The sequence below is a fragment of the Lineus longissimus genome, chromosome 16, assembly GCF_910592395.1.
Source record: "Lineus longissimus chromosome 16, tnLinLong1.2, whole genome shotgun sequence".
Classification (NCBI taxonomy): domain Eukaryota; kingdom Metazoa; phylum Nemertea; class Pilidiophora; order Heteronemertea; family Lineidae; genus Lineus; species Lineus longissimus.
The window spans coordinates 3,486,619-3,714,410 of NC_088323.1; the positions used below are offsets into that span (position 1 = coordinate 3,486,619).

At 40.8% G+C, this 227,792-nt stretch overlaps 6 protein-coding genes across 16 annotated transcripts; 4 read left to right on the plus strand and 2 right to left on the minus strand.

Annotated features, from left to right (window-relative positions):
* The first annotated feature begins 25,424 nt into the window (after nucleotides 1-25,424).
* LOC135500076 (G-protein coupled receptor 54-like) lies at nucleotides 25,425-60,365 on the plus strand. Of its 2 annotated transcripts, none has more exons than XM_064791232.1 (5): nucleotides 25,425-25,661; nucleotides 55,120-56,461; nucleotides 58,450-58,585; nucleotides 59,276-59,514; nucleotides 59,842-60,365. In XM_064791232.1, the coding sequence occupies exons 2-5, from the start codon at nucleotides 56,099-56,101 to the stop codon at nucleotides 60,352-60,354; spliced, it is 1,251 nt and encodes a 416-aa protein (XP_064647302.1). In that variant the 5' UTR covers nucleotides 25,425-25,661; nucleotides 55,120-56,098; the 3' UTR covers nucleotides 60,355-60,365. The 2 variants fall into 2 exon arrangements, with proteins under 2 accessions (XP_064647302.1, XP_064647301.1); XM_064791231.1 differs by lacking the exon at nucleotides 25,425-25,661 and adding an exon at nucleotides 48,214-48,447.
* A 2,116-nt stretch (nucleotides 60,366-62,481) lies between these two features.
* LOC135500077 (probable proline iminopeptidase) lies at nucleotides 62,482-65,262 on the plus strand. The gene is made up of 7 exons (XM_064791233.1): nucleotides 62,482-62,693; nucleotides 62,975-63,098; nucleotides 63,309-63,487; nucleotides 63,718-63,802; nucleotides 63,918-64,105; nucleotides 64,302-64,446; nucleotides 64,798-65,262. Exons 1-7 carry the CDS (start codon nucleotides 62,557-62,559, stop codon nucleotides 64,906-64,908), a joined length of 969 nt encoding a protein of 322 aa, XP_064647303.1. The 5' UTR covers nucleotides 62,482-62,556; the 3' UTR covers nucleotides 64,909-65,262.
* Nucleotides 65,263-65,289: 27 nt separating this feature from the next.
* On the minus strand, nucleotides 65,290-68,706 carry LOC135500075 (cytochrome P450 2U1-like). Of its 2 annotated transcripts, XM_064791229.1 has the most exons (5): nucleotides 68,287-68,700; nucleotides 67,767-67,964; nucleotides 66,958-67,482; nucleotides 66,129-66,572; nucleotides 65,290-65,659 (listed from the first exon to the last, which is right to left on the minus strand). In XM_064791229.1, the coding sequence occupies exons 1-5, from the start codon at nucleotides 68,453-68,455 to the stop codon at nucleotides 65,472-65,474; spliced, it is 1,524 nt and encodes a 507-aa protein (XP_064647299.1). In that variant the 5' UTR covers nucleotides 68,456-68,700; the 3' UTR covers nucleotides 65,290-65,471. The 2 variants fall into 2 exon arrangements, with proteins under 2 accessions (XP_064647299.1, XP_064647300.1); XM_064791230.1 differs by lacking the exon at nucleotides 67,767-67,964 and having other exon boundaries at nucleotides 68,287-68,706.
* A 21,755-nt stretch (nucleotides 68,707-90,461) lies between these two features.
* Nucleotides 90,462-175,397, plus strand: LOC135500074 (corticotropin-releasing factor receptor 2-like). 7 transcript variants are annotated; one of them, XM_064791228.1, is made up of 13 exons: nucleotides 90,462-90,806; nucleotides 99,945-100,125; nucleotides 165,070-165,195; nucleotides 165,422-165,510; nucleotides 167,744-167,841; nucleotides 168,108-168,231; nucleotides 168,641-168,794; nucleotides 169,235-169,298; nucleotides 169,704-169,788; nucleotides 170,315-170,400; nucleotides 171,889-172,024; nucleotides 172,298-172,458; nucleotides 172,901-175,397. In XM_064791228.1, the coding sequence occupies exons 2-13, from the start codon at nucleotides 99,951-99,953 to the stop codon at nucleotides 173,082-173,084; spliced, it is 1,482 nt and encodes a 493-aa protein (XP_064647298.1). In that variant the 5' UTR covers nucleotides 90,462-90,806; nucleotides 99,945-99,950; the 3' UTR covers nucleotides 173,085-175,397. The 7 variants fall into 7 exon arrangements, with proteins under 7 accessions (XP_064647298.1, XP_064647291.1, XP_064647297.1 ...); XM_064791221.1 differs by lacking the exons at nucleotides 90,462-90,806; nucleotides 99,945-100,125 and adding exons at nucleotides 124,972-125,378; nucleotides 135,565-136,453; XM_064791227.1 differs by lacking the exons at nucleotides 90,462-90,806; nucleotides 99,945-100,125 and adding exons at nucleotides 124,972-125,378; nucleotides 135,565-136,453 and having other exon boundaries at nucleotides 170,315-170,394.
* A 1,276-nt stretch (nucleotides 175,398-176,673) lies between these two features.
* LOC135500442 (integrin alpha pat-2-like) lies at nucleotides 176,674-217,609 on the plus strand. Of its 3 annotated transcripts, none has more exons than XM_064791919.1 (26): nucleotides 176,674-177,527; nucleotides 183,987-184,013; nucleotides 185,545-185,666; nucleotides 186,043-186,146; nucleotides 196,047-196,167; nucleotides 198,484-198,566; nucleotides 206,371-206,506; nucleotides 206,858-206,902; nucleotides 207,333-207,483; nucleotides 209,787-209,901; nucleotides 210,213-210,425; nucleotides 210,670-210,806; nucleotides 211,113-211,223; nucleotides 211,479-211,534; nucleotides 211,937-212,085; nucleotides 212,427-212,558; nucleotides 212,816-213,031; nucleotides 213,455-213,541; nucleotides 213,719-213,888; nucleotides 214,401-214,506; nucleotides 214,682-214,846; nucleotides 215,248-215,361; nucleotides 215,766-215,879; nucleotides 216,005-216,106; nucleotides 216,357-216,482; nucleotides 217,066-217,609. In XM_064791919.1, the coding sequence occupies exons 1-26, from the start codon at nucleotides 177,361-177,363 to the stop codon at nucleotides 217,198-217,200; spliced, it is 3,204 nt and encodes a 1,067-aa protein (XP_064647989.1). In that variant the 5' UTR covers nucleotides 176,674-177,360; the 3' UTR covers nucleotides 217,201-217,609. The 3 variants fall into 3 exon arrangements, with proteins under 3 accessions (XP_064647989.1, XP_064647988.1, XP_064647990.1); XM_064791918.1 differs by lacking the exon at nucleotides 186,043-186,146 and adding an exon at nucleotides 188,093-188,196; XM_064791920.1 differs by lacking the exons at nucleotides 186,043-186,146; nucleotides 198,484-198,566 and adding exons at nucleotides 188,093-188,196; nucleotides 202,210-202,271 and having other exon boundaries at nucleotides 176,675-177,527.
* Nucleotides 217,610-218,221: 612 nt separating this feature from the next.
* On the minus strand, nucleotides 218,222-225,936 carry LOC135500672 (uncharacterized). The gene is made up of 2 exons (XM_064792275.1): nucleotides 225,783-225,936; nucleotides 218,222-222,230 (listed from the first exon to the last, which is right to left on the minus strand). Exon 2 carries the CDS (start codon nucleotides 220,968-220,970, stop codon nucleotides 219,264-219,266), a length of 1,707 nt encoding a protein of 568 aa, XP_064648345.1. The 5' UTR covers nucleotides 220,971-222,230; nucleotides 225,783-225,936; the 3' UTR covers nucleotides 218,222-219,263.
* Between the last annotated feature and the right edge of the window lie 1,856 nt (nucleotides 225,937-227,792).

Below are 227,792 nucleotides of genomic sequence, written 5' to 3' on the forward strand. Positions count from 1 at the left end.
TGGTTGGACTATTTTCTCCCCAAGGGTGTTTTTCACCACACATGCTATTTAAAGGGAAAAAATATGCTGTGCAACCTATTATCTAAATATTGAATATTTTTGAGAGAATGGTGAAACATGGGTTTCCATCAGTTACAACATTTTGCTTTGGTTACTGGTATCGAATCCCTCAATAAACACACGTTAACCAGAAATTCCAGAAAATGGTATCTGCGGGAGTTTAGTATTTAATGGTTGAGACGGAAACAGAATACATATCTGCTTCTGCTATAATAACTTTTGGATATAAGTCTGCTACTTGAATGTTACTTACGTATTGGTGTTGAAGTGATAGTAACTGGTGTTGTTGTCGGGCTTGTACTTGAAGGGACACACTGCTTACAACATTCACCAGCCACCTTGATCGGCATGCTGTCCTGTAAGACATGGACATGAAACATTTTGTTAAAGGATGTCTATCTTCAATACGACATATTTCGGGGCTAATGCTATGGAAGATATTTCATGTATCTTCTTCCCCTCAAAAAACTAGTCTGATCACACTCGAACAACTAGTGTTTGAAAATGTACTCACATCCTCACATCTGATGTTGTCCTCACAGAGTTCATTCGTCTTGCACACTATTTCATTGTCCTTGCATATGCATGTCTTGTTGCAGTCACCATCAACAACTTCCCATTTGTCAAAGGGCTGAAAGAAGATAACGATGTTGTTTAACGGTGTCGAGGACGCTATATTATCAAAGACTTCCAATTAGCGGTATTGCAGCAGAAAATGAAATAAGCATGAAATCCAGTTGTTTGCACTTGCGAATGCAATTAGCACATTATTATAGAATCAATGATATCGATCGCTGTACCAACCGGCAACAGCACTACTGAAATTATTTTAGCACCTCATTTACAGTTCACCCTACCTTGAATGTCTTATTAGTGATAGTGTCAAAACACTTGCACAACTCTTTGGATGTACACTTGTCTGCACCCTCGAAGACCATTCCCTCTGGACATTTACAACCTAGAATTCAATTCATAACGCATTTGAAAAAGTGGATATCATGAAAATGTTACAGGAAAAACGTGTAAGAACTCTGACGGATGCCCTAATGCTTTATGGCGATATTTGAGCTCAAAATAGCTATTTTGGATGAAGAGAAATTATCATTAATCACCATGTAATTTCGTTCCATGCAACACACTCATGGTAATGCTACTTTGTGATGGCTTTCCATTACAACGTTGGTCATTTTGCTGAGCAAGGTTTGTTGTTTAACGAATCTGAAAAATATTGTTGCATTTTCACAGCCCTCGAATTGCACTTCGGGGAAGAGGGGGGGGGGGGGGGTAATGAACCTCTTAGTTTTAGGCATGTAACAAACCTACCTGGTTGACATTCATAGGTTGTCTTTTCGGAACACGTCAATGCCATCCTCGAACTGATCTTGTTGTTATGCACAATGTAGTGACACTGGTCGAAACACTGACTCTTACAGTCGGTCGGGATACAACCGTCACAGTCGGTACAAGCTTAAAAATAAGCATAGTTTTTGAAGGCAAATTTTCGCGGTGCGATTAATAATTTTGACGCCAAGGAATGGTAAAACCTTGATGTTGCCTACGAGTTACAACAAAACTGATCTGAAGAAGTATCAAGACATTGATTGAGGAATTATACCAAAAGAATGGTATAAGCAAGTGTGAAAATCCTCTTAATTTTTTTAAACCTTCGAATTTTAACTCAGTCACATCCTCATCGGGGAGAGGAGTACTGGTCATTCGTCACCAGAAGAAGACGGTCCATCAAAGAGTGAGAACGCAGAAGAAGAAGACGATGCTACGACTTGATTGCCTGTGTACGGATGGCATAATGTTAGACTTACATGGCGTTGTGGATGGTGGAGTTGTTGTAGGAGTCGTTGTTGATATTGTTGTGATATTGGTGGTCGTTGTGCTAATGCTGCATTCTGTCATATCTCCGCATTTCAATGTTCCGTCTTCCGTGCACACGCTGTAATAATTTTTCAAGTTGAATTTAAGCTTAACGCCCTTTGAAATGTGGAAACTGTCGCAGTTTGCCTTTTATACTTTTGAATATTCAGGCGCAGAAAGTGCTTATGGTTAGGCCGCATCAATATGCAGCTATATATAATTATGATAGACTGTTATTTGATGATGCAAGTCAACTGGAATCATACGCACAGGAAGTTGGTTTTAAAGTTCATACGAAAGAATACTCACCAAATACGACAATCTTTCACTAATTTGTGACCAACTGGTACGGTGATGTTTGGAGGTATTGTGCAGCCGCATTCTGCCTTCGGGACGCAATCACCTGAGGGCAATGAATATATTCGTTGAATGATATCATGTTAGTAGACCATAATAACGTAAACGTCAATAATAAATCACTGTAGTGAATATACATGTGTGTGCTAAGCAACATTCAGTTATAAAAACTAACTGTTAAGCTGGCTAGTTTGGCTACACTTATCACCGATCATGAGAGTAAGGAAAGGCGTTTTGGGCGTGAATTTCCATTTTGGCCCATCTGTTTTGGCCGGGGCTCTTCTCCTAGGAAGAGGCATTAGCCAGTTTACAGGACTGCATAGTTTTAATTACGTACCTTTGTCGTTCTCGACTGTTCCTGGTGGACAACTGCAGAACTCCTGACACCCTACCGGGCAGTGCTTTTGTATCAGCGGCCCTGAACTAAGGGTGGCACAGGCCGGTTGGCAAGGCGAAGCACACGGCTCGTATCGCCTTGGGTATGTACACACCTCTGAAAAGATATGCGTTAATGTTATATATAGGAAGGAACCTTGAAAACTTAATAAGGAACGGGAATTTGGGCTTCTTTCAATTTTTTTGGATACTTATAGCATCATTTGCAACAATTTCTATACCATTGGCTATTAGGATGGGATATGTTTACAATTTGATAGGTGTTTTGTAACCTTTGCAAATGATTGTAATTGTGAGCCTACTTACTACACTCCTGCTTCCTCCAGTCAATGTGGATGCCCTTTCTGTTACATTCTTCCACGTAGGCAGCGACGTTAGTACAGAAACACTCGCAGTCACCTCCCCTATCACAGCCGCATGAATCAAATAGACAAGACTCGTAGTGTTTTTCCACGGGGACCTGAAAAGTTTTAAAAAGTAAAAGTGGTGTTTGTGGCCTGATATCAAAGATTGAAAGAGGTTGTGATCCGTCTTCTCACTTAAAGCTCTGCTGCAACCTATTTGTAGAAATAGGATTAGCTGTTGAATGAGTGCTATAATTTGAGAATTTCTAGCTGATATTTTTAACCAAGCATTGGTAGGTGGAGAAAAGCATGCTAGACAAAAACGTTTCCCTGGAGCCTGGAGATGACTTGAGGTTGAAAATAGGGACCTATTGACCGCCCAGCGAGACTTCTAGCCACTCACCTAACTCTCACCAAATTGCGGACTTGTGTTCAAACCAAAACCATTTCCTCAGGGCCCGTTAAACATTTAAGAAGTAAGACAGTGCAACTTGTCCTGTTTTTTTTGCATTTTGGAAGAGAAAAAATATCCACTAAGGCTATACATACCGCGCCATGGCATTGTATGAAAGCGGGGTTGACCTTCATAATTGAACAAACATTGTGCGCCCAGGCCTTCCTAGATGGATTGCGGTCACAGGGATGTTTATCGGTTTCGGGCTTAGGTGTCTGACAGCTGTTTTCCGTCTGCCAAGATTTGCCGAACTCGAAGGCAGTTGAGGCGGTAGCCTTGTTTCTTGAGATGAAGTCATCGTTGGACATGTCGTTGTAGTTTCCACAGAGACCACAGACTTTCTTTTTGTACTTGGTGTCCAGCTGGACTGAGACCCTGGTGTTCTTGTCCCAGAAAACGGTTAAGCCTGCAAAGGGAACAAGTGGTAATCTGTTGTTCTAATCCTAATTGGCCCTGTTTAGATCGAACAAGTATACAACAGTGTAGCCACATTTTATTGGATTCATAATGTATATCTCTTCCTGCAGGTGTCAATCGGTACTGCAGCGGAAATAGTAGAATCAGATAGTCCAAAAACGGTTCATCGTTTGGTTTCGATAAGATATAATATTTAGCACTCTTACCCATATCTGTGACAATTGTCATCCAAATAGTCCCGCCATCCATTACCTCATAATGGGGCTTCTCCGTGCTAAGATCCGTGTATTTCACCGATGGTTTCTCTTGGCCTTTCATGAGGGTGAGCGTCAAACTAGCCCCGAGTTGGATTTTGACCAGCTTTGTACAGGCAAGACCGTACTGGCCACATGGGACATTCTGAACAGATACCCTGAATGTTCCCTGCTTTCCACAGCCATCTTCGGCCAGGATGTACTCGCAAGCGCCTTGGAATTCAAAGTATTTGTCATCGAAGGTCTTGTAATGGGGGTCTCCCCAGACGTCACATGTTTCTGGAAAAGCAATGAGTGTTGTGATGCATAGAGATTACGATGCAGATTTGAACATCCCAGCAGAGTTTCGATTGGCATCACATGATGCCTCAAATAATTCCACCATTGATGTTAGTAATGCTGTGCGGATTTTGTTTTATGACAAAATGGCCCGTATCTCTTTTACTCTCGGTTCAGAGTTCAGAGCTAAAATACGTCTTGTTTGTTTGTCCTGCTTATCTTTGCAGAGAATTAAGGATAATCTGACAACAAGAATCTTTGGGATGACATTAAACAAAAGATAACTTTCTAGCCGAATTTCATTGTCTTTTTATCATCTTGTCATGGCCATTCAACCATTTACGACTGAATAGGAGGTTCATCAAAAATGTTTTAACTTACTTTTGCAATCGGTGTCCAAACACTTAGCCTCCCCATTAGTGCACTGGCTGTTGAGGAAAAGAAAACGTTCTTTTTGGTACGTTACAAATAAGAACGTGGGAGATTCTCGTATTTCTGTTATTCTTAAGAAGAAATCTAAATCACTACAAAATACTAACGGAGGAAACGTGCATATGTGTGAGCTGATAAACGACCAAAAAGAAGAAAAGGGGGAGACGTGTAGTTATCCTTCGCAACATGCAACTTACCAAAAGCTGCAGAATTTTCCTTCACGATCTACTGTTTGCCAGACTTCATTTTCAGCCCTGACTTTTCCTTCCTTATAGCACGGGCACTCCTGTTTAATGATGCACACCCCCTTGGCGTTTCTCACACGACCCTCCTGGCAGATGCATCCATCTGTCTTACACTCTGCAGTGCATGGCTTGTCAATGTTGTCGCATCGTCTTTCGCATTCCGCACAGTTGCTCCATACCTCGGTTGCAGAGTTACAAGTGTTTGTCTCTGTAAATAGATTGATGCGATGATAGTTAACGTTCAATGTAATACCACCTGGGTGAGTTTCCGACAAAGCAGACTCATTGAAACACCGGAGACTGTACTGGATTGAGTGGGCTTCTTGGGCAAATTGTCATCGCGCTTGTGTTCAGAAGATTGGCTTTGCTGGACGTTTTTGTTCATCGTATCTAATTGTTTCCATACAGTAGACAGAAGGAGGGCACTTCTTTTTACCAGTGGAACACAAAAACGTTTGGGCACACAGACAGAAACGTTGCAATCAAATACATTACACAAGCGCTTCATTATTGTTAGTCCTGCAAAATCCTAATATGCTGATAAATTGTGTCAAAGAATAATGTATTGCAGAAGAGATAATATGAGAAATGAGACAATAAGATGAATATCAGCAGGTTATGATTTGTCATACTCAGTAATCGTATGCATGCAACTCATTCGGGTGACCAGATATTCTAAAATGATTAGGGACTGTGGTCGGAACGGGAATGTTGGACGTGAAGCTCGAGGTACCTTTCTTATGTTACCGTAAAGCAAAAAGTATAAACTGTATTCAAAGCCTTACCGTCACATTTCTTGTTGGTGCATTCCCATTTGCCGTTCGTACAAGTGCTTCAAAGACAAATGAATTAATAAATAATATAGGGCGTGCTCTAAAGAATGAACATGAAAGAAATACCTTCAGACCCAACATCTGCTTAATTCAGTATCTATAATTCCGTATCTTTGGAGGATGGGATCGGTAGGATTGACTGGTGCAGTGTGTTTTAATATGCGAAAAGTAGCTGGACAGGTGTAAATTGCTCCGAACTTCGCCAGCAACTCTGACTTTTGGAGTAGTTTTGTTGGATGTTTTGCTTGCCAGGCTCTGTGATGGTCGCTGCGTTACGGAGAGGAAGGTCATAGTAACAAGATACCAATTAATGATACCTACCATTTGTTACATTTGTCTGGACGTTCTTCGCCAGCTGTGTACGCACGGCCACGGTATGAGCAGTGGCACTTGTCTTTCGTCACACAGGCACGAAGCTCTTCATCGAAAACTGTACCCTAAAATTCAGAACAATTGCGTATTTGGACTAATCTAAATTTGATCTGAAAAAGCCAATGCTTGTACAATGCAATGTTCAGAACTAGACTAATTGATGCACATGTTTATGTACTTATATCGGGACGTACTGGTAAACATATAATATTTCTACTTCTTGGCTGTGATAATCATCCTTAATTCAATGACTCCTGAATCCCAGGTCTAATGACTGATCCTCACCACACTTGATGTATAGCACTGTAGGATTGTACAAAGTGATGTACGGAAAGAGGTACCGCTCTTAATTGTGGATACCGACTAACTAAGTTGCTGTTTTTTCTTACCTCAATACATTGACACCCTGGAACACATTCCCTCCTACATGGTTTTGGCTGGATACCGAAACATGTGGTGTCGCAATTACTTCCGCATTCTTTCCATACCTTGCCCCTTGGGCATTCTCGTACTTCTGAAATTTCGAAAAGAAGGCTTCATTGTACCTCAGTGTTTAATGACTTTTTTCCAAGAAATGTTCACATGATCCACGAAAGACTTACATCAAATTGCGGGTTTTAAAGAAGATAAATGCATCAAGGATATTGAGCGCTTTGCGTTGAAAGCTGGTTTATGAAGCATATTGCACAAAACTGAGCGTGACATTTCAGGTAAATACGCGGTAAACGAAGCAGTATGCCTGAAACTGGAGGTAGTGTTCTGATTTGCTGACCAATGACTCGGAGGTCTGTATCTGGGCTCATTACTTTGTTAAAATGGCATATGGATTGGTTTCATAAAAATTTATTCCTCAAATCGGATTGTAGCCGTAGGTATTAAAGGGTAGAAACACTTACGACAGAGCTTCTCATGCCATTGCTCCAGAACCTTTCCTCGCAGGGCACACGCACGTGCGTAGGCAGCAAATGCACTACATTCGCAGCTTGTGATGTCCTTATCCTTTTCACCACACATGCACACATCGTGCATACACTGTTTGTGGAAGTCTGCAACTTCAAGGGTGCTTCGACAAGCCGCGAAGTATTCACCTGAAAAGTAACTTTAGGAGTAACTACCACAAGCAAACTAACTAGTGCATGTCTTCTTAGCAAGACACTTAAGAAGACACTTCATCCATCTTCCGCTTTTCCACCAAGACGCATACTTGTTGGTCTTACTGAAAAAGATAGCAAAGGTGAATGCTGGTCCTAAATTGAAGTTTCGAAATACAAAAAGGGATCTAATAGTAGATGCTTTCTTCATAGGGGATCACTGTTGTGGAATCAGGTTTTGTGGAATCGGATCTCTCTGAATACAGTTAAATGGGGGGGGGGGGGGGCAGTCCTAGATTTCAAAATGACCTAGTTTGATTTATCTACGTACTCGTCTTCAGTTCGTTACAGCGCCTGTAGGCGTCCTGTCTGTATCCAACGCCTTTTGTCTCGCAGGCTTCTTCATATGTGGATTCTTTGGCCACGCACTCTCCTCCAAGTTTGTAGGCTTTGACGAAATCCTCCACCACATTCGTAAAGCCACCTCCTGGCAGAGCAAAGTCACTGTTGGTGTTATCATCAAAATCACCACACAGGCCCTTGATCTGGAATACGGATGGCAAATCTATGTACTCAGTACCGAAGCAGGTTTCGAAAACATTGCGAATGACGAAATAAAAGCGTCATTGTACATTTACTTTAACTGCCGACATCGAAGGGCACAGCCATGGCAGATGTGAAACGGGACCACAACGGTTAAGCAAAAGAGCTGGAAGAACCAAAAAAGAGACATCGTACCTTCTTCATGTACTTGGAGTGGACGAGGATTTCAATATTGTGCATGTTGTCCCAGATGACTTCGAGCTCGTTAACCATCTCGAACTTCACCACGTTACTTGACACCTTCCTAACAATGATCTGCTTATTTTCTGACTGGTATGGTAAGACTATTTGTCGTTCATCCTTGAAGACTGACCCAGACGCCTTCATTCTGTTAAGGAAAGAAAACGATTAATTGCAATGTACACAGGTATACGACTCGTATCTCGTTGATGCAGCCGAATTTTCTACATGGAAATAAGACAACAACATCACGACCATGCAACTCTCTGGATGGAGAAAACCATACTGTTGGTCTCGTGGAAAACTCGTAATTCTCATAACAGAATGAATGTAAGCGTTGTCCCTAATTGGAACTCTATGTGGTGCCTTGCTGTACTTACACGTAGTTGACCACTGATGTTGAACTAACCGATGCGGTGATTTTGATCGACCTCATGCAAGTGGCTTGCTGGTTATATTTGCAGAAATTGTTCATAACTTCGATGGCGAAGGGAACTTTGTCTTTGCCGTTGTTCTTTACGGATGAGACCAATTCGTATCTGCAGTGTCCTTCAAAGCTGTACTTCCTGCCATCGAAGGTTGTGTAGTGGGGATCACCAGAGAGGATACATCGGCCGATGCAGTCAGCTCGGCGCTTGCAGTCCCACTTGCCACCGTTACATACGCTATAAAAACAGACAAGTGCTTTAATTCATCAGTAGCTCTTCCTTGATTTGTAATATTGTTCAGCTAAATCTTTATAGTTCCTAGATACGCAATTCACAATGAGTTTATATAATGTCAATTTCCACAGCCGTCCTTCTACCTACGATATCTTCCAAACTATTGTACAAAGTCCAGCAAACGAAATATTTGACGATATCCTGATAGAGCACTGGACTTGGTGGACCAGAGTCATATACATGTAAATATTAAACATTATTAACTATGATTTTAATTATATACACCATGCTAAGAAGAAGTTCTTAATTATGCTTTAGAGAAATACAAATCTCTCTATCAGAACAAATGACCTAATGATTATGACGTTTTGACCGTATAATATATTTCTTGTTGACCCGTTACCTAGTTTACCCCTGAATATGAATACATTATTTTTGATACTCACGCTCATATTGTTTTATTCACATTCAAAACGTGATGGCTTCCTATGACTTACCAATCCTTGCATTGTGTTACGTCGCCAGTGATCAACTTGCCTCCATTCGGGTATTGTATACCTTTGTCGGTGCAGGGGCAGGACTTTGGGTCGATACATGATTTGCCATCCCAGAGTGAACCTTAAAATTGACAAATTTGTTGCAGTGTCACACATCCATAAACTTTAACGACATTCGGTGTCCATTTGTGAAGAAATTATTTCGATCTATTATGGATTGATCCAAGTTACCATAAAACATAACAGAATGAATGTTTAGGAACAATGAATACAAATAAAAAAAACCAAACATTTCAAACACAGCAATACAAACCCAAAACAATAATGAAGTAATCGTACACAAATAGCACCAATTCGACTTCCCAAGTTGTCGATATTAGAACAATTTAAACCACAGTATGAGTTGAGACCTCTGAATTCTATTTAAACCAGCCATACGGGCATGATCTGCTTGGCAGCTATTCTGTTCGTATTGATACTTATCCGTAAAGGCGCAGTACAGTCGACACTTTGTGGAGCTTACCTGATGGGCAGAAACAACCGTCATGAGCAAGGGAACACTCGTCATTCTGGTTATCACACCTGCGATTACAGTCTTTTGCGCACTCCATGAACACCATGCCATTTGGGCATTTCTTCGAATAGGCTGAAAGATGAGCATTGCCATTTAGCTAGATTAGAAACAAAACATGTCAAGGGCAGCGTCGTATAATCTATCGACGAACAAAATAGTTTGGGTTGGTATGATGCCACACATCGGTCCTAAATGTATGCATTATCAAGACTAGAACTTCAGGCCTTTGTTGAGTATCACCCGATATTGTGATACTGATCATCATTCATTCTTTTGCTTATTCAAAATGTCAGTAGTGATGAAAGAGTGCCAACATGTATAGATCAGTGTTGTATAAAGCGTTCTCCTCGCTTATAATTCCGGAAGGTGCGAAGGTAAACCGTTCCTATATATTTGTATCACACTTGCAAGCGGAGTTGCAGACAAGACACTGACCTACCCTTGAAGGCGGGCATGCAAACGATACACCAACGTTAATATTTCAGTGAGGAAGGGGTTTCAAACATCACACCGATTTAGCCTAGCGATTATTGTCGGGATGCAAACGAATTGGCAAAATTGTTTTTTAGGCGCGGTTAAATCCACTTTGATCAACTTAACAAACAACACACCAAGTTGACCTACATTTCTAGGGATGGTTGCTGAGTCTGCAGTTAAGTTGATCTACTTTGTAATTACAAAGTGTGCGCCGTGCAGTAATTGCAGGCTGGTCTTTTTAGAAGACACTCGGGTTGACGTACCTTTGCAGGCTGGGTTGGCGTCCACGTAGTTTATGACATGTCCGGCAGTGCAGCAGGATCCACTCAAGAGTGCCATTGACTCACACTTGATCGGGTTGAGACATTCGGACATGGTCTTTGTCAGAAGACACTTGCACATCTCTTCATTGCACCGCTCGCTAAAGATTTCTACCTTGTCTGCGCAGGGCGTAAATAGCCCGTCCTTGGCCGAAAGGGAACTGCATGCTTCTTTTACAAGTTCGACCTGAGGCTGCAAAAATGGTAAAATAAGGTATAGTGAACCGAACATTTTGGCGAAAAAAAGTCATTATCGCCACTGAGTTACACGGAGAGATTCCGTTTTGTTTGACTACAATATTTATTCATGAAAACTTATCTTAACAAAAATCACGACTAGGAAACTGTGATGAAGATAGTTAAAACTTTAAGTCGTACAACGTGATGGTAGTGTTATCTGTTAGACACAGCTAATGGACTAGTTCCTCAAGTAAACTGACTGCTTGGCCATCAAATCGATCGAAACCGCGTGTACGGTACACCGTGCACCTTTCATTACGATCATTAAAAAGCATACGCTTACCTTATCTGTCTTTTTCGCCTTCAGCTGATCACAATAGGAAGACTGGCGCGTAGGGTTAGCATATCGTGTGTCTGACTTGGTTTTAAGGGAGTTTCCAAAGGTAACAGCGTTGTTATTGGGCACGTCGTTTTCTGGCTTGCCGTCATAATTGCCGCACATTCCTCCAAGTGAGGCGCCCTTCAGGGTTTTGGGGATGAAGATCTTAATAAACTCTGGCGAATAGATATACTTGATGTCTGGAAAAAAAATGTCACTCGTACAGTGTATACTCCACAGAGTGTCGGTCACTTTTATAAAGCGTCACTATGGCCGTGCCCTTGGATTAGTCGAGTCGATCAATGCTCGCGGTCATCAATAAAGTGGTCACTGATAAAATTATACCAATTGAATACCCTGAACGACTGATGCAATTGAATTAATTGATGAATAAATTGCCCCCCCCTGATAGAGCGGTTTGTTGTAAACTCGAAATACCTGCTAGCGTGGTCGATGGAATGCAGAAGTTTTTTTCAGAAGACGCCCAATGCTCCAGCGTGTAATTATTAATTTACGTGTTGCAGAGAGAGTCGTGACTGAAGCCTTAAAATGCTCTGAGGAATCAGACATTTACTCATGCACACTTACCGCCCTTTGTTGAAACCATGTAATTGTCGCCCAATTTTGTAACTGTTGTGCTTCCACCTATTGGCTGTGATGGTACTGTTAATCGCTTGTCGTTAAAGGTTGGTTCGTCAGAGGAAAGAATGATAGTGTTTGTCGGCGACTGGTCAGCGTTCAACCCCTGGAGGATCTGAAAACGAACCCTAACCCGTTATCAAAAGGAAAATGGTCATCGTATTGAAACGTCGCTCAGAGTTTGGTACCTAGTACTAGATGAGTTGATGTAGTTCGCCTCCGCATTCTTAATCTTCATTGTTGCTTGTTGGCGTTCGTCCAGTCGTCTTTTGAGGACAAAGGCACAACCAAAAGGTCGACATAAGATTACTTACCTTCAGAGCTGGGACCGTCTCTCCAGTCCTCGTCTTGTAGCTACAATCGACTTGAATGAAGAGATCGTAGCTTGATCTTTCTTCAAAGAACACGTTGTACGTATTCTTGCCGGGGAAGCTGAACACCTTTCCGTCAAATGTTCTGTATCGCTCACACTTGTCGATATAGCAGGGGACGTGGTTGGGGAACGATTTAGTTATCGCTGTAGAGGTAGGAAAAAGACCTATCAGCTTTGCCTACGCTATACATACTTGGTAGCATTCTCAATTGGGCATGTTGGGCGCAAAGCATTTGGATTTTGGATTCAGTGGGGAAAGGTTATCTCTACTAGCACACAGCACATGGCAGATGCAGAGGTATAAGGTGGTAATTAAGTATATTTGGCGCAAAATAGTTTTATATAAAGTGAATTAGCATTGCTTTCCAGAACGAAGATAACTACCTCAACTATTTTGTGTGAAATTGTATTGATTTTATTCGTTGGTTGATATCAATGAGGGTTGGCAGGTACTCCTCAGAGCATTCTGATATATCGTTACGCAAGTGATCAGACTCAACAGTATGTGCATTGGTACAATAGGTAATGGCATCTGATATCGTGCTAACGCGTCTGCAGGCTGCGTTAGTTCGATGGTGGAAGAGCGACAATGAAATGTACACATCCTAAGATTATCATCTTCAACTTACGCTGTCCTGTAACTTGGCGGACCACCTGACGTCGACCCTTGTGGTCTGGTTCATAATATTTGCTATTGTCCATGGTGTTTTCCGTCCCACCATCGATCTTGCGGAACTCGCACTGTAGACCTGTGTAGCCGAAGAGGCACGCACACTGGTCCTTTTCAAAGCACTCGCCGTGGTTCAGGCAAGGCTTTCGACAGATAGCTAAACGCAAAAAAAGCGTTATAGAGGAGGCACTGGGAAGTAGTGACGGCAGATAATGTAATATACAATGTGTAAAGTATCATAGTGAAATAAACACCTATTTGCTACATTCCCGCAATGTTGCGCCTTATGTGGAATGAGCTAATTATCAATCCAATTAATAGAACGTTCATGCTTTATCTTGGTAAATAGGCTACTAACTCCGAGCTAGGAGCAGCACGAAGATAGTTGTTCATGTTATCTTTTTTGTGGGTGCTTCTGATAGAATGATTGATTAGTTGTTTGAGTGCTTCATTCTCTTATCGATTGATTGGGTGAAATGGACTTACGGATGTGGCATCTCTCCCCCTTGTAACCCTCGTGACAGTGGCATTTTCCGTCCACACCACAACGTTGAACACGATTCTCCACGCAGTTGCAGGCATCTGAATATATCATGAAATTGATCATGATATAAAACAAACTAATTTGTCAAACGTCGGACAAATATTTTGTGAAATATTTTATGAAAGTATCATGCATTGCTATGGATTCGGTCACATCTTACTTCAAAGCAACGGCTGGGTGCTCAGTTACTTTAAAAGACACGATTGATGAGAAAATTGGCCCTCCTTAAAATATTAGAAATGGAGATCATGTGCATTGCTGTCAATAGTTCCTCTTCTATTTAGTTGGTGAAACCCCATGTGTTTTAAAGAGATTAATTTTATTCTTACATTGTCGTTTAATCGTAGCGGCAACCTTTCAGTGACGTGTTTGAAAGGCTCACAGTATACAAATAAATTGATTGACTTCAGCAACCACTGTAAGTGACATTCATAAAGCTTGTAAAACGAAAGAAAATACACGAAAACCTTTTTTAAGAGTAACTAATGGGAGACTTACGCTCATGGCACCTTTCCCCTTTTCTTCCCTTGGGGCAAGTGCACACGCCTGGAGCATCGCATCGTCCAACCCCGCAGTCTTCACAGATTGGGATGTGACAGTTGTGACCCTTCCAGCCCTCTTTGCACTCGCACTGGTCGGGTCCGGAACATTTGCCATTCTTACCGCAGCCTTCGCGGCATATTGCTGGAGTAATGTAGAAAAGATAGAATGAAGGTGCATCAATAGTGCGTCTTGTGGGCTACATGATGAAACTGTATACGTTTCTTACTTTTCAATGTTTTTCAAATTGCTTGATTATCGGTGTGCGATAATTCGCTATTATAAATATAATTTGATAGATAATACCACACTTTGAGCGAAATTAGCGTTAACTGTTTTAATAGTTTCTGTTTAGTAGTAGATGCCGATTCAATGCCGCCAGATTGCACTTGGAAAACGTAAGCGAAAAACAATGATTCCAAATCCAAGCTATCACTTTTATCGTGAAGGAACAAGTTCTCACTAAAAGTTATGTATTCTACTAACGTGTCTGGCAGTCAGTTCCTTCCCATCCGTGATTGCAGAAGCACTCCCCGGGTTCATCCTGACGGCAATGCTGGTTGTGGCTGCACTCACAGCGAGCTGCAAAATAACGTCCGATGATTAAAGACAAATTATGCCCCCTTTTGAATAAGTAAAAATGTTCTTCTACCAAGTCAGTTGATGTGGCTATGAATATGCCTCAAATTGATGCTAAAATCAGTGTTGTATGACCGATTTTACTCATGGTAACATGTAAACAACAACGGCAACAAAACGTTTATGAATTGAGAATATTACATACTTATATCACAGTTCGTGCCTTCCCATCCCTTGCAGCAGACCTTGTGATGCATTGTCTTCTTGGTCAGGCCCTTAACCGTTTTCTTGTATCGTCTATATAAAGAAAAACGGGCTTGAAATTGCGGTTACTTGGGACTATCATCACTTCACTGGGATGGATATGATTAGCCATTCATTTTTTTCTGAGACCATACTTCTACAGGGTGGCCCAGAATTATTTTCCTTTTGACAATAGAATTATATTCTGTATCCATTGTGCGAGGGAAAAATAATTCTGGGCCACCCTGTAGATATTTTTTCCAGTTTATACGTTTTTGATCGCCGTGGTTATTGATTTCGAAATTGATGTACTGCACCCATTTGGTTGACATGTGGGAAATGTGAGACTTGTCCATCTGTTCAACAGTGCAGTGGCAGTCTACAGAAAGTGCGCACGAGAGGCGCTGAATTGGACTGACAGATTTGGTAAACACATTTTCTAATGAACATATGCTTTTGATCGAACTCCTGGAAGGATCATTTTACACCGAATATGATTTGAGGTGAATTGTATTGTTATTGATGGATGACAGGGCGATTTCATGCAGCAAAAATCGATTCGTGTACAACAATAATGTATTGGATACCACAGGCATTGTTTTACAGAATAGAATGGTCATACGTGAGCAGAGCTTCGGTGATCAAGACAGTATAAGTCAAACATGCCAGGAAAATTGATGGGCAAATCACTATCAAGTCTTTTTTTGCCGTTTTTACAGACTACGTCAGTCGTGTCCACGGTAACTTGCGTTTTGGTACTCGCTGATAGAAAACACGTCACTCGGGTCCAGTTTTACCCTGTGGAAAGTTATACCTCACCGAATTTCATGATTTTTTAAATCAGGTTGATACCTACCTTTCGACGGTACAAAGGTTTGGCCCACCGGAGAGGATGGAGTACTGTTTAGGGTCCTCCTCTGCATCTTTGCAAGGGAAGTACTGGATCGTGTCTTTTTCATCAATGTCATGCATGACAGGAACGAGCTCAGCTCTACTCCTGATGCAGAAATGACCGTCCTTTTCTGATTCGCGGTGCAAAGGAGTTAACTTATCCTCACTGAAGCAAAAAAGAAACATGTTTAGCCAGTTATGATTAGAGTCGTATTTTTTGGCCATGAAAAAATAATGCTGCAAAGTCTATCTTTGGGCGATGAATTCTTGTTCCTTAGATTAAGCCTAGGTGAGCCCAATATGACCCCCCATGATGTGATAAAAACAAATCACGTATAACTACTGTGTTGCACGGATAGATTTTGCGTTTGGTTACAAATCTTAGTTAAATACTCAAAGAAATACGCCTTTGATGGGCTGTCATAACCAGGATGCTGGGATGAGATCCCTTCAGATACACGAAGAGCACAAATGATCAAGCCATATCGGACCTATTGCTCGACGCTTACCTTAAGGAATGCCATTTCATGCAATATCCAAACGGTCTTTATCAGTAAAACAATGCCGACTCCTTTGATAGCGAAATTATTTTCTGTTTGCCCGCCGACTGAATTATGTTGCTTTTGTGACAGCATCATTTGACCTTTGGAAAGTGTATGCTGATTCCTGCCTTTTGTCTCAGTTGCAGAGAATTCAAACTGCTTCCTTGTTTACCTTCACGAGTCAGGACTCTTCGCCCAATTTGATGCGGACGACTTAGTCGGCATGTATGTCCCGATAATGATGTAAACAATTCCTATTATAGCCAGTCACGGTGGAAATAGTTTTTACTATCATACGATATAGTGTTCCGACCACGAAATAATTGTTTTAACGCGTCTTATTATATGAGTTATTGCAAGTCATGGGAGTTTCCATAGAACCATACCTAAAGCCATCACCATGCAAAAGGGATGAACGCTTCCCCCATTATAACTGCTACACCGCCAGTGAAGATGATGCAATTCAGGTATAGCAGGTTTACCTAAACTCGGATTGCCTTGCGGCATGAGCGAATGTCACGCCTCGTATCCTTTGCAAATCAGTTTTTTACAGCACAATGGGGACTGCCCTTAAGAACAGAATATCACCCGTACATATTCTGATATACCCGTACAGGCAATTTTAAAAAAGGTCGTAATTGAACTACCACCTCAGAAATTATTATTTGTAGTTTACCTTTCATCGTAGTTTTTCTTTAAGTAGTTATCCGCATATCTACTTTCCTCTTCCTTGCTATCTCGTGATCGGTCTTCTGTTGATGTCTCTTTGGAGATCGCCTGGCTTAACACCAGGGATAATAAGAGAACCCGCAATAGCGGGGGTATACCCATGGTTCTCAAATCTAGGAACCTCGCCCAATGAAAATTTCACTGTGTAGTGACACAACGGTTGAAATATAGAGCGAAAGGCCTCTCCAGTTCTCTTGTCCTATACGGGCGAGGCACTACGGCGCATGGCAGGGTGGGACGTTTTTATACCAAGTGGACTCGGCTATGTTATCCCGTGGTTGGTGTCCGGTGTCACACTGGAACATGTGGTCAAGGAGTGGCTCTTTATGGGAAGAATTTTTCCATTTGAAAGCGTCACTGGTAATTTGATTATTTCAAAGTTTAAATCATACAATGATTATGTAAAAAATTTGAAATATTTCATATCTTTAAATCGCAGTGCAGCTCTTGTTATCAAAAGTATCTTATTCACTGACAGTTAGATGCTTTTTACACAACTGTATCGGAAACTTGTGTGTAAACCTAGCTGTTAATGAATAATATCGAGATCAAATTGAACTATTTGGGATAAACAATACATTAGCCTCGAACTTCATCTTTAATATAGAAGAACATGGCTTTATTCTAGGGCCAGTGTGCATTGAATTGCTAAATATTGCAGGAATATTTACAAAATCCACAAAATTCCCTTTGTGCCCCTCTCATCAGTCAATCGCCATCTGTCGACCAGCGGCGACAAAGAATGTCAGAATCAGCGAAATTCAAACAGCGGCATGTGGTTAGTGGCGCACTCAGTACTGTGTTTTTTTATGGATCAATTACTTCACAGAATCAGAAATTAATAGTCTTGATGTACTCTTCATGGAGTCGGTGATATATCAAATCTGAAGGAAATTGCAATGGATCTGTTGGTTCCCCAAGACTATCGGTGTTACATAAGGTGGGCCTTTTATTTTGTTGGACCTCGATGTAATTTTATACTAGCTCCCCTAAATCTGTTACATCTGACTATTTTAAATCAGTTTGAATCAGAATAGATAAGTTTAGAAAAAAACCATCGGACCTTCATTTTAGTTTAAGACACTATACACTATTTGACCTCTCAACAACTCTTATTAGCAACAACACAAAATTCTTAAATGCTGTGTATCATTTCTTGTACAACAATGTCAAGCGATCACACTGTACTCTCCTGGGAAGCAGTCGCCGCTATATTTATCAAGAATACCTATTTTATCGGAAAATGAAAATGTACTGTACTGGCTCTTGGAGCCTGTTCTAATGAACTAAATAATCTATAATCACTGTTTAAGTTTCAGGACTGCTTTCCTATAAAGCAATTGCTCTATATATACAAAGTTGGCCTATGGGAAACATGAAAATACATTCCACTGGCTCAAAGAGTCTCTTCTAATAAACTGATTATTTCACCACTGTTGCAGTTGCAAGACGTTTTCATTTTGAGCAGATGAATCGAATAATATTTTTCTGGAAACAAAATATTGCTGTAAATCAAAGCCTGACTACACCTCAATGGCCCTTGTGACCACATGGTGAAGATAAATGAATTGATTTGGTATTGGGCTCACATGGGAATTTGATACTGGCCAGTGATTGGACGCTATGAGAACGTGCACAGACAGAGCACGTGAACATAGCAGACGAATTTTGTTACATCATAAGGGAATTACAAACAAATTATAAATCAAAGGCTATTACTGACGGTAGCTGTTTGTGATTCCCTACAGCTTGACTGCGCTTTAATTTCCCAAGCGGGGCATCATGAATATTGACAGTTCTTTACATTTGAGCACCAGGCCGCTGGGCCTTTCAATCGGCAGTCACCTCTCTTAGGGATAAGGTACCTGTCTCGACGTCCCATTATGAAGAGGCCTTCATTCTGAATTTCTCATCATGAAGTTTCCGCAATTTGGTACATGTACCCTATTATAACTTGCATCATACAAGTCTGGTAAGTAAACTTGACACTACATGAGGCGGGGTGAAAATTGATCCGAACGGTTCGAACACTCAAAACCACCCGTCTCTATTTATCGAATCAATTCGGGCATATGTTGGAAAAACCTCACTTCAAAACAAAACTTCAAAGCAGTTGACTCGACTTCAGCATGAAATCAATTAAGTCACATTTGCTTATACCAATCCTGTCAAATATCCAGGGTAAGGTTTAACCGTGTTGCTTGACATTTTTCACTTCGTAACTTGAACAAAAGACAAATAGGCGATGCAGAAGTCCGTGATTTGATGGTACTCGTTCCTAAATAACCGCTTCTACATCCATACGTGGTTTTCGTGGTTTGTGGTGAATTCCTTTTTGCCACGGGCATGAGCGGGCATTACCGAATCAATACCCTGCCAAGACAACCTTGGCCATGAACGGGCCAGGATCCACGACTATGGGCCGAGTGTGTATGTCTGGGGGGGGGGGGGGGGGGGGCAGATACCAGATAATCATACCGCTGAGCTTGAGTGAACCAGTCGGCCTCATCAATAGTGATTTCATCTCATTGATTTATTCAATCAGGACTCTGGTTACCTGTTGTCATACATACTGACAATGATAGATGGATGACGGAAATAAGCCGGAAATTCGTCCGATGAAGTCATCACCAGAAATTGTCATCCTCCCCGTGGAGGCCTCCGGCTTTCTAAAATACACTGCCAACCCGAACTATGCTCCGAAGACAGGGATACATGAAGGCATCACTCGAAAGAGCCACCATCTTGAACATCCATGCACAGTTAAGGCCTACTGCTCCATGAAAGTGCTCCCGAGTGCATGCAGACTCATCTTTCGACCCTTTGGGCAGTGGCAATCTCATTTTTACACACAGTTTAAGATTACTGGCGAAAATGATGAAGCCAATTAAAGGCTGGGGCCTTATGTCTGTGTTGTCCCAACTAGCACAGCCTCGGACAACCACAACGACAAAAGTATAACCTTACATGTAAGTCCAGTGAAATAACGTAGTTAAAATATGAAAAAGTGCATCCGTGTTGCTGATGAAAAGCCTGGCTAAATCAGCAATCCATTTGAATGATGCTAGTAGTTGCACGGGAGAACACAGCGGCATTAAACCAATTGCGCTCATACTAACGACAACAGGCGAGTTCTCTCGGTCCTTGTCCTTGGAGATTTATCATTTAGGGATGAATAATTAATTGATTAAACATTTGCACTTTGCCCTGTTAGCGTTAAAGAGGTATTTATTAATGGTGACTTGTCATGATGGCCATGGCCATGTTGTAATTAATCATCTTATTCTGGACCTTGACCAGAACTTTGCAGTGGCCGCTCGGCTTTCTCATGTACCGGAATCTCCCATAAAAGTGTCAGATACAATTCATGCGTTGTCGTACTGTATAGTTTCGTTCTCACGGAATTTCTATCATACCATATATTAACCTCTACCCGTTAGTCATCTCCTTCATAGTTCTTTTTTACGGGGGGGGGGGGGGTGGTGGTATCGTGGGCTCATCATCACCCTCACAGTCACATCTAACACTCTCGGATCTCCATGTTCTTGAACGAGACCAATAAACATTCTCTGCTTACATCTGTTGCGGTAAGTGAAAAAGTAGGACGGGGCAAAATTGTGAACTCGGGGACATTTTTGTTCTAGTGTGAGGAATTTTCGTATCCACATAGAACTCTATAGCTGACAGTGGTGCTGCGACGGACCTTACCTGATTGAATATGTATTTCCATACATTCTGTTTCGACGAATTTGCTTCATTTTAGGTGGTGCATTGCGCGGGTTATATTTTGAATCAACGATTTATTTTTGTTTTGACAATTCTTTTCCGGTTATCATCAGTTAGCAAGAAAACTGACCTTGACAACTTGTCGTTGATTCGTTGAAGTTACCAGGGCCACGATGACAACAATATCTAAATCAACCTAACCAAGTCTGTTTCCGACCAATTACAGGTAGTCTTACTGATAATATCAATTTGATAGATGTCGCGTTATTTCCAGGATAAGTGAGCAATCCATTCCTATTACTTTGGCATGATATCAGTAGCAAACACTTTATATAAGTCGGGCTGCATTGTTGGAAAATACAAAAAGATCGGTGGCGGAAGACACCGGGGCGAAATTGTCCAATCTGGCGTATGGATTTCCCATCCATCATCCTGCGGGTTGAGGAAATCGCCGACGTGATCTCGGGCCTTGTCACAACCTGATGGCTTTGTTCTCTGGTGAGTTGCATTTGATAGAGGAGAGATAGGACAGATGACTTCCCAGGTTCTGGTGAAAACAACCGCTCCCGACCACAGCATATCGAGACTGGTCTCTTCCACAGTACTGGAAGACGCCTGACATTGAAGTCACAGATGCTACTCATATATGTCGATGCACTTTAGCGTACATTTATACCAATTTCACTTAGCCACGCGAAAATTTGGAGATCGTTTTGCTATTGAAGGAAGTGGGTGCAGATTTTATCGCTTAAGTTCCTGTCGGAAAGTACATGTTCCAGATTTAAATGTCTCGTTTATTCTCCAATGCTCTCATCTTACTACATCTTAACACAGTGACATGTCTTAGCAAGCATCCAATCCATCACTGCCACCAAGCTGTTAAGATATCGTTGGAAATGACATGTGCTGCAGTCACGGCCAATGTCTCCCCCATATCAGATTCCTCGAGTCGGCATTGGCGGATCCCGGCACTTCGATTTTAATCTCCACTTTAGCGACTGGATTCATTCACGAACATGATAAGCGATTCTGATCTAGTTTTGGTATTCTAACACATTGCCATAGGCACGAATACAAGCTTGAAAGAAACACTTTCGGACGGGAAGAAAACTAGTCATCACAGGTTCATCACCGACTAGAATAACACGTTTTGTTGACATTTTTTATTCTGCAACAACGAATACTGATCGCGTGTGTCTCTTGCCCTTTCCTGTTTTTTGAAAACATGTTTTTGTCCCTTTGCTACTAAGAAGCAAAAATCAATTCGAGGACAAGTAGGGAAGATATCTAATTGGTAAAGACAGCGAAGAAAAAAAACTGGAAGAAACAGTGCCTTATGCAATAATCTGGAAATACTCTTTGGCCTAACCGCCCTCGCATGTATCATGTTGATGGACATCCCCATGGCCTTGTTGCAGACGAAGAAATTAACCCGCAGACAAAGAAACCCAATATTTCCCGACATGAGACATTGTACCAGAGGGCACATAGATTCGTAGATGCACAGCCTGATGGGTAGTTACCTGGGAGAAATTGGAGCATTTTTTTACCTTCTTTAAGAAAACACGCACCTGATTGCATCGGTCAATAAAGAAGAAATCTCATTAGCAACCTTGATCCGCGCCGTGATTAGTGTAGAGGAGGTACAACCAATTCTTTTTTTACGAAGCATGGTTGGTCAGATGATGATGCATTGACTAGAAAGCTGACGCCCCAGGCGGACCAGGCACTATTTATCAAGTATACATAGTCCTTTATTTGGATACATCCCGAGACGTAGAGCTATGATATTTGCTTTTATTATACGATCGCATCGTGTAGTCAGTCATTTGGTAAAACCAAGTCAGGTTGCTTTTTGAAGTGGAAAAACATCTCGAGAAAACACAACTTTCCCCGCACACATTTGACCCCCATGTGTTGATACTGATGCAAAATGACCGCATATACGATTTTCAGCAGCTCCGATTAGGGATCCAAGCAATTTATATCACAACCCAAAGCGCCAGATCCATCTACTAAAAATGGGGACATTCACCATTGGGGTGTCATTCTTCACACAAACAGATTATTGAAGTCGAGGTTTGACAGCAAGGGGGTCGTTTAATCGTACAAATTGTAACTTGCCTTATTTCACACGTTTGCTAGTCCGCCATACCACTCCCAGTAGGAGAGATCGTACTGAAAGCCATTGCACAACAGAAATAAAAACATGAACATTGTGAAGTAGCGCTGTCAACTCGAGGTTAAGAAAAATCTCGACATCACGGTGACTTGCTTACTTTTTCTTTCGAGCAGATGGTGCAATGGACAATTTCATATGTTCGGCAGCATTAACAACGTCGGGTCGTTCAACGCAATAGAACTGATTAGTGCTGTGTCATGCCTCGTGTTAGTGTGAACGCTGTGCGTAATATTTCACCAAGCATATGGTACTCTAGAGTAGCTAAAAAGGCCTTTCAAAACATTAACTTGTCACGCCTAACCATCATGCACAGGTCTTGTGTTGGAAGCAAGAAATTGTATGTGGATGGTTGTATGCCAGTGGAGATAGATGCTTACAATATGATATGGTATCATGACGTACTGTTAAAAGCATTAAACAAAGAAACCTCTGTCTTGGAACACTTTTTTTTGATCGTCGGTAAAGTTGGACCTGTTTACAAGAAATGAGGTAGACTCGGTCTTTAAAGCGTATGGGAAAACACGAATCTCGGAAAATCCCGCAATCAGTAGTGTCTTGACTGAGAGACACGTACCAGGAAAGTTAATTAGCTTCTTGCATGTTCCCTGTCAATTCTCTGATGAGGTACTTCAGCTGGAATGGTAAGCTTTGGTTAAGGGATATCAGAAGGGGTTAGGCTCAAGGGCGGCCAACATATAGTAGATTTTGTGTTTGAAAATGCTTTGTATTATCAGTATCACACTTTCGTAAAAGGCAAATGGAATTAATTGGTGTGTTCCGCCTGCATTTGATAGTATTGCAATAGCAATAAGATAAAATATTGCTAATTGAAAAGTTTAGTCTGCTGTCGTCTTGATTTTAGACTACAAATCCCTTCTATGACGGATATATCCCCTTCCACCCATGGTCTGTCTGATTCTATTTCCCTGGGGGGCGGAAGGCAGGGAGTAAATTACCAACGGTATCAGTGAACATACTTCGGCGATTAGATGGGTAAATAAATTTGATTGTCGTGCGTTTACATCCACTCAATTAAAACATATTCCAATAAGCCGATTGTAAACTTAATTTGTGGATTTGTACGTCTGAAGGCAGACAAACAATACTCTCGAATGTCAGAGATCGAAATCGTCAGTAACTTAGTGTACTCAAAGATTGGAGAATGCAGAGAATTAAAAAATGATTAATTTACGCGAGGCTTCAATACCAACCCGAAATCATTCTTATGTTATAGTACCATCAATATCAAGACAGATGATTTGAAGCATTTCTCATTAATGATAATTAATTGTCAATTATTCAATCATTTGGTCAGTGATGTGACGAGTGGTTTCAGAGTCATACACACCGTAATCTTAGTAAATGGACCTGTTGGCTCTGGAGGATCTGAGAATATACCACGATATGTGTCCTTCATGGTAGCGATGATTTGTTCCCCTGCATCAAAACAACCAGATTCAAAGATGTACCTACAATCGTGCTTACAATATTGTTGAAAGTGTCGTTCCCTCGATCGTTGCCATGTCTCACCGTACATAACATATACAGGCATGGTTTCAGTAATCGAAGACAAATACACTTCCCTGTCGCCATTAACCCTTCTCTCCATAAATCTTGTATACACGAACTCTGTTTCGACGACGATAAAAATTGGTTCAGTCCCTGAAGGCTCAATCTATTGATGCGAAGAGTCCATTACGTTTCTTTATGGGTTACTCCTTGATTCTGTGTCATGCACCTTAATCCTACCATCGCAGTAAATCTTAACAAATCTATAATTCTGACTTGGAGAGTTCCGGTGATGGAAAGGCGGAACAGCTATGCTTTATAGTCATCGTCATTGTTATTGTGCTTGGAAACTTCCGATGATCAATATATGACTTCTATTCATAGGGGTTCACCACCACGGCAATCATGGCGCAAGGGCAGGCCATAGTTTGTCATCGAATATGTTATTATTTTTATTCTTGTCTGCAATTAACTCAATACAAGTGGATTTCCTACGGCGCTGGTTTAGATATATATCGATATCTGATAGGGGTCAGTGACTAATGGCTGTTGTTACAGTATTCCTCAAAATCACAGTTTTTTAGCGTCGCACGTCAAGCACAATACGTGAGTTACAATGAAACAGTATGAAAGTTAAAAGTTATTGTTTTGGTTTCTTGTCTGAGTCAGCTGTGGTAAAGGTGTCATCCGACTTCACTTTTTAACCCCACTATCTTGAAACCATTCAGTAGAGCTTAGATGAGCAGTACGTGTGCAGAATTGGATCAACATGCGGAGACACACCTACGTTGTCCCCTCTCACCGGAAACAATCTGGAGGGTTCCGATCAACAGCAAAATAAAGTTATACTGTAAGAGAAACCATCATTGATAATTCTATGAATAGTGATTTGAAATTTGCCGCCTAGAGACGCCGCCAAAGGATGATATCCCTACACCCGCAACATGAGACATTACCATGAGAGTCGAGTTAGCCGCGATGACTGTGGTGGCTTTCAATTTCAGCCGATGGTTATTCCGAAGCCGCTCAAATTTGCCACCTGAGGGGACAAACGAGTGAGACAACAGAAATACACATTGTGTGAGTTTCTTTTGCAATGACTGATTTATTAGTGATTTCCAAGTTTATGACTTGGGGCATATTCAGGAAGTATGTATGGATGTGGTTGGCTGTCTGCGCCTGGTAATGTAATGCTTAAGTCACCGCTGCAGTACCAAAGGTAAGACTTTATGTTTCTCTTGGATATTTAAAGAATTCCTATGATTTTCGTGTCTATTTTAGGATCAACACTGTGGAAGTGTTTCATTGTTTGTCGTTGCCATGCTCAGCAGGAACCGGGATTCAGTTACTCCAGTCTTGATGTACGCTCTTAAAGATAAGGTTTTTGAATTTGAGAAAAAAAGTTAAGCAAATCTTGCCATCGCTACGAAATTATTTGCCTGTTAAGTGGCTCTTATTTTGTTTTCATATCGTCAATAATTGAGGACAATTATTGTCCTCTCAACGTGAATTAGTGGAAAAGAAGTTTTGCCATGTTATTCGATATTTGAATATCTCTTTTGAATCGATTTCTGTCGCTGGGGCTGATAAGATTGAAGAGAATCGCTGATAATTGCAACAGCGCCGATGTGACGTTTCGGCGAGTTTCCGTTTTTTGCGTTTCTGGCGTATCGCTTTTTGTTTCAGAACGCTCTACAACAAAAATAATATTGTTTTCTATCTCATTTCATTGAAACTTTATGACTCTAGCTGTCGATGGAAGCAGAGCGAGATATGTGGGGGGGGGGGGGGGGGCATTCAACAACTTTACATCAGCATTAGCACTGGGGGACCAGGACTTATTTGAAGTTGCTTTTACTGTATGTCCTTGAATATACCACACCTAGTAGAAAAACATATCAAAGGTTCCACTTACAACTATTACCAAGTATAGATGAGATCCATACTTGCTATTACCTACAGTAAGAGAATTGCAATGTGGGTCTAATGTATTAAAAAGCAAATGATGGTGTCGCATCTTATTAGTATGAAAAGAATGGTAAGGCATAAGTAGGCTGACTTCCATGCTACTGGGGGTTTTTTTTCACAATGCCCGCTTTATGTGCAGATACCTCCCGTTGCGTCGATCACTAATCCAACTGCTTGTCAAAGAAATCGCGATTAGATCGAGGAGTGCTGGCATTGGTTCATGGGTTTATTGCCTCTCTATTTAAAGTGAGCGATTTCATCCACTTGTGTCGAATCAAGCTGAAAACAATGTTAACGCCTTGACAATTGATCCATACTGCCAAGAGGATGTTGCTTAAAAGTAATCTATTCGGGGCTAACATTTCGACGAGTCGTTCAATATGTTGTTGCCAATCGTACCGGCTCTGCAGTAGTTCACGGGAGCTGATTGCAATTTCTATCATGCGCTATGAATTTTCTCTATTTTGTCTCAATAATATCTTTCCTATAGTCATCATAGTTATTCAATTCTTGTCCCAATCATTACTTTTCTTCATGAATAAGTTTGTCCAATGAGTACCATTCCTACATCTGATGAAGAATGGGCCATTCTGGCAGCAGGGGAAATGGCAAATGTAACCAACACAAGGTTAACCAGTACCTGTGTTCTTATTTCCATAAGCGAGCTGTTATGAAGAGTAAATCAGTGAAATTATTATAAAGATTGTCAAATAATGACAGGATGGCAAAACTACTACTCTCTTTTAATACTAGTTATACAATGATAGCTGTTTCTGTTCACGTTTATGGCTTGCTTGTTCGCCATGTAGCAAGTGTTTCTTCTTTTGACTTGTCTGAAGAGATCGACTGCCTTAAATAAGCCAACAATGAATACCTTCTCCTACTTGCACCAACTCATTTTAGTAAATGGATTTTAGGTTGAAGATAACATTTCATGCAGCTCGCTTGAGTGGAGTCCAAAATTCTGTTCAATGTATAACCCCGAATGCCGGCTCAAATGATAGCATTTGAGGGATACTCGAAACAATTTCTCAAACGATTTATCAATGTCAGCGACTTCCAGCTTTTATAAGTGCTCCGCGGTTGATTTCTTTAATCCTCTCTTACCCTCTTCACATAATTCTATAATCCACAATTTTTGAAAATTTTGACAGTATTTACTTTCTTGATAATATGGCTAAAGCGTTGGAAAGTATCGATTAATGTGGCTAGGCTGACAACCGGGTACGTATGTTATCTCGGCTGTCATCAACGGCGGTTAGATCGATGTTAGAAAATGTCAATGAATCCCAAATTGACAGGTGAAAAGATTGGGATATTTGATGGTCTGAGCTGTTCCCGATCGATTTTGACCCCGGACAAAATGTAGAGTGCGGTGTATTTCAGTAAAGTTCCTCTGGATTTTTTCATGGCTATCGTGCAATATGTCGCGAAATCGCATATGAGGTTTGCAAATAAAACCTGTCCAACACGACAAAATATTTCCATCTGAGTGGAGGTGAAACTGCTCATGCTAAAAAACACAGGTGAGCGCAATGATGGTCCCAGGTCATTTCATTGAAACCTCCATTTGGTTTGAAAAATCTGATTGTCGGGAATTTAGTTAACAATTATCCTCCACTCAGTTTAATCACCGCAACCGTGAATCTATTTAAAGACTTCTAATTGAATCTAAATTGTTTCCGAGCACTTAAGCGGACCAAACTCAAGAGCAAAATTGTTCGAATAATTGCCTCAATAGCTCTGAGCAGCTTTCGCGATAAAAGCAAAATCCGAGATTCCGCTAGAGAAACTGATTTTGATAAGACGAAGTAGCTTTATAATTCCGTCCATCATCATGATCTGAGAGTGCGCCTTTCGGCTTTTCTCAATTACGAGAGGTCTTTGACATTACGCTTCTTACCGTACATATCAACAACTTCTGCTTGATGAAAACGCTGATAGATTCTCGCACAGCTCTTCGGAATTTCAAGCAGATGGATCTATACCTCTGACCCCATTAAGGAGGAGAGCGGAGGTGCCGCGTCACTTGTCAATGGGCGTTCAATAGGGCGCATTAATTCCCAGTCGAATACGTGATCTTTTCGATTACAACAGCACCAACGAGGATGAGCATATCATGTGTTAGCCCGAGAGTGAAAGAACCACATTTTGTCGCGTAGACCATGCCGACGGTTAAAGTTCGATCTTCCTCAAGGTGCTTCATCATCGCCGGCGATGCACTACTGAGCGCTTACTTAACCTACGAACTTCAACGGGAAAGAATTGTGCCATCGAAGGGATTCGAACCCATGACCTTGTGAAGTATAACGCCACTGCGCTTGACAAGAAGGCTGCCTCAAAAACCAATTGTAATGGGTTACCTATTTTTAATTAGCTGTGATCTTTGAATAATTTCATATTTATAAGAAAGGAAATGAAATCGCCCAAACGTAATAGACGAGATGTGGCATGATTTTGATTACTCGGTCCAACGCGAAGTCCTTCTGCTATCCTCTAATGCGATCCCGACAAAGGAGGTATTACGGCCACCAGATCCGTGTTGTATCGGGTGGAAACTGATTCAGTCCTTTGGGCACCAGGGTCACGTCGCACAGCATTTCATTAGACATATGCACCCGGACAGAACCCTGATATCAATTTGATGAACCATCCGTGACATTGCTGAAAATATGCAATTAGGAATAATGAGCATAGGGAGGGTTTGAACACTTATAGTGTCATCAGGAGGGGCATCTTGGGAACGTTGTTATTGGGTGGCAAAAGTCGTCACGTAGCCCTGTTTGTCCTATCGTGTATACATTATAACAAAGTAGAGTTGACAACGGAACGACTACTAGGATATCAGCTCAACCTTATATACCATAAAAAGCGACCTGTAGTGTAGGAGTCATTGAGGACTTTGATCAGCGCCACGATCGGAAGAAGTTGGAACAAAATTTCTAGCTCCTGTATTCTTGGTTACGCATGGGCATGAATGACTATTAGGAACAGGAAACTTGGGAGGCCTATGATGTCAGAGAGAGTCGACCTCCGTATCACACCAGGGCGTCATCCAACGAGGAATCAAACCCCTTGACATCGGTCGGCAGGAACTGAAGTAAATATCGAACATCAATACGTTTCTTTGCCCTTGCCGGTTAAAGCCTAAGACCACCCTGAAAGATGTTTCGGAGTGGTCGATGTTATCAAAATTCGCCTTGAATTCGATTAACTGCGAGGTAACAGCAAAATAACCTAATGATTTGTCAACGCACATGTCTGACAATGATGATGTCTCCGTTTTTACTCATTGGAACAGCGTCATCAATCTTTCTCCATGAGCCTCGTGCACCTCTCGTACTCGTATGAGATCGATCAAAACATTGATACAATATTGATAGAGGGAAATGTTTTTTGAAATCTAAAATGATCCCTTCAAGATAGCAGGTGCTGTCGTGGAATAAGGAACACATTTTGTCCATTATCTGGATAGATCGCCAACCAGCAAATGATTCTTTTGCAGAAAAGGATACATCTCCATAGGCTAAAGTTAATGGAAGGCCATTTGAAATACAAGCCTCTCCGCCCAGTTCATCTGTTGACATTTGGTCATCCCCGTTAAGGCATGTTGTTTCATTCGCCCGAGGTAAAGTATATCAAGGGTGGGGCTATTGCGAGGCGAAAATAGTGACATGAGAATTGGCGGCAATTAGCCCTAATGAAATGTTCATTGGTATGCCCGAGAGATCATTTGATGGCCCTCTGATAATCGGCCATATTGACATTAGATGTTCATAGCCAATAGTCTGGGTTCCTGGCCTGGTTCCATATCATACCAGGATTTGTACTGGAATAGCTCCTTCAACTCGACATTTACAGTTTCGCGATTATCACCTGGATCTAGAGTTAAAATGCTGGCAGAAACTCTTTCTAAGACCCTTATAACATATCAAGAGCTTCGGTTACACCATGTAAAATGCTGCCGCTTTACTCACGTTATTGCAAAGATTCGGCCAACGAATACAGATGACTCTCCTTTGTAGTTTGAGTAAATGATAACCACCCTTTTCGAGGCTGGCTTGCATTCAAGGTATTCTATATTCCATATTCAATCAAACTCGCAGACTATTATTTTGGTGTAATGCAGTCATTTGGTCCTTCAGAATGTCTGGCCATGCTGGCGAGGTGATAATTTAATTAGACGAAATGTCATATAGCTCAAATAGGGTTGAGTGCAATTTCACTCCTCAAGAGTGGTGTCTCAGGAGGCGGGTTTAACATCACTTCGATCACGAAGTAAAGCTTTTAAAAGATGAGAAATAAGAAATATAAGACGAGAAAGCTAACAAGACTATACAAGAAAGTAAATAGCCATGTCCCTAGGCTGCTTGCAGGGATAGGGTTTCTTAGTGATATGTTGTCTTTTAGAGATCAGTGTACTATTGAGTGTGATCCAGACACTTAACCCTTACGCGTTTGATAGAATGCGTGAAAAACATCGGAAATTTGGTACCCATGCAGCTTCTTCGAAGTAAAAACAGGCCCGTGTAATTAGCACCGACGAAATTTCAAGATAAGATAAGAAGATAAGCTGCTTTTCCTTGTACTTTCATTCTATTAGTCAGGAAGCTGAAGCATTCAAATTTTGGTCCGCCAAACATGTTTGTTAATGCAAAACTGCTACTTAAAAAATAGTCGACAAGAGTACACGCATATGAATCTGAAAATGACAATGGCTGAAAAAACGAGATCCTAAGGAGTCGTTGTTGTTGTGAGGTATTAGCACTGATATGTCATTCGAGTCGCTTCAATAAATGTACGGGACAGCACAACAGAAGAAGAGACCGAATGGATTGTCGAGGAGGGCTGTATAATTTTATTGGCTTGACAGACGCCTGCGAGACTTGTAGAATAATGGACTTGATTGTTGGTTGGCTAAACTGGTAACTGATCGGATTATAGAAAAGTTTTTAATTTTGGTAATACCTTGACAAGTGGCTTCTTGGATTGCATCGACACTTCAGCAATTTCTTGGTGGAAATTTGAGCTCTGTTGCACAATGCAATTTGATGCTTAATACTCGTTTGCCGATGCAAACTCGCTAAGAAGCTAAATTGTAATCTGCATATGATCAAATCAAAGTTGATGAAACATCGAAAAGGACGCTTCTGTTTCATTGGGAGGATGGGTCAAGTCACTGCCTACGGTAACGAATGATAACAAATCTGAATCCAACGCAAATAGAACAAGCTTGTTTACACTGGACGTGACTTAATCAAAATGAACATGAACGTCTTCTGCTTGACTGTTTCTTGTGGCTCTTTGTTGGATTAGATAACGCCTCGCATTGTTAATTTCAACTATTCTAAAGTTCTGCCCATCGGTTTATCCACATAATTTAGATACATGTGAGGCAATTTGTTTCAAAATAAGTTGAAGCCAAGTCGTATTTAAAACTGTTTTTCACTATTTCGAGAGATGGGTTGTTCTCTGTGACTGTGTTGTTCCCTCACTAATGGAGGTCAAATCATGTTATCGACCGTTTTATTTTTCAGTTTTTGCGAATGATAGTTTTCGTAATGAAATATTGTATGAAACATCGAAGTCAAACATGTCAGGTGTCAAATACTCAGTTAACAGACATACCATACAAATGATAGAAATCGCACGGCTGACAATGGCGTTGGATGAATTTAATTTTGGTCAAGCTGTTTGTCAACACGATTTCTGGAAACCGATTGGGATACTTTGACGGGTTTCTCGGTTATCAAACGCAAAGTCATGATAGCTGTTTCTTCACGAGCCTTGACATCTGATATCAATGATAACGCTTATTTATATGTCTGTTCTGTTTGGCGACCTGTTTTCATAAGGAAAGCAATGACCTGTGGTGAAATCTGTCTGGTTTTTTAGGTCTGGCGGCGCCAGATGTGTTATTTTTCTTTTGCTTTCCAGAATAACGCTGGGAAATCGGATGCAAATAAACCATATGGCGCCAAGGGGATTAGTTTGGGGCAAACTTATTTTATATTTTATTTTATTTTTATTTTTACTTCAGAAGTTCTGTATCAATGAAATGGTAGATAATTATGTCCTTATCATTAATTCCTTGTACAAATGTGTATTTTTTAGGCCCATCATACGACTTCATTTTTCATTTTAAGCGGCAGAGGAGTCCCCGAAAATTCACTCTAGTGCTAGCTTTTGTGAACTGCAGTACATTGTCGTCGTCAATTACACAAATTAATACTACAAGTGATTGCACATTTATCCCATTAGGCGTAAAACACTGCAAAGGGCACAAAAAGGTACGGAATACAAAAGTACTTGCTATCACCTTAAGAAAGAGTAAAGTGAAGGGTACTCTATTCTAAGGACTATGACATCGTATTTGCCTGATGTTACTACGAATTATAACTTGAGAGGATTGCAGAACAATCCCATTAGCACTGCAAACGGCAACATAATAAGCCCTTATAAACAACATGATAAGTATATGGATATAGTTGTGTTTCTAAATAACAAGACATGGAGAGGAAGAGAGATCACGAAAACGAGAAGGACTTGACATTTATATGGCTTGGTGTAGCTGGCATGAGGAGAAGTCTTCATTGAATTTATCCGAAAAATTATGAAGACGTGTTCCTATCCTCATCATGCTATAGGCTGATCGTTGGTGGAAATTGTCATAGAAGTGCACCAATTTATTATCTTGAGAGATTTGTTAGTCGCAATTTTGCTAATGGAGCAAATTAGTTGCAAAGATTTAATCAACGGGTCATAATTACACAGGTTTTCAAGAAAAGAGCTATTATGATGTAGCCGTCATCATGGAGTTACTTCATGGTGACCTTGGATTGAATTGCCTAGTATTGATTTTCAGCTCCTCAACGATAATTGATCTTGTCAATCAGTTTCGACATTTCCATCTGCCATGTTAAATCATTCATGGTTGATGTCATATGCAGTTTTATTGTACCCAGGAGTACACCGGTTTTAGAAAGTTCAAACTGTCATGTCCCAGACATGAAGCTATTAACTGATCTGAGCATCATTGCAACGTCACGTTCACCTGTCAATTATAATTTATTTGAAGAAGAAACCTTCCCATAAATCACACCAAACAATACCCTAGCGTGGTTTCAGTATTTCGCTAATGGTGTTTTAACTGCCAAATCCTGTTGCACCAAAATTAAATGTTAAATGTTGAAATTAAGTAGTCATGACGTGTCTTACACTTAACACCTGAGAAGAATACGTTCGTGACATTTTTTGAAGAACTTCGCTTAACATTGATACGTCACCGTCAAAACGCTTTAGGTCTTAATTAATCAAACTCATCTCCCACAAGTGGATGATTATCGTTCAGCAACATCTTTATGCTGAAATTCGTTTATTCTGTTCAATTTGACACATTATGTGGTTTTCAGACAGCATTCGTTTTCACCAGTTCTTCGCTGTAGGCTACATTATTATAAATTTTTGGAAGACCTGAAAGTGACTTAACTTTCTCTTCAAAAACCTATTTTGAGTCAACTGTCACAAATTAGGTAATTACGTTAGGTGTTCACATTTCTGTTTAAAGACAAAATAAATAAAAATGAATATCGGCGAGGGATCCAGATTTCAAACATGGTTGTTTTGGAGTTGTAATATGATTGCTAAAGTTGAAGGTAACACGCTCCGTGAGACCTTTGGTATTTATATTTTTTGTTAACAGCATTTCTCAATGAAGTCCGAAATATAAGCTGAATTACCTTAATTAAGAGTAGATGCTGAATATGCGTCATAATGTTGAAGGAAGACTGTAGTGAGAATCAAGATGGGCCCTATTAAGTCAGTACTATGAACGTCGATGCTATCTCACTTTCCATCGGCACTGTATTCCACGCTCGTACGAGAACTATCTTTATCAAGAATTTAAACCACCAAAACTATATATTAGTCACCTAGTCTGAGACTTCAGGTTTGATCCCCCCCCCTCCAGCTACCGAGCCTAACTCACTGACTATATAGTCCCTTTTGGAATAATCGCACATGTAAGGTAAGGATGTTGAAACACTCCTTCGCAACCTAATCTTAACCTAACCTAGAGACTAGATGAAAACTGGATATGACACATCAACGTATTACGTTTCACTACTGTTTTTTTTCTGCAACAGTTCCGTATCTCAAGATGACTAATGGATCATGGCGTGCAGACTATAATACCCCCAAGGCACTAATATTGCGCTCGAAGAAGTTCTCTGTGCAATGATCGGAGAAATAATGATTCGCGTTAACAAGCCAATGTTTAAAAATCAGCGATAACGTAGGAAGAGTTCAGAACTGTAATCTTGGTTCTTTCAGTCTCAGCTAGACAGCAGTTTTCCGGTGCCATGCTGACCTGATCGTACTACTGTGAGCGTTGGGCATTGTTGCACGTACGTTCAGGCATGTCATGAGCTGACAATGATGAAGTTCATGTTTTATGTCAAGTGTGTCGAATTTCCGTGTTAGGACCAGGGAAGAGGGAGGGACTCATAGCTAATCCTAACACTGTTCGCTGTGTGAAACACATTGATTGATGTGTATGGATGATCCTTTGTACGCGTTGGAAAACTACCTATAATGACTAGTGTCTAGGATCAGTTTGAAGCAAAGGCGTGAAATCTAATAGAGATGCGGGGTCAAGTATTATTGCAATAAGAATGAAACGTAAAGGAGTGCTCCCCTCTAGGTCATGATATTTCTAATGGAAATAAATGAAATGAAATGAAATAGAGAGTCACTATAATGCGTCAATGTGTCACTGACCTACTGTTAATGATTTGCATGTGGGGAGTATGGCATATCCGGTTACAAATTACACACTAACTGTCAAGCGAGACCTAATCTCTCAAAGCGAATTCAGGAAATAAAAAGATCCCCAGCAAATCACGATTGGATTCACTCGCCCTAATAGGAATTATCGAAAGCTGCAGCCATACTAACTCGGGTGTGATCCATCATTTTAAGCTTCGGCATCCCGTGGTTCTTCTGACGACATCCCGTGGAGGTGTGGATGTGAAGTAATTATACGTCAAATTCCTCTCGAGAATTTACCTCGACTTTCTTAGCACTGCTTAGGCGAGCTGGGCAAAGCATGTCGTAATCCGGAGAAGGTTTGCCTCACAGCGCTGGTGTCAAATGCAGCATGTCAATCAATTATTGTCGCTGACATTTTTCTATGGGACTGCTGTCCATACACAGTAGCCTGTTCGTGGACGTCGCTGTTATAATATCGTTGTTGCTATCTATTACGACTGACTTACGTAGTGTGGTAGAAATTCACCAACGATGGAGAACTATCTTGACTCCCTTCACCTTGGCCGGCCGTTCTAGCAGTGTGGGCTATGTAGGTTCATTAAACCAGAGTGTTTCAAATAAAGGGTCCAATCGGCGGCCTCTTGGTAAATAATATGCGCCGTTAAAAAAACTACATCTAGTTTGACTTGGTGATACTGATATTCCTTTTCAAACCCGTATCTTCATGTGGCCCGCCTTGCTCCTACCGAAAATGTCCCCTCGTTGACATCAAAGAAACATATCCTGGTTAGCATGCCAGGCTGCTGACACCTTTTCATGTGAGCATGTTGAGGAAAACCTTTCATGAAAGGCAGTGCATTATCATCTTTTACACGCAAAAACGAAACTGACAAGAAACTGGACCAAGAAGGTAAACAACACTATAGTATCCTTGATCCCACCGGATAGACAACATTTCCGGCGCTACCGTTTCGTTCACTACGGCACGCGTTGCGGATGGATATAATTGGGCCAGTATTGCAATTATCCTCCTCAGGAGGACCCTGGACATCGTAAATAACTTTAATAACGTACTCTCTGCCATAATATTGATAAATTGTTTGCCATTACAACTAAGGTACACGCTAAGATGATTGAAGAATTGACTGAGTTATCAAGTCAGACCTTCGCCAAAATTATAAAGGAGACTGAAAACAGAAGGTATAGGGTTCAATTGGTAGTATGCATTTATGCACAGTTGGGATGCTCGATTCAATTCGATTGATCTTTATACGACGTGGCCAGTTCATGGAAAGATAGTACATGGAAAGGGTTAGGCATTCAAATGACTAGTTTATATGAATTCCCAAGTATACTTCGAATCTGTAAATGACCGGGTATCACGTTATCCTCTAGGCTGTAATCAGAAGATAGTACCAGTCTTGAATCATCGTATCTGGGAACCGGTACAGATGAGAATCACATTTTATTCCGCTCATGAATGCACCCCGATTGAAGTAATCCCAGTGCGTTTATAATACTAATTCTAGTCATATATCATATTCGGTCGCGTCTCCATGCATAAATGCGCACATTGATATCCTGGTCATCTTTTAAGAGCTTGCGAGTGTCCCACATTTTAGGATGTTACTCAAATTTATTGCGAAGCGCTTTTGAATAGCAAGTGTAGAATAGCAACTGCTTTGATTGATCGATTACTCATCAACTTTTTGATTGATCATCAACTTTTCAACCTGCTTATCTCAAACTATGACAGCCGGTATATACAGAAACCAAAACAGTATCACCAACATTCTACCAACTACCATTTGTCCCGTTCTCACGGTAATTGTCCTGGTTGTGTTTGTTTTGGAAAGACCATCAAGGACCGTAACAAGCCACCTAATGGTTCTCAAGTGTCAATCGCTTGCCATTCATTTGACGTGTCAGGAATATAGAGGAAAGTGGCTGAGGACATTGTCTGAGCACATAAAATCAAGTGGATGGCAGGATGATTAGTAAGTAATTCAGCTTGATGCTTTGTCATTAGTGGTTGGTCTTCTGTCTTACGAGTTTCTGTTAAAGGGCAAGGCAAAATGATACTACCAGTTGTTTTAGTGAGAGATAATTATTGTTTGTTCCTGTTTTAAAAGAGACATTGATTGATTAATTAACCAAACATGCCATAAATCTCTGGCCTGAATTTTAGCCAGCCAACACCTGCTAGAAAAAAGACCAACGGTCATTGCACAGCTCCGATAATTGGGTGTGAACCTTGCGAATTAAGCTAAATATTGATACTGCCTAAAGTGCCTGCTGAATTCTGTGAGCTCGCCAACTTGCTGCTCTACAAATGTCCTGTAGTACCACACATCAGACAAATCCTAATCATAATGATCCTTCCCTAGTAATAAGAAAATGTCACACGGGCTTATCACGCTCAATATGAGCAATATCACAGCTCGTCAAATCGCTAGCATTACATATTATATGTTTGATTGATCACTTAACTGTTCTTGCTCTGCCCTGGCCTTTAGCAACTGTTATGCATTTTGATGAAGCTGTCATTATCGTCAACTCAGCAATAACTTAACTAGTCATATCTGAAATATAATGTTGTTACCCAGTTTCGAGAAAAATTCAGTGTTGAAGATCATAAACCTAAAGGCGTTGTAGTTCTTATTCACGATTTTTTGCGTTTTAGATAATGACTGGTTACAGCTGCTTACAACTAAAATGTATATCCAGTTGCAATAAATGACGAATACTTACATGCAAGGTTTGATAATTGCAGATTATAAACGAGTTTTGAATAAGATGCAAAATAATACGATAATAGGGACCGGTGGTATAGATGGTGTCCTCAGTTACCCCGGCGTCGACAATGGTTTGTTAATCGCCATATATCCTGATGCATTGTCATTGGACCGGCCATGGCGACAATGGCATCAGGTGGTCGTGAATACATAACAAGCATAACAATCTCTCAGCAATAACATGCATGTATCGATTTAAATATTGAGGCTGCTGGTCGATTTCAATTATTTCACCAATTGATTGGTGGCCGACCAATCTAGTTACTTTGGAACTATCAATACACAAATGTCCTTTGGCTGAACTTTGGCATATAAGTGAACCTAAGTGGACCATTAATTGGCAGATGATATATCGATTCATGATCATTTGACGACAGCATTCGTATGATCCATGATGTTTTTTTTAAAACACGCCTTTTATAGTGAATCCATCACTTATATTCCCTAGTGACACTTTACACTGCAATGGTACCGGGCACGCTGACGCAATACTCTGCAAGTACCTGAATCAGTCGATGTCGACATGGAGACCTTTTTTTATTCTGAAAAGCTTTGATTTTACACGTACAGTCGCAAAAAAATTATCAACTAGCGGCAATATCTTATATAATTCTCCGAGCAATTAAATGTCTTGGCCAACATCTGAAGTCACTTCCAAAGCTCACATTACAGCTTCGTGATTCCATCAGCTTCGGAGCTAGAGAAACGCGCTTTGTTTCTTAAATGTTGGAGTCTGTCGCCTCTGGCAGAACTGGAAAATCAATTCGGTGGCACAAATAGGGTCATGTGTGGTCGCGTGGTCTCTGGTCTACGGATCCGGTTGCTAAAGGGCTAATTATTTGCCGAGACAGACATGCATGTTGTATGATATTGCTGTGTCACTCACAATTATGGCTCTGTCACAAACAATGTAAGTCTATACACAGTTCTGTCCCTGCGGATGACGGTTTCGTATTGTCTCTTAAAGGTGAATGAACTTGGAAATAATTTATAATTAGCTAATAAACTGCTACATGTAATGAAAGAGAAACCGTAAAATTTAAAGCGAGTTTGAAAGGTGCAGAAAGTTGATTGATCTAGTCATTTGCATTTAAGAAAATATTACTTGGCAAAACCTTTCATTTTTAAGCAGCTATTGTTGTGCCTGATCTGCCTTCGCCAGACAACACTGACTGATGGAAAAGTGTTGACAATGAACCTGTAGCCTTGGTCCTACTGCAAGCGTGGTGACTGGTACTTTCCTGCTATCACCCTGACAATATATGTCATGCTCTATTCCTCTAAGTAACATTACGATTTGTACAAGTAGGCCATTACGTCGTGATTAATGATGGATTGGTCGAAATGGCCTCGATTGGCCCTGTCGTCATCAATTATACACAGATAAAGCAGTGGCGAGAGGTGTTCTGATGGCGATTTGTCTTCGCTGGATGCGTGGGGCAGTAGTTGCCAGAAGTGTTAAATGGGAAAACTATTAGGAGATGCTACCACCAGTCTGCTCTGGGCTCTTGTGGGAGTGTTTGTTAAAATATCTCTACGTGTAATGTAATGTGATATGCAATGTACTTACAACAACCTTCGACTCTGGACTGAAACAAGGCGACGGCTGAGCCATGAGGAATGATTTTCTGTTCATATATTGACAGTTTAAAAAACTCTTCGCGCCACGATACCATTACCAGAAACATTTAGAGATTACCCAATATCTCAGCCGTACAAACATTGACCACTGCCAACATAGTCTCCTTTAATGCATTTCCAAACAAATGAAGCGAAGCAAAAACGTGGATTCATGATTTTTGGCTTTGAAGATGAATGTATTTCTATTATTACGATAATTCATTTTTGTATACATATGACTGGGGTTTGACTGGTCAGAATATTTCTAACACAATATAAAAGCTATGTTCATGTACATGAACTCCGATTCAGTCGAGATACACCATAATTGCTAGATGTACCACAGTTTCCTCTTTTGACTCAATCATTCTTCAAATATATCTGATATCTGGGACATCGTCTTTGTCATGAATGAGCTGTTTAACAGATGACTCGTAGTGTTAAGCTAATTGTAAGGTGTTATGCTGTGGAAAGCCTCGAGGAGAGCTCGTGACGGGAAACAAGAAACGATGTTGTTACGATTTGACAAGACAACGCTGAATTAGGTGACAATGATGATGCTGTCTGTCGACTTTGTCATGCCCCCACGCATTTGCGTTCTAATTTCCTTTCAGGTCTTACCAGTAATTCTCCTGGCGTGAAGTTAGCAGTCACCTGCCGTTAGCAAGGCATACCTTGCTTGGCAAACATACGCATAGCGCATCTCCGTTATCCAAAAAAGGAATCGCGAAGGCTTCCTGAAGGACAAGTCCATCGCATCTCATCCAAATATTGTCAACAGTCATAACCACTACCATGCCCTTGCTCAGCCAGCCTATCACAGGAACCCAAAGAATGCTTGGGACTGACATCTTTATGATTGTAGTCACTTTGACCGCTATAATTAGATTATCTTGGGCCCTGAAGACTAATCTTCAAACGGTTAATTACCATGAAGAACCTTGAGATAACGTATAAGTGAGTAATCTGAGTGACCTGTCTTATATGAGGCTCATACAATGTCCAACATGTCCAATATGGCCGCGGGCAGCATTCTAATGAACATGGTGTCCTTTGTCGCAAACATCAAAAACTTCCGTTGGCACAACAATGGACAGTTAATTCTCCTTGATTTTGTGGAACGAGAGTTATGAATCCACCACCAGGGCCAACATGTCAAGGAATAACTGATTCTGTTAATTTCCGCAATGCAGTTAACAATACTTAGTTCACTTCGTATTGTTATCTGCGTACATCTTGCATGGACGTAAGAATTCAATGCGTACAAATGGACGGCCATGGTTCGCGTGACCAGCTTCTCAGATGCTGTACAGACATTAGCGGTTAGCAAGGCCCCAGGCTGTTCCGTGTTTTCAATGTAAAGATTGGTGCAGGACAACAATCATGATATTGCATTGAGTCAGTTAAGAAATGCTAACAGAGATTAGCCAATTGCCGCTGCGGCTCTTGCTATGATAGAACGTTGACGCACTTCGACATGCGCTTTCTAACTTGTCTAATGGTGTTTGCATTATCACTCACATATATCTCCTCTGGGACACTAGCTACTGGGCAAACACGACCAAACCATTAGGATTGTAGGATGGGATGATGTTGATTAATAAAGACAACGGAAAATAGCGTATGGCCGATGTCACTTAGGTTCATGTCACCGTGAAGAACTTACTTGCAGGAGGTGATTCAAAGGTTGATGTAACGTGATCTGACGTTCCAAAAGTAATGGACATGTATTTCACAATTTCCTCTAGACTCACAAAATATGTGGTCTTTGCAATACGAATTTGCCTTCCTTAGCAAGTAGTACCCCTATGTACAGTTGTGAATTTGTTCGGATGTTGAAGCCTATTAGCATTTGTTATAGATCGTATATTATAATTTACCTCCGATCGTTTATTCCTGAGGGAACTTATGTCCAGTCAGACGCTCGATTTTAGACCTAATAAGAAACAGATAGACAACATGAATAAGAGATCCCTCTTGGCAACCTAATAGTCTCTTCGGTCTGGGCAACGTAATACTTTCTTTCTGAGTAATTGAAAATTTGACTACAGTGAGACATCTCTTCGAATCATCTCACCTGGGCCACTAACGCTGGATAGAGCCATAATAGAATGTGTGGAAGCTTCTTCCCCGGTCGAAGACGGAGTATCAGTCATTCAATGAACTATTTTGCAAATGTTCATAAGATAGAACGCAAAAGAAAAAGTATCGGTGACCACTTATCTGTTAATGTACATGTAATATATTGGATACCATCGGAAACCTTCTGCCCCAATTTCCTTGACGGAAAAATGTAATGTTTTGAAAAGTTCTTTGCTAGAAGGAATGCGGAAGTGCGTCACGTTGGGGATCTATTCTTACGTTATGCATGCAACGTAACTCGTGTACCCGATGTCTACTTCAAAACGCTGTCAAGCATTACTCAACATTATTACTGAGAAAGTCAGGGTAGTTTCTTAAACTATTTCACAAATGAAATCGAACGCAAAGTAACTGGTCAGCTGGCTGGTAAGACTCGATCACTCAATAGGTAAAATGTAACGTTCTTCCGCTTTCCTCCTTGGGATCGGTTCAGTGTATGCTTTATTCATTACTTTATGCCAGCGTGAACATTCATCAGTCACTCAGTAAATTGACAGAGGAAATCTGATGCTCTTTTCGGTAAAGCAGTCATCGAAGGAGAATAGAGTGGCTGTGCATCATTTCCTGCTACATGGCCCGAAGTATCGTAAATACTGTTCATCTCTTCCTTCTATAGAGGTTTATTCCTAAGACAGTATGTTTACCAAAAGTAGACACCATTAAGAACACAGGCAGGCATGGCTTGAACTTTACATAAGAGAATATAATGACCATTTTTCATCAATCGGTCATGCAGATGTTATAGATATTCCGATGCCCACGTACACACTATTTAATAGATGACGAACGGTTCGTTTCTTAGCGACGTGGGTGAAGTAAAGCATGATGTGGTTTGCAAATTGGTAGGTTTCGGGGGACATATACAAATTATATCTATTCAGCGGATTACCTGAAGTGAAACACGTATTCGTGTATTGATGTTATCTTCGTGATCGAAATGTCATCAGCGAACACGAGAAGACAATCGCGCTGATTGCATCCTTTCGTAGCGAAATGTCCGTTAACTGCGACTGGAAGGCATCGCCACGACATTGTGCACTGCAGTACATTACAAACACTGACACTGTAAACAACTTATTGGACAGGTATGGTTAAACCTGACGAGCCGCTTCATCTTTTAACCCAATGGCTGAAAATATAGCACATCTTGTTCGAGCAGGCTGAACGCAGAAGAAAAAGGCGAAGGTTAGAGTAATCACTAACCCTCATCCTCATGTTGGAATCCTTTGAGTGGAGGCATATATATATGCACCTCGATGATGATAGATTACAAATGTTCGGCGAAGATTAGGCAAAAATATGTCTTCCAATCTCCACCTATCATCATCTGTCGCGGTCTTAAAAAGCATGTGAACAGAATTTCGGTGGAATATCTTTTTTTAGGGGAAAAAATAAGATTGAATGAAAGATAGTCAAGACAAAGTTGGAGCCAATTTCGCAGCGATATCTTCGACTCCGAATTGAATGCCAGCATTAATTGGTTGCTTTGATATACCCCGGGTTTTATGACACAAAATGAAAGCATACGAATATCGGCTTAATATTTCAAATGAGGTTAGGTTTATCAGAGCACCTTTCTGCTGAATTTAATTAAAGTAGGATCAGGTACGGTAAATAACTAAATCAACACTCAGTTTAATGCGGTGATGCACCGTAGGCTGATGGAGTACGTGTCTGGAAAAGCAGTGCATACATGCGATAATTCATTTTTAATTGTTGTTGCGTCATGCAATTTTAATAAAATCTTTAAATCATGTTAACATCCGTTTCCTCCCTCGAGCCGGAATTTTAAACATCCTGATCAAAAAGCCGTGTAAGGCCCCACGCCTATTTTTTTATGAGCGAATATGATGGATATGTGAGAATTCTGCTATAGAGAAGTGGAGAGTGTCAATGCACTTATCCTGGAATTCCCGAACACACGCCGTAATATCAATTATAGCCTAATCAAAAGAGCATATGCCAAGTATAATTCGTTATACTTTCTTTTGCCACTTTCCCACACGTGATTTTTAATGGAAATGTAATGTAATGCTACTAACGCCGTGGCTGATAATTGATCAACAACATACACGTTCGTTTTACCAGATTCATCATCCTGATATGAAGTTTGAGTACTAGCTGCCTGGTAGAAACTGTGATAGGCGCAAGGGGACTCTTCAAAAGCCACTTGAACTCAATCAAGTCTTTATCGTGAAACACCTTGAACAGCTGAATTTATCTTAAAAATTATTTTTTTCAAACGGCTTCTTTTTTTTCTAAAATCCCTTGACTGTTAAAATCTGAAAGTCATACCCTGGGTTTGTAGCCAGCTGCGGAGTGCCGGTACATATGCCGCCTATTTTGCCTGAAGGCCTACAAAGACCATTGTGAAAAAACTCCTTTCTACCGGTCTCATCGATGCTGCATGGTAAATATGCTCGAATTTCTTATGCGACAAAAAAACCTCAAACCGGTCACAAAATTATAACAACATAAACCAATGAAAGGAAAACCTATTTCTCGTCCGTCATTCGAGTTCATCCCAAACATTATGGCAGTTCTACTGTTTACCCGAACTTTCCCAGATTCTTTAATCAAACGCCCAGGAAATGACCAGATAAATCCTGGTCTTTACAAATGCCATATGCGTAGTGTCAGGTTTTTCAGAGCTACCGATATAAGGCGCATATTCAACGGTGAGAACAATCTTTAAGAAGCGAATGGTTGTTTTGCCTCTAACAGTTGAAGCTGCACTTGTGATCAATACGATGCCACGTATAGGTTGACAAGCTCCTTGGAGCGTAGAGTCATGACATTGTCCCAAATGATCGAATCTTTCCTTCCCTTCAATCTCGGATTCTGACCGTACTGATTTCCCCCTTGCTATGTCCGTCACTCTCAAGCTTCAGAACCTGACTCAAGCTTCGTATTAGATGTCGTCTCGCTACAAAATCAATTACTGGTGTTGTCTTTCCAATCAATCCCTGATCAACAACAAACTAGAAATGCCTTCCACCTTGTACAAATACCATTCCTTTCTTCTACGCACGGCTGGTGAGTGGCTTTCAGTTTGTGATATCAGCTGACTTTCTGTATTGTTATGATTAGCCACTTCCAGATTTGTCCGTTTGACCGTTGGTTTGACCTTCGGAAAATGCTTCTTCAAACGCTCGATCTTCTCAGATTGAATAGAATGTTCTTTGCGATTATTATTTTGACATTTCATTAATTACCAGTCGATTTAGTAACCAGATTATTTTGGGATTGTTTATCTTTGATGGAGAAGCCACCTAATGACGTCATTAGTAATTATCTGCCAACAGATAATGTGGATCCTGAAATGAATGTCACCGCCTCCACTCAGGTGGATTATTATTGCATCTGCCCAATTCGCACAAAAGGAGCTTCACCTACATGTTTGACAGCTTTTCTATGGATACAAGCAATACTGATTACAAACATGTACCTTCTGGGATCTATTTCGTTATCATACTTAACGCAAGGAACCAGCTTCTCAATTGGATGATAGGCCAAGCATGGTTTCTTGCGTTATCCTAAACAATGAGGTGAAGCATTGAGAAATAGGTACCGACACATCCGACACATTACAACGGAACCATTCACTCGCGGTTGGTGGTCATAGCTAGCGAATGCTTGGTTACCTACCTTAAATAAGGCACCCTGGTCATCCTGCCTGATGTCCTAATTAGTCGAGGGACATGTCTCGACGTGGTTACATGACAAATTGATGTACTTAGTTTCCGTGATAGCGCTGCGTGAATTACTGATTATGTCTTGTCTGTCTTCTTGTAGAATCCTTTAGGGCCTCCATCCTGCCACTTCGCAATTTGAGGGTCGTAATATATTCTGCTGATTTGCATTTTCAGGGCCGGCCAGCCAGTTGTTAAAAGGCCTGCGTTGGCTCAACTAAGCGTTATCTCCTTCAGTAACAGTAGCGTGAGAACTTAACAATTTTAGGCCCTATTCTGCTGGTTCGCAGTTTGGGGGCCACTGTAACTATGTCTTGCTGGAAGCACTTGTTTCAGCTTTTGTCTTGTTTACGGAGCTTTTTTTGTGTCTGTCATTCTGAATGGAGCACGTAACAGCTTGATGATATCATTCTCTTTACAACCTGTTGGTATTCCTATCCAACAGAAAGTAGTTTGTGGATCAATATACTTCCCAAAGCACTTTAATTTGTTGTCTCCAGCGAAAAAAAAAAGTTTTTAGAAAGCTCATTATTTCCCAAGGTAAATCAGGGGGCAGCTTCTCAAAGTTGTGAGCTCTATCTCTAAAAAAATGAGGGAAGTCAACGGCTGACAGTTCACGATCATCCTGACTATCATGATTTTATACTCCATTTAACTCTACATACAGATTGGATGTAATGCGATGTAAAAACCTTGGTGGTCAGTCAATATGGTTTAGATACATACCAACATACGACATGAAGGAGCTGGCTGCGGCTTGGGTCCTTTGAACACCCAAATTGGTCAATTATGATGCCATCAGAGAGATTTCACGGCAAATTACCATTGTTGGTTAGGTAATTGGTCATTGATCTGTTGATTCTGTCTGGCATGCCGTTACTTGAAGGATGTCTAAAAAGGATAGTTTTCTTGGCAGGCTTTCTGATTACGATGGGATAATCCAATGTCGTCTACTCTATTGGAGAGTGGTTTGCCTAATATTGAGTCTCTAATGGAATGTTTCTAATGCTGCATTGGTAAACAAGATTTGGTTGAGTCTACATGTATCAATATCAAGTCGCTTATTTTACATATGTATATCATTACTCCTTGGGCTGGCGATTGTAATTCGGTGACACTTTATTATTGTGACGATTCGTTGTTATAACAATGCTACTACACCAGTCGTACTATTCGTTTCAAAGTATCTAGTGCAACGTATCTATTGACAAGGTTGCTGGTTAAAGGGCTGATGTAGGTTCATAACGAAAACCAGGACGACCATGGGACTAGTCGCGTACCAGGTCAAAGGCGGTGTTTGAAAGTTGACAAATATGTTATCCATAGCACCACTCGTTAAAAAAACTGCTACACGGGAACTCCAGGCACGTATCATTTGCACCGCCAAATCCTGGTATAATGGTCCTATGTGACAGCTTAAGTTGTGACAAACGGTCAATTTCATCTGTTACTGCTCCGTGGTTTTTTCATCTTTTGTTGGCTGCTGGCACTTGATTTGCGTGAATAGTTGTCTGATTTCTCTCGCCGAAGAGGGAAATTACCATATATTTAAGATCAATATCATCACCTGAGAACGTCGACAATAATAGCTGGACACGACAGCTAACCATGATCAGACAGTAAATAATCGCCTTGAATTAGCTTAATAATTTGGCAGCCAAGAAAAGAAATATAGCATACTCGATATTCAGATATCATACAGTGAATCATCATCTTCTATTAGCTTCATCATTCGGCGTCGAACAAAAAACTCGTACTCGATATTCCAGAGAGGAATCCGATGCTCCGATTGGCTGATAAGCCAGTGATTTGGCTGTTAGACTGGTGCCCTGTCGTAGTGGAATGATGTTGATACAAGGATTTTACGTTATTTACCCTCTACCTTGCACCATTTCCAACCATTTGGGGTCGAGATACCAAGGTACCAGTATTTGCCAAACGAAGAACTAGCTGTCGATCATTTTGTTGTCACCGGCAATAATGTAAACAAATTCTCATTTAAAGCAAGAGATGAATTTTCAAATGCAATTGTCTTGGCAAATTTTGAAAAGGACGAAGCCGTCTGCTTTTGTGCCTGAGATCTCTATATGGTCAGGGCGGTTGAACAAAAGAGCAATAGCTGTTTTTTGAGCAGCAAAACATGCCTGTTCTCATATTATTCACTATGGGTGGAAGCAAATACCAAATTTTCTAGACATTCGTATGAACTCAATTGAACTCTTCCGAGATAACATTCTCGGCCCCTTACCCTTCCCGTTAACATGGAGTTTTTAGTTATCACAGACCTGCATCAATATGGCTTGTCACTCGTGGCAAATCAGTGAGCTTTCAGCAAATTCCTGGTAGTCCTTAATCAAATTTCTGGCCGGGAATTGCTGCCCGAGCCGAGTCACCTTGATTGTGTTTAGCTGTCATCCACATAAAGTATTGGGAGGTCTATTCAGATATTCATCGTTGGCAAATGAACCCGGCTTACCAATAAACGAAATTAGCCCGTTTTTGCGTACGCGTATGCCTAATAGTTCACTTTGGGCCTCTAAAGAGCTAAGTCCCTTCAATTCAAGCCTTTTCCTTTAGTGCAAGAGTTGGTAGTGTTTGGCTTCGCTTCTGATCATCCGTATTTGGACTGTGCCTATCCAAAGGGCAAAAGTCGATTGAAAGCATTTGTGGCCGAGATGAATATCGTGTAGAACGTACGGGGATGGTAATCGGATGTTCGGGTCAATCTCCTTCTCCCCGCGTCCAATGTCCCTGCAAGTCGCGGCAATAACACATTGACGACAGTAATCCCGCACTCTCCATCCTTAGAAACAGCCTTAGATACGCCTTGTTACTGGCGTAGAAGTCCGTTGCCGCGGTAGGGTGCAGTCGCGTTTCCAATTCGTTGGCGCAAAGGATTCACTAAACGGCTGCGTGAGCCGTGATTTCATATTTGTTGCAATTATCAAGGCGTTATTGCGAATTACAAAGGTGGATGACAGAAGACTGGGTATATGCGGTATTAGGGCGATAGTGTTTCGTGAGTATAACTTTTATTGCCTTCGTTTATTTTTCACTTCTTAGGGAATCCTGTCTTGAAGAACTTATCATTAAAAAAGTAAAAGCGGGTGAGAATGATTCACGTTCAGACTCAATTGCTGATACAATGGGCGATATGAATAAAGACTAGCAAATGCTTTTACTTCAATTTTGTACAGAAAGGCCAAAGTTGCTATCAACGTGACCTTTTCGCCTTTTGAGCTGAGAAAATTATTATTTGAATTTCCAGTCAGCCTGCCCTGCTTTGTCATATCGCATGTCCCAATAAGCTGTCCAAAATCACGAAATCAAGGAACCATGGACTCAATCGATTTGGAGTGAAATATGTTCTGTTTCTGTGACAAATCCTCGTCTCTTGACACTGCGAAATCGATTTATCTTGTTCTGAAATAGCTCTTCCATCGTCATGTGGTACAGGGAAATGTCGTCCGACAGTCTCTCAAAGCAAGCGTAGAATGTGGAACACGACGTGAGCAGTGGAACAGAGTTATTTTAGATGCGCTACCTCTAGTTTCTTCGATTTATACTGATGTGGATTAGAATAAAAATGGTGTCGATAAAGGGTAATTTTCACTGAATGAGATTTGGTGCTACACAACATATGCATCGTAAAATTCTAAAACATTAAAAGCCTGTTCCCATTTCACAAGCTGGCCAGCGTGACCAAAGCGTGACCAAAGCGTGACCAAAGCGTGACCAAAGCTAACTTTCATCTAAGTCATCAATGTGCTGGATGTATAAAATATTTTAAACCTGGTACAGCTGTCTTGGAAGTATCGGTAACCTCGCGTTAAGAAGCACAGTCTACGCATAGCTAATCGTGCGGGATGAGTTACTACATTGTATATTATATCCCTGATGCTTGTTCCGAACACCAAGCAATCAGAACTTGTTACCTGGCCAAATTTTTTTTTTCAATATATGACACTCAATTGCGCCGCTCAATGAGGTTCGTGATCAGGTTTTTAAGAGAATAGTGTGCTTCTTAAAAGAAAAAGCGTGTGAGTTGCGGTGAATGGGTTTCTGTCGCGTTCTTTGTCAGGTCAAAGGTGTAACAACCAAGAAATGCGTGGTGCTGGTGTCTGGTAACGAGAACTGTCGTTGATTATAGTTGGTTCTACGGAAATGGCTGCTTGCTTCGTTTCGGTCTTTGCTCTGCAACCCACCAAAGCTAAAGACATCGACGGGTGTTTTCATATTTTTAAGCCACCTGCATCTCTACAGTAGTAGCTTCAAATAACAATTGGACCTGTCAATATAACGAATCAAGGCAACTGTAATTAATTTACTCTCAAAGTTAAAGCTGGATTGGGTGTCGCAAATGATGCGCAACCTCTGTATTCATGTTTTAGACAATCATGTAACAGCACGCGATACAGTCAGGTTTGTGAATCTTTGGTGTGTGGCAGATGCTCCAGGGTAGCTACCTGAACCGCTGAAGATGTGATCTCGTGCCGGTTTGATGGACATGTGTGAACACTTGTCTGTGTTTCCAAACATCACGCTACAAGGTGATTTGCGTGTGGTTTGAAGGAAGACACTTGTAAGCAGGTGCGCTGCTTTGTGCAGATAACAGCCCTAATAAATCATTGGATGGGTTATAGTACCTTTTTATTTACAATTGTTAAGGAAGGTTGTCCCAGTCCGATCACCAGAGTGCTCCAAGGCCTCCGAAATCGAGAAACGTCTTTTTCGGAGAAAATATGTGTTACGATGTATCCTTAAAGTTCCGTAAATATAACCGTTGTCGGGAGGCATTTCAAAATGGCCACATGTAACTGGTATATGTTTAAATTCACAATTTGACAATAGTTGTACATTAAAATTGTCTTTGTGACCATGGACTGAACTCTTACAAAGCTGTGCTTTAATTGTTACGCTATTCAAAAAAAGAACACGTTCTTGTTTTTGACTTTGGCTTTAACTGACTTCAACGTTGTGTTAAGGGAAAGCTGAATTCATGGCTCTGCTTACTACAAGGTCTTTGAGAAAATTTCAAAAATCGAACCCAGTCAAAGCCAACTTCGTTAGCATGGACATCACGTCTTTCTACAGTAAAAGAACATCAAGTTAATTAAACCAGTCTGGCTTCAACGAAATATTAGGGATTTCGACAAATTAATGAGCTGCAACCTGATTTTTGCTGCGTAACTGGCGAGGAGATATTATTGTTTCTATTTTCTTTTTATTATCGGATAGCAGTAAGCTGTTTTTCGTTGACGTTATCAGGTGTTTTTTTTTACTCAAAACATCGAAGAGTAGAAAAATATGATACATCCCTATGTTATTCTTAGCATGGAAATATTCAGGTCAAAATTTTAGTGCGGGAATGAATATCTTTTGTGCCATCCTTGAGTTTATAAACTAGGTTGATCGAAGCTGTTCAACGCAAAGGCAAGAAACATGTTTTTATGGCAGTTGTTGGTATTTAGAGCTGATACTGATGGCGCAGTTCACAATCAACATAATCGAAAGCGTACAAATTTTAGGCTGGGGGATGGGTTAATAGGCCAAGATATTACATGAAATCAAAATCGTCGATTCAATGATGCACGAATCGGTGGCCCGTCATTTTGAGAATCAGTGGCTGTACTCTTTTCTTTTGACATCATTTCGGGAAATTCCATGAAAAACCTAGTACACTAGCCTTTTTTCAAATACTGTCTGCTCATTACTTCACCTCATCAACATTTAATTTTTTGCTATAGTTTTAGGGGTAGAGTTGGAGTGCTGGTCAAAAGTGTACGGATTGTACGCTTGTGAAAATGTTGAAAATGCCGGCCGCAAAGACACCTTTAATATTTTTGTCGTGTGACTGAATCTCTGGTTACACAACGATAAGAACCACCACATCACTTTTTTTTCTCATGTAGCGGAGGGAACTATCAAACAATAAGCTCAAAGGTGAACGCACATTTTTAATTTTCATGCGTTATCATTCCCAGATAGCGGTGTGATACTGGGCGGCTTGCAGGAATCACAAAAAACACCTTTTGTTATAATGTTTATTGTGATTAATATCATCAACTTAAAACATTTTAAAAGTGTTAGTTGCGTTAGATTCCAATAATTTCGAAAAATCTGAAAAATATTTGGAACAATTAGCCATTGTTTCATTTCTCATCACCAGAAAAATGTGAAAGTAATAAATCCATTTGCGTTGGCTTTGAACACAGTATCATGATAATGGAATGAAAATCACCACTTTATCAGCGAGAGTAGTGGGAATTGCCAGAACATAATAAACTAATCAATGCGATTGCGAAGCATATTAATAATGCGGAGCAGAATTTCTACGCATATCGTGAAAAATAAATCTACGTTGTGTAAAACAATAAGATGAAGGACTCTGACTACATCGTATTCGTCTCAACTTCTAAAGGGTAGAATCAATGGCGTGTGGAGTTTCCTGCTTGTCTTACCAACGCAATGGCTGCTCTGCTACATGATGTAAGCTTATTATTGAAAAAGAATACGACGGTTATAAGCCGTGCCACGTTTGTCTGAAGGTTCCACCTGATAACGGATGGGGACTTATGGATAGGTCCTCCTAAAACATGGGGGGACAAGATCATTACCGATGTTGATATGTGCCTTGCCAAATAGATACCGTGATGGCTCTGAGACATAAAAATGCATAGCTTCTTCAAAGTAAAAATATTTGTGCGATTAATTTCATATAGTGCCTTACTGCTACCCTTGCCCTCATATAGCGACTATAATGGTGTCACATTGAATTTTAGCCGAATACCAAGTCTATGTCCTCCGACAGTAAAGTAATTGCCAATGACATTAGCGTCACGACGAATATCTCCACTCACCTTGATATTTCATATTACGTGAGAGTTATGACCAGTCAGAGCTGCGGCTTTCAGCTCCTCCCTATCATATTAGTGCCATTTTGGTGACTTCGGTCATGCCCCAAATTATTTTGACGAAAGGTCCGTTATACGTACATATGTTATAGCTGGGCTTTGGTCCAGTTAAACTCTCCTACGTGAAAGTTAAGAAAAATTTTGGAGAAAGAAAGAATTTTGGAGAAATGTCCGATGAGTACCGTATGAGCGAGAATGCGAACATCTCCAGTTACGTTTGTCTACGTGAGATAGGTCGGTGGTTATTTCCTGGGATTAGTTCCTAACAAACACCGATGACGCTCGACCATTATCACATCTTCACGATTATCTATTAATATCGTAGAACTACTTCGGTGAAGCATCTTAGGGGACTTGCAATGGCTTCGTTTGCCGGAAGTGATTTTCGTAAAAAGACGTTTTTTTCTTACTTATAGATCGGAAGGAGGAGAAATTTTGAAGATCGAGGATTCCGGAGTGAATTGTCTTTGAACGTACACAGACGATCACATATAAACATACACAGGGAGTGCTGAAAGTTCATGATATAAAAAAAACTTTGAGATATAAATGTTGCGTTCTGATTACCAAATAATCTGCTAAAAAATGGTTGTTCTTGAAACTAGTGTTTGTGTTATACATTCGATCGAGACAAATGTTCCCATTGGGAGAAAAACATGAATATCACGTACCGCGTCGGTGCGATGTATTTGCGTTGCTTTGTCAGGTTTTTATCGCCAACTGCGTACATACAACGCTCAGGCTCACCTGTTGGTAAGGCTTATCAAAGTTAAATACATGTTTCTCGTCAGCAGCCGCATTTGATATGGCCCAATCTTAACTCCTTAAGTTTCCTTGGCCTTACAATTATCTAGCCAATCAGCATTCCGCAATTGCGCAGAAGACCCGACACACTTGTTCCACCGCAACACGAGCCTGAAAAATGTACGATATTCTACTGGCAGGCTGCCAGCGGCTAGTACACTTAAGAGTTGTGAACAAAACAGGGGCAACAAGTTACAGGTACTGTTGCCGGCATTAGTCATTGCGATTTGTGTCGCTTGAGCAAATACTGTCAGTTGGCACAAAGAAATCGAGTTTTCTGCAGCGGCTGGTGACAAGCAATGTTGGTTTATGAAATTGATGCCAAACGGACTGTCATCAAACACCACAAGGGTGGAGCTCTAATGTAGGCCTGGACTGAGGTGTGTCGCCGAAGTTTTAGGCAAAATGACAGCTTCATCCGCGTGTGGTTTGTTGAGACAGACAATACAGTGTGTGAGGTCTAAATTTTTAGAATTGCCAGAGGGTGCCCTTGTGTGTGGTCCCTTTCATTAATGTTCTAATGGTCTGCTGACGACCACAAACCAGCCGACAGAAATTTTATTTTTGTTATACTGTATTGCTTGGAAATATTGATCAGATTATTGACAAATCAGAACATTCATATTTTGGCACGATCTACATGGGGAATGTCTCGTTGGTATTGGCGCATATCAATATGGGCGCTGTTTAGACGCTTTTACTCAATGAAGGGCCGTCTAAAACCGCAATCAAATAATGGGCTAGATAGGAGTTCTTCAGTGGCTCAATTAATCATATCACCATATCACGCATTACGAAATGAAATCGCCACCATATAATATCGCCACCATATAATAGACGTATGACGTATTTTGATGGTTTTTCAACACTCGGGGGGGGGGGGGCATTTCCGCTATCCTCGGGCCTTATGGTGGTGATGTTACTGGTGTCATTATGGTACTTAGTTTCATCGAACAACACCGTAATTAAAATATATAAACGTTTTCTTTTAATAAATCTTCTCATTTTCTTCTTACAAAATCGGATGCTTTTGCTAATGTGTACCTCCAGGAGTCCCGGAGCTGACCTCCACAAAGCATGTAAAAGACACACCAGAAATTTCGGAAGTGATTTGTCACAACCTGTGACAGTGACTAACATCAGTATACTGATTACGGGCCACAATTCAAGCCAGAATCCTTCTTGGCTGGTGAAAGAGGGGCGAAAGGAAATGAAAGGAGTACCTTTGCAAAAAAGATAAGAATATTTCAACAAAAGATTCCGGTGAATCAATTGAGGCCCACAAAGCGTATATCAATTTGCATCGCCGTGTTCCTTCCGGTGGTTTGTACAGTTGAATAAGTATTGTCGTTATCCTATTATTTGCGTTCTATTGTGCTGCACATATCAGCACAATTTCACAAGATTATTTATGGTAAAATATTACTTTGGGAAAGGATAAGTGCAGGGCATACTGAGCATTCTGAATGGACTACATTCATAGGCAAACAAATATTACAGATTTTAAGATCATTTTTCTCAAAAAACAATCCAACTCATGCCATTCCTCCTACGGAACATTTCCTTTATCGCCTTTTAAAAGCTTTTAACAATGTTTCGCCATTAACAATACTTATTGCTACAATATAACAAACCATTTTTAGTCTAATCAAAAATAATACGGATGCTGAAAGTCTACCGAACGGATTTCCATAATGGATTCGGAGAACAATTTTATCCCATTAAATGATTAGAAAAAGTATTCTTTAGAGATTGGGTGGATTTCAAACTTCGATAACCACATGAAAAATGCTTAACGTCGCTACTTGTCAAGCTATGTCTTTCAACGTTTCTGTAGCTAACGCCACTACGAGTCCTCTAGGATATTACGATGTTCTACTCTGAGACCAACGGGTTTGAATTTGTTGTTGCCACAGATACAGAATTTGATGTAAACATACATTATCCGCTCTGTGCTATTCGTGTACTTACAGGTCATTACTACACGAACTAAATCAGATCTAAAAAAGCACGTCAAGATCAACACCGTAACCATCACGAGCCTGATCCAAGGAAGTAAGCAAAATTACCACCCGAATGATCAAAGACCTTGTCGAGGTGGATCCAATTTTATATTCGTTTGATATTATCCAGTGTTACTCCAAAACTGACAAAATCGAGGGAGTGTTGTCGTCGGAACACTAATCATAGAAATGCCAAGGAGCAGGAGCGCAAAGGGATGTGCACTACTCCCTAATAAATCAAGTCCTTGTGAGATTTTGGCCAAATGTGTTAAAGAAAGTCACTTTCTTTGATTTTGCAAATTATATTTTTTTGTGGTAGATAGGCTACGTCTCTCAAATTCTTGAAGTGTGCTGGCAACCATTAAGGGGGACCCCTTGAAAAATAAGTTGGTTCCTCTCAAGCATAAACGAGGCGGATTACGCTATATCGCCACACAAGGAATATTGACAATATACTTTGATCAGTCAGAATCACGGACCTTTCGTGAGACATTTCTTATAAGGTATCGTTTTATATTCATGGGATTCAGGTTATCACGGCTTTTAGTGTGAGCGTAAGCTAACTCGAGACCGGCAACCATGCTATGAAGTCACTGAAAGCTAGTTTTAACGAAAGAGGCTCGACTGCAGTTCCCAGCTTAACTCTTGAAAACAGTCTTAAGTGCATTCTGGGATTGAACGTCTTCGCTGTGAGTTTCCTACCATAAGCAAGCATTGTCGGAATAAATTAAATTTCTCTGGATTGATACATTGGATAAAGTTGAAATTCCTACGTTTTAAACAGACCGTGTGCTTTTAAATCCTTTCCACTACTGTAGCATTTATGAGGATATAACGTCCAGATATATGAATTTCGATTGGTGGTAATTTCATCTTGAAAAACGTATTCGGGGATTATTTTGAGTGCTGGAATAGTTGCTATTTGTGGACGTCATTGCGTAATGACGTCATGATGACTCAAACAGGGATATTAGCTTACGCCTCCGCATTACCGCCTGGCAACTTGACGTATTACGAAAATTCAACGATTTTACCAACTGAAGCCGACGGCCACATATTCTATTGGGAAACAGTGTTAGTCCCGGTGATATGGGGAATCTTGATTCTGATTGGTGGAATAGGAAACGGACTTGTGATCTACGTCATCGTTTTTCACGGAGAGCGTCGTGTTACACATTGTTACATCGTCAATCTGGCGATAACGGATCTGGCTTTCTTGTTCTTCTGTGTACCATTTACGATGACGTTTTACGCATTGCCGCAATGGATATTTGGAAACATCATGTGCAAGTTCGTCATGTATATCATATACGTAAGTATAAGGTTTTTCATGCCAAGAATTTATGACCTACGTGCATATTTTATATGAGGTATGTTGTCAATTCCGGCCTCTGTTAACCCGATACCATTTTCCACGGCTTTAAAATAAGTTTTAGTAGCGTTCAGTGTTTTTTTATTTGTTTCTTAATTCCAATCCATATACATGTAGTATTCAATTACCATCTATTTCGCTTCATTTAACACTGCATGTAACCTTTGTTAAGGCAGCGAGCAACTTCTGTTTGAAATGAAGAGAAATCGCAATCCTTGTAGAATCTATTGATCATTTTGATTAATGCCTGCGGAAAACCTCCCGAGGAAGTGATGAATTGAAAAAGTGTTTCATCCATAACTTAGAATAATTCTTCACCGATTACGTCCGCAGCGCATGCAATGTAGAGATTTGCGATGTGAATAAATGGTACTTTGGCTGATAGCCGAAATGTAACTTCCTCCGGGAAATTCAGAAATTTATTGAGATAAAAGATGGGCATCATTTTTTACGCTGCCTAGCGGCATTGGCGGTGAAAATTCCTAATTGTATGAATACTTTAGCATAGTGTTATACGTATTCTGTCACTGGTTTCAAATAAACAAATGACAAATTGGAAAACGCACAATCATGCCAATTGAAAAATACTTGAAATGAACAGCTGTGTGAACATGTATGAAATATGGATTGACGTCAGCAGTATAGCAGCTTTCGATTACAATTCGCTATGGATTTCAATATTTTACACTATGCCACATTGTCAAGTCTTCGGTTACTACAAAAAAGGCAGTTTTCGTAATATGTACGAACGAAGAATTATAAAGTACGTGTACGAAGATATATGGTGTCATCAAGTCCTCTGTTAATATGGAGATCGTTGGTTCGAGTCGATTCTGAGAATGGTTACCGCTGTCAGTTCACCTCAGAGTCGATGAGCACGATGTTTCTCGTACATGGTGCACAGGCAAACAAAATACCTCGTCCAAATGACCTTATCATGAGACAAACTATGTTTAAATCCATCGAGAAAGAAATGTTGTGTGCAAAAGCAATTCAGAGCGGCTGTGATGAAACCGGCGCGATGTAACTGTTGATCCCTGGGGCAGATCACGTAGGCACTCGGTCAATGAACGCAAAGCCGCTCACATTTCCTGGCGGTATAATCCCCCATTTAAAACTGTTCCAAAAGGCAAAAGCAAACGCAGAGGAGGAAGATGAAGAAACCAGTTTAGCGCAGCTAATATGACGTACTACCGCAATGGAAGTTTATTTTGGACTAAGTACATGTACAGCCACCCACGATCGACTATATCGAGTGAATGCGACAATCCAGAGGCATTGCTTTTTATCTGGTCGCCATTGTTAGCATCCGGTAATTGATGTAAAAAGCCTGTTTAGTTATTTAATAATCACCCCTTGGCAAATAGGAGTTTTGCGCTTTGATATGGTAGTCAGCAGTTTTCAGAAAGCCATAAGCCTGGTAAAAGTTGAAAGTGCTGGGAATCCCGAAATTATGATAAACGATGGGATATATATCGTCCACTGAACTTGTTCTCCAGAGTGCGGACTCCACATCAGTTCAGCTCCTCTTTATTAGCACTCGACGATACTCCACGCCTTGTGGAGGGAGGGACATAGTCGGTCTTAATGGTTGTGGTGTGCATGGTGGATGAGGTATCGGGTTAACCAAAATTGGAAGTTAGGACACGTCTAAAAAATAGAACAGTATCAAAATATTGGTGCCTGATATTTGTTTTGCGGGGCGTGCCGCAAATGATTCATTTCGTACATGTTATAAAGGTTGCCAAATATTTGTTAGAAGGCAGGTTTTACGGGTTTTCGCGTCAGTGACTTAGGACAGGACGCGATGACACCTCTTACCTTCGTACTTCGTCGTTCGTACGGGTTGCAAAACCTGCCTAGAATGTGTTAACATGGTTAAGCCGAGGAAGCGTTCATTCATTCATCCTTGTCACATTCACTTTCAGGTCACAATGATGGCAACGTGCCTGACCCTCACGGCCATGACCATAGACCGATATTTCGCCATTGTTCACCCGTTAAAGTCCATGAACAAACGGACGCCGAGAGTGGCCATCCTAACTAGTTGTAGCATATGGATAGGTGAGCGTCTATGCTGAGAAATCACAGGGCTCCGATAAAACTACCAACACCATTAATCGGAGTAAATTTTACGCACTATTATCCTACGTTATACGGGTTGTTTTTAATTCTATTGTTGACTCAAGACTGAGAATATCTTTCCATTGCGGGAAAGTATCCTGTCATCGGGGATTAAAATCCAATCAAGAATGTTATCAATTTAGAACACGAGTTTAGATTTTAATTTCCAAACTTGGCCTCAACCTTTCAAACGACAGCGTCCGTTATTTTTCTGTGTCGTCGAGTATTTGTATTGCGAGAAGCTTAACCATAATGCTATTGAATAGAATTTAATTATTATAAGGTCAGTGTCATAAGAACAGTTTGCCCGTTAGATTCAATTAAACGTAGAAATCGAACGTTTGCTGTGGCTCCTCGTTAAACCAGTAGCGGTGTTTCATAGCCCCCGCACATGACTGTTAGAGGTCGCGTCAAGAAACTGGATATCAATATCTCGCAGAGGGGTCGCGCACATGTGACACCGTATCTCCTCTATTGGGAGCAAACCTCGACATTAAACCTCGTCTGCACATCGCGATAATGCAGTAAAAGGAAACAACCACCAGCGATGGAAAGGGCAAGTGGCAATTCTTTTATGGCTTTCCTAAGTGTATCGGACGAATTTAATCTCCTTATTCGTTCTCGTTTCAGTTTCCTTCATCCTCTGTATTCCATTCTTCATTCACAACCGGGTGGTTGAGGCCTACCACAACGGCCCCAGCTACTTTTGTCGAGACATGTGGCCTTCAATGTTTGCTAGTCGACTGCAGCAAGCACTCGTCGTATCTGTGTGTTACGTCATACCGCTCATCATCATTGTCATTTGTTATACATTGATGTTGCGCCATCTTTGGAAGAATGACAGCACTAGACATAGGAATAGATTTGACGTAAGTATGATATGCTGTAATTTGCCACTTTTAGCAGCAATTTTTAACTTCCGGGGTGGCCGTTTGACCAATCAGAAGACGTTTTAATTGCATGTTCAGCGCAGAAAGCAACACGATAGGGAGGCAACGGCTTTTGATTGGATAAGAGAGCGCCATAGTAACACCGTAAGTGATCACCTGTGGAGCAAGATTGTGCATATGCCCCGACTAGTCGGAAAGTGCGCGCGCTACAATCTGGGTTTTCATCTTTAAATCGATGGTATGCAATATAACCTATCCTGAAGTAAAGCCTGGACTTCTGTAACAAGTTCTTTTCTCTCATTTCAGCGCCCCGTTTCCGACCCAGCCCGCGATCTCCAGGACAAGAACCGTCGCAAGGTAGCCAAGATGATCGCAATCGTGGTCATCCTATTTGCCCTCTCGTGGCTTCCAATCCACGTGCTGCTCACCTGGAAGAACTTCGACCCATTTTTCCCACTCAGCAATGAACTGTACAATGTGAAAATTTTCGCTCACACTTTATCATACACGAATTCGTGCGTGAATCCATTCGTCTATAGTTTTATGGGCGATGGGTTCCGCCGTGCATTTCGCCGGTCGTTTCCGAGGTGTCTTAAGACGAATCGCGTCTCTCCCTCTGGTAGCCATGTGCTCTCGCAGGGACCGTTCAACCGAGTTAGTGACCGAAGTCTCGGAAGTGAGAAGTCGGGCACGATTTCCTTCCCAACAAGCGGAAACAGCAGTCTAACTAGCAGTGATGAAAAGTTGCAAGTGGATGATAATTTTAATTATAAGCTGGAGTGGACAGTTGCGAACGTATTTGTTGGGAAACATTTGTAGTCCGATCCAACTAGCGAAAAAAAAATAAAATCCACAATCCACAATATCCACAATATCCACTTCAGCGATGGTATTGAAGACACCTTCCGATTATTCGCTAGTGACGAGCAAGTCTCATTAGTTTCTCCGCAAAATAGTAATTTCCCCTTTCAAGCCTACTTGGGCCATATTTTGCTTAGGTGTCGATCTCCAGGACAAGAACCGTCGCAAGGTAGCCAAGATGATCGCAATCGTGGTCATCCTATTTGCCCTCTCGTGGCTTCCTATCCACGTGCTGCTCACCTGGAAGAACTTCGACCCATTTTTCCCACTCAGCGATGAACTATACAATGTGAACATTTTCGCTCACACTTTATCATACACGAATTCGTGCGTGAATCCATTCGTCTATAGTTTTATGGGCGATGGGTTCCGCCGTGCATTTCGCCGGTCGTTTCCGAGGTGTCTTAAGACGAATCGCGTCTCTCCCTCTGGTTGCCATGTGCTCTCGCAGAGACCGTTCAACCGAGTTAGTGACCGAAGTCTCGGAAGTGAGAAGTCGGGCACGATTTCCTTCCCAACAAGCGGAAACAGCAGTCTAACTAGCAGTGATGAAAAGTTGCAAGTGGATGATTATTTTAATTATAAGCTGGAGTGGACAGTTGCGAACGTATTTGTTGGGAAACATTTGTAGTCCGATCCAACGAGCGAAAAAAAAATAAAATCCACAATCCACAATATCCACAATATCCACTTCAGCGATGGTATTGAAGACACCTTCCGATTATTCGCTAGTGACGGGCAAGTCTCATAAGTTTCTCTGCAAAATAGTAATTTCCCCTTTCAAGCCTACTTGGGCCATATTTTGCTTAGGTGTGCAGTTCGTTGTAGAGATAGGCCTATTCCACTCCGGAAGCAGTCGATCGGCCAATTTTCTCCCCGTAGAAAGACAGTGTTCATGATGACTATAGACTGTCTCGGGATTCCAAGGGATACTTAATATAACTGGCCCGTCAAAGTGGACGGATTCTAAGCACCGTCGGTCGTTCTGCCAAAGAGGCACGAATAAGCACGAGACCGTAATGTAAACATGAAAAGCAATTTAGCCAGAGTGAAAAATAAATTTAGTCCCAGTTTTGATACTACTACCCTATTATATTGTTCATTGATTGTTCAGTGATTTATAGCTAGAGAGACGCAGGTGTTAGCCCATTCCAAGGAAGTTAAATATGGGGACGAAGTATCCAGAGACGAGTTTACCTGAGGGGCCTTCTACTTCCTGAGTGATCATAGAAGAAACATATTTTTGTCTATTGGACAATATGTTCATGTAAAAAGTTAACTACTGCTGTTGTGAATATGTTGTCGAGTGTGGTCAGTTATGTGTGTGTATTGCATTATATCGTCATTTTTAATGTCTGTATCATACGAAATTATTTGAATAAAGTGCGAGTAAATATTATTCACCAATGTGGTTAAGTTCATCGTATATATTGTATGATCCTCAATAGCAGAGTGGTAGCACTGATGGCTACCACGTCATTCGTATGTGGCCCACAGGATCGATCACACGTGAGAATCCGAAGGTTGGGACTTGGAACTATCACTTGCGCAAATGATTTCCAGTCATCAGAGTAACAGTGGAATCATCCTGAAGTTAAACCACTCAATGTGAACTCTCTGCAATATAAATTCATCCCTCCTATGACCACACTTCATTTGATTTCACATTCAATGGTGTTAATCCGTATCTCTCAGATGACCACATTCACTTGATGAGCTCAAATTGAACGTTTTATCCCCAGTATAAACTTAGACCAAACAGAAGCCCAGGGCTGCTTATTCGGAGCTGATTATTAGCCAAGGATGACTCCCGTGATCCCAAATCCTCAGAATAAAGGCCCCCACTCCCCAGGAAAACACCATTTGAGTGTAAGACCCGTTCGTAAAATTACCTACGGCCACCCCACCCGACAAGAAGAAAGCAGAGAGAGAACTCCACAGAACCCCCATCAAACCGAATCGTACATTTTGAAATATGCAAATCTCCCGGGTAAATCGTGCAATTGTCCGTGCGCATCCGTAATTGAACTAATGGTGTCACCTATTATTACTATAACATATGTGACATATGGAAGATGTGACAAATCGCGCTTCCATTACGTTTAGCGGAAGTGAATTATCAACAACTCAATTTTCTAGTCAAAATACTGCATTTGACGCATGCTAAACATGGACAATTTACGCTCACTTTATCCAGAATTGGAGCCGTTTGACTCCGGAATGTTAAAAGTCTCCGACATTCACCAGATTTACTACGAACAGTGCGGAAAGAAGGATGGAAAACCGGCACTTTTTCTGTAAGTAAAATACCGTACAGGGTGTAACACAAATAATGCGCTTGACCAAATTAATGTGTACCAGTTTACAGCACTCATGTCATGTCATGTCATGTCATGTTATGAAAGGCATCATTTTTTCACGCACTGTGTGACATATTTACCTTCAAGATACGATGTATGTAGTAGTAAGTTGGGTTTAGTCTGGTTACTCTTCGTTGACACTAAACTGTCCTTCCTGCAGCCTTCCAATAGCGAAGAACAATAATAACATACTGATTTATTAAATTATTATATTTTAGACATGGCGGTCCTGGTGGTGGCGTTGGTATGAACGACAGACGTCTATTTGATCCTGAGGTCTATAGAGTTGTGCTACTTGATCAGCGGGGGGCAGGCAAGTCAACACCTCCTGCAGAGCTCAAGGTAAAGTTTGAGTAAATCTGACAATTCAAAATCCCCTTGACTGGTGTGTAAGCCTTTGTGATTACTCTTGGTCCACTTGTGAAAGGTTTTTGTCTCTTTAGAATGAAAGCCAATGGTGCAAAATAAAAGACTGACAACAAATTTAGATTCAACTTTTTTGTAGGGATGGGCAAAAGGGTTAAGATAACTAATCATGACTCTCTTTGGCAGGACAATACAACATGGAACCTTGTTAATGACATTGAAAAGCTGCGTGATCACCTAGGAATTGAGAAATGGGGTGTTGTCTTCGGTGGAAGTTGGGGCTCCTCCCTGTCTCTCATCTACGCGCAGTCTCATCCTGACAGAGTTAAAGCAATGGTGCTGAGAGGAATTTTCCTTGTAAGAAGGTAAGTAGGGACTGTGAGAGGAATGGGGAGGGAACCAACCATTACCAGCATTGTTTTGAAATAGCACTTGGAACAACCGGCCGCAATATGCACGTATCAAGGCCTTGTTGGTCTGCTATGCAAGGTTACAATAATACCATATGAGAATTTTTCGATTTGATATAAATTACACCCGTGTTTGTATTTCTTCTCTTGTCAGCTACCGTAATGATTATTTTATTGCATTTCAGAGAGGAGATTGAATGGTTTTATCAAAAAGGTGCTGGCAATATCTATCCTGATCATTTTGAGAAGTTTGTTGAACCTATACCTGAGGTAAGGTTTCCTCCATAGCAATGTGCTTCAATCGGACTTTAAGAAGGCTAGGGGGAGGGACTCTGAGAAGCAACTTTGGTAGTATTAATGCATTGCACTACATGATATATTTCAGGCCGAAAGAGGCAACCTGATCAAGGCCTACTATAAACAATTGACCAGTGAAGACCGTACCGTCCGTGTTCGTGCAGCAAGAGCGTGGAGTACCTGGGAGATGGTGACGTCGTCTTTGTATTTGAATCCTGAAGCTTTGAAGAGGACGGAAGATGACGAGTGGGTGCAACGCTTTGCCAGGATTGAATGGTAAGAGTGATGTGCAGGGCAGTGTCGAAAATATGTCTCTTGTCTACTCTTCGTTTTCCAAGTCATTTTCCCTGCTGTGGCTCAAAGTCAATTGGTGGTCTCTGTTATGTGTTACTGTGAAATGAGTCCGGACTGTGGTCGTCTCTCCTTATTCTATTCCTATCTCTTACATTTACACTGTCCATTTTCGTTCCAGCCACTATTTCAACAATGATTCCTGGCTAGATGAGGAAACGCACATTCTTAATAACATAGACAAGATTCGCCACATACCATGCACCATAGTCCAAGGCCGATACGATTTGGTCTGTCCCATGACCTCAGCATGGGCTTTACATAAGGTTAGTACAATTTTATCCACGAGTTCCCAGGCAAATCTGTTTCCAAACTTTGGTGAACATGTGTTAATTAGAAACAAGAAAAAAAGTCATCCAAAAAAATTACAGCACATTATCCTCCCAGCGACCTATTTCCGACGCCCAAATTGTCCCTTAAAAATTAGCTTGACAAAAGGGACCTCATACTGGCTGAGGTTCGCCTTGGCTCTTTCAAGTTTGCCATAAAATGAGCAGAGTTAGAGCAAACTTAAATGAGGGTTGCATTTATGTATCATGAAATGTGATTTGTCTGTCAACACGATCAGAGAAAATCTTACGTCAGTCTTAAACATATAATTTTTTACCTCCCTTCAGAAATGGCCCGAAGCTGAGCTCAATGTTGTGCCCGATGCTGGACATTCAGCAAAAGAACCCGGGATCCGTGCAATGCTACTCGAAGCTACGGACAAATATGGGAAGATGTAGACCAAAGCTACTGTTAACCGCCAAATGTTCACCGTCGTTGCATTTTGCGGATTTGGGAATTTCCAAGATTGCCTAAAATAAAGATCGTAATCCACCAAAATGAATATCTAGAAAAAATATCAACGTCGAAAAAATGTGTCGGTTTAGTCGTACATGGCTCCGATCTGGACGACAAAAATTTGAGTGGTTGTTAAAATTACAGCTATTTTTGCGGGCCTTACTGTGCTTAGAGTGACAGTTGCAAAAATCCATTCCCAAAATCAAAGTAAACCAGACATGACCCTGAAAATAGCAACCTGTGATTTGCCAACTCTCAATGGACTGTTTTTTATAGTAATTATTTTGTACAGAATTGGAGATCATTAAATGAATCAATGCATATTTCATCTTAAGTTTCTTTATTAATCAAATTTGTTGTAATTGGTGTGATGAGGACAGAAAGTTAGTTGCCTCAATGTCCTCAGTACGTGGCTACTTTTCCCATTGACTTCAGCCTATGAGGTCTGTCTGGTAAGTTGTGTCTCGAAAACTTAACACAAGAAATTTGAAGCCCCAATTCTTTGCTATTGATCAGAGCGCAGGCTAATATGAACTTCATGAGGCTTTGGCTGCAGCGTGATGGAGAGGATCCCATCACTGCTCGGTGGTGTGCTGCCCTCTGGGACGGAGAAGCTGAACCGCTGCAACATGGCTGTGAAGAAGATGAAGAGCTCCATCTTCGCAAGAGATTCACCGGGACAGGAACGCCGACCTGTAACATAAATGTGATCATAGTATAGGACAGTATAGGTGGTTTAGAAGGAGTATTTGAAACTGTTTGAAATTTTGTTCCCTTGGTGTTGAAAGACGGATAAAGACATATGATGGCTAGGAAGACTAAGACACCATCTGGCATTACATCTTTACCATGTGCTTCTCTCGTTCATTGAATCCACAAGTGTGTATCACCCTTTCGCACCTTCCCTCTCGGTCAATTTTCCTGGCCTAATTGAGAAGGGCCGCCTCCAACCTATTCCTTCAGACAATGGACCCTGAAGTTAGCTGTCATGCTTCAGTTGTTCTTTTGGTTTCCTAAGGACAGTTGAATGTCCCTGTTCAGTTAGTCATGAATTTTCTATCGAATTGTTAACTTTCCATAGATTACTTCAAACCCGATTTATTCGAACAGGTCATCAAATAGTCGACAGATGACTCTGGAGCTCGTATTCTGGTGCACCTACCTATCAGAAACGGGATGAGCCTCTCATTGTGAACCACATTCCCCTTTTCGTCCAAGAAGTTTTTCGGGTTGAAAGTGTCGGGGTATGGCCAATAAGTCTTATCATGGTGGACTGCATACAGATTACTCATCACAATTGCCTTTCTTGGGATCGTATAACCTTCAAGCTCAATGTCCTGTTGGGTGTTTCCGTGTGGAGCCCCAAACGGAACAATGGACGCAGCTCTTTGTATTTCCATCAGTACTGCTTCTGTATATTGCATTTTCGTCCTATCTGCTGTGTTCGGTTTGCGCTCGCCCCCGATGACCTCGTCAATCTCTGCTTGGACCTTTTCCTGGATATCTGGGTTTAGGATCATGAAGAGAATTGCGAATCTCAGGGTTGATGCTGTAGTCTCGGATCCCGCTATGAAGAGATCAGAAATAACCACCCGTAACTGAGCATCTGAAAGAAATTGACAATGATATGGGAAACCGGATTCAGCTTCTGTTTTTCTGAAGTAATGATCGTTGTTTCTTTGTGCCATTAACATATTTGTCTTTACATAAGTCAGATGATCAGGAGCTAGGTACAGTAAGTGTCAGTAGTCTGCCCGCTATCTTGACACATCTAGTAACCCTGTCCCGCCATACTCGTATGACTAGCTCAAGTGATGGTAAGCCTGGTCTTGGAGGAGCGTTTTCTAATATTTGGGTTGCATGATGTGGACACGACACTGCGTTTATGCTGTTGAATTCGCTCTTTCGCTGTTTAAAAGGACGTCGACGTGCTTTGCGTTGGTCCTGCTTTGGGGTTTTCTTAACCCACCTGATCTAATAAGTTGATTTACCTGTAAACGTTGTGTTGGGATCTACCTCCATCCTTTTCTCAATCTCAACTAGGTATGCATCAATGAAACTACGTATATTCTCCTGATCCAATGAATCTTTGTGTTCATTTATCTTTTTATGAAAATACTCCATCAATGTCTCTTGGTTTTTTCTAATCTTCTTTATATGGAACAAATCCCCAGGCAGATACTGCAGAAACGGAAAGACATCAGTTGCCAGCGTTGCTAAGCGCGCCTTCGTGACGGAAAAATTTACCATTTTCAAACAGTTACGGAACTCATCGTCGTTGTATTCGTACCGTTGCCCAAAGACGATGGAGCAAATGATATTGGAAACCGACATAGTTAGCAGTAACTTCAGGTCAATGTTTTTGTTGTTGTATTGCTCCAGTTCCCGTAGCAGTCCCGTGGCCTCCTCTTGTATCTTCTCTTGGATCATTATCTTCCCCATACCGAAATCTCGCAGGACACTCAATGTGAACCTTCGCTGTTCTTTCCACGCCTGACCATTTGACCCCAGGACCCCTGAAAAAACAGTGCAAACATTCACAGCGGTCTGAATCATATGTGGATATCAGGATGACCCCCCCCCCCCCCCCCCCGTCGGAAAAGTGTCCCAGCCTATGATATGTTGACGGTTTAAAGATACGGTTCTAAAGGTTTTAGAGACCTAAGACCGCCAATGACACAACACTCACCAGAAACATTAGTCTTTTGAACAAGTTTTCTTGTCAATTTAAAATCTGTGAAGCCAAATTCCAATACATTCATGTAGAATCCCTTTGAAACAATCCGTAGAAAAGTCCTACCTTTGTGAGCCCCAAGCTGAAGGGTAGACAGAATGAAAGATGGAGGTCTGTCTGCTAGGTCATCCCTCTTCACGAAAGCCTGCTTTATCAAGTCGAATGTATTGAGGACGACTGCCACTTGCCATCCCGCTGTTGTGGAACAGATGTCACTCTTGAAGCGTTCACGCATTCGACTAATGTTGACCATGGGGTTTTCGGCTGAATGTGTGGAAATACAGCGCCATAAGTTTGTATTAAATGGCCAAGATATATTTCCAAATCGGCCCAATCGGGTAGGGCGTTGATCGAGTGGATTTTAGGCCTGCTGTGGAAGGATGCGCACACGTGATGCATTTTAGCTCAAATGCTGTGTTTTTTCCTGCTGGGCATACTAGAGGAAACTTTTAATTAAGGCACCATATTCGTCTACCGGGGCAACCCATGTCACCATTCTATTCATACTGTCTCGTAGGGTGAGGGAAGAGGCCGCCTGGTCAATTTCTTCCCGGCCGGAGTGCATCACAACATTATCAAAACTTACCTGCTCCGTTGCGTAAATTATCGATTATGGCGGCGACTAGACCTTTGGGGCCCGGTGGAAGATTCTTCGTCATCAGCCATTCCCGTAAGATAAACCATGATGCCAACACAACCAGGAGAAAAACGAGACTTGTCTGAACACTAAAGTCGGGGAAGAGCTGTAGCAACATTATTGCAGCTCGCTCTTCGGTACAAATGAGGACAAATGTAGTGTATGTCTGGTATTCTCCTTCAAAGACGAAACGTCACATCTTTCTTGCCTTGACCCAGAAAAACATGTGTCGTGTGTCGTTAATCATGAATCGCAATAACACCACTCATTGTTATTTCTCTCGTATTGACGGTAGTGTTGCATGAGAATAGCTGAACAGGCAATATCATACGCATCGTTTATGTTCGCTTCTCCGGCCCTCTAACAAGAGTCGGTAATCTTTTTTAGGCTCACATGTACATCACATCATTCGTCAGCTGTTTTTGTTCTTTCCAACGGTTTGGATGATATGTTATCTTATCAAGTAATTGAAACCTCAATTTGAATATTGACATGTTCCTTGTCCTGATCAGTAGTCATGGTACGCCCGGTACAATGTTTCGGGTAAATGATTAAAACTAGGTCACCATTAACCCAACATGGATTGGTGTCACACCAACATGCATTGGTATGACATAGAACGACAACAAAGAAGATTGCTTTCATAATATCAGATTATATGATAATAAACTCTATAGGTATATATATATATATATACTTGAGACTTGGACATGGATACGTGATACGAGTGTCACTTAAAGTCGCTACACATGCATAAAGATAATTATATTAAACGTGCATGCGTTTGCTCTTGAATAACTGCCAATATTAAAATTGGTTTTTTTATCAAATTTCGGCTGCTTGTAACCGATACCAATGCTCTTGCCAGCATTAGTTATTGCGCAAAAACCATTAGCATTTTAGGCACTACTGAAGCCGAGCAAGTTTTATTGGGTGTAATCACGATCAAATACTCAGACAAATGTGATGGCCAGAGCCAACCAAGGTTACACTGTATGTCCCAATAGCAGTGTTATTCTTCTCTGTTTGAATCGTCATCGTCCAATAATTCTACATAATGCTCACCGCCATCGCTATCATCATCATGGTCCGCTTTTCTGTTTTTTGCTTCTGCCCATAACCGCCGTACACAGAAACCCGAACAAGACAAAAACACCGTAATCGCCCCAATACTACTCAAAACTGTCGGGATCTCGTGTAAAAAAATTACCCCAAGGGCGTAACTGAAAATAATCTGGGCACTCTTTATAATTGCCACGACAGCTGCTTTTTCCTGTTGGAAGGCCGCGACTTTGAAGACGAATCCCAGGCCGCCGGAGACACAGAAGGCCATCATCCAAAGCCAAGGTGCCACCTCCAATGGGAGAGTCCATACTCCTAGGACCGTAGCTACTGAAGAGGAAATCACTATTCCGATTAACGAATTATACAATACCACTGTCCCGTGGAAGACGTCTTTCGTCTTCCTTGACACAATGTACCAGAGGCTGACAAAGATGGTCGACAGGGTGGCGAAAAGTGCACTTGCCATTCGATTACATATAATCACCGGTTGCGATTCCTCCGTTGCATTGGCTGTGGAGAGGCTACCCGAAGGAGCCATGATTTGTGTGGTGTTGTAGAACATTCTGCCTGTTGGCATGACAATCGATGAGTTGGATATGACGTCATTTCTCTGTGTTCTTGGTGTTGATGAATTGAAGTCCGAAGTGTTCTGGTGAAAACACCTCTTGGGAATCGTGGCAGTAGCTCCACCCAACGCCCGTTTTAGAGGTTCCGGCTGCACAACAATGGCGCCGCCAACAATGATGAAAATGATGAGTGCAAAATCTATGCCGTCGCACTTCTCACCTAAAATGAGCCATCCTAAAATTGCTATCAACGCAACGCTCAGGAAACTGATCGTCACAACGTCAGCGTATACAAAGGAGTATGAAATCGCTACGTAGAACAACAGAACTTGCACCGTCCATAGAACGCTTCCGAGCCAGACGTACGGATTTCTGCAGATGAAAGCCTGACCTTTGACCTTCATCCATGCGGCGATAACTATTCCAAGGATGAAAAGCCGATAAAACACACACTGCACTGCGCCAAATCCAGCCGGCTCCAAAAAGACGAAAAAAAGCCCGTTGAGTGCCGAGCAAAAGGAGGCTGCAAGCGCAAGCATGGAGCCCAGGCATTGTTTGAGGGAAAGCTGAGATAAAGCCATCTGATTCTGCCCCTCTCTCGTTCTCTAGTCAAACGGCAAAGGTTAGAACGAAATAGAAATAAACCTCGAGGCCAACAGAACCAGGAGAAAAACGAGCAATATATGTAAACTCAATCGGGGAAGAGCTGTAATGAGCAACATTATTGATGCAGCTGGCTCCTCAGTACAAATAAGGATAAATGTGTATGTACGGTATTTTCATTCAACAAGTTTTTGCCTGGCCCAGAAACACAAGTGTCGGTGTAGTCAATCATGCATAATAGCCAGCGAGTCGCGATATTACTATTCATTATTGTTGCTTATTAACCCGTCATTGTATTGAAGGAATAGCTGAATAGGCAATATCAGTTGCATCTTGACAAAATCAGGGGTACGGGAGGCAACCTAACTTGGGTGTGGGATTGAGGAGGTGCCAACCTGATCTCTATGAATTTCGCCAGTGTTGCGAGGCGCTTTTGGACATTGCCTGCGAATTTCAGGTAGACCGACGGCAAAGTCAGTTTTAGTGATGGTGCTTATTGCAGATTGTTGAAATATGGAGTTGTTTCAGCAAGTTGTTCATTTGATATTTCAATAAAACCAGGCACGGCCCAGTCCATGCACGAACAGAATGCTATCACACGCCTGTCTCCCGCAAACAGTAATCAACCGAAAACCATAAGATATACCTTACTTTAATATTTGCCCGTATACGTTGATCAAAATTCGTAATTAGCAACGTGAACGTTGTTTTCCACAGGATACAGGTTTATTTACAACGACCATCATATATAGATCTAAGGAATAAAGCGATCTCAGAATAAATTGACTCGCCCAAAGGCATTCAAACAAATGCGTTACAAGTCAGTGCAGCTTGGCTACGGAGCAACGCCATTCGACAACGCAGTAATGATGTTGGCTTCCAAAAGGGAACACAGCTACGAAATACCCCAAGTGCGCCAACTGCTTTTTTGACCTCACGAACCCCCTTGAAAATATATCCTAACAGTATCATTGTCTATGTTAAACATGCGTTGATTGGTCAATTTTGTGCTTTCAGTTTCCTAGTCGAATCGCGAATACCAGTATTCGCGAAAGGAGCCTCCAAGTCTTTCGTACAATCTTGTCCTGCTTGAGGAACGTTTCAGCGATGAATATTTTTTATCTATGAGCTATTCAATGTATCTATGAACTTTGTGAAGTAAGATGGCCGCCACAACTACAGGACTAAACCAAACAGGGCATGATGTCTGCCGGTTTGGGGAAATAGAAACACTCACTCGACTGCATTTTTACTTATCATACTACTGTGGCGTCCCGTCGGTCATCCTTGGTGTCCCAGGAAATCTTCTTATTTTACTTATAGCAGGCAGACGACACAATAGAAACCTTTCTGCATCTGTTTACATGCAAGCAATGGCAGTAGTGGATACTATAGTTGTAATCGTCGCCGCTTTTCACATTCCTTTCCTGCATAGCCGTGTGATAGAAGAAGCAAAGAACATGCAGTACATGTAATGTATCTATTTATTACAATGTTGTGAATTGGAGTAAGAACCTCAAACATATTTTAGAATGACACAATTTGTATGAAAAAGAGTGAACTGTTTAAATCGGTCTAACTTATATGTATGATGCTCTTGTCATATCATGCAGAAACCCTCAATAGAGGTTATGCCGATCGGGACCGTTGTAATTGGATGTATGTGCACCACGTGGAAACGAAGCTTCAAAAAAGTAGAATGTCTTAATTATCTCATTTACATCGCATCCTGTTGCAGAACCTTAATGGTGATCATGTTCACTGGTGCCATGCTGTCCGGTTTCTACTTGACGGCAATGTCCATTGACCGCGCCATGGCCATTCGGTTTCCCATGGCCGCGACCAGATTGTGCACGAAAGAAAAAGCAAGAAAGGTTGTTCTATTTGGAACTGTGGTGCTCACGGCAGCGAACTGTACACTTTTCTTCACTTTACAGTATATCAAGGATACCGCTACCGGTATGTTCAACATTCACCGTAAGAAGACGGTCATTGTTTTTATTAAGTCCGATGGTTAGACCGTTAATGAAGACCAGCCAAGGGTTTGGACATAATCATGAGGTCTACTGAGCGGGGTTGGTAATCAAGGCTATGTACCAAAGTATCAATTTCAATTCAAAAAGTATCATAACACTGGATTTTTATCGAAATATAATACTTTTTTCCTTTTAGGTATTGAAAACCTTGTTCTCAACATCCCCGGTGATCCTATAGGGAGCCAAGTGGCGTCTGTCTTCCAAATGGTTTTGGGTACAATCCTACCCTTCGCTATCATCATTACCTGCAACGTCATAATTATCTGGGTCGTCAAGGATGCATCAAGGTCACGCGCCATCTTGAGTCGTGCGCAACAAGCAGAATCATCAACAGAAAGGAAAACAGCCCATCTTACGAAAATGCTTATAGCCGTTAGCGTGGCGTACTTAGTTGCTTCTATCCCTTACAGGTTATTTTTCATTGTTCTTCTCATACCACAGGTATCTCAAATTTTTAAACTGGAAGAAACATGCGATTTTTTGCTTTATAACGTACTGGTTGCCAGTTTGTTCATTCTATGGCTTTTCAATTTTTCGTTGAACTTTTACATGTATTGCCTCGGAGGTGGAAGGAGGTACAGACAGGATGTAAAGGAGTTGGTGCATCAATTCGTCGATGTTGTACTTCAGAAAAAGAAGTGAGCTTTCAAAAATAAATCATGCTCCGCCAAGCAAGAAATCCAATATCTAAGGGCGATGCTGCTGTGATCTCTGCCGGTTGCAATCGATCTGATCGGAATCCAGCCAGTCTGTAATTTTGTATCTAAATGTCGACTCAAGCTCAAGTTTCAATCGCTTGTTGGCTGGACACGAGGAATCCGAGGAGGACAATAGTGTTAACAGGTAACGACAGATTAGGAGAAGAAGCACTGCATGTAAATGCATGTGTTTTATCGACAATCTGCCATCCCGCATCATATTTGCCAAGCTGAGTTTTGCCCTGTTTTTTTTCCATCGTTTTGGTCAACAACGACAGGTCATCAGTAGCTTAATAATGAAAAATTATACATGTAAATAGCCCATCCCGTATGTAAACGAGAGAATCAGGGGACTTTACGTAATTCGTCTCGAGAGTTCTGTACAAATAAAGATAAATGCAGTGTATGTACGGTATTGCCTGACCCAGAAACACGAGTGTCGTGTGTAGTCAATCATGCATATAGCCAGCGAGTCGCGATATTACTACTCATTATTATTGCTTATTAACCCGTCATTGTATTGAAGGAATAGCTGAATAGGCAATATCATTTGCATCTTGACAAAATCAGGGGTACGGGAGGCAACCTAACTTGGGTGTGGGATTGAGGAGGTGCCAACCCGATCTCTATGAATTTCGCCAGTGTTGCGAGGCGCTTTTGGACATTGCCTGCGAATTTCAGGTAGACCGACGGCAAAGTCAGTTTTAGTGATGGTGCTTATTGCAGATTGTTGAAGTATGGACTTGTTTCAGCAAGTTGTTCATTTGATATTTCAATGAAACCAGGTACGGCCCAGTCCATGCACGAACATAATGCTATCACACGCCTGTCTCCCGCAAACAGTAATCAACCGAAAACCATAAGATATACCTTACTTTAATATTCGCCCGTATACGTTGATCAAAATTCGTAATTAGCAACATGAACGTTGTTTTCCACAGGGTACAGGTTTTTTCACAACGACCATCATATATAGATCTAAGGAATAAAGCGATCTCAGAATAAATTGACTCGCCCAAAGGCATTCAAACAAATGCGTTACAAGTCAGTGCAGCTTGGCTACGGAGCAATGCCAGTCGACAACGCAGTAATGATGTTGGCTTCCAAAAGGGAACACAGCTACGAAATACCCCAAGTGCACCAACTGCTTTTTTGACCTCACGAACCCCCTTGAAAATATATCCTAACAGTATCATTGTCTATGTTAAACATGCGTTGATTGGTCAATTTTGTGCTTTCAGTTTCCTAGTCGAATCGCGAATACCAGTATTCGCGAAAGTAGCCTCCAAGTCTTTCGTACAATCTTGTCCTGCTTGAGGAACGTTTCAGCGATGAATATTTTTTATCTATGAGCTATTCAATGTATCTATGAACTTTGTGAAGTAAGATGGCCGCCACAACTACAGGACTAAACCAAACGGGGCATGATGTCTGCCGGTTTGGGGAAATAGAAACACTCACTCGACTGCATTTTTACTTATCATACTACTGTGGCGTCCCGTCGGTCATCCTTGGTGTCCCAGGAAATCTCCTTATTTTACTTATAGCAGGCAGACGACACAATAGAAACCTTTCTGCATCTGTTTACATGCAAGCAATGGCAGTGGTGGATACTATAGTTGTAATCGTCGCCGCTTTTCACATTCCTTTCCTGCATAGCCGTGTGATAGAAGAAGCAAAGAACATGCAGTACATGTAATGTATCTATTTATTACAATGTTGTGAATTGGAGTAAGAACCTCAAACATATTTTAGAATGACACAATTTGTATGAAAAAGAGTGAACTGTTTAAATCGGTCTAACTTATATATATGATGCTCTTGTCATATCATGCAGAAACCCTCAATAGAGGTTATGCCGATCGGGACCGCTGTGATGGGATGTATGTGCACCACGTGGAAACGAGGCTTCAAAAAAGTAGAATATCTTAATTATCTCATTTACATCACATCCTGTTGCAGAACCTTAATGGTGATCATGTTCACTGGTGCCATGCTGTCTGGTTTCTACTTGACGGCAATGTCCATTGACCGCGCCATGGCCATTCGGTTTCCCATGGCCGCGACCAGATTGTGCACGAAAGAAAAAGCAAGAAAGGTTGTTCTATTTGGAACTGTGGTGCTGACGGCAGCGAACTGTACACTTTTCTTCACTTTACAGTATATCAAGGATACCGCTACCGGTATGTTCAACATTCAGTTTAAGGAGGCGGTCATTGTTGTTTTTATTAAGTCCGATGGTTAGACCGTTAATGAAGACCAGTCAAGGGTTTGGACATAATCATGAGGTCTACTGAGCGGGGTTGGTAATCAAGGCTATGTACCAAAGTATCAATTTCAATTCAAAAAGTATCATAACATTGGACTGGATTTTTATCGAAATATAATACTTTTTTCCTTTTAGGTATTGAAAACCTTGTTCTCAACATCCCCGGTGATCCTATAGGGAGCCAAGTGGCGTCTGTCTTCCAAATGGTTTTGGGTACAATCCTACCCTTCGCTATCATCATTACCTGCAACATCATAATTATCTGGGTCGTCAAGGATGCATCAAGGTCACGCGCCATCTTGAGTCGTGCGCAACAAGCAGAATCATCAACAGAAAGGAAAACAGCCCATCTTACGAAAATGCTTATAGCCGTTAGCGTGGCGTACTTAGTTGCTTCTATCCCTTACAGGTTATTTTTCATTGTTGTTCTCATACCACAGGTATCTCAAATTTTTAAACTGGAAGAAACATGCGATTTTTTGCTTTATAACGTACTGGTTGCCAGTTTGTTCATTCTATGGCTTTTAAATTTTTCGTTGAACTTTTACATGTATTGCCTCGGAGGTGGAAGGAGGTACAGACAGGATGTAAAGGAGTTGGTGCATCAATTCGTCGATGTTGTACTTCATAAAAAGAAGTGAGCTTTCAAAAATAAATCATGCTCCGCCAAGCAAGAAATCCAAGATCTAAGGGCGATGCTGCTGTGATCTCTGCCGGTTGCAATCGATCTGATCGGAATCCAGCCAAAGTCTGTAATTTTGTATCTAAATGTCGACTCGGGCTCAAGTCTCAATCGCTTGTTGGCTAGACACGAGGAATCCGAGGAGGACAATAGTGTTAACAGGTAACGACAGATTAGGAGAAGAAGCACTGCATGTAAATGCATGTGTTTTATCGGCAATCTGCCATCGTGCATCATATTTGCCAAGCTGAGTTTTGCCCTGTTTTTTTCCCATGGTTTTGGTCAACAACTACAGATCATCAATAGGTTAATTATGAAAAATGATGCATGTAAATGGCGTCTTAATTGGCCATCCCGAATGAAAACAACAGAATCAGGGGACTTTACGTAATTCGTCTCGAGAGTTCTGTTCTTGGTGTTTAGATGTCATTGACAGAGTCAAGGATACATGTCATGATGTACTTGATTACGCTGTAATGTTACATAAGCAGAATAATGGCAACTTGATAATAGCCATGTTTGCTTTCGACAGATATAGTAATTGGTTGCAAAACATCTCAGTAGAAAATACAGCGGATAAGATTATGAACTGTATGTTCTATGAATATTTTCGAGAATCAAGGCTGATGACTTTCCGTGTGTTATGCAGACTCTGAGGTGAAGGTGCAGCTACGCCTTCGTTGTAAACCTCTTGGAGAAGATGGCGCATTGGTGAAACCGACAGTGACAGGCTCCTCAATGTCGCGGGTATGATAAGTTGGGACAGCGGCTGGATATTCCTTTTGTTGGCCCTACTCAGAACAATTTCAATTGTATTGGCAGGCGATTTCACTATTTGACTATGTGCTAAACAATCTGATGTGCTGATCAATCTGATGAACTATAATGAAGCACTACTACCCAGCCCATTATTTGATAGCGGTTTGAGGCAGCCTTTATATACCTGCGATTAAGAAAAGAGTTATTACGCTGCTTTTTTACCAAGTGTATAGGATATTATCAGGAACCCGAATCGATTTGAGTCGGGATATACTCGCCAGATATACCCGCCCGATCTTTTGTGCCTGATGACATTTTAAGTAGAGCATTTATGCCCCTCTAAAATAGTTTGAGAAAATATTCCGGTGATCCTATTGTGGCCCGTAAAAAGTATATATCAGAATCATTCGATTAGGTGCCCTGATCTTAGGAATCATACAATCATCCGAACGTTTTATTGGATGAGCCCTCGTTCAGGAATCGCAATAGGGACCTTGTTTATCATATCGGTACTCCATTTAGTTAGTGATCTCATGAACTCTGTGCAAAGCAACAACTAATCAGTTGGATTGTCCCCCAACAATTATCAATCAAGGAACCTTCCATCTTTTGCGGGTTTTAATGATGTGTTACATAACTCAACGGCGTGACCCCCAGGGGACCAACGTGATAGAGTTAATTAGTTGGATGACCTGGGATAACAGCCCTTCAGGAAAAATTGGAGACCAGTGTTTCTCTGTGGAAAAAAAGGGTTTCAGATCAATCAATGACGTTAATTAACTCCGCGGAAATTTCGAAATCGTGCCGATTTTCAAGTTTACTTCTGCATTTTATATTTCCCTCGGTTAAGCTCTCGAAGGTAAGGCATATTTTCATTACTATTAGTTCATAGCTGTGGAATGATGTATTGTGTTAGTCCAGGGCGATATGACCGTATAATTGGCTGCAACATGTTGATCACGTCTGCAGGACACCGTTGTAACACAAATAACTGTCACCTAATGTTCTGTACTGCGCTAGTCTTTTGACGAAGGTAAAAAACCTGACATAATCCGGTTTGTTCAAAAGGTTACAAGGTTAAGAATTGCTAAATATGAATTTCACCCATGACGTTGTGAAGATTGAAAAATGACAGGTTGCAGCGAATTTGTCCTCTGCCGGTAAATTCCTATCGACCACCCCAAAACGGTTTACATGGGAGTCCGTGAAAATTTAATGCATATTCTGTGCATAACTACGTATTGGAAAAAATGTAATTCATATTTTAGTTGGCAAATGATAAATACAAGCACCTGGCCTCTAAAGCAACTTAATCACCCGTGATAAATCAAGTAAATTCGCAATATTTCTTCGTGGTTGAGTCTATCAATAATCCATCATTAAATCATAACCGTCAATCAAACAATCGGGTGATGAATATCTCAGAGCGCACTGGAACAACGATTTATCAGGCTGCGACATCAATCACATTGAAGATGAGGTTCATTTCCTGTGCGTGTGTCGCGTTGTTTTGATTTGCCTCCGAAGGGATTAGGAAGCGTGTTAGTAAACAAACCAACAAAACGCGATGGGAATAACGGATATTTGGTGAGATATTAGCCGATATTGGATGCTTCGTTCATGTTTCGCTAATCCGGAACATTTTCGGAAAAGTGGTTCACATCCATTAATCTAGAGGCCTTTAAAAATCCAAACTTATTTTCCGCCATGACAGATTTAATTCGTCCCTTTTGGTGTCCCGAATAGAAGCTCAAGTACACCTGTAATTTGCAAAATTATGCTGATCCAGTGAAAACATACCTTCCTGTTTTTCTCCTATCGAGGATTTCCGAAAGCAAGAAATTGGGTTCGCTCCGGTGAACTGTCCAATCAATGTGCGGAATTCTGTTACATGCAAAATCAATCCAACTTATCAAAGAGAAAGTGCCCTAGGAATCACACACATGCCATTTCCCTGTCCCTCGAGACCCACCGGGCGTCGGGTTCCCACAGCTCCCGTCACGGGTTGCCTTGCGTCAGAGATCAACCCTGCAAACTCTCACCCCGGGGCTCTCTTGTCGGGAAGCGGGGTGTATTGTAAACATCGCCCCGGTGTTGTCTTGAGCCAAATTGCTTCTTAAATGAACTGCCTCTTGGATGAATTGCGAGTCAATTCGATATTCGTGTATCATATGGCAAATCGACTCAACCAGACGGGAAAATGCATCATGTATACATCCAGAAATAAGAGGCGTTCTTTATGGTTGTGCCCTGTGGCCTTGTATGTTGAGATACCAAGACCAGTCTTTAGGAGTCGCGAGAGCATTATATTGTTGATTTTCTTGGATGTCCTTTCTTGTAGAGATAAGTCTTTCTTCTCTATTGACCACGAAATTCAATCAAATCGAAGCAAACATCAATCAAACCTTTTTTTACATCGCTCTTTTTGGACCTTACGGAACAATGCCTTGATACAAAACATCGGTTGGTCATAAGTGATAAAAAGTTCAAAACATGATCGTATTATGTGACGTCAACGTACAGGTAGGTTTTCCCGTTTCGCAACCTCTTTATTGATCCAAACCAAGTCAAGGACGAAAAAGTATTCCTTTGATCAATTGACGTGATCAGGGGAGTACCTGACAATTTCGTTTGAACTCCTCATTGGATGATAAAATTGCACCAGTGGAGCAATTATTTGTCTTTTTCTGCTGTCATTTTCAATGGGTTGTTTTTCATGTAATGACGTGTAGATGTCAAAATCGCTGTAATTCACGCCAACTCACTATTATGTATATAAGCTGCATTGGGTCCAGATACGCAACACTTGTGTATACTGGGAAGGTATGAATTGAACTCAACGAATTCAAGTCCATACGAATTGTTGAAGGTCATTCATATTGATGCCGATAATCTCGTTGAGTTTTGATGTAGACAGGCGGAATATCCAGACTCGCTAATGAGCTTTTCATGACGTCTCATTGACTAATATGTAGATTATATACACCTTAGGAGTTTATTTAGCTGTTGGATTGACAAATATAAAAAGACTACTTAATAACCTACGCCGTTCGAAATGGGAATAAACATTGCTGCTGCCCAGTCACTAGACGTTTCAACATGCTGAAAGTTGTTCGGAAATATCTGTATTCACAACATCAACGTTGAAATTTGTATTCAATGTCTACATGCATTACTTAATTGAAAATCTAAAAATCAATTTCGAATTTTAAGTTTTGAACGAAAGGCACGTATATTCTTCTTCCAACATCCTAGTACATGTACATACTGACGATGGCTTACAACAGCGCACATATTGAGATGATTTCTCGTTTTCCATACAGTTAAAAACAGTGAGTGACGGGACACTTTTCTTAGGATATGCGAAATTATGAATTTAAGTTTTAGTATTTAGATGCCAAAAACAAAATATTTGCGTGATCGTCTAAGAGAATTACAAGAAAAAGCTAACGTGACAACTAATGAACTCTGAAAGCTTTTCAATTAACAAAGACGTTCTCCGCCTCAAGTGTATCTGTATCTATAGGCTAGTTTCATCTTAGCATATTGACTGATGAGTTTTCGTTCTATGCAACACATGGAACCACCCCTGGCGCCGAGTTTAAATTTGATATTTAGTGCGTGTGTGTGTGTGTGTGTGCATTAGTTGATGACTACAAGGACAGGTGAAAAAAAACTTCCTTCTCGTCCCCGCCCGCCCAGATTTGTGTGCCGCCCCGTAGATATTTTTCATGAATATGTTTGGACAAGAAAGATATTTTTCATATTCTCACCTGCCCTGAGATGATCTATAGGATTTGTAGAATGCTATACATCCGTGGTAAATGTAAACAAGAACATGTACAGGCTGAAGCTCTTAATATATTTCTCCTACAAACCTTATTTGATCATTGGTTGGTCGTCAATGTCATTTATCGGACTTTTAACGAGACCCAAACATTTTGAATCTATGGATGATTATTAGCATGCAACCCTTCTGAGTAATTACTCCGCTGCGCATGCCAAATCTGTAACGGTTAATGATTGAACTAATGAGTACTTTGATGAGGTTAATAACCTTAATCAACCTCGCGGTACTACCAGTTGAGGCATGTTTATCCATGAATGCACTGATGTGCATAGGGTCATCTTCGTTTTCACAGCAGCAAGTAGCTTACCTTCACGACAGAATAGAGCAGACCACGGACAAAACCCCAATCGATTGTTGTTCTTCAAATCAAGAGCTCCTGACCTCTAGCATTTCTCCGATTATGAGCTAATTCTGCGCAGATATCTCTAGCCTAGGTGAGCTCCATACCAACCAATCCCCTGAACCAATCATCAAGCTACACAATATTTCGAATACAATTCTTCTGGAAGACTTTGCTGATCGCTTTTCTCAGGCACTGTTGTTGTCGGCCAGTGATAATTGATCTGATAATATCATGACCTTTAACGAAAAAGGTAGTGTTTCTCTTCGTCGAGTATACTATTTTGTGACGTGTTTATTAGTTTAAGCAAATCGGTGTAACAGTTTTAAAGTCTTATAATAGAGTATCCCGGGGACAGATGATTCTATTCTGCCTTTTTAATCTCTGAAGTCATCTGCCTCTATAGAGATTTTCAACTTCTAGAACGGCAGTATATCTGGTGTATATTTCTATGAATATTGAACCACGTCGAAAACTAACCTTGATAGACTGATATATGTCTTCAACTCTCCGGCTTGTCGAACCGAGCAGCGGAGAAATCAGTCTTCCTCAGGCTCATTAGAACAGCGATCAGTCTTCGATTTCGGGTCACGGCTTCGTATGATATTAACCTTTAAAGGCGACCATGGTTACGTAAGGGATTTAAAGGACGTGCGTAAACTCATAATTTGAATTCAACGTTGATATATGATAAGGAGTTTTCCAATCATATCTATAGAAAGCCAGAATGGATTCATACTTCTCATGAAATTTAAGAAAATGAAATGTGTAGCCTCTCCCAAACCAAATAGCGAGTGCAGTGGTCCTGCTTTGGCAGAGGATGGGGGAGACGGCCGACCCATAGATCTGTCCTGCCGTGATATGTGATGAAATAATCATCCTCCTTTGGTCTTCAGGGTATATATCTTTGATTGAATGCGTTGCCTCTCAAAACTAAACGGCAACTGCAGCCTCCGGCCTGTGGCACAGGTTAAGGTTGACAACCGAGCCATGGATAAGAAATGTACCTGTCATGAGATGTCACGGAAGAACCAGGTCGAACTGCGGGGGGGGGGGGAGGGGAGCAGCAAACTGACCGTTTTAAGGGACAACTGTGGTGTTAGACTTAAGTTGACCTATTATCCAGAATGATAATGTACGCGCTGCCACATTCAGTGTCACACAAACTATTATCTAATAAGTTTTCGTGGGTTTTTGACATGGCGTGTGAATTTCAGATAAGCCTCCGGTTACTCTCCGTTTTAAGTGCACTGTATAAGACAGTTTGGTGATTTTCTGTGACCCTGTTTGGAGGAGTCGTGGTCCAGCTGGAAGCCGTTTTTGTGTGAAAAAACAACATGTATCATACCCAACTTGTCTTTAAGTCTTAAGAAAGAGTACCACCACCATGACCACGTTTTAAACCTCAAAGCAAAAGAGAAACACATCGAATGGACCCCGTCATCATTGTACCCTAGAGAACGATCAATTATTTAGAAGGTTTTTAGTTTAATTCTCGGGGGTCCGAGAACTCGTTAGGTCTCGGGGCATTTGCTCCGAGGTCGCTATTACGGTAACTGAATAATCGAGTAATGAATAGATCAGGGCAAATGGTCATGGCATAAATTTTACCATGACGTTTATTTGCCCATGCTGGCTAATGCCCTATACCGGCCCCTATAAAAATGCCTTTCATCGATATCGGTATCATCAAGTTTTGCCCTGATGACCCTGCGATAACCGTTCAGTGATTAAGACTGCTAAATGATTTCCCAACAGTGAATCTTTGCGGAGATCTTTGCACCTGTCAGTATGTTTACCACCTCCGTCCATTTATCGATATATATCAATGTACATCGATTACACCCGCCTGCTGGCGGCAAGGGACCAAGGGGCGTTGTTGATGCAGGGTGTATGGGTGATGAATGAGAGGAATCCTAGGGCAAAGGCCCTTACCCATTGGCCTGTTTACGTCCGTGATTTGTACCTTTCGGGCGATTAAAGAGGCACTGGAATTAGGTAAATAGTTCAGTTACTGCTTTTATGGAACACGTACACTGACCGTTGACAGAGCAGAAATCGTCGTAAATTAGCTAAATGGGTGAAGTCCTGAAAAGTAAAGTGCGTTATCGTCAGAAGAATCTAAGCATCTGCTCCTAACATCCCTCAGGGCATTCTGGGATGCTGGAAGCACTATGAGCAGGGTTGACTCTTGTAGAAATGCTGAACTTTAACTTCTTAACTTTAAGTCGACTTCTCAGCAGAAGAAGAGTGCTTTGAGTGGTTTTATTAAGGATCGTCTTTGAAATGGTTTCTTGGAAAGCTGTGTACTGCCCTATTGGTTTACCAAGCCCTTAACCAGAGTGATTAGGCATGAAAATGGCATCCCAATAAGGAAGGATTGGTTGAGTTGTTTGTCAGAGCGCACTGCGACCAGCAGGATATACAAATCAAGCTCATTAAATGAGACAGGTTAATGTGCTATTTTAAGTTGTTAGTGCTGAGCAACCGATTGGTACATTATCACCATCCGCAGGAAAGTTCATCACCGCAGGTAAACATCCTCGGGGAAAAGTAAATCAGGTTTCGCCAAACCTCCGATAGAGCGCTTCAAATTGCAGCTGTTTCGGCGCTTCATTTGTCCATTTAACAATAAGCGCGTATCAACACGATGTTTGTCACAATGTTAATTCGAGGACAGATGGAAGAAAATAAAGTGAATCAATAAAGTCTAGTATAACGTCGTTTACATCGGCCTTGAGCGTCAGCGTGAAACTCTCTAATATCATATTTGAATTTCCTACGCTTTGTAAACAAGCCTTCCCTGACAATTAGCCGTCACCTGCTCTTTACAAGAAAGATAATTAGGAGTGAATTGCATGAATATGAGCAACATTCCTTTTTTCGTAAAGGTTGATGGGTTTTTTAACTGCACAAGACGGCTAATATGTCATGTTATTTCATTTTGAATTCCAAATTGTCATGTTAATTGTGATATCGTGTAGAAAGGTCGCCAATAATTCCTTTTAACCTGACTACACATTACTCACCTGGGAACCTAAAAAAGTTACACCTCCACAACAAACGTGCAGTTTCCACAAAGTCAAAACAACAGTTTTCTCTCTTCGTGCCTCTTGTTTATTGATATAGAACCACCACCACCACCACCAGCTATCAACAACACTCAGTCAGGCAAATTGCATTAGTATCACGGAAACAAGACCGATTCGAAGTCTGAGAATATGGTATTGGCTTTCAAGAAGGGTCTTACAATCTAAGTTTTGGGTACGTATTATATTCACCCGCAAATACCAGTGACTTGAACTTTGTCTCTAAATATTAGATGTGGCCATACGATAGATCTATGAGAGTGTGTATGATTTGACGAGACAGGTTCTATACTAACATGACTTTTATTTCAAAGAATCAGTGGATACCACTTGCTAAAGTACACAGAGTACATATACTCATCGGGTTTTATAGCAGTTAAAGGTGAAAGGGCAAACTACGCTTAGATTTTCTTATCGATCCCCTATATTTGTACAGAAGACCGGAAAAACCTTTTCATGATAAACTTTGATAACATAGTAACCAGTCTTATCCCGGCATTCCGGTTGTGACTTTGAGCGACGACGGGCAAGGTAATGACCAGCTTCAGGAAAGTGGTGACTGATACTGGAAATATCATTTGGGTGTGGTATGAGGACATGTTTCCTTGTTGGTGTGGTTGACGTTAGAAAACAATAAGAGGAGCTTCACAAATAAATGTACATCGCGATCATAACTCCACATTGGCGCTAAAGAATAGGGCCCTTCCCTGCTTTGTATAAATACTAATGTACCATCAAATGTGATTAAGGTAAGGGAGCCCAAATACTGGTCCTTTCTTCCCCATCTTTACCATGACGACCAGACACGACTTCAGTTTCTGATAAACAAATGATAGATACATAGGCTTATCACTGTCAGGTAAATAGACAATATCGTACAGAACATTGACATTTCAGGCCCACGAAGCATTGCCCCTCAACCTTTTCAACCAGGGAAAAGAAATGAACTATTGGATGATATTGTGGCACATGTTTTCGTATGGCTCATTACTGCCTCAGGTGTCTTCAAGCAACTGCTTTCGATGTAGCATCTGTTGTCTGACTGTCTAAAAGGCGCTATGAGTTCTGGACTCGTATGTAAACCTCCACTTTCATGAAGGGTACATAGATTTTCACCCACCCTAAACACTTGTTTGTTGGGGTTGGTGTTGTCAAGATTTTCCGCGATGACTCTTTGATGTGACTTGATAGAACAATAGGAATTTAGGCCTAGGTGCTAGTGGGCTTTGTTTGAAGGCATTTTAGACTGTGTATTTTGGTCGAGGCCAGAATTATTTTGACTCGGAGGAAGGGGGCAAAGTAAGCAGTGCGGTCTGTACTTATCTTACCATTGCCTATGAATTTCTTGATCTGCTTGTGAAGGCCAAAGTCTAAAGACGTTTCTAAGCTTTCCGCAGGCATTTCAAAATATACCAGTGATTTTTCAATATCGCTTTCTACCACTGCGACTCGAACCGTAATCGTTACACAAATTAATCATCAAACGAAGTCAAACATTTTCTAATTGTAAAGCGCATTACAGGAACTTTCAAATAGTTTAATGCTCATTCCAGTTGACCAAGCATGTAACAATAAGCCTCATATGCCTTTTTTTATTAAGCATGTTTGAGAAACATCAGCATTAGTTTAGGAAATTTCTTGCCAATGAACTTCAAAGAAAGCTAAGTAACTGATCTCAAATTGGATTGAGCGATAGTTACTTTAATCCAGTAAGGTTAAAGGGAGGACAATTTTTGTAAAACGAAAGGTTTTTGAAGTTGATTAAATCACAAGTCAATATGAAAGGTTCTGTCTAAACTCCACTAGAAGTTATCGTTATGTTATGATATGAAACCCCCATAAGAGTAACATGCGCCGGAAAAAGAATTATTTTTATGGTTTAAGGGTATTGCTCTTGTACCCTTGAACACGAGAGGCTTCTCATGTCATTTCAATATGACCTACTGATGTCCCCATTATAAAAAAGGAATTATAGCTTTCACAGCGAAAGCATCAAAACTGCAAGAAAATATTGTCATAATGTCTTTGCTCCGTGCAAGACTTCACGGCAGCGGAATGTCGCGGCGGTTTCAATTTCCGTTGACAGGAAGCCCAGCCGCCTTGGAAGTTGTTTGGCCATTTGTGACAACTGGTTAGACCATCACGAGTGTGAATATTATACCCTCGTAGCGACACTCAATACAAAATATCTAGCTGACCAATAACCCGAATTGATGCGTTACTCTGCTCAGATACACGGACATGACATGATTACTTCATATCAGAAAATCCATTTAAGACTTAGAGTAACAATACATGTATCACATATAATCCGTTTGTAAGAAATTCAATATCGTTTGCTTCAATATGTTTAGATTTTAAATCAAAATGTATCCCAGGGACAATTTATTGCTTTGACACGATTTGTATGCTAAATTTCCAATACTATATGTATACAAACAATAGGAAAACATGAAAGCAGTCTTGGCATTTTTTTTATGCTGTTTTTAAACAAAATGAGTCCTTTACACAGTTGCTTGGATTCAGTGGAGAATCGGTACATGACAGTGATATTCCATTTAGTCATTTTCTTCTATAAAAGCAAAGTCGGCTATAATGCCATCACCCTTGCCTCAAAACTACTAAATCTCTGAAGCCAGGCAGTTCGTACTAGACCGGTGTAACATCTGTGGTTGTTCCCCATGTTTCAGTGTTTCCAAACAATAGGCAGCTAGAGAGACTATGACTTTTCAATAGGGGGGATACACAGAAAAACTCGTCAATCTATTTTTGAGCGTTCCCAACCAATGAGGGGAAACACTCAAAAACAGAAACACTCAAAAACATTACACTGGCAACCCAGCGTCTTCAGTGAACTGAACTAGGTACCAATGTACCCTTTGTTTAACTACATGTAGTGGGCAGTAAACCAACCGGCCGCATCGGAAAGTGCTACCAACGTAGCTTGGAACTTCGACTTCCGTTTACGAGGTGGACGTCGTAGGCCATCGTGATGGTTGTTATTTCATTTCTCATGCCACTTCTTTATACCGAGTCGGCTTCGATGACGGAGCCGTTCTTTCTTCCTGCAAAATCTGTACTCGCACACTTCATGCTCAAAATCCCTTCCAGCGTTCTTAGCGTCAGCGAGACCAATCTGATTATTAAAATTCGCCCTATAGTCAACACGGCATCGTCCTCCGACGGTTTTTTAGAAAGAAAAACAAAATGCTTCATCGAGTTTCAGCCAAAGCCCTTCTCTTCATTGCACTTTCTCTGCTTTTCTGTTTGAAGGAGCATTACGTTTTCAAATGATGTTCGCCGGGTATAAAAAGGCTTGATATGAGGATTTTATGTCATTTGGCTCTGCAATTAAAAATATCCCTACCCGCAACAATATGTTTTGTTTGCATGTATCATTTCCAGTATAAAAGTCTTGAAAACTGATTGCCAGCTAAGGAGTTTTTAAGCGGAGAGGCTGACGAAAGAAACGCATCTGAATCAGTCTATTGTCATACCTTTAGCAGCTTATACCCAGGGACGAGATGGCTGTCGTGTTAGACAAAGAAGAACGATTTTAAACTGGTCTGTTTTGCACACAGTAGTTGCGCATGAACTTATGTTCAACTCTGACAATGATTAATTGTAATGGTACTTTCAGTACTCTTATCAGATTTGACCAAGCCAGCCACGATAGAATGAGTATATATACATTCGCTCAGTCCACGTGGGCAAAGCGGAAAAAAGCAGGGTTGCTCTGAAATGTCTCTACACCTTTATGTTAATTTCTTTGAGACGTTTTAACCACTTAGGCTAAGATTCAATTCATAAGACACGTTTTAACCACTTAGGCTAAGATTCAATTCATAAGACACACCATAAAAATCATAGTGACTACAGAAAGTTAATCAACCCAGAGTTCCCATGCCCCATTAGCATCATTTATTTATAAAGGAAACGGTTAGGGTTAATAAATCATGAAAATTGATTTGGATTGCCTCTTGGATGTGTGAGGTGCTTATGCTGAGCTCTAATTGGTTTCTTTATTGGGTAAACAAGTTTTTTTCTTAATTAAGTTTCGCCTGGCAATATACTTTATGTCGCGATATCGCAAGAGAGGCTCTTTGTCTTGAGGAATTCTCGAGTGTGTACACTCACAACAGCTACCTAATACATTCTAGAAGTTGCATGACCTCACATCGAAAACAGGAGAAAGAAATCTACGTAGATACATGTACTTTTTTCGAGATATTCGATTCGATTCGATTGTTAGCACATGCTTTGATATTGAAACTTTACGAAAAAAATAATGATTCAGTGGTCCTGTCGATATTGTTCCATATGAACTGGGTAACACCCAAAATGTCGGCAAGTTCCATGTGTTATTCAAATGCATGTGATACAATCACAATGTCCTACCTATCTACAAAATCATTTTCTATAATCGAGCCTGATAATTGCACAATTATTGCGCAATTCAGAAGACCTACGAAGTTACGATATACCTGTATACGCAGTCGTGGACGTTTTTACCAAAAGACAAGGACAAAAAATGTGTTACTTCGAAGGTGATGCGGAGCATCTTTTGAATTCTTAGCTGTTTGATCAGTTTTTCAAAAAGATTAAATATCCTGAGGCAAAAATCCCTTTCTTCAATCGCCATCTGCTTAGGGTCAAATTCAATCAGATTTGAAGTGTCGTGATAATTACGTTCTTCCTTAAGATTGAGCAAAGGTATGGCTGTTGTCACCAGCACCTGTTCCAATTACACCTTTGAGAGTAATTTATTTCAATTATACTTCAGAGAAATATATTTAGACATAACCCACAATGAAAAATGCTTTTGTTGCAACGCAAAAAAATTTGGCTGTCGGTTAGACATTCTACATCGAGTGTGAAGTGATAATGGTAAACTTTCTTCTCAAAGGATAGGAATAAACCTCACAAAGAGTAGCAATGCTTGAAAATACAGAAATAACAGTGATTCTAAGAACTATGGTCAATCCTTCAAACCTTATTCTTGCCGTCCGTCGTCTGGGTTTTTATCTCAAAGGCATCGGAACGATGAAATCTAACCAAATATCAGGGCACACCGCCGAAAACCACGCCAGTCGCATTAATGGCAGAGCTGGGGTTTGTAAAACGGAGGCTGAGAGAAGTTTGACATTTTGTGAATTTGGTCGGCGTCAAGTGCCGATTTTTTCAAACATGCAAACTTTCAGGAGTCGTTGGATGCAGTGATTTGAAAGACCATCTGAGGATCATGTAGAATATCAGATTGTGAAGGGAAGTACATGTCGTCGATTTCCGTTTTATAACCAACTTGTTCTCGGTAAATTTTCAATTGTTGCATCCGATTTCGCGGTAATCGACGGGTGTGCGCGCCTCGTGTTACATATACAGCGTGTATCATAAACATGATTTCGCTTTTTGTTGCGTCCGCGATCGCGTTTGTGTACATATATTGTGGCTATTTTTAAACATTTCCCTATCCCCGCCGTCCGTTGGATGATTCCTAGTCTGAAGGCCGAACCTAAAAATAAAAAGAGGCAGGTCAGTTAAACTTATGTAATCGTTTTAAAGAGGATTCCTATTATAGCCTACAGTCAACCCGCTACTACTACTACCGCCCAAGTATCGCTGTACTGGAATGCGTGGGGACATTTTGACATCGTAGCAGCTGTGCTCTGAACTTGCTTTGGAGTGAATAATATTGACATTAAATGGCAAACAATTATTAATTCAGACCAAACAAATTTGGTGACTGTTGATATATGGGCTAGTAAAATATGTTTAAATCTTCCCCATTTCTGACATAAATATTTTTTATACCCAAGGGTACGACAAGGTCATAGCCTTTTGCCATTTGAAGGATAAACATAATAGTGTATGGTATTGTCGTTAAACGATGTCAGTATGTCGCAGTTTGTCGCGAAATTAACAATATCCGATGAAAAAAACAAACTAGGTCAGTGATACTTGTTGATCGCGAGAAGAAAAATCACGCTGTCGCAATGCCTATCACAGCTATTTATGATAGACGTGATAAACGGCGATATTCCCCTAATCACTGTGCCCATCCATAGGCCTATTGCAAATAGGACATAAACTGTAACTTGTACGAAGTATAAGCTATCGCCAATAACAACTTGTCGGCAGAAGCGCATCGACTGTTCAACAGTGCGGACGCACATGTGCTTTCGCGATCGACGTCAAACAGATCAGGATCGACAGAGTTGACTCTGTCATTGTCTGCTGAATCCATGTTTTTTTATGAACCATAAGGAACTTAAGGAATACTTCATGAGATACTTGTGGATAGTTTGATTTACTATAAGAAAAAATACCAATGCCAGTGTTTTTAAAGCTGATGTGTGGTATAATTGTGAATCGTAATTCATCTATTGGAATATCAATTTCGTCGTATCGATAAAAGATAACGATTTTTCTGACGATCGGGATACACTAGTGTAAACATTTGTAAGCTTATTCTAATTGCGATTTTTGTGTTTTCCGAGAACTTCTATAACGAGGTAAGATGTTGAGAATGTGGTGCTTGTGTGTCTCGTGTACCAACTACATGTATACTGTAGCCAGAGAACAGATCTCAAATACATAATTGAGAAATCTGTCTTTTCTATGATCCGACTCTGAAATAACGTGCCCGCAATGAAGGGAGGTAACCGGAAAAACGCCGACCGACCGACCGACCGACCGACCGACTGACCGACCGACCTTCCGACCTACCAACCCAAGGAGTTTCGTAGTTGAGTCACAGGTCTCATAAGTCAATGTGATATATCCAATCCACGATAGCAGGTCACGTGAAATGAAATTGTAAACAAGCGCACGTGCGCTGGTCAAATGACAACAAATGCATGTTGCGCGTTGCAGTTCATGCATTGCATCGGTCGAGACACTCGAGTAGAAAAACTACAGCAGGGCCGTATTTAGAGGGGGGGCAGGGGGGGCAGCTGCCCCCCCTGTGCAATAAATGTTGAAAAAAAAATTTTCAGACAGTAATAAAAAGACAAACTAATCTTAGCCATAGCTTTACCAGCATGATAGCAGCATATGGATAGCAGATGTTATCAACTCAGGTGCAACCCTTATAATCTGACCAGTCGAGTGCCCTGACCCTAGTCTTCTATGGTTATACACAATGATGCAACATTAGGTAAAGACTGGCTATGAAAAACTATGAAAATTAACATTTTCTGTCCAAATGTGGTATTTTCGTAAAATACTTCATAAAAGTGGTCCTTTTTTAGAGTAAAAATACTATTGATTCACACTTCCAAATGCCAGGAAAATGCCATTTCAGACCTTTTATTTTCAAATTTTTCTGGGGGAGGGCCCCCAGACCCCCCCCGTTCGGATGCGCCTGTGGCGCATGCAGATCGCCTTCGGCGATCTATCCCACTGCCCCCCCTGGACAAAAAAGTTAAATACGGCCCTGTACAGTGCATAGATTAGGCCCAAATCATGTTTTTATATCCACCGACCATGTAGACAAAGCATATCTTTAGAGTATCGTTATCAGTTCCTTACCGCGTGGGCTCGTTTTCCCGGTATAATTGACTGGAGATGCTGCTGTCAGACACGTCGGACTCCATCACGTCCATTGCGCTGGGCACTACACAGATACATGTGCTATAGAGAAGCGAAAGGGATACTGCACTATGACGGTAGGTTGGCAGGTCAGTCGGTCGGTCGGTCGGTCGGTCGGCGTTTTTCCGGTTACCATGAAGGGACGTATTAACTCTAAAGGATCAGTATTCAAAAGACGGTCCAGCGGGCCAATACAACAGCACCAGTCTCGTGTGGTTTACAGTACAGACTGTGCGTCGGCGTGTTCGACGCGATTCACGTAATGTGTTGCCTGAGCTGAAACACGATACACCAATTAAAAGTATTCTTCAGGCGTCACAACGTCTTCACTGGTTGTCATTGCTCATGCTTCATCAAGTGTATTATGCATATTCGACGGGCGATGATTCACTGGCTTCCTACGCGTCCAGTCCCCGAAACATTCATGACATGTACCCGATGCTTTCCTGACTGGAAACCAACGGGATGTACCGGGAAGCCCGGGGATAACTCAATCAAAAGCAAAACATGTTTTGTATTTTCGTTTAAAGGACCATTGAGCGAGTGCGGATAATTACCAAGCTGTCGGATTCAGGTTCTCAGTCACCTCCAGTCTAAAGTAGTAGTTTACATCATCAGATTGCTCTTAATTTATTCAACCCAGAAGTAGTTCGTTTTGTTTTTGTTCCTAGAAGGAATAACTCAAAACTCCTACCTCTGATACGACGATCATGGCAATGAAGTATTTAGCGTTGTGGTGTAGGGGTTGACCGAATATCCGATCTCGAATGCACTCGGGATGCGCAAATGGTTTGCCTCGCCATGAATTGTGCTGAAAAAACGAATAATTCGTTTTCCTACCAACTGAAAATTGAACCAAAGCAAAAAACAAACATATCGTTGGGGATCCACGGTTGCGTTCCTGGCTCTTTATTCCGCCAGTTCAGCTGGCAAATCGGTAATTATTCAATTTAATTAGTGCTCCCTAGTCTTTAATTCAATCCTTTGGCAGTGTCAATAGAAAAGTCGATATTTGAACAACAGCCTTTTATCAGAAATGATCGAGACACCTTTCCCATCCGCAATTAGACATGATAGAACTCAATTAGAGACATCACTTTAACCTGAAGGTTTAAGGCATTCCTTTATAGATGACTGAACCTGTCTTCTCTCATTCGGAGCATCTTGTGATTGAATTGGGGATGTAATGGTTTTAACACTTGATTTTGTTTCACAGAGTTGGGAAGTTACGGAGCGAGGCTGGATGTGGATCGTTATCAATACTGTACAGACTGGGGCGAAACAGTGAGCAATCCTTAAGCTGGTCTTTTAAACCGTGGGAGGTTTTCTCTAATACTGAGCAATAGGAATTAAAAAAGGAAAATGCAGCATTGCTTCCCCCACCTCCTCAGGCGACGAGTTGCAGTTGTCTAGCTCCTGGATGAGTGGTTTAAACACGGCTGCAATGCAACGTGTGCATTACAGTTTGAATCTCATTTCGTATCTGATCCTTTAATTATCAAGCAATTCCTATCACAACTTCGCGTTGCCGTCATCTGATATATACATAACCGAAGTATTTTAAGTCTTCTCTGCTAATTGGTTATTGTTACACGAATAGGCGAGTAAAATATTTATATACACGGCTGGATTTTATGTCATTTATTGCAAGAAGCCGCAGTACAAGGGTGATGTTAGATAAGTGTATTGTGATGTGTCAATGGACGTATCTAAAAAAAACTTCGATAGTGTCTTGTGCCTGCTGTTGCATGTTACAGACATGTCAGACAATAGATTTTACTAGGACTCTCCTTTTTTATGTGACTGTAATGCACCGGTCATGGCAGTTGTTTAAGGCAGTCGAAGTCCATCACTTGCGAAAGGCGAACGTGTCTTGTCCAACGCAAAAAAATCCTATCACGTTTTTGCTGTTAGGTCGTCAGCATTTCAATTTTTCATCTTCGATTTGATTGACCGACTGAGAAATACAATGCATGATCCTCAGTCACCGTTAAGATTTTACCTCGAATGCTAAGGAGGGACCACCACTCTACATAAAACATAACTCCCCCGAGTCCACCGCTGATTGTCTCTTGTGTATAATTCCATCATGCCAAATTAATCACACAGAAGACAACGACTCTTGCCATTCCTTTGACTATATCATTGCATTTTCCATCAAAGTAATCGGACCTCTCTGCGTGTAATTAGACGTTGACAAAGCACTCGAATGGGCTTGGCCATGGGAAATCAAGAACTATCTTCACAACAAGGTCACTCTATGAGTAATATTTGGGCAAGGTATGCACTACTTGACATGCTTGCTCGAAGCTTGGAGCCATAAGAAGATGGATCTCCGCCCGGCTTATTTAATGTTGTCCTCGGCAGAATTATCTCCTGCTTGGAATACAGACTACCACAGCGAAGTTTGCATTTTACCAATAAAATATGACGTTGCTTACATTCCGTTACACATAATAGTCCTCAAAGCGATCCAGCAGACTAATTTCTATCACATCTATTCTGCAGCCGCTTTTGCGGAATTGACAGCAAATAGAAAGGAAATATTGCAGAACAGCTGACTGGTCTGAGTGGATTGATCAATTTTTATCCCATTCATCCAGAAGTTGCTTTACATCCTTTTACACTGACATGAACATGCGCAATAAATTCGAGATTAAAGGACTTGAAGTTTTTTTTGTCAGTGCTTACTGCAGTTTGTTGACGCGTGCCGCAAAAATATCACGAGGCAAGAAAATGCACTAGAGGTGTTGCTATCACTTGACCAATCAAAAAACACAACCTCATAGTGTACACTTCTCGACATCAGGGCTCCCACCACTTTCTGACAGAATGAAATATAATTACAATAATTATAATGGACGTGTGGAGTGATAACTGTACCGTCAAATTTGAAGACTAGGGTTACTTTGAACACCCGGTCGAATATGAGCAATACAAAGCCTTCCGTAAATGTATAATTTTAACGGATAAACTCGATCTGCAGTAGCGTTTGACGGAAATCTTACCTAAAAACTGATCGACATGTTTACACGTGTAGAAAAAAGGCAAGTTGTATCATAACTCCGCTTCAGAACCTCATCGGTTCGGTATACAGCTAAATATGAAATTTGCAACGGGAAGCCTCATTGAGAGTAAATTTCCAATAACTTTCCAGCCGCCGCAGTGAGGGGCAACCACGCTGTAGCATCTGGTTACAGGAAAATACGATGCAGTGATTGGTTTGTTTGGCACATGTGGCAACGGCGTTCGTGAAGAGTTCGTGAGATTCAACACACTTCTTAGGCGGTCAGGTGTTTTATTGACTTTTATTCCTTTTGATCGAATTAAACGCAAAATTTCTAAGCGGATTTTTGAATCGAGGAATTTTACGGATAGCTATATCATGGATGCCCAGCATGCTATAGGTGCGGTGCGTCACTGGAATATTAAGCCTTGCTTAGTCGTTCATTGATTGATCAGTATTCGCCCGGTGAAGTATCATTCAGTTTTCATAGGAGTCTGGCGACTTCTGCAGGTGCTATGTTCATTACCAACGACCTAAACATCATATTTCATAGCCAGTCATAACGGGTAACGCGTGGATTAACGTAGTATTTTGAAACGGGACTATATTGTCGAGGGGTACGTATTTTGCATTTCCATAAATTATCACCTCTCTGACACGTTTACAACATGCCACAGATTTGCTGCCCGTTCTGACAGTAGTTCCGTTGTTTGAGTATAACTTCTGATTAAATCTTTTTTTTTTGGGGGGGGTGGTCCCTCATCCTTGTGTGTGCTGCAGGAGACATCATTTCTTTAGTTCGTTGTACGGACGTATTTCCGTTTTGAACTGTGTCGATTCTAACGTCTACCTACAATAAGAAGCAAGAAACTCAAGGCATCGCCCCCGCCCTGATTTGACATGTTTAATGAAAGGTTTCGGATGAGAAAAATGTTTTTCTTGTTTTACTTGACCCTAGAAGAACTGAGCTGCTGGCGTAAATCGTATAACAAGTGATATCGCAGCGACGTGCGATGCCTACACTGCAGAAATTTGCTCCACTTGATAAATATTCTCCTCCGTTATTTTAGATCACACATTAACTGGAGCATCTGATTTTATTTTATGTCTGAAACCCCTGTTTGTACCTCTAGGCAATTTTGTAAATCAAACTGGTTTAATTCAGTTGGGTTGAACTTAATTGGCAGATGTCATTGATAATAGTAACAATTTATTATGCGATATTACCAGGACGGTTTGAAATGAAATCGTTGAGAGATGTAAGGTTTGTCAGGTATGGCCCGTGATCGCAACAGGTGGTTAGTGTCGGTTGCTTCACGTTCCTCGGTTTCGTTTCATCCCCTGGTGTGTTACCAGAGAAATGTTATACAGTCATACTTATGATCGAGCCAGGCTAAAATTACTAAAAGGGTGTCTGCAGACCGTATCAGATGAAGTTATGCAAGTTGCCGAAAGGGGTTTCTCCTATCTTGCAGCAGTACAGTTTCACGCTTGTACGAGAAATATGTGTATTTCACTGCATCAAATACGACAAAGTTACAGTAGAGTGTTTATTGCTCACATTTAACTATCAAATCGATCCTCTCTCTCCTGTATGTCCTAGTTCCCTTTAAACTTGCGTTTGGGTGATTTATGCCTTCTCATCGAGGCCTTCTGTGACGTACGCTAGCGGCATGCAAGGTGCCTCATTCGGTCACGATTTGTATTGATCTGGTAATATATCATCCTAATAGCCTAATCCACAATCTCAATAAACAGAGCGGTGTTGGTGCTATGTATAATCTAGTTCCTTGGATCGGATCATGAGTCCTTTTCTGAATATTCATGCCCAGCCGCACTACTAGATTTTCATTTTTACACGTGTCATTTGATTCAACATGTTCAGTTGGAATTGTCAGTACAATCAGCGACACCAAGTTCTCATGACGTTAAAGCTCTGACCCGTAGCGGCCAATCATGCCCCGAATTAATGATTGCCTGGTCCTTCCATAAAACTAGAATATTGGCGATATTGTCTGCTCTTCTTGTTTCCGACAACAAATCATGACACTGAGGACTCTAACCAACGCATAAGTACCACTTGATGCGCACGCGAAGCCTTGTAAAATATCTTTTAACTGCGTTTGTGGCTTGTAACTGTGTTCGCAAGCGAAACTTCTATCGTCTAGAAAACTCTAAACCACACAACACAATCATATTGTCAATGTCTGGTAGAAATGATTATTAGTCTATAAGATGCAACCCAGGTATGGCTGGCACATGGCAGAGCATGACCAAACGTAATAATAAACTCGGAATGAGTATCTAATTATTTTATGTATATTATTGCATAACCCAATAGCATCAAAAATAAATGGAAGATAATGATTATGCTATAACGACGGAGTCAACTTCATGGTTGATATCTTATCCCCAGAGGTCAGAAACCCGTCACGTACACACTCTGGAAAACATCACGGAGCAATCCTCTTAAAATCATGTTAATGGCTTCTTTCTGTGAGCGATCGAAACTTTTTTCATTGAATCAATTTATATTGACATTCTGGCTGATATATGGCATTGACTTATAATTCAAACATGATTCTACTAAAATCAGTTTATTGAATCTCCAATATTTCTTGTATTATCACATGTCGTTAGCCATCCCAAAGCAGATACCGCCGTGTTTAAGACTAAAATTTGATTCTGGGGTACCACTATATCAGATATAAAATGCATGTTAGTTCTTGTCTTCGCCGTGTAGAAATAGCCATCTGAGCAGTTATTCTGATACTGTGTAAGTCATGTTAGCAAGTTAATGTACTGAGGACTGTCCACCTGTTCTGAAATCAAGTCATCCTGATAGCAATTTTGTTTCTGCCTAATGCTAGGGATAGAAGATAACTGATATATTTGAACGGAGTTTTTCTTGTCTTAGATACATGTAGGCTATACCAGTAATTTTTTTATTCCGCAATACAACAGCTCGTTCCACAAATGCGTCACCTTCAATACATTTTTTATTAGTATGTGATACATTTTCATTAGCTTCGACAAGCGAATGACCCAATTGAATCTGTAAACAACGCTACTTCCTGATTCGGTTGCTTTTCCAAATACACAAACATCGCACACTGATGTAAGAAAATGCACTTGTCAATTTGTGATTTAAGAAAATACACTTGTTTAATTGTCTTTTCGGCAGCTGAATGTTCTTCATCAATTAACAGCCTTAGTATTTTCGGCAATAGCTTCTTTGACGAAATTGTCCACCGGTACGATCATATGTTTTCTTCTTAGTTTGTGATACATGATTAGTTAGCGATACATTTTCATTAGCATCAGACAGGGCTCAGTATATCAACCTCTGTTGTTTCTACAAATGCACCAAAAAACTCGCTCGACAACATAAGAAAGCACATATAATGTATCAATTAGGGAGATGACAGATTGGTTTGGTTGCCGTTGATGTTGGGTAAAAACATTATTTCGAGGAACATCTTGATCCGTGTCTAGATCTCTAAATTATTTAGTTAGCGGCGTGAGATTTTTGTCATGGCCTTCCAGCATACTCGTCCCCAATAAAGATAGCGCACAGTGCCACGTGTATCAAGCTCCTTTAGTACTAAAACTATCAATAACACTAAGTCTGACGATATTTTCGTGCCCCGAATTGACCCCCGACAGCTTATAGAGCTTCCCATCAATTGGACCATTGGACATTCTGGTCACATACTGGAGTCAATCATTGGCAAGAATTCGCATAATTCCGAAAGATGATACCGTCTGAGCGCCGTTATTGCCATTTTGGTGGCAGCTAAACAAATATATCGTTTGCGTCAATTGGAATTATTTCATACCTCTCTATTCTCGGTAGGCGTACACGATCAGAAGTTACATTAAGCCTAAACGACAATATTGTATGCTCACTTAACGCTACCACTAATTTCTATCCGCATCAATAATAGACCATCTTACGAACAGTTGTCAAGTGGCCATGCTGACTCTGATTCTATAAGCCAAATTAATGACTCTAGAAAGTTAGTGTAATCCGGGCGTTTTGTCTGATACCAATGTCGTTTTGTCGTTGTGAGACTGGTAATTTTGCTCCATTCATGAAGATGGCGTCAACGTAGAAATGCGTTCAGTGTGTTCAGGGTAGCAAACAGATGCTTACTGATATTCCCAACAGTCTCTTAGTGTACATAAAGGAATGGTTGGCTTACATTGAGACGATTTAGGTCTATAACTTCAGTGTATTTGGTGCCGAACCTAAGTCGATATGTTGATTTCGATCCGTATTTTGAGATGGTGTCAACATGCATACGAAATGCTCATACACATTTATCAATGTTGGGAACATCAATTCATATCTATGTGTATTCAAAGTGTTCCGTCTCAGGAAAACCAACAACATTGACTTACAATGCGTATTATGCCACGTAAATCACCACACACAGAAATCACTGAAAATCAGAAGTCACTGCAATATATGTTCTTTATTGACCCAATCGCTCGTTTCTATACTTGACAAAAGATACTCCATCTTGAGGTGTTTGTGCCATGATGATATCTTTTGGCGAAATTATTCGGAATAGTCAGTCTTTGACCTCCCCGTTTCAATTGAAACAAAATATCTTAATTAGTGCAGTAAGCGTAATCATACACTCCATTATTTGCAGTCTTGTTAGAGCAAGCTTAAAGGAAACATAAGATGAAGGTACCTATCGATTGAGTTCTGTTTGTCTAACTATACTCCGATATCATTGCCTTGAATATCTGTGAAATTTGACCCATCTTTGTCGACAGGTTGTTGCAAAGAACCATTTGCATGGCCCGTTTTCCGGATTTGATATTTCTTCCTTTACAAGACACAATAAAAGGTAAACGCTTTTAAGAGATAACTACGTGTGTCCGCGACATATACAGCATACTTCAGGCAAGAATTGATCTTATATATCAAAACTTGACTTTATATTTCAAAACTTGACAAATTCGAACTTTGACTTCGAAATTCAAAACTCGAATACCAGAAAACAACCGAATTAAACAATGTGCATTTGCATAATTCCAGGTAGTCATGATGACTGAAAGTGGAGACAGCACGGTGGGGGAACAACCAGGATATACGAGTGCCTCCCCACCGACCTTCACCGCCCAATATTCGGCTGATGAACTCTTGGCGATGATCAAGCAGGACAAAGGCACGTACTGCGCGTATAACTTCACTTTCGTCCACCCGTACCCTTCAACAGGTAGGTCACCTTTTGTTCGTTTATAAAAAGTCGAGAGTGTAAAGGTTGAAAACGCCCCCTGGAAAACGTATCTGTTCAGGTATGCCTTGTCCTAGTTGGTTCAATGTTAGCTGATTGACTAGTAGGTCAAATAGTCTCAGAGATGCGAGGTTTTTTAAACAGCTAGTTTGACACGGCGATCGCTATATCTTAAGGTAGGTGAAATAATGTATCCGAAAATATTACTTCAGTTATTGACCGAAGAATAAAATATCCCCTTTCGATCACCCCCTTATAAACATTTATAAATATTTTCAAAACAAGCTGATTTGTTTGTCTAACTACGTAGCACCCCTGGCGAAAGATTAGAATACGCGTGGCTAGCGTAATTTCTAAAATCGCAGTGAAACCCTCTTCCAATCCTGACGTGAAGGGTATATAGTTTGCATTCTCTGAAAGTTCCATCCGTCTAAAATGACTGAGTGTGTGAAGGTGGTCCGTCGAAAGCATTTTACTTTGAGGGAATGAAGAGAGCAATTGTGATTTGACCCCACCATTGCACTCTGTCTTAATGATTGAACCTAATAATTCATAAGCACAGCTCTGTCTAAGAAACACCGATGAAATGATTGATAAAAATCGAAGAAGCTATTAAATATTGTGTAAGATATATATGATTTTGTATGTATTGGTTACGTTAATCAATAATTATGTTATGCCAGTGAGTCGGTCTTTGTAGTGTTTGGTTGAGGCTGCATGTAGCTAAGCAGCCGTGTCCGAGCGTTGCCCTATGACTGTTGGTTCACCGGAGACGCTGAAACGAAAGGCGACATGAAAATGTAACACTTGTCAACTAGATCTCAATTGTCTGTCATGTTCGGTTGGTCAAGTGTCTGCAGTTTCTGGATAGCTTGACAAATTGAGTGATACTTGCTAATGCTCCTTAGAGTGTTTGTTCATTTGGCGACTGACGGCTATAGGATAAGCGAAGACATTACTTGCTGTAAGTTGTACTTTTTCTGATAGACTGTAACATTTATAATACAATGATGGCTTCAATCTTACTTTTGACCGTTGTGGGTGCATTTGCCTGTTTTGGAATTGGAGAATCCTGCACATTCAGCCCGCCAATGTTGCTCTGTCTGGACTTCGATTTCTTGAACATCACTGCGGGGTACAAAAATGACACATCTTTATCGTCTCTGGTGAAGGCGCATGCCCCTGGAAACATTTACGTAATCAATGGATATTTAGGATATATAAACGAAAGCTTCGGAAATCGGAATAACATCAAAGAAATAACGCTTGCAAACTGCAGCATAACGGGTTTCGCCTATTCTGACATGTTTTCCGCGCTGGCGAGTTTACAGGTATTAAACCTCACGCGGAACTCTTTGACATTTATACCGGACCTTTTCAAGGCCAATATCAAGACAGTCGACCTAAGCTGGAATAGCATTACGTTCAGTAATGAGTCCCGAATTAATACGACAGCCATTGGTCAATTCTTTTCAGCTTTTGAGAACACGGTGAAAATGGAGTATATCAATCTTAGCCACAACAAGATTGGTTTCTTCGGCGGCTTTCCCATCGGCAATCGTCTCCGAACCCTAGACCTTTCAAACAACCCACTGTACGCAATTAGTCTTCAGAACACCCCTTGGATCTTAAACCTGACCTACACTGAATTAGACGGTGATCGGATCACCCTTGACAACTTTAATCCTCGTCCAAAAAGACGTCAGAAAATCATCGATCTGAACAATGCAGGCCTGACAACTTTGGGGGGAACCTTTCTTCAAAATATGATCGTTTGGAACACCATGTCTAACTTGACTGTCCAGATACAGGAAAACACCTTGACATGTGGATGTAACCTCAGGGAGGCATGGCGTATGATTGCTGCCCTCAAGCAGACTGGAAAAGACCCTGGCTGGTTTGATAACCTAACTTGTACAAGTCCGTCTTTGGGTTTAACCTCTTATAGGTTGCCAGAAATCCCAGTATCCTTTTTCAGCTCTTGCTGAGCTTTCTTTCAACAATCGTCGGGAAGTCGTGAAAGGATAATAGCAGCTTTCGGAAAACCAGATATTTGCTCTTGTATTGTGTCCATGTATCGGTATTGATATTAAGTTGAATAGCGTAACGTGATTTTTTACGCCGTTTGTTTACAGAGACGTCATGTGTTACGGCCGCAAAATTTGCACCTGCCAAAACTACGTAGGAGTGGATTTCCCATTGCCTGTTACCCGTTGGCAATCCGTCATAGACTAACTGGCACTATTTTAACGCGTTTCAAATGCCAACTTCCTCGCCTGTTTAACTGAAGGCATAAGCCGCATCTTTCGGGTACGGAGAGAACACTTTGAATCCGGTTTTAAACATTTTCGCCGGTGTTTGATTTGACCCAGTTTTGATCTTTTAAGGGTCGCAGAACACCTTATACGACAACCATGGATCATAATTATCTCAATATGAGATTTTGTAAGAGACCATGTGTTGGATAAATTCCTCCGCAAAGAATGATTGTGTATGTTACCACACGGATCGCTTTTCGTACAGTGTATTTCGAATGGTAAACATACACTGCTGAAGTGCTTTGTTCTCAGATTGCTGTCTTTTGCTGTGGAAGGTCAACCATTTTTGTGCTCCAACCCTCTGTAAACAGGCCACTGTCTTAGTCGGGCTTGATATAACTGTGTTGCGCTGTAATAAATCTCCTTCCTTGTATCAAGACCAACTGCTTACTAGTATATGAAGCCTTATTTGTATTACTAGTAAATGTTGACCTTCGTGTTATTTGCATTGTCAAAGACTGTGATACGCACCAACTGCACCAAACACTAAAACGGATCAATATATCATCATTTGTGCCAAGCTTAGATTGTTTTCCGATTAAAGATATTTTCAAAAGTAAAGGTTGTGTTATTAATCATTCGACTATAAAGACTCCACCGCACACACAACTATCAAATGGTTTTAGGATGGTTCAGTTGAGCCTGTTATGTTTTACTCTCTGTGGCCGAGTTCGTCTTAGTGGAACTCGAGGGTACAGTAGGAGTGTCACGTGGGATTACATAATGTAAATGCAAATTTAGCGTTTTTTGCAAATTTAGCGTTTTTGCAGTTTATTCACTGTGTCACAAATGTATTGAGTCACTCTGTCAAACAATCATTTTACCTATCTTAGGCTGTACTATTGCTGGAGTCATATAAAAAATGGCCTAAAAGTCACTAGGGGCTGTTATGTAATAAAAGTTCATGCTGTTTTTATTTGCATTTTCATTGTATTCATATAAAAACTATGTTTCCAAATATATTCATGAATAAATATCGACTTATTAGTATATGGGATTGCTTTTTTCGTTTTTCTCAAAACATGGAAAATTTAGATAGACAATTTGTTTAGGAGCGTGACGGTTTATAATTTAGGCCACGTTCCCTGAGTTGCTTCCACAATAGTCGTCCATCCTCTCTGACATGTCAAGTCGGAAGACTTGACTCACGTGACATGACGTCATCGAATCACCTCCCCTGGTCGATATGCTGAGCCAGGTGGGCCGGATTAAGTCACACGAAATCGCCATAGGGGTCTTAGTTTTAGAATGCCAGATATAACGAAATAACACACTCCTCGTGTACACACAGATCATTTATTTGTCACTCTAAATCACATCATATACAGGTTATGTGTATGTATATATTTCACGCTGTATCAAGCACGACCCATGATTGTCTATTGAATTGTTCCGTTTGCTGTGAGAGAAAAATACAAGCACTACAAATTTAGTGTGGGGGATGACTGTAGTTTCATGTGATCTACCATAGCAAAGCAGGTACTTGAAGCACAATATCGATATTGAGTTATTGAAATGGGCTGATCATGCACAATATTACCTTTAAAATGATGTATGACACATTTTTCAGTCTCTTGAGAATTGTTTGAGATATGGACTCAGAACACATCAATCGTTCAAGTTTATACCTTGAAAAAACTCATATAAGGATCACTAGTCAGTCAGTAAGAAGACCGTTTGTAAGGTCACGTTGTCTTATATTTTACTCTACTATCATCACGATCATAGCCCCAAGACAGCTTTAGAAAAATAATCAGGAAGTCATTTCAACCATAAACCTTGCCGTATTCATCAGTTACATGATTGTTCTGTAAAATATAAGCATGAAATAACGTATAAATAATAAGGATGCAGACATGTTTTAGAATTTATGCCGAGCTAGCGGTCCTTGGTTGTCTTAGATGTAACAAGACAACGTTGTTTTCTTATCAACCCAACTTGGATAGACCAAAATCCTAGGCCCTCCCAATGATTTTGGACGTAATTTGAGGTCTACCTGTTCATGTGCGGTCTTAATTAGACAACCAAATGATCTACAGCTATGTATTAATTCCTATTCTAATTAGTGAACATTTGCCATCAAATTAAAACTTCTGGCAGCCCAACCTCAAATTGGTATTTTGGAATACTGAGTATTCGCCGAAGTTCTGATGCCCCAGAAACCATGAAAACGATTTCTTCGAAAAGCTTGTTCGTTACAATATACTTACCGAGATTGGCCTCGGTAAGAGATGTGACCATCCTTCCCGTGTACGCTGATGGTTGACCACACTCAAGCCCATCAAACCAGCCAGGGTTGATGTCGCTTTCCTCTAAGGCGAGTATCATCCTCCTAGACTTGATCATCTCGCATGTGCAGTTCAGGTTGCTATTGCCTAAATGGACAGTGAGGTTCGCTATGGTGCTCCAAATGACAAGCCGCTGCACAAAATCAGTTGGCAACTTCGTAATTGCAGCGTTGCGTAGGTCTATGATTTTGTAGCGTCCTCCTGGTACGATCTCGTATCCGTCAAATGCGATCGCGTCGCTGTCAAGTTGCGTGTGCGAAAGATTCAGGAACCGGGGCGTGTCGTGAAGGCTTACGGCGTACAACGGGTTGTTAGAAAGATCCAGGGTTTTCAGCAGATTGCCTATTTTAAACCCACCGAAGAATCCAATCTCATTGTCATTAAGGTGCAACTCTCGTAACATGTCCTGGTTCTCGAGGCTTGAGTAAAAAGCTCGGATTGCTGTAGTGTTACCATTGTTTGATTCCGTAAAGTTAATGCTATTCCGGCTCAGGTCCACTATCTTCAGGGAGCCTTTTGGAAGATCTGGTATACTTGTCAGTTGGTTGCTGGTAAGATTTAAATTCTGTAAAGCCGTTAAAACAGAAAATACATTTGATTGAGTAAAACCTGTTATGCCGCAATTGGCAAGTGTTACCTTTTGGATGATGTTTCCTGTGCCAAAAGCGTTGTTGTAGTTGCCTACGTTTGCGTTGATTGCATATATCTCGCTTGCGGAATAAGATGTCACAAACTGCTCCACATGTGATTGATTACTTGTTGCTATGAAGTTGTCCAGATCCAGGCAGAACATTATGGGTTTGATGTAAATGCAACAGCGTCCAAAGCCGAGGCAAACGAAAACGCACATGAGAGTTAGAGAATATGTCGGCATCTTGATAGCCCTTTTATCTACACAAAGAAACAGGTTTCGGTGTCAATACGATAATGAAGTCTACAGCAGCAAAGGTTTCCACTACCATAGAATCGCAAAACGTAAACGGTACACGGTATCAGTACACGGCTTACACGGGAAGATATTGCAAAATCCGATAGTTCCCTTAGCCGCGCCAGTTTACTGCTACTGTGTAAGCAATGTAAGAACATTTCGAATCATCGGATTACGTAATAAACATACAGGTTTATATTAGTCAATAATATTTTGTCCTGGTCGATTCATTGCCCCCAAGGCGTGTTTTGACCAATTTCTGAATACCGGGCGACCCTTTCGATTTTTTTCATTCGTTATTGATATGATCGCCAGGCAATTTGGCAAACAAATCAACACAATTAAACTAATGTTGATGAAGCGAAATCGAAGCTTATACCATTATCATACCGTTTATTTATTTATGCCTTGGGCTCCAAAATCAGATTTCGCAATGCACTCGAATCCCTAAAAACAAACGCCAATTGTTCACTACATTGTTGACACAGGCCGCCCTTTTGGACACAGTTTATTTGAGTAGATTCACGATGTCCGCGTATTTCTAGCCGCCAGTCCTTGAAGGTGAGCACATGTTGCTACGGCCTGAAATAAATGAGTGGAGACGATTTAAAAAAATATCGGGGCAAGCTTATAACGTTCATCATGAGTCATTACCTAACTCTGGTATATATGAAGTGACAGGTGTTTTCCCCCCTCCCCGTCCAATTATATAGCGCCTGACCAGCCAGGTTATGGATGATTACTCTGTTGCCATGCGGTTGTGCGGATGTTCCCATCACCGAAGTTTAGCAACATTGAGCGTTAGTAATCTATTGGCACATGATACAAGTGATAGTACTCTAGCACAGTTCACCAAGTTGCTTCAGTTCTTCATTTATCATTACCGTTGTGTAACATGTTGAGTGAATCGTCTATAACACAATTTTGTTTCACATCCTAAAGGTGTTACGACAGTGTGGGGGTGCAGGGCATGTTCGGATTGGACTTTCTACGCAAATCAACGGTTCGATGAAAGATAATTAAAAGATGTATCACGGATTTTGAACGACGTTGATATTTAAAGACGATTCCTTAGTCTCTTGCCAGCTGCACATAGTGGTCAGCACTGTGCCTTGACCTAATAAAAAAGGCTTTGGTTAGTTTTGCAAAAATAGTATACATGAACTTAGTACGAGCTTGATAACAAAATACATACCAACATTGCTTCGAATAATGGGTAACCACGTTTGATGTAACAGGCGCCCTAAAGCTATAGGGCGGTTCCGAGTGGTACTTGCAGAAAGGACTTGCTTTCGCAAAAAATTCAATGCAAAAACAATCAGCGCCTTGTTCATCGCACCACTCCAGGCACGCATCAACCGTGGTCAGGCTTGACGGTGCACTAGTGCCAAAGGCATACCTTGTATTGAGCGTCACATCGTAGGAGCAACCTATTAAAGATAAAAAGCAGCCGTGTATTAGATGCAGCATTCATCTAGCTTATCTAAAAAGACTTCCATACATTTCCTGTTTGCCCTAGTTAGTTGAGAGAAAGTGCAACAAAGCATGTTAAAAACATTGTCACCTTTGAATCCAAGCTGTTTTAGGGGGAATGCCGGCCATCGTGGCGACTCGAGGAACATCTAAGATGCAAACAACCAGACACACGTTGAACTTACCTCCGCCACACAGTTTATCCTCTGCGATAGATGCCACTAACTCTCCATTATATTTCTCCGGGAGAGAACACTTCATATTATCAAACCATCCAGGGTTGATGTCGCTATGCTGGAGAGAAATCAGCCTACGCAGAACTGCAGTCATGTTGCAGTCGCAGGTCCAATTGTTATCGTCCAAAGACACGTTGAGCTGCCCCTGGGTGCTCCAGATCACCAGTCTCTCTAGGAAACTGGTATCCAGCGTTGTCAATCCCGCATTGCTTAGGTCGATGACTTTGCGGCCCTGGGCGTTGTACCCTTCAAGTGTAATTGCAGAACTGTTTAGAGACGTATTGCTTAGATTAAGCAACTTAGGTGACACCTGGATATGGATGGCAACCAATGGATTGTTGGAGAGATCGAGGACTCTTAAGGAATCGGCCATGGAAAACCCTCCGAAGTAACCAATGCTGTTGTTACTGAGATCTAAGTATTTTAGATTGTCCAAGTGTTTTAAGGCAGAATAAAATGAGTCGGTTTCTGTGGTGTTATACTGCTTGGCCTCATCGAAGGTAATGTTGTTGTTGCTCAAGTCCAAAATCCGTAGTTCCGTTCTCGGCAGCGCAGGAATTGTTGTCAGGGAATTCATTGTAAGGTTCAAAGTATCCAGACTTTGTAGATTTGAGAAGGTGTTAGCTTGAGCGAAACCTGTGATTCCACAATTCGCAAGCGTTATTGTCTTCAGGTTCATCTGAGTGCTGAAGGTTGGAGTGAACAACCCAATGTTAGCTTTTACGATAAATACACTTTCAGGGGCGTGCTCCTGCAATAAGGTTATGAGAGTCGACTCCTCGCTTGACGTAAGGAAGGTATCCAGGTCCATACAAATAAGAATGGGCTTGCTGTAGATGCAGCCATGTCCGAACCAAGCACACACAAACATGCACAGAAGGGCTGCGGATATTACGTTCTTCATGCTGTAATCACCACACACTTCAATGCTTAGACAACAAGTCCTTCTCCAGCAGGCCTGCGCACGTTCCGTACTTCAAATCAATCCCAAATAGATATAGCTTGCATTCAGTACACGAGGAAGCTGTCAAACACTGTGCAATGAAATCTAACCACGAAGTGCAGTCCTACATGATTCATTTCTGTTGAGTCGGACTGCTGTTGCCGGAGATGGTCACAGAAGAATTTTTACGTGCAACAGGTCCTTATAGAGGCTGCCTTATATATCAATTTTTTCAGTTGTCAATTCAGAAAATGTGTGTATGTGGCAGAGAAAGAAAAATAATTTAATGGTATTGTGTTTGTTGCTGTTCGATTACATAAATCAGGAACTCCATTGTTGTTGATATTGGTGCGACATTCTATCATGGCCTGGCAAAAATATACTTCAAAATATTAGTCTAAATTGCTATGCCACAGGACAAATATTGCATCGTTGTTTCAGTTTATAACAAGAGAATAATATGACATAACCAGTCGAATTTGTAACGAAGTGGCATTACGTCCACTACTGACGATGCCGTCTCATGATCGTGATTATCGTATTTGGGCAAAATATTTGGGATTGATCATTTCAAACTCTATTAGTTTAAAACTATGATGTTTCTGATATATGTAGAATAGTGTAAACTTGAAACCGTTCAGTCCAGTCGAGCTGTTTTACTTTCGCTTTGTGTTTCGAGCTGACTAACTTCCAGTGGACCTGAAAACATAAAATCAATGGGTTTTAGGAAAATGACAGTACGAATAATGCACACTTCGTTCATAAAATGCATTATGCAATTACAAACTTTAGAAAAAAACGAATGTGGGAAGCTTTTAATGAAGAACCAAAACTTTGTTTGTGTGTTGGGCTAAAATAGCAACGCCGAAACGCGTGCGTTGTCGCGAGCGCAAGCAGTGGAAACCTACCCATTACTGTCTGTAACTCTGTTGCACACTCTATCACACAAAAACCTTTTTATTTAATTACTCTAGAAAATAAATACAAACCAACACGTTTTTCCGTAATGGGTAGCCATAGTTGAAGTATATCTCGCCTTAATTTGATAGGGTGGCCTTACGAAGTACGTGCAGCTATTACCACTGCTTTGGACTTTAAAGTCAAAGCCGAAACAGTCATCTCCTTCGCTATCGCACCACCCTATGCATGCCTCAGCGGTATTGTAGCCGCTCGGTAGAGTCCCGTCAAATTGAAACATAGTATTGGCTGTTATTTCATAAGGGCATCCTGTAAAATATAAAGATTAGATATAACATAAATAATTATTCCCCTATTTCCTATTGCTAGAACATTACAAAAAGAACAGAAAGAAAAAGGTGTATTTACGATTGCAAGAAAGAGAACAAGAAAAGGTGCCTGCAAAACATTCTCCTTGACACAGGATTATTTCCTTTTCGGGGCACAAATATGTCTATATTTCTATAGATCGATGTGGTTCGTGATGTTGATCTTTGCGTATAGCGGCCAAGCTCGCGAACACTTTCATATTCATAATGTTGTTGCAAAAACAAATCTTAACTCACACTCGCAGATCACCTCGTGTGAAATTCTCTGTCACTCGAAATGAGATATATCCAGAAAGTGCAACAAAGCATGTTAAAAACATTGTCACCTTTGAATCCAAGCTGTTTTAGGGGGAATGCCGGCCATCGTGGCGACTCGAGGAACATCTAAGATGCAAACAACCAACCACACGTTGAACTTACCACACAGTTTATCCTCTGCGATAGATGCCACTAACTCCCCATTATATTTCTCCGGGAGAGAACACTTCATATTATCAAACCATCCAGGGTTGATGTCGCTTTGCTGGAGAGAAATCAGCCTACGCAGAACTGCAGTCATGTTGCAGTCGCAGTTCCAGTTATTCTCTGTCAGGAGGACTGTCAGTTTCCCCTGTGTACTCAGGATAACCAATTTCTCAAGGAAATTAGGATCCAGTGTTGTAATATTTGAGTAGTTTAGATCAATGACTTTCTTGCCCCTTGTAGTGGTGTCGTAGCCATCAAGCGTGATCGGGGAACCATGCAGCATGTTCAGATTGGTGTGAGTCAGATTCAAGAGTCGGGGTGTATTGTGTAGTTGAATGGCAAACAGAGGGTTGAACGAGAGGTCCAAAAATTTAAGCTTGTTGCCGATGTTGATGCCGCCGAAGTACCCAAGGTTGTTATGACTCAGGTCAAGCCTTACAAGTGTGACAATGTTTTGCAAAACTGAATAAAATGCCTCGATTGCTGTTGTGTTGCCCTGGTTTGCCTCGTCGAATGAAAGGTTGTTCCAACTCATGTCCAAAACATCCAAAGAAGTCTTCGGAAGCTCAGGTATACTTGTCAGGGCGTTATGTGTCAGATTCAATTTATCTAATCCTGGAAGCGCGGAGAAAATATCCGAAACCTCGAACTTAGTTATGCCACAGTCTGCGAGGGTTATTTTGCGAAGATTTCGCGAGACGCCGAAACTCACCTCAAATGTCCCTATGTTTGCTTTGATGGCATAAACCTGATCAGGGGCATATTCCTCGACCAGCGCTGTGATGGTGGTTTGATTGAAAGTGGCAATAAAATCGTCAATGTCCAAACACAGGAAAGTTGGCCGAGTGTAAAAGCAGGCGTTTCCTAGTCCGAAATGGAGCAATGCACACACAAAGCTTGAAGTTATAATATTCGCCATTCCTGTTATATTTGAACGGGCAATCCACATAAGAAATGTACACCAATTGTTGTAACTGAAAGGAAGCAGTTATCCTCCAATTGCTTGTTCTTTAGTTGTTTTATCAGATAGATTGTCCTCCGACTATTCTAGGACGTTTGAAAACGTTCGTGGTCTTCGTTATCCACCTCTAGGCAGAAAGTGATAGTTTCTCTCGAATGGTAGAGTAGAAACCTTAACCTGGTGATTCATGGAATCCAAATCCGGTATCTCCGAAGGAATAACTCGAATTTTGATGACGATTTGGTCGCGAACTTTTATCAAGAATGCTGACACAAAGTGAAGCAGAAATAGGTCTAAGGTACCAACTCGATTCCAAGGATAAGTTTGTAATATTTGTTCAGCCGTAAAAAGAAGTTATTGGCATTCGATCGGCGGAACTGTCCTCTTTTACCAGATATATATGTCAACACGATCCAAATAACTGTTATAGCTTGTATTTGGTTTCCTCACATATGCTAACGACATTCGCCACAACGAGGTCACTCATTTCGCCCATTCCAATGCATCATCTGTGTTCCGTTGCTCTGGCCAACAATTGCATGGTCCCAGTATACCTAAATAGCCTTTGATTGATTTTAGCATTGTGATTAAACACGGATTTGTTGATATTATTGGTCTATGTAACGTAACCTTCCCTTACTTAAATTACCTCATGAAAGATTCACGGGAATACTAAAAGCTTCAATCTGTGCCAAATGCAGTTACCTTATTGAACATCTAAGTATAACGTGATCAAATGAGTGGTTTTGAAGGAAAAACCCGCTTTTCCGATTCGCCAGGATGTAATTCCTTTCCCTAACCGCATTAACTGCATGAAAGGAAGACCCGGCAATAAAAACTGCAAACTTAGCGCTCCGGTCACGTGCCACTGGGTCTTCCTGCCACTGTGTGCATCATTCCAAGCTGGTAATTGGTTTTCTTTCGCCAGGCTGCCTCATTTGTGTCAGGTTACAGGGTGTGAAACTTTTTGTCGCGTTTTTATGAAGGTTGCGATGGTCGTGGTCCAAAGGCTGGAGGAAAAAAATTAAGGGACCTTTAAGGGCATTTTAAGAAAAAAAACCACTATTATTAATACGTTATTTTAATAATATCCATGATATCACACTCTCCAGCAAAGAATGTGTATAAACCAACTCTTGAAATTCAAGACGTCTGTTTTACAAATGACCCGGCAGAACACGAGCCAGGGCAGAGGTACGGTCAGGTGAGGTAAATGTTAGATAGGGTGGGGAAGGGGGAAGGTAGGATAAGGTCAGAAATAGGCTTAGGTGCATTGAGTGATATTAGAGGAACTTAGTCTAATAGCTCAACTTATTCCACTAAATGCACTCCAGTCATCCAGGTCTGACATTTTCTTCGTTTTTTCTGCCTCTTTTCGTTCGCCACACGTATTGCCTGTCCCTCTTCTGTCTTCCGTATGTGTAACTTCCTCAAAACATTCTCTATGAAGTAACATCCTTAAAAGATTCCATCAGATGCCTGTTATCTGCATCAGTGATATATAAAGTACAAAGCTGTCCTACAGAAACAATGCGTAATTGTCAACGACGAAGAAGTTGTTGGATCTCCACTAGATCAAAGACGTATTTAGTAAGTTGTGTCATTTGCTCGCTTAATCATGAGATTTACTAAAGAATCGGAGAATAAGACAATGTCGCCAAGAAACAAAGGGGCAATACGACTTTCCTTTATAGTTTCCCTGGGACAGCCTAGAACCGGCGTAGTAAAAGGGATTTTATTTCTTAAGAACAAAGTTACGCTACTTGATATTCATCTGTGTTTGTAACCTTGCGATCAAAGTAAATACGATACCGTTGTTAATGTCTCCCGAATGACCGCTCTCGTATGACCGAATATCTTCTCTGTTTACTCAAATCGCAAAGACAACATCACCATTTGAACATTCCTGAGATTGACGGAAACCAGCAACTTAACTAGCTGACGATATGTTGTTTTACGACGATTGCAGTGGCTATGAATGCATAGGTGGATGTGTTTAGTAATAGCTAACCGATCTCGATCCATGAATGTCATGGGTTCGCTTCCGTTAAGAACCGCAAGTCTATACTATCTACTTCATGTATACAATTGAACAAGTTTTTTCTCTCCATCCAGGGCTATAATTTCCTTCAGTTGAAGGCTTGGTCGATCGCTCCGTCATATTCCCTCAAAAGGTCATATGGAATTGTTTTTGAAGTATTTTTTTCGAAGCTGTCTAAGTTTTTAAGTCTCACTTGAAAGAAGATGAAACAGAAGTGACGTGCCCAACGTCACAAGCGATATCATGTATTCATTCCTGGTTTCAAACTCACGATTTTGTGAGTCCAATACCACTTCGCCCGCCTCGCTACGATCCCTGACCACACTGGCAACATCTGGCGTTTTGTTACGCTCCAACGAAAGGGTATCTAATATCATATGCGGGGGTCATCAGGTAACTACTATGTGTCCACTCGGCACCGGAAGTGTTAACAAAGGCAACATCCCTAATTTGCCATTTAACGCCGGGCGTTCTGATTGGCTTATACCCGGTGGTCAAATATGCACAGATGGAATGGCATTCGTGATCGGTGTACGGGAGCTGTTCGTGTTGATTTTGGATGTTTACTTGGTGTAGCCTGGTGCAGGTGTTATGAAATCTAGTAGCACTACAAATTGACAGTATGGTATTCGTCGTATTTTTTGCCAGATTTATGACAAAGAGCAGCGTATAGTTTCCTTTTCTTTGCATTTGATAGTTTAGTGGCCGTTAAACTCAGTTTACAGGCAGCAGGCTCACTGGTGGCAGTCCTGACTAGTACAAGTATTGATCCTCACAGCTTGGTTCTCAGTTCTACTCCTTTTACCCACCCAGTTCGAAAATTCAGATGAAATTCTTATACGATTCTCAATATGATCTTATTCTTGTTCGTATACTCGTGCAATAATTTCATTTACACGATTCTTGTAAGATTCTTAGTTAAGCTATTTTATTCTAGAATCCTACAGTAACCATCTACCGTAACGAACATGACAAATATACATGCATGTGTAGGCGATACTGAACAAGATATTAAGAAAGAATCCATCTTAACTCAGGAGGCTTACACACGAACTGCGGTACTGCAGATTCCGAATTCTTTGTTATCGATCATTTTACATGCACGAATACGAAAAAGTCGTGTTCGTAATTCGATCGTTAGTGATGCTGAAACTCACTATTTACTTAGTCCCTTGATATTGTCAGGTGATGGGAATGCTTCGTTCCATCTCACAATCAAACCAGGCGTTTTGAGGAGGAAAACTAATCTGGTCTGACCTGAACTGATCTAATGAGATCTACATCACATGGAAACATCTGGTGACGATACCGTCAATGAAATGCATGAGGAGTGCCATGGAAGAAAATAGTAGTTTGAGTTATTGTACGACAAAATAGAAATAGCGACTGCTGACGTGTGTTAATTTAATGAGGAAAAACAACACCAATAATGCCATATTTCCCATCAGCAACTAATCAGTTTTGAGATCTTATCCAAGTCTTTTGGGACTTCCTCACAGATTTTGGCCACGACAGCACGTCTATGATTAAATAAGGGTGTCTTGATGGGTCAATATCTGTCATCTGACAGGAAGTCTCACGTCCTTTTTGCTCGTGAGAAGTGACGAATACACATGATCTACACGATGATTGTAATAATGTCCGTGAAAGTCCAGTAATCTCGACTATTTTCTGATCATAACTTTCTGCCTAAGAGTTATGATTAGCTTTATACCTCAATTCAGTTTATTGGTGATTTGCACTTTGGGCTTTATCTGAATGTTCTTGTATCGTGGCTTCAGAAGCAATTATTGTCATTATCTTCATGGTCGTTTACTCCGAAAAGATGGCTGTATATTTTCTTGAGCAAATATGGCGTATCCTGGTTCAATGGTATTTTATTTGTAGTTGGAACATGTGTCATTTTTACACGCATAGGGAACGTGTTATGTTTCAAATAACATAAATCCTTGAACCCTTGACAGATAGGGTTTTGAGAAAGTAACATACCGCCGTAGCATCTCCCACGACCAGGTCATTGACGTTACCAGACATAAGCTTCTTCACGCTTTAAAATAAAATTCCTCTGGTATCTATCAGAGCGATGAAATGGCGTTGTCAAGGCTTAGTTTCGTAGTGTGGCAAGCCTGGCATTTGGTGTTTAGTAATATTAGATACCATTCCATGGACCCCGAAAGTGTATCGGCTAAAAGATGCACGTGACACGTTTCTGTGGTTAGACCTCATTCATCAATCTCATAGACGAGCACGGTCGAGAATTTAGTTCATACATTCACATCAACTTCAATGCAATGACTGATTATCCCCAGGAGTCCACCAAACTGCTATCTTTCCCATTGTATTTAAAAAAGGCCAATCGCTCACAATAGTCGTCTCAATACGGATTTGAAGTAGTCGTTGCTCCTACTGAGCGAAAATATAATAAAAAGCATGTTAAGAGAACCCCCCCCCCCCCCCACACACACACACACACGCAGACACGCACGCACACGCACACGCAGTATCGGAAATTCTCTTTTCATATCACATTATCAGGTTCTGGTGAGATTTAAGTTCAATTATAAAGTCTGGTAATGGATATGCCTAACCACCAGTCAAAAAGCTGGACAAGATTCTTAAATACGATCTTATCCCGGTTCGTGTCAACAGAATCGCAACCCAGGAAAAATTATGTTTTAGATTCAGTTCAAGTGTGATGTTTCAAATTGCTGCATCTGGTGGAGGGGTCTTATTCAACTTGCCATCCCGATCAATCTCACATCCAAGTTGTCCCTTTGAAATATTGCCGATGGCATTGTATTCCGTTTTTGTTCATGACTAGCGGATGCATTATAAGGCATTTACGCGGCTGTAATGGTGACACGAAGAGGAATGGGCTGTCACCTCAGACTCCCGAAGCTCCCCAAAATGGCTATTAATTGGAATTTAAATGCAGATCAGTGACTCGTATAATAGAGCACGCCAATACTGGTAAGATTTTATCGAGAAATTGCCTCGTTAAACCCGTATTTTGGATGAAGTATTAGCCCATGCTTTGGGTAATCATTAAACTCATATTGCCGAAGTGCGCATGCGGATAAATTCGTTATGTTGTCAGCGGTTTCACAAACATGGCGATTGTTTTTCTGAAATCATTACTTGTCAACGTGGTTTGATGATTGTTCATTATTATCTTTATTTACACACGTGCAGTATTGTGTGAATCTTTTTTTCTTCTTCTTCAAATACCAATCGATCACTGCTTTTCGTGAGTCGATCTCAGTATGGGGAGTGATGTTCTACATTATATCAGTGGAGTTGTACATCTCACCCTGCAATATTGATGCAAGAAACATCCACTAGAATTAACCTGTAAAGCGAGTAACGTTGGGTTACATGATTGTACTTTTATCGCAATACATCAGTCATGATAGTTGAAAGTGCCACGTGTCAAAGAAAGGCGATGAGAATCATTAAACTTGGGGCTAAAAAAGGAAACTTGTTATTCACTGCTTCAGGTTGAGGAGATTCTGTGCATCACGTGTACATTTTTCCATTATGCATGAGAAGGCTACCTGCAAGAATCCTCACTTGGTTAGATTTATCGTAGGCCCAGCTTTGGAATTAAAATAACTATGTCTAAATACATATTTTGGAATAACATATGAAAACTGTCTGCATTATATTTCGCCTATCATCTCCGCTATTCCCACCTGTGATATTCGATCACACAGTGGACTAAGTTCGATTAAAAGCGATGGATAACTGTTGATTCAGTTGTGAAATCGATAGCCCATTTCACATACTGATGAGACTGTTTCAACATGAACCTGGCGTGACCTTCTACGAATCCTGGGTGGAGGCAAGTTCACCCCCCCCCCCCCCCATGGGAATTAGTCCCAATACCGTATTGTGCAATGTACATTGTATGTATTTTACCATGCCTGTACAGTATATCATCATGAAAATACAAGCCTTTGGGACACTGAACATTCATCGACTGCATTTAGACTAAAGGGTAAAATCATATCATTCTATGAATCCCTTCACGGCCAGTAAACCAGGTATGTTAGCGTTTCCACCTGCTCCACCAGAAACCACGTTGCCTTGTGATGCAGACTGTTAAATGTTTTGCCAATCGCCTGCCCGAACACGTTCGTCGGACAAGTTACATGCAAAATTAAGTAAGATTGAGGAGGCAATGTGTCACCGTTAAAGATTAAACGATTGGACAGTGTTCATTGGTATTTGCATAGATTTCATTAGATACGTCCCCGATCGACGTCCCACAAGGCTAATGCCTCAATCGAGTGTGCCCTTTGATAATTATGACGTTCAGATGATGTGTAGCAGTGTGGCTTTACAACGTGCGGAATAGATTCGAAGTTTTTTGTTTTCATTACTAGTTCTGGCGTGAATTGTCACGTGATTATTGCCTTTCAGACCAAAGTTCGATTTATTGTAATATGGAGTTGTTACAAGTGCTCTTGATGAATCACAGTTTTTAGTCTATACTTACCAACCGAGGTCGAAAATCCGAAAAATGGTCTAAAATAAGTGAGTTTCGTGTAGATGTGGATGTATTATTCGTTTATCGATTCATGTAAGATTCTTGGTTAAGATTTTGATGACTAATAATCTTGTAACGAGCGAGCCTGAACATGTGCTCGAAACTGAATAATAGGGAGGTTGAGAGCAGCAACCTGTCAGGGATCCTTATACGCATACGGATAAGAGCTTGAAGAAAGTGGACGAAGTTTGTGAACATTTCGATTCGTAGTATTCGCTTAAGGATCCGTGATAAGACACTGATCCATAGTATCTTAACTAGAAATCGTGATAAGAATCTTGATATCTGCATTCAGACCCTGACAGTATATGGATAGGCAAGCTAGGAAAAATACCTACCTGAATTCGACACTTACCAGTTTCGGGTGAATCAAGTTCAAGCCGTCCTTCGCCCCGCACACACCAAACACTAATTATGTAAATGGCGGCCATTGATAACGGCCAACCTCCGGTACCGCCGGAACAGCCGAGCACAGCCACGAGCCTTCCGCTCTATATACATGATTCCGCCCGTGATATCAACCGGAGAAAATGATTAAATCAACGCGGTGACACGCTAACGGCCTCATCCTGATATCTGCGATCAACCATCCATTTTCATTTCACTGCCCGAGGGTTCCATTAAATTCCCGCTAGAAACGTGTGCCAGATACTTGAAAGTTGCTCAAGGTATTGGTGTGAATTTCGCACCTTGGATCCGTTATCTTTTTTTTGTTTTTATTTGCTATTGCGGACACTGGAAGATACTGCGTAACGGCCCATACTTTCATCCCCTATTGTGAGATCGTCGGACTTTTAATGTACTTATCCGTGTGTGGTGCGATGTAAAGTACTAGTTACCAAGGATTCGGACGTAAAACGCTCTCCAAAACGCATGACATGTGAGTTTGGACCTTTCGTGTCTCCTTTGGTTACTTTTCCCAGACAATAAATACATAGTCTGCTACTGTTTACATAGCTTTATAAGAAATGCCGTCCTTACTGATGCGTAGCTCTGTGCCCCATTGCTTAAAGCAAGTCTAGCCACTAGCTTGGCGTCTCCCTCACCATAGTCCATCAGGTGTAAAGCCAAGTTAAAGTTAATGACAGGTTAATAAATAACTTGTTTTGAACAAGTGGGGCCTGAACTCAATGATTTTAGAAACAAAACTACTTCAGCCTGCCTACGTCGATCCACCAACAATTTTCGTTTTAGCGCCCATGGCTTCCATTATGTCCTTATGGAAAGCTTTCACAGTTACTTTCACTCCGTTCAAGGTTCTATAAAATGGATACTATCGCACCTGGAAAAGCAATCTATAGTAAAGACCTTTGTATTCCTTCCCCTGAGGCATTTACACTCGCTGTAATGGAAATAAGTTTGAATCCCTTTCAGTGAGTGTCTTCAAGTGATCACGATAACTGGTTGGTGTTCGAGTTGTATATGTAACAGTTTGCTTTTTCCCCAGTGTTATCATTTATCATGCAATTTGATTTAATAGTTTGAAACTATATATCAATAGGATTATGGTTGGATTCTTAGTTAAGCTCTTATTGGTTTTTATGTGCATGCATGAGCATGTTAAAAGTACGGGTTTGAGGCTTTCCAAAGGTTTCACGATTTTTCATCGAACACAAATTTGCCATATGGCCGATTTCGTATTCCTCGTATCAGACGAAAAATGAATGGCATGTAAGACGCACAGCAACAAGGTTCTCACCTCAAAACTGTGCAGACAAATCGTAACATTTGCGTTACCTTCCTATCTCATTGGCACATTACCGACGACCTCGTATCCTCCGGGTGACATCCCACGTCCACCTAACAGCCTATAAACCCATCCGAGTCCCAGTGAGCGTGTTTTATTATCCAGACGCCGTGATTTTCTTGATTTGGTTACGACCGAGATTTCGCGCCTTACGCCTCGCGTTATTTGTCTATAAGCGATATGTCTTCAGGGAGTTTCAATAGCCAGTCTCTACCATACTGTTGTTTACGAACTATACCTGTCCAGATTACTTAATAGTGCCATTTCTCTCGAGAGTGCCCATTGTTTGTGTCACTAACGGCCATTGGAAAGGCGATACCGGTGCATAGAGCTAAGTCCATTGGTATATCAACTTTAGTAGTAAAAATGGGGGTGAAAAAAGCATTGACGTTAAGATGTTAAGGTCAAAAAGAAAAGCACTGTCCTGAAGTCTGGTGGTGATATCATCAAATTCCTTATGCTAAAGTTTATACATATCGTCACACTAATATTATAAGTGCCTAACTCACACGTTGGCTCCTTTTCTGTGACATAAGCTTCACTTTTCGTCAGGCACAGCTGCCTATGTCAAATTATATTTTGTGGGAAAATGCCTAAGTCTGTGATGGAAAGTGCCATTGTCAAATTATTGTTAGTTGCATTTCTGCCTATGTCAATTCAGCACTCTTCTCTTGTGAATAGAACCGAACCCCAAATCATTAGGGGGTAGCTTCATTATCGTTTAAACCGGCAACGAATCATCAGCTGATTTTTGAATCTGGGCATAACCGTGAGCAGAATATTTAGCTGGATCAGATAATTGCTTTGGTTTTTCAGTCAATTTCAGTTTTCACTCGAGTTTTAGATATTTTCTTTTCATGAAGAATTTTCAAAAAAAATCGTTTTTTGCGTTTAATTCCTGCAGCCGTCAATCAATATCCAAATCAGGAGACAAATCTTCCTAAATAAAAATTTAACGAGATCAGCGATAGAGAACTTTCGGGCTTCATCTTGTTTTGATGCTTCCCGGCGAGAACACGTTACTCACGGGTAGTTATTATTCTGATCCGTGATCTACCTACCGCAAACGCTCCGTCTACATTATCGGATACTCAATCCCGCGTCGGATTGTATCAATATAAATGAAAGTGAGTTTGTGTGCTGGTTACCACAACGCATGACCAACATTGCAACAAGTTCCGCTTTATAAAATTGAATGTCTCAGAAAAGTACTGGGAAGAAAATATATTGGGTTAATAAATACCGATATTATGCAAAACTGTGACGGTGTAGTGCAGTCGCAACTGCTATGATTTCGGCAAATCCGCCCATGGCTACCACCAGCAAAAAAACAAACGAGCATCCAGTGTGACTTCGAAAACAAGCAGGTAGTCGATTATCCTGCCAAACCTTACGGTCAGGACAAAAACGAAAATGAGTTGTATGGTTAAGACTGATGTCAAAACATTCGCATTTTTTATGGCTTGTAAGGTGGACACTTTATTTCTCCAGTCATATAGTATCACCACAACATGATAATGATACTTTATAGTTCATCATCAGTAGCGTAGCAGGTGAATGTTTTTCTTTAATCACCTTGGAGCGTGCACCGTGTATAACAACACCCGTGGGTGTGCTTTACCACCTGCTTAGTAAAACAGTCTTGTATTTATACCTCCGAGAGGAGGAGGAGAGAAGGAGCTGTTTTCACCGAGTAAACGGCATGAATATATCAGTGTGCCAAGTCTATTCATTTTCATTCAATGAGAAGATTTATACCCGATGTTCTTATTCTTGTGTTTGTTATAACGCCCTTGTTATTTTGCATGTTTCGCAACCCTTACGAAGAACCACGATCGACGAAGTACGAAATATGAATTAATCTTATTAGAGACGGTTTTTAAAGACATGTGCTACTGAGTAGTAATATGTGAAAGTTTTGCGAGTGTTGCGCATCGAATTCGGGAAGAACTTGATGAGACGACAGATATTTGTACTTTGTTTTTCGTAAGGGGCAAAAACTGTCCATTGCTGTATAAAGTCATCGCTTTTAAAGTAAATGTTATGTGGGTCAGTAGCGACGTAGGTGAATGTATTTGACACGAGACATCTACGGATGTATCATTTTGCTTTTCGAAATAAACTGCGAATACATATAGCACCTGCTACTTTACCAGGTCACTGAACATGATGACATCAACCTCTTCGCTCATAAGCTTCGCGTGACCTCAGCAAAATGAAGATAGATGGGAAAAAGAGCCATGAACATCACATAAGGATGAAGATAGTAATATATGCGACCATCAGGGAAGTCTTTAGTATTCTACATTTGTATAATGACCTTGGTTTATTATGTATCACAGAGATTCGGATTGGCTAGAAATTTGTCAGGTGATCATGGAATTACCGAGTTTATTATCAGAAGTCTACATAACATTGAAGCACATGTAGTGACTGATCTAGCCAAAGTACGTTTTTAGCTCACCTCTTAGCAGAGGTGAGCTTATCCCATACCGTGGCGTCCGTCGTCCGTCGTCGTCGTCGTCGTCGTCGTCGTCGTCGTCGTCGTCGTCGTCGTCGTCGTCGTCGTCGTCGTCGTCCGTCGTCCGTTAGCAGGGCACGTTTCGTAACTGTTAGAGCTATTGAGTTGAAACTTAGTACACATGTACCCTTATGTAATGACACCTGGGAGACCAAGTTTCGGTCCGATTCGTTTCATGGTTTGGCCACCAGGGGGACAAACGTTAAAAGTGAAAATATGCAATATCTCCCTTAATAGTAGTCGGGAAATTTTGAAAAAAATATGGTAGGTACTTCTAGCAAAGGTGCATCATATATCCTCCGGGTTTTTGATTTGACCTCCTTTTCAAGGTCACAGAGGTCAAATGGTGTAAATTAGCCGTTAGGATGTAACGATGGCACGTTTCTAAACTGCAATGACTATTGATACCAAATTTGGTACACATTTACCCCTTAGTCAGGTGATCTCAGGGACCAAAGTTTGGTCCAATATGATTCACCACTTGACCACCAGGGGGCAAAATCCAAAAACCTTAAAAATGTGATTATTCCTTAACTTCTTGCCCGATTGCCACCAATTTGATATCATGGGTACATCTAACCACCATACAGTATATGTCACACAGGTTTTTAATTTGACCTTCTTGTCAAGGTCACAGAGGTCAAATGGCGTAAATTCGCCGTCAGGCCGTAACTATGGCATGTTTCTTAACTGCAATGACTATTGATCACAAATTAAGTACACATGTACCCCTTGGTCAGGTGATCTCAGGTACTGAAGTTTGGTGCGATCTGATTTGCCGTTTGGCCTCCAGGGAGGGGGCCAAATCCTAAATTCTTCAAAATGCCATTATTCCTAGTAATGACTTGCCCGATTGGCACCAATTTTATATCATAGGTACATCTAATTCTAACAACCATTCAATGTGTCACCCGGGTCTTCTTTGATTTGACCTACTTTTCAAGGTCACAGAGGTCGAATGTACTGTAAATTGGCCATTTTGGGGAAATTGTAATTGCTTGGACCTACATCAAACCTAACACTACATGACACAAGACCATGCTCTTTGTCCATCTTTCCTCCACATGAGGTGAGCACAATGGCCCTGGCCATTTCATTTCAGAGCAGTCCTAACATGCCTAAAACTGGCCCAGCCGTTGTGTCCGATCTTTTACCTACAAGAACTTGCGCCTCAATATTATATCCAATTAAAGACACTTTGAGCTTTAGAAAAATGCAATACTTTGTATATGTCTCAGTAATTGCTAATACCATTGTCTAGCCGTGAAAACACGCCCCAAGGGATAGGAGATCAATTTTTCCTGTTTATCTTGAATATGAATTATACCACTCTTATTTTGAAAGAAACGATTAGAAAATGGGCAAACAGTCCTAAACATGAAAGATTTTGTTAATTTGGCTTCCGTTTTGAAGTTGTTGATTTTAATATTTAGCATGAGTATCAAAGCGATCTACATAGATTGCTTATGCCCTAAGCACCTAATTAGACTTTCATAGTACAAGCTTATAAATGTATTTCTCTCCCGGCCATTTTGAAATTACTTCCTTTTTATGCTTTTACCGTACAAAATGCCGTATTGGTATTCTCTTTATTAGAACACAACTGTCAGGTGAACTTGTATCGTGATGAGATATTGTATTATCTGAGAGAGGTGCAAAGTTTGAAAGTTTCAATATCTTTGCATAACATGCAAAACATGGCTGTAGGCGGTGAATGTCCGAGTACATTTCGGGAGAGCAAAACATGGTGAACTGCAGAAAGCGAAGGAGAAGCTTACTTCTTATAATATTCTTTGTCGTCTTGTTTATTCATCAACAAAACTTATGCCTCAAAAGAGTTGAAGTAGTCTCTGTATTCTTGGTTATATACCTGGATATAATGGTGTAATGGTTTATCGGGAAACTAAAAAATTGAGAGTGTGGAACTATTTTCAAAACACCTAGTCCGATATTCCACAGTACACCTTTAAATTGTACAATAGTATTCATTGATGGTATCATTGGTTTGGCTTAAATACAACGTCATATACGAAGAGAGCCAGGCGGACAAATGCACAATGTAAACTATTATCCTTCCTGACAGATTACAATGCATCGTGTGGATTCATTCACTCCTTGAAATGTCAGGTTTTAGTACTATTTATTCAACAATTGTAAATGTCAGGAAGCATTTACAACATTAGAATAAAATGGTTCTTCGCCTCAAGCCCGTGGCGACATAACCAGTGTAAAAAGTTATTGCTTATGGACGCGTTGGCGTTGACAATCCTGATGCGTACTTTAAAATGTCAGATTTTCGGTGGGTTTTATTTTGGCGAAATTTACGAAAAATATCGATATAAAAAGATTGTATAGCAACACTTGATATTGATCGGAGAAATTTTGTAGTCCTCCAAAATAAAAATTATGCGAATTTAGATTTTTCAAAATTTGCGCGATTCACAAAATAAAAAATATCAGGTTCAGTAACACATGAGATAGAGAAAACAAACGGTATTGTGTAAAACTCGTGTGTGACAGGAAGCAGTTATGATTACCACTTTCGAGTTTCAGCACGCTTCTGCTCTTTGTAGCTGATGTAGTTACATCATGGTGTTATTCTTGATCAATATGATATTTGTTCTATAATTAGATTTGCGCTTTGGGGACTATTTAATTGTTTTAAAATACCTGACTGATATTCCACACAAAATTATATCCCTGCAAAAAGGCGTCTGTTGTCCCTGAGGACATTTGGTATCAAGTTGAGTTTTCAAGACCTTGGATCGTCACGCATGCGCATCAGCGCGACAGCCAATTCTGCGAACGCAAAACAAACACACCAACAAGGCTCTGAGCCATCGAACCAGCTACAAATACAATGTCAATGAGAAATTCCGTGCCTTGCACATGGTGAAATTGGCATGCAGATCGATGAATCCAATATGATGCCATTATGTCTGCTGAAATCCATGCCGTGGGTGCAAACACTTAGTGGAATTACCATGACAACTCGCCCAGCTTGCAATCCACGCACTGGGTGCAAACACTTGATGGAATTTCCATGACAACTCTCCGAGGTATAAATGAAACTGGCTGGTCTCTTCCTTCTGCGTCGGTTCTGCTATTGGGGATGCGCGAGCGACTTGGACACCTGTTCACTGGAGTATGGTATAAAGTACCGGAGTCTCGAAGCATTCGCCTCAACCGGTTAGTAAAGCGAACTTAGGAAAAAGTGTGTCTCAGTTGTCCATCTATTCTAGGGGAGCGGTGAGCACGTGGCGATTTGTAGTCTGTTCTGCGGGACAGATCAATGTCATTCTTTAATGGAGGATTTAGTACTTTGGTGAGAACTCTTTGTGTGTGATGCGACTGGCTCCATTAAGTGGATAAAGATAAGTGGGGATATTTTTTTTCTGAATTTGTTTACCTAAGGTTCTTTCGATTGATTCCCTAACCGATTGGTTTACAAAGTGGAGTAATTGAGCGCTAGGGAATGCGTAAGTAGTTGCCACGACAATGCACTTTTCACATTTCAAAGGCTCCCATGACCATTATCTTCCTCAGTTTTTATATCAAGGAGGACAATAGCATTTCTTATCTTTTTTTGAATTTTATTTCCCGTCAAGAATGCCATTAGGCATTACTGTGAATCATCACAAACCACCACATTCTAGTAGAGTACTTTACTTATATTAGTATAAAGTTAGTAATATGCAATATTAACATGGTACCTTACCGAAAAGTCTACTCAAACTTTATACTGAACCAAAATCTCATTCATTCACTCCACACAACATACGGCAAATTCAATTTCAAATACTAGCACCTTCAATTGAATCGCACCCTTTGATTTCCGACTGATTAGAAGTTGGCTCTATCATTTTCAGCGTGACTGAAGTCGTCTCCGACTAATTTTATTATCTCTGTGAGCAATTACCATTAGTTTCTCAGACTTTGCTTTTGTTTTGCGTACATTTCTGTGCAGGTTGATCTCAAGTTACCCTGAATTCAATGGTATCTCCAATTACATACTCAATTACATTTCGTGAAATTTCATTGAGGGCTTCATTCGGTGTAGCGTAGATTAGTCGCACATGTCGTTACCAAATATCAATGTGTTCGACCTTACTTTATCTAATATAGTTTTAAATGTTGCACTTCTACAAGTGGTAAAGACAGTTAAAAGTTAAATAACATAATATTAATGTGAAATAGAAGCGATGGCATTTAATAAGGGTGATCGATGCCCACTCAACTGGTCACCCACACAAGTTTGCGCTAAATAAGGTGGTTAAAAAGCCGGTTTTCACCACTATTTCATGATGAAATGAAGAAACATTTTTACAACAAATCTCTCGTCTTCCGGGAAATAATCCTCGTTGCATTTGAGTCGGCAGTGAGTCGAATCTGGAAATGATGATGGAATCGGCTCATGTATTCCGCGATCATTCGGCTTACTGCAGACTAAGCTATTGTCATTTTAAGCCATCATCTTAGTGCATCTACATATCTATCGTGACTATTACTCTCTAGAACGTGAAAATATTCCTACCAAGGTAGGATTGATTACTCAATGCAATTGAATTCAAGCAGCGATTTAACTCTTTTCCGTCTATATCGTAAGTATTAATCAATGAATATGTATTAATTAATTCTCAATACAATAGCTTTAGCATGGCTATTATGCATTAACCGTGCCTAAGAATATATTGGTTATGCGTAAATATCAATTTGTTACACGGTTATTCAAACGGGTGAAAATCCTTTTTGATTGGAAAAAGAAATCTAACAGAGCATCCTATTGCGATTCTGGGAGTTTAAAGCAGTATGTAGATACCAAGTGCAAGACGGCCCAATGTGGAGTAATTTCGTGACATTTAACTACAGAATGGGTGTATGCATAAATCTGTACCATTACAACAACTGGGTTACTGACTAGATAATTGACTGAATAGGTCTTTGAAGATTAGATCTGTGTCCCTTATATGAACTTATCATTACGACTGACATTTCCCATACGTTTTGAACCATGAACAATCATCGGCCGCATCAATTAAGACGGTCTTATATTGATCCTCGTAGTAATTGAACCAAAATCCACCAAATCGAGAGAGAGAGATAAGATCATATAGCGAATAGAACTAATATGACTCGGAATATAACAGGAATGATGAAGAGTGCTTAATATTTGATAAATGATAACAGTACTTAATACTGCTGCTAATTGGGTTAATCTAAGGTTAGAGATCAGACGGCAAAATCCGGCCGGGTTGTTCAAAATAGGTTTCGTCACTAACGCTGGTATGAACTTAAGGGCGCGATAAGTCTAACGGATTCACTAAAGATAACGCGAGTGTCAAAAAAATATTCTGAACAACCAGGTCCTGATCGGTGGCAAGAAATGAGAATAAAAGCACGATGTGTTGTATCTTTTTCTAAACGATGATTGAAGGAACCTAGCCTATTGGGCATGATCGAATTATCATCATTCACATGCAAAAAGTATTCTTCGTCGTGTTTGACCAATATGAATATTGTTTTGGGTTGATGGAAAGTCCGATCTCTGCTGCTATTCTGTATACTTACCACCCAGGCCTCCTTGAAGTGCCTGAGACAGAATAAAAGCAGAATAAATGAATGACAGTCGATTGATCTAAAGACTCTATCGTTATGTAACCGTCCTTCTTAATAAATGGATTATACTAACTGAACTCGTGACTTGTTTTTGTGTGCCGTACATTCGTCAAGCTGTATCCAACTGAACTCTGGCATATCATAACTTATGAAGCTAGGTCCACTTGAATGCTGCACTTGAATATTCTAACTTCTAAGCCAAGTTCACTCGAGCGTTGTAGGTTAGAAAAAAATCTCGAATGAGATGTACTCGATAGCTTGCAGTGGTTTATCATGACTATATGGAAGAAATAAACAAGCCGATTCAACACAATTAATTCCAGTGCAGCAATTGTTACAATTGCAAATCTTAGTCTTCTTCCACCATATGGCCGTCATGAGATAAGAAATAAGTAAAACTAGTTTCTAAAGTAATCATATCTTCAGCCCCTCATCAGTTCAGTTTTTACACACATAAAAGTATTATTTGTATTTCACCAATTCAGAGCTCGTTCACAATAAATGTTTGGAAATGCCCACGACATTCATCCATTAGTAATTTACATGTACGCGTTAAACTATAGATCCTCACTATATATATATTGTAACACCAATTGCCAATACAAACAACATCTTTCTGTAGATATTTGTATGGCAGCAGCCGTAATGTAACTCGATCATCTATCACAGATGTTGTCAAAGATAACAACAGATTATTCTATCATTCAGCTAAGCAATTATCATGACATTGTCCACTCAGTATTGATTGACAGGCTTAAATTTTGCACCAGCTGTAGTACACACCCTTTTAACTGACTATATGGAGGAGCTAGAGGGTCTAATTGGTCATCTTGAGCCTCAAGAAGATGCAATAGACCCGAATCGTGTCCGCATTTAACAAAATGGTATCTGCAAAAATCCGATCTATGACAAGAACGATATGCCACCAGAGTTGTCCTCCGGCTTTAGATCTACATCTCCTGTGGTCCTCTCATTCAAGTTGCTGTTATCAACGATTAGCTTTCTGTGTAGCCATTAGCCAATGCAATGCTCCTGTTAGATGTGACAGTTCACTTTCAATGCCAACTCTTTTCGGCAGAACCATTCACGAATCATGACCAAACACTGCAACATGGTATCTGCAGAAATCCGATAGCGACATGACAGCGGTCATGAATTTTCTTGAACATCTATTACTGACAGTGCTATCAATCGAATGTCCGATATGGCATCATTCAATCAGAACATGACATTGGCTAATGAGTATTTACAAGTCAATACATCCGATAAACATTGCTAAATGACATGAGTGATGGCTCTGCAAGTGATGGTGCCAGTCATTTGTAAACGCATTTGTCCGACTATACATTGAACTCTTTTGAAAGGATGTGGCATCTCTATCGTTTATGGAGGGCCTATGCCAGCAATATATCACAATCATTTCTGATCCTTTTCACGATGACAAGAGGTACATGTATACGTAAACCTGATATACTACTATTAAAACCGACAACATTCTTGAAGTCAGTCGGAAATCTGCCTGATTTTGTTGCGGTTGTTAAGGACAAGAGAGTATGCGTTGGTCAACCATTGATGGCAATACAACCATGTGGAATGTATCAAGCCCACGCAGAAGCTTCATGTAAATGTCCAACGAAGTCAATAGGCTCCTGAAGCTTACTTCTGGTTTAGCTTTTCGCTCCTCTGGTCAACGTGGACACCATACGGGTGCCGTAATGCTGATAAGTGGCTGGTGAATGTGATGAACTGTCAGGACTAGCTAGTAAAGATCAGCTGCCTTAGGTTTCGCACTTAATTACTCAGTACAAATGTATCATGCCATTAGTTATTTCCAGCGTATTGTTTGAAGACACATATTTCAATATTGTAGTCAGAAATAAGTGGTGAGGATTCAGTCCATAATCGGCAGCAATTTGTCAAAAGGACGACCTGTCATATTGTTATACTTTTGGGTGAGATGGGCTCACTTGGTATAGAATGTTTGTAAGGGAATAGAATATGTTGCTATCGAACGTATATTGAGGAGCTCCAGGCTAAGGCTGTCGGGATTGCCCACATCATGCAACAACAACGGCTAGTGTGCCTCAAAAAGATTTTGCCTTCCTGGGCGTCGAATACATTGGAATTCTATGAACAGGTGTTTTTTCAGCGAGTATTCCATTGTCCTCTATCATTCTATGCAATCAAAATAGAAAGCAATATGAACTTTTGGTTGTCTAAAACTGGAGCATCCTTATCTTGAGATCGCCCGCTCATAGATCACGCCGTTCTCCGCTTTAGCCAACGCTTTGCACATAAAACCTATAATCCTTCTGCAAAGGAAATGCCTTACTTGGTGTGAGGGACTTATCTCAGACACGACAGGCTGACTCTTGATCTTTCTTCTGAGAAGAATAGTTATAGAGTGTGACGGGGAATAGTTACCTCTATCATGAATGTGATTAACGAAGATTAGTCTTTATCTGATAGAGTAAGATAACTTCCCGAGAAAGTGAATTTGGAACATATCACGAAATAAGCTCTGACTGGTCTGCCGTGCGCATCTTGTGCCACGCCGACTGTGACCACTCTCAGCTAAAGATATCAGGAATCAGAATATAAAACTGATCAATCTTGTTCTTCTTGAGACGTATATCGTGTGGCAGCTTCATGTACTCTAACTCATGAATCTGTTCTCAATCAGACTCGTGTAAATATTCAGAGCTGACACTGTGTCTAGATTGTGACACGCGCTTGTTTTTAACTTAATCATATTAAACGCAAGAATAGCCTCTTTAATGTAGACGATGATAAAGTTGCTGTTGATTTGGAAAATAGATTCTTTCTATCATTTGTCATCTTTGTCTCTCCCACTGGCTAAGGTTTTCGTGTTATCAATTTCACACTGGTTCTTCAAATTGAAACCGCCGGTTTAACGTGGGCGACAATCGACTCGCCAGGCTCCAACGTGACATGATAGTAGTATATTTTTCAGATTTCAGGATTTACGAAACTTCAGACAACAAAAATGTGGTCTTATTTTGAACCAGACGAAAAAAATCCTTGGTCCCAAACATTTAATGCCTAGTTGGTTATAAGTTCGATCGATTCGACCAACAACCCCAAGACTCAGTGGGACAAATGACCGTGAATTCTCATAGAGTGGATTAGCCCCCACTGAATAACATTGTGTTTGGACACAGATTCTCTGATAAACATGATCAGGCCATTTGAGACGTCGGTCCTCCTTAGCGTATCACAGAACCGACGCGTGTTCAAACAATGCGGGCTTTTGCAATTAACGTTATTTCATTAACAAGGCGGCCACGCTGTTTTTTCTCGCCCCTATAGATTAGGAAGTGATGTTCAAATCAGTACCGGAAAGCAAAGCTGCATGAGACGGCGTAAACAAAACAATAGATCTGCGCCTGAACATCATTATTGCCAACAAAATAAAAAATCTGGCCAAGAGCGTATCTCGCCGTACCATTATCTTATAACTATTATTTTCGATATGCGACAGTCTAGACGTCGCTGTATTTTTTTATATGTCTGCTGTTGTACCACAAGGTGTAATATATTGTCAGAAAATGTTTTGGGCACGATGTAGTTTGTACAGGGAATGGAATTCGGTACAGTTGCTTTTCCTCTCCATAATGACAAAAGCTGATACGCCCAAGAGACCTTGTGAGTGTTGATCGAATACGTGTGTGCAATCTTCTTCCAACGTGCTCCTGACATAAACCGCCAGACAGGCCGACTCGGCATGATCAACAGCGACGGTACTGATAAAGAAGCTACTCTATCCATCGCTTACCATACTACGTAGCAATTACTTTGTACAAACTTGAAAATCTGTTTGCTCATGAACGATCAACAATATCGAAGTATTTGGCAAATATTGTACTTAGTCTGGTTACACATGGTTCAGATCAGAAGCGCGTGAGTTTTGAAGGAAATCAGATTTGATGTGTGCTGGTCGATCGGGGTGTATCCTCACCGACTTACAGACTCAACCAAAGCATGTGGGATGTACATCGATGTTGCTTCCTCTATCAATTCGATGTAACTTGAAGAGGCTTGGCATAGGAGTGAAGCTGGACGACGTGTGCAGACGGCTGTGCATGGCGGATGTGCCGCTCATTCGTTACCAAGCGTTAATAGTGTAGCGGGCATATACTTCCCAGCTTGCAGACCGATTGCGCCAGCCAACCACTGCAATGTCCTGGGCAGAGCTCAGTCAATCTGGTCATGTCCATTTGATCAAGGAAGTGAAGTACCAATGAATGAACACTCCTTCAACTTCTTGCCGCTATGCGGTTAATTCGCTTAATCATTGGTCTCATTACTGCGGAACTCTTAATGCTAGCTACCATTCGCATGACGAAACGCAAAAGTGCAGTTTTGCAGCTGCTGTAAGTGTAAACAAGTTTTCTGATGTCGGTTCTCTAGGGCTTTCCTCACGTTTCAGAAAGAAGGCCTCTCCATTACGAATTTATAGTTCCTAATGCCCCCGTCTAGCGTGGGATTATGTTGATGTTGCTGGTGAACCTTTGAGGAAAAAAACATTTTCCGAAATTGCCAGAGGAGATTCATGAAATCGTGTTTCATTGGCCTAGTCTTGGGACGTTTCCGACCACTGGCTTATTGTTCTTTAATGAGAATGGCAAAGTTGTCGATATAAACCCAACTGAGACGAATCCATGTGACTTATTACGAGAATGAAATTTGCTATTGTGGTGGTGACATTTTGCCTCAGTGCATCGGTTGCGCAAACAATGCATCTGGTTGTAATTAAACGTTGTACGGAGACAAGCGAAGTCAGCCAGTGGGTAGACGGAGGGGGGTCAGCAGCATGGTGGTTAGTACGCCAGTGTAGAAGTTTGAAATGTGTTACATGTAGGATAGTATGTGAGGGACAAAGTCGATTTTGCGCTTTCATTCGTCAAAATACCAGACCGGACACTTTTGCCAGGGGGGCATTTTTCTATTTCTTCACCGAGCTCGTTATCCGGGCGGGGTTCGTTGGTTCGAGTCACGAAAGGATCAGTCCAATTAACGATACATTGGGTTAAGGTCGGATTTCTATTTCATCAAAGATTGCCAGAAGCCCCTGTCCCGAGATGTTAAACACGATTTTTAATCAGTTCGAAATCTGTACCGTAATACGATTTAAATATTTTCAATCTGCAACCAGATTATTATTTGTACCCCTTGGCGGGGATGGTGACTTATCATAGTCCTTGACTAGCGGCTGGTGTAGATATCTCCTCAACCGATAGATAAGTAACCTTTATCATCAAGGGTCTAGAGTTTCGTGCCCGAAAACCAAAATTGCTTTTCTCAACTGATTATTCCACATTATCAGAAAAGCCCACAGAATGACCATCACATTCTTTGTCGGTGTCAACCATGTGAAATGTTTCAAACCCACTCAGAAGCTTCAAAAAATAGGGTCAAGTTGCTGGTATAACGTCATCTCACGGACTTTATACATTGGAGTAAAGCTGTCACAGTTAGCTGCTATATCCGTGTCCGGACACAGTCGTGTTGCTTATAATAATCCCAGGACACGTATATTCCAATTCCCGGATTGCGGAGACCCGTTTATATCACTGGCTTATTTCCTGCTTGGCATGTCTGGTAATGGTATTAATACTGATTTAGTTGCGAAACATCCCAGGAATTGTATCTGCCCTCAGCGATAGAGTCTGGAAAATGGTCATGGAGGCCCGATTACTTAAGCTTATTGTAAATAAATAATGTAAATGACTATCTCCTGGAGATGGTGTGTCGGGAATGGCTTTAGAGCCCTTCTGGGTTTATTGTTGTCTCACAGGGATATGGTCTATCTGATGGACCAATTTTCTCTCGGAACGAAGATAAGACCCAATACCTGAACAGATAACGCTATCTCAGCAATACTAATAGTCAATTTATTGGACAAGTGAATAGAAAATGTGTAACATGTTCTTAAAACTGCCGATTATGAAACCCGACTCATTCTGCTAAGTTTATCTCTTAATTGTATTGCTTTCGAGATGCCGCCTCCCTTTTCAAAGCATTTTTCTGATAAGTGCATTGTATACTGTCGGGCTCTGTGTCTAAGAAGGAACTTTTGTTTCTTTTAAAGAGGACACCTTAGACAAATGGCTAGTAATGTATTATTAGTGGAACAATGTTAGCCTCTACAGCGTAGAAAACAGCCGGTAGCACACATCAATGTACACTGTGTAAATTCTTCAAATTGCATGGTGTTGTTTCCCGATATCTGATATGTCTACTACAGGCTATTGGTTTGTTCTTCGTCCACAACACTTTGAGCCCAGGGCGCGAACTATTTGTAAGATTGCTTTGAAGTTTGTATTTCATTGATCAGAAATTTACGGCCAGATAGAAATTGTCGGGTTTGGCTTTGTCAGTGCAGGAAAAAACCTCCTTCATTAAGTCCAAATGGTCATACAAAAATTCAACGTGAACTATGGATCGTAATTGATCAATGCTTAAACCGTACATGTTAAAACCCAGTGCCAAAAATACATACAAAAAAAGGAAAAAATTTCGCTCTGTTTGTTTACGGAGCACAGATTTTTTAAAAAATCAAAGAAAGCCTACCAGTGGTTCGCCTTTCAGAGCCTTAAACGATGCAGACGAAACATTTAAGAACTGACACAGAGTTGCAAAACAGACGACCCAGACGAATAGAAGCATCCTTTAATCATGCGTTCTAATAACTAAGCATACTCATGAGCAGAAGCTGAATGTAATTTCTCATACTAATGTAATACTAACGCTACCTTTTATACACGTCAAAGAGTAAGCAATTACGGCAATCGAGGAATTGGTTTACAAAGCCATAAAATGAATTTACGGTGCTAACTGATGTTATGCCTGCAAGTGGCAGAGTGTGGAGATGCGTGTTTTCGTCGAAAAGATGAATATTTCGTCTATTTTTATCGTATTGAGCACTTTTCATGAGCAGGAATTTTGGACGACCGCTAAGAGTTTGGCCAAACAGAAGCTCACATAAATAGCCGGAAGTACTGGTCGCAAGACCCGAAAAATGCATGACTGGCCACCCATTTGGGCCCAAACTCCTACACTCACATTATACAGGAAATGGCGTAGTGGTATAAAGTCGTGGAAGCGTGAATGGTGCAGATGAACTGTCGTGACTGCGATAGAGAAGGGAGTGGAATGGGTAGAGGTACCTATCGGCGACATATTGAAACTTAATCTAATCCACCTGATTTATGTATAGTCCATCGAATGTTAATAGTGTTAATACTGTCGTTCGTTTGAAGCATTAGTATTATCGTATCATCATTCTATTGACGTTCAGGTATATCTGACAGTCACTTGTTTTCCTGCGACAGCTTGCATATATCACATTGTCAGTAGCAAGAAAGGCAGATTTATTCCTGCTCGGAGTAACTGCTGGATAACTTGAGGCTCACTGGTCATAGACAACCCCGCTAAGAATACAGCTGTGCAATCGCCAGTGCAGTGCTCCAAGTCAAAAGCTGTTACTTGGCTCTTTAGGACATCCCGCAGAGAAGATATAAAACTATCGATCTCAACCTGAGACCAGCTGCCACGAATCACAGTTCACTGATGTGACTACCTTGCTTTAGTAACATACGGAGTAAAACCAGGGATTATTATGAAATGTTATAGTGCATTTTACGACGAGGACATAGAGTTGATAAGCCGATAACAAATAAAACCCGCATAAGCCCAAAATAATCTTAACTTAAAATTTAAGATAATCCAACTCATCAATGAAATACTTTGTTTTCCTTCGTAGTACAGGCCTAGCAACTATAACGCAGACATAAATACGGGATAACAGCTGGTCTGTTTCTTTTAATAAAACTATTGTTTCACATCTAAGTAGTCGAATAAAAAAACTGCTTGACAATAACGCTTTTTTATCACATTTGCAAAAGGACATTAAAAAATAGATACAGGTGAACAGGATGTGAGTCTATATTCCGCTGTGTACTTAGGTTATTTTCTCTAATTTGTGCGATATTGAATTTTTTTTTTTTTAGTGTTACTTTTTTTCAGACATGAAATCTGGCAGCTGCTTTGGCTGATAACAATGTTTGACGGTACACAAATGTGAAATGTGCATTGTAGTGATTGAGAGTATTTTTATGAAACAGAAAAGCAGTCAGTAGACAGTCACAGACACTACTAAGGTGTTACAAATTTACGGATCTGAAAGATTACTTTGAAGAATTTCAAGTTTGCCGGGCTTGTTATCTGCATTTTTTTCAAAACAAAACAATTTCCTACCAACATCTTTCTATTGTGCGTTGATTACAAAAGGACTGGCGAGACCGCCAGCGCCGCAAACACGTTGAATTATATTGATTGTCTTTCTGTATCCGGATTTCTGATTGTGATAACTTTACCACAACTTCCAAAGTCTTCAGAACGTTACAATTATCCTTGCAACCCATTCTAACCACCTCGCGGCATTGATAACTGTTTGGACAACTGCGAAAAAGTCAAGAGCTGTTCCTGAAAAATATCAGACCAATTATTCATAGGGGAACTAAGGCAATACGCGTTCATGCAATTGATGTGGTAAGAACGACAATTAATGTACGGTTGTAAGAAACTGGACACGAACAAAGTCTAAAGGATGCCCTATCATCCTACTGGCGTAATAGATGATTGAAATTTGGAGCATTTACATTCTGGCAAATTTAGGAAACAATGGCTGGCACGATGAATGCGATTCTTTTCGTGACGTGTTGTTCGTTGTTTGTATCCGTGTGCGTTGACGGTCAGATCAGTTACCAGTCTGCCGGAACAATTAGGACTGGGCAAGCTGGGAACAAATCGGTAGCGCAAGGGATTACTATGAACGTGACGAAAGAAGAGTATAATGCATTGATGACCAAGATGTGCATAAATCAGTATGCAGAAAGAACTCGGATAATAAAAGGTAAGTAGATTCCGGATTCAAAATATTTGATAGTTCTTTGTGAATCTGCACCGGTCATGCAAGCAGCTTACGGTAGTATTTCCTTAACTTTAGGTTAAAATATATGGCATTATTTGTTTGTCCACGTAATATTGTCTGAACAGCGTAAGCTATCAGCTATGTATCAGTTATGAACAGCCTTACTTTTATTGTGCCTCAACCTCTTTTCATTCACTGAAAACATTTTAAAGCGATATAGGCTACATACTCCCATAGGTATTTTACTGGCATTAGTTTCAATTAGAAAAGTGATTTTCTTCTGTAATTGCATTAAGTTTTATTTCATCGTCACTTTATTAAATCTCGTTACCAAAGTGGCCACTAAGGCGGGTGTCGATTACTAGATTGGTCTTCTGGCACTTAAACCTGTTAAACCAATTTGCCTGCCCTTATATTTAGGCATGCGCTATGTACCCGGGAGGGAAAATATGTTGAAGATTTGGCTCAAGAAAGAGTCCGTGCCGATGCTTCTCCTGCTTCTACTTTCCCTCCTATACTGATGTTAGCTTACCGAAGTATTGTACGATTCCATTGTCATCAAATTCACTTTAGGTTCACAGGAAATGGCGACAAATGCAATTCATTTAAACTCAGTTGTTTTTTATTCTTCACAGCACACTCCACTGTCCGTCGCTTCGTTTCAATGTATTTCATGCAGGTTTTTCAATCCATTCGAATGACGAAGAGAAAAGAACTAAGGTCAGGCGTCATCAAGACGTGTTCTGTCTCATTTACGCGACACCAGTAAATCATTTATCATGCGTGTACTAGTTGTAGAAGGAATCGGGTTAAATCTTCAAAACAAATCGTCGATAAAATACATGAACATTCCTCAATCTTCGCTATTCGCAGCTCATTATTATAAAGGCTTGCGATCTCTGCCCTAATTTTGAAATTGAATCCAAAGCAAATTGAATTTATGAAATAGCAGACAGATTTGTGTAGATTTTTTTGCCTTTGCATCAACGACACGGAAAATAAACTATTTTCCGGTGCAAAGCACGAATTGCAACAACCGTTAATTTCCCATTCGTCTTCATAAAAAGATTATCCTATTACCCTGGTTGACTGACACATTATTTCCTGCGGGAAGCCACCTGACAAATAGAAATAGCATTTCGTCGCCACCAAAAAAGGCAACTGCTCAAGAACCTTTTTTGTAAGACTCCCTTGCACTTGCCATCTGCATGGGGCTTCCCTTGAGTGCAAATTATTTCAAATCAACCTTTGGCACTCCTGCTGGTTACATGTCAAGTAAGTATGTCTTTTGAAGGTTATCCAAGAGTAGGATGACACCGTGTATAAAAGTGAGCAGTTTTTTTCTGTGTAACAAGTGTCCCAGCAAACCGAAGTATTTTGTTCCTACCTTATTTTGTATTTTGTACGATTCTACGATTGTATGAAACATCCGCATTGTCCTTTAAACATGTTTAATTGGACAGTATAATCTTTCAAATTCATACTGCTTTCGTTGGATGAAACAAAATGTCATCCTGTTTTGAAATATGACCACAACCGATTATAATTGGCCATTGTTGGCAAAGATTTGGTTACAAGCGCATCTTTTCAAAGCGAGCTACGTCTTCAATGAGCTCTTAGAATCAGTTGTTGATGCATACGATGTTCCAAAGACTGTGTCATGTGCTAGTGAAGAATAGTGCCTCTCCATCAGTTTATGGAGGGATTTATTGACTTATCTCTCTTTCTCTTGACCCAGCTGTTCGTCTGTAAGCTGAGAGGACACGTTTGTAGAAAGCGCACTATTTCTATTTTTGTGTTGAGTGTGAGGTCGGGAAACGTATTTTTCTACAAAATGCAGAATGCTTTCGAGAGAAACCGATTAGCGATATTGAATTGACACGTGACAAATGTAATTAACTATTACTGATGATTGATGATTCCAATGTTTCGATCCTGAATAGCGTGTTTAAAAAACATGATTAAAGCCTGCGCGGTAAAGTGGTCTCCCTGTCAAGCTATTTTACTCGAGATGTCAGGATGTGTACCCTTCTACGACAGACACCCGAAGGGCCTGATAGCTGTCAAGAAAATTTATCTTTCCCTCTCCGTCCTAAGGAGATAGAAGCTTCCTAATTTACCGCAGGATACGAACAGAGTGGATACTATGAGTCTCCTGACCTCTTTTAGACGCTGTCACCCCGGGCTCAGTACCTATTCAACTGGCAAAGGGGCAAGGAATCAATGGGGTCTGCACTTTTCGTATCAGATCTTTGACATCAAATTTGTAACTGCCTCCATTTTATTTTAGATAATCGTTAATCTCAATCGTGTACTTTTATTACTAGTAGTCTACTCGCATAAACACTTTAAAAGAAACATAACGATTGATTGATCTTTTTTATTAATCACTAAGAATTACGTTTTCCTGACTACATGTTCGTCTTTATACATCCCTATTTATCAACCACTTTATAAAACATATCAAATTATTTCTAAAAACGGTTTCTGGTTTGAACACCATTGAAGTCGGATATTGCTCATAATTTTCGACTCATATCAGATTCCACTTCTCAGGTTCTTAGAGACGACGCCCTGGAGTCTTCGGAAATAGACTGGTGTGTATTACAATCATAGGGAGGGGGTCCTTGAAACTTCTGATATGATCGCATGTGTTTGCTGGCGCAGGATGAAATGGTGCATACATGTAACTTATCAGATTCAGAAAGAATAACGCCCTCTAAATAAGACATTACTGGCAATGGTTGTCTCAAAGGCCGCGGGGGAGACGGCGACTTCTCGTTGGGTATACACAATAGCGTCTAAAGACATACACAATGAACCTTCAGCTGACCATTGTCCAAAGGGTGTTAATCATTTAATGCTCAATCCATTGACCGTGTATTGTGTCGTTGTAAATCCGGCCTTTTCTTCGCGTTCACTCCCTGTGCAGCCAATCGTGCAGGCTGGATAGTCGTTCCTCTAGTGCATTATAGCCTTGTTGCCTTACAGTTTTGTTGGCTGACACCATTAGGCCCGGGCTTCATGCAGTAGCTGTGTACATGGTTCGATGTCATCAGTCCCGTATTGGAAGAGCAGGGTCGGTGTGACCTATTCGGTGCTTGTGGAATAGGTGAATTCTGCTGTGCCCGATCGGAGTCTGATGGTAACTTTCTCTGCCCTTGTCAGTTGGTGATAGCTTTCTGTCCGTCGGTATGGATAGGTGAGGTGGTTCTGCTTCCATGTCTGAAATGCTATTCTGATGTTCAATTTTGCTTACTCATCGGATTGGGTAAGACTCTTTTGTTTACGTCTTTTTTGCTGGTTTGTCAGCTGTTTCACTGCCTGGGATCCTACAGTGAGCAGGTGTCCCCTGCACTACGACTCTCTTTGTTTGTTTTTTTTCAGGTACACTAAGTTACGAGGTGGTATAATTGCATGTTCTAAGATCTTTTTAATGAGCGTAGGATGGCGTCAGTGAAGATGACAGTACATGTACACCATTTGGCACTTTCGACTTCTTGTTCTACACTGTCAATCGCCTCGGTTTCTTCTCGGAAATAACTTACAGAGTATTTCCCTGCTGGTTTCGAATTTTCTTCATCACAGTCTCTTTCTGACTTGGATATCTCCACTTGTCTTGATGCTTCTGTTGCTGGGCCTTATGTATAGACATGCGTCCACCTCTCTCCATGTTAACTGCCATCTTTGATTTTGTTTTGATTAGGCTGAAGTCGACCCTCGGCCTTTCAGTTTCCGCAAGTCTCTGCGAGCTCTCCTTTCTTACGCTTAGTTACTCATTGTCTCTAAGATGTGGACTGAAATGATAATGTTGTATCGTTCTCACATATGAAAATTCCTACTATACTTGTTCACGAGTTAAGGTATTCCGTGTCCCGAATGGCCTATTATCTGGATTCATCAGAGTGCCAAGATCTTTCTCAAGAGACGAACTCAATAGGCCATCGGCTTAACTGCTTGATACATCAAATAACGGCTTTATTTTGATTTCCAAACACAGCTCGGTTGAGGGCTATCTTTTCACCTCAACCCTCGGATTTGACCTACATTTGGCTCCATCCTCGTGGGTTTCGGTGAAAAAACCAATACCTAAGTTCGATATTAGTTACTAAATGAAATTCCTATTCACGACACCTTCACAGGCACCCACATTATCATCACTGTCTCCTTCTACATTATTTATATTTCCAGCATGTTCTCATTGGAGATCAATCATTGGTCGAAATGTCAACACTAATAAACAAGAGACGCGAACCTTTTTGAATATGGCGTTTAAATATAGATACATGTACAGAAATAGTTAGTATTATTTCTTCCGAGTTGTCTGTCATAGGAGTTGTACAATTTTTGAAAAACCTCCAACTGAATAAATGATGACTAGTCCTTTGTGTACACACTGCTGTGATGGCAGCAGTTATTGTTTTTCGTTATTGGTGATTTTACCTTTTTATATTAATAAACTTTTAGTATTGTTTCATTATTGTAGTATTTTTATTTTGTTTGTCGGAAAAAATTTTTAGAAAACTGCACTGCCGGGAAAAATGTGAGTATCGCGTTAACTTTGCAAAAAAAGAGAAACAATGATCACTTTGAAAACCTCATTGAATATGCTATTTGGAATTTTGAATTAGGGGAAATGGAAAACAATACTCGGTTATGTACTAAGGGTAGAATGAGCTGTAAACAAGGCCTGGCATACGGATTGGTTGAGATCAAAATTGAGATCGATAAAACAAATCAAACACTTGTACTCAGATCAGATCGTTCGATCCCACGTGTAGCAGTCCCCCACCCCTCCCCAGCTCCCTTTCCTGTCATGTTAAGTGCTAATAATGACGTTCATGTTAAAATCCGTTGTCTAGTGGGCAGATCCTGTCTGCACATGTGGGTGCAGATTTTTTGCAAAATCAGAAAGAAAAAACTTTATCAAGACACGGTTTTGTACAGAATTCATTAATGCTCTTGTAAATTGTCTGATAAATAGGATTGTGAAATTGCGTGTGTTAATGATAGGACGAGGAAAACACCTGCTCTGCATGAACTTTCCCAATTAAGATCTAAAGCTCTAATTCGCCCATGCCTCAGTCTTTCTGTTTCAAGTTTCAGTACAAAGTACAACACCGACGATAAGCTACTATTGGGAAATACCGTAATAAAGCAATCTTAAATACCAGACTGAATTGCTACTCATACCCCCTTGATAAAATATTCATGCGACTGTCAGATAAAAGATCGTTTAATCGTCTCACTGAATGTAAAGACACGAAAAGGCATATGTTCGGTAGAACATTTCTCAATCAGCGTTTGTTTCATGTCTGTGAAGAACTTTAAAGTGTTCTGAAAACTAATATGAACATCTCTTTCAAAGATTACAAAACACGTTTTTGTGTGCTGTGAAATTCTGCTTCATTCTTTCAGATATTTCAATAATAGGAAAGAATATAACACTCATTATTTGTAATGAAAACTCGCATACTTTGGTCGCGTAGCAATAAAGGAATTCCTCCGTAGCTTACTCTGCGTTTGTACAATGTCTATTGCGGAATAATCTGCCGAATGCCGTCTCCTTTGTATGACAAGATTATACAAATCACGTTTCTTTTGGCGATCACACACTTGAGGCAACGGTAAATGACTATAACCTCCCTTGCCGGTGTCCTGTACCTAAGAACCTATTGTAGCTCGGATGTAATGTACGTTGGTAGGCCTCGGATAATTCTCAATATCAGAAACGAGACTTAGCAACAGACGTGATCTGGTTTAGAGTACATGTAGCTGTTCCAAGTCAAGGCGTCTGATATAAAGCGTTGACTACTTTAGTCAAACCAGATTCTCAATCTGAATGCTTTTATTGAAACCACAAAAACGATAGTTAAAGACACGATCGTTAAAGTAATGATTATACGGCGCTTGAACTAATTTGTAGAGCTTACCAAATTCGATTCACATCATATAGGCTTGCTGCCTTCCTGTCATCAAGCTATCACAAGGTCTATGGCGCACGAGATTCAAAATATATTACAACGATGATCATTACTTTAATTCATTGTCAAATTGAAATTTTACTGAATAAAAATTTGGCAACCAAGGCTGGGTAGTCTCCGTATCCTTCCCCACAGAGTCAAAGGTACAAATCAGTGAAGGCAGTCTATCTTGATATTTCTGACCCGCTTCAAAGAGCATCTCCAAAATAAGACGGATAGTATTTGCGTGTCTCATGTCTTTTTCCATTAGGTGTTAAATCGATCCATGCAAGAAAAACGATAGGGGCAGGATTAGGGATTTTCCCGTTTCTTTTCTGCCGATGTTAAATGCTTTGTGATAGCGTTACTTGATCATCCGGAGATACATATCTATATTGACATTTGTGGCCAGTTGGACTTCAAAGAACATGTTATAATCCAAGGAGTTTTCTTGTGTGTTGACTTGTTCTGTAAGGTGGTAATCGATCCACGAAAAGGAATGGTAAAGTAGATTTTGGAATATCCTCGTTAGACCGTTGACCGCAACAGGAGGGATGAGAGAGAGAGCGAGAGATGAAGCAAGAACGACAATATAGCCAAAGGGTACTGGCAGCTCCAAAGTAAAGTCTGTAATAAATCATACAGTGTTTTCATACCTCATATTGCTCTCTTTGGGTAACAAAATTGATTTTTGAAAGAAGAAGAAGTTTATGCCACTATTTTCACAGATTTTTTATTTCTCATTTCACATTTTGACACCACTCCATTACATTTTACAATATAGCACACCTCCGCCGTCCTTGCTAACAGCACTTCTGTTGTACGAGTTTTATCTAGTTTGACTAAATAAATAATTAGGAGCATTTATGATGTCCTTAAGTTGTGGTATGGATGTATTTCCCCTTCGAAAATGTCAACTCTGACGTCTACAATCAATAAAAAAATATGAAAAGAAGTGCCTTCCCGCTGCGATTTAAACGGATGCCCCAAACCGCCAAACAGAACCATTTAAGCGAGTCTTTGAAGACAAACACGCCCGTGATGAACAGACAACGTCTTAAAAGATCACTGATCACAATCAAAGCATGGCCTTTCGGCCATTAACGCATGGCAGGTTGCGCTATCGGTTTAGTCCACCAGTGTGTCATTTATGTATAAATAGCACGGATGCGGGTTGAAAAAAGTTAGTTAAACCTCACATAAGCACGTTTTCGAAAGTTTTATCAAGGATGCCGGATCTCCGGAAGAAGCGAATGCGTCGATAGTTGTGGGATGAAAGTGAAATTGACAGCGTCTAAAATCCCTTCATAAGTCACGGTCATGTGCGTGCTTTACCTCGGTAATCTATAACACTTAGACTGTTGTGTTAGATTTAGAATAAGTTTATACGGCGCTGAAGCTCGTGTATCCCACAGACGAAAATGATATCCCACACGCCCGATGAGGGAAGTTAACAAATAATGTTTGAGGAAGAGAAGAACACACAGTAAAAACTTCACAGCTGCAATTCATTTTTGATAAAGATTCAGATAACGATTTCGATTTACCTTGGGTGAAAATCAGCCAACATCATCACCATCAGGGAAGTAACTTTTCCGGACAAATAGGCTATACTAAACCTGTGTCTACCTAAGGGTTATTTTAGTTCGAATAAACGCGATGCATTTTATCATTCAGCGAAAAAATATTCATTTCGATACCCATGTTCACGACATGAATGGAGGAGTGTACTGACAGTTTTGTATAGAAAATTTTGTTTGATTTCTTACAATTGTGAAAAGTGGCGTTTTATTTGATTGAGCACTTGCTATTATTATCTTTCATTTCATGCTGCCTGATTTGATTTGGAAATCATGCATCAAAGTGTGTCACGATCGTTTACCGATTTGTCACCATTTGCAAAATTGATTTTTGAGCACTTCGGAAATTACATCTTGTTGTGCGTATCACATTATCTTTAAAGTGGGACAAGGCAGGAGCTGGAGGTCAAATTAGTCGTTTTCATACTAGTATATATACGGTCAGGAACCTGAGATGTGTTTGTTTCAGCCAGTGCTGATACAAGCGTAAATAGTTTTGATGAGCTCTTAAATTAAAATAGATCCCTATATCAATGACTTGTGATAACTTATTCGGGCTTACCTTGCTATCAATGTTGCCTTATAGTCTACATCTAACATTATGCACGTTTCTCTCATCACTCTATAGCCAAATAATACTTCATCCTATAGATAGCCTCCGTTAATGCTCTATGTATATCTGATGTTAAAGCATTTCCTGTGACTATTCGATAATAACAATGTATTTAAGAGAATATAGTTGCTTGCTTGTGCATGGTATCAAGCCGAGTAGGATTATTACGCATACCGTTTTATAGCGGAGTGTCCGGAATTCTAATAAAGCTGTACAATGTGAGTAGCATTACACATACTGTTTTGCAGAATGTCTCTAATCCGAAGGCATCCGAGCCAAATCAATTACACAGTTCGGATTTCGTTACTTCGATGCATGCAATGGCGATTGGAAACTTTGCTTGTGCATTAGTAGTATAAAGTGCTTTCCGAGAGGTTTTTGCACTGGTCGACCCCTTATAGCTAAAGGATATTTGCAAAGTTGTGTTACATGTTTAAACATGTTCTATTCAGTGGCTTTCAATTTGTACGCACCAATATTTTGAAATGTCCTCTCACTGAATAGTATTCATAGGGACAGGACCACAGGACTACCAACTCAATTTACATGCACATGTTTTGTCGTCAATAAAGAGTAAAAAAAACATCCCCACGTATTTTACATTACTTGTCATCATTGGACCCCGCCTGTGAAGCACAATGTGGAATTCTTTAAGCGAGACTCGGAAAAAATACCGGGTACCGTACTCTGACAACACTTAAGGTATAAAACATCACTCTCGACGTATAAAGCTGGGAAATCAATTCACTCGCTGAGAAAAAAAAGGAGTCTATTCTCCATTTAGTGTTCTCTTAGTCTATAATTCCATTGCAGATGCTAAGCTAATCGTTCTGTTATCTAAGACAAGACCAAACGTCTTCGATCAAACAGATCGAAATTTATTCAGTTCGCCGTGAAACCTGATTCCCTTAATTGCATTCTGCGGAGAAAAAACATGCTGTTGATTTGTCGTGAAGTCTGACGTAATTGCGCAATGTCAAGACGTTTAAGGAAATTTGAACTCTCGTAGCTGAGATGAATAGCTTTTTATGGTGATCAGTCCAATACCAGTAAACCTACGGCACTGCTCGACCCTTTCCGAGCATGGACTCGGGAAGCTTGCTAATGGCGTAGCATTGCCCAATTTGATTCTCCTGTTACTCAACGTCGCTGTCTGCAGTACCTTTTTGTGGTCTTGAGGTCAGGAATCGATGAATGCTTGTCTTCTTGCACTGGCTTGATCTTATGAATCCCGGATCCTGTTCTTGCAACCTACCAGAACTATTTTCCAAATGACTGTGAAACGCTGGCTACTTTTAGTAGGTGACAATAGACAATCACAGTTCCGGTATATACAATTTTTGTTTATACACCAAAATTAGAACCAAACCCATTGCTCAAAAAACGTTTATATGCAGTTCAATATAACTCACACGATTTCCCCTTCAGGAATCATGCCAAGGATAATGAAACAAGTAAAAGTTTTGTTGATGCTCTTCCTGTTAGTTTTGATTATATCGACCCTCAGCCTCGGCATTTTGCACGTTTTGTCAACAAGAATGTGTGGTGATTGCTAACAATGACTACAGCATGGACGTGACAATACGTCATCTCTGTGTCAATCCATTGTTGGTTCTCCATTGATTACCAATTGCTAATTACAGAAAGTAATTAATAAACCAGTTAGAAATACACTTCGTCACACTCCCATAGAATTTGGAATAAATAGACTGTTTCAGTGCCAAGCAAGTATCGAATAGAATTACGACAAGAAGTTTTGTCTAGTGCATGCGTAGTAGAACTGAGGAGTTCAGTTAAGGCCTCCATAAGTAAACCACTGAAGCTTTCGACGTTTTCATAATCGTTAACACTAACCTGAACCTATACATATGTAAACTTGAAAAAAAAAGTTAATTTGATGAACCAAAAAACGGGACACGGAAATCATCCAAAATTCGTTTATTATTCGTTTATCCTGGCAGTGAAACCTTAAAGGCTTGGTCAAAGTTCTATAGCCAAGTCCTCTCCTTATTGCATCCACTCCAAAATAATCGGACCTTTCATTCTTGCAACAAAAGATCAAAGGCCAGATAAATTGATTTTTCTCTTTCGTCTTGGTACGAGATTGACCTTAGCGCGAATCATAGTCTTTCATTAATCCTTTGCGACCAAAAAAAATGGCGATATATGTTTCCCGCTTTTGCAGTTGTCAGATTATTGCGAGGGATGAAATCAATCTAGTGCAGTCATGTTCTAAAGCCGGATTTTGCTTAAAAGTCAGAGTAAGACTTTTTCTTGTTATCCTATGAGAGCATGGCCTTATGCAATCTATCACGACCAGAAAGCCACAAAAAGATATTGTCAAGCTTGTATCTGTGCAGGACAGTTTTATCCTTTGCACGGATTAATCATGAAAGGGATAGTCACGGTAACAAATATCTAATGTGTAAGTACATGTACACTGTTTTTCTCTTGGCAGGTCTCGTTGCATGTTCATCCAGCTAATACGGCCTTCTGGTGAATATTCCCAGATTTAAAAGGACCAACGGGCTTCTGAGGGGCACTATCATCTTAGGGTGGATCGATGCATTGTCAACACTGCGCTTAGGCGCTTAGGCGCTTAGGCGAGGACCTATCTAAAAGTCGAAACAAAACTGAATAACAATAGAAACACGTTTCAAAACAACACTGTACGAATGAAACAGGAGGAGAACGAGCCGGGGACGATCCGCCTTGTCCTTCTCGCTGCTCCTAACTGGAAAATGACGTCCAGTAGCCACACTACAGTTGGGAAAAAAGACAAATTACTTGGTCCATATCCATGGATCAGGATCCACGATTTCAAATTCGCTGAAAACTTTTATAAATTGGCCCAATTTCTCAATCTTGTACATATCTCATTCCGCATTTCTCATTAGCGCAATGAATACTGTAAAGACCTAGCCTCATCAGCTCTGGTAACGCACAAAACGAGCCTGCATATTTCCCAAAAGATTTTGTATGAGGCTGCAATGGTCAATCTATCCAGCCCAGAAGATATATTCCCGTACAACGAACAGGTGATCTTAATCCATGTGGCAGTTAGTTTAAAGCGATACTGATGTCCACAGTAAATGTTACAAAGAAATTGCCACTATCGGCTTGTATTACATCCATGGTATACTAACTGTCCAAAAAACATAGTTACATTGCATATTTCATGATGCATCTCTCGTTTGATTAGCAAGGCAGACTTGGGTGGTGAGATGACCATACAATTTTGAACTTCCCAGGAGACAATATCCCGCACTACAAGCAAGTTTTTTGGTAGATTCGTTGACCATCTTGGCATTTGCTATTCGTACAGCACACAAGTACTTATTCGACATTCAACTAGGCATTGTTGCGTGAGGGATACTAATCGTAAGGAAGTGAACAATAAAAAAGGCTAACATAAGCATGTTTTAATGACAAAAGAGGTGTACATGTATTTGCTTTCAAATTACGGAAAAACAATGTGTATTTGTCTGGGCTTTTTGCGTTCTGTTGCAAGCACAGGCCAGCCGTCTAACGAGACGTTCTCATTTATAGCAATCAAGTTGGCTGATTCCACGCGAGACATACTAAAACCGTAAGATGCAACGAAAGAGGCCAACAATCAGTATAAAGCAATAATTTATGTACCTGCTGCAATAACGGACAGAGCAACCTTGCATAACAGGACTTTTTTTTGTTCGGTTAGCAAAGCAAGGCATTGATGAGGTGGCCATGCAATCCAGTCGTTCCACGTAGCAATCTCTTACAGCAAACAAGCGGGTTGATTCCGCAATCATCTTGACATTTGTGCTAGGGGTACAAATCGCAATGAGTGATGGAAGAAATTGCCAATATTTTTTTACTAGAATTATGTACAGGCTCTCCAATAACGGACAAATAATGTAATTATTTGTCTAGGATTTTTTTGTGTTCTAGTTGCTCGGGCCGGCTGGCATCTCACGAGACACACCGAACAAGTGGATGCATTCCATAAACGTCGCGGCGTTTGTTAAGGTATTTGCCGGAGTATATAGAAGAGAACACGCAGCATCAGCTCCTGTATTGTACTTCTTGTTACATGAGTTCCACTCTAAAAAGACAATTTTACGGACGTTGTTTTTGGTTAGTTAGTTTTTAGGTTGTAAGGCCAGCCTAACGGCTTGAAAAAAAACTTGTATCTGCCGTACTCCTAGAATAGCTGACCTAACTTAGGCAACATGATATCCAGACAGTTTCGTAATGGAAGGGCAGTTCGTTGGTTATGATTTTGAGGCATTAATGTTTCATGGTACTGTCATAGCAAATCACACAGTGATATTGGCCATAGCGCTTTCTTTATTCGTGGTGGTCAAAGCTGCTTACAGAAAGAAGATCCCAAAGGAATGGTTGAAATGAACAGCGCGATTTTTCTGATGTGATAGATGTTCTATACCATGTCTGGAATGTAAATTCAAAGGTGGCCAAAACAGAATCAATAGTTTTTCTTTCTTAACCTGTCATTCTTGCAACCTGCAAAGGCAAAGAGGTTCGTATCTGTTTAATGCAAGCGAAAACAGCTCTGGAGTACAGGTGTAAAAAAAAAACCTGTCGCACTTTTAGCTGTTTATTTCAGATATACATTTTGCCCATGGAAAACGGAGCATACGATAGCATGATATCTCGTCATAAGCTAGCCTAACTTATTGTGAATAGGAGCCTTTGCTAACATTACAGCCCCTCGATCATGATAAACTGCGACTTTGTCTTGTTTTCGTGTACCAAGTCAGTATGTTTTACTTCCATATCCAATGGAATAGACTTTTTACAAAATGCACAAAGAGATTTGAAAATAATTGATATATGTATGCATGTTTTACGTTGAAATGTTACTTTGATGAGCCATGGCTCCCTAAAGTACATATAACAGTCAAATACTAACGTTTAACCGAACAATTTTCAAAGACTCTTTGAAGTTTTGCAAGGATAATTCGTGCACTTAGTCACTACTAACGACAGCTGACGTAAAGAAATATTTTGAAAATTCCTTTCTGCACAAATGGGTCTTTAAGGATTATTGCAATTTAAAACTAAAAACGGATATTTCATCGACCAGTATTATATTTCCCTTGATTTTCTTTATCACTTGATCTTTTGTGGTAGGCGAAACTGCAAAATAGTACATTGCTTATAATCTCGTATTACCCCTCTAAGAATTGCTTTCATATTCACTTTTGCTGTGTCACGCCATTTATAACAAGCAGATAAATGTCACGATTATATTCATGAAATTCCATTTTTAGTACTCGGGGAAATTAGAGTTAGTTATCCGCCAGCAATGGGAAGGCTGAAGATGAAAAAATATGTAAATATGTGCTCGGTACCGACCGCCTTATGAATAAACTTATGGTGACTTTTTAAAAATGGTTTGTGGTATGAGTTCTGGAATATAATAGTTTAAAGATAAATCTTCTGTGAGGCTCTTGAATTGATCGTGGAATACTTGGCGTTCATCAACTACACAAATCTCTTCATGTTCTCTGGTCAAAATACCCGATAAGATTATAAGATTCTTAGAAGATTTTTATTCAATATTGCTTGAGTGGCATTTTTAGAGATGGAGAACCAAAAAAACTTTAACCACTTTATTCACTAGCTTATTCAGTTCATACATTGCAATGTTAATGCAGGATTTTTTAAAGATTCTTCAACCAGAATATTTCATGAATCTTGTAGGACATGTATAAGTACTTCAATTTACGTAACTGGTGGATCTTTACCAAGAATATTTTCGGGATATCATCAAGATTTTCGACCCGGGCTATGAAGAAAACCACGAATGAACCACAGAGACAGATCAACCTCTTCTGTTTGCCTAGCGAATATAATCAGGTGCGAAAGATACTAATATTTGTAACAGGGCAAAAGAAGATTACACAACCCTGGCAACGTATTTCGTTTGAAGCGATGACTATGTCTGACTAAAGTAAGCTAGTACTTGTAAAACATTAAGTCGTCTGTCTGAAAATTGCCAATATTATTGGCAATTTGCGAGCATTGAAAATGCCCCAAAGCTATTGCAGGAAGGCGCAAAGCTCAGATTCGGTAAAAGCCAGGTAATGCGATACATCATTGAACTAGCAGATTCGTTGGAGCGGGTTTCATTTTAAATCCTGACAGAGAGAGTGCTGCTGATTCATCTGTGAAACGAATTTCGACCTCCCAGGCTTATTAAGGTATATCTTGCTAAGAATAGTCGGCACTCAGCCTAGATATCACGTGGTTCTAAAAAGAACTCGTCGATAATAAGGTAGCCATGACTTATGTGATTCTCAATCTATTGGAATTTAGTTTTGCACCACTCTAAGTGTGTGAAGTTACACGAGGCCTCCTAAGTTATGGTGAGAAAAACAAAAATTCGTTAAGTTAAAGAGTTGGTATCCTAATCGTGTTGCGGTGAGAACAACAAATATCCAACTGGAAAAGGCTATTTGAGTTAATTAGGTATCAGAGTAATTAGGTATCGAAGCCTTATCTCTTTTTTCCAGGAATGTTTTCATTGACATCAGGTCGGAGGGCAAACGTGAGCTCCCTAAAACATGTAAAAAAATAGAGAACGCAAAATATGACAAAAAACGTTGTCATTTTCAAAGCAACATTTTTTTATCCTGCAATGAAATTAGATGATCATTTTGTGGCGAAAAAAAGCGTACCTCCAGCGGCTTCACATCAGCAAAGTGGTTAAAAGGCCCATCCTAGATATCATATTTCGTTCAAGGGAAAGCGTAATCTGCGTGTTGCATGTTTAAGCCACCTCTTACATCTTCGAAAATTATGTAGCGTTAGTGGCAAACTATTTGAAAGGGATTATGAATTTTACTTGATTTGAAAATTTCGCGATATTTCTTTTTTTCCTTCGGTTCATATTTCTCATAGATTTGTACAGACGCCTCTCGTGCCCTTTCCAGCCGTAATCCGGTTCACTTAACTGTTTTTGCTGCACATCTTTTATGGTACATGTATTTTGAACAGAATTTAACAAACTGAAGGAGCTGTGGTGGCGTAGTGGCTGGTGTCTCCGACTAGCAGCCATGAGGTCCTTGGTTCGTGTCCCATATTTGGCGTGAGACTGTAAGGGACGTCTCAGACAAACAATTCACGCGAATGTTAACATTGAGTATTCCTACCAAATATCATATTTCTAACCATTCTCTATATTTCGTCATTCCATTTTTGATAATCGGTAAAATAGGTAAGTGGTAAATTTGTTGCGCTGCCTTGCTCTAAACGTTGCCAATGAAAAGCTCTCTACCATACATGCCATATGATAGTTTTCACCTAGTTTTCATCTCGACTTAAAGTAACATGTCGTCCTTCCCCTTAGGTCTATGAATGATTTAAATGTGTGCCTCATGGGCAAAAAGAAATTGTTCGATGTGCCCCAGGTGACATGAAATCTCGTTAAAACATTTCATTCCACTGTCGTCCCCTACCGAGACATTTCAATGAGATTTCTTTTCCATAAAGTGACTTATGGAATCGAGTGTATTCTTGCGGGATTTTTTCTGCAATTTTGGTGGTGTTTCTTATTTTTATCGGCTCCCGTTGTTGAAACCCTTGCCTCATTGGTGCAGTGGCTCGGAATGTCGACCAGTGGTCATAGGGTGCCTTGTTCGAACCCACGGTTGACGTGAGACGTACGTTTGGTCCAACTTGCCTCTCTAGACCCTGGTGTTGAGAATGCTCAGATAGTAACTTCGATTGATAGGGAGCACTCATCTGAGTTTTACAGAGAGATTTCAGGATAGACCTGGGTTAGATGTGAAGTTAGATGATTACATTTACGTAGCTGATATCACACCAAAAAAACAAGATTCTTTTTTTATTATGGATTTTTTATCAGTCGTCAGCGTTGCTGTATCCTTAATAGGAATGAAACCTGAACAACAACATAATCGTTGCTTGTCATCTATTCATCAGTGATGTTCTTTTCGATACTATTACCCACGACCTGGTTCTGCTCGCTTTCGATCTGATGTGACTGACATCCTTGGTGAATCCTGAAACGCGTCACTTGATATAAATCACTCCCCAGTTTACTGAATAACTGATAACGTGACGCGAGTGTCTGTGGAGGTCGTGAAACCCATGCGAGAGATAAGAAACATCCGGCGTGCTGTCACGGCCAGGATGGAATCGGTCATATTCACGACACCAGTTCGTGATGGATGTCGTTAGGTTGACGGTTTTGGCATGTTTAATCGGCGTCAACTTTTGTTAACGTTGTCCGCGGGGTTGCTGTAGTTGAGCGCGGATGTGATAATGACGGATAATTAGCTTATTACAAAGTGCATTGTAGTTGGTTGCCAGCCCCTGTGATGTGGCCCGTTTTTCAATCATTTTGTATGTTTTATACCTTTTGTCTGATTTAAATTAATAGGAATTAAGTCATATTGCAGATGATTTTCCAAAACAATTTTTAATATGATCATACTTGCTTTATGGTTGGTATCGCATGATAGGCATAATAACTCGGTTATATGATATTGGAAGACACCTAACTTATGTCAAAACAGGACACTGTATGTATGTGTGCGAAAAAGGAATATGCCTCAATGAATAGACAACCAGACGTTCGCATTGGATTGTGTTTCTCATTCAACCCAAACCCAGTATTATGCCATTCTACTCGATGAAAACCACTGTTTTTGTAAGTTGATAATTTGTTCAGCATGTTTGTATTGTTTTAAAGCAGGTGTTACTTCAGTGGTACTTGCTTTATAGAAAGAGATAGTCGGTACGAAACGACAGCAGTCACTCTCTGAAATGATTTATTCTTTGCCATGGTGATATCGGTACACTATAAAAGAGAAGATAGAAATAGTTAACGTGTTGTCACGCAGTTAACACCATAGTCCATCGTCAAGGGAGTTTTCATGACCGAATTGTGGTAAGCTGGTTCATTGTCTCTTGGCAGGTTTAGCAACACTAACGACAACCCTAACTGTAAACGACTAAGTACGAACGTAGTAAATGTATTTTATCGACGACGAGTTTTGAATATATCCTAGATCCCTCGTACTGAACATGAAAGCCGATCCACGAGTGTCGTGTTTTCGAATACACCCATGACATAGTGAACGAAGGGGAACGTCTGTTGTGTCATCGAGTCATTTGCTAATTCATTCACGCGACACTCCTAAATCGTCTTCTATACGTAGGACAAATTTGGGAAATGTTCAAAAACTACATACTTCATACTTCGTCGTTCGTAGCTCTTCGTAAGGGTGCAAAACCTGCCTCATGGCAGAAACAAATTACGAAGTACTGATCAAATAATTCTTCTCCTGGCCACCCTTTCAACAGTACACTTATCTGGAAGCATCTTGACAACTTATGAAAGAGATCAACAGAGAATGCGAGGAAATATACAAAACGGCACGCGTTCAGCCTCAAAGTCGCCTATATATCGCGCATCCAGACGAAGTGGAGACAGTATGAATACAAAGATCCAACACGAAAAAGCCAATCGATTACCTCATTGTCCTGTGTCAATATGATATGCGAGGCCGATATTTCGATTTCCGCATCAAATCCTTAAAGAGAGTTTGCAGTTTTACAGTGTTGTACTGTCGGAGGAGGGAGGATACCTTTACCTTAGAATCACTGCGTATTTCATAACGTGTCAACATCGAGTCCAACTGAAGACAGGCTGGGCAGTGTTGTAGTCAAGAGCTATCACACGAAATCCATTCGATTTATCACATTGTCCTGTGTCAATATGATATGCACTGCCGATATTTCCGCATTTTCCGCATAAAATCAATAAATAAAGCTTCTGGGCAATCTGCAAATAGTACAATTGTAAGATTTTGTACTGTAAGGTTGGATGATACCTTTAGAATTACTACGCATTTCATAACGCGTCAACACCGCCGAGTCCAAGTGAAGACAGGCTGGGCGGTGTGCTATCAAAAGACATTACAACATGCCAATCGGTTTAATACACGTACATTGTCCGGTGTCAATGTAATATGCAATGCCGATAGTTCGACTCGATCTACGTATCGAAACCATTAAGAAGGTTAGTAAGCAATCTACAAGTCCAAACCACGCTTTCAACATCGAGCCGAACTGGCAGCATAGGCTGGTGGTAGGTAGCCTAGTCAGTGATCTAACACACAAAAAAACAATCGGTTTATTACACAGTCCAGTCCTAATAAACGAAGCCATCAAATACATAAAGGGAGCTCCTAAGCAATCTTGATTTCCATTTCGCGGTGTTCTGGCTTGATCAGGGGAGACAGCCGTATTTACTCTCATTGATTTATATCTTTTTTTAGAGTGTTAATACTACCTTCACGTAGGCACCCATCTGTATAAACACAGAACAATTAATACTGTTGGAAACTCTCCAATATTGATGGTGACCATACGAATATTTCGGACTTCGAAATTTTATATTAAATTTTTTTCAGCTGCTGCATTTTATTTGTGTGATCACCAAAGACCCGAAAGCCATTCTCTCGTCGTTAAATGGACTATAGGTTATGAAGAACACGGCAAAGTCCAGTTTGCTTCACTGACCGTGAAGCAAACTACTAGAGAAAACAAAGAAAAACATGGCGATTTGTATCAGTCATTGAAACATCTTGACCGGAACAATTCAGTCAACTGTCATTGTGCCAATATCCTTGCGTGTCTTCCAAGCTTATTGGTATCGGATCAGATAAGTTGTATAAGTAGGATGAACCTCTGACTGGCGGAAATAATACTCAATATTTATAGGCTTTTGCATCATGGATAAGGATTCCGCCGGTCACGCCAGGGCCAGCCTACGTTGCCTCTGGCAAAACTGCAATGTGGTGATCAGCGATAATATGTCCTTTAGCTGACACATCATATTCATGGCAACGTTTGAAAATTCGGCGATTTCATTGTTTCGTGAATCATACGGCGGTGTAGATTGAGCTCTGGGTGAAGGCCTGAGGAGAGACTGTAGACGGGGTCGATTTTATTTCACGAACATTATAGACTATTTACACCTCATTGACTTAAAGTCTAGAAGTCATCAAACTGGGACTCAAATAAACTGGCCTAACACGAGGGTGATTGCCCTGATGTGACTTATTGACAGTTTTTCCAATCTTTTAATGGTACCATTAAAACTTCCTGAGTAAACTATTTTAATAGCGGAAAAGAAAATATAGATAAGCCATACCCTTAATCCCCTTTTTCTGACATCACCAACATCTTATTTTCTCTAAAACCGTTATATACTTATACGTAAACGTTGACATTTAACATTTTGTACGTTCATGTTATCTGCGGAAGGAATGTTGTATGTTGAAGAAGGGCCAAAAAATCCCACAATTAAATTCGATTCAATCGCATATACGCAGATATGCCTCTCCTCAAGTGTCATACAGTGTTGCAAAAGTACTAATTGTCCTTATGACCTTTCCTCCGCAGTACCTAACAAATTGTAGTACATGTATATTCTATTTTCCCATCTTGCACCAACCAAATTGCTTTCGACCTCGTCTGACGAATACTAATATGAGCTCGCCTAAGAAGAACATAAAACCTTTAAGAAGTACTGCCTATTCTATTCAGGGAGACGCCGAGACCCCATTTCAGTAGGGGGTGAGTGAATAAGACAGACCCCTTTGTGCCCCCCCCCCCCTCCTTTAAATACATGGTACTAACCCTAACAAAGTCTCTCCCGCACTGGTCAAATTGATTTCGAATTATCGATATCAATACGGGCTTACCTTTAAAATGTGTACAAGCCAAGAAGTGATTTCTTCCCATTCAGGAGAGGCGCCGAAGCATCCTCTCTAGACCAATCGACCGGCGACTGGGTAAATAAGACGGATGCAATGGGACCTGGGTTGATTTCTTGAGGGGGAATAATACGATATACCTGACCGATAGTCTTATTGCCTATCTTTGGGTGTAATTAAGGATCAAGCAAAGGAGCTTTATCGGACAATGGTTGTAACATTTCTGACTATTTTTATGGCGCTTTATTATCATTTCATAACGCTATCGGGTTCCCTCAGATATGTACCAATTGGCTCAAGCAAAAAGGGAGAAGGCGAGCTCAGATATGTTGTGAGAGGTGTGATGTACAAATGTGTTCATCATTTTTTTATATGTGTCCACAGACAATCGCTAACACATTGACTTGCAAATAGAAAGAACAGTTCTGTCGATGTTATATTCGCCTGATGATAAAGCTTTGTCTTGCTCTCTTTTTTTAGAGAATAGCCAAAAACATCTATTGTTCTTCGACAAATCGTGACTAGAAGCAACATGTCTTAACTTTGTCATGAAAAAGATCCCTTAATTAAAAGAATGAAAAAGTATCAAAAGTAAGTGTTGCTCGATATGAACAATGGCACGTGAAAGCATCATGCAGCGGCAGGAAGCGGGACTTCACATCTATCAACTTGTCTGGCGGTGAGGTCCTTTTGAGAATTTGGTGAACATTATCAGACAAAGACATCACGCAGTGAGAGTAAGCATCAAAGAGAACATAGTGTTACCATCACCTAAGGCTACACGAAATAAATAGTTGTGTGGTTTCTCTATCAGAGCTGATGTCTGTACAATTCGATATGTTAGTATTACTGAATGCTCAGTACTAGTACTCAGCCTTGCTCTTGGATTGCATCGATATTATACCTTGCTCGTCGCAATTTCTGGCAGTAAATTACCATCAAATATGTGAATGCGCCAGCATCATTGCATACCGGTGAGTTACGCAGGAACCATGAATGTTATCTACTATAGCTATAGAAACATGTTTTACCCGTGATTGGGAGATCAAATTGAAAATTACTCAGTGAAAAGTAACTTTATAATAACGAGGCCACGCCGTCAATAGAAAGTAATTACACAATACTAATTGTTCCGAGATGCTGAAGCCAGAGGGAGTTCGACTCCAGCTGTGTCTTTCATGTCATAATAATATTAGCTTTGAAAAGTTTTATTCATTATATTGATGTGTTCACCGAACGTGGGTAGACCTACTGCAAAATTCTATGATAATTCCCAGACTCGCTACTGTTGTAAATTTTTAAATATGAACTAATTATATCTTTATTTGGTTGCTTAACTCTATTTCCTATTAGCTTGAAGCTACGACTTATTCGGCACCATCCGCCAAAAAGAACACCGAAAATGCGAATGTTCTTCGGAACATGGGAGAGTCTTTTTAAATTGTCCATAAGCTCCAATATTGGACTCAATCATACGATCTGATAGCCAATCTAATCGCCAATATTTAGGGAATTTACGATTTCCATAGCGACTGATTGAACCAGACGTTAACGTTTCGATCGAAAACATGAAAATAGGAACACTTGCGAGCAATTTAGCTGAAATAAACATCGTCCCCCCGGCATGCCTTTTATCGAGTGGGGGTTCGGTGGCGCCAATTTGGTTCATTCAAATTTCAAAAGGCATTCAACAATGACATCTCATTGGCCACGTCCAATGATGAAATTTTGGTTACACATATATGTGTAATTTTTTTTCTCAAATGCAAGGTATTGAAATGCTATACCCATTGTGTAATTTTGCCTAGACTTTTCGTATATCAATGCATAGGTAATACGACATCGATTCCCAAACAAGGGCCAGTGTGAGGAGCGCCCACCTATATTTGAGTTTTGTCTACTGCCAGGATTTACTGGAGGCAAGCAAGTGCAGACACAATTACAAATACTTGCTTTTATTGCCCATGTGGCTGCTTTCAGTAAACTGCACTGCCGAGAGGTTGCCGCAAGCAAACGACTGACAGACTATTGTAATAAAAGGGTTACATCCACAACGCTCGTCGGAATGATGTGTTCCTCAATTTCCGATAGTGCAAAGTAGGCGGTAGTTAATACGTGTACCGGAGATGTTCTGAAATAATAATTACCCATGATAAATTGAATAGGTATGAAAATGCGGATTTCCTTGACATATAATACAGTTTCGCAGCATTCAAAAAAAGTTGCGCATTCTGTGAGAGTGGTCGTCCATTAAAAATGCCTCGCTACAGTTCCCACTACAATTAATCTTGAACCACTGCAAAAGTGTGTTTTTTACATACATGTAGCCAACGAGTTACAAGTTGACATGAAATACTATTGCTTGTTTATAGTTCAGGACGCTCTTTAATTCTGATGAGATATGGAGAGATTTGGGTTGTCTAGGTTGGCAATACTTCCGAGTTTTCTTTGCATAAACATGTACATAGTATCCGACACATGAGCTGCAAATCGCCTCATAGCAACTTAACTGGGAAAATAACGTGGTCGGACAAGCAAACATCATTACAATAATTGGTATGATCAGGTTTAGGTATTTTGCCTAAAGGAACCAGAGAACTTCGTCAATCGTGCTTTCCGAAACAACCCTTACGAGGCGCTCGCTACTAACGACGAAGTTTATGAAGTATAAAAGTAATTCATGGATGACTTTTTTGAAACTTTTCCCGATTCCTCGTAGGTTTTGCTGATTTACCAGTGTCATATAAATGAATTAACACGAACTTGATGACACCAACAGACCTTCGTATTTCATACTTCGTCGTTTGTAGAGACAAGCTTCGCAACCGAAGAACGACGAACTGCGAAGGTCTGTTGTTGTGTTGCGTCCTGTGCTAATTCAAGTTTATGTGGAGAAAAGTCAGAATTTCTAGAGTTCCTATAGTACACCACACCATTAGCTATGATGTCTCGCCACATCTCATTCAAAATCAAAGAGCGTATGACATGAATAAGCCATTGCGTTCCTTTCCCACTGCCTGTTGTTACGATTCCTCGGTAAAGAGAAAAGAATGATGCGAAAAAAATCACACACATTCCGTAAGAAGTCGTCTTTTGATGTCCAGTAACACTATGAGAACAGCTTGAATGGACCTCCCACAAGCAACGCTTTAGACAAGAGAAAAAACACACCAAACCATTGCCGTTATGTTTTATGGATGTTACAATGTGGCAATGGCGCCAATGTTACGCGAGGCTATCGGACTGTGTTCGCCAGTGTAGTGCATTGATAATAAAAAGTAAAAAATGGAACTATATGTCATTTTCAAAGGCTGACAATCGCTAGAATTGAATAAGGAATAAATAAGTTGTCATAAGCAAATACGTGCAGTTGCTGACATTGCTCGGCAATCTATTGACACTGCAAATATCTCCTGGAATAATTGCTATTTTCTATTGACATTCGATGATAAAAAATAATCTAAAGATACATTTATATATATTATTGAAACTTCGGTGATTCTTTATATCTTTTTTTATAAGTTTTAAAACTGTTCACCATGGGAGTGTAGCTATTTATTAATGAGATTGCGATGTTTTTATTTCGATTTCGATTTCGATTCGTTTATAGCTCTGCGTGGTTTGTGTTCGACAAAAGCTATAAAAAAAATTATTTCTAAGAGTGTGAATATTATAAAGAGGACTGTGCACTGTGTTTGAGCTTTTTTTAGCCTACACAAGTATGCATCCGGTAGAGAATTTTCATAGGGTTAACAACCCTTTAGTCTCCTTTTTCGAAAAAAAATGGATTTTCTGAGGTTTTCCGATAGGAACTGGCTATTCGAACCGCCACGGTGCATGGGGCCATTGTTTCCGGTCTTATTCGCACCGTCAGAAACACCGTTAGGGTAAAAGGTACCGTACCGTGATGGTACTAATAATACGGAGTGAATAAATAGATCGCACCGTGGTGACATGGGTGATGGTGGGTAAGGAAAGTAGGCCTAATTCATGATTGAGGTGGTGTTTGTTTGTGAAGAGTGTTGGAAGTGCCTTTACTCCTGGCTCCGGGTGTGGGTAGGTTCCTTGACTTCCAGCCAGGCCAGCCGGCCCTCTCACGGTACGAATAGCCACGGCCTTTCCGATAATAGCCCGGCTGGCCCTAAAAGGGTTAACGCCCAACAGCTGCAGGCAGCCACGACCGGTTATCCAGCAAATTACATGGGATTAAAGCAAAAATACCCTACTTCATGCTTTTTGCCATGACAACGTCACGTCGCGTTGGAAGGAATTTTCCTCTTAACTCTTGATTAAATGTTTATCAATAGCGTGTTACAGAGCAAAACCAAAATAATCTATTCACCATTAAGATTATAAATCCTTACACCAATTCTGCTATTTTCACCGAAACACCTCTTAGAAATTTTTCATTACCGTTAATGTGAAATCGGTGTGTCGCTCCATTTGTCTATCACGCCAATATTTGTAGGCCCTGCGATCGATCAGGAATTATCAATAATTCGGGATATACATGTGGTATAAAACCTTCTCTTACCAAAGGAAAAACGCTGGTTGATTTTCTCTATTCAGTGTATGTGATGCAAATCATGCTGCGTTATTTCGTTGAAGACTTGCACAACTTTCCAGCTTTATTGAAACTTTCTCCATTCCAATGACAGGTGAGCTCGGCATGTTTGAAAGCCTGTCTCATTCTCAGCAAGCTGGGGAATTGACCCTCCAGAGTGTGTATTAAAACCTTCTTGGAGATGATAAGATGTTAGTGCGATCTTGGGACTAGTTTTTACCTGTGATAATTTAGCGCTTGTATATCAGGCTTCCCTTTGGCGAAAACCATGTAAAAAAATTAACCGGTGCATTGCAGAATTCTGTCGCTTCGAATGTGACGAGAAATGTCATTTGAACATAAAATGCCAAAGGCATAACATTTAATGTCAGATAGAATGGCATTATTCAGAAACAAGTTGAGAGAAGATACAAAATATCTTGCTGTCTCCAAGATGATGCCAGACCGTATGAATTCTGATGAGAAGAGGAAACGTGGATCAGGAAATTCATATTGAAATCAGGCCCCTTGGCGAAAATAGGAAGAAAGACAGCAAAGCGGTTCTCGTTCTACACATTGAGGGGTTGGCCTGAATACTGACAAGCGATTGAGTTTGTTCACGCCTCGCGCGCAAGCCACAAAAATGCCGGCTGCATGTAGTGGAATGCATTGGTAGTGCAGTGACAGGGAACCCGTATTGCACGGGTTCACCTGTACAATACGGTTGCATAGATATCAAGCAAATCACGTGATGCCTTGATAACCCCTTCTTTAATGTTTTCGGCCACTGGCGGCCACAACGGTAATGGATGAAAGTAAAGAGACGTGTGCTTTTTTTATCGGATAAGGGGACATTGCAGAAATCGATGCTGGAAAAGAAGTAAAATGTACATCTAATTGTTATAAAATTCGGTTTGGTTGTTGCTTTCAGGAGCAAGAAGAATAGTTGGATGGGCGGCCTTTTGGTTAATTGGCGTTTGCTGAATACAAACGAAGGTGGCTAAACAAACCTCATTGCACTAATGAACACACGTAATGACCAAACCTTCATGTCAACACAGACGTGAATGTACACTAGCTCATCACACAATCAGTCTAATTATCAGACACTGACTGCTGTTATTCCGCCTAATCCCAAGAGGTTGGCAATAAAGTGGAAGCGCATGCTATCAACGCAGCTGGTGATTAAAGCCTTGATTGGCACAAGAAAGGTCCAAATTTCAAATTGTCTTTGGCAGGAGTTGTTTAATTCTTTTAATTGAAATGGTGATACGTATTGCAGCTTTGAAATTAACGATTGGAACGTGTTTACGTTGTTGAACAATTATGGGGTGATTAAAAGCGCGTGTGTTGTGAAAAAAGCATTAGGTTACTTTCAGTTTCTGGAGAAATAATAGAAGGTGTAGGCTTAATCGTAAATATATTCTTTCTTGTTAGCACCATTGTACATTGCTTGCCATGTAGGCACATTAGAGACAGTACATAGGCAGGAGCCAGGTGTCAGAATAAATTTCACGAAGTCGCCAATAGGGGCTTCTTTGATCGAACTGATAGTACAACGTAACTATTCTCACGAGCAATATACACTTGATGCTGAAACAAAAACACGACCTAGTTCCAAACAGTGCAACGTCACATAAAGGAGCTACGGCAGACAAACTGCCTTCTGTCCCCCGTTAAGGAAGGTTAGTTAACTCTCGTTTCGATAAGGATCATACTAGTTCATCTAACGTTCTCTAAAACAACATTGCCTTCTGTCCCCCGTTAAGGAAGGTTGATTAACTCTCATTACGATAAAGATCACACTAGTTCATCTAACGTTCTCTGAAACAATATTGCCTTCTGTTTCCCGTTAAGGAAGGTTGGTTAACTCTCATTACGATAAAGATCACACTAGTTCATCTAACGTTCTCTGAAACAATACAAAGCAAGTCAACGCCGCAATAATTCACCAAATAGTGGCGAAAATGAACCACTGAAGACAATAAAAGCTAGAGATTCTCATTCTGATCACATTTATTCGCCCATTAGGTGGACACCAGTTACCTGTTACTGTCTTAAATATCCATCGTCGGCCATTACTTCAAGGTAAACTTCCGGTTTGTTGGGCATGCGAATGGCGACAACGGATATGGCATCGCCGAGGAACCGGAAGTGTGATGGAGAACGATAACAATGCGCGGTTTGGAGTAGTCTTGGCTTCTGTCTTTACTCTCGCTGTCATAGAAAACCGAGGCTGAGAAACCAGGAAAGCCTGGTTTGGAAGCTACATAATGGCTTGACCTGGGTACAATTCTTAGTGTGAGGACGGTGATATATCCGCATTGACTATGTTGTAGTCGGAGCGTCGCCTGATTCAATAATTCTATTCAATGAACGGCCGACAGTTCTCTCTTGTGGACGTGTTGACACTAATCTACATATTGGTGAATTTCCACCTATTTATCCAAAGTAACCCGCGGGAGGACTGATACATGAGATAGACAGATTGAAGGGGATCGGGGACTACGTCTGCCCTGAACAATTAGTATTGGTGATGAATATAATATATATTCAAAACACAATAAAAGTCTGTCCAGTCAAAAGAAGCACCTGGTCATTTTGAGATTCTGAAAGCCTTTAACATCTAAGGGGTTTTCAATTCACTTCAAAACCTCTGTGGCGTTCATATTGTGTCGACCGAAAACCATTAAAGCTTTTTTGAAACGTCGATGTTCCACCAATACTGAAATTTGTGGTCACGTTGGTGAGATCGCAATTGCATTGCTTGAGTGAAGAGAATGAACTTCAGACCAAAATCTTGGCATTCCTTGTTTCATCCCACGTTTACATTTATCATTCTGCACATTTTATGAGCTGATTCTATTATTTCTGCAACACCGACATCTGATATATGGACAGAGACAGAAAATACCGAGGTTCAACAAATTAGGGATAGACCAGTGTCTTCAGTAAACCACTAAGAGAGGATAACTGTTTTCTAACCATATTGACATTCAAATCATTTTCGCTTTCCAAAGGTGTCTTGCAGCTGCGAATTGTATTAATTTCTTGCAAATGGCACATTCGCCGTCAAGAGTCAACATTGTGTGGGCTACTTTGAAAGGCAACTCGGCTGTGGTAAAAGCAATAACGGCGGATCATGGTTAGACTTTTTCTTTGTGGCATCGGTGAACACTCCGACATGCTAGCAAATGAACATCGGGGTATGTACCTGGCCTCATGTTCTCGTCGACCGAAAAATTGCCGATTTGAAGGTGTACGTATAAGGGAGAGAGACTACTGGTAAACGAAACGTATTTTGTGACGTCGGTGCATTTCGTGATGGTTCCTAATGCTAAATGAATAATAAATGCCTCCTCCCCAACACTGTTTTCATGTTTGCTACAACGCACCCTAGGGGCCAAAAGGTGATATGTTTTAAAATGTTGATACTCTGGGGTACAATACGAATTGATGTATATCCTAGATGGCGGGTTTCTTTGGATCTGATCATCTCCTTCCCTAGCACTTAAGCCAACGGAAATTACTATATCCATTAACTGCTATTAGGTTTTGAAATGAATGATAATAAACATTTCGTATAGGAAATTGCGCTTTTCAGAAAGTTTGGATCTCTCTTAACATAAACACTCGTACAAGATCATTGAAAGCTGCTAGCTCTGACAGAAACCCCTAAGTTATTGTGAGTGGGTCATGTGCGCATGGCTAGAGAATGCTATTACCATCGATGCCCCTTTTAAGGCGTCTTTACATAAATATCTTCTGTTCCATTATGGCGGTTTATCCAGTTGACGAACTTTCCTGTTCACTGGCAACACCTTCTTAGGCTGCATTCGATTTCACAGGAAATGATGCTTTGCCTGATTCTTGCAAAGGAGTTTTTTCACATACATGTACTTCAGAGGCTGTTTTAGCATTTTCCCCGGGCCATTTTTTTAATTGTGTTGCTATCTCTTGTCTTTACAGATCTTAGCTAGACTTTCTGTAGCGGCATGTTCGACCAAATACATGTAACGTGGTGGCTTTCTATCATTTGTGGTCAGAATGCATCACAACTCCTTTTGGCCTATCTTTCTATTGCTTTTTCACATTCCCCATTTTTTTCGTTTTAAACCACGGCTCTCGTCATGCTTTTTTCAGATCTCGGTCAGACTTACTGTAACAGCACATTCGACACCGTAACGTGTTGGCCTACTACCCTAGGCGGCCACACTGCCTCGGTGGCCTGCCCAAACTTCTTCCTCAATACCAAGTTCGACTCCTCAAGTAAGTAGAAATGGAAATGGAATTCAAAATCACCACTTCGAAGCTGCTCGTATGATTGGCGGAGATGGGTTGCTTATGGACCGCATCTATCAGTTACCAAATCATATCATGTCTGTATACCATTCACTCTATTCGATCATTTAACATGACTTGAATTCAACTGGTTTCATTCCATGACACACAGCTACCATCAGTTACTTCATTTTCTCTTTTCTCATTTATCTAGAAAATGCCACAAAATATTGTAATTATAATGGGACGTGGACTGACATAGCGGACTACCTACAGTGTTCACCTATCAGTCCAGAAAAAGACGTGAGTACAGCGTAAAGTGTTCAAATCGCAATTATTTTCGATCGAATATAATTTGGACAAACTTCACTAGTTGGAAGTGGAACATACACATTGATACAAGTATCACCAAAATATTGCATACCTCACCAGGAGCTACGACGATGGGTACAAAGTATCTATATGTACTTTTCGAAAAAAATGTCTTAAGAATTCCGCCATTCTGCGTAATACGAAATGTAGAAGAATATAGAATGTGATTTACGAGTGTGGCTTAAATGAATTAGCACAGGGCGTGATAATACAACAGACCTTCGTACTTCGTACGTCGTTTACCGAAGGGAATGCAAAACCTGTCTAATATCATAGGTTAGCACGAAGGTGATGCAATAATGCTTACATGTATTCAGCAAATCATGGCGATCATAAAAACAAAAAATTCCAGTTTCTGAATGCAAACTCTGTAACTCCGCAAGACGGACGTTGCCAAACGATTAACCTTTCGGGAAAACAATGGGAATGTAAGCATTATCTACCTCTACAGAACGATTTAGCTATGTGTATTTGTCTATCGAGATAAGAAAACACGAGGTATTATTAATCACATAATGGTCGACTCGGTCAACATTCACGATAACTTTTCTTTTCTCTAAATCGGATTATTTCTCAGTCAGTTCGATATTGGGCTCAGAGACGCTGTTCTGAAAGGTCGATGCACTCTACACACCTACATGTATATGCCTCAACCCTTGTTATATCAAGCGCGGCCGTTTTTGTTCAGTGGACAATGCATTTTCCCTCCGATCGGATTCTTCCAATTTACTGCGTATCTAGTCCATCAACAGCTTTGGTAGACGTCACATGGCTTGTCATAGGGCCTAATGTTTTCTTGAATTTTTCCTTTAGTCGCACTACCTAAATCCCAGCTCGCTCTAACTCCGAGTCTTATGTTTCATACGTGACATACCCATTAGGTGTGAGACATTAATTGATTGGTAATGAGCTTTTTGCTGCGCTACTAACGCTTCTCTCGGCTACAGAGAGCAACCAATTACCGCCCACTTGAACAACTATATATTGTATTATAACACTGACGTATCATTCTGGTTTACTCCCATAAGTTCTTTGATTCAGAACCAATAGATGCATTTTTTAATTAAAATACGTGGATTTGCAAATAACGTCTACCTGCGATAAAAAATGGTGGCCTATCATTTAAGGAAGTTGAATTGACAACAAACCCATCTTAGTCTTGATGAACCAAAATATAATTTTCGCTGTCGGCGGTCAATGGACACATATTAATACCATCGATTGGTTGTTTTTTCATCAATTATCGCCTCTTTCCGCCAGCTGAGCAATGTACTCAATTCATCAATCAGCCAGACAGCGCTGAGGAAAACTGTATTTTTCAATCAAGGTTTTGTCAGTGGTTTTGTGATCCTTACATCATACTCTATCGAAAACGCTCTGGAGCACCACAGGCTTGCCTTAAATCAAAAATGGCGTCGTCCCAAATCCTTTATGGTTGCCAAATTCTCCTTTTACCATGGTGTGGTTGGGCAGCAGTAAATCTGCTTAAATGTTGGACCTCTCGAATGGCTTATTTCACAGAATACTCCGGTCCAGTCAGTATTTCCTCTAGCTTCTGGCTCAAGTATATAAATCTCTGCTCTCCTGTCGCGCTAACCTGTTGCCCTATCGGCGATGCTGAACGAATTCGCAACCATGATATTCAGCCTCAAGCGCGGAGCCCTAATCCATCATCTGTCATTCTCAACGATACATGCAAGCTCTGGGCAATGAAACAAAAACTCTTAACAGACCTGTCAATAGTGTTCTGCCAGCGCCCTTGGGGTGTGCTAAGATAGTGCTAGTGCGGGAACGGATCATTTGGGAGATATGTAGTGGATCCCCCACTGGATGTTCCAAGTATTTCCCTAATGCTGGCTACGTGATGCATTAAGGATGCTGCAGCTGGACTTTAAAGAGGGCTATTCTCAACCTTCTCCGAGCAGGCACTTTCCATCAGGTATGGACCAATCAGAAGACCCGTATCGTGCGTGTTCGGTTGAAACAGCATAGCTTACAGGGCTTCTGAGTGGCCAATTCTTGCGCGAGAGTCCCACCTTCTGGCTTGAGGCAGAAGCATGGTCCATGGTCTGTAAAATTATTCTGTGTTTGGAAGAGCTAATCTAAACATTGGGATGTGTTGTGTCTCTTTAGTCTCCTGACGTTATACGTCTCTACCTTGCAGGGTCAACTTGGGCACATAATCACCATCATCTACTATACGGGATTCAGCTTGTCCATACTGGCACTATCAGTTGCCCTGTCTGTCTTTCTGAAATTCAGGTAGGCACTAATATATCATATTAAAGGGCAACTTTTTTTAAATAAATTGTTATCTGCGAACCACATACGAAGCAGAAACAGGAACTTGGTATTGAGCGTTACTTTAAGTTAGAAATGTGATGTACCTTCCCGGGTTCAAAGAGTAATCAACCAACAGATGATTGTGTAATTCAAATGACACTGATATTATTCAGATGGTTGTTTCAAAGTTACCCTCAACTGATCTCCAAATCTTATGCCGTGTTGTCTAATGATCTCCCTTTCAGGAGCCTCCGTTGTCTTCGGAACACCATCCACTCCCATCTCATGCTGACGTTCCTTCTCGCGGCGATGGCCTGGATAGTCAATTCCTCGGCTATAAGTCACAACATACACGTGAGACACCCGACAGTAAGTTAATGGACGAGACAATGGTTGACTTGGCATATGTCTTACAAAAGCATTAGTTTCTATCTATATCGCCTTTACACCGCATAGAGAAAAGGGAAAATGTCAAAGCATCATGTTAAAGAGAGACTAGTGTGTATAGAAAGAAGCCAGATTAAGTTACCCGAAGTCACCGACAGAGGTCTCTCCTATCTCACAGTACATCGAAACTATTCACGCCTGTATATGAGGAATGTGATTATCGCTGAATCAAACAACATGCGAGGCACTGTCCATACGTATGGTCACTTCAAGACTTTAAGTTCAAATACTTCAAAGTTTCGGCAGTTTCTTTTTATTCCATTGAAATGCATATCCTCGTTAAAATGCAAACTTGTCCCTAGTGATTTATCTCTATCATTATATTTTTCAGTGGATATGCAAGTTATTGGTGACATTCTACAACTACCTACAGATGGCTAACTACTTCTGGATGTTTATAGAGGGCCTTTATCTTGCTACCATAATAGTTTTCGCCTACTCAACGGACAAAATGAAATTCTGGCACTATGCATTAATAGGATATGGTAAAGGCATTTTAATGTTGACAGGGTGTCTTAAAATGAATGTTGGGTACGGTTTCGAAAGAAAAATGTTCCAAGGAACTTCCATTACCATCTATTCAAATCGTAGACATTTTGAATGGGGGCGCACTATGCTTTTAAACTTCAGCGTTCTCTATGCATTTGAAGGTGTTATTCTTCAAAGAGTATTCCTGTTCCAAGGAATAATGGGCGTATTCAATTTCTTCCACTACAGTTGGGAGCAAATTGGTTTATTGGCCTGGCGACTCCGACTCGTCAGAGGTAGAGTCCGTCGCAATCGTTTCATGTTTCTCACTTAAGTTCTTTTGATAGTTGAAAAACTGTAATTTGTATAACGATTAGTTAAACTACTCAAATTGTTTTATGATAGCTAAACTACTGTAATTGTTTTTTATGATAGAGTGTAATATTATATGTTACAGGTATCCCCCTCCCCATCATCATAGCATGGGTGGTTGTAAAAATACATCTAGTAGACGAAGCTAAGTAAGTTGTAGTCATTGGCCGCTTTGATAAGAAATAGTTGAATATATATACCTAACTGCTGCTGCCATCTGCTACGAGATTTACGAATTGCAATTTAGCTACCAAGGTGGATCATCGATAATGTCAAATTTCCAGATGCATCCTTTGAGACTATATTATGTTTTAACTGTCGTCAGCAGATCTTTCCGTCATCCCTGGTTTCTATAAAAAGGAGATGTATCAATTTCTCTGTGGGTGATAATTATTGATAATGACGACCTGTCATTTGTAACAACAGCCGATCTAATTGCTAATCAGATGTGTATGACAGAAGTGTCGCGTGCAAATGATGTATGTAGTGATTTGTCTGGGGTAATCTTTGGATTCATATTTATCCGTCCTTAATGGATTTTTTTCATCTTTCAGGGATCCAAATCACGCATGCTGGCTTCCAGGAAAAGATACGTCTTATGACTATATTTTTATTGGGCCCATCCTCGGAGTGCTGTTAGTGAGTATGCTGCTATATGCCATATTTTACAGTCCATTCTTTCAAAACTGTACAGTAAGGAATCCCTGCGAGGTGGAGCTCGAGCTAAAATATTGGCCAAGGCCGAGGCGACAGTCCAAGGTTTTGGCGAAACAACAGCTCCAACCGAGACAACCTGATGATTCACCTGGGCTGTGGCTAAGAAGGTTTAAATATAGGAAGTGACTACTTGGCAAGCCCGGCTTACCAAACATCGACTTTTTCTTGCCCTCAATGGAGAGCCGAACTCATTAATCTTAAAGTAAAGTCTCCAGCTCGCCAAACAGGGTAGATTTTTTACCTGTTTGGCAAGCCCGGCTGGCCGAACAGGGTGGCTTTTTAGTGCTGTTTGGCAAGCGGCTCTCCAAACAGGACAAAAAAGATGCCTGTTCGGCGAGCGGCTTGCCGAATAGACCCGGCCTTAAATATATTAGTATATATGTATACACCTCCTTAAGGTAGATGGACACAGGCATAGTGGCTTAAATCTTCCGCGTCTTCCTTTCAGCTTAACGTGTTGTTCTTCGCAACCATCCTCTACGTCTTGATAACCAAGCTGCGAGCCACCAACAATCTGGAAACGCGACGGTATAGGTAATTTTCAATTTTCCCCTCACAGAGCACCTAGTGACGTCATGTGATTGTAGTGACCAGCACCGCCTGGGCTGCACAGGCGCACCACCTATTTTAGCAAAGCAAAAGTAAAGTATATCTTGCAACTTTTGAAGTGAGTTAATTTTTGCAGATTTATTTTCTTCTCATCAGTGCATTTTTTTTTAATCACAATTTTGCATTGTGAAATAAAAAACTAATGATAAAATCAAAAACTAACACTTTGAAATTCAGTCGAAACCAAAAAAGTCGTGGTCTCTGAGATCTCTCCATCGCAACAATTTTGAATTTTGATGATATTTTGATGTTTTTACGTGGATGACTCATTAATTAAATTTGTTTCCAAGGTGAATAAGTTAAAACTGATGTTTCAATTTAGCTTCGTGTTTTGGCTGGTGTAGCGGTGTACATCAGTGGGCATGGCATTGGCTGGGCTGGCATGATATGTTGTAACATTAGAAACCGTGATGCATGTACGTGTACGTAGGCTATTTGAGGCTACCTGGAAACAATGAGGAAAAAAATAGCAGAAATGTTTGGGGGGGGGGGGAATGCACAATTCCCGACATAAATGTTTGCTTGCAGTTAAATGTTTCGTTGCTTTCGATGTGTTAATGTGCTACTTTGGAGATGGATAATGACGCTTGTGCAGCCAATCACAAAACCCCTTTGTGCCCTGGTGTTGGTGTATGTGAGTGTGTGTGCTTTCATGACTGGTTCCACCGGTGTATGCTTTCGGCCTTTGAGGCAGTTTTTGATTACATTAGAAAGTTCCATCTGTTTACTGGATTTGAATGAAGTTTTACCATTGTACACACTGGCGTCTTCAGTACTGACTGTGGTTTCGACTGATCGACCACCGGACTGGGCCTTTAGGCCAATGCCATCGATCTTCTCATGGGAAGTTGCGAGATCGAACGAGAACAACTTCAGTCCTTAAGAAGCCAATGTGCACAATGGTGAAGATGTACAGAAGGGTCTTCAGTAAATTCGAATCCGGTGAGATTGAACGGTCTAAATGTTATTTGACTTGTTTCATGTGTAATTTGACCATTCTGATTTTCGTGAGGAAGATACTGCTCCCATCTTCGAGAGGACCTTTGTACAACTAGGAATAATTCGACTTAGTTTCCATTTAACTGCACTGCATGCCCGCATGTAGATACTGTCAACGTGTTGGACTTGTTACGCTAGTTGCAGTGGGACTGTTTCTTCCATTGGCGATTCTCTGCCGATCAACCTCGAAGAACCGTGTTCAGGATTCAGGCTGATGCTACCTATCATTCTATCAAGCTTTAGCATTTAAAAGAAAACCAGTTGCACGTATAGAACAAATCAAAGCATGTATATCCCAACGTGTTTCATTCACACACTGACGACATCAATTTGAAAGCCTTAACATTGCACGTATATACAATTAATTTAATTCGTTTCAGGCATTTTCATATTTTTATAACCGTTTTGTTCCAGAAAAGCTGCACGCGCTACCCTCGTTCTTATTCCGTTACTAGGCATCACCTACGTCCTGTTTATAGCGCCACCTAGCCCAGATCCCACCGTCAAATATGCGTTCAGGTTTATTACAGCGATTCTCACGTCGACCCAGGTAATTTCACCTTATTCACGATCAATTTAATTTATTCCAAAAGACCGAATGTGTTTTGGTATGCAACTCATTGCAATCGGTTGGGCGGCCTTGTAACTCCATCTCCTGCCAAAATAGGATAAAGCAAGCTCCACAGCTCCACGGGAGTAAATTATTCGAGCGGGACGTGATATGAAAATCCGAACTCCTTGGTATCGCTGATTTGTATATATTTCTTTATGAATCACAGCACAATTTTACATCTTTGTAAAAAAACTCATAATTTTTCAACAGGGTCTCTGGCTCTCCATTTTCTACTGCTTTTTGAACGGGGAGGTGCGCCAAGCTGTCAGAAGGAGATTCTCCGAGTGGCACGACACAAGATCTCTCACGACTCGCTTCACACGGGCGGGGTCGCTGGCTGGATCCCCTAACCGCAACAGCCTAAGTGTTAGGTATGTCTTTCGTGCATATGAGCTTCAATGCTTGATCCTCATCGGCCATTCGACGAGCGTCGACGGTTCGTGCGCATCGAGTACGAATTCTCTGCCGTAACTCAAGAACTCCATGTAAATGGTACAGCCCACTTTGTTGCCGTCACATATTTAAGTTCCTGGTAATGCCATGTTCAAGTTACTTCTTTGACTCAAGGTGACTCTTATCACCGAAAAAATCCATTCACTTTTGGTTTGTTGCCATTGCATACATCGGTCAGCGAGGTTTGGACTGAAATTGATAAGAAAATCGAATTTCTGAGAGTCTAAGAGCAGATGACAGTACATCAGTTCACACCGTCCTCTTACAAAAGGTGTGAAAGATACATAGGGACGCTTTCGTAAAATCATATCTTGATAACAATACAAGCATATTAAGCAACATCGTATTCTTATTCTTCAGGCGCAGCAATCAGAACATTCCGCTGGCAAACGGTGCTAGCATCACTGCGGCCCTCCAGAGAGTGGGCGACAAACGGGACAAAAACTACAATGAAAGTGACAATGACTCTTTAGACGGTAACTCGTCCGCATCGAAGAAAGGGAAGGCTTCGGACACTCCCTTAATGGAAGAAAATTACGTATGAAAACGGATGGTGTATTCGGTTTCCAACTTAAAAGACGAAGTCAGCATGCTGAAAAGGCTGTATGAGACACTCACTATTACAGGACTGATGAAAACTTTGCGTCGGGGGCAGCTGTAGGGAAGGATGAACTGTTCCGTAGGGGCAGCTGGTGTTGAAATGCTCAAGTGTTCCGTAGGGACAGCTGCCGTTGAAAAGCTGAAAGATGGAGAGGAAAATGAGACCACTGCGTTTTGTCCAGCGTCTCAAAAGGGGACCAGAAAGTTTTATCATAAAGAATATTGTGTAAAATCTAGGTTGGGAATCAGGCATAACAACATATAATGGCTGCGTCTGCCTTATAAGTTTACGAATAGTTTATTGGGCAACCATATGAGTTATCTGTCGCCAAGATAAACATGTGCGCGTATTTGGGTTGAATGTTACAGAGGGCTGCCAGCAAAGACACGTAATTGCTATGTTGCAATGCCCCTGGTTCCAGTTACTGTGCGTCACGCTATCTCAATTTGAGATAGACCGAACACTTCTGACGATGAGGTGAATGTTTTTTTTTGTACATAAGCGGTCACTGATTTGGTCACTAGGTTTCGTCGCGCCTTTCTTGGCTGTTGACAACACTTTGGACGAACTGGAGCCACGTTTTAGAGATTTTGCCCAACTATGTTGTGATAACCCCCAACCCACTCCTGACGAACTCTTTAGGCATTTTGTATTGGGTGTTTCCAATATGATCATGTCGTGTATCATATCAAAGTGTATATTTTCGTAGTCTGTATATAACCTAATGTTTTAGCCATAATATGATTAGATCACAAGTGGTGAAGTGAACTTCGAATCCTCTGAGCACGCTATGATTGTTTTCCTTTTAATTTTGTTTGCGAGCGGATGGTGTCGTCACCTCATGTCATCATTCATATTATTCGGTCAATTACGGAACATTACCAACGGGCTGATCAGCATGTGCCTGTACGTAAAAGAAGGCGTGCACGGGACTTTTTTCAGATATGTAACGGTAGACATTTGCCACTTGCCAAGCCTTCGAAGAATCAAATGTCTGAGGCACTGCTGCTAGACTCTCAAGGGATATAATAGCCGAAATCCGTGAGTTTGAGCTGTTTTTTTTGTTACATTCTATATAAGTAAGTCTGTGTTTCGTTATCCAAATCGTTTTATTGGTGACGATGTTTTTCATCGGTTCGTTACCATTATCGTCATCATATCGACATCATCATCAACACCATTATCATAGAGAGCACCCTTAACCATGTTAACTATCCTTGCTGTCAGTTTCATATGTTCCCTCTGCATTGATTATCACTGTTGATAAAGGTATTGGTTTACCTTTGAGAGGAAATAACGACAAACTAGAAGCAGACAAGAGACTAGTTCAGCCGAAGTGTCAAGGCATAGCTTATTCTCGTACTCTAGAATAGGAGGGCCTGGTCTTATTGTGCTGAAAGAAAAACCGATACATTTATCCACTGAGCTCATCACATTGATCTTTTCGACGAGAAAACGGTGGTTATGGATATGATTTTGAAGAAACAGAAGTCATATGCAGAAGTAGCGTCATATGTAGCCGGAAATATGAATCATATATTTTAGCTCCATGTCTTTTTTTGTCATTCTGAATCGATTGTAACGCTTTGAAATCGCGACCACTTTGAGCGCCAACTAATTTGATGATCGCAGTCGCCCTTTTAGCTATTCTGTCATCATCATAGGCGTCTTCATTTTCATCAACATGTCATCATCATCATCCACATCGTCATCGTCACATTGAAAGTTTTGAAAGTTATTGTGTAAGAAAAAGACAACGAAAATATGCCATCATGTCTACATGAATGCCAATGTATTGTGTGGGGAATAGGTTTGGCAATCGATCAACAATTACTGCAGCAGCCTTACTTTTTCTGAAGGAAGACTTGGCACTTGGCGGATTACTGTTCGGGAAATACAAAGTCACAAAATTAAGGCGAGCTTTGCCAGTATTATTCAAGATATTCACTGGGAAGATTCATTTGATACATTCAGAAAATAATTTTCATCCAATTGACGTAGTTATGCGTGACTTCTTGTCTGTGAGACTATAAGGACGACGTATAAATACGTTGGCGGGCAATCTGTGTTCTTCTGACACATGCTGTACAGACCATCACTTTTGTAATTCCACTCAATGTATAGGAAGATACCATTTTGTATAGATATGTAATGCTACTACATTTATTTGATGTTAAGAACTCCGTGTATATGTTTCCATATGCGTGTTAACCTATCACATACACATTGTAATAATTAAGATAATTATGCACTTAACCTGCTTACTTTTACTTTTTTCAATTCAAATCCAAACATAACAAATAATCCATGGTAATTGCAGCTCGTGAATGGACATCCATACTTTATAATATTGACCCTATCAACATGTTAAGTATGGAAGTCCATCATTTTCTCTATACGTATAACAAGCCTGCTATCGACCGCTTTGGTCTTTGTAGGGAAGGGTTAATCTCTGAAACATCCTTACACTCCCTTGTCTATGTAAACAGAACCTACTCCGATTTTGGCACTTTATTTATCTCCGGACAAAGGTTGTTGTCTTGTTCACCATTTCGCGGTTACAATGAAAATAGGGATTTGCTGTCGCTTCACCTTCCCGCTGGCAATGATAACAATATCTCTCGGAGAATTTTATCCATCGGAGAACTTTACGTTTTCTTCGAAGATATGATGCAGGGTGCTTCAAAATGATAAAAGTTTAGAATCTTTCTTTCAGTCAATCTACATGTATGTGTTGGTGAGAACAGCCCAGCATCCTGGCTATACGTCGATGTTCTGTTTCATGTAAAGATGTCTCTATTGTCGATCTATCGGGCATTTATATTCATCAGTCGATGGTGGTCAGAACGGCCCAGCATCCCAGCAATACGTCGCTGTTATGTTTCGCGTAAAGATGTCTCCTTAGTCGATCTATTGGGCAATGATGTGAAATTGACCATTAGTGTTAGTTTATAGTCATCGGTCTATTATATGGTGGTCAGAACGGCCCAGCATCCCAAGAATACGTCAATGTTCTGTTTCATGTAAAGATGTCTCTGTAATCGATCTATCGGGTATTAATGTAATGCTGACAATGTAACGAGCCTATAGCCAATCTGGGGAGGAGTTATCAATGATCCTGACCGCACTCTCTCTCTCGCCCCCGAGACTGGCGCAACAAGGCTAGTCGAGAAATATACGATTGCTTAAACTGGAGCCTTCAAGATTAAGCCTCAGACAAAGCGAGACCACATCATGAATAAAGGCATTAACATTAATCCATTAATCATTACGCAAGTAACCCATGCTGGGATCATCATGCTGAGCATTAGGATAAGAAGGGCTTAAGACACCAGATTCCTTAATAACCTCGTCTCCAGGAGGTTGAAAACCCTTCTAAACAACAAGTCAACATAAGGTGTTCATATTACTTTCCTGAATTCTCCTGGTGCGCGGGTTCACAGCTGACTGTAAACTATCTTCAGAGTTTATAGTACCAACTTAAGTTTGCCGTAAAACTCTTATCTATTTGACAGAAGCGATGCCCGTAATGTGTAGGTAAATCTCGCACCCTTGGTGATTCCACGTTACCTGTTGCGTCGAAGAGAGTCGCACTATGCTTGGATCTGTGTTCAGATGGAACTAAACCGCAGTTAAAGAGGGTTGTTGGCGTTCGCACAGAATCGAAATCTCATTCCATGCCGATTTTAAGTTGCATCCACAAGGAGGCATTAGCTTGAATAGTTCTAGGGCAGTTTAGGCCCTGTACCTCAAGTAGTCTAGGAACCAAGAGGATTATCTCCGACATGGTAGAGTGATCTCAAGTGACATACGTCTGAGATAGAGTGGTCGGTTGTTTGGGAAGCCACGTTTTGTTTTAGTGATGCAGCAGTCAGCTGATTGAACTGCAGAGTTGGCTGGACGGTTTGATTCGTTGCGAAGTGTAGCTTAGATTGAGTCCGTAGGAGAAGGATCATATCGTTACTGGAATTAAACGTCGGAATTGTAGCCTAGACGTCAATATTCCTTCAATATTGGATTCGATCCAGACCGAATTGATACTCTGACTTCGTGCGTGAGCGTCTTTCGCATCATTTGTTTGAGTAAAAACATTTGAGCTGTACAGTTCAGGAGGATCGGGTACCACAGAGATTGAGAGAAAAAGGTTGTGTTTTTCTAATTTTATTCCAATTAGAGTAGGCTCTCATTCCATGTTGATTGCGGGTTCGAATTTTGCAAGATGACGACTGCTGCAGAGTGGATAAGTGTTGTTGGATGTGTATCGCTGCTGCTGCATGTTGTTATTGGTTTCAATGTGGATACCCGGACGGCGGTGGTGCATTCTGGCGAAAGACGGAGTATGTTTGGATTCTCAGTGGCGCAGCACAGGGACCAGAGCATGAAATGGTAAGTGGTCGTTGGTTCGACTCTTTCATTCTAGTTGGAGTCAGTTACTTAATCAACTTCAGGACCAAATGTAAATAGTGTGAAAAGATGCTTTGCAGCAAATACTTGCAATACTTGTATAGAGTCATTGCAAGAATTTATGAAGACCTTGTTTATTTTTGGTATTAGTTAAGTTGGCCTATTTTTGGCTAATGAATAAATGTAAATCCTCCAGTTTCCGCTAGTTGAAGAGACGAAGTGACCCACTTGCACTTGCAATTTCTATGTAGATTTTCACCTGCTCGTTGTGCACTTCTCCACGGCTCACACATGATGCCTTCCGTATCTCAATTGACAAGGCTTCTGACCTGTAGTTGACGACTTCACTTTGTTCCGTAAACATCTAGGCTATTATTTCACAGACCACATAAGACGAGAGATTCATTTTGCAGGATTTGTAAACTTGATCTGAAATCAGTGATAATGGTGTTGACATTCTTAAGTGGGATATGACACCATTGATGAATGATGGATGTCTCCCTGCGATCAACATCATAAGCTATGAAGAACTATTTTAACCGATGCTGTAATCGACGGTAAGGAGGGGGGAGAAGATTGCATAAAGGTTTAACTTTATCCACTTTATTCAATGATGGTTGCGTAGTCTTACCATTGGACTAAGCTTTGATATTCGAACCTTGATACAAAACTCATGATTCATCATCCAACACCAGTGGGTTAATGATCAATTACATTCTAATCTGCCAATCAAATCAGCAGCAGATATCAACCTAAATATAGGATTAAGAAAATATACAAGTTGCCATTCCTAAAAATAAACTAGACTTACGGGCTCTTAGTATTACGTAAAGCAGGCGTTATCAACAGGATGCAAGTTCCAGATGGGATGTGTAAAGGCAATCTGTAATTTGCGAAACTGAAGATAACGAAATGAATCGCACGTGCAGGCAAGGAATTAGAAGGGAGTTTTCGCCATTAAACTGAAACGCCCATTCCAGTGTTTGACATCATGATAACGGTGGACTAATTGGATGCGGTGCTTGAGTTGGCTTATCGCCAAAAATCCCGAGTAGGGTGTGGTCCGTTATATTCTTCTTTTCTGTTAACAAACAACTTGACCTGTATATGAGGGCTATCAAGCATCCTGAAAAAACAACAGTTTGACAGTGCCGGGAAATACGCTCTTGAATAGTTAAATTTCTTTAAGTTTCCAGGAATCGGGCAAAAAGCACTCCACTAAAATAATAAATAATAAAGATAAAAGTCGAAAAAAAGTTTTATGTACCAAATTTTACTCAAAAAACTGGTCTGCTGTTGACTTCTTATTTACACCATTAATTAAGTTATGTTGACATTATGGTTGTTAGGCATGTTGCCTCCCATGTAGGCCTGTGTATACATGATTATGCTATAAGGAATGTATATATTTGTAAACAAAAGGCGTTGTGTAGAGTAGTAAGTCGTTTCCGGCCGCCATCGACTTTCAAAAATATTGCGGAAGATGGGAACAGAGCGACCACTTAGCTCACTCGGCTGATGTGGGTGATAAAACACTCAAATGGCTAAAAATACACCTGAAGAGAAGGAGTCTTGTAAGATATCTTCATTTCAAAACTGTAAGGTAATATGGTACCAGTCTGAAAGGTATGTGGGAATATCTTCACATTGCATAGTTTTACACCCAAATGATTCATGTATGGCGTATGCGAATCCTGGTTAGGTGCTATTTCATATCCTTGGGGTTAGCCCTGATCTATTGATGGTCTGTTTGGAGAACATTGCGTAAGAGATTGGCACAGTTTTAATGCACAGGTTGATTTGTATAGCTTATGCTTAGATTACCAATCCACAGGTGAAGCAGCATTGATAAGCTAGCATGCCTACATTTAGCTCAATACTCAAGGTTATAAGGCCCTCGTCCACAAAATCAGTCAGTCATTCAACCGACCAATAACCAAATCAATCGATCAAAACGCCAGCCAAACTGACAAAAGATTCTGGTATTTTGAGAGTTAACTGGGCAAAGCTCAAATGACAATATGAAGTGCACTTCAGTCCAACGAAAATATTTGAAAAATAAGGAATTCCATCAGTAAGATAGTTATGTAATCATTCCCTTGAAATTTATATTAGCTGTGGTTTCATGCACACAAGGAATCTCAGTGTAGCTTTCCGATTCAATTATTCAGTTAGCTATGTGGCATTGTGTAGCCTGCACGTTCAGCCTGTTGGCAGTTGGTTGAGCTATCGCCTTGGGAATTTGGAAGGATTTGTCCCGAGATTGCTTCGTTCCTCAAGCATCCATTGCCAAGTAGCTACATTTTATGCGACATAACATCATATCATGAATCGTTGAACCCAGCTCGTCGATCCACACAGCAGAGTGATTACTTTGCTGTTTAAATGCTGGTATGAACAGGCATGACAGTTCAATTCAATGACCCGATTGCTGTGAGCACAAGAGGTAGCTTTGCACGATGAAGGAAATTCTTCATCATTAACCCTCTGGTGAGACCATGGGTAACCAACCAATCCAGTGATCAGAATGTAGTTGGTTTCCCTCATTCAATATGCAAATCGTGAAATATTCATCCCGCAGCAAGATATCAATATCGTCTGCCGACGCAGCAATGTTGTTTTGAATCTAAGATATCGTCTGCTCGGCCTGATTTATCCTTCCTTTGTATTGATCTGGGTTAAATGGACCAGAACTTTGACAACCATGGTTTGAGTGGTATTGGAGACTAGCGTATAAGCATGCGTAAGCATGTTTGACAATAACTTCAATGACAAAGTGGTCGATTCGTGTGGGCTCCTAGCTCAGTTGGTGGATGGAAGAAGCTAGAACCAACTGTGTTGCTCGGTGACCTGACCTTCGTTCAGTTCCAGAAATACCGTGCGTTACATTTGGTTTCCGATGGAGTGCAGCCTGATACATTCCCGTGATCCATGCGACCGAAGATGCCTTCACATGTTATCAAAACTTTGCATTTCTTTGACAGCCAGATCCTCTCCAGACATTGATCAGAACCAATCCAACGGCATGTCAGTATCGATTGATTTGATTGGTTGAAGGGCAGTATGTCAGAATGATCGATGGTTTTTATTGGTTTATATCATTGTGCTACAAGAATGGCTGCCAACTTGTCAACAGTTGATGTGTCCGGTATTATGATGGATGGTCGGGATCACATTATTGTCGATTTGACATGTTTGAGGCGGACGTATCACACAAAAGACAATTTCCAAAGCGTTTTGCAACAATTGTTACCCAGGAACGGTGAGGTTAGAGCTCGACATTAAGGTTTGGATGACTGAAAATCCGTTCGACAGCCAAACTGATCTCGGGTTCAGTTGCTCCCATATTCAAATCCTAAACGAGGCAATTTGACAATCACATCAAAAAATCTCAATTACTTTCCAAGACAATGCACATACGAAATGAGATACTGGTATCTACCAAGGAGGATACCGCGGTGACGTCATATCACGTGATCCCGACCCATATTAGTGATCGCTATGGCCAATCAGATTCAGTCTACTGACAGCACCAGCACTGAACACATCTTCACGTCTCACTGTCTGGTGCGCTCCTGTACACAAAAACACCAATAGACATGAAATATTGCAATACCTAGTATGGATTCTTCCTGTGTCGAATAAAATTTACAGAGCAGATTAACTTCCACGAATAAAAAAGACGTTTGGCGTGGCCAAAGTGCGGAAATAATGGGAAATAATGTCTCCGCTAAAATACACTACGAAATACACTAGGCAATGCACTACGCGATACACGGTAGAGATGCAGTTGAGTTTGTTATTGTTTTGACTTAGAAGCCCGCCCATATCATAATATATTCATGTATTCATGAAGTATGAACTCATTTCTGTCCCATACAACTCTAAGAACAGTCAATTTCTCCTTAAATCATCACCGAAACCGCGATATCCGCAGGAAGATTTCGTTCTAGTGTCCGAAAATGCATGATCTTACAGGGGCGCTAACTCGACAAATAGAGGGGATCTATGGGGATCTATGCGAGTTTTAGGTATTACAGGTCTCGAACTTGTAAAATCTGTAAACATGCCTCCAAATCCCATTATGATAATGAAGAGATTGCCCCATAACTGGGAGACTGTTTTGAAACCATCGCTAATTTTGGAAGATCGGTGCCGGCTATTTGGTTTAAAAAACCCTATTTTTCCCCATCAAAACAGCACTTTTCATTATTCAAATGATAGCTTATTGTCTGAAGATTTATTTCATAGCAGAAAAGTACTAATAACTCTGATTTGATGCGAAAAATCTAACTTTTTTGATGACTTGATTTTCCCTTGGCCGTGGATCGAGTTTGTTTACAATATGCAGCGCCATCTTGGAAAAGCCGTGACGTCACCGCGGTATCCTCCTTGGGTATCTACATGCATCTTCGAGTTCAGAACACGATTTCTCGAGTGATATGACATTTCCAGTTGAGTGTTTTCGTCCGCTATCAAGAGGCGTATGATACCATTCGTAAATTCCGTTTTGAATGCTAATACTGCTTGCCAGTCTCATCGACATCTCGGTATACTTCAGTACCAAACAAGCTACCAGCAATACTGGTACCAGTTATATTCTCAAGTATGATGAGGAGGGTGATTTGTCATATACCATTATTCCACTTTAAATCAGATATCTTTTCTACATCCTTGAAGCCTTTGAAGAATCGATTCCTTGGAGGAATGTATACAGACACGTTGTCATCTTTAACAACCCATTTGCCAATTGAAACAAGCCTACTTATCTGGTGAGGGCAGAACTTTCTAAATCGTGGCATTGGTTTCGTCTCACCACAGATATTTAATCCAAGTTACAATAACAGTAGAGTTTTTGTTGAGGGCAAGTTCTTTATCTGGCCGCGGTTCTCTGGTCACTGCATCCGAAATATCTGTTTCACCTCTTGCTTATTTAAGGCATTCTATCCGCCTTAAGCGAATAGACTGATGTCAGTTAGATCTGGTTTCTCATAGAAGGTCACTACTTTCACTTAGTCAGTTACCACATGTTAGCTTCACGTGCTTATCGAATTCGCACTGTGAGGATTGACTCTGACAATAACTGGAAGATGACATTTTCTATTGATTTCCATCAATTGCACTATATCGTGGTAAACAGTTTAGCTTTTAAATTGTGCTTCTTAGGAAATAACATGGTTAACTCTGCATGAAATTGCTGTTCAGCAATACATGTGATAGCAATGACGGAGGGTTTGTTACTCGTTGTATAAACCAATGCATGAATTCCATTGCGTCTTTCTCTGTATTTGTAACGTATTGCTTTCTACACATACTCTTTTTCAATGGTGTTGTTTTGTCAGTTGCAAACCAAACTAAAGAGTAAACGTACAGCTTTCATTCTGATGGCTTTACTGAGAGAACCGTTGTCTTATCTTCTCCATTTCCATCAACAAGTGAGTTCTCCTGGTGCGAATTCTGTAGCTAGAAATAGCTCATTGTGAGACAAGTAGAGGTATGTTCGAGGTTATTTATAATGACCTAGTGTCTGATGAGTGGGTCAAAGGTAATCCAGTCGCTTCGGAAATCAAGTTTAAAACCAATGACGCCGCCAGCGCTTTTTCCGGTCGTTGCATCTGACAATGAGTTTTGTTGTTTGGGGGGAAGAAACGGCCGAAATCTATTGACTGCGCTATCTGAGGATACGGCTGTCGTTTACTGCAGTCTAGTCAAGTCATTGCGATGTTAAGGGTAATGTTTAGCCTTGAGTTCAGCGATATATCTCACGCAAAATACACGTCACACCTGTGGAGCATACACTAAATCAATGAATTCGTCTACCAATCACGTACTGTAGAGTAGGCCTCCGTGCAATTACATGTTTCTCTTCATCATTAGGCTGAGGCATACTACGGAGTCTTGTTCTTAGGTTTCCGGTTTGTTGTTAATAGCTTATCCACCTGTTGAGAAAAGTATCATTCTAAGCTTCAAGTGGGTTATAATCGAACCTAATCGACACGAGAAGTTAAAGGGAGACTATAGGCAGGATCCAGCATGACCAATCTTAAGAAGATTCAGACTAGTATATCAATCAACGGGGGACTTTCCGTGAAGGCAAAACGTGGTCTTCATACTGGCCGGGTCGTGTATGATCCAGCGATAAATTGATATTGTGTATTCCTCGCCACGTATATAAAGGTCAAATACCTCCGATGTACTCCAAGACCCCAACTTCATGTAACCTAGTTTGATCGCCCATGATAAACAGGCTCTTTTCCTTGTTGCAAAGCTTAACTACTAAGATTCTGATTAACGACAGTCACAGATTTCTCCAGACAGTTCACATCAACTATGTCCATTAAAATCCTTTTATAACGATGATTGTCAGTTAATTTATAATTCGTGCATGTTAATAAAATGAATTGCTTTGCAAAGCGCTTAATCGATGACGTCATATTTCAGGAAGGATAGTTCAACCAATGACAAGTGGTAAGCTATCATGTGATCACATTTAGATGTGCGCTGCATATGTTATATTAGAGTTTTTCCTTCAATTGCCGACTCCCAAAATTAGCCCTTTTTTATGTTATCTGTTGGTGGTCTGGTATTTTTGTTTATTTATGTTTTGATCAGCTTGTTAACCAGTAAGCAAATTATATTTACTGCATAGACTTTTTAAAAAAAAATTACAACCAATTTTAATGGTTAGTATTCTTTGATTCTGTAGTGTCAGCACTTGAAAGAAAAACTTCACATTGTGTTTTTATGTTACATTTCACCTTGCACTTGATATTGCCTTCTCACCATTTGAATTTGCATGAAATTTAGATCAGTGGGGACTACCATTATATGCTGCTAGTGATTTTGAAGTCCTTCGACGGACGTATCCTACCCCTTCCCCTACCGCCATCCCTTCCCTGATTATGTTATTTATCATCATAGAAATAGAAAACAAATAGAATATTCCAGTGTCAAATGTTAGTTATTTTAATAAGTCATAAATCTTCAATATACCCTTCTTAAAGTTGGGTGATCATAATTATTTATAACTCAGTCTGACACATAATATTCCGGTAATAAAATTTTGGACATTGACATTTGGAAATTGAAAACAGAGATAATTATTATATGTCATATCGAACAAATGTCATAACAGGAAAGTGTATCATCTTGCATGCATCCTTGGTCAATAACAATACTTGACATAGTTTGATATCGTTAAGATGTGATTGTGAGATATGGTGAAATCTAACCTTTTAATATCAAGACATTTGATACAAATTCGTCCATAACTCCACCCATCCGTGATGATCGCTTATTACTAGTCCTAGACATTCTGTTCGAATCCAGTTTTCCTTGCTTACATAACTGTATCTGATCCCAGTATGCCTTAAAAAGCCTCAACATCTTCTTCCAAACTGTAGCATAACATAAAACTCCATCTAACCCTCCTGGCTCATCATATTCCATCTTCAAATGGCCATACGCGTTATGGTCATTTGGCTTCTTGGTCTTCGCTCCCTAGAAAGGGGTAGATAATGACAGACAAAGCTTGACCCTTGATTCCCCAAGATCTTAAACCTATCCTCTGCGACCTTCCTTGTCCAGCAATTCAATATATATTAGACTGATCAGCTAAGGCCAGCTTTCATTTAATCTCGTTATCCTATCGTTTTGTCAAATTAAGAAGTCCTTCAACAACTTTATCGTCTCATTAATCATCACAGAAATGTATAAGAAAGACAACATTTCGTGATAACCAATAGACAAAAAAGTGTACAGTCACCAGTCGCAATACCTTGGCAATTCTAAAACTAGTTTCGAAAAATTTGATCAGAACTTATCCAAAACATTAAATCTTAGTTATCATCGTACGCATGTGGTAAGATTTCCAGCCGAAACAATCGACAATGAGCAAAGTTTCTGTGAAATACCAAACAAACTAACTGAAATAGTTGCTGATTTATACCCGCAAGAAAAGGGGACACCCTTCTGATATATTTTTTCAATTTTCATGTAGGGTTTTAGTAGGGGCCCCGGAAGCCCAGACCAACCAACCGTCCGTAACAAGAGCTGGTGCCTTATACAGATGCAAACCAGACGACCCGAACGTATGTGAGGCTATTCCAGTGGACACAGAAGGTAGGTAGGACAACGACGTCCTGGGATTTTTCGACGTGTTGAATAGTTACCATAGCGTATTTGATACTGGCCAAGATTCGTGTTCTGGTCATATGGTTGTGTTCTGGTTTATAAAGTAAAAAATTGTTCACCTTTTTCACAGAAATCAAAACAAATAGATTCCTTCGCTGCAAATCAAGAGTTCGCCAACTCTAGAACCTGTAAAACAAGTCCCAAAGAAAGGTCCCATTTCGTGGCGTGTTGGCGTTTCACTTGGAATAGCTATCACCACTAAAATAGTACATGTTTCAAAAGAAATCCATTATGTAAAAGACTATCCCTTTCAGGCCTCTCATCTTTCTCTCCTCGTACTCCCAAACTAAGCTGCTCCTTTCAGGCCCCGAACTGCTTTGGAATGGTCGAAATGAGATGCAGTCAGAGGACAAATCTTTTCAATGGTTAGGTGCAACTGTTGAATCCGGAGCTCATGGCGTCATCTTGGTGAGTCAGTCACGTGATGCTTGTCATGTGATTGTCACGTGATGCCAACGCACGGAACAAGTGGCGCCTCCTATCTTTATTCTCTTCGCTTCTTGCATCTCTTTTGATATATTTATGTGTGTCTCAACCCTGCACGGTGCACGGGCCATCTAGAGTGACCCTTAAGATTTTTCAATTCATATTTGTATATATTCTGCACTTTAAGGACAAATTATGATTCAAAGAAGATCTTGAAAGGACGAGTGGACATGTTTCAGTCTCCTCAAATGTCAGAATTGCCAATCGACAACTCAACAGAAAATAAGGATCTTTAGATCAGAATTTGCTCTTAAAAAAGAAAAGGGTCTCTACTGGGTTCTGTACAGTACCAGCAACTATCAAAGAAGGCACCTTCCCCATTTTATACGATTGTCCTATGCTACCATGGTACATGTAATTTCGTCCAGATACAAGTATTGCCTTTCTAAAATGTGGTATTCTTTTTTGAATTTTGCGTTTAATTGGCTCTACAAAGGCATTTAGCACGTTACTTTACATGTGCTGTATAAATCTTCCAAAAATCCATGAATGATTTGAAAACTAGTGAACCCCTTTTCTTAAGTTTCATCACTTGATCTTGTTTATTGTTGACTGCAGCTTGGTAGGAACAGTAAGGTGTCAGTTTAGTTCATAGAAACCCCTCGCACATGCGCAGAATGTGTACGCATGCGTAGTGTTGACCCCTCGCGCTCGTGCGAATGTCTTTAATCATGGTAACAGTGTGACGTCACGTCCAGTGCCTCGCTTCATATCCTTCAATAACTGAACAAAGAACCACCCTTCCGGCTTCTGTAACTGTGCAGCTTGTCATTCCAACCTACCCACCCTGTCCCGTCACAGTTCACATTGGAAAGACCTTTTAAGTACTAGTAGGGGAGAACATGTTCATTTCACATGGCAGCACATTTCATGGGTGATAGTACAGTACAAGCATATATACGTACAAACCTCCTATCACGCTTTACAGAATGAAGACTCGTTTAAGATGAAAATTCAACTCATCATTTTCAATAGTCTTATTTTGAGTGATATTTGAGCACCTATACATGTAACTCATTTCTGTATTGATATTCGTACCATCAATACATATAACCATTTGTCACCCACCAAGACCTTGTCAAACACGTTCTACATCATTAGTATAATGCACCTTTAATAATGTGACGACGCTAGTAACCGCAATTTTTCTCTGTACCTTTACAAGTCTGAACATGTACGTAATGCTTCTGTAATGTACAAGTATGTTGCAGTTCAACACTGCATTTGGTTAGCAGGACTTATCCATCCATCGACGATTTTCAAACTTTGTCGTATGTTATCTGTCAATTAGTCAAATTGTCAATTTGTCAATGTGGTCTTGCCTGTCAAAGCGCCTGCGATTTTCCTGTTGTAACGGGTTCAAAGAACTAGACTGATGTCTAATGTTGTCCATCCAAGCTTTTAAATGTTTCTGATAAAATTTTAGAATTACAGGAATGTACCGTTTGTGTCGGAAAGGGTCTACCAGTGTGTGCAATTTATGTCTAAAGAGGTTGGAGATGGTATCCACCCCCTCCCCACCGCCACCACGTAACATTCTCGTGTCATTGGTATAAACCACGAGTTCGATTATTTCAGTGATTGTATCAGCGACTTTTTGTCGCTGACTTGAAGGTCTTTCATTGCAATGTGATGGAAATATCACTGATCGGAAGTCGCACAGTTGCAATTCCTGAAAACGTACTCTAAAAGCTCATATAAGCCTTTACGCTTATTGTTAGTGGATAATGGCCTTCAGATTGCATTTAAGCGAAAATACCATCCCCTCGTTGTTGAAAATGTCCCTGGCATCAACTCTCGTATTATATCCATCTCCAATCTCGTCCATCCTTTTGCACTTGACTGTCATTTTAACCCTCGTGTTGCAGGCCCTGAGCGGTTGTGGAACCTCACTGCATTTGTACCCATCGAAGACAAGTCTTACCAATGGTTCGGTGCTACAGTAGAGACTGCTGAAAATGGTGCTATAGTGGTGAGTGGGAGTCACGGGTTCGAACTCCTAGACTAGTCAAGCGAATCTAAACGAGTCGTAGTTTGACTTTCTGTTAACTAAACAATACTGTTATACTTTCTCACCCACTGTAGACACCTAGAACTAAATTCTGTCTCTGAAAAAAGGCTTTCGAGTTTCACTAACGAAGCCTTAACTCTTCTGAACTGAATGTTTCATTCTAAAAGACGCAGTTACGATATTGCCAATTTTCTGTATGGAAACAGTAGTATTCTGCAATGGCAACAATCAATGTACAGCGTCTTTGCGTATGCATCTTGCTGTATATTTGTGGATGTACATTGTATATTAGTAACTGCGTCTTTCCTTTATTTAACTTTCTACTGAACTTGAACTATTTTACGCTTTTCAACTCAAACTCAACAGCGACTAACAGGTTTTACCTTAAACCTATAACATCGCTATTACAACTTATCTAACTGTTGCCTTCTATAAAACCTAAATCACTGTCCAAATCCTTTGACATGTTATTTAAGTGTCGTCATTTTAACAAAGTCTAAATGCTTTCTCTTGTTTGCCACAACAGACAACATTGAAATTGAAGACAGAGCATTTGACCTTGACCTAAAGTGGCAACGCCAAGCGGCCAAACCCGTCTCACTCTCCTTTCTTCGACTTTATCTTGACAACCTACCGGCAATCTATTCAACTACTCTTCTCTACTTAGCCCAAGGAACCGCATTTCCCTCCCTCTTTTAACTAACGACTAACGCCAAAGACTAGATACGTAAACAACCAGTGTTCTAATATTGTTTTGTGCACTGGGGTCTTAGTTTTGCACCGAAGCACTCAGATGTTGTTCTGAATATGTTACAGATTTTGCGTTGTTCTCGAACTCCGTAGCCTGTCATGTCTGTTCGTTTCACCACGCTCACTTGAAGTTCCAATACACCATCATCCAAATTACCAATTTTTGCATTGCATGTTAATAATCCAGCTGCATTCCATCACCGAAGAAAACGAAAGTCGGGTGATACTTCTTTTAACATGCTTAAAGAAGACACAACAAGTTTAGCGTTCAATGTCTCCATTGCCATGACAGCATTCTCAAATTCGTACTGGTGTTTTACCCCATTTACATTCCATCACGCATTGTTCTAACAAAAGTTGGTGGTACATTGTAAGCTCATAACTTCTGCTTTCTTGTCCAACATCCAAATGGATATTTTCTGCAAACCGACAAAATTTCATTTTCTTCGATCTCGGGTAACAAATTGCAGCAGGATTGTCGAAAAAGTGTTCAATGTTTGCAAGATCTGCGTAATAAATTATCTAAGTCCAACCAGTTATTAGTGTAGTATTGTCAGGTAAATCAAACAAAATTTACTCTCCGCATGTTTAATCGATCTTACATAACAATTTTTCGATTGCATTATATTCACATTTTCAATTTCATTACATTTAATTGTCTTCGCATTTTTTTCTTGATCACGTAACTGTCAAGCATAGTGCTTCATCGTTTTAAGAACTGCATTATTGTTCAGCACAGTTTTTTTCTTTTCTACAGTCCTATATGTTTGATATTGCTTACGCACTTTAGATTCTCATGTTAACACATTTTCTCGTTTACATCTTTAACAATTCAAGGCATTGAATACAATGTGCTCGGTAGAATGGCTGTAACAATTTAAAATGATCAGCAATTATTATGCACTGCAATTTGGCAAAATGGTCTGATTTCAATAGCCATCCGTTATTCACCTCGAGCAAATTTATCTATGTGGAAAGTTGGCGACAGAGGCAAAAGACGATCTCATCACAGATCTCAAGAAAGTGAGGAGAGAGTACGATAGAAGTTTAGATATCAAGAACAGCTTTCGTATTATCACCATAGATTTGCTTTCATTTGAAACTGGATGTAATGTTGGCAATATGTTCTAAAGGTATGCAGATGGTTGGTATATCGAGATGGATTTGATGAGGCTTGTGGCTTGGATTGATATACGCCTCGAGGCTGCAATGTAAGGGTGTTTACCTTGAGTCTTTTACAAGGTGGGTCGGGTGGTGCACAGGTTGTAGAAGTGTAGCCGACATGTAGGCCTTGGGAACTTTTCTCAGCACGTATGCTTTACCCTGCCATGAAAAGGAGGGGGGGTGCAGGCACATGATGCCGCCCTACTGGAAAATGTGCCTCGTCATATTTTTGCCACGACGTGTCCTTAACTCTTAAGTGGCAAAAATAACAAAATACAAATTTTAAGGGATCTTTGCACCAGAGCAACTCGCCATACTTTATGGAAACAGTCTCAGAAATGAAAACCTTTCAGGATACTACACTGGGAAGTAGCAAACTCGGGCTATCATTACCGTACCTTCATTGTATTGTATCGCATATTATACTCCAGTTTTCCCAACGTATTTACGTGCCTCCAGCTTGCACACATTTCCTTCTCATCATAAAGCATTCTCCACGTTTCTCCTGTTCATTCGCATCAGTGTGTTTACAGTATAAATCTATCTCGTATTTACCGCTTTATCTTGAAGCAATCCAATGCTTAGAGCAGTGATATTTGCAAGGTTACCTTTCCATGCAAAAGAAGTTGTGGGAACGTGATGGTTAAGCTCATACCTCCTTTTTACTCAATGAATATACGCTTAACAATATAGTGATTTTGGCAGATGCACAAGGGGAACATCTGAATGTGCAATTACACATGTTATAACCATGTTCTCTAAACTTTTTTATCAGCAAGCTAAAGGTTTTTGAGAGAAGAACATTTGCCTGGTAACATAGTCAAACAATGATTCACCAATGCATCCTACCATCCTGTCTCATTTAAAACTCTCTGCCGAGGTCCTTGTGTCTCCTTCCTGAAACACGCATCCTGACAATCTTGACAATGTAGATAACAGCTAGAATACAGAATTTCCGAGGTTTGAGACATTGCCACGTTCTTCAGGTTTCGTAGAACATCGATTTTTAAAGACGATGCACACATTGAAAATGCAATGTGTAATTTACCCGAGAATAAGATGAGGGCAAACCACTGCATTGTCCCAGTATACAAACTAGATACACAATCAGATCATTTTTCGTACGTTGTTTGCTATATACATGATCAACTGGCGAAATCAATGATCGATGCACATTGGCACACTTGGAATGAACGTGTCGGCCGAAGGTTTACAGTACAATGATCATGGAAACCTAGCCAACTTGTCAATACTTTCAACGATGGACACAGACGTACTACTTAGAATGTTCGTTGCTTGCATTTCATCATCAACTCTGATAACAAACAAAGCAACTCATTCACTCCCCGTCTCATGTCTGCATTCTGTTAACTGTCTGGTTCGTGGTAATCGGGCAGGTAATGGCTTTAGCTTGTTCGAGGTTAGAAAGAAGCCCTCTGAATTTCCCGGCTATATTCCTCAAGTATCATACCCTCTGTGCATTTTTTCATAAGAAACAAATGCTAATTTTGTAGTTCGCTCTGATAATCGGCATCAAACGCTGCACCGATTTCTCACCGAATAGCGGTGGAAACAGTGAGTAAAACAGTATCTGCTGCTCCGTACGTCTTGTTCCTTTGCAAGTCCTGTAAAGCCAAGCACTAACTGGAATGTATTGATATAACATTGCAGCTACCATCTCACAGCAGTGACTCGGTGTTGTTTCGCTGATTAGAAAGCTCTCGCCTCCCGAGTGCAAATAATCACGAGAAGCTGCCTTCAGCTCAAGGCGGAGAGCGATTCCCAAGAGACGGTGACCAACCACTGGACCAATCCAAAATAAATCTCCATCCCGGGCCGAGATTGACTCCATCAATGTCCCTCTTCTGTCTTATTAAGTCAATAAAAACTCTCAGTTGACGTCCCAAAGGGCAATTGACCATCGAAGATGCTCGGCATGTTTCAGCGGGATGCTATGGAAGGTCTGTGTGTATGCATAGCTTGTGTACATACAGTGAAAAGATTTGGTTAGTGCGGGATTTAGGCCGTCTTATAAAAAGGGAACTTAAGGCATGTTGGCAATAACCATTGAAAATAACGTGATGTAGAGGTAGTCCTTGTCACTTTCACTCCTCGGACGATTCTGGAAGATTCGTGAGACTTGTTCATGGTCCGATCGCTTTTGCCAGCGAAAGTTACAAAAAGCTGAATTGTGGTCTTCTACATCTAACTATAAACCCGTCCCTTAAGAATGCAATGTCGGGTGTAATAAACATTCATGTCGCCATCTTGAATGTGGTAGAACCACTCTCAATTAATGATGACACTGAGATTTACTTAGAATTCAAGAAAGTCATTTGCTTAATTCATTCAATTATCACCATCAACACCATAAATCCCGTAATGTCATCTCCAATAAATGGTGAAATGTGCAGGCCGTTAAAGCACACTAAATCAACTATGCTGAGCGTGACGGAAATAGATAAATGCCGCAAATTGGCGAAGTGATTTGTAAATGGTTGATCAATATTCTCGTTGTTAGTTATTCCCTTGTTTGGACAATTACTGCTCCTATGAGGTTTCGTTGCACAGTATAGCTGAAAATAGTGCACTACGATGAGCTAATGTCCTGTAATGTCATTGCCACTTTCCTGAAGCACATCTTTGAGCTTCCGGTTGCCTTTTGGCGAAAATCAGAGTCCTTATGCTGTATGATGGCAATGCTTTCAATCGAATTAAACTACGGACACCTTTCAGAAAGATTACACAGTCATTTTATTGTCTATTAGCTTTAATCTCTGTAAATTAGGTGATGCGTACAAAATAAATGAACAAAGATGACTAATGAGGCCAGATATCAATATGGCAAATCTGAGTTATGTGTGTAAGAATGATGGACGTCACTGGAGATTCAACATTGTCATACTTTACCAATAACGCAGTACCGATACTCCGCCGTCAACCAACCTAGGAACGGGAGAGTGGCCAGAGCATTTTTGCCAGTGCCAGTTATAGTCCGCCGATGCCAGCCAACCAAACTTGCGTTTAGTACTGCTGTCCAGTGATTGACTAATCAAAATCACCGTTTGATGCCCACTTTTGAACCAACAGTCCCCTTTTTGCGAAATCAGCTGTCAGAATACACTCAAGTTGCCCAACATTGAAAACTCCGCTTAACAAAACGAAGACGAACTGTCTGACAGCAGCGGGATGTGCAGCGATTACACAAGTGGTAAAACAACATGGAAAGACTCCGTAAAAAGTTCACCTTTCGAGGGAGATTGATATACCCTGCATACAGTTGGCAGTTGCTTGGCAATGGTGTGCTCCTACTTTATCAATCTGAGTTATGTGATCTTGAATGTACCGTACCATTCTTGGCGCTGGCTCAACGAGTCCTGCCACCACAAGTTATTGCGTTACGACGGTTGGGCCCTTGTGATCAAATGTTTTTTATTGCGCCGATTGCTTTCATAGACTTTCAGCAGAATTGAAGAAAAACCAACGAATAAGGTTTCGTCTAACTGAACTAAACCCCGGTTTTAATGCCTCTTTCATCAGAAATATCTAGTTGAAATATCAATCATTGCTGAAAGAGTTACCTTTGCTTGCCGTAACAATATGACGTCTGTATCAATACGAGTGGTTATTGCTACAGCTAGGCCTTCACGGTGAGCCTGTTCCGATTATGCAAGTATCTGTAATCTTTGCCCAACAGGGGTTTCTGAGTAATGCTAAAGAATGTTTAGAGAGACTAATTAGGCCCTTGGCCTGATTTGTTTAGAATCCTCATGATGCGGTCATGGTGCAGCGGGGTCAAACAGAGGCAAGTGAAAGGCATTGAACTTGAGCTGGAATTTGAATTTGAATTTCAGGAAATCCTCTTCTCATTTAAGTATTCACTCTTCAAGCAACTACCGTTTGTTAAGTTTAGATTATTATCCGCACACGTAATTCATGCGAAACATGCAAAACATGTACAAATGTACCGGCAGAGCAACATGAACTATGTTTCTTGATAATGACTAGACCCCGGAAATGGGAACTGCAACCGAAGCTGGAGTCTACTAGGCGAATAAGTCATAACTTTCCCAGCTACTTCGTTCCCAATTACAGACTCTGATGTTCAGCCAAGAATAAAATGCATCTTCCACTCAAGTCAGATCATGAAAACATGTGTTAGTGTGTAAATTAATATTGAGTAAAACAGGTTTTAGCATCAGTCAGAACTCTATTTTCGATAGTCCTGTGCAAGTTTGATGATGAAAAGGTAGTCAACGTTTTTAGCCGAAGCAACCGCTTTGCCCGAAACTGTAATGTTTTGTTTGATATTGTAAGGTGTTGTCTTCACTTGTGACAAAAGGTCCATCACACTCATACAATGTCTGCAACGCTGTTACCTATGGAACGCCAACTGTGCAAAAACACGAATACCTCCTCCAACTGAGTTTGGCTCTGAGAATAACTAGAAATAACAACATTTACCTGTTTATGTGTAGTAATTGGTGTAAGAATCTGGTTCAGTTACTTCTAGAAGCTGAGTCCGACTCAGATTGTACATGAAAAAAGTGATGTTACTTCTGTGATAATTAGGAAACAAGCCGGAAGAGATGCAACGCATTTGCTATGCACTGCGGCCAGCCTGTCGCAAAATACTAGGATTCCCGTTGTGCAGTAGTTTGGGAGGGGAAGACCTACTATTTGACAACTTCGCAGGTACATGGTACTGCTTATGAGCTAGACTATATCATAAACTGACCACTATTTACCAAGGAAAAAGGAGCTTTTATAGCAACTGGCAGATGCTTAAACGTGATGTATCCGTTGCGCTACTGTTCAGACCACATTGATCAAATGTTTGGGATGCAGATCGCCCCTCGTAAATGGCCTTGCTGTCAATAGTGGGTTTGAAGATATGTATATATATTGTATATATCTTCAAGCTCACTCTAGACAGCAATGGGCGTGTTGGTCATTTAGCTGATTTGCAGATAAGACTGAAGACCGAGCTAATGAAGATTACTACAAAAGGGAAACTTTTTGTATATGCTGGAATCGTCCATTAGAGCTAAGACAACATCTCGACTCGCATCTTGATCTTCCCGGTCCGACGCCAGGGAATTCTTCGCTCCACGAATCTTTGGGCTTTCGAACTGCAGTCTGCTGATGCAGAAATTGCGATAGCGGTTCACTTACACGTTGTGCAGCTGTTTTATAGTGGCTCCAACTATCAGCTGGCGGTCACTTGGTCTCAGGTTCGAACCCCACAGACGGCGAAACTTGCATTACTCGAACTAGGTGTATAAAATGGGTACCGGCCACAAAGGCCGATAGAAAACTCACTCAACAGTGGTTCACAGATAATTTGTTTACACGAAGTAAGTTGAGCAGTGGCTGTCGTAAGTCGTGTAAACATCGCTACTACTCTAACATTGATCTGAGACGGATTTTATCAGCATGCCCCTCTAGAACATGACTCAGCTTACGTTCGCAGCTCGAGAAGTGCCACTAATAGGACGTACAAGTTATACACTGTTTACTTCGCCGAGGGTGATCTGAATATGCTAAAAGCAACTTGAGAGTTTGTAAAAATCATAAACAGTTTATGACAAACTTACAGAATTAAAGTGAAACCACTGACTGAGGTTTTTTTTGCTTTGGAGACAATAGGCAGGCATTGCAACCTGTACGAACGACTCTACTTCATCGTTCGTACTCGCCGTAAGGGTTGCGAAACCTGTCAAATGGTAACGGTTTGGAAGAGTGGTGTGTTGCATTGGTCAAATCAAAGCAATGCTCATCATAATTACAGCAATTGCTTCGATACTTCTAACTGTAGAGAGTGAAATGCTGAGTTGTGTTTTCATAATCCTTTTGCCAAGGACCCATTTCTTAATGAGTTTTATTTCCATCCGTAGGCATGTGCGCCACGTTACGTCTACTTCTCACGACAGTTCGACAAGAGGGAACCGGTTGGGATGTGTTGGGTGAATAGAGGAACCTCCACCAAGTTTGAAAAGTATTCACCTTGCAAAACAAGTAAGTTAATTTTAGCCTTCTTCCAACTTTTTCCTTTGACATTAAATATTTATGTAAGGTTGTATTCTTGACTTTCGTATCAGAGTCTTTCAATGAAAGATGCTGGTCGTATTGAATAGTTTTACGACCACATACGCTACGCTTACAGCAACAACAGTGACACCATAATGACATCACCGCCACCCTTGTATCACATTTTAGTCAGTGAATTGGTGAGAAGTCTTGTCAAAATGATGTCATTCTCCTCAACACTCATGAGGGATGATTAGTTTCAAGGTAAATGCAGGAGTAAAATGTCATTCCATATTTTTTCTTGTCTTGTAGTTTCGTTTCATTTCTTTACAACATTTCATCATTACATCATATTTTATGTTGAGCGAAGAAAGACGTCTCAGCAAAAGCGCAGTATCAGCTTAGCATGGTGCATAGAACGCATTTAGGTTTTGCTTTTTGTGAGCTTAAGTAACTGCGCCAACGAATGATATGCGACTGATCCTCTGATATCAAACTTACTATTGATATCGTAGGCATCAAGGTTTGCTTCCGGTTTAAATTTTTTTAAAGATACCTACATGGTATGTCTAAAACATCCATGTGGCTTGCAACAGCAGTTTGGTTACAGTATAATACTGGTCAGATGTAACTTACCTCATTTGCCAACATCAGGACTCCAGTGCGTTTCATACCGAAGCCGATTATGACATGCACAGTGGTGATAGTGTGTCGAATAAGTCTGACCGAAATTTCGAGGATAATTTCCGTATAAACCCTTTTTGTGACTGCGGGCAACAAGATAAGTTATTTTGACGAGAATTGTACTTCTTCGGTTCATTAAGAATTTTACCTGTAATTGGTTTCGCTTTCAGCTAAACAGAAATACCTGCTGTTGTAATTATGTAATCGTTGTGTAATCGTTTTCATTTCGTAATGCCACCTTCACTTTTGATATTAAACATACATTGTACGCAAATGCCTATGAGCTCACACAGAGGCACTGCACTGTTTAGTGGCTCAGCAACGTTCAGCAAAATTCTTGATAACTTATTGATTTTCATATAATTCTGTTAAAGCGACCATAAAAGTGAATATGGCATTTCAATTTTGTTTTGTTTTCACACGCATGGCAAGCATAGATATCGGACCATCCTTCATGAGAAAGCTAAAAAAATCGTTAATATACTATTCACAACCATAGCCCTGCGAATCAGTGGCCTGTGACAATATTCTAGACCAATAAAACTAATGGTAGACACGATATGAATACACCATTCTGCCAAAATGGCCAAACCACTGCATCAAAGGTGAATTCAGCCTGCCATTTTTACATCGATAAAAATTTAATTGACTAGGGCAGTGGTGGTTTTTACCGATACCACAGATCGAAAGCGCCGAACAAAAACATATTAATTGATAAATTGTGGGAAAACCACTGAATCCGAATGCTCGGGATAAAAAGCTATACTGTTTGATTGATGGGGTTGTGTGTCCGAGTCACTTCTCATCGTCCGTTACTGGCCGTTCCGATTGACGAGCTAATGTTCCTACATGAACACCCATCTTGTTTGGCATCACTTCCCCACATGTTGGTGCTGTCGTTACTGGTACAGCAAAACGGTTATTCTGAAAGGTACACTGTAGCTATGAACAGATGACATTCAAGCATGGCATTGCATATATCCTGAATCCAGTAGTGTAACCTGAATCAAAATGGCGTATGGCATTCTAATCTACTTCAAAGGAGACTCTCAACTAATGAGAAAATCAGAAATGTACGTGGTGGCGTTTACTTTCTGAACAGCCAGTAACATGGGCACTTTCTCAGCCTGATGTGATGTGAAATGTACTAGCCAATGCATTAAACGCACCGAGCGGAGGACGGCACATTGTGATGTCCTATTTCGCTCTGTTATGAATTGCAACACGGGACAAAAGTTGTTTTATGGGGAAAATCAATGTTGGGATTGGGAGGAGTAATAATAAAAACGCTGGTATGATGCAAATATTGTATTTATTGTGAGCTGGGCAGTGATATATTGCAACGGGTATGTAATATTTTGCACCCCACAATTTTGATATATAGGGGGCGTCATGATGCAGCAAAGGACTCAAACCTCGAAGAAAGGCGTTCGCAGGCTTTGGGTTCAAGGTGACTGACATTGACATTGAAGCAGATATATATACACATTTTTTATACAAATGCAGCATCTATTTCAAGACTGGCCTAAAGTTTAGGTCATTTAACATGGTCGTGTGTATTTTCCTCTCATCGAAGTAAATGGTCCTATATCTATGCTGCATGTTTTCTCCATCTAACAGGAGTAGACTACCTCCGGAGCGTAATAAACCAACATCATAAATTCGGCAAAGCTATGGTCGGGATGTCGGCTAAACTGAGTAGAGTAAGTCAAGAAATCAAATTTGCTTCGGACTGGTGAAGGGACTGATTGCTTTCGGAATTTCTCGTCGCACGTGATCCCGCGGGTTTCCGATTCTATCCGGAATCCTTCATCATGTGTTGTGCCGAAAGATTCCGAATGATAAGATGACAGTAGTTTTAAAATGGCTGCAAGTGAAACTCTCCACATTCGTATTATTGTTTTGATCATCCCAACAAATTCTCACGTAGATACTTTTCAGCCATGATGATGGGATCTTAGAAATTTGGCTATTGACTGGAATTGAAGCAAATTAACTCCACTGATAAGATATTTTGAAGATATTTTGTTACTTGTTTTAACTTGTATAGAATAATGCACTGTCTCCTTAAACGAACCGATCGATTCGCCTCAGAAAGTGGTCTGCAGAGGTCGATCAATCAGGCTTATCTGCAGCCGAGATCTGCCCTGAGACTCTCATAGAAATTATCATGGTCTCTGACTTCGGCATGGTTCGTCCAAATCAAGTCCTCAATCAATCACAACCATCATGGAAAGACATTTTCCTGCTTGGTATACTCTATCAGAAGATTCTACTTTTTTTCCTTGAGGTCCTTGACTTAGTCTTGTCAAGCTGTCAAGCCGTATTAAATCTTTGATCATCTAAGCTAAAACTTTGATCAAAGCCAAACTAACTTTTGCTGAAAAAAGTTTTACGTCTTTCCAAATCTCTTCCTTACAGACAAGGGAAGTATGAGTATAACAAGTCATGTGAAGGGCTTATCTAATTATATCAACTCTTAACTCATCCAGAATCAAAACATGGCATTGTTAGTGAATAACACCATGGTGTAATTTGGTATCATTACTTCAATTCCCAATTGTAAACGAGTGGAACATCAAACAATTTTTTGTTCCGATTATGAGTCATATTTTTTCATCATTTTTGTCTGTGTTATCTGATTTGATATCTTCCTAGTAATCTCAAGATGTTACTCGATGCGTTAACGATAACTCTAAACCAAGGGGAGGGGGGTCGAAGTAATTTGTCGGTAATAATTTGCTTCTGGATGTCATCATAATGTTTCATCAAGTTTGGGTGGGAATGCCTTCTACAGCTGCTTTGAAAGTATTTGTATTCTCGGCATATTATCTTCAAATACGTCGCAAATACATCTTGACGAACAATTAAAACTAACGTTATTTCAAATAAACAGCCATTTTACTACACGTCAGATCAATTCCCTTCACCAGTCGTCCTAAAACAAACACCCAACTTTCTAAAATCCTTCAAGAATCAAAAAATATACTCTCCTATCACTATTTTACCTTCCCAATGATGTCGCCTCTCCTAAGCAAGTGTTAGGCCCTATGCTGCCTCTACCACTCAGCTATACCAAATCACCAAAAGTACCACAAATACCACGTACCACTCAGCTAACCAAAACACCTACAGTACCACATATACCATGCGCCCCAGCTTCCACTGAGTTCTATCTTGTACCTCAGAAGAACTGTCAAACTAGGAATTTATGATGCTAAGATCAGATCACTGACGCTACATGTAGGCTTTATAGACCAATACGATTTGTCGCTCTTCGAATTCGGTCCAATCATATCATTCTATATTCCTTTGCTATTGACCGCGCCCTATTGCTTTTGTTGTGTGTTTGTGTGGTTTGAACATATCACTGAGATCCCGTAATGTTTGAATTTGTGTTTCCATTGAGTGACGCCAGGCTTTACTTACTTTATCAGTCGCAGTCGCTTATGTGGGAAGGTCTTTGACAAATTCAAGTTGCTCCTGTCGACTGATGCGACAAAGAATACATTGCAGTTATTCACAAACTCGAAAATAAGATTACAGCCCTATAATTCTTATGGGTCTGCCATTGGTCTTGTTAGTATAATAGGAATGTCTGATGCAAAGGACTTATCAGCAACCACCAGCAGTCGTCGATTTTGTTCATGAAATTACTAGTAAGTCAAATATGAAGTAATAATATTAAATTGAGACGGAAGACTTGGCAGAGGGATGTCCTCAGGTCGAGTCGCGGATATCAGGCGCCTTTACAAATTTGCGTTTGTATTGGCGGCTGAGGGTGTCCAATTACGCAATCGGGTCAGCGTGATTCACTCATTCCCGTGATGATTGACCGAGTTCATCTCGATGAAGTATAATGGCATGGACATGTTCGGTCAATTTTGATATCGCATGCGTTTTATCTGTGAATGATCAGTTTATCTTTAATTGTATCGTAGTGTTTTTTTCCCGTCTACTTGACTTATGTTCAACACTTCCACTTTTCTTTGAAACCCAAAACATCCTGCTGTTTTAATGTCAATTTGATATATTTTTGTTTGTTTTATGCGGACTTCGTCATGTCATCTTTTTCTTCATTGAAATCTCAATTTCAGTGCCTTATATGTGCCTGCCAACGATAATGTTAGTCTAAAGTGCAGTTCATAATAGCCTAAACTACAACACGTACGTATAGCTACGTGACGTAACGTCAGTTAGTCAACTGGTTTGGTCAATGTATCCTTCTCTAGCAATTCTCATGAAAAAAAATACTAAAGTAGTATTAAGTGCAGAATTGATGGTGTGGTGGTGGTGGTGGTGGGGGGGGGGGGTTTACTTACAATTATTGAGTGAACTTCACCAAGAGGAGACGGTGTTGTCACAACGGAGCTATTAGTCAGTGGTTAAAGTTGAAATGAACAGCACTTTAGTTCTAATTGCATCATGTATCGCGTTTGCAAAGTCCTGTGACGTCACTAACCAAGGGGGTGACCGCTCTGTTGTCCTCCATCTCGACCATATTTATCAGCAGACGGCTGCGCGTTCACACAAACCATAAATAAACTCACGTACACATCAGTTACATTTTCTTAACACGAATATTTGGTAATCTTTATGTCCACATGATTTTTTTCTAAACCTGCTGGTCTGCTTCTAGCTCAGCGCATGCGCAAGCGACTAAGAAAACGAACAGGAAACGTCTGCTGCGGCTATCTGATGAAAACGAATTAGCCAAGGAATCGAGTCAAGAAAGGCACTGACCTGGATGGGGAAATTGCATACCATGATTCCATGAAAGAAATGGCATGATTTATCATTTAAACCAAAAAGTTAGAAATGTTTACATCGCAGTGCTCTGAAGCAAGATGCAATTTGAATGCAAACGTATTGACAATTGCAACCAGAGGTTGGTCATTAACAGAACTTTGATAAAACAGAATGGCTGACCTCCTCACACCCAGTGGTAAGCGCAGCAGGCAACGAAAGGCGGAGTCAAGTCAGGAACGCCTGGTCCACACTCTTGAGAGCTGATGATGTTGCTTTCGTGATTTTGGGTTTGGGCTGACTACGAGGACACAATCACCTCAAACACAACTTCACCCCATAGATATCTGTCTGTGTCGCACCACCCGATGACACCAGGGACAGATTCTTAGCGGTCGCCCTCTCCGTCATCTCACAAGAACGTTTGGCCATGGTGACAGAGGTAGGCGAGTGCTGAGCATCAATGATCTCTCCATGGTGTCATCCATATTCTTCCCACTCTGGCCTTAATACTTTCGGTGTTGCGTTGACAAGGATACGTAATACCCAAGGTATGCTTCGTTGGCTCTTTCCCTATTTGAGCCCTGATCCCTCTTTCAGCTTTCTGGGGTTACCACCGACAAGGCTACTGCCAAGCTGGTATCAGTGCCTCTATAACACCAGTACGTGAGTTCACGAGATGTATCGTAGCGTCTCGCTTCTTCTCGCTAACAGCATGTGACCAGTGGAGGATAATTGGTGTTTTGCGATATAGATTGTGTAGAAATATCAATTATTTAAACAAAATCCAGGTTTCTGGTGAAACGTCTTTCCCTTTTTATTGACGCCAACAGTATAGGTCAGATAAACGCGACCTCTTACTCATTATTCATGAAGAATTGTGTACAGAACTCTACTCGATAGAAGCATCCTCCACTGGCCGCTCAGTAGACATCCCACTCGATGTAGTCTTAGATGTAACTAATCATACTAATCTGTGTATCTTTTTAACTTCATTTGAGGGGCAATGGGCTTGGTCTGAATGACGACGAATATTTATGATTTCAACTTCCCTTTAACCAAACGTCGTGGCATACGATTGTTAGTGAGCTCGTTTGGAGAACCCTCGGTGATGAATGACGATCCAAAGATTCTGTCGAACACAGTTTGAATTAACTCAGACTGTCATCAATCCTACCATGGAGAACGTATGCGCAAATAGACAAAATAAATCAAAATTGAACTATAGCATTTGAATACAAAAGGTTACCATGCAGAACCAGAAGGTATACTAGTGTTGGGCTGTTGCTCATGAAAACGCACCTGTTTTATAAACTCAAGTCTAACTGAGTTAATAAGAAAAGAGTTTTCAAACAAATAATGAATGCAATGTCCAGGGGAAGCGTTTTCTTTCTTCTTTGGAAGCTCAAATTAAGCTGGATTCCTGCAATCAATCCAGGCCTGCTCTTCCCCAATTCTACAAGTTGAAAGTATTTTTCAGATAGTTCTGGCCGAAAGTACTTGGTTGACCTCTTGCCAGAACGATATGAAAAACACGATAGATGCATGCTCGCTTCCTGAGGACCGAGAAAGATCCAAGCGAATTTAGCACTTCCTTTTCAGAGTTCTTTACCTCTTATGTTGTGTCTTGTCTTGTACATGATTCGTATGATAACGTTATAAATGTTTTACTAACATGAGCTTTTTTTCTCACACAAATTTGCCAAGATGAAAACTGACACTAATAGTCGGAAGATTCGGGATTTTTTCTCCCATTGTCTCCTCTCAATGCTCGCGGAAAACGACTTCCTTGTAAGACTTGAGATAGGGATGATGATCAAACACTCCCAGTATGGATTGGTTTTTTTGGCATGACAAATCGTCTTTGCAATATGCGGGACTTGCAAAAACATTCTCTGTCCGACATCAGCATCCAGTGTACTGACATCTCGTCTGCAAGTTCGAATGGGAGAACGTGAAAAATATCTAAACAGACATCGATGATGATTTCCGATCCAATTACTTCTATTTTAGGACCCCAAATACCCTACGCTGCGGTTAGATTTTCCTTTCTGGTTATGCATTCTCAAAAGATGTTCAACCACTTAGAAGATTACGTTTAAAAATCCTGAGTGAAAAGACTGGGAAACTATTGTGGTACCCGTGGTTTATGGGTTGGATTCCTTTCCAAAAGTATCACGTAACTTCGACATCAGTTTTAACTTGATCGATTGAAATTGATGAAGCCGATGAATACTAATGGTGCGGTTGGTTTGTTGATCTCCTCTTCTGGGTGGTGCTGATGTATACACACCATCTTCATTTACGAGGGTCTGACATCGCCACGCTCATCACCGCCATGCTCCCTCAAAAGACTTTTAGGAGTGCCGTCTGACGTGCATATGGTAGGATGATTTATACCTTACGGCGTGTTGCTCAAATCGCCAACAAAAACGTGTCCGTAAATTCGAATTGCCTAATAGATTTCAGCTTTGATATGTGTTTCTGCATCCGAAACATTTTGATAATTTTTGAACGCACAAAAGGCACGACCCTGAAACCTCAAAATGTTTGTAGAGAATCACACTCGACTGCCCTGCTTATAAAAAGCCATATGTTTGACCTTCAAGTCACACTAAGCACGTACTATCTTATATTGAATGCTTCGAGGCTTTCCAGACGAAATAAGGGAGATAAACAGAACATCAGTAAATATTTTCCATCTTTAAACATTCGGTGCTCATCTCGTGTCAATAATAATAGTGTTTGGTCAAGGGTTTGATAACCACAAATATCCAAAGATAAACTTTGCAGAGGTCGGCATCTGGTTAAAGCCATGTGGCCATGAGTAAGAAGTTTTCACCTGTGATCATGAACGTGTTATGATAACTGCCGCACAAAGAATTGAAGGTAACCTGAATACTGTAAAGTATATATTAAGTTTCTGCCACCTCATTGATTTAACATTACTAACATTACTATGATGTAAAAAAAACCCGGATGGCTGTATGTTTTACGCCCTTTAGCCTAGCCAAAGTTTGTTGAAGGACAGTCTTCATGAAAAACTCATGAAATATGTTACGATGTCATTGGCAAAGGCTCCGAAAAGACCAGAGCCTGTCTCCGAAAGGCGGCTCACCAAGTGGTGTTTCCAACTCCTAAGAGCACTACGTTGTTGCTGTCGCCGATTTAACATAAGATACTAAAGCCTTCCATCAGCCCCGGGTCTCTCAGTCTGTATCTTCAGGAATGTACAGTGGTTTGGGTAGTGTCATTTCTAAGAGTTTCTCAAGAGCTCTTTATCGACTCCGATCTTACTGTTCTTTACTACTCTTCCTCCGCCACCCATAACTTGTATATTTATGCACACAGTGGGGAAACGGGCATTTAACTTGTAGAATTGTTTGGGAAATGATAACCTTCAACTGAAGAAGGTATGTTCTGTATGAAAGCAAGGTAGCTATACAGTAGTGTCAAAAAGCAGTCGTGTTAAAAAACAATTTTGTAACTATTGAGAAAGCTCATATTATTTGTTAAGTCATAAATGAAGCCTTACGCACGAAGAGTAGATGATTGCCCTACATAGGGGGCCTTCCTTCCGTTTACTCATGAAAAACTCATGCCCCTTCACACCCAGTTCCGTTGAAAAGCATAAGCCAGTCTAAGAAGCATTTCATCAATGTGTTTCACCCATTAGCAATGTTTCATTACATAAGTTCTCCACACGCCAATTTCACCTGGATGTTGACATCCCGAAATAGCATCCAGGTGGGTAAGGGTGACGAGTTCAGAGTATAGATACTTGTCACAGATTGATTAGTCCTGAGTGAAATGTCAGTCAGTACCTGTTCAGAATAGCAATCCTATATTCTATGATTGCCGACCTAAATATAACACACCTCACCCCTTGTTATGTCAAAATAGTCTCGACCTCTTGACTTCATTGGTATTTCCGCTCCGTGTTGTGCTAGTAGCCGCCCCCTTTAAGGAAGTACTGGACATTTTCTATCTCGTGTTTATCATACTTCAGCTATAACGATTACGCGGTCACAGGAAATGCACTAAATGATGTTGACGAGCCTGTTCCTTCCGATATAGTCAATGCCTAGGAAGTTGCATGGAGATTAGGTCATATCAATATCGCCATAATATCATCACTTGAGTCTGTCCGGTCAAATAGAAATTTGTCTCGGTGAAGTAATATAAAGTTAACATCTGTATTTTTAGTGACCGACATATAAGTTTAAAATGCGGGCGAGTATTCAGGCCCGGTTTATAGCTATTTTGTCCCTAGAAGACCTCACGATAGAGCAAATTAATCACACTAGTTATTTCTTTAATGTCAAAAACACTTACATATATGACGTGGTTTAACTAAAGGTGTTTCAAATATCTTCTTTTCCACTCTTATCTGTACTTTACCGGTTTTCTTCAACCTGCATGTTCAAATCCTAACCCCACTGATACCCCACAAGTACCTTTTCTTTCACTAAATTTAGCTCTTCCCTGAAAAGGTAAGTATCCATCATGTTTTGAATATTCATTGAAATATACATGTAGCCTACCAAATAATGTGTATGTGTTCTATACAAGAACGATTTCAGCGTCAGGTCAGTGAACATTGATAAAATGATAATTTGTGAAAGTTAAGAATTTATTTACTTTTTTTGAACGGAACATTATCATATTCTCGTCTTCTTCAAACTTTTTTCTGATGATTAGTACTGAATATAAAACAATAATCAACCTCAATTCTACATATAAATCGTTTTACTCTCTCAGGATGGCGATCGTCTTTTGCTCGGAGCTGTAGGAAGTTACTATTGGCAGGGGCAAGCCTTCCTCTATGAAAACCTGGACTCCGTCGACTTGATAGAAACGCCTGAGGGGCCTTTGACGGACGACAACAGTTATCTGGGTCAGTAGGTCAAGGTCGTGTACTAAGTTCAAGGTTATTAAAGCGCTCACTTTTACATGTAGCCCTAAGACCTGTAGGAAGGTCAGGCCCTTTATTTCTCTAAGAGAACCTGGACTGACATCTTAACGGAAAAAACAGTCACCTGGGAAAGTAAGTAGGTCACTATGACCTGGGCTGTTCAACGTCCACCCGATAAAATGTAGGTCAACGTCAGATTGAGAGCTTCTTTGCTGCCATGATTGCGCAATAATGCCTTGACTGAATCTTCTCCACAAGCTCCATCTGAAGAGTCACGCCATAACTAACTATCTAAAATCTAAATCGTTCTTTCTCTTAAATCTAACTGTCTAGGTTTCTCAAGCGCAACTGGCGAGTTCACTGGGGACACTATCCCAGGTAAGTTTCATTTTTATATTGTTAATGTCATTAATGTAGTTAAAACACTGCCAAGAATCGAAATGTAGCTATCATCAACTTTCTTTCACTTGAGGGGACAAGTTGGGCATTAGATATGTGAGTTCCGTGGTCTTACAAAGGGAAATAGCTTCCAGCGGGACCGCGACATCGCCAAACATGATCATTGAAAATCACTGAACTGCAGTAAACAGTGCATTAGAACGGAATGTAACCGTCTGCCTTTTTGAAATTCGGAACATATCCAGAACACCTCGCACCAGTACTCTAAGTCAGCTTTTAGAGATAGCTTTAGTGCGATGGCATCTGTGGCGGCGCAGGGGTAGGGGTATTATCACACATCCACGTTATCCCTTTAATTCCGTACGGCATTGTACAAAATGTATTCTCAAATAGTGTGTTGTACTTTCAGATTACGTATCTGGAGTACCAAGGGGAGACATGTTGAAAGGAAAGATCGCCATATTTGACAATTTGCTCAACGTGATGCAAAACATCTCCGGTGATCAGCTCGGTTCATATTTTGGCTATGCAATAGAAGTAGCCGATTTAAACGGAGACGGGTAAGTCTATTCTGGTTATGCTTTCGAACCAGTCGGCGGTAGCTAGAGAGGATGGTCTATGGAGGAGGGAAATGCCCTGTGCAAATAGTTTCACGAGGCTGAATGAGGCTTGATTTCGACCAAAAGAGGCGTGCCGATCTACCGTCGTTGTGTGAGGTGACTTTAGGATTGACAATCTCTGCCGATAAGTCGGCATGAAAAGAAGTGTCAAACCTCGGTATAAAGGCCCCACACGTGCTAGTTTGAGAATGAAATATCATATTTCCAATGCACTCCTTTTCATAACAAAACTTTGAAATAGAGACGTATGGGTGATGTTTTCACACGTTGCTGGAGACACACGATGGCCGATTTCGGTCAAGAGATGGAACATTTTTAGAACATTGAGGCATATTGTGGTCAACCAATGATACCACTCCTGTAATTTAAGTGGTACAAAGGTGTTTCTAGCCGAGCACACCCGTAATTAAAGCAGGAGAACTAAATCATTTGCATCTGTGATACCTACTGGAGGGGCAAAACAATGGAGCTGTCTTTCCCGCTCTGACCTGACGAATGTGACAATTTTGCATGCCCGGAGTTCCCCTTAACGGTATACGGGACATCAATGTCAGAACAAATACAGATGACAGAATCGCACCAATCGATCAGCCGTTAGTTCAATTTCACAGCCTACAACACACACCCCGGTATAAGACTGGGTGAAAATATTCTGTATTCATTGACCGGCTGAGGCAGAGTTCATATAATATAATTTGATACTATGAAAATATTATCAAAGCTACGTGTTTATTATGATGAAGGGCTAGAATGTGGCAAGGTAACCGGAAAAACGCCGACCGACCGACCGACCGACTGACCGACCGACCTTCCGACCTACCAACCCAAGGAGTTTCGTAGTTGAGTCACAGGTCTCATAAGTCAATGTGATATATCCAATCCACGATAGCAGGTCACGTGAAATGAAATTGTAAACAAGCGCACGTGCGCTGGTCAAATGACAACAAATGCATGTTGCGCGTTGCAGTTCATGCATTGATTGCATCGGTCGAGACACTCGAGCAGAAAAACTACAGCGCATAGATTAGGCCCAAATCATGTTTTTATATCCACCGACCATGTAGACAAAGCATATCTTTAGAGTATCGTTATCAGTTCCTTACCGCGTGAACTCGTTTTCCCGGTATAATTGACTGGAGATGCTGCTGTCAGGTCACGTCGGACTCCATCACGTCCATTGCGCTGGGCACTACACAGACACGTGCTATAGAGAAGCGAAAGGGATACTGCACTATGACGGTACGTTGGCAGGTCGGTCGGTTATGGCTGGCGGGAGTGGACAAATATCTGAATTAAGGGTCGGGATAAATCAGATTTATACCACGACTATATTCATAATAGTAGACAGCCAATCAGACCCCCGCATTTCATGAATTATGGTGACCATTAAATCTGAATTATACCACGACATAAATGAATCAACCCACGACTATAATCGTTTTAGACCCACGACTATATTCGTAATAGCAGACAGCCAATCAGAACCCCGCATTTCATGAATTAGGGTGACCATTAAATCTAACATTCTAACATCCGGCGTCCATAAATAGCACTTCCGGCGTCCATATATCGCACTTCCGGCGTCCATATATCGCACTTCCGGCGTCCATAAATCGCACTTCCGTCAATAAATTCGGCTCTCTGATTGGCTGTCTGCTATTACGAATATAGTCGTGGGTCTAAAACGATTATAGTCGTGGGTTGATTCATTTATGTCGTGGTATAATTCAGATTTAATGGTCACCATAATTCATGAAATGCGGGGGTCTGATCGGCTGTCTACTATTATGAATATAGTCGTGGTATAAATCTGATTTATCCCGACCCTTAATTCAGATATTTGTCCACTCCCGCCAGCCATAGTCGGTCGGCGTTTTTCCGGTTACCGGGCTATGAGGCGCGAATGGGATGCCGTAAGTGAGGTTGTCAGAGTCGGCGAGTAGGTCGGTCGGTTGGTCGGTCGGTCGGCGTTTTTCCGGTTACCATGTGGCAAGGGAGGATGGCCTTCTTCTGGTGCAGATCTAGAGTAAATATGTAGCTGCTTCAGGCGTGTATCCTTGTTTGTTGAATATATTAGCCTTGCAGTACCAGTACTTCAGTATTTCTGGTACACTCCTTCCCTGGGTCAATGAGGTTTCTAATTACAACATGGTACGACTCCCTTTGATTCCATGCTACAACCTCCTTCAACTTCACTTCACCTTACAACCCCCATGATTTCATGTTTCTACTCCCCTTTGCAGAGCCGATGACATCATTGTCGGTGCCCCGTTTTACTCTAACTACCACGACTATAATGATAGGTCGAGGGGTTATGAGACCGGCCGTGTCTACATCTACTATCAAAACGCTAGAGACGTAAGTAGCTTTGGAAGTCACATTTGGTCAAAATGTAAATGAACATTTCTTGCAATCCAATGTTTTGGTCTCCGTCAGTAACGTTGCGCAACCTTAAGCGCCCCGAGATTCCATCAAAGGACATTTCAAACATTTACACCTTAACTAACTGTGTTTAGATTTCACGCATTCATGTGATTTTTCTTTACCCTCTTTCATCAGTAGAAACCGACTAGTACTTTTGTTGACCAATAGGTGTTGCGACTCATCCCACACTTGGCTCAGTGTTGCCCCCACGTTCTTATTCATTCATCCGCATTTGTTTCTTGCAGGCGCCAAAGCGGTTCTCCGCAGACAAACACGATGCAATAGGCGGCGTTGGGTCTCGAGGTCGATTTGGTCTCGCCATGGCCAACATCGGTGACATCAACAGAGACGAGATACAGGACATCGCGGTTGGGGCGCCTTATGACGGGGAGGACTTCAAGGGCGCGGTTTATATATTCCACGGGTCGAAGAGTGGTATCATTGTCAGACATTCACAGGTAAGACATTAGCATTCGGCTTTTCCCAAACTTTGCTCAAAACATTACTCGTGTCCTAGTGATTCGGAAGTAGCTAAGAGGTCTGAGCAGGACTGGCCTTGGATGGAGATCCATTAAGGACATTTGCCATGGTTAAGGTCGATATTAAAATCAACAAAACATCAGCGACTCTCGCCTCTATGGTCGTAAGCTCCAGTGGATGCCCAGCTCACAACTCAACATCCCTAATAATATTTGGTTACAGGTGATCCACGCTGAGGATGTCTCTCCGCAGCTGCAGGCTTTTGGCTTCTCCGTCGCTGGAGGAATGGATCTTGACACCAATGAATACCCCGACATCGTGGTGGGAGCTTATGAGTCGGATAGAGCTGTTGTTCTTAGGTGCGTCAAATAAACTCTTGTCGTTATCATGAAGGCTTGAATCATGTATAAATGGATGAAGAAATTTGTATTGAAATTATTATATTCGATCCGCCAGAAGACATGAACGTCGCTTCATCGTATGTTTTTAACTCCCAAGCTGTACCTCCCTCACAAAGCCTCAAATTTGCTCTTACATTTGGCTACTAGAGTTGCTTATCAACTGGCACTCTTAAGTCAGGTCAAGTCCACAATTTCGCTTTGACTGTCAATTTGAGACGAACTCCACCACTAACAGTTGTTTTGGGTTTTCTTACTGATTTTCAGATCTCGCCCGATTATCAAAATGTCACCTACCTTAGAAATTCTGCCGGCAGTCATCAACTTCGTAGATACAAAATCTAACTGCCGACTCAAGGATAGAACGAAAGTTACATGGTAAGCTGTTTTGGTCCTCGAGCAAGAGTGTTTATTTGAAACAATGATTTTTTGTTTTTTTTACTTTGAAAACCAGCGTATATTTTTTTGATAATTAGGTCATGAGATCTAATCAAGTGGAAGCCAAAAGCTTTGATCACAGCAATATGTGACAAAATTTGATATTTTAGGAGTTATTTAAAATCATAAGTTTATAGTCTTTTTGATGTCGCCTAGTATCGTATATGATTTAATCAGTGCTTGTTTCCTTTACAGCGTTACAGTGAAGACATGCGTGAATTACACCGGAGCTGGTCTCCCGTCGTTTATAAGTAAGTTCCAGTATATTGACATCTTCTCATCCTAGGTTTTCTCCCCGTTGAGCAAACGAAGTTATCCCATGGCATGTATACCTGGGGCCTTTTCGCAAAGCCACCGTAATACCAACAACATCCCCTAACGATGTCGACAAATGGAATAGACGTTCACGTTTCGGGGATTTGCGAAATCTCCTTATTCCTGAATAGCCAAAATCAAAGATTGAGTACTGAAAATATCAAAGCAATATCAGTCCGCCTTTTAACAATTTTTTGTTCCTCAGCCCAGATGAGTTTCACTGTGTAGGTTTATAGGCCCTTCGCCATGCTCAGTGCCAAGAAAAAACTGGCTAATACTTCATGATTATTTCGTCTGAGGGTTCTTTTTTCTAAATATCTGCCATCCTTGTACTTTAGATATCAAGCTTGATTGGGAGTTGGACATTATGGGCAACGTGAAGAGAGCATTCTTCCACGGGCGAAAGGAGGGGCAGAGTAAAGATGACAGGTCGATAAGACTCAAAGAGGGCCAGACGTGGTGCAGGACGCCACAGATCTATGTCAGGGTAAGCGGTCTATAAAATAACATGGAGCTTGCGGTCCTTGGTTGTCTGATCAAGACCGCTGTGGTAGGCCAATAGTGTAAATCAAAACGCGAGGTGCCATCGGAGTGAGGCCTATCCTAGCGGTCTTGATAAGACAGGTATCAATTCCGACAAATGACCTTTTTCGTAGGCTCGATAAAATAGAAATAATGCCACTTGGTTCCATGTACCAAATTACAAATTGAATACCTCTTTGGTATCAGGGCAGACTTGTACATAGGCGTAGGTTATAGCATTCTTTGGCTATTTTCCTTTAAAACATCTCAAAGGCATCGACCGATAATGTTTAATTCCTCTTACAGAAAGACATCAAAGACAAGTTGACCCCGGTGGTGGTTGACCTCAGGGTGACAGTACTGGAAAAGGCTAACCCAGCACCGGACGAGCTTATACCAATTCTGGACCAGTATGCAAACACTCATGTTCAGGCGAAGGTAACCTTCTTCATTCTTGATTATCCCAATCTCAGAGCATTATTAGGAGGTCCAAGCCGATCTTTGTACCATTCGATGATACTGATGTTGATGTTAAGACTGCTACATGTAGATACGGTTTTGAATCAAGGAATAAAAATCAACGCTCTCTTTCTTTTGACTTCAAGGGATCTAACACTTTTTAAAATGGGTCAGTCTCTGCCTACATAAGCTTGCTGTTCTAATGTCTGCGGTAACCTCAAACCTATCATTTCCAGGCCCACGTCCGCAAGGAGTGTGGACCAGACAACGTGTGTATACCAGACCTGAAAGTCCGTACTAAGCTCATTACGGAGTTCTTCATCATTGGAAGCGGCCAGGCTGTGGAGTTTACCATAGAGATCGACAATTATGGTGAAGATGCCTACGCGTCACAGGTTACGGTGGAGTTTCCCAAAGGAACAGGGTTTATAAACGTTTATAATATACATTCGGTACGTTTTAAAAGATCTCGTAAATGGCAGGGACATTTAAGCGCATCACAAGCACCCTGCTATACAGACAGACAGAAAGAACCATCCAATGGTTACGTCCTTTGTTATTTAGGATGGACAGGTTCGCATTATAATGCAGCTAGTGTAGGAAAAAACATGCTTGAATTGTATTGAAACACGTACACGTATAACGATCCGTGATAAGTCACTGATCTCAACGTCCCTTATCACCAAAACCTGCGTACTCTCTTCTGTCCTGTCGTCGAAAAAGTCATGTTATCTTTATTACTGAGGCCTCGGCCTATCATTGAAGAAGGACGTCAAGTAGGGGTGTCATTTTTACAGCCCACGAGTAAATCAACGTCCATTACCTTGAATATTTGACAACATGCGTTGATTTTTCTCCGTTGCATTTCACTTCAGCAAACCGAGGTGACTTGTTCTACGATGGAAATGAACGTGACATATGTGATTTGTGATATCGGCAATCCACTAAAAGCTAACAACTCGGTAAGCAATCGACTTTTTATTGTTAGAGTGTCTTAACCGATCTCTTAGCCCAACGAGAAAGGTTGGATAAGTTTTTGAATGTCGTCCTGGTAAAACCACACCACCCCTCATCACGAGTATCATTACATCCAGTTGATATTGCGCAGGAGACTTTGATTTTCTCTGTTTCATTTATAGGTTGAATTCTCTCTGCGAGCTTCTACCAAGAACGTCAACGGTTCAAAAAGTTCATTAAGCTTCTTACTGAATGCTAACAGCACCAACAAGGAGAACATCGACACCATTGACAATAATTTAGGAAAGTTGGATGTACCCGTCCGGGTTGTCAACGAGCTCATGTTTACTGGGTAAGTGATTGCGAATATATAACGTACTCATTCCTCTGTACCGCCACTTCATATCGATCGTTGACCTTCCTCCATGCCTGTTTACATCGGAGACGAGTCGCTTAACATCAATTGACAAAACCAGCATGCTGTAGTGACCGCCTCGCCTGGAGGGATGCCGATAGCCTATTGGTGGAGCCGATAGAACTGATATGTAACAAAGTGATGCAGTTCTGCGAACATGGTACATCATGAGATACATCCTGGGAATATCTTCGAACCCAATGTTATACGACCCAACCTGGCAACTTGACAACTTGTTTGTCATTCGTTACTTTCCTCAAGCAGAAATCATGTAGGAACTCTTGTCAGGTGACAGATTTTGACCAATCAAAACCCCCGTAAGTGATCATGGCCGTATACCAGTCAGGATCTCCCATATTGCTGCTTGTGGAAGCGGAAGTGGTGAATGCTGGGCAGCGTTACCAAATCGTCCACTCTTCATGGTTACTAAGCAAATCTCATTGTTTCAGTATATCCAACCCAGAACAAATTCCCTTCAATAGTACAGAGGCGAAAAAACAAAAAGTAGTTGCACATGAAAAAGACATCGGTCCTGAAGTCATCCACTTATATCAGGTAAGGTTTTCCCAGAAGCACTGGAATGAATGGATGCGCTTTTAGATTAAGGGATTAAGAATGGATTAAAAATACCTCTTATTAATTTAATTGAATTTTAGGTCGATTTTTGAAAACATGTCTTTCCATTTAATATTCAATCGATATATTACTGTTTCCAATTCTTTCCCGTCAGCTTCGGAATCGAGGACCGAGTGATGTCGGTAGTGCTAGTCTACAGCTGATCTGGCCGAGCGAGCTCCAGAACGGTGACCCCTTACTCTACCTCACCGAGACCCCTCAGATCATTAAGGGGGAGGGAAAATGTATGACCACAAATGTCAATCCTTATAATTTAACCGTGAGTCCGTGGTTTTATTTCTTACGTTGCTTCTGATCTATTACTAATGTGGAAAGGACCATATGATATCAAGCCCTGTGGGAAAATTCGCTGAATAATATTGTGCTTAGTGGTACTGGGAGACGTGCAGGCCGAGATGGCCTAGCCCTCATCAAGATGTCAAGTCCAAATTGTAAAAAAACAGAGCAAGACCTTAATGCCGCGGTCCGATTCGTCCTTAGAATTTGATGCTGCCATGCCTGTTGTCAACAAAGCAGAAGAGATAAGTTGTGCTTTCAAATTGAGAAATGAATCTTTTCGTGAGAGTATATGTTATGAAACCGAACGTCTAATTTCTTTGGAGTTAATTTCAGGGTCGTCTGTGAGATGCCTCTTTTAAAGCTTTTGATTTGCCTCTTCAGCTTGAAGATAGATCGAAAAACAAAGACATAGCCAATACGTTAGCATCAATAGATTTAGGAGCTTTTAAGAAGAGAAGTAGAACAAAAAGAGCATCAGATTTAGTTGATAAACTTGTAAGTTATAGATAACCTTTATCCCTCGATTCCGTAATTTATAACGCCAATATCAACTTGAAGTGAAATGATACTTTACAGCGTTACCGACTTACTTAGCTCTCTTAACCCCTTCTGATATACTACCGGTATGGTCTAATGCATGTAACGACCAAAGAAAGGTTTAAGGTTTATCTTAAAGATAAAGATGTTGCAACTTTCCCGAGCGCGGAAGTTGGTGCAGATTATCCTTCCATTTACTCTCCTGATGACGGACGATGGACAGGTTCATGAAATGCATTGTTAATGAGGTATACACACAGTGTAGTGACCATTGGTCTATGTAATGTATGTTTACTAGAATTCACATCTTATTTGTTCCTTTCTTGCATACTGGTACCGTATTTGTCCATTTCTTATTGTAGGTATGTGATTCCAGTTGGTGCACAGTGATAGAGTGTAAAGTCGGTCCAATGAGAAGTGGTGATAGCATGCTTCTTCAAATAAGAGCAAGAGTTTATATCAGCACGCTAGTCAAGGTAAGCCATTGACAATTATCTCATACTAATTTCATAACTTGGTATTCGTCATGGTCTTCTTGGCAATGGTCATAGCCGTCGTAAAACGAGTCAATAGAATCAAAATTAATGTTTCTTTGTTTCAGTGGGAGCTAAATGACGTCATAGTGATGTCAGGAGCAATAGCCCAGGTCATGAAAGTCCCCTATGACGTCAGACCTATAGAGTACTCTATAGATGCTTATCAGGTAAGTCATCATCATCATCATCATCATCATCATCATCATCATCATCGTCATCACAATGCATGTTTTTTTACCGTTTTCTGGTCTTTCACCGGTCAACTAAAAGTACGAAAAAAATAGCCCTCGCGAGGTGGTACTAGTTTAGTGCATTAGGATAACTTGGCTTTCTTCCTCTCTGTACATAGTACAATGTCAACTTTTAGTACATATTCAGTATCAAAACCGTACTCGTATCTATTCCATTCCTATTTAGGTTGGGACGTATATTACTGCCGCCAACATCGACAAGCATGAAAAAACCATTCCACTGTGGGTGATAGCCCTGGCAGCCAGCATAGGAGTCCTTTTACTGATATTCATAATTTTATTACTTTGGAAAGTGAGTGTACACAATCATTATAGCGTTCTTTACCTTTTGTGCGATAACCGTGCTCAGGGATCCGGTACGATTGCAAAAATTGGTGAAAAGTGAATTTATAACAGTTAATTCACCATAATCATGCAACAAATGGTACAAATGTGTCATTGATAAAATAATTCCTCTAATCAAAAACATTAACCCAATGTGTAATTTAATTTTTATTTTCCGCATTTATACTTTTGATAAAAATATTGTAAGAGTTTTACAAGCTTTCCTTGGTGTTGGAAAAAATGCATGCATGAAATGATTCAACCATTTTTACTTGTTCCTACCCGGGAAAAGAAGGTAAACAACTGAATATTCTAATGTGAACTATCCCACGTGTTCTATACTTCCTTACACATTCTCTTTCTTCTTTAGCAGCTAACCAATATTCGTGTACAAAAATTTGCACAGAAATAACCGAAGCTTTCTTCATTGTCTTCAACTATCTTCAGTTGCTCCAAAGTTTTACAACCGCCTCTGAAAAGAAATTTTGAGAAAAAAACAGGTCAAATCACCTCCTTCTCCATACAATGACCCTTCCTCTTGTTCGTTTCAGTGCGGTTTCTTCCAACGTAAGCGAGTCGAAGACGAGGATGCTATTATGATGCAAACGGCCACGTACAATAGCAAGTCCAAGACACCATTAAAATCAAATGGGTACAATTATGACTTCGATGGGAGCGAAATTTGAGTCGGCTCTACCGAGTATAACTCATAATTTTGTCAAATAAATTCACCGTCATTGAAGATCACGCATTATGCCTGGGAATTACAATTAAAGGGATGCTCGTGGACTGCAGCAGTTGTGTTTACTGCAGGAGTTGTGATTTATTGCGAAATTAGAGCAGATACAGATGCTGAAAATTGTGAGATTACAACTGTGTTGTTGACATAATTTTATCAACTAACGCCTGGACCCAGTTGTTCAGATACCGTTAAAGGCAAACGCCGGCGTTAGCTCAACCGACTTCAGTAAATTTCATTTGCAATAGTAGCGTTAGGACTTAATGCTAACGTTACTGCTAACGCCGTTTGAGCTACAGGACCCTGGACTCAACATTGTGACGCCGCTACAACTTTTGGTACTTTAACGAGGTAGGGTTGGCACTGGAGTCGACAAGAGATTTGTGCGAAACCGTAGGGGGGGGGGGGGAGAATGGGTATAAGCTATAAGAAGGTAGTCTCCAAATTTAGGTTAAAGGAATAAACCGTATGGGGTAGAAGATATAAGGTAGTCCACCAATTGAGGTCAAAGAAATAAACCGTAGTGGGTGTATAAGATATAAGGAAGTCCACCAACTAAGCTCAAAGGAATAAACGGTACGAGAGAGTATAATATATAAGGAAGCCCGCCAGAGGTCAAAGGAATAAACCGTGGGGGGGGGGGGGGGAGTATGATATCTAAGGTAGTCCACTAATTGAGGTCAAAGCAATAAACCACATTTCAACAATTTCGTAAATGCATGTATGCATGCATAAGGCAAAGTGGTACAATGCTAGCTCTAGTTATAGGCCGAGCAATTTAGACAGCTGCATGGCAGTACATAAAGAGCATAGCTGCACCATCTTGCCGAACTATTTATTCCTGAATCAGTATCATATTTTATATTTCACCACTGTTCATTTGTACATATTCACACCTTTTGTAATCTTTATAAAAATGTAAATAATCTTTCGAGGTTTGAGGAATTAACGACCAATCGTGAGTGTGATACTGTCATTTTTATTCATTCATCATGAAATCAATGGAGAGTAGAAAGTGTGCTGATGTCCTTTCCGATAGGACTTAATACTTATGACAGCGTAACTGCGTATCTGCTGTAGTACATGTTGCCAACCACGGTAGATTCTAGCCATTTAACATAGTCGATTTGTTCAGCTGATTCACATTAACCACTGGACAAGAGCATTGGTCAGGCCTCCCCTGAGGATAATCTAGGTTTGTGCAACACCACTATATTTTGGTAAATAATGTGATCTGGTCACATTCCTGAAATTTACTTAGTACAACCTTTGTCAGAACGACATGAAGAACACTTTACCACACATCAGTATAATTCACCATCTTCCCATTTTAAAATCGATTATCATTTCACAAATAAACTAATCTATTTATGAAATATAAACAAGGCCTTGTTATTTTACGCCACGTTGTCCATGAATAATTGATTTAAGTTTAATACGCGAAGTGATAGTGAAATGCTCATGTGGAGGCTCGACCCTCAAAAGCTATTGGGGCCGACCCGAGGAAGTCACATGACCGTAAGTGAGAGCACATATATATATATATGTGCACATTGTCTGCTACCCTAATATCACAGTCAAGTGTTTTAAAAATGCATTGCCGACGTGTGTGTCTGGAGAATTCGGTGTCCGTACATGCATAATCAGGTCGCGAAATGGCATCCAGGCTCAAAGCAGCCGTTAGTAGGTGTTTCAGATGAAACACCGTTTTAATGACCAGGGACTTCCAGGGCGAATGTGACGTTTGGTTTGTCTTATTAGAAACTGTTATCTAGGTAATTAACGACTGTAAATAATGAATGCATTCGCTATTGTGGAGCTTTATATTTTTGGAGGTGTTCGCCTAAAATATGGCAGTTTTAGGCACAATACAGTCATCAAATACATGTAGCCATTACATACATCATTATGGCTAAATGGGTAATCGGAAGAATTTTTAAAAAGAAGCCATGAAGTCCAGATTTTAGCAACAACTGATTCACAGAGTTAGTTTGCATTTTACTCTTGTTATCACGACAGGGAAGGAAGATACTGTTGGTCCAACCACTGGTTACACTTTTCCTTGGCTTTTGCCGTAATTGTGGGGTCAAGATCTTCACCTTGTGGCGCCTCATATCGAGGCATATCGGCATACCTCGAGTCGTACCCGGGCGGCGTGATTTTGAAAGTTTTTTCGCGCATGCGCGGGAATCGATAAGTTCCTAACCCGGGTATGTTCTGTCTCGATGGCATGGAAGATTCCGTAAACGTATCATCGAGAGCGTAATCTAAGTCCGAGTGAATCATGGGAAACTTTGTTGGCGTCCTGGAACGCGCGGTTTTAGATCTATACTTCTCAGAGCTTTGGGTGTTCTCCAAAGACTCCGCAGTACCACTTTTCGAAAGAACGCGATCACTTATTCCAACCTTTTGATATTCCTCCGAACCAGAACTGCGCGAGTTAAGATTATTACTAGTGTCCGTGTCCAGGAAACCTGAATCTACTCCGTCATCTATGGACGCAAATTTTCCAGAATTCTCCCGGAGTATTGTATGTTTCCGGTAACGTGATCCTCTTGTGTCATGATCTGATCGCTGTGAGGGGCGCGGTGCTACATCCCCACTTTTGTCTTGCTCCATTTCCGCCAAAATGGCGTCGATGGCCAATTTCGCTTCCTCTGACATATTTGATAGGACCTTTTCAATCCCTGGTTTCTCCATGCTACGGTCGGAGCGGCGCTTTCGCCTGCGCCGCCTGCCTGAGTTACTTCGCTTTTCTCGAGGTGGCGCATCACTGTCGTCACGAAACACCAGAGACGGCAGTAAAACCCAATCCGATTCTTCGCCCGATAAACCAGTCTCTTCTGGTTCTGCACGTGACCTCCGCTTCTCCTGCAACAAACGCCGCCTAGCTTTAGAAGCCGACTGCAATTTTGCGCGCTCCTCGGCAGATGGATACATGACGTCATCAGTGACGTAACTGTCGCATTTTTTTGATATATCAATAACGTCGATCTCATCAGTGACCCCCTCCGCATCTGATGTACTCGGACGCCATGTTTTACTCCCAGCATGCTCCATTTCAACGAATTCCATGTCACCACCGTGACTTCGATACCCTGTCCTGTCGGACAGACACCCTAGATTCCTAATAATCCCACGGCAGGAAGTCAAAGACTGGTCAGTATCCGACACAATACTATCCGCGTACTGTTTCCGACGCCTCCAATCTTGGCCTTCACCCGTACCGTCGTCCGAAGCATCGCCCAAATCCAACTTGAACCGTACAGAATTCGTCTTCCGTTTAGAACTCTTCCCGCTCTGGGCAATGAGAAGTGACCTATTGAAATCGTCCTCGGGTTTTATATCTTGTTCTAAATCCTCTTCTATATGAGTATAAATGTCACTTGAGTTATCATACCGCAGATTATACCTCAGGCTCGAGCGGTGTGATAGCTTTGGCGTCGCTGGTTTTACATGACTAGAGTTCTGTCGCGGCTCAAATTTCGTATGTTCAACAATATAATCCTTTCCGTGTTTTGTTGTATTGACACTGTCCAGTGCTGGCCGTTCAGGCCGTGGTTTTCTATAAGTATTCCCGTAATCATCCTCGACGCGCTGTTCCGGTGGCTTCCTAAGTCTCAGCGTTCCGTCCCCTCCGCCTCTAGCGCTCTCCCGACTCAGCGTCTCTCCGTACGACGGCTCCCGCTTGGAGCGTTCGCGCTTCTGCGCAGCCATAGCGACCCTTAGAATTTTTCACACAAATATTGAACGACCGTATAATCAATCCAATGGTTAGAGAAAAGTGACACAATCTTTAAACAAAATGCTACAAACCACGGGAAAAACCATTGATTTGTGTATGTCAATGTTTGAAAAACGATACAACACCAAGAGTAATATTAGGTCACTTATTTACACAGGGTCTCTAACTTAACATATCTTTGCTTTACTGGTCAATTAGGTAAACCCAAAATTTATCCCTTCTAATGTCTATTGGTCATTCTTAGCCCAATTTTTGATGCCCTATCAATCTAATTGGTCTCGGGTGTATATCTAATCCTTCCTTCGGCCATGCGATCAAATATCCACAAAACAAATAGAATGATTTTAGTCCCTCCTTAGAAATATAGACCTACTTCATGAAAGCATGTTGGTCTGTCCTGTGTACTTGACATCTCACTTCCGCTTCCTAATATTTATCATCCCGATTTCTTCAGACAAAAGTTTATAAAATGGTTTATATCCGTTCTTCTCCTTTCTGTAATGATCTAGCACTGAATGCAAAGTACTTTCATTACCTCATGCATGGTACTGGGATTGTTGCTATGCATTGAAGTCTCGAACATACACTTTCTATACAACAGGCCATCACAGATCACGCCATTCTTTTTGTATTAGTCCCTAATGAGTTGTAACGAGCTAATTAAAGTACTGCATGAATCATCTTCGTTAAGGTTCAGAAATCACAACCACAGTGCAGTCAATTGTTGTGCTCCATCGATCGTCCAAGACCAGTCGTCTTTATTTACTCTTGACCAAACTCATCAATTCCAGTGAATGATTTGAGGTACCTAGGCACAAGCGAAAGCCACTAAAATTCCGAAAGTTGCCAATTTTCCAGTCGAAGCGAACCCTACCGATTCTCCGCTTCGGTTCTGTATGATGCTCGTGAGCATTCACCAATGTGGTATAGGTATTCCCTCGCGAATTATCCAACTAGGAAATATAGGGTATTAACGACCCAGACTTGTCCGCGTGTATTTTGCTGGCTGGCTATTCTTTTGCCCGATGGCAGACGACCTAATTTCAAAACATTTTTGGTCTGCAGAATATCCGTGTGAAGACTTCTTTTGATTTGCAGCAAAAGGAATAAAACATATCCTCAGCTTTTGTTACAGTGGCGTTTTTCCATGAGTGTGTGGCATTTCTCCTTGACAACAGCGATGAACGGCCTTTTTTCGGTCTGCACCTCTATTATCAGCAGACGACGTTCTCCTGAAAAGCGAAGAAGAAAATGACGACAGGGTGAATTCGAATTCGAATTGCTTCCCAAACCAAGAGTCATAGCCAGGAGTTTCATTGTCTGAACATTACAGCAAAAAAAATCCCTGGTGACAGGTTCCAGGCAAAATGATGATAGCATAGCGTAATCCAAAAACAGAAATCCAATTAGACGTCGATGGAATGAAACAGCCTTTTTGTAATGCAAATTTAATTAAAACGCAGCTAGGTGTCCAGTTCATTTGCAAATGCGGTGAAAAATCAATTTATACTTTTCCATCTTTATATCAAACGGATGGATTGAATAACATGTATACTCTGGTGCGGGGATTAGCACATTCGCTTCGTATTGTGGGAAGGCGGCGAGGTGGCACTATATCGAGTGTGAAAATAAAAAACGGCTAAGAGGCCCTCGTCACAGATTGTATATGTTTGATGTGATACGTTAAGTCTTGCCTCGGTTTGATCGCAGCGGTCCTTGATGTCGCAACCAAGGACTGCTTGGATTTTACTTGATGGCAAATGTACACCTTGATCCCTTTTTAGAATAGAAATTAATCGATGGTCCTTGGTTGTGTGATCAAGACCGCTCTGGCGATTTGACCTCAAAGACGCCTGGTCTGCCTTTTCGGCCCACCCGAGCGGTCTTGACAGGACACTATGAACCCGCCAGCTCGGGTTGTTTCTTTAGATGAGACCTGTCGCAAAATGTCCATGAAAAGGTTAATTTTGAACGGCCCGGAAAGACAGAAGGCGGAAATAAGTTATCATTTATAAATCTGAGCACTCTCAAGGACACAAGTTGATAGCTCAGGCACAATGGATAGCATCACTATTTAGCGTTATTCAAGATGTATGTATGAACCTAGTCTCTTGCCATCTGGCGCTATAATTGGTGTGTGTTTTACAATTTACGCCAAATACATGTAGTTGTTCACGGTCCCGTTGACAAGCTACTCCACTTCCCAGCCGAGTGGAAGTTTACGGCAGGACCCTGGCGTGTGTATTGTTCCCAGTCCGGTTGGTCACAGCTTGACTTCGAGTCAGGCGCCATCGAAAACAGCAGGATCTTGGGAGTAACACTATGTATGGGTTCACGAACCCCCTCGAACTTCCTACTATACTACGTTGTTGACAATCTTATTTCAAATCCAATGTTTTGCGGACCAGCGCACGTCATGTCGATTTGGCATAAAACAAGAAGAACTGTCGTGCTAAGTCGAACTCGAATAACCCAAGAAAAGTGTTCAATAGGATTTTTGCCACGATCTCTCTGCAGGCTAACGACAAGCCTTTTCTTCCCCAGTCATTCCATAATCCTCGAGATCAGGAACGTTTCTGAGTGTTCACCCTTATTTTTTGGGAACGCTGAAAAATCATTTGACGTGTCTTTGTCTTTCCCCCTTGTAAGGTCTCTCTGCCTGCTGTTTGGAAACACAGAAATATGGGTCATAACCCCACATATATTACACCGGTTCGCTTCTCCACTCGGTAGATGGATGAATTATGTTTTTGTGGTCTTTCAGGCCTAAGTGTTAACACAAACGTACGATCGCTAACCCTGTTAGCATTAATAGCACTTGCAATGTTATTCATACCATACATGTAGGCCCGTGATTATTATCCGTTAAACCATAACCAAATAGATTCAGATCAAAGGCCTAGGCAAAGTGTTTGAACGCTCTAGGGGCGTCTATGTTTGCGTAGACTTAAAGTCATACGAATCAAAGAGAGAGCGTTCATAACTAATTTTTGACTGACTGTCTTTTGTGGAGTTCCTTCCCGAAGGGAGTTCGATTCCCGTTGCCCCGGGGCCCGTTACAGACAGATATGCTAGCTTATCAGCAGTTGGCGATAATCCTAAAGTCAAGGTATACCGACAACCACGACGATAGATCGGCATGCAGACGGACGCCTTCGGGTAGTGTGTTAAGTCAACTGCGGTAGGCATGAAGTAGGTCCACTTTAACGCAAAGCCATGAAAGGCGTACATTTTAATATTTATATTGTCATTTCGCGCGGTAACCTTTTGTTTTCCTAGCCAAATCGCTCAAGGCTGACCATGCTTTTCAATTCGATATCATTATCACACGCAAGGAATGGTCGGTAGTGAAAATGTCAAATAAGACTGAACGTGGGAATCAACGTTTTCTGACATCTTTTAAAGGGACACTTTCTAATGTCGTTGTGATTGTCTGTGGTTGTGATGGTTCACCGACAGGTGGCGCAATCATATAACCAGGTGTTTGATAGGACCGTTTACAGGACGCAAAGAAGGCCCGATGAGATCCGATCGAATCAACATTTATTCCCTCATGCAAACGACAACTAACCGGTAGTCGTGTGGACTACCAAGCTGGTTCTATCGGATCTCGGGAGAATCTTACCCTTTTTTGGTACGTAAGCGCTATTCATCGCATGTACGCATAACACCAAGCTCAGACTTCATTCCTTTGATCATGATGTCTTAAAGTCTGTTATATCGTGACGGGTCAATCTTTTCGCCAATTATTTCCGCCTTCGTTGACAGTAAGCCATACTGACTGGTCTGAAGGGACCACTTAGTGAGAAGTCAAGAAGGGCCAAAAGGTCGGCTGTGACCAGTCGCACAGGGCTAACACCTTGCACTGAGCTATAAAACTCGGATAATAAGACGGATTTAAGAATATTCGATAACCTTACAACCCTAGACTTTTAACTTTAGAGTCCTCGACAATGCGTTAGCCTTTTTTTTCTTGCTAAGTGTTAGCGTCACCACTAAAAAGCGCCAAAGGCCTACGGCCTACGGGAGGAAAAAAATCTATTAGATAGGGCCTACTTAGTGTTTTTTCAAGATGCCTTTTAGTATATCGCAGTCTTTTGCAAAAGGTATCAACGTATCGGCCTGTTATGCTTTATAAGGCTCCTCCCCTCGCGCACTTTACATAAGCTCGGCTATGAAAGGCCCTGAAGTTTTTATGGATAATCTCCTGCTCGCGGGAATCATCGCAGGTACCTTCAACAAGTATCGATTACTTGCTTTCCGCGCACGAGCAATCTTCTTATTTCTCTCGGCATCAGCAGTCGCTATTAAAATCGGAGGTCGCAGCGCTAAAAACCTCTCATATACGGGGCGCCGGGTTTATATACGAGCATGATGACATAGCCATTAATTTAATTGATTGGATCCATTAGTGTCTGATTAATGACATATCCCGTTACACCTGCTGAGTAACTATAGGGTGTTAAAAAATCTGCTTTCATTTTGAGTACCAAGCGATATCAGATAAGTGTAGTTTACCATGCCATAGAAGTAACCACAGACAGTCTTATTCTTGTTCGGCAATTTACTTGAAGGTCTTCATGTCTTCCAATGTTTATGATATTTCGAATGATTTTGTTGATTAATTGATTTCAAAAATGAACTTAACGTCATGATTACCTCAAGGTGCCTGTAAAAAGGGGGAAAAATAGCCAAAATGTATTTTCGCAAAACATCGATTTTTTGCAGTTCCCATGTTAGTTAGTCAGTTAGACACTCTTACTGTATATACATTTATCACTTACCGGCAAAATACGTTTACATGTGAAAGTACGGCCTTTCTTCATCGGCTTCCCAGCGCGACATCAAGTAGTATACCCTTCCTCCCTTCCTCACTCCCACTGACGACCAAGAACCGGCCGCTGTGGCAAAGTCCCCTCAACTCTCACCCCAACATCACAAAATATCGTCTACACTAAGCCAAGTTAGTAACTGTATTAAGTTTATGTACACAAGATTCATAGGCCTTTTGTGGCGATTATTGTTGCATGAAAGAGGATTTATTAGACCCGATGTTAAACCATGCATAGGCTTCGATCGCGTTCAAGCATACATTCTTGCTAAAATCCAAATGATTTAATCTACCGGATGAAAAAACGTATGTTATGATTCCAAACAGGATATTTTTCAATCTCGCCAGTAGACCTGAAGAAGGACGCCGGAAGTACGTATCGGTGAAGTTCATATGGCGCGTAAAGAGGTTAACCAGCACAGAATCTGACGTAACCTATTTGGATTTCGAACAAGACGTGGCCGGTGTAGAAATAAAAAAATGTTCCCCTGCAAAACGTGTCCGTAACTTTTGTATTCTGACGGATTATGGAACATGGTTCTACAGAGGCCATGACAGTCAATAGCTGAGAGATAAAGCATAAATTGTTTCTCGAAGATTCTATCCCTGGGCATATCAACTTCTACACCGGTCTGCATAAAATCAAACCAAGACGCTATCATACCCACTGCACCATTCTCACATCGAAAAAAATGCCATGGCCACTTGTTCACTTGGCCGTTATAATACCAGATTAAATGATTGATAAACTTTTATAAAAATCGGATTAATAAATTCGGTGTTGGACTAATCTTGACAGAGGTCAAGTGCGCTACATCCGTGTCAAAAAGTCAATTAGGCGTACCTGGTATAAGACAAATCTAACCATGGACTGTCCAGCGCAAGAGACTCTGATATGGACCTGATATCAGGACATTCAAACCTGCTGCCTGTTGGACTCGCTTCTGTGTTCTTTTATGCAGTGATCGGCACAGTAAATTGTGATTGGTTCTTTCCAAAAATATCATCTCTTTCAGAAACACGGAGAAACCTAGAGCAACACTAATAACTCTGTTTCAACGTCAGGATAAGGTGGCATGTTTCCCCAGGATGACTAGGAAAAAGTTGCCTGTGTGAAGCGGCCTTAATCCCTGAACCCAATCATTTCCTCGTAGTGTGATATAGAAGGACGAGGTATCGCCATCTCCGAGCGATATTGTCAACCAAAGTTCGGCTGCAAACGCATTCACTAACAATTGTGCTTGTTCGGGTTTTTTCCGTTTCCAAAAAGTGACCTAATTGTCCTTATCGCTCGGTAACCACCTTTTTTGTGCTAAAGCGTGACTGTAGTTTACTCTGGAGATAAACTACGTGCCACACTGTACTTCTGTTCAGCAACTTACACACACAACAGGTTACATACAACTCCGCAGTCCTGTCCTGCACTTTGATAGTCAATATCATCTGCTTGCATGTTCCATACTTTTACGCCAATACATTGATGCAACAGATGCTAGGATTACGCAAGACATCAAAGACAAAGTCACAACTAGGAGAAGTTGTCTCTGGAAACCATCTTCGTGAACGTGGAGTCATACGTTTAGTTCCTTTGTTCACTCCGCGGCAGCAGCACTAGGAGTACTACTTGAGCCTCACTACCTCCGCGCCTATCCGGATACGCCAATGTGGATGGAAACTCTCCCGAATGGGTGGTTTTATTCGATAGTTTTCTTCTGATTTTTTTGCTGACGTTTAAAACAATTGAAACCCATTCACATATTTCGTTATCTATACACCACACGGGTATTCCATTGATATACATACTAGTTTAAACCGTAGTTGCAGGACAATAATCGACATCTTGCTTAATATGTGACCAAAACCGCTAGTCTGTGGCGGGTGTCATCGAAGGTGCCTGCAATCTTATATACTTGGTCGACGCTGCAGCGAAACGATTTGCCATCGCTGCACTGCCCGTAGATTG

What these genes read in the sequence shown, in the direction of transcription:
- LOC135500075 (XM_064791229.1), bottom strand. Translation starts at nt 68,455, where the DNA reads ATGTTGCTACAGCTCTTCCCCGACTTTAGTGTTCAGACAAGTCTCGTT. An exon ending in TAATTTACGCAACGGAGCAG is followed by an intron (nt 67,965 to 68,286) that starts GTAAGTTTTGAT and finishes CCACACATTCAG; the next exon opens with CCGAAAACCCCATGGTCAAC. An exon ending in TCCCAACACAACGTTTACAG is followed by an intron (nt 66,573 to 66,957) that starts GTAAATCAACTT and finishes AATTTCTTTCAG; the next exon opens with ATGCTCAGTTACGGGTGGTT.
- LOC135500076 (XM_064791232.1), top strand. Translation starts at nt 56,099, where the DNA reads ATGATGACTCAAACAGGGATATTAGCTTACGCCTCCGCATTACCGCCT. An exon ending in TAGTTGTAGCATATGGATAG is followed by an intron (nt 58,586 to 59,275) that starts GTGAGCGTCTAT and finishes TTCTCGTTTCAG; the next exon opens with TTTCCTTCATCCTCTGTATT. An exon ending in GACATAGGAATAGATTTGAC is followed by an intron (nt 59,515 to 59,841) that starts GTAAGTATGATA and finishes CTCTCATTTCAG; the next exon opens with CGCCCCGTTTCCGACCCAGC.
- LOC135500077 (XM_064791233.1), top strand. Translation starts at nt 62,557, where the DNA reads ATGCTAAACATGGACAATTTACGCTCACTTTATCCAGAATTGGAGCCG. An exon ending in GGAATTTTCCTTGTAAGAAG is followed by an intron (nt 63,488 to 63,717) that starts GTAAGTAGGGAC and finishes ATTGCATTTCAG; the next exon opens with AGAGGAGATTGAATGGTTTT. An exon ending in CAGCATGGGCTTTACATAAG is followed by an intron (nt 64,447 to 64,797) that starts GTTAGTACAATT and finishes ACCTCCCTTCAG; the next exon opens with AAATGGCCCGAAGCTGAGCT.
- LOC135500442 (XM_064791919.1), top strand. Translation starts at nt 177,361, where the DNA reads ATGACGACTGCTGCAGAGTGGATAAGTGTTGTTGGATGTGTATCGCTG. An exon ending in CACTAAAAGCTAACAACTCG is followed by an intron (nt 213,542 to 213,718) that starts GTAAGCAATCGA and finishes TTTCATTTATAG; the next exon opens with GTTGAATTCTCTCTGCGAGC. An exon ending in ACTCTATAGATGCTTATCAG is followed by an intron (nt 216,107 to 216,356) that starts GTAAGTCATCAT and finishes ATTCCTATTTAG; the next exon opens with GTTGGGACGTATATTACTGC.
- LOC135500074 (XM_064791221.1), top strand. Translation starts at nt 136,222, where the DNA reads ATGGCTGGCACGATGAATGCGATTCTTTTCGTGACGTGTTGTTCGTTG. An exon ending in CTATCAGTCCAGAAAAAGAC is followed by an intron (nt 165,511 to 167,743) that starts GTGAGTACAGCG and finishes TCTACCTTGCAG; the next exon opens with GGTCAACTTGGGCACATAAT. An exon ending in CGCAACAGCCTAAGTGTTAG is followed by an intron (nt 172,459 to 172,900) that starts GTATGTCTTTCG and finishes CTTATTCTTCAG; the next exon opens with GCGCAGCAATCAGAACATTC.
- LOC135500672 (XM_064792275.1), bottom strand. Translation starts at nt 220,970, where the DNA reads ATGGCTGCGCAGAAGCGCGAACGCTCCAAGCGGGAGCCGTCGTACGGA.